This window comes from Phyllostomus discolor, chromosome 1, assembly GCF_004126475.2.
Source record: "Phyllostomus discolor isolate MPI-MPIP mPhyDis1 chromosome 1, mPhyDis1.pri.v3, whole genome shotgun sequence".
In the NCBI taxonomy this organism is placed as follows: Eukaryota; Metazoa; Chordata; class Mammalia; order Chiroptera; family Phyllostomidae; genus Phyllostomus; species Phyllostomus discolor.
In genome coordinates this window covers 114,407,183-114,695,540 of record NC_040903.2, presented here as the reverse complement: position 1 = coordinate 114,695,540, position 288,358 = coordinate 114,407,183, and the positions used below count along the sequence as shown (strand labels likewise).

General features: G+C 46.5%; 6 protein-coding genes across 13 annotated transcripts; 3 read left to right on the top strand and 3 right to left on the bottom strand.

Annotated features, from left to right (window-relative positions):
- Positions 1-15,679: 15,679 nt before the first annotated feature.
- On the bottom strand, positions 15,680-38,809 carry SEMA7A (semaphorin 7A (John Milton Hagen blood group)). The gene is given in 15 exon segments (XM_028507718.2): positions 15,680-17,322; positions 17,655-17,716; positions 17,935-18,089; positions 18,292-18,419; positions 20,905-21,103; positions 21,180-21,288; positions 22,173-22,357; positions 22,941-23,080; positions 23,717-23,827; positions 23,976-24,060; positions 24,274-24,366; positions 24,724-24,765; positions 25,286-25,437; positions 38,637-38,661; positions 38,663-38,809. Coding segments are annotated over 15 exon segments (1,995 nt in total). The 3' UTR covers positions 15,680-16,960.
- A 12,033-nt stretch (positions 38,810-50,842) lies between these two features.
- Positions 50,843-63,984, bottom strand: LOC114491790 (ubiquitin-like protein 7). 5 transcript variants are annotated; one of them, XM_028506087.2, is made up of 11 exons: positions 63,901-63,984; positions 62,087-62,299; positions 60,978-61,097; positions 57,091-57,173; positions 56,229-56,313; positions 55,622-55,679; positions 54,779-54,912; positions 54,472-54,521; positions 54,061-54,228; positions 53,370-53,492; positions 50,843-51,092 (listed from the first exon to the last, which is right to left on the bottom strand). In XM_028506087.2, the coding sequence occupies exons 2-11, from the start codon at positions 62,268-62,270 to the stop codon at positions 50,955-50,957; spliced, it is 1,143 nt and encodes a 380-aa protein (XP_028361888.1). In that variant the 5' UTR covers positions 62,271-62,299; positions 63,901-63,984; the 3' UTR covers positions 50,843-50,954. The 5 variants fall into 5 exon arrangements, with proteins under 5 accessions (XP_028361888.1, XP_028361887.1, XP_035883850.1 ...); XM_028506086.2 differs by having other exon boundaries at positions 63,883-63,983; XM_036027957.1 differs by having other exon boundaries at positions 63,935-63,956.
- A 20,023-nt stretch (positions 63,985-84,007) lies between these two features.
- LOC114492027 (ubiquitin-like protein 7) lies at positions 84,008-96,937 on the top strand. The gene is made up of 8 exons (XM_036013508.1): positions 84,008-84,139; positions 89,629-89,713; positions 90,263-90,320; positions 91,030-91,163; positions 91,421-91,470; positions 91,714-91,881; positions 92,450-92,572; positions 96,688-96,937. The coding sequence occupies exons 1-8, from the start codon at positions 84,008-84,010 to the stop codon at positions 96,823-96,825; spliced, it is 888 nt and encodes a 295-aa protein (XP_035869401.1). The 3' UTR covers positions 96,826-96,937.
- A 22,263-nt stretch (positions 96,938-119,200) lies between these two features.
- ARID3B (AT-rich interaction domain 3B) lies at positions 119,201-170,971 on the top strand. 4 transcript variants are annotated; one of them, XM_028507952.2, is made up of 9 exons: positions 119,201-119,362; positions 122,001-122,623; positions 150,308-150,379; positions 150,585-150,657; positions 163,996-164,179; positions 164,411-164,688; positions 164,797-165,051; positions 166,446-166,544; positions 168,589-170,971. In XM_028507952.2, exons 2-9 carry the CDS (start codon positions 122,078-122,080, stop codon positions 168,750-168,752), a joined length of 1,671 nt encoding a protein of 556 aa, XP_028363753.1. In that variant the 5' UTR covers positions 119,201-119,362; positions 122,001-122,077; the 3' UTR covers positions 168,753-170,971. The 4 variants fall into 4 exon arrangements, with proteins under 4 accessions (XP_028363753.1, XP_035883827.1, XP_035883819.1 ...); XM_036027934.1 differs by having other exon boundaries at positions 119,231-119,362; positions 164,863-165,051; XM_036027926.1 differs by lacking the exon at positions 119,201-119,362 and adding an exon at positions 119,522-119,542.
- An 11,484-nt stretch (positions 170,972-182,455) lies between these two features.
- CLK3 (CDC like kinase 3) lies at positions 182,456-196,155 on the top strand. Its single transcript, XM_036027918.1, is given in 15 exon segments — positions 182,456-182,474; positions 186,072-186,223; positions 186,920-187,136; positions 189,018-189,114; positions 189,391-189,457; positions 191,558-191,674; positions 192,357-192,523; positions 193,653-193,747; positions 193,839-193,968; positions 194,219-194,301; positions 194,663-194,742; positions 195,017-195,107; positions 195,730-195,748; positions 195,751-195,855; positions 195,858-196,155. Coding segments are annotated over 14 exon segments (1,467 nt in total). The 5' UTR covers positions 182,456-182,474; the 3' UTR covers positions 195,905-196,155.
- Positions 196,156-196,540: 385 nt separating this feature from the next.
- Positions 196,541-269,706, bottom strand: EDC3 (enhancer of mRNA decapping 3). Its single transcript, XM_028507773.2, is given in 11 exon segments — positions 196,541-198,768; positions 200,836-200,892; positions 200,895-201,038; positions 201,041-201,048; positions 204,557-204,710; positions 222,076-222,282; positions 222,285-222,410; positions 240,328-240,641; positions 243,687-243,897; positions 268,918-268,978; positions 269,573-269,706. Coding segments are annotated over 9 exon segments (1,509 nt in total). The 5' UTR covers positions 243,851-243,897; positions 268,918-268,978; positions 269,573-269,706; the 3' UTR covers positions 196,541-198,433.
- Between the last annotated feature and the right edge of the window lie 18,652 nt (positions 269,707-288,358).

Here is a 288,358-nt window from a genome sequence, read left to right as displayed (position 1 = left end):
CTGCCTCTGTCGCCACCTACTTCCCCTGACCCTCTGAGATCCTGTCCCAACACCCCACCAAGCCCACTGGCAGCCTGTCACTTGCTGGCCATCCTCTACATGGTCTCTCACTGCTGACCACTCAGTCTCTCGAAATACGCAGCTCTCCGCCCCCCAGATGTGCACCCAGATCTGCACCCACCTCCCTGCCTGCTCCTCCCAGTGGTCTTTTTGTGGTTTCCCCTCTCCTCCCAGTGCTACCTTCGGTGAGCCCCCCCTCCCCCGCCCCGCCAGCTCTGCCTTGGGCCTTTTCTTCTGGCACCCCTCCTCCCAAAAAGGCACACCTCTCCCACCCCACCCCTCCCTCCTCCTGCCTCCGCCAGGCATCAGCCCCCTGGCTCTTCCCCTGCTGCTAGACACCACCTCCAGGACGACCCTTGGGCACTAACAGCTTGTCATCTCTCTGAAACCTGCCCTCCCTTTCCCCTTCCTTGGCTCAAAGTCTAAAACTAAGCACCACCTTTCACTCCCTGCCTACTGACCTCACTTGGTCTCAAGACATTAAACACCTTCTATGCTGTTGACACCCAAACATGCACCCACCATCCCCCACCCTGACTTCTTCCCCGCTGCCCAGTCTTCACCCCACTTGACGTCTAACAAATATCTCGGATGTTCCAGCTCTTGCTCCTCAGCCTTAATGCCCTTTCCCAGGTATGGCAAGACTCACCCCTCACCTCTTTTCTTCATTCAAAAATCACGTTTTGGATGAGGCTTTCACTGACACTTGACTGAAACCCTCAGTAGCTCCTTGACCAGGGCCACTCATTACCCTTACCTTTATTTTATGCTTCTTCAGTTCTAACAGACTGTATCATTGACATACTTACACATCTATGGTTTCTCCATCAGCTAAAATACAAGCTTCTGTAGGGCAGGGATATTTGTCTGTCTTGGTTACTGAGGCAAGTCCAGCTCCTGGAAGAGCAGCTGGCAACCAGTAGGCATTCGGTGGTTTTGTTATGCGAGTGAATGGATCAATGAATCTTGGGTTCCTTTCCTTCCATGGCAGCCACACCCCACTCACCTCCATGGCTTGCTTCCAGTTCCTTAGAAGTTCTCAAACGTACACCTGAGTCCTAATCCCAAAAGTCACTGCTTTCCCACAGACCCACATTGCTTCTTGTCCGGGTTGTTGTAACAGCCTCCTGACCTTCCCTCTCCTGCAGCCGGCCCCTCCAGGACACCCGGCCTCAGCCACCACCCTGAGAGGCAGGGCCGCAAGATGCTTGAGGTGCAGGCTCAGGAGCCAGACTGGCTGGGTTCTTTCTCTGGGTCTGCCATTAACCAGCTGGAAAGTGACTGTGCCGGCTCCCTAACCTCTCCATGCTCTATTCCCTGATTTATAAACTCAGGACAATAAAAACACCTCCTTCAAGGAGTTTGGAGCTGCACATGAAGCACAGTATACATGTGGTTATTGCTTTACAATTGCCAGATCTTGTGACCAGGTAAAGCAGATCAGTACCTGCTGAACACTGGCTTGGGTCCTGGTAGGTTTCAGTTTCTTCCCTGAGCCCAAGGGCCCTCCCAGGCTGGTCTCGTCTGACTAGCCCGGCACCGTGCCTCCCTTCCAGGCACTGAACTCCCCTGTGTCCTGAGAACGTCACATTGCTTCCAACCCAGCCTGGGCAGGAGCGCCTCTCTCCAGGCTTGTACTTGCTTTTTGACTTGACAGAAATCCCAGAGCTGTTTTGACATTCATACATAGAAAGCTTCCACTTTTTTTTTCTTTTTCTTTTACTGCTGTGTGTATTCCATCATGGGGGCATACCACAGTCGAAACCAGTTCTACGCAATGGGTATACGGGGTGTTTCCAATCTTGCTGTCACACAGTGGTTGGGGCAAAAGTAGGTTTACGGTTGTGAGTGAAATTCTTTTGAGTTAGGAAAGCGATTGTAGGAAAGCTAAAGACATGGAAGTGGCCCCAGACACCTCCCCCACAGGATTAATACCAATCTGCATGTCTTTTTCCATGCAAACGACTATAACCCCACTTCACCTACCCCATGTGCACGTGGGTATTGCTGGAGGACAGGCTCCAGAAGCGGGACAGTGTGGCGTGACGTACCTCTCTCCCCCTGCCTCGCCGACCTGGATGTACCCCAGCAAAGTCAGGATCAGGACCCAGGGCTGGGTTACACCAAATTCACACCCTCCCCTCTGTTCCAACCTGCCTCCCTCAAAAGTGGGGCCTGAGCCCATGGAGGGGCCCAGCCTGTGGAGCCAGCCCAGGCTACCCCACTGCTCAGATACAGCTCATGTGGGCCACCGCCTGCTGGCCCTTACAGAGGCAGAGCTGAGTGAGCTGCCCTCAGCCACAAGGTGGGGCTGCCCTTGCCAGCTTCATGTGGGAAGCCTCCCACTTCCACACCCCGCTGCTGGCTTCAGAGATGGAGCTGTCAGGGACCTTTCTGAGCTGCCCTGCCCACTCCCTGCCCTTCTGTCCTACCTCCTCTCCTCTCCACTCAGTCATGTGGAAGTACTTGCAGTTTCCTAATAGGTCACTCTGCTCCCTACCTCGGGGCCTCTGACCATGTATGTAGATTCCCTCGGCTCCTTCCTTGCCCTGCTAACTCCTACTTTCCCACAAAGGCAGAATGCAAGAATCACTTTGGTCAGTTAAAGTAGTACCTACTGTACTAACAGTACCTTGTTGATTTTAATGTCCCCTCCCTGGTTTGTCCCAAAGGCATGGATGATGTCCTGATATCTGTCCTCACAATGGCACAGGCCTGGTTGTGACAGCATAGAGGCTTAGACGTGGACAGCTAAGCCTACCCTGGGAGTTTCGGCCACACTGAGCCCCCAGGGTTACCAAATCCCTCACTGTACAGGGCCACGACACTAGGGCAGCCCCGAGGAAAAACCAGTCCCTCAGAGGCCCTTTGCTAAAGACCTAAAAATTGCCCCCAAAGTCCCACAGGAGCTCCGTGATGGGGAAGTGAGGCATTCATGAGGGCAGGGTGGCAAGAGGCACTGAGGACATCATCGTCTGGATTTCCCCCCAGACTCCGGTTTTATTCACATTTCTTCACAGCAGCTGCTGGGACAGGCCTGGGGGCTACCAGGGAACAAGAACAAAGGGTAACATCAGTCTGAGTGAACTGCGTCCCAGATGAGGAAATGAGGAGGCACAAGGGAGGGGGGAGACAAGAGGGCAGGTGGTAGGCCAGAGAAATGCATGGCTCCCAGACTCCGAGCCTGTCACCTGCTGGGGCCCCTTGAAGGAGACTTCTAGGCAAGGGAGGGCAGGGGGCAGGCAGTCAAGGCAGCCCGAGTTCTCTCTGCCAGTGCCCAGAGCCCCTGAGGGACGCATCTGGAGAGACTCAAGTGAACCAGAGACACGGAAGTGGCCCCAACACCTCCCCCACAGGACCACAAGGCCCCTGACAAACCCAAGGGGAGTCCAAGGCCTTGAATTTGGTAAATCTGGGGTATGGTCTCTGAGCTCACACTCCATTCCATGGGGGTATAGAAAATGTTCCTCTGGGCTCAGGCAGAGCCTGGGGCCGCCAGCCCACCTACATGAACACCCAGGTCAGCTGGTCCCTCCTGTCTACAACCCTGTCACAGCCATTGCCACTGAGTATGCTGGCCACAGGAGGACAGGGACCTCTCCTGCTGTCCAGGAGGACAAGGGGCTGTATCACACGCAGTCTCCATACACCCACAGCACCTGGTACAGCCAGGGATCTAAACTGAAAGCCTGTGAGTCACTAAGAGTGAGTGCGTGAGCACATTTCAATCCAGTACTATAAAGTATGAGTTCATTGAACAAATATTTCCCAAATCTACTTTCGGGGCCAGTCATCGCCCACTGGACACACCGAGCTCCAAAACAGGAGAAGCCATCGACGCTGTCGGCCAGCCAGGCCCAGTCCTCACTCCCACACAGCCGCTAAAGAGGGAACACACACAGGCCTCCGGCCTCTGCCTTCTGACTGAGGGACCTGTCACAGACAGGAAGGCAGGCTGAGGGAGTGGCTGGCTGACTGGTGTCAGGCTCATCCCCCCACATCTACCCCCTAGGGACCAAAATGGGTTTGACTGAGTCACCCCAACATAGCCCAAACTCTCCCCCAACTCTGGGGGCTCAGGGGGCAAGTGAGGCAGAACTGAAACTGACAAGAGAGACTTAGGTCACAGCAGCCCCTGGGAGCCTCCATCGCTCAACACTTCCCCGCACAGTTCATGCTTGTCCTGTCCCCCCACATACCCTGTCCAGAGCCCCTCCCCTCAGCCCAGGAAAATCTTTGAAGCTTGGCTTCCTCCTACCTGAGTCTACCCCCTCTTTCAGCCTCCTGCCACCTCCCCCCCCCCCCCCACCCCACAGTCTCATGCTGCCCCAGGCCTCACCCAATCAGAGCTAAAAGGACCCAAGGCTGGGTTCTGGAGGCCAGGGCTCTGGGCTTCTAGAGTGACCTTTGGCAAATCATTCCCCCTCTGAGCTTCAGTTTCCTCATCTGGTTTAGGCTGCTGGCATGTGGCCTGGAGATGAGAATGCAACCCAGTAAAACAGGCTCTAATGGGTGGCTTTCTGGCGAGGATGGAACTTTTCAGATGGCAATACTCGGCACCTTGACCACCACCCCTCCCAGGTACCTGGGTGCTGGGAAGGGAGCAAAGGCAGGGTCCCTGGACCACAGCATAATCCTTGCCTCCTCTGGAGCCTGCCCTGCATCCTGCATGGATAGGACCCCCATGACCCACCCTTCACTCCACTAATCACCAGCGGCCACTGTTTCCTGTCTGTGCCTCCTGACCCCACCAGAGCATCCTGAGTCTCAGTCCCTCTGCATCCCCTTCCCCGAGCACAGGCCTTGCACCAGGTAGGTACTGTACAAAATGTGTGTCAAAAGAATAAGGGCACAGAAAATAGCAGGTGTTGGTGAGGAGATGGAGAAATTGGAACCACACTCTTGTGGGAATGTAAAATGGTATGACCATTGTGAAAAGTAGTGCGGCAGTTCCCTGGTAATTAAACACAAAATTACCCATTATCCCACAATTTCACTCCCCAGGTCATAGCCCCAAAAGAATTGAAAGCATATGTCCATACAAAACATGTACACTGCCCTGGCTGGTGTGGTTCAGTGGATTGAGCACCTGCTTGCAAACCAAAAGGTCACCAGTTTGATTCCTGGTCAGGGCACATCCCTGGACTGGAGGCTAGGTCTCCCATTGGGGGCATGCAAGAGACAACCAATTGATGTTTCTCTCTCACATTGATGTTTCTCTCCCTGTTTCTCCCTTTCTTCCCCTCTCTCTCTAAAAAATAAAATCTTTTTAAAAACCCAAACATGTACATGTTTCATGCAGCATTATTCACAACATCCAAAATGTGGAAACAACCCCAGTGTCCATGAACAGTGAATGGATAAACAAAATGCAGTATATGCGCACAGTGGAATATTATTCAGCAATGAAAAGACGGACCCCAGCTGGGTGCCTCAGTTGGCTGGAGCATTGTCCTGCACATCAAAAGGGCTGCGGGTTCGATCCCTGATCAGGGCACATGCCTAGGTTGTGTGTTCCATCCCCAGTCAGGGAGTGTATGGGAGGCAACCCATCAATGTTTCCCTCTCACATTGATGTTTCTCTCCCTCTACCTTTCTCTCTCTCTAAATCAATAAACATCCTCCAATCTGATACGTGTTACAACATGGATGAACCTTGAAAACATGGTAAGTGAAAGAAAACCAGATACAAAGGACACAGACTGATTGCACTCACATGAACTGTGCCCATCTACCAATCTACAGACAGACAGTGAATGGGGCGGGATGGGGCATGGCGGGCAGGTGGAAGGGGGACTAACTGATGACAGGCACGAAATTTCCCTGGGGTAATGCAATGTTCTGCAAGTAGATGTTGGTAAATGTGCACACACGGAAAACCATTGAATTGTACACTTTAAAATGGTGACTTTTTTATCTTAATGAAAAAACAAAGAAAGAAAGGCAAACTACCTCCCTCTGGCAAAGAGCTAAAAGGCCATGCTTGCCCATGTCATCGGTTAGCTTGTCTCTTTCCCTCTGTCTGGAAACACCTTCCCACAGGAGCCGTTCTTAGCCCTGGGGAGGCCCGGCCCCACTCCAGGGCTGCCTCCAGAGTGGCCTGTGAGGAGCAGGTGGGAGGCAAAGGGCCCTAAGGAAACACTCTCTTTGTGTCCTCAGCTTCGGGCAGGTCTCCCACAAGCAGACTCGAGGGGTGGCTCTGGTCTGGGCCCTGGCACAGGGCCTGCGGAGCCTTCAGCTCCTCCCTCAGCAGTGTCTCACAGGCAGGGCGAGTGTGCCAGGGCACGGGACACCCTCCCAGACACCACTCATTTGCAAGCCTTCCAGCAACATGTTGACCAGCAACTGGGAAGTTCTTCCTTTGGTCTGACTGCGGGACTTGGCTTAGAGACAGCAATGGTCAGAAGTTTCCACTGAGTCAGCCTGATTCAGCTCCCATGGAGGCCTCCACCCTTGGATACTCACTTTGCAGTGATTGGAGCAGGATGTGGGCTCCCTTTAGCCACCAAAGCAGCTGCTCCCTGAGATAGTTCTCGCAGGAGCCAATGAAAGGAAGGACAAGGCTGCCCCCTCCCCAGCCCCCTGGTGGTATCCAGCCAGAGCAGAAGGGCTGGGGCCACCACCCAGCCTGCCTCTGGTCACCACCAAGAGGATGGGTAGATTGGCAGGTGGCTCTCTCCTGTCGGAGCTTCTTGGAATCAATGCTCCCATCACCTTTCTTGGGGGTCCCTGCATCCAGTCTGAGTGGATGGTGTGTGAAGGCTGCCCCTGCCCCATGGGCATCTGCTTTCATTTGCCAGAGTGACCCCGCTGTCAGCTCACCTCTGCTATGTATGTCCCCTGTAGGAGCCCAGCAAAGAAGAGGAGGTTAATACACCCCTGCAGTGTGTGTGAGTGCAACTGGAGAAAACAGTCCCAAATCCCAGTTTCTTGAAGACAAACATTAGATGAATCTTTTTGCTGTGAAATTTTAGTAAACTGATTACACTCTCTGCACCTCAGTTCCTCTAAGTATAAAATGGAAACAAGAAGAGTATCAACCTCACAGGGCTGGTGAGAAAATTAACTAAAACAACTCATGTAAAACTTCTAGAACAGTCCAGACACTCTCAGGATATGCCCTGTACAGTCACCACTTATCACTGTTTGTGATTTATGGTCTTGCCTGCTGAGGCTGAATCCGGCTGATCATGTGTGTCTCTGGCAAAGAGGGTGGAGATGAGGGACACCTTTCGGAAAGATTTCTGGGCTCCTGCTGGGTCAGCCCCAACCCGTGAGGGGCTTTGCCTTCTGCCCCAGCCTGAGAGGTACCCCTTCCCAGGTTTCCCAGTCCCGGCTCCTTCTCCTTGCAAGTCTCCTACAGTCAAAACCTGCACTTAATAAGTAGGTGCTCAGAAGTAGGGTGACTTGGACAGAGGCCCATGCGCTGAGGGAGGTGGACAGAGGCTGAATCTGGGGACTGCCTGAGCCTGAATGCCAGGTCCTCGGTGACTTACTTGACGACAGGGGCTTCCTGCCTGCACAACCCCTTCTCTTCCACCCCCGTGGGAACATCCAGGGAGACCAGGAATGTTGAGCCTTCCAGGAATGCCCAACACGCCCAGGAAATTCAATACCTGGAGGGGCCTCATCCGGCCCATTGTTTTGAGAGAACAGAAACAGAGGTCTCCCGTCATCATGATGTCCCCTAGGGACCTCTGCCCCCCCCCACCCCCCCACTCTTCATGGGTGGAGTACACTGTCCTGTTCGGTCCCTCAGGCTTCCTCTCTGAAGCCACCTCACCCTAGGGCTTCCTGTGGTCTAGTCCTACTCCTCTGTCCCCAGCTCCCAGGTAAGTGGCAGGCCATCTTAGTAGGACCACAGGGAAGGGGCATCAAATGGGACAGGGGCTGGAGGTGCTCCAGGCCAGTGCACATTAATCCCATAGCAATCTCCATGTTCCACTGTCTGTGCTCCCCTGCAGATCATGTTGGCCCAGTGACCCCACTAGAGTCCTGTTACCAGTGGGGGCACTAGCTTAGGTTTTCAAGTTCCCAGTCACCAGTGCCAGGAAGGCAGGGACACCCTGGACACCAGCTGTGGGTTTGCCCTGGACCTGTAGAAAAAGAGAGTTTCATGCCCCCCTTCTCTGAATATGTGGACAGGACCCAAAGAGGGAGGGCTCTGTGTGGTGGTGAGGGGGGAAGGGTGCACATGTGCACAGATGTGCTTCTTGACTGTGTGCACTCGTGAGCAGGTCATGTGTATGGGCCTCTGCACCTGTGTGTTATGTGTATGCATGCTTGTCCCATATGTGTGAACACAAGAGAACAAGTCACAGAGAAAATCAGGAGGGACATGGAGAGACAAAGAGGCCAACAGAGACGGAATGAGACTGAGGCACAGAAAGGCATGGAGGCAGAGTGAACCTGGAACAGACACGGGTGTTGGAGCTGCCTGTCACTACCAAACCCAATAAGCAGACACAGCGATTGAATCCTGATGGCCGGCGATCTGAGATGAAGGTGGGTTCACACCCTAACAGACCATCTTACATTTTCTTTCCAGGCCAAGGTTTTTATAACAAAAGAACAAAGTGTGGTGAGGGGTTTTGAAATTCAGAAAAAATTAGATTAAAAACTGCAGTATTCTCGAGCTGGGCAGTTAGCTATTCCCAGGGGTGGGTGGTCAGGTGGTCCTCTTTCTCTCCCTGCAACACAAAGGCCCGGATGCCTCCAGTTGTCCCCAGGTGGTAATCGCTAGCAGTGCCCCAGGAGGTTGGCTGTTTTCCCAGGAGCCAGGATGGGCCTTATCTGTAGGATTTGAAACAAAAGCTTTAACATACACATTACTTACTAGGCTTATAACTATTTATCTTAAACTAAAATTTTCCAACTCTTGAGTCTTTCTTTCCTGGTGTGGGCTCTCCTCTGACTACACCTGTGTTTCCACCCGTGATCGAGGTGGGCCCGCAGAGGAGGTAAGTAGGCAGCAGGAAGAGATGTGTCAGAGCTAGCATGTCAGCAGCCACACTCCCTCACTCACGGGGACAGTCTGGGCTTCCTCCAAGGGCTATAGTTTCTTCAAGCTGATAAAATGGGCCTGAGGTCCCAAGGATGCTATCCAGGATACAGAAGAGCTCCAGGTGTCTCTGAGCTCTTCAGGTGGCTGGGGGAGGGGAACACCTCTGACAGACCCAGAGCCAGGGTCAAGTGTCCTGAGACTGTCTAGCTCTTCACAGCAGCTAGTGTGCACACTAAGGAGGGCTTCCACATGCTGGGAAATGAGGGGCATGGGGGCGAGAAAACCTCAAGGGTCTGAAAACCTCCCCAACACCTATACCTCAGCCAAGAAGCATCTAGCTAACACCCACTTCTATTTCCTTGGGGGAGGGTGCTGTGTGGGGGTGGGGAGAGGCACGAGGTCTGGGTTCTAGGCCAGGCTCTGATGGGCCAGGTAGCTCTGGGCAAAAAGCTCCCTCCCTCTGGCCTCACCCCCGGTACATCTCCTGGGGGACAATAATGCCCAGGTCTGTGGCCAGGCTCCTGGGAGATGCTGGAGCAAGAAGGGGCTTTGGTACTAGCATGGAAAGAACCACCATGGCGTGGAAAGAACCACCCCATGAACTCAGCATTTCCTTCCAATTTGTCCCCAGAAGAGGAAAATGTGAATTTTGATGCCCCCACTTCCTGCTGCTGGGACCCTGCTCAGCTCGGAGGGGAAACCATCATGAGTCAACAGTGTCACTGTGCATTCACACTTGCCTCACAGGGTGGATGCCCAAACACCGTTCCTTGGTCAGACCAGGATGTGGCCCAACAATGATGGCCCAACCTCAGAGTGAGGGGCTGGGTCTCATCTGGGCATCAGGATTTGTAGGCTGTGGTCCCAGCTTTGCCAGACACCCATGTTGCCCTGAGGGCCTTCTCTCTCTGGGCCACAGTGGGTAGCCCTGACTGCCCCCACAGACCTGATGAGCAGAAAGGAAGTCCCAAAGCTCAGATCCTGGAAGGCACCAGGGCTTCACACAAATCAGAGATGTGGAAGTCCCAAACTGGGCAGCCCCGCCACTGAGAGTTCCCCCTGGCTCTACAGGCAATATGGACAGACAGCAATGGCCTGGTCATGGGTTGGGGTGGGGTCAGATCTGAGAGGGACAGCCCCTGCCCCATGAGGCAGGACAGAGGTGCCCGGAGGACCCCTGCATGAGGGTGGGAGCCAGCAGACTTGCCCTGCTGCCTTCCAGCCTCTGCCTGGTGCCCCCACTCCTCCTCGTTCAACCAGCCCTTCCTAGAGGGCTCACCACACCTGCTGTGGTCTCTCACACTGCTTGGTTCTATGCATGCTGGTTCTACGGCCTGGAACCCCCTCACCCCACCTCTGTGTCCGGCTAACGTCCCCTCAAGAAGAGGAGAGTGGACAGAGCATGGGGTCTGGAGGTCCAAGGGGTGAAGGCCCAGTCTGATCGGGGAGGCAGGGCAACAGGCAGACCCTCGGCAGGCCTGATGGTAGGAGTGCTGAGTTCAGGTCCCCAGGGGTCAGGACGGGACAGAGGGTGAGGGGCAGGGAGCTGGTGGTTGAGGCAGGACCATGCAGACAGTCTGGGCTTCGGAGGAGCTGGCAGGCACAGGGCCCATCTCCAAGGGCAGCTGTGTGGGAGGCTGGAACCGCAGACTATTTTTAGGCTCCTGATGGATAGGAGAGGCAAGGATGCTCTGGGCTACAACCCTTGCTCACTGGGGAAAGACAACGTGGCCTTGCTTCTCCCTGGAGCTCAAGGTCTCCTGTGCTTCCTGTTTTGTCCCTAGGGACAAGGGGCTAGGGTCAGGATGTGAATGTGAAGCACCCTCGCACCTCAAGCATGCAAATGCCTGAGAGAAGCCATTTCCGTATCATTTGCACAGTGTCCTGCTTCCTCATCTGAAGAAACAGAAAGTTCCCTTTCAGAACACCCTTAGGGGAGCAGCCCATTCACCCAAGTCCACCTCCAGCTCCTGGGTTTCATGCGAGTCCCGAGATGGTGAGACCAGCTCTAAAATCAGAAAGCAGACACAGGGGATTTCAGCACCATTCTGGAACTACTGCAGAGGCGCGGGGCAGCAGCTACCGTCCACCTGACCAATTGGTGGGGGCTCCCTGAAGAGAGAATGAGAATTCATTCATTCATTCCACAAATACCACTGAGCCCCTAACTATGTTCCAAGCACTATTTAGGTGCTGGAGATTTCGCTATGAACAAAAAGGACAAAATTTTATGCCCTGGTGGGGTGGCCAATAGAAATATATGTCAGCTGCACAGTTTTAAATGTTCTAGCAGTCACATTAAATAGAAGGGAAAAGAAACAAGTGAATTTAACATTTACAATATAGTTTATTTAACCCAATATATCCAAAACATTTAAATTTCCACATGTAACCAATATAACCATTTATTAATAAGGTAAATTCTTTTTTCATTACACCTTCAAAAATCCAGTACGTCTTATGCTTACAGTACATCTCAACTCAGATGAGCCGCATTTCAAGGGCTCAGTAGCGCTTGGAGAATGCAGTTCCAGAGGAAATTGCTCAGGAGAAAGGACAATTGTGCAGTGATTTCTGCTACAGGCAGGGCATGTCTGGGAGCTGGATAAAGTTGCAACCATGCGTTTGCCCGTGTGTTATAGGTCCAACCCCAAGCATGTGCTTTCCTCCTAAGCCCTTCTGAGCCGTATTCCTTTTGCCCAACCTGAAAGAGCCACCAGTCAGGTGTGGGTCCCGCAGTTCTGACATGGGCACCACCCTCCAGAAAGTCACCATCACACTGACTGAGCAAGGGCCTCTGGATGTGGTCCTAGGTTCTTTCCGTCAGCTGGGAATGTGGGCTTTGTTTTTTGTTTTTTCCCCAAGGCCTTTTCTTCCCAATGTTAACCAATACCAACATAAAAGTATTTCCTGAGCCTATGTTAAGCCACTCCAGCTTCCTCCCACCAGCCCACATCCGCAGACCTCCTGGCCAGAACCCTTGCTGAAATGGCCCAGCCCAGGATGTCCATTTGCTTTTCCAGACAATGAGGCTAAAATCAGGCTGTGCAGGCAGCCACAAGTGCCTGGGGTGTGGGAGGCGTGAGCTTGCAGTGAGGCAGCAAGGAAGAGGTGTGAGAAAAGCCGAGGCTCAGGACCCCATCGTTCACATTGTCGTTGTCGCCACCATCCACCCACCACTGCTCAAAACCCTTTCACGGCCCCCTATACCTGGCAGGGCAAAGATCTACAGCCTCTGCTCCCAGGAGTGGGCACAGACAGATGCGTTCAATCCCACTTCCAGATACTCTCTCCTTTCACCTTATCCATTCACTCAACAAGAACGTATTCCACGTGACACCGAACTCAGGTTTGGTTGCCTGCCACTTCGAAAGCCAGTACTCGAGAGACAAGGGCTGGTGTAAGGAAAACGGTTTCTTCGGTGCCAACCTGAGAAGATGGTGGACCCCCGCCCTAAAGGCCACCTCTGCATCTCATGCAGCAGGGCTTTTTATTAGGAGGGAGGGAGAGCGGAACACGTGTACACGTAAGTCAGTACAGTGCGTTCTGGTGATTATATCGAAACCAGTCAAGCAGAGGCCTGGTTTTCATGGCTCAAGGTCAGCGAGTGTCCTGGAGCAGGTACGTCCAGTTACTGGAGTCAGCTTCCTTGGACATTAGTTCCTGGAACTCTTACACAAATATGCTGATAAGCTACAGGTTACATATAAGTTAACAATTCATCTTTTACAAAACACTTTTAACAGAAACAATATTAAAAGAACAGAGACGTGGTTATGGGCATTGTTTAAGTGCTAGAGTTGCTGCTGTGAGCAAAAGTCCCTCTGCCTTCCTGGAGCTCACGTCATTCCTGCTGAGCCCACGACATTCCAGGTGCTCGCACAATCCCGGCCCGTGAAAGTGCTGTTCCCTTCAGTGACTATTCTTCAGTGACTTCAGCACCTGGGGAGCTCAGCCTCTAAAGCCCACCAACACTCTCCCTAACCGCCCCCCCCACCCCATAAGTTGGGTATCCTCCCACCTAGGATCATCACACAGATGCTCGCCATGCAGCCCCGCATCTGCCTCTATTCCAGGCTGTGAGGGTCTTGAGGGGAGGGGCTGTGCCTTCATTCGCCAGTGCCCAGGGTGATTCTAGGTGCACGGGCCATAAAGCTCCATCCACTCCCCCACCCCCTTAGCTCAGGGCTGAGATAGAGAGGCATGGGGGGTGGGCCGGTGTGTCCAGGACTCCTCTGAAGAATTCAAGGTCATTCTGGAACCTCTGTCTGGGAATACCCTACTCCTGGCATCCCAATGGAAAGACTCACAGGAGCAATGGTGCAGATAATTTTCAGCAAAGGCAGCTGGAGGACTGAGGGGAGACTGGATGGAAAAGACAGAGGGTGCGCAGGGCTGTGAGTATTGGCTCGGGATATCAGGTCAACACATGCAAGGAGCTGTTTAAGGGTAGGACAGTGGGGAGAGAGAGAAAGCAGTGGCCTTCCCCCAAGGGGGACAGGATAGCAAGACGTAGACGTGCCTGGGGCAAACCTTAGCGGCTTTTTAGGTTTATGAAAGGGAGGGAGACGTGAAGGAGTTTCCCATTCCCTGCTTGCTTCCCGGGAGAGCTGAACTTTAATTTTTCAGTCTTGTTCCCTCTTTTGCACCCCCACCTCTCCTCTCGGCGGGTAATGCACGTGACAGAGGGCAGATGGCTGGGCTGGTACCCCAGCCCCAGCCTGACCCCAAGAAGTCAAAACTGGTGCCATATTGTGTGGATCTTCATGCCCCCAGTCCCACACTTATGGCCCTGCACCCACCGCTGCCCTGGGCCCTCTGCATTACTTGTGCATCGGGGGAAGCCAGAGGCAGGGAGGTTTGTGCTTGGCCTGCCGCTCTGCCGGTTCGTTCACATGAATTTACAAGGGCTCATTTCATGCCTCCGTGCACACGGCTTCCTACCCGCCTGCCAGCCTGGCCTCTCCTGGTGCCCCTGTACAAACAAAGGAGTGTGTTCTGTACCTCAAGTTCCCCTCCATAGGCCCACAGGGCACCAAAAGCATCCCTGCATGAAAGAGGGGCCTGCTGAGACTAGAGAAGGCAGAGACCTCATAAGAGGTCACCCAGCAATCCTGGCAGGCCAGGGCTTGAGCCCTCGCTTTCCTTACCAGCTGCTCCTGAAACCCACTCCTCCTGCCCTTTCCATTTAGAGGGGTTTGCTGGGGCAGGGTGTGGGGAGTGTCTGGGAAGCCCCTGTGCTTCTGCTGCTGCTTCTGGGAAAACAGACACATGAGGCTAAGATGTAGACTCTAAGCTCCTTCTAAGACAAAGTAGATTAGTCTCATACCCTAGGACAGTGTGCCAGAAGGGGCCCCCCAGAAGCCTGAGGAGAACGAGGCTTAGGAAAGGCAAGGCCTGCCCAGGATCACGAAAAGTGACAGAGGCTCCAAGTCTGTGCCCCTGCCCAGAGCTCATCCCAACCCCCAGGCTCCTGGCCCCAGCCCCTGCTGCCACCTTGGTCACTCTAGAAAGGCTGGGTGTGGAGAGGAAAGGACCCGGCACAGTCCTCAGTGTGGGGCCGGCCGAGGATATCCCAGGGCAGACTGAGAGGGAGTGTGGTGGGTGAGGGTGATTCCAGCCCCGTGGGGCCTGCTGGAGTCACCCAGAAGCTGGGCTCAGGCTCAGAGCTGTCCCAAGTTCCACTGCCACATCTCCTCTCCAGCAGTTAATGTTCAGGAAAACCTCCCAGCAAACCCCCAAAGGCAAGGGTCCCTGCGGCAAGGGGCAGGTGAGAAGGGAAAAAGGGAGGGGAGAGAAGGCGGGGGTGGGGGGAGGCCTCTGGAGGACCTCCAGGTTCCTCTCCCAATCCTCCCACTTGCCCCACCCTCCATCCCGAGTCCTGCCCACCGGTACACCTGGACAACCCCTAGCCCCCTCCCCCATCTCCCGCCCCAGCCTCAGAGGCTCCTTTTCACACGCCTTCTGGGCTCTGAAATCTATTTGCTTCATCTTTGAGGGAATTCAGGAGCTTCTAAGTCACACGTGCCACCCCAGCCCTGTCACTGCCCTGAGGCTGAACAGCCAAGCTCCAGGCAGCACACAAACCCTGCCCACTGTCCCCTCTGCGTGCAGACCCACACCTGTCCCACCTGGTGGGCCAGCCTGGAGTGCTTTACCCCCACTCCGGCACCCCATCAGCCCCCCACCCCAGCCTCCTGTGTACACACTTCCATCGCCACAGGTTTATCCCATGTTTGTAGCTCTTGTTTGATTAGCTTCCCCGCTAGGCCAGGATCCTTGAAGGCAGGGAGGCCTGAGGCTGTTTCTAGCAAGGCCAGGCCTCCCAAGGAAGTGTGGGAGGTGGAGGCTAGGAAGGGGGAAGGCCGGCCCTAGTGGCGAGCAGAGCAGGTGGGTTGCCGCTGTCTGGGCCCCAGGACGAAGGCTTGGCAGGGAGTGCACTGCTCAGGAGCACTGGGGTCAGATCCTGTCTCTGCCTCTCTCTTGTTAGGAGCCCTCCTGAGGGCCAGTGAGAGGGTGTGCGATGCTCCCACAGCAGGACGCGCAGGGTCACAAGCAGGAGCCCTCACCCTCACCCCAACCAGAATGGCTTTGAAGGGAAGGAGCAGGCACAGGTAAATAAATAGCTTGTTTATTAGTAATATGTTATATCATTAAAGTGCATTGAAAAGAGATGCAGGGGCCAAAGCTGGAAGGCCACCAACCCCAGGCCCTGCCCCAGGCTGGCCAGACACACCAGAGAAGGCCCAGCTCTCTGCTGAAATCCATGGACAGGGCTGGAGAGCTTGGCCCAGGCTGTCCCAACAGGAATTCACAGTTTAGCCTTGGTTATAACATGTCCTGAGCTGAAGGTGGGAGGCTGGGAGCATGGAAGAGCAGCCCCTGGGGAAGGGGGCTGAGGGGGGGGGGAGGGACCCCCCAACCCCCAACCCCCAACGCCAAGGGCAGAGTCCTGAAACCTCCCCCTGAGAACTGGACTCCCTCTAAATGAATGTATGAACCTAGGTCTCAGTTTCTGCCTTCATTTTCCCGTCTCCCTCACCCCACCCCCTCCCATAACCAACAGGGGGGCTTGGAAAATATCCCCCTCAGCCTGAGCTCCCAGGGCAGAGCCAGCTCATGCCATCTTCTTGAACTCATGCCATGTCCCTGGACTCTTATCCCATGCCCGAGAGCCTCAGACCGGGACTGCCCACAACCCATCCCTTCCCAGCCCCTCCCTTTCCCACCCTACCCCAAGTATGTAGTTTTGGTATTTTCATACAGATGCAATCAGAAGTAGCTATACATGAAATATGCCTAACATAAAAATAGAGCTTTTTCCGTCCTCCTGTCCGGAAAGCAAACATCCTTCAATAAACATGCAAGGAGGCTGCCTTAGTGGGACCCAGGGCTGGTGCAGGGGCCAGAGAGGGCAGCCCTGGGCCTGCAGACATACCAGCCACTCCCTGCAGCAGCAGGAGGGAGGGTCAGGGGGCAATCTGAATATAGAGCCCAGAAGGACTCAGGCCTCAGAGTGAAGGTCCAGAAAGGGGATCCCAGCTCCCCTTTTCTAACCCCTCTTTGGCCCACAGGCTCTTGGGCTAGGAGCATCACTGCATTTATTCAAGTTCAAGAGGGAGTTTTTGAAGTCTGCAGAAGATAAAAGTCTTGGGCCATTGATGTCCCAGCTTCATAGCTGGTACCTTCATCCTCCTGCCACCACCACCCCGCCCCACCCAGGCCCAGCAGCTGCTCGTGGCCGGCCGTCTCCGGGCCTGATGTTCCCTGCTGAGCTGTGCAGTGCCCCTACAAGCTGTGGTGGGCAAGGAACTCCTAGCCGAGTGGCTCTAGGTATGAGACTCTTCTAGTGCCCTTCGACTGCAGAAGCCTACAACATGCCCCACCCAGGGGGTCCTAATGAACCAGCAGGCCAAGAGTGAGTGTTGGCAGGACAACCAGCCAAAGAGAGGCCAGAAGGGCATGGGCATGTCCCAGCAGGTGTTCGGCCTTGGCCTCATCCTCAGACAGCAACTGCCAGTGCTGGGCCTTGTGGAGGTAGGAGTCCTCCTTGGCCTCGCAGTAGTAGTGGCCATAGTGGCCATCAGTGAGGTTCTCGATGAACAGGACGCAGGTGGGGCTCTGGTGGCCGGGCTCACATCTCTGCTCCACCTTCTCACCATGGCGCCACCAGTAGGTGGCGTGGCGGGACTCCACGGGGCAGCTCAGGTAGTAGCGAGAGTTCCGGGCCAGGGAGACCTTCTGCACCGGGGCCTCATCTGGTGCATCTGGGGGGGGAGGGGGTGCAGGCAGCTGTGAGGAACAGCTGAGGGTTCCCAGGGCAGGCTGTGTCCTACGCCCCCCACCCCCAGCCAGGCCTCCAAGGCCAAGGTTTCTAAATGAACGCAAGGAAATGTGCTCCCAGTCTCCTTATTCTCCCTGGCCTCCTTCACCCCACCCCTCTTACAACTACCCCACACCAAGGAAGCTCGCTCTGCAGGACTATCCGGGGCCCCCAGGAACAGACCATGTTCCCCTCAGGCAGGGCGGTTGGGGCACGGCCATACCACCCTCATTAGACTAGGGCCCTGGGCAGGGCTAGATCAGGTACCTGGCTTTGAGTTGGGGCACTCTTTGTGTGGCTCTTCTAGATTAGTAGGCTGCAGCACTGCCCTGGAGCTGGGAAGAGAGAGGCTAAGTAGACAGGAGGCCACAGATCTGGCCCTCCCCCGTCCTCACCCCCCAACCAGTATCCACCACAGTGTCCACCAAGAGGAGGGTCTCACCAGAGTGGCCCAGCACCCAGCACTGACACCTCCTGCAGCCTGTCCACCCCACGTCCACTCCTGCTTCCACCTTCTCCCAGGGGCAAGGGATCCCAGCCAACATACCTTTGGGAGCTGTAGATGGAGACACAGTGGCCCTGGTGCCAGCCACAGTACGGGTCTCGGGCCATGAAGCAGCCATGGCAGCCCCCACCATAGATGTCACACAGGTCTAGGGGCACCTGGCTCACCTCCCATTGGGAGCTCACATACAGTTTCCGCTGGAAGGAGAGAGTAGGTCAGGCCAGGGCTCCCAGCCCCAACACTGACTTCTAAAGCCCCAGGCCACCGCCGGCTGCCTGGCAGGCCCTAGGGCCCAGAAGCTCTGAAAAGAACATGTGAATTACATGCAAAGGAGCTCTGTCCTCAGCTGGCCATTGCTGGGTAGCTTCACAGGACAGGACTGGGCATGGGGAGGCTCACCCGGTCAGGGTCCAGGGACATGTCCTGGATGGCGGCTGCATGACGAAAGGGCTGGATCTCCACGATGTTGAAGGCCAGTCTGCTTTCTCCCTCCCCTGACTCTACCACTTTGTGGATGGTGCCCCTGTCTGTGGGTGGGAGGCAGAGGGTCAACAGGCAGGCATCCCACCTCGGAGACAGGCAGCCTCTCTCTAGGCAGGACTAACCAGGAAAGACACAGGTGGGGAGGTTCAGGAAGTCATGGCTCCGGCAGGGGTCACAGGACTAGGTGAGGTGAGGTGAGGCTTCCAGCAGCCCAGGAAGTCCCCAAGGCTGGCCCAGAGCTCCATGCAGCTCAGAGGAAACTGGAAGAACAGGACCAGCAGTCCTGACACCCAATCACTGTGTCGGACCCATAGGCATCAGCATTACCTCATTCTTCCACATCCCTGGCCACGCGTATTATCTTCCCCACTTCCCAGAGAAGGCAAAGGGGCTCAGAAAGCTGAGCAATTTTCTCGAGGTCACACAACTGGTGACGGCAACCCAGAGGTGTCAGAACCCCATCCCTCAGCTTCTTCCATAACTCCCCTGCCTCCTGGACTCTTCGGGGATGTTTTCTTTAAATACACTTTTTATTTTGGAGTCATTTCAGGTTTATAGAAAAAAATGCAAAGACGGCACAGAAAGTTCCCATATACCACTTACCATTTCCCCTACGGTGCATCTTATGTAACTGTGGCACACGCGCCACAATGGAGCAGTACGGTACTACTAAACTCAGCGACAGACCTCACTAGGATTTCATGGTTTTTTCCACTAAGTGTCCTTTGTCTGTTCCAGAATCCAATCCAGGACTCCACATAGCATTTAGTCTAAGGGGATTATTTAATTTTTATAAAATCTTAAATCTGAAAAGAACCTTAGATTCTACACTGGGATCCCCAAAGTCACATGTAAGGCTGCCCACCTCCGAGAGCACTGTTCTATCCTCCACACCTGTCAAGGTCTAATGCGCAACCTGACCCCTGTCTCCTCCCAATCCCACACCATCCACTGTCCCAGTTTCCAGAATAGCCTACCTCCCTCCCCCTCCCTTCCAATTCCCCAGGGCATCACTTGCCCCAAAAAAACAGTCAGATGATGAGATGGTCACCTGCCTACGCCATTTCCTTTCGTTCTGCCCCCGCCAACCCCTGTCACAGGCACGGGAATGTGGCCCAATGCTTCTTTGGCCTGACAAGCTCCCAGCCCAGCTACTGTCCTTCACCTCCTTCCACGGCAGCCCAGCGACAGCCTCCCATAGCTCCTCCCAGCTGTGAAAGCCTCCACTCTCTGAAGAGGGCTCGAAAGCTTGATTTCTTATCTGGCCCCAGTTTTTTCTGCTGCAGGCTCATAAATGACATATCTCCAATGGCCCTCTGGGGGAACTGAGACAAATGCCCTGTCACTCAAGTATGCTCACCTCCCAGGTCTGCAGGAAGGGAGCCCACAGTTCCCTTGGCCCAGTCCCAAGCCTTCTGTCCTGGCTCCTGCTCCCAGTTCCCCATTGTGTGACCTCTCCTCTCCTGCACCCCAGTGCCCTGCCGTGCCCTGCTATCCCCTGACTGGCTGCAACAGCCAGGCCAGCCACTGCTGGAACAGGGCAAGGACAAGGACCCATGGTGCAGCCGAGACAAATGGAAGAGTAAAGAGGTGCAATCTTAGGACCCAGAAACCAGGCCTTGCTCTGTGGGAATGAATGAGGCCACTATGGCTCTGAGAAAACCTCAAGGTGAAGCAACAGCAGGAAGTCACATGGGAGGAGGGGTGGGTGCCTGAGGCCTAGACTGTATGGTCCCAAAGGTGCTAGCACCTGGGTGAGACACTGCCCTCTCTGATGGCACCACTGCCCACCCAGTCTCAGGGAAAACGTGGGGCCTGCCTACGCTGATCTCCACATCCACTCCCAGGAGGCCCCTTTGCCCCCAGCTAGGACTAGGAAGCTGCCATAAACCCAGCTCAGGGCTGGCTCCTCCATGGCCAGTGGCTTCCTGGAATGCAGGGACATCTCCCAGGGCATCCCACCAGCTTCTGGGGCCAGCAAGAAGAGGAGGTGCCCCTGCTGTCCTCTGCAAGACCGCAAAGGCTCTGACATCTGAAAATACTTCCTCATGTCTGACTAAATTCTTTGTATCCCACATTAAATGTTCCCTGTCACCTGCATAATCCCAAAGACAGGGAGAAGGTCCTATTTCCTCATTCTGCCTAGCAGAGGCCCACTGGATACCCAGTGGCCAGGTCCTTCCTCCTGGCTTTTCACATCTCTTCCTCCCATCTTCATGGGTCAGTGACATCAGGAGCAAAGCGGCACCCAGCTTTGCTGAGACTTGCCACATTTCTGCCTCTGAATCCTGGCACCTGCTCTTCTCCCACCCTAGGATGCCTTTCTCTCTTCCCTCTGCCCCCACCTCCTCTGGGGAACCCTCCTGCCTGATTCTTCTACAGCCACACATGCTAACTCCCAACAGCTCTCCGTCACTCAGTTCTTCCTTCCAGGTACAGAGATCCAACCATATGTTAATTACATTATTACTTATACCTTTCATATCCATTTTCACAAGGCAGACTGGGGGGTCAGGGTTAGTCCCTCACCTGTAGTGAGGTAAAGCACGTGGAAGGTCTTCCCATGGCTGGCGTGCATGCGGTGGACAACTACTTTCTGGTAGTGGTACTTAGAGTGATACAGTGGCGTTTTCAGAGGTCCCATGGGCTCCACCCTCTGCGCCACCTCAGGGTGACTGTCAGCTACCTGGAAGGTCTCTGTGGGTATCGGCTTCCGGCCTGGGAGGCACTGGACAAGGAGAGAAGGCCCAGGTCAGCGGGTGGTGGGGAAGTGGAGGGGGACGCGGACATCACTCACTGCTCACCTTGCCAGGCCGAGGGGTGGGAAGGCCTGTGTGGTAGCCCTTGAGTGAGGAAGTGCGGAAGACCTTGTCAATGTCACCAAGGGAATATACACAGACAGCCGAGTAGTTCCTGAGGGACAGAGAGACCACCTCAGAGAGGGCCCAGTACCCCCCACCTCCACTCGCCCAGGCCAGCCCAGCACCACACAGGGCACAACCACAGCCTTCCAACCCAGCTGCCCAGCCTGCGAGCTCCAGTGAAGACAGGGACTATCCTGGGGGCCAAGCCCAGTGCCTAAGAGTTGTCAAACACCATTGAAGGCAGGAGGGAAGAAGTGAAGCTCAACCTAATTACTGTCTGCTGCAATCTAAAACCTCAAAGGGATCACAGGGTTCAGAGGCCAGCCCCAGGGCAGAGGGATGCCCCACTCACACCCCTGTTGGGCAGGTCTCCCACCCCTCTGGGCACAGCCGCAGGCTGCTGATTCCCAGGGAGGCCAGACCCCACTGCCTCCATAGCCGGCTGGGTTCACCCACATGGGAGCCACAGAGCAGGGTCTGGGCTTCCCCACCCTGCCCTTGTTCCCCCCACACGCAACACTTTTGCCCGCCTTGTTTTCAATCAACGAGAGTGATTAAGAGGTGTGAATTACCAGAGGCAGGCAGCGCCTGACAGGCGTGATAGCACCCAGCATCCCAGAGGCCTCAGCAGCCTTTCCCCGGCCACCCAGCGCCCACTCTGAGCACACAGCTGGCGGACACACAGGCACTGCCACGAGCGAGCACACCGTGCACACATGCACACCACGGGGAGCAGACTCAGAAACACAGCGGCATGGACCTCTCCCTGTGCACGGACTGTGCTCCCACCCCAGTCCCAGCAACAGCCCCGGCCCTTGGGCCAGGAGTCCCTGCTCATGCCACACAAGCCACCCCTCAGCAGGGCCCAAGTCCCCCAATCCTTACTGGACACCTAACTATTGCCAGGCCAGCCCCAAGACAAGGGTCACTCACCAGGGGTTGGAGAAAACGCCATAGACCCTAGTGTCCCTCCACTTGCCATTAGGGTCGGGGAGTAGGAAGACATCTTGCAACCTGTTGAAGTTCTTGTTGCTGGTGGGGTCGCTGCACACCATCATGGCTTTCAGGAAGGTGTTCCACTTGGAGACCGACAACGAACTCTCACCGCCCTGGTCCCCCTGGAAGTGTGGAGGGACAGGAGGCCCCTCAGCACCCACTGGGCACCTGGCACCAGGAATGCCAGCCCCCAGGCTTCAGAGGAGGAAGGTAGGTTCTGAAGGGCGGGGGGACTTGCCAGGGGACCAGGCAGAGGTGCCGCATGACTCTGGCGCAGCAGTGAGGACCCGCAGGATGAGGTGCCGGGTCTGCCCCCACCAAGCAGATGAATTCAGACACACGTTTGCCCACTCACACATGCACATACACACAGGTGACATGCTTGCATATCACACCAAACCTTCTCACCAGTGAAATGCACACATGTAAACATACTTGTATCCTTATGCACATACTCATATGCATTCTCAGATAACTACACACTTGCACTCTGTCACACACACACGAGCCCAACCATCATTACCCACTCAGATGCACATGCACTCTCAAGCACATCATTTACTCTCACAATCCCACACAAAGAATCACCCACACATTTTACATACTCCTTCTCATGCACATGCATGCACATTTGCACACAGGTACTCACACACTCACACCTATTCATGTACAGACACACTCTTGCCCACTCAGCCACCCACTCACCCTGCACAGCTGGGCCACGCGGGACACATTGAGAGGGGCCTCGGGATTCTTGTCGGGGTTGTCCTCACGGAAGAAGTAGTAGATTTTGTCATCGTAGGCCTGGTCTTGGTGCACGATGGTAGCCTTAATGAACTGCGGGTCTGCCAGGGACACATGCAAACTGGTGTCAGGCTGGGGGTCCTTCTTGGGGGACCCATCCCAACCCTGCACACACACCCCCAGTCTGCACAAACCAGGAACAAATCAGACCTGGAATAAAACTTAGAACATCAGGCCCAACACCCCAAGGAGCCTGAGACTTCGCACCCCCACTCCACACCTGTTTTGCCCTCCTCCTGCAAAGATGTCATCAGCCCAGGAGCAATGACATCATGCATGGGGATTGAGGAAGGTCCCTGGAGGCCTTTATGTCACTTCTGCCTAATTGGCAGAACCCTAATGAGGAGGGAAGGGGTGCTGTCCCCACATGAGCTCAGCAGAGGGATATACCATGGCTCCCTGGGCCCCTGCTCTGGGTTTGGGGCTTCCTCTGTTTTGTTGGTACCAGCGTGTGTCGGGTCAATCCTGCCTCTGCATCTTTGCCTCTGCATTCCCCTGCTCCCTACCAGGCCAACCTCTCAGTTCTGGCTGCTTAGTCCTGTCCCAAGTCCCACTTTCCAGACAGGTCTGTGGCCTCAGCAGCCCTTGGGGAGCCTTCCCAGGGAACATAAGAATCCTGTCTGCCACCCTGGGCATTCACACCCTGTCCACCCCAGCCCAGCAGGCGCCTGACTCACTCTGCATGACAGTGTCACTGGTGTACAGCTCTATCTCGCCCTGGATGCGGCGGAACCGAGGGATCTTCCCATTGTATTCTTGCTTCCGGATTGTAGAGTACACTTCATCCCCTGGGCATGGTGGGAGGGGCACAGGTAAGGGCAGACAGCTCCTGGCAGTCCCTCTTCTGGGCCTGGGCCAGCAGACATGAGCCGACCACCCTCCCCCAGCCCAGGGCAGCAGCACGCTGGGGCCCTCCTGCTCTAGCTGCAGCCCTACCATCAAACAGAACCAAGGAGTTCTCATCCGGGCTGAAGGGGGCGTAACCTCTCCTCTCACCAAGCGACTCCGCAGTGCCATTCACCTGGGGGAGACCAAGGGGGTCAGACAGCCTCGTAATCCAGTGAACACTGTCTCCCATGGGCATCAGCTTCCCAGCCAAGATCCCTGTTCTCCCAAGTATTCTATACAAGGTGACACCAGGCTTTGAGTCCTCCACCTCCTTCCCACCTTGGGGGACAGAAACCCACCCAGGCCAGGCTCAGCTGACCAGGTGTGTGGGTAGGGGCCTTCTCACCAGGCTCCAGCAGCTGGGGCGCCGGGCATTGGTGCCGCAGGCCAGCAGCCCCTCGCCCCGCTTCTCCAGGAGTGTTATGTAGTTCTCACAGTCCTGCCCAGAAGAAGTGGAAGAAGAGAGGTGGGTTGGAGGCCTTGGCAGGCCCACAACTAGAACCCTTAGTCCTGGGAAAGAACGCATCAGAAGACTGAGCATGGAGGCAGGCAGCCTTTAAGGAGAGTCCAGAGCAGGTGCAGCTGACTCCAGCCCCCCAAGAACAGAGAAAGGACACAGGGGCCTCAGAGAAGGAGTATGTCTCCCACTCAGACTGGGAATCCTAAGGAAGGGCTGCCTCTTTCCTCCCAGACTGGGGCCCCCAAAGCAGGGCCAGCCTCCCTCAGATTCTTAGGGACTCCTATGCCTCTTTCAAGGAGCCCCGCCTCCCCTCTACACTTCCCCTCCTCCACTCACCCGCTTGTCTAGGCAGGATCCCTTCGTGGAGCCTATGTTCACCTGGAGGGGGTGAGGAGGCAGGAAGCATTAGTCCACCCTGACAGGGGTCAGAGGCCCTAGGTGCTTTCCATGCATCCTCTGGACAAGCTCATTGGATAGTGCATGTGAGCAACTAGGGCTCTGAGAGAGCGAATGATTCACCAAGACCACACAGGCTGCTGGGCCTGATACCCAGCATCAAGCCCCGAGCCCAGGGGCCAGCCAAGAAATCTCAGAAGACAAGGGCCACAGGGTTCTGGAGCTCAGCTCCCAGCACAGGCCTGCCCCACCAGCACAGCCTGCCAGGCCAGAAGGGTAAGCTCTGGGCTTCCTCCAAACTGCCCAACACCCATGCATACCTGGACTACCTTTAGGGAGCCTCCCCCAGGGACCATCTACGGTATATAATGGGGGGATGGGGTGGACTGATTTAGGAAGAGATGCCAGTTCCCTCGCCCAGATTCCCTGAGGCCCCTCACCAAGGCCAGAAGAGAGATAAGGGGAGAAACTGGGGGAAGGGCAGTGAAGGCCCCAGGCTTACCGTGTGCACAGAGGCGTTCTTGCCCTCGGGAAAGTTGAAGACGTAGACTTTGCCACGTCCACCCACCCACACGGAATCGCTGCCTGGCTCATGGAAAAGCACGGTGTGCGGCTCTGCCGAGCCAAAATCCAGCCGGTCCTTCCCTGTGTGGCCTGAGGAGGAGGAGATTGGCAAAAACTTAAGGCTAGACCCTGGGCAGGGAGACCCTGTCCCCCCTCCCAGGCACGCTGGCCTCACCTGGCAACACGGGCTCAGGTCTGGGCCGTGGCAGTACCAGGGCTCAGAGCTATGGGTAGAAGTGAGGGGTACGCTGGTAGGGTCTGGCAAGCAGCTGTCCCCACCCCAAAACCAAGGCCCCTACCCTACAATATGCGAACTCAGGGTGGGAACAGATTTAGGGACCCCTGGGGAGAACAGACCTCTCCTCCCCACTCCCACATACATGCATAGCTATTCCTAACGGGCTGGGCTCCAGCAGGAGGAACCGGGACCTCCAGCCACGCTCGGTGAGGCTCTCTGCTGCTCAGGCAGAGCAAGCAGCCCTCTAAGCACCCTGTTTAGAGCCCAGGTTCCCAGGAATCACTTTGTTCAGAACCCCATCCTCTCCCTCAGGAAGCTTTCTTCAGTCCCTCCGGGCCCACCCCAGCTCCTCAGTGAGTCAGTCAGCTTGCATTAGGGCTGGAAAGGAGCCTACATGCCCACTCCTCCCATTTCACAGCTGGAAAAGCAGAAGTCCAGAGGGGCTACACAGCACCAGGTTGCACGGTCAGTAGCAGATAGCGAACGAGAGCCCAAGCTCCTGCCCGCAGGTCGAGCCTGGCCTGGCCCAGCCCACTCTGGCCTGGTTTCATGGAGGTACCAGTTTGTCCCAGGGGTAAAGTTCCACCCTCCCTCCCCAGCAACCCTGGGATGGGGGTCCTTCACAGAGCACGGCCTGGGCCTTTAAACAGAAGGGCTGACCCAGGAAATTTTGCCCAAAAAAGGAAACTCCACAGCCACCGCCTCTGGGGAGAAGATATCTCATCTGCGGTGACAGTGCTGAGGTTGTCCTGGTTGCAGGACTAAATCTCAGAAACGGGACAGCTCACATGTTCCCACCTCTAACCAGCCTGGGCCCCCCCACCCCCTCACCCCCAGACCCAGCCTGACCAGTGTTTACTCAGCTGCGGCACACTCAGGGGCAGCCAGCTTCGCAGTGACACCCAAGGAGGACACACTCCAGCCCAGACAGAAAAGAACTGCCACTTCCAGAGCCTGCCCCAAATCCCTCTTGGTGCCATCTGGGCCACCCCTACTGATTCTGCATTCAACAGGGCAAGGAAAGCGACACACCATGCAACCCACATCTTCACTCTCCTTACAATACATCCCTGCATGGCCAAGTCACTGGGGAAATGGGGTCATATACTCTTCACCTTGTTGTGACCTTCCTCCCTGCAGAGGTGGAAACCCCTTGGGGACACGCCAGCCCGAGGTCACACTAGGAGGCCGGACAGACTGGCTAGTCCATTACTGAGTACTGGTTCTCAGGAGCGTTTAGGGAGATGCCAGCACTGTGGGCCACGGAGAAGTGCTGAGCTAGTGAGATGAGAGTCACAAACAGCCCCAGCAGCCCCGAGGCTCACTCGCCATCAGCCCCAGCTGTGCAGGGCAGGGGCCCAGTGCCCAGCTCTGTGCTGGGTGTTGGTGGGCATTGCTAGCCAAGGCTCAGGCTCCCAGGTTCCCCCTCCTTTCCAGCTGGGGTAAAATTAGAGTGCTGGGTCAGCAGCCCAAAGATACAAGGCCTTCCTGACTCAGCTCCCACAGCTCCCCTTTCACCTACAGCCCACAGCCCAGCCGGGATCCAGGCAGTCAGCAGCCCCAGCTCCACTCCCACACTCCCAGCCAGCCAAAGGCCAGGAAAAGCTGTGTGTCTCCATCTGGAGATGTTGGTTGGGCTGGGCAGAAGCTCTGAACCTCCCAAAGGCTAAAGGGGAGGAGCCCTACCCTTGGGCCATGCCAGCCATCTCCACCAGTCACCTCTGCCAGCACCAGCAACAAGGCCACAGCCAGTGTGCAGCTCTGGTCCCCGGAAAGAAGCACCAGAGGGAGCCCTGATGGAGCCCTTGTCTGAGGGTCACAGCTCTGCCCTGGGAAGTCTGGTCTGATGGGATAGGCAGTGGACAGGCCCTGGAGAGCAAGGTCTGAGGGGAAACCTACCCTGGAATTTGGTGCCAGTCAGGCACATTAAAGCAAGCCTCCACAGTGCTCAAGAGAAACTCTGGGTGCACCCCGTAGAGCTGCACGTGAAGACCTTGAGGACATAGAGGGCAGTGAGGGCTGCTGCGGCTGCTGCGGTGTGGGGGCACTGCAGCACCATGGCTGGGGCTGTGCTGCACAGAGCTGCAAGCCTAAGCCCTGTGTCCCTTGCACCCTGGCTCAGGCCCCTGGGGTGCTGCATGGAGGCAGAAGAACCAACAGGAGCTCAGGAGCACTGGCTCCCTTGACCCCCAGGCTCCCACCTCACTGCTCTGCACCTGGTGATATGTATGGGGAGCATGGCACAAGCCTGGCCCCAGGACCTGGACTTGGCCCATTCTCTACCCCACCCCAGCCCCGCTCCCACATAGCCCCAAACCCTCAAAGGGCCTGATTGTGCCAGGGAAGTGTCGGAGTGGCAGCAGCTCAATGAATACATGAAAGGAAGCTTTGTTCAGGTCCACGGGAGTGGGGGCTGGGGGGTTCAGGGGCAGGAGGGCTGCCTGGAAGTGAAGGCAGCACCAAGCCTTTGGACCAGGATCCATGGCCTCATGTCACCAACATGGGGCCACAGCGGGGTCAGCCTTCAAGGCTCTGCCGATGCAGAGCAAGGCAAGGGTCTGCCCCTACAAAGGCCAGTCAGGGGAGCAAGTGCCACATCCCTAAACGTATCCTTTTGCTTCCTTATGAATCCAAAGAGATGGGGAGGCAAATTAAAGCCCGATGGATCAGGAACAGGCAGAAAGAATTTCAGGCAGGGGAAACGGGCCAGGCAAAGGTGGGAGAGCTGACTGCATGGCCGCAGAGAGACCTCAGCAGAGATCAGGAAGATGGGCTAAGGCCGCCTGTGATGGAGGAGGGGCGATGCTGCGGCCCAAAGGATACACCAACGCACTGCCTATCATCAGTCTCGGCGCTGCCCCCCCTCCCTAGGAGCAGGGCCCGTGTCCCCAAAGCCACCTTTCCTCTAGTACCCACCTCCCGACTCCTCTGCCTGCACAGCCCCCTCTGCTTCCCGTCGGATGTCTAAAAGGAGCACGTCTGGCACCTGGCACCGTGTCTCCCCGCTTCACTCCCCAGCCTGCTGCATTAGTGGCTGACTAAGTGGCAGCTAAAAGCTCCCAGAATAACCAGGAGTTCAGGTAGGGGAGGGGGCTAGGGGAATGTGGATGGGCATGGCCCCAGAGGCAGCTGGCTACAAGACCCCTCCCCCCACCCGCGTGTGATTCCAATCCGTACTCCTTCTGGACCAAGGAGCAGCACACTCGGCGCCCCAGGCCCAGCAGGACTCCGTGGCCTCTCTGAGCCCCCACCCTTCTCAGAGCTTCAGGACTGGCAAGGCCCGGGCCCAGGCCTGGCCCGGCCCCAGCGGACATGAAGGTCAGGAAGATGGCTGCGCGTGGGAGGCAGCCTCCCCAGGCACAGCCCCCAAGCTGGGTTGTCCTGGACCTCTGACCCTGTTGGAACTGATCGGAGCTGACTCCTCTCATGTTCCCCACCCTCCCCCCACTGTCCCAGTGGCCGACTGGCCCCGAGGTCAGTGTGGACTTCTTAGGGTGGGCTCTCTGAGAGCAGCTTGCCGGTGGAGCTCCACCCTGCTCTCATACGCTCTGGGTGATGTCACCATGCAGCCTGTGCTGTCCCCATGTCCTCGTTGCTGGTGAAAGAGGGCAGCCCACAGGGAAGGCAAGGTGGGAGCCGGAGGGTGGAAGTTGTCCCTGAAGGAAACAACAGGACACAGTCCCCACAATCTGGTCTGGGCAGGGACAGCCTTTCAACCTGACCCACTGACCCAACAGGCCTTGAATGCTAACCTCAAGGAGTCCTCAGATTAAAGTCAGCATGGAGGCTGGCAGGAATTCAGACACCCAGAAGGAGTCAGGCTAGCCTTCGGCTAGGAACCCAGCCACATCTGGCAGGACCTGTGCCCCACCCTCACCCACCTCAGACCCTTGCCACCTCAGACCCTTGCCTACCATACAGCTGGTGGAGAGCAGAGGAAGGCTCACATGGAGCCCAGTAATTAGCCTGCACCTCTCCATCCTTCGCGTCACCCCACTGGTTAAAGTGGAAGGGAAAGGTTCTGAACAGACATTGAGCTGAGGGTGCATAGAGGCCAAAGAGGCTGTGTCACTGGCCCAAGGCACACAGCAAAGAAGGGAGGGGCAGAGACAGGTCACAGTTCAGGGTTTCTGGTACTCAGCACCCAGCTCCAACCCCCTGGGACCATACCCTGGACTTATTTGGGAGCCTCTGGATTTGCAAAAAGCTATATATCACCTTCTCCCCACTTCTCCAAGTCACCTTCTTCTCTCCACCTTTCCCCATCCCACTAGGTGATAAGACATTGACCTGATAATTGACAGGAATCATCTACATAGCTACCTTCCAGGTAGGGCACTGATCTCCAGGGGTCTTTAGCAACCAAAGCCTTAAACTCCAAGGAGTGACTGAAGGTGGCACACAGTGCTGCATCAGAGCAGTAGAGGGAAACCTTTGCACTGGGATGGATGGAGGCAAAGGCACAAATGTTTTATCACTTTTGTCTCTGCTGATGTGGCCAGGGATGAAGGAATGAGCAACCACTCCTGATAATCAGAAGCCCAGTTTCCAGAGGGGCACCGGCTCGCGCTAAGGAGGGCCTATGGTTGTTGTTCTGGTGCTGGTGACATTCGGCATCGGGCAGAGCAGAGTCCCAGAGAGCTGCCTGGCAGGGGCGGAGCCGTGTGCCAGACAGGTGGCAGGCCCTTGATATGGTGCTTAGCTCCCGGGCGATGGGAGCTCTGCCTCTCTTTATCAGCCAGGGAACAGAGGGGTGCATCTTCCTGCCCTCCAATGTCAGCCGTGGGTGGGAGGGGAGGATATCTCATGTGTGGGCTCAGTCCTGGCTCCAAGAAGCCTTGAGCCCCTTTGGCAGCCAGGCAACTGGTTGACTGTGACCGTGACCAGGGGCTGGGCCTTCCTGACCTCAGTTTCCGATCCATTTTCCTCCTCTATGGATCGGAAGGGCTAGTACTTGCTAAGGTATAGGGGTTTTTTTTGTTTGTTTGTTTTTAAAAGATTTTATTTATTTTTAAAGAGAGGGGAAAGGAGGGAGAAAGAGGGGGAGAGAAACATCAATGTGCAAAAAATACATCGATTGGTTGCCTCTCGCATGCTCCCACCTGGGCACTTGGCCCGCAACACAGGCATGGCACCCTGACCGGGAACCGAACCAGCAACTTTTCAGTCCACAGGCCAGTACTCAGTCCACTGAGCCACACACCAGCCAGGGTTAAGGTCTAGGTTTTATTATCCACCATTGATCTTAGAATAAATCACAAAACAATCAGGGTTAAGTTCATGGGGCATTTTTGGAAAGTGTGTGATTGTGAGTGCTGGCCAAGTAAGGGACAGCTTTCTGGAGGTAGAGGCAGCAGAAGAAGCCACATCCTTATCTGCCTACACTGACTAGTCCACTAAACTCCCCCAACCACCCTGCAAAGAAGGAAGACAAGAGTCTGCAAACCCATTATATAGACAGAAAAACTAAGGCTCTTCCAAGGCATCTTCTGAGCTACTGTGCTCAAAGGACCAAAAGGCTTGGTTGGTGAGGAGACCAGTTGGGGCAAAGGCTTGGAGGGAAGGCTAAAAAGCAAACTGTGGGGGAGCTGAGCCGAGCCAGATTCAGAGGCTCAGGGAGACCCAGCTGCAGCAAAGAGGGCGTGCCAGGCCCAGGGAAGGCAGGAGACCCAGGATGAACACCGTGTCCTATCCACCTCCACCTGCTCTTCGGCTCAGCAAGTTCTAAAACCCCAGAGAGAAGCTAAGGTCGGCTGGTGGTTCCTTCAAGGGAAACAATGAATAGAGGTGCAGGGCCTGTCCTTGGGCCCAGAGCCAGGGCAGGGGTGGCAGAGGGGGCAGAAGATGGTTAGCAGAGGGAGGGAGGCAGGACGGGAAGACCGCTGAGAAACAGAAGGTTCCCCAGCTCAGCCTTAGCCTGGGCCAGCAGTGGGTGGGTGGGGGAAGCAGTGCCAGGGCAGCCAGTTAGGGAGAGCTGGCAGGGGCTGGGCTGCCGGGGCTGCTGCATTGCATCAGAAACCAGAGGTGCCAAAGGAGGAGGAGGATGGTGGCGATGACAATGATACCCCTGCCTACACCCTAACCGTTCCATAGCACCTAATAATATATGCCAGACACTGTTCTAAGTGATTTTTGGACATATTAATTCATTTAACAATCACTGAACTCTTATGAGGTGGGTTCTCGTATTATCCCTGTTTTACAAATGAGGGCAGTGAAACACAGAGAAGTTGAGTAACTTGCCCAGGATCACGCAGCTGTAAGTGGTGGAGAGGAGCTTGACACTCAAGCAGGCTGACTCTGGAGTCTGTGCTTATAGCCCTGTGCTCAGCAGATGAGTCCTTGGAAGCTTTCAGGTCAGCCCTCCCCATACAAATGAGGAGGCTAAAGGCCCCGAGAGGGCGCAGCTTTGTCAGAGGCCTCTTGGCCAACAAGACCCTGACCTCTATCCACATCGCCCTAAGGAGAGTGTGTTTAAGTGAGCGTGGGCATACAGGCTGGTGTGGGGCGTGTGGGTGGATCTGGGGGTGCAGCACAGTACTGTGTGCTGACCAGCATGACTAACTGGGAAGATAAGTCTTCTGAGATCTCTGCCCAGAAATAGAACACATTCCGTGTTCTGTTCTTGGGCAGACCACAGTGAAAGGCAGGGTATACTTACAAACCCTTCTTTAACACACACCCAGCAAGCTTCCCACAAGCCAGCACTGGCTAAAAACAGTTGCCTCTTGGGTGTGGAGTGTTTGGAAAATAGTATGGAGATTTCTCAAAAATTAAAAGTAGAACTACCTTATAACCCAGAGATTCCATCTCTCGATATTTACCCAAAGAAATCCAAATCACTAATTCAGAAAGATATATGCACCTCTATGTTCACTGCAGCATTATTTACAATAGCCAAGATGTGGAAACCACCTAAGTGCTCCTCAATGGATGATTCAATAAAGCTGTGATACATACACACAGTGGAATGTTACACAGCCATAAAAAAGACTGGGACCTTACCATTTGCCACAACATAGATGGACCTAGAGGGCATTATGCTAAGTGAAGTACTAACTCAGACAGAGCCCTCGCCGGGTAGCTCAGTTGATTAGAACATTGTCCCAATACACCAAGACAGACAAGCGGAGGGAGGCCAAGAGCTGAGGCCAGGACTTCTGCAGAGTAGGTTCCAGGAGAAGACACAGCCCTGATCCCAGCTATGCCCATCTCACTGCACACCCTTGGCAAATCCCTGCCACCCCCGGCCAATCCAAAGCTATGGCTGGGCACATGGGGGCAGCTGAGATAGTAGAGAGAATGAGGACTGGGGTAGGAGACACCTTAGAGTAGGTGCCCAGGCCACTAACAGGGCACCAGGTGCTGAACTTATCATGTTGACCTTCCTTTGTCACTCGGGCCCAGATGTGCCGCATGCTGCCCCACCACCGCACACCCTAGCCCCGGCCGGGCTTGGTTCTTCCCCCTCGCCCAGGACGCCTTCCCCAGTCGTCCCACTCCTCCCTGGCCTTTCCTGCTCTCACCCCACCTGCCACCACAGTCCATGGCTGTATCTGCGGGTCCTTCCTGACCTCTCCAGGCGCCCTCCCCTGACTGGCAGCAGGCCTCGCTCTCTGGGCACCGGGGTGCTCTGAAAGAGCAGACCCCAGGCCTCGCCTCCTCTCTCTCTGAGAAGGGATGAGCACATACCTAGGCCCGAAGGCAGGGGCTAGCTTCACTGCATAATGGGGGCTGCCCTGGGGGGGGCTGGCACAGAGCCCCTGACTGGAAGCAGGGGCTGCAGGAGGCACTCAGGATCAGCCTAATCCAGGTTGCTGTGAAGGTTAAACCCAGATTAGCCCAAGCCGTGACACAGATGGATCGGCCCTGAGACCCCTGAGGCCCAGCTGCCCTGAGGAAGAGCCAGAAGAGGGGCACCGAGCTGGCCCAAATCTAAGATTCTGAGGGGAGGAAGGTCATGGCCTGTGGGGCTCCTGGGAACAGACAGTGCCGGGGCAGGAAGAGCCTGAGCCAGCCAGCCGAGGAATAAAGGAACTCAGGGAACCCCAAGCCTGGGGACAGAGCATGATGGCAGACGGACAAACGGAGGGAGGCCGAGAGCCGAGCCAGGGGTAGGCTCCAGCAGAAGACACAGCGCTGTCCTCCGTTTCCGCATCTGTGGAACTTGTGGTTGGCTCAGCTGATATGACGCTGCTTTTTTTTTTTCTGATGTCCGGAACTCTACCCCATCAGGTTGTGTGGGTTGAATCCATCCAAGAAGGCTCCTCGGAGGAAGTGAGATAGCACTGGCAGGGAGGAGGAGGAGGAGGAATGGGGTGCAGCGAGACATGACCAGTAGGGCAATGGCCCTGAGGCAGGAAAACACGGGTTGCTGAGGAGTGGTGAGGGGGGAAGTACAGAAGAGAAGGGGTAGGTGGGCCTGGGCTACCCTGTAGGATTGGGGAAAGTGGCAGCTCTGTCTCTGTGTCCCAGGAGAAACTCGCAACACAGCGACACAGAGGGATGAAGGGCCTCACAGAGGCCAGGGCACAGTCGTGAAGACACAGCAGGGCCAGCCAAGACTGGGGAAATAAAGGGCTGGGAGGCCGACTGGAGGGGAGAACCACCTCTACCCTCATACCAGAGGGGCCAGGAGGGGATGGATCTCCTGGGCCCTCATGGCCCAGGCTAACTAGGGAAGGGGAATGCCCATTTTGTGGGGGCCAGTAAAAGGCCACAGTCCTCCATGCTCTAAAAAGGACCCCTTCTCCCCCACACTGAGAGACAGAAGGCTTGTGGGACAGCCAGGCTTTGCCAAAAAAGGAAATCAAGAGAAGGGGGAAGTTTCCAGCCCCAGAACTGCCAACCAAAGCAGAGGAAGTGTAGTCAGTTTCTTGAGACATCTAGACAGCCCCGGAGTGGCTGAAACAGTGACGTGGGGCTGAGGGAGGAAGACAGGACGTCAGAGGGGACCACAGCAGTCAACATGAGGGCCGCCACCTTCCCTGGGCTGAGCCTCTACTTCCCACCTGCATATGAGGGGCTCTGGCCCTCCTCATAAAAGGGTGCCCAGCTTTCCCTGCTTCTCCCAGCCAGGGACTGATCTACCCCCACTAGAGAGGTGAAGGTTCCGGAAGGGGCAGCTGGTCAGAGGAAGGGCGTCTGCACCCGCACCCCTTGACAAGCGGAGCCTGGCTGCGGCTGGAGGAACTCTCCCCCTTCCATGGAAAGTCTCTGCTGAAGGCCAGGCCTCAGCTGGAGAATCCCCACAGTCAGGAGTCAGGGGGAACGGTCTTCCAGGCCCCAGGCCCAACTTCCCATCAGGAAGCTGTGACACCGGGGAGGCTTCCCCTGACAGCCACAGTCCTTCCTCTCCTCTGCAGGGATGGCTGTGGAAGGTGAGGCGGCTGAGCTCAGACTTCCCTCCTACAAGAAACCTTCCTGGAAACCTGAGGTCAAGGCACTCAATGTCTCCCGTACTGCCCCCTCTGCCACATTTCATCACAACTGCAAGTTGACCCGCCTGTTCCCCATCTACACTGAGAACTCTACAAACTTGAGTTTCTCATCCCTGGATCCCAGAGCACAGCCTCTGGACCAGCACAGGTTGGCCCCAGCAAATGCAGAATGTCAAAAATGCTGAAATACTATGTCTACCCTTCAGGCCAAAAACCGATTAAGGCACTTCCTCTATTCTTTGGCTCATGAGAGAAAAAGATAGGAAAGAACATGAAACTCAAGGATTTACCCTCACTTTTCAGGCTTTAATTTCTCCTCATCACTAAGATTTGAACAGACCACCAAACCCTCTGCCCATCCCAAAGAGGCAAGCATCCCAGAGGGTCACGGAGCTCAGCAGGAAGCTCCAGGGCATCACAGAGCATCTCTCTCATCTCTGCCAGCCTAGGACTCAGCCTCTCTCCTCCTGGAAACTGCCCCCGCCTTGTTCTGCAGGGGATTTACCCTGAAGGTGAGAACACATCTTAAATTCTCAAGGGGACAAGGATTTCCACTGGAAATGCTGATGCCTGGGGAGCCCCAGCTGTGACCTCATCCCCTGGAGGAGGTCACAACAACCCCTGCCTTGGGGACTAGCCCCGTAATAGCTCCCCCAGCAGCCTCCAAGTCAACAACAACATCCTGTTGTTGGACTGGACAAGGGAGGGGCAGAACCAGCTGGGCAGGTACAGACTGAAGACTGAGCTCTGTTTCTCCTTGGCAGCAGGCTGGCTCTGTCTCTGACCTTGGGGACCAGGACCTTCCAAGCTTCTCCATCTCCTCCAACCAGGGACAGAATGGGAAAGGGGTGCAGAGCTTCCTCAGGCACGCCAGTCTCCTGCCCTCAGCTGGAGCACACTCCTCTTCAGCCCCTCCTTGGAGGGAGGTCAGGCCCAAACAGTTCTACCTTTGCCTGGCCCAGTGTCAGGGACACCCCTCAGGGAACAACCTCCACAGCCCTTCCTGCTCTGGCGAACTCTGAGGGTGTGGAGGTCAAGGGCACCCAGCAGGTTAGCGCCAGCACATCTCTCTCTGCCCAGAGCTGCTGAGCCGGGACTCAATATGCTGGAGGTCTCTCAATAAAATAAAACTTAAAAAATAGCTAACTAACTAAATAAATGTGCATATACACACACACACACGCTGGAGGTCCCAGCCTCCCTGGACAAGTGTAGGCTGGGACCCTCCCAGGACTCCCCAACCTAATTAATCTTCCCCCAAGGTGAAGTGGTCCAACAAGCAGAAAATTAATGACAGAGAAGAACCCCCCATACCTGGTCCAGTCCCCATACCTGTCTTGACTTTAAACTAAACCCCCGGCCTATGCCTCATAGAGAAGTGGCTCTGGAACCACCATTATCCTTGGTCTGGTTGTTCTTCAAGGCCACCCCCAACTCCCCAGCCCTCTGGTAGACAGGAAGGAGGCCAACACTACCGAAAGGCCAGGAGGGCTCTCCTCTCATCCCACTCCTGGGCTTCCCCTGCCCAAGCCCATTCCGTCCATGTGTCACCCAGAGGAGATAGGAGGCAGCTGTCAGCCAGCATATACCATCACCAGCTGGTGGTCCCGGGGGACAGGCAGATGGCAGGGTCTGTCTGACCAGTGGGGTGCCTGGCACTGATGAAGAAGACCCCAGGCTGCCCTCGGACACGCCAGGTGAGGGGTGGGCAGACTCCAGCAGAGGCCATTAGTGTACTGCCATGCAGAGGGCACAGCCGGTGTGGCTACTGGAGTGAACTGTGTGCAGGGGAGAGAGGTGGAGCTGCACTGGGAGACTTGGAAAGTGGGCAAAAGAACCTAAAGCAGCTTCCAACAGCCTCAGGGTGGAGAGGCTAAGTGCTGGGGAAGTGCATATTAAGTGCTAAGAGAGGGGCGTGTATTAAATATGTGTGTGGGGGGAGAGGTCCTGGGAAGACTTGGGGGTGGGGGCAAGCAATGGCAAATGCAAGGGGTTTGGTGCGGGGCAGGGAGGGGGATTCTAGAACACTCAGATATGGTCCTTTGGCCCCCTTCAGAGGGCCCAAATGCTGGGCTGTCCAGGGCAGCCAAAGGGTCTGATGCAAGGCAAAGATTCTGGGAAGGCAGAGGAAGCCTAGGATGCAGGTGTTCGAGGTGAGTAAGCGGCCAATGTCCGGCTGCCCTGCTGCACTCCCACCTGGAATACCTCAGGCTGAATAACAAAGAGTTAGCCCCCAGAGTCCCTCCCTCCTGGCCAAGGAGTTGCCTAAATCCTCCCCCCGCTCCCTAACCCAGCGGTAGCACAGGTTCTGTGCCAGATCAGAGGCGGCGTCTGCACTGCGAGCTCACACGTGCCCAGTGACCTTGGGCAAGTCACAATCTCTCTGCTGCAGCTGCAGTTTGAGCCACTGGTTTTGTGTGAGCTTTTCCCCCTTCTCTCTGCTAAGAATACCTGCCCCAGATAATGCTCAGGCCCTGGCAATCCCTGCAAACCGCCTCAGGCATCAAAGGGCCCAGACAGGTCTAGACCCGCAGCTCCAGACCAGCAGGTCTCCCCAGCCCCCACCCCGAGTCCACCACCACCACCACCACCACCACCACCACAGGGGGCCGCAGATCCGTCTAATTTGGGGATCGAACCCACTCGTCCTGGGGGCGGGAAGCATTTACGTGCAGTGCAGGGGAGGGAGCTCAGTCCCTCAGGGCATAAAGCCTCAAACCCCACCTAGCCGGCTTTCTGGCCCATTGTGTAGGGGTTTTAAACTTCAGTCACCCCGGAGGCAGACTCTCGGGTCCTTCAGGCTCACACAGCTACCGCAGCCTAACAGCCGCACCCCCGCCCCAGAGCCCCTACCTGGGGGGTTCCAACGGCCGCGCCCCGCCCAACAGGCAGTGCCCCCCACGCTGGCACCTATTCCTGGTGACAACTGCCACGTGCGGACGTGGTGGGGTGGGGGGGAGCGGCAGGTGCAGGTGCCGGCATTGCAGAGGTAGCGCCCAGGTGCCCCAAGCCTCCGCACCTTACCGCGTCCCAGCTCACCACAGGGTGCCCACCCTTTACCGCCTGTGCTCCGGGCCGGGACCGGGCGGGGGCAGGCAGCAGGGTCTTTGTTCCCACAGCCAGAGCGCAGCAGCGGCAGCAAGGGGTCCACGCCTCCCCCTCCACAGCCCTCCCCCCCACTCTGGCCCAGCCCGGCCCCTGTGCGACAGCGGAGCCCAGCCCGCAGCTCAGGAAAGGGGACCTGGGTGGAGGTCCCACGCGGAGAAAGGGGGGTCTTGACCAGTGGCCCAGCGCTGGAGGACCGAGAGCTCCTCTGCGTGGAGAGAGGGGCCCGCTCCCTTCCCCAGTGCCCCGGCACTGCGGCTCTCAGTTGTGGGCGCACTAGCAGTGACTTAGCCGGGGCTCCAGCAGCCCCCCACCCCCGCCAGCTCCCCGCAGCGTTCCTGCCACTCCAGTGTGTCAGCACGCACACTCACACTCACACGCACACTCACCCAGACACGCACGCTCCCCGCGAGGACAGCCCGGGACCGCAGCGCGCCGAGCCGGTGCCACACACTCTGCACCCAACCCGCGGACCCGCGCTCTGCCCGCTGCGCGGCGCCACCCACCTTTCCAGACAGCATAGACGCGGGGGTCCCATCCTCGCGTGGCCGTGGGTGCCGGCGGCCGCCCAGAGCAGCAGCAGTAGCAGCCGCAGCGAGAGCCGGGACCGAGGCGGCCGGCCGGGGACGCGGGAGGGCAGGACGCCGAGGGCGGTGCATCCGGGCAGAGGCGGTGTCATCCCGCGGTCCCCGAGCGACGACGGCGAGCAGAGCTGCCCAGACTGAGCCGGCACCAGAGCACAGGCTGATACCAGCAAGAGGCGGAGTCAAACGCGTGACCCCACCCCGCCCCTCCCCCGCCCCTCTCAGCCTCTGTCGCCTCCGGGCTACCCCAGGGGGGCGCAGTGTCCACCGCCAGGGGAACCTTCGCCACCTGCTCCCCCGCACTTCCACGGGAGAACCCCGGCGGATCCGGGCAAGGCAGACTTGTGGTCGTCTCTGATCTGCGGTAGCCCCAGTCCCCTCTCAGGGCCTCGGATCCACTCCCCGCAGCCGGTGATAGGGCTGGGCTAGGAGTCGGAGAGGACCTCTCCGACAGCACAGCACAGACGTCTACGTGTACCCGCCAGGTACCTCGCTAATGGCCAGCTCAGTGGTTCGGACCTTGAAGGCTGCGGTTCTCGAGGGCTGGCTGGCCCGAGTGCACAGGGCTCCCTCTGAGCTGACAGCTTCTTCCTAAGGTGGCCGAGTGGCAGAGCTGCGATGAACTGTGGGGAGCACTCAGCGCCCCATCATTGCTCTGCTGTGAGAAGGTGGAATTTTCATCTTGGCGGGCCCCTTCCCCTCCCCTTCTTTCCTCTTCTCCCCCTTCCCCAGCCAGCAGCCTTCTGGGCTGCCTCCCTGCAGCCAGCTGGTGTGTGCTCAGAAAATCCAAACTCATTTCCATGTGAGTGCAGGGGGATATAGTTAAGAAGGCCCCTTACTCAAGCAGAAAAAGAGGGAGCATCCTGCATGCTTAGGACTCACTGTAAGGAAGCAGAGTCAGACAAACTCCAGGTGATATCTGCTCACCAGCTACATAGGGCAGACTGAGACCCAGTGGTGATTCCCTGCAGGGTCCAGGCCCAGTCCCTGTGCAGTCACCTTAGCAGACCAGGTAGCTCACCCAGTTGTGCCCAGAGTGGGGCAGACCCTCCACCTTGGCTTGTGCCTGAGGGAGCCATGGATGGGAAATCCACTTACCCAGTGCTTAGGAGATGTCCACCTCAGGTGGACTGCACTGAGAGGAGACGTGGAGAGGAGTAGGCAGCAGAGATCCACATGAGCCTCTAGGACTCACACACCTAGCTGAACCTGATTCACACACTGCGGACACCAGCTACACAGGGAGCAGGCTGCCCTGGCCCTAACCACAGCCCCAGCCCTCTGTCCTGCTCTACAGCCAGAAATATATTGTTGCCAGAGAGTTTTGCTTTACCATTCCAAATTTTGTTTCCAGCTATCCCCTCCATCTTCCCTAAGGGCCCTAAGATACCCCAACAGGCCAAAAGGTGAAACCAAGATGCCTCCAGAGACAGTGCAGGCTAGGTTCCTGGTGGACTATGAGGGGCCAGCAACTTCCTAACGCCCAGAGGCACACTGCCCCAGAAAGGGAGGCTATGGGCCATCCAAGAGCCCCTCCCACGCTGTACCCATACCTGTGGCCCCAAAGTCAGCAGCATGTCCTGGCCCAGGCTAGCCTCCAAGACTCACACTCTGTTTCAAGCCCAGGGCCTCCTCCGCTGCACTTTGACCCTCAGTGTCTGCCTTCTCTGCAAAGGCAAGCAAATTAAGAAATTGCTTGTCCCTGCTTTTAAGAACTGAGAATTTAGAATCAATGGTAACACTGCTCATGTGCACAGCAACTCACAACACAAAAGCCACTGCCACCTCCATTCTCCCCCTCAGTGAGAGAGCATAACCCCATATTTAAAGAAGGAAGCAGACACAGAGGGTGAGGGCCCTGCTCAAGGTCAGCTAGTGGAGCCATGAGGGAAACCCCGGCTTTCTGACTCCAATGGCAATAGCTAACACTGAGGTCACTATGTTCTGTGCATGTTTCTTAGCCTCACTTTATTTCATCTTCACAATCATATGAAGTAGGTGCTAGTATTTGGCTCCTTTTGCAAGCAGGGAAACCAAGGAACAGAGAGGATATGTGACACCCCCAAGGTCACAGACAGAGAAAGGCTGGGTGGGATTAAAGCTTGGGCAATCTCTCTGGGGCCTACACCCTTATCTTCTACATCATAATGCTCTGAATGCAATGCTCCCTCCCATGGCTGCCTGCTGTGTTAGGCTGGAGTCTGGATCCACACAACCCTAAGGAAGGCCGGCACAGGGCCCAGGTTACCAGATGCTGGGCAGGAGGGCAGACCAGAGGCTAGGCTCAGCCTCCCAAGCAACAAAGCAGCAAAGAGAAAGTGGGGAAAGTGCCAGGGAAAATTTTTTTCCAGGCTGGGGTTGGGGTAAGAGGGTAGTGCTAAAGACCATCCCACCTCATATCCCAGGGTGGGCCTCTGGCTGGGCTCCTCCATGGCCAGCTCAGCACCTGCTTCGCCACCAATGGGCATCCCCAAGCCAGCCAATCTAGGGGCAAAGGGCCAGGGCCAGATGGCATCCCACTCCTACTTGGCTACAGGCAGCCAGGGGAGGTGAGAACCAGGCCCATGATTTGGGTAGTAGCTCTAGAGAGGGAGAGGGTAGCTAGAATATGGGCATAGAGGACAGCAGGTATCCCTCTCTGGGGTGGGGAGAGCACAGGACCAGTGTTTGCATGTGGCTTCCCTGCCTGCCTCATGGGAAGCCACAGCTGGCTCCTGGGCCAGGACCAAGGACAGGAGCACAATCCTCACCCCTAGACAATGATAGGAAATGGACCAGCAAAGGGAGCAACAGATGTGTATGCTGACAGGCCTGAGGGGGAGGCACATTCCTGCCCGCCCCTTCCCCAAAATTCCATATACAGAGGAGTAGAGGGAGGAGCTCTTGTCTAGGGAAAAATGCCGTGATGGGGTCTTCCCTGCAGGGCAGCTAAGGCACAGCCAAATCCAAGAAGACTCCGTGGGAAATCAGAGAAACAGACACACACAACAACCCTGAGGTTCATAGGCCCCAAGGAGCAGAGACCCTGGGAGCTCTGCTCAGCCTTCCGAGCAAAGCCTTTCCAGGCCCTACTCACAGGGTCCTCCACTCTCCAAGCTCCTTCTGAGTCCTTCCTCAGCCCTGATTCCATGGCTACACTTGCTCTTCAAAGGAGGAACCAAACCCTCACAAGAGGCCTGTGGGAGACAAAGGATGGAGATATAGGAACCCAAGCCTACAACAGCCCTTCCTGCTCGATCCGTCCCTGCTATGAGGCCTCAGAACTTGGTGCCTACCTAGGCCTTCCAGCTACTACCAACAGCAACTCCTACTGCCCTAGCCCAACCCCACTGCTGGGGGTAGAGACAAGGGAGACCTTAAGAATGGTGAAGCAGGTGGGGTGGGGCTGGGAGCCCTGGGAGGGCACATGCCCTGTCCACAGGACAGTGGCTACTCCCCTTTAGCCCACAGGGGCCATGGGAAGTCCACCCAGTGTGACATAGTCTGATTTTTCCAGAGAAGCTGAAAGTTAAGGTTTTGGTGAAACTCCCAGTTTTAAATATTGGTAAGTAATTCAAAACTAAGATGTCTGTGGCTGAAGGACACACCTGGGAATCCCACCTTATTGCACGTTGGCCATGCGCAGGCATGGCTACCTCACAGGCAGGAGCATGGCCACGACCACCTGAGCTAGCACTGTTCTTGGCCTGACTCTCAGAAGACCATATAAGAGGTTTAAGGCTGAACCAGGCAAGCTGTACAGGGGAAAACCTTATGAATGAAAAATGGGCCACACACTAAACCTGACAAGCTCAGGAAAGGCCCGCACAGTGGGCCTTACAAACTCAGAGACCAAAGTAGCCCCGCAGATGGTCTGAAGGTAAAAATGCCTGACTGAAAGTGGGTCATGGCAGGGAGTCACATCCCAGACCTGTAGCTTCCTTGACAGAAGTCAATGTTTCCAACAAGTGAGCCTGTCCATTGTCTTCTTGCATCTAGGATAACATACCTTTGAAATGTCAGAGTACTCTGCTTTCTGGACCCCTCAGGGCACAGCCAGGCTGGCACCAGAGCACTGGGACCTCAGAACCCTCACTGTTAGCTTGTTCCCCTGAATACCATCCCTATGTGCTGTAAATGTTATTAACTATCCTGTACTCACCAACGTAAAAGAAGTGCGTGTCTCTCCATTATACTTTTTATCTAATCCCAGAGATTTTCCCCTATCCGTTTTGCTTTTTCCTGCCCCCTTAATCTACCACCAGTGGATTTCACGTAACCCCCACTCTTGCATCTCCTCCTTTGACTCTGATGTATAAAATAAGCTGCACAAATGCACCCTCCAGGGCACTTTCTGAATCCTCTGAGGTTTTGTTTTGCTTCCTGGCAATTGTCGTCAGTTTGACTCAAATAAACTCCCAAAAATTCTCTACATGTTTGGACAGTTATGTGGACACCCTCCTTGACCTGCGCAGGCCTCATACCTCATCTCATCCTCCCCTTGGCGCTCTGCCCGGCCCTAAACCTCTACCAGGCTGTTCCCTCAAGTGCCTGCCACTCCCCGCCTATCCAAGTGCCTCTTCCTTCTAGGCCAGCGCAGCCCACCCTAAAGGGAGAACTTCTCAGAACTGCCACCTCTCTTTTTGGCCCTGAGGGTCAACATTCGCTGCAGGATCCCACTCCTGCATCTCTGTTCTCTGTCCTAGTCACTCCAGATGCATTTTTATTTGATTGACCCTATCATAAACTGCTAAGATAGGAGTCTGGGCAGCAGGTTGGGAGACAAAAAGTGAAAATCCACTTGGGGATATTCAGTGATGAGCAGAAGACTGGCAGAGAAGAGACAGACCTTCTCTCATTCCATCAAGACACTCAGCTCACCTAAAAATATAACAGGTCCACCCATGGATTCCAGCATCCTTAGACCCCAAATTCTACCCACAAGGCAGAGCTTGTCACAGGAGCGCCACCTGGTGGCCACTCCATGCCGAGTGGCAACTTAACAGAAGAGAGAGATAGTTTGTATATACTCCCAAGGCTTTTTGGAGACAAACTCATCCTCCACCCCATTCCCACACCTAAATCCATCTTCCAGCCTCCATTCTCAGTACCCAGGGCCTGAGGCAGAGCAGGATCTCTTGGGAGCCACGTGGAATCCATCTAGACTAATAGTCTCCTGAATAGATATGGCCAGGAGGCCAAAGACAAAGTCCCAGCTTGGCCACTGACCCAAGGTAAGCAAAGCCCTGCCCCCAGCCCAGGCTTCCATTTCTTTGTTTACCAAGAGCTAAAACAGCAGTTTTCCTATCTGGACCAGAGACAGACAAAGCTTTCTCATTTCACCCTCTGCACTGCCTTCTGGTTCGTAGGTTGAAATAAATCTGCTTTTAAAACTACCGCTGCAGGAACCTCCCACCTCTGATGTGATCCTTGGGCCTGCTTGGGGCCACCTGAGGAAAAGAAATGCATTCAGACATGTAGTCTCCCACAAACAATTCACTTTCTTTCATGGATATGGTGATCCAAGAAGCCTAGTTCTTCAAATTAGAACTCACAGAGTCCAACCTGGGAGCCACTTACAACAGCCTTTATGGTAGCCATGCAGGCTCTGCTTACATACCTCTAGTGACGATGAGCTCACTCCCACAGAGCCTTTCCTGTCTTGTTTAACTGACACACGTCCTTTTCCACAGAGGAAGACACCCTCCCCCAGAGTGGCACTAAATCTGCCCTCCAAGGCCACAGAGACCATATCTAATCTCTCTTCCTGGAATAGAGCCCTTCAGGGATTTCAACACAGCAGCCATGCCCTTCTAAATCTACCTTTTCAGGATAAATAACCCCAGGTCCAAGGAGGTACTCCTGAGGCTTTGTGTGGTCTCTCTAACCCTGGCTGATTTCTAGGACATCAGTCAGTCATTAACAAAGTTCTACTGAGACCCTCCTAGGTGCCAGGCAGTCTGGTTCATATCTACCTCCTTCAAAGATCTAGTGTCAGATCGGGATGCAACAGCAGGAGAGAGGCTGAGCAGGAAGAAGGTTGGAAAGGCTGACTTCTTTGTTCCTGATTACAATCCCTCCAAAGGCACTGCCTTATTAAGCTGAGATACCAGCCAGGCTGTTAAATCCTGTTGATCGGAGCTCAGGGGAATCCTTGGGCGAAGTCCCAGCCAGGAGTGGCTTTCTGGGACACCAGTTGAGAAAGAGTGAGTTTGAATCTGAGCTCAGGAGAAGAAATGATACGCCATCCTCCATGAGAGCAATCGCCATTCTGGTCCCCACCACAAAACTCTAGATTATCCTTGTTTCTGTCCCTCTTGTTTGGGTCACCTCACTGTCAGGATCCTCACTCCGGCAATCATCTACAACATTCACCAGGCCAGCCCTGTATGCACTGGCATCTCTGATACAAAAGTTGTCAATATCTACTTGTATAAATTTTTGAGAAAAAATTCAAACAGAACTGTGGCTCTAAGAGGTTAGGGTATCTGAGGAACAGGTTGTAACAGGGGAGGGGGGTCCAAATGGGGACTTGTAATGGGGTCCAGAACTCAGGGTATCCAGGAAATATTAAAGAAAAATGTATATATGATGTCCTCACCCCCACCAGTCTGAGTGGGACACATGGAGCAGGGCCTTTGAGAGTTGTTTTATACAGCAACAGCTTTGCAGCTAACCTCTAGAATGATCATTTAACATATCTATAGCCTTTAACTGGTGTCACAGATATGTTAAACAGCTGTGGCCATGCTTTGAGCCAGGGGGATGGGAGTGACTTCAACCCAGGATGTAACTGGGGAGCAACTCCCCCTGGTTACAGCACGTGGCCTGCGTGAGAGCTTGGAGATGACTGGCTCTACGCCATGGGGCCATGCCCTCCCTGGACTTACTATGGCAGCCCAGTAAAGCTGGAAGAATACAGGAATGCTGGCAGGTGTAACTGACTGTGGGAGGAGTGGGAAATGGGACTGCAGAGGAAGACAGGTGCAGGGACTTAAAACCCAGGTGCGGCAGCCATACCAGTAGGACCATGTGGCTTTGGAGGAGTTGGGACCACATGGCTGTGGCAGGAGAAGGGAACCACCACTTGGCTTGGGCAGAGGTTGGGACCATGTGGCTTCAGGTTGCTCCCTTTTGCCATGTGGCTTAGGCAGCAGGAGAGACTTTGCCTGGAAGAAAAGGAGTGAAAGGACTCTTGCTGGTGGGCCGTGAGAAGGTGCCTCATGGCTTTGGATTAACTGGAGATTGTGGCGGCAACACAGCTGATGGTGCCAGGAGCCTGAATCATGGACTTCTACATCTTTTCCTGAGAGACAGTACCCCGGACTGGGCAGAGGGAGAAGGAAGGACTGTGTGTGCTTGTGGGTATTCTAAAGAACTTTAGTATTTTAATGAAGACATTAAGTCATTACTCTAAGTCTGTATAACTTTTAAATAAATAATTCCTTTCCTTTTCACCAATCTCTGGCATTGAGAGATGTCCTTCCTCTGGCGGCAGGCAAAGTGAACCTAGTACTGGGGGGGGAACCCCCGGCGAAAAGGGGGGGTCCTTTTGGTAATAGTATGTCATTCACCACCACCACCCCCAGCACCCGGGGTCTGTTCTGTAACAAGACCATAACTTTGGTGGGTCTGACTTAGAAGCCTGATTCTTCTCCAAGATTCAAGCTGCCACTTCCAAGATGGATGAGTGGTGAGCAGACCCTTCACCCCTTTGAGGGGCATCTAGGACTGTCAGCCAGGCACAAGGCCTCATATACTGAGGATATACTGATATACTGATATCAGTGGATCTACTGTTAGGACAGCACTGATACAATCCCACCCAGTCCCTGGAAAGGCCAGTTTCCCAGCACAGTCATGTCCTTTTAACAGGAAGCACTTATCTGTAAATGGCAATAATATCTACTTCTCAGGGTTAACTGAGCTAGAGTATGTGAGTGCCTAGCTCAGCGGTTGGCACAGAGAAGGTGCTTGATAAATGAGCACTATTGTACTGCATTGCTGTTAGCCACTTTTGCCAAAGCAGAGCAGGGCAGTGCCTGGGTCTCTGCAGAAGTATTTCAAGCATGGAGGAAGCTCAATCCTGTTACCAGCAACTGCAGAGCCTACAAGAGCCAGAGAGCGACAGGTCCAGGGAAATGAGGGGCACAGCCAATGTGACCTAACTGCAGCCCAGGGCCAGAGGGGGCTTGGAAAGGATGGGTAAGCAGACAGAGAGAGGCCTAAATAACTCCCGCCGTATACAACATCCTCACCAAACATTTACTGCCAAGGCCTGTGGCACAGGCAATAAGAGGCCACCTCAGGGGAAAGCTCAGAAAGCTTGGTCTGGGGCCCAGGCCAGATGGGGCTGAGAAGAGGAGCAGAACCAGGCCCATGTGCCCAACAAGCTGTGCCAGCCCAGCCAAATTTGAGTTATATTAGGAGAAGGGATCTGTTCAGAAAACTCACCCCTCTCCACATATCTGCATATTCTATTTCAGGGTCTCTTCCTTTTTTTCCCCTCCTTAGCTTCCTAGAAAAGTTCTTGTGATCCATTCCAACTTCACCTCTGCTGAACCACAAAAGCTCACTCAGTCCCCTCCCCACTCCAACCACCCTCTCGCCAGCAAGCTTCTCCAGAGTTCTCGGCCCTCCCTGCCTCCACTGCCCCCACCTATTCAGGCCTCAACGCCTGCAATTGGGCTCTGGTTCCATTGTAGCATCTCCCCAAGGTCACCATGGCTCAAAGTCAGCAAGTCCAAGGTTAGCCCTTTGTTACTAGGTTTCACTGTGGCATCTCACACCACTGACCAAGCCTTCTCTTTCCAGGTCCTTCCACTCCATCAGCTTAGATGACTGCTGCTCTGACCTTCCCAGAAGCAGCAGATCCTGCCCTCTTCCGTGTCCATCAGTCACCATTTCCTATAAAGTCTAATACCTTAGTGGTTGTGCCTTTTCCTTTTCCCTGAAAAGTTTAATTCCCTTCTCATATGACACAGGTCGATTCAGCTTAAAACTTCCTGATCATTATTTCCATTCTAGGAACATCTAGCCGTCTACAAGACATCCCCACATGGCTATCCCATAGCACTCTGGGCTCAGTATGTATAAACCTGGACTTGCATTCCTAACTCCGACCCCACTCCCTTGTTCTTGTGGCACCCCCACCTACACACTCCAACCCTGCCTGCCTCCCCATTCCCTCCCTCCCTCCCTTTCTCCCATCCAGTCTGCCTTTCCGTCTCACACCCCTCCCTCCCCCAAGCTCCCCTGCTGCAGCTCTAGTCCAGGCCCTACCATGCTACATCTGGAGGCGGTGAGCCTCCTAGCTGGTCTCCCACTCCCAGCCTCACTTCCCACAAATCCAGCCTCCACACAGCTGTCAGAGTATCTCATACACACATCTGGTCCCCCACTGCCCTACCTAAGTCCATCCACGGAGTGCTTTTTGCCCTTAAGACTAAGCTCAAGCTCTTCAGAGATCAGACCCTGCATCTCCTCCTATTCCTCCACACTCAGAAGAAACAGGCAGCAGTAGGAAGGATGCCTGCTTTGGCCTAAGACAGACCTGAGTTTCTAAAGCCAACTTGTCCACTGCCTAACCATGAGATTATGGACAGATTATCTCACCTCTCAACTTCAGTGTCCCCATTCAATAAATGGAACTAATAATACCACACTTAGCTTTCCCAAAATGTGATACTGCTAATTCCTAGTCTCTGTGCACCCACTACTCTCCTCTCTTCCCACACTGCCAGGTCAGCCCACCATCAGTTCTCAAGGGATCATAATTCCCCACTGGTCTCCTTCCCTTGAGCTTGGCCCACTCCCCATCTATGCACACATAGCCACCAGTGTCCTTTCCAAAGTGCAAACCTGATTCTCTCCCCACTAATTCAAATTCTTGTGACTTCCCACTGTCTCTAGGGTAAGTCCAAACTCCTTCCATGGCTGACAGTGATCTGTCTGCCTCCAAACCAACCCTGCCCCACGGGGCTACGGGAGCTGGGCTCTCAGGAGCTGAGTGTGCCCAGGCCACTCAGTGCATACTCCTTCCTGCCCAACTCCTTCTCACCCTTCAGGTCTCAGCTTAGATGGTGCTTTCTCCAAGAAATTCTCCCTCCCACACACAGCCCCTTACCCAAGTTAGCTCCCCTACCTGGGTGTCCCATGCCCACTGGACCAGCCTGGCCAGTTCTCATCAAGCATTAGCATATGTGTTGTTTGTCTTAACACTGACATGGTCCTGGAAGAGCAAGAATTCTGTCTTTCTTACTTGGCACAGAGCAGAGGCTGAGTGTTTGTTGAAAGGATGAAGGGTACAATGGTGAGGAAGGGGTCCTTGGCCCATGGAAAGCCGAAGCACAACGGGGGGGGGGGGGCACTTATCAGACACAATGTATTTAAAACATGGCCACAGGAAGCAACGCCAACTTGCCAAGACCCTGGAGGAAAGAGCTGACAAAGAAGGATGAAGGAAATCGTGGTGATGGCTCAATTCTGGGAAGCAGTATAACTGGTATTTAGGGATTACTTCCAAGGACAAGGCAGGGTTACCCAAATGTTCCACAGAATAGGACAAGGAGTTAAGGGGCCCCACCCAGTGCCTTTGAAGGCAGACCTTGGGGGGAGGGGGCGAGTTGCCACAGAATAGAAACCGACTCTAGGCCGGCTGTATCATGGGGACAAGGGCTGTGTCAGCCCCATGTGAACAAGGCAGGCCCATGAGGCTGGAACCGGCCTTTGTTTCCACCACAAACAAGCCAGAGAGATGGGGTTCAAAGACAAGGCTCCCTGTCTGCCCTAACTGCAAGATGCGGCTGGGCTCCAGGCAGCTCAGTGAGGCACAAACGGGCCTGGCCCCAAAAAGCCTGGTGGGTTCAGTCTGAGTCTTCTCAGCCAAAGCAAACACCTCTCAACATTATTTCTAGGATTGAGAGGGAAATGTGGAGAGATTTCACATTTCCTGGAGGAAAGAAAGAATTCTATGCTGTTTGGGCCATTTCTGGACTAGTGGGCCCTAAGTATCTCCCTTTAGGACTATCATGGAAGAGCTGAAGGTCATCCAGAGAGAACAGATGTGCTGTGAACCAAAACTGGAGGTCAGGGAGCAAGTAAATTACACTACTCTCCTTAATTGAAGCCATGCTAGTGAAGCAGAGGGAGCAGGCATGCTGTGCTCCCTTGGCGTTCAAGGCTGGGAAACAAAGGACAGAGTAGACAGTCCTTATAAGTGGCAAACTTTTTGTCCCAGGTAACAAGCAGAAACTGAATGACCGTGATTGTGACACTGTGAATGAAAGCACACACCTGCCAAAGGCATGGGATTGGGGCAGACCTCTCAGCAATTTTCTACTGAAACACAATGTGAAGGGAAATATTTTCTCCTGACAAAGTATTCAAAGCACACGAAACTCACTTGTTTAACGTACACATGTCCGCGGTGCAGCAGGGAACACCACGCCAAGGGGAACAAGAGCTCAGGCAGATGGAGCAGCGGCTTGGGGTTGGTGCCCTCCCATCAATACGTGGGCTGAGACCCGCGCCTATTGGTGTTGTTTAGTCATGTTATTTAGCTGCTCTTGTATTTGCGCTTTCAGCACAGAGAAGAGGGCCCTGCCTCCTGGCACAGCTCTGAGGCCTGGACTCTAGCATCATTACAGAATAGGCATCAAATGTCAGCCGAGAATAGCTTGGGTGAACGACAAGGAATCCGTTGGAAGCCTCTGGGGAACAAAGCATGCGGACAGTAAGCGGCGCCTACCTACTCCTCTGAAAGTCCACCTGGCCACTCCTCTGACTGTAGTCATCCAAGACCCACAACCTCCTCTGGCTACAACTGTAACACAGCAGTTACTCTAGAGATTGGGAAGCAGTCCTACTATGGCCTTAGGCACATACTGAGGACACCATACCCCAGAGCACCAAAGAGTCTGGGGACTATCACTGAAAACTTCTCCCTAAAGAGAACGTGGGCATCACATAGCATGCCAGGATATGGGACTAAACCTCTCCAGCCAGGGGCCAGCAGCAGGGGCCAGTTGTACTCCCTGATATTAGACCCACACACCATGCTTGCTGCCCTACCCTTCCACCATCCCCCCCCACCCGCCCCCACCACCACCAGCGCAGATCAGCCAGAAAGGCCAAGCACTGGACAAAGACAAGGTCAACCATCACGTGTATTGGGGAAAAAAGAGACAGGGCACTTCCAGGAGTGCCTCCCACGGGCAGACACCTTGGCAGTTTGTTGGGGGCTCAGGAGGAGCAGGGAGTTCATGGGGCTCCTCCGGCAAAGATGAGCTCCAGAGCTGCTTGGATGTCCCCGCCAGTGGCCTGAAGGGCCCGCAGGCTCAGTTCATCATCGTGAATGCCCATGTCCCGCAGCTGCTGCAGCTGAGGCTGCCACTGGTTCTGCAGAAAGACAGGACCAGGGAAAAGCTGTTAGGTGCAATCCCACGGAGGCCCACTCAGGTCTATCCTTTGAGGGGCAGGAAAGGGTGGGTTAACACTGCAAACTCTGACCTGATGTTCCACACAACACAGGATTTCTAGCAAGAATGCAAGAGAGACTCAGGGTTTAAAGAACAAACTAAAAGTTTATCCAAATAAATAAAACCCTCTAACATAAGGATCAAAGAAAAAGCACAAATTACCCAATGTCTAAAGTTCAGAAGATTACTTTCTTTCTCCTCCTATACTTATAAGCAGACATACACATGCACAGACTCGCACATATGCAAAAGGGGGAAGAGGATAAAATTTTTCATCGTTTTGTTTCTTAGTATGTCAGAGAGTGAAAAGTCTTCCTTCTGTCCACTCTCAGCCCCATCCTGGATGACCAATTCTGTTCTCAGAGGACAAACACATATTCCTAAACCTACACTTTTGTTACATTCCTCTTCCATATGTATACCCCTCCTCTGCTTTCCGTTTGTTTGTTTGTTTTTCCCTCTTCTGCTTTGTTAACCCACTCAGTGTCCCCTGGACATCTCTCTGTGCCAGGACTGAACCAGCGTTTTAATAACCGTAACAGGTTTGAACACCGCGGACGTCCTGAAGTGTACCAGAATCCTTCGCCATTGGAACAGCACTGCAGGGACTGACCCTGCACCAGGGTCGCTCTCCCCACGCGCACAGTCTCCTGCACAGACTCTGAGACAGGGACTGTGAGGAAGCGCCTGGTGCGGGCCGTCTGCGCATGAGCAGTCAGTCCACGACCTCGCTCCTTTTCGCTAAATCGATTTTGTTGTTAGCGCTCAGACTTTGCCTGGTGTTTTCTCTTTGTTTTTGATCGCTCTGCATAAATCTTCACTTTTACAAGCTCAAAATATATTACTCTTTATACAACGGCTCCTGGATTTTGACTTTCAGGTATGAAAAGCCTTCTCAACTGTGAGGGTTTCAAGCAATTAAGCCATATTTTCTTTCAGTACTTTCAAGGCTTCATCAATCCCTCTATCTCATGAAGTAGGTAAGTGCACAACTTAGGGAAAATGCTGTGCTCGCACTGTGCAAAGCAGAGGGCAGTGGGGGAGGAATGTAAATTCGTGCAGGCGGGAGGGGGAGGAGGGCTTTTGAGAAAACCATGAAACTACTCTGACTCCCTTTACAGGCCTGGTGGAACCACTGAAAGCTCCTGAGCTGGAGAACAAGGTGGGCAGGTATCCAGCTGCGATGAAGAAACGGAAAAGACAAGCTGTCCCTCCACAGGTACGGCTCCCAACCCCTCACTGTCCACCTGGGCCACGTCAGGTACACATAACCCCACGGGCTTAAACCCAGTCTCTAGTACTTCCTGGCTCACTGACCCTGGCAAGTTTTGGAAATGACCCACAGCCCCATGCTCACTGTGAGCAGCAAAGGAAACGGGGAAGCCGACGGCTGTGCACAGAGACAGGCAGTAAGACCCGACCCCATGGGGCCTTCCGCTTGGTGCCTAAGGTGAGCATGCCACCAGGCAGAGCAGCTGGCGTCATTCCTGCGTAACCCTCCACTGCTCCCTGGTGCCTGCCCTGCCCAGGGCCTCTGCTCCTCACATGCAGGCCGGCACCTGCTTGCTTTCTCTCTGGCTCCACATCTCAGGATCTCCTCCATGAGGACACCGCCTGGAGCCTTGTAGTTCTCAGCATGTCACATGTCCCTCCACACATGCCTGGACACCATCCCTCCACCCAATCGACCCCTTCTCTGCCTGGCTAACCTCTAACTAATTCTTTGATGATCAGCTCAGACATCCCCTCTGTAGATGTTCTGGCGGACCTAGACCCTCACCCCAGTCCTGGCCTGGGCTTCTAGCCCTGTTGCTCCCCAAGTTCAGTACCCAACTGCCTGGAGCCCCTCTGGCAGGAATGGGGCCGGCTCATCTCTAGCCCAGGAGCCGGACTCAGGCCCACGCTCAGGATTCACATGCTCAGTGCTCAGGCAGCGCCCTCGAATGAATGAAGGGACCAAAACTGCCGTGAGTGTCCAAGCCAGGTGGTCAGTGGAGTCAGGTCACGGTCCCTGGGTGCAGGAGTGGAAGTCCCAGGGACAACTTTCCTTGTGGACAGCTTCTTCCTGTTCCACGGCCTTGCCCCTGCTGTTCCCGGAGTGAAGCATGCCAAGTGGGAAGGCCCTCCGGAGAGCAGGAGCTCAGTATCCAAAGTGACCGGGAAAGCCGCACGGGCACCAGGCGGCGGGGAGACTGACCTGAAGGCTGGGCTGCCCAGACGCCTGCAGGGCATGCTGTAGGGCTTGGCTGAAGAGGTCATTGGTGATGGGCGTCCCTGACTGGACACCAGAGGACATTGGTGAGGTCCCAGAGGAATGGCCCTAGTGAGACAAACCAGAGGTCAGGGCCACCCTCAGGGCCGTCTCAGTCTCCCAGCACATACCCGCTGCTGTCACATCACCCCACGGTGCCCCTGGCGTGCCCAAATACCGCCTCCCAGCAGCGGCCTGCCCGAGACAACCACACAGGGGTCACCTGAAGGCTTGTCAGGCAGGCAGGAAAGGCTCCATTCTCTTCTGCTCCAGGGAAATGGAATCGAGCCCCTGACCTAGCCTAGGATCCTAGCACTGGAAGCTAGACAGACAGTCACTACAAATACTTAAGCCATTGAGGGCTGGGCCCTGCCAGGGATGGGGAAGCGCACTTAATGTGAGGGAAGGTTTCTCCTGAACCACTCAGGAGGAGGAATCAATTGGGACCATGCTACGCCTTGGACTTTTGAGCCCTAAGGGCAAGGGAGAGGAAGGTCTCACAGTGAGAAACCCGTGAGGATTCGGGCAGACTTCAGCTCAAACCAGATACCAGGGTCAGCAAGGACAAATCCATCCCACCGCTGGGGAGCTTCTCCCCTGGGGGCCCAGCCTCCACCTGCCCCTCCCCTCTCCATACCTGGGTGCCAGGAGTCGGCGTGTGCGAGCTGCTCTCTGGAGTGCTGGCCAGGGCCAGGGCTGTGGCCAGCTCACTCTGGGTGATGGGCCGGGGTCCAGCAGCTCCACTGTACCCCAGGGAGGCTGGGCGGGAGCTGGGGGTGCTGCTGGAGGGCGTGGACCTGGCCCTCTGGAGAAGGGAGGCACCCAGGATCAGGAAAGTGGCCCTGTGACAGTCCTGATAACACCACCCCCGTTCCATGTGCAGTTCTTGGGGAGACTCCCCAGGCTGCCAGGGTCACAAAGCAACAGTGTGGCATAGACTTGGCCACCAAAGGGCCCATGACCACCTCGCAGCTTGGGCTCCAGGTCGCAGGGACGCAGCCCTCCCTGGGACCACGTTCCCCAGAGGGCAGGCAGCCAGGCCACCTACCGGGTGAAAGTCGTCCTCGTCATCAGAGAGCCCTTCAAAGAGGAAGCCACCTGGAGGAGGCAGAACAGATTTCAGGGAGAACAGAAAGGCACAGGCGTAGCTCCAGAATCGCAGCTCAGATACTCTCCAAATTCATACTTTCGTCTCTCCTCTTGGAAAATTACAGGACAGATGCACTCCCTGACTCAAACCGAGAGTTCCCGAGGAACACCCTCTGCCAGCGCTATACATAGCTGCTGAGTAAAGCGTTTTCCTGGGCCACTGCCGGCCCCTGAGGTGGCCCGCACCACACTCTCCTGGGACTCACCTGGCATGTCCCGGTAAGAGCTGGAGGGCGTGCTCCGGGAAGAGGAGTCAGCCCCCGGTAGCGGCGTGCTGCCTGCCACTGAGTGCAAAACCAGGACGATGGCATTGACTAGGGCCGGGTGAGCGGGCACCAACCTGGAACAGGGCCAGGAAGAAAGCCAAGGGTGAATAAGAAAGAAAGAGCGCCCCTGCCATGACAAAAGTCTGGGTGGCCCTCAGAAATATCAAGCCCCCCTGTGCCTGCCCTTAAATTCCTCAGTCTTCAGCACCTCCTTCCAGTGGCTTCGCCCTCCTCTGTTCTGCCCCCAGCAACGGTGGCAAGGCCTTCAGTCTTGGGACCTACCGTAAGTGCTTCACCTCCCCCGGCACAATGGGACAAGACAGCCCGGGAGGCTCAGGGATCTACCACTGCTTCCCAGGTCCCCTCTCTTCTCTTGGGGGGCGGTGAGGGAGCTTCTTCCTGCACTTGCAGAGTAAGAGACAGAACCTCTGCCGTCCCATCTAGCTCGAAAACAACAGGGATCTACACACCCGCTTGCTTCCCCAGCTTCACATCCTTCAAAGGATGCTTCCTAGCTATTGAATGAGAGCTACACTGAGCCCAGCCCACGAGGCCGCCTCCCTCACACCCTGCTTCACCTCCACAGCAATATGTGTTCCTGCCCTTGGGCTGGTCGTTTCCTCAGAGCGCCCTGCTCTTTCCCGCCTCCTGGTGGACTTAGAAGGTAGACGTGGGGGTAGTCAGGGACTGGGCTCTGAGAGCCGAATGCAGGGCAACAATCAGGCTCTGGCCCGACTGGATGAGGAGAGACAGGGTACTCTTTAAGAAGACGGGTGTACTTACGTGTCGAGCATGTTGGGGTCAGCAAAGACAGAGAAAAGGTCCTTGTCCTGGAGAACCCCTAAGGAGAACGGGACTCACCTCAGACACTGAAACCCTGCCAGATCCGGGAGGGAGAAGAGGTGGTAGGCCTCAGAGCAACAGGCTCAACAGGGACTCAGGACCACAGAGCACCCATGTAAGGAGCGGCAGACACAGAGCACCAAGCAGCACAGCAGAGTGCTCTCCATCTTGTCCCCTGCTCGCCACCTTCCCCTGCGGTTAAGTCACGTACTGGGTGCCAAGACGCCAGCCTCCTCTTTTCCCCGTGATCTCTGGCCTCTTCCCTGACCCATCAAGGTATGCACGGAGTCTTCCCCGATAGCTGTGGTTTGGGCTAACCACTGCCCTCGTCTGACATCCTCCCAGTTTCATTTATGATGTTAGTTAGGCTGTGGGGCTGACAGCTCTTGGAGGGCTGGGTATGCAGAACACATCTTGGTTCTCCCCTCCCCCCCACAAGACCAGTCATTCTTCAAAAGATGGTCAGAGTCTCTGTAGGGTGACTGCCCTCTTCTGGTTTCTGCTCCTCCAACAACCGCTACTTCCTCAAGTTCAGCTCTGTACTTACCGAGAGCAATGGGGTCACTGCTGAGGCCTGGGGTGGCCACAATGATCTGATCCAGAGACTCCTTATTGCTCAGCATCTTAAAGACCTGCAGGAGAAGCAGGGAGGGCTGAGCTCAATCCACTCGGCAGGTTCCCACACTCGGCTTAAATCCTTGCTCCCTCTAAGTGCCTGCACATCCACCACCACCACAAGACAACAGCCCCAGGAACCAGACGAACCTCTTTCTCCTCTGAGATTGTGGCTTACTGGAGGGGAAACAAACAATTTTTCTTAAAAGGCAACATCACAGTAAACCTTCAATCTCTAGTCCTTCTCCCATCTATACTTCCAAAGTTTCCAAAATAACAGCTCTCATTACAAGTCAATAACAAACGTTTCTCTGGTCCCAAAAGTCCTTTGAGTCTCCATACAATCATCCTTTCGTAGTCATATATATTGGGAAGTTTGCAGCTGTATCAACTTTGCTTATCAACTCTCCTCCAGAAAGACATGAGTGCATTTCCCAGTTTGGAAATCCAGGTGAGGGGCAGTGGGCAGGCAGTTCAGCCAAATTCCAAGGTTGAGGCCCAGTGGAGACCACATGTGGACCCTTTGGCTGTAATCACATTCATTCTGTGAAGCCGATACCAGGAGAGGTTGTACCATTATCACTAGATGGAAACTGACACTACGGAGCTGAGACAGCCTTTTGGGGGGAACACAGGGCTCTACTGAGACCCACAGACATGGCAAATCCTCCCTGAGGAACCCTTGGTAGTCATGGCAACGGGCTCCCAGCTCCCAGTCTACACCACTCTCCAGCAGTCACACTCTCCTGCTGGTGTGGCAAGTCTCAGGCGCGGGCAGCACAGCACACACTCACCGCCTCCCTGTAGGAGGAGCTGCTGTGCAAGGCAGTGTGCAGCACCCGGAACTCCCGCAGGGCGGCCACTTTGTCCACTGGTTCTGCGGACAAGACACAACAGTTACCCCGCAGCCCAGGCCCTGCCTATGCTGCAGACACAGAACATCATTTCAGCATGTGGCCAGGTGCAACTTGGTCTGCAGGTCCCCTCCCTCGTTACCCCTCGGAGAATGTGAGTGCCCATTCAGAAAAACCCGCTTATAACACTGAAATGAAACTGCACTCTTTTAGGCATCTTCAGGCTATCAAAGATCATCAAAGTCAAGTTCCAGCAGAGAGAGATCTTATCACATGAAAGACACTGCTCTGATCAACACCCCATGCAGGAATTCTAGACTTCTCACATGTGAAAAGGAGGAAGGTATAACCAACACAGTAGATTTTACACAGTGATTTAAAGTACTAAGTGCTGCAGGCCATCAGAACGATATAGAGATATCGGCACAGTATGTTAAGAGAAAAGAACACAAAGTTGTATGTGCATTCCCTAATTAAACCACATAAAATGTGTCAGTGTGCATGTGGTCCAAGGTGGGGCGGCGGGGACAAAGGAAAGAACAGCACTTAGCAGGGTGACAGGATCCAGGGTAATTGTTTTCTCTGTGGTATTTTCTTTCAGAAACTTTCTTTCTAAAGTTTCCAAAATAACAGCTCTCATTACAAGTCAATAACAAATGTTTCTCCGGTCCCAAAGTCCTTTTGAGTGAGTCTCCATACAATTATCCTTTCATAGTCATATATATCGGGAAGTTTGCAGCTGTATCAACTTTACTTATCAACTCTCCTCCAGAAAGACATGAGTGCATTTCCCAGTTTGGAAATCCAGGTGAGGGGCAGTGGGCAGGCAGTTCAGCCAAATTCCAAGGTTGAGACCCAGTGGAGACCACATGTGGACCCTTTGGCTGCAATCACATTCATTCTGTGAAGCCGATACCAAGAGAGGTTGTACCATTATCACTAGGTGGAAACTGACACTACGGAGCTGAGACAGCCTTTTGGGGGGAACACAGGGCTCTACTGAGACCCACAGACATGGCAAATTATTTATATTATTTTTAATTAAATTATAAATTTTAAATTATAAATTATAAATTTTATTATAAATTATTTATAGTATTATTTTTAATTTAAAAAATACAAGAGGGACCATAAAACACACTATACCTCTAGGGGATTAAACTTTCATCATGCTCGATATCCAGTGTCTCACTAGGACTCAACGTTCCTTTTTGACTTTTGATTTTGGGGAGTTTTGATGTATACATGAAAGTTTAGCAGTTGTCTTAGTTTTACTTAGTTACTCTCCTACCTAGGATATCAGCCCATTTCATAGGTGAAGGAATGTGGGTTAAGAAGGGGGAGCAGGGAAGAAGTTCACCCTGAGTCACACGTTAAAAGTGTGGTTGCCCTCACCTACGACGGCTACTTGGGATGGATGGAGTAGGCTGTGTATGGAGTGCCCAACTACCTCCAGGAGCACCGCTCCCAAAGCAAGGCAGTTGGCCCCCCTGTGGCTCCATGTGGAACCACATCCTTACCTACAGTGCTAATTGTGAGCAGTCTCTCTCCTGAAAAGTATTCACCTTCGGCAAATCACTTCATTCATTCACTCAGCAAACTCATACTAAGCATTTACTCCATGCCTGCTTTTGGGCAAGGCACAAGTATGTAACAAGTAAGAGTCCCTGACATCAAGGAACTCTTAGGATGGCAGGAGAAATAAGACTAGATCAAACAAAAACCACACAATACCAAACCATGCTGAATTCTGTGGGGTGTCTCAATAAGAGGGTTTGCAAAGGACTTACTATAGGATTGGGCTTTGGCTGGGTGATTAGGAGGAAGTTTAAGGAGATGTGGTTTTGCTTTGGACTGGATGCTGTCAGGAATTCAGGGTGCATTTATGATTGGGTACTTTAATAATTATTACCTAAAGGAAAACGAGGACAAGGATGAAAGTGTAATGGAAAGTAGCAGCATTCATAATAGAGGGATATTTGGCAATGTTTGTGGTTTGGACATTGTTCAGATTTTTGACTCTGTTCAATATAGGGAACCTATCCACGTGGAATGGCAAATGAAGCCCAGCCCTATTGGAAAGTGCATAGGCGCATAGCAGCACACAGGATGCCAAACCCACAGGTCAGTTCTCCCATGGGAAACCAGGCCTGCATTGTACTTAGGCTGCTTTCAGGCTTGCTCTTGCTAAAACTCCCTCACCCTGAGTTGAAGCAGCAAATGCTTACTGCATATCTTTAAAGTAACTTCCTGAAGTCTGTGCTAATTCTCCCAAGGACTGAAGTGTAACCAGACTAATTACTTATTGTTCCCTTACATTTGCAACATTTTTTCCTTGTTAATCTGTAGGAAGTAACCAGTAACATCCTTTCCTTTGCTATCTGTAAAAAATAATTACCTAAAGCACACTTGAGCATAATGTATGAAGACCTTCTTTGATGTATGCTATTAGAAAGCCAATAAAAGCTTGTCAAGGCAAGGGTAAGGGCACTCTCCCCTTGAGAGAGGGGCTGTGTCGTCCCTTTTTCTCCACAGGACTCGGAAGTCCATGTGAATTTGTCTCATCTTATCCACAACACCGCAGACACTGCTGGCCAGAGTCCGCCTCAGTTCACAAATGAGAGGGCACTTGTTTGTGTCTTGATCCAGCTCAGTCTCTGAGTGGCCTTGTAGGTGTGGGTGATCTGTGAAATGGTTCCCATTCCAAGGCCTGACCGAGGGTCAGGCCAAGCTCTGTATGTTGGAGACTGCCTTTTTCTTTCTCACGTCTCACCAGAGTACAAAAGGTGTTTCTCCTTCATGTTTAGATTTAAAGAGAGAGTATATTTCAAGCTGATAACCAGTCACAGCAATTGTGAACACTATAAAAATGTCAAACTGCCAGTTTAACAAAGCTTATCTTTTTATATCGTTTAAATTTATCCTTGGGGAAGCTTTTAAAACCCAGATACAAAATTTAAATTATAAATTACAAGCAGCACCTTTTATGAATACATCCAAAGGACAGACTTTAGAGGCTTTGTATGTTTTCTCCAAGAGCTACGTTAATACTGTTTGAATATTTCCAAGCTTTAGAAAAATAAATTGCCACTACAGCAGGAGGAGTGAGCTGACCAAGCAAATCAACGCCTGAGGCAGTTTGCTGGGAGATTTGAAAACAAGAGAACAAACCACAGTATCAGAGCAGTGATTCTCAACCCTTTTCCTCTCATGGAATACATAAGCTAATTACTAAAAATCTGCAGCACACCAAAAAATATAATATATTGTTCTGACAAGAAAAAAGGTATAATTTTGATTCATTCACAAAGGATGGCCATTGTTGTGTTGGCTGTTGTCATTTTTTTATTTGACAATGTAAGGGAAAAGAGGTCAGTTTAGTGTCCCTAACTAAAGTCTGGTATTGCACATTTTAAAAATTCTTGAAAATCGCTGCATTAAAGGAATCCAAGGAACCCCCAGCTTTTTTTCTAATGAGAACAATAACAAAAAGATACAAAGTTCACTGAGAAATAAACCGTTAACCTAAAGAAACTTAAATAGACACACATTATCACGCCATTAAAACAGTGGATAACGAACGAACTTAAAAAGTAGAGAAGCAAATCCCCATCCATTAGTGGTATTGGCAGTGGCAGCGAGAAGGTCAAAACTGTATTTTGTTTATCAAGGTGGTCTAATCCAATAAGTAATAAAGATATCTATCTTTTACTACCATTTCAGTAAATCACCCCTTTGTTCCATCCAGCCAGGCCTGTGCCTCAAAAACCCACATACCCTCCCCTTGATACCACTGAAGCTCTGCCTAAGGGCCAGCTGTCGTTCACCTGGTTTCTGATCAGGCTCGGGCCAGGACTTGCGCAGAACATGCACTGTGGATCCAGGCTGAATGCCATAGAAGTCGAGAGTCTGGTCATCTTTTAGCTTCCGGCCACAGTAGATCAGATCTAAAAAAAAGAACTGTCCATTTATACTTTGCTCCTCAAAACAATTTAAATGGTTTCTGTCCCCTAGGAACATTATTTCAATTAGACAAATAGCTAGAGAATGATATATGCTTATACAGTAGTGTTATTTAATAAATATATATTTAATAACAACTGTTAGCAAGTACAAACTCATGAAATACAGGATCTATGTACAGGAAAGCTCTAGAGCTTAACATTGTGGAGGCTGTTCAATTAAATGCATGGGAAAATGCAACAACGAAAAGGACAAACCCAGTGTTTTCAGGACTGAAAACACATTTTGCCAGTTGGATCCCTTAGCTATTATAAAATACCTTTATACAATAATATAACTTGTTATATTTAATTCCTTCTTCTTCTATTTAGAATGCCCTTGGCCATCTTCCTTTCCTTATTTACTGCCTTCCTTCTAACTAACAAAACAAACAAACAAAATCGTTTTACTCATTCCTTAGGACCAACTCAAAATGCCATATACTGGAGTGCTTTCCCTGACCAGCTTCCCCTTCCCTGTTCCACCCCAAATTCTTGCTCTTTCAGAAAGAATTCAATAATGTCATAGTTAAGGAACTTTGTGAAAAAGTAATTCTGAATAATATACAACTGAGATGGGAGGGGATAATGGGGGCAAAAGAAGGAAGGGTTTTCAGGAACATGTACAAAGGACGCACAGACAAAACCAAAGAGGGGTAGGATCAGGAGTGGGGATAGTGGGGGGTGGGGGATGGTTGGGGGGAAATGGAGACAACTGTACTTGAACAACAATTTAAAAAAATACACAACTGAAATGGCAACCAATAGTTTTATTATTTGATATATGTTTCTTCTCACCCAACACTCACTTCCCTAGAGTGTTAACATTATGAGGCAACAAATCCCAACTTCTAAATTTACCCTTGTAATTCCACAAGTATCCTCCCCAAAAAGAAATCAGAGCAGTAGCCCATCTCTGGTTCACAGAGACTCACCAATCAGCTCAGGGTCTGGAACTGACTCCTGGAGTTTGCCAGCAATGAGCTGCTTCAGAAATGAAATACTATAGGCCCCCAGGGAATATTCTCCCAGCTCTGTCTCTGGCAATCGAAGAATAGACTTTGGGGCAAGTGGCTGGTCAGCCAGTTTCACTGCCAGGTGCCAATCTGAGAGAGACATCCTCTCTCTTTCACGCTCTCTCTTTCTCCCTGCAAAGGAAATGAGCCCTCTTTAGTCATTAAAGCACAGACCACCACCTTACTCCATTGGCATCTCACCAAGAGGCTGGATGAGAGGTAACTCAGTGTGACATTGCAGGAAAAGCACAGGGTGCAGCATCAAGACAGAACTAGAATCTGGGGTCCTCTCTGTTAATTCTATGATGGACAGCAAGGAACTTCAGCTCTCTAGGCGTGTTTCTCCATCTTTAAAGGAAACATAAAAACATCAGCCCACCTAAAACAATGTTGTGAGGTTCAAATGAAATCACCCAACCCTCTCCTTTATGTATACTCATTTCTGATTCACACCTCTTGCTTGAACTATTACAAGAGCTTTATAACAAGTTCCCTGACTTTTGCCTCTACCTATCAAACATCCCTGCTGCCACCCAACTCATTTAAAAACACAGAAATGATCAAGCCCAGGCTGGTGTGGCTCAGTGGATGGAGTGCCAGCCTGTGAACTGAAGGGCTGCCAGTTCAATTCCCTGTCAGGGCACATGCCTGGGTTGTGGGTGGGGTCCCCAGTTGGGGACACTGAGAGGCAACTGATCTATGTATCTCTTGCACTTCGCTGTTTCTCTCCCTCTCTTTCTCTCTCCCCTTCCCCTCTCTCTAAAAACAAATAAATAAAATCTAAAAAATAAATTAAAAACACAGGTATGATCAAGTCACCCCTCTGCTTAGAATTCCTCAGATAACTCTAAACCACCTCTATGAATAAGTCTAAACTCCACAGCCTTACAAACACATTTACATCTGTTCCTTCTGCCAGCCTTCCTGCCAAGAGTACCCTGTCCCACCCTCCCCAGCACGTAGTCCCACCCCCACTCAGCCTCAATCAAAACAAAGTTCCCTCACTTTACACCTCTGTTCATCTGCTAACTCTGTTTGTAATTCCTTTTCTTTGTCCTCTCAGCAAAACTTAGCAAACTCCTACCAATATCAACCCAAATATCACCTCCTCTGTCCCCTCTGCCTCTCCTCTGTCCTCTCCACATTCCTTCGGGGCAGAGTTACAGATAACTATTTACTCCCAATCTCACCTTCCCCCTAACCCATTCTTGGGGGCTCTTGAAAGCAAAGACGAGAGTTTTTTGCTTTTATGGTCCTATTGCCTAGCACACGAGTGCCCCCCAAATGCATCAGAAAACTCTGAGGTTTGAAGAATCTTGTAAGGCAAGAAAATTCCTTGTTATAATCACTATTGCTTCCAAAGAGTCCTCTAGTAGGGACGATACAAAAGGTTGTGAGGTTGACAGGCTGCTCACCAATCCCCAAGGCATCCTGAAGGTATCTCCCATGTCCAGATTCATGATAGAGGAGGGAATAGGTTTATTTACATACCATATCTCATTTAATCCTCACAATCGTTCACTGAGGCAGACATTATCATCCACATTTTACATACCAGGCAGCCGACACCCAGAAAGGTGAAGTCACCGGCACAAGGTCACAGATAGCTAAGTAGTGGGGAGGACACCCTTTAGCAACGACCCCACCGCTCCCATGGGACCAGCTAACTTGTCACCAGGAGTCGAGCCCACGCGGCCCGGGCCCAGCGCCCTCACCCGTCCCGCGGAACGAACCCGGCCGCAGAGCCGCCGGTGTAAAAACACTCACTCCGGTCCCCTCGCCGGAAACCGGAAGTTCAGTGCTGCATTCTGGAAGTTGCAGTTCCCGCTGCTGCCCCGCCCCTTGTAAACAGTAGGCCAGCTGGGAGCGCTGCTTGCACACTTCCGGTTACCGGGAGGGCGTTGCTTCTGGGTTTTTTGAAATACGCCGCGCGGAGATTTCTTGGTGCTTTGATTTCCGAGTACTACTTCCTCTCAATGTCCAAGGGCGTGAGTCGCTAGAGAGCGCCCTAGGTGGCGAGTACAGCCCCGTGACTCCCGCGCTGTCGGGGAAGCACGCAGAATCAGCCGGTCGCCCCGGGTTGTTTCAGCGCGGCAAGTAGAAACGCGGGCTGCGGAACCCTAGGCCAGATTGCGGACCCCGGTCTCCGTCCGCTCTGACCCTCCGTCCGTGAGGATCCTTTCCCTAGCCGCTTCTTCGGACGCTCCCCAACTGTTCTTTGCAGCCCATCACGATGAAATCAGGTGCTTTCGGTGAAGTCGGCCTCTTCGTTTTCCTTGCCATAACTTCTTGCGGCTAACCTACCTACGGGGCAGACCCGGAACGTGGGTTCCTTGAGGTGAGTTACTAAATTGGGTTTCAGGTATGCCCAGCATGCAGTAATGGGGTTTATATAATAGTCATTCATAGATTAAGTTTGGGGAGGGAAGTTTCCATAGGACCCTGACAGAGAAACTGCATGTTTTAGCTTCCCAGTTAGAATTGGATTATGTTTGCGCCGAAGTTAGGATTAGCTAAAATGTTGAAGATGAAGGCTGCTTCTAATTCAATTGTATTCAAATAAAGAAAAAAAGTGAATATAAGAAAATAATGCGGTAGATCAAAGCGGCTGAAGGCTGATTCTGCCCCCAATGCAAAAGCATAACTGGAACATGCCAGTTGTACGCCCTGGGACTGGGGCAGCACTGAGCAGGCTAGCTTGACTGAGGAGCGCACACAAGCTGCAGGGAGGGCCTAACATTGGAGGCCACGTTTCTGTGTCCATCTTCAGGCTCTAGTCAGGTTCCTTATGGCTGTCCCCAAAGTACCTTCTTCTCTCATCACACTCACCTTTAGATGTACTTTCCCTTTCAAGATTCCTAACTATCCAGCCCCATTTAGGCCCCCTCCTCTCCTATCTGAGCCACATAATTTAGTATTTTGTTAAAATTTGTCCAGTATTGTGCCTAACTGCCTACAGAAGAAAGCAGGGACTGTGTCTTCTTTTGTTTTCCTCAAAATGCATCTGAAATACTAGGTGCTCATGAATGTCTTGTTTTAACTGATTTCATTGTAATCTCCATAGGGGAAAGGACAATGACTATCTTGCATTCCACTTTATTTTCAACAACTGACCTTCGCCTGACACATAAATTTGTATTGAATGAATAATTCAGGCAGAAGGTATCTGCCAAATGTGGCTGTCGTGTCGCTCCCAGGAGAGGAGGTAAACCTAAATTCTAACTTATTACAACATTTGGAAACATTATAATGATAAATCACTAAATGAGCAAATGAATGAAGGAATAGCCCAATACTAACTGGGTTTTTTGAGAACCAATTTACCAAGTAGGTGTTGTGCTCAGAATCAAAGGTGAGATTCTAGAGATAGTTGGAAGCCTAGACACAAGATAGAGGTGAGTGACCAAAGAAGTGGTAAGACGAAAAGAGTCTGGGCGCTATCCTTCAGCCAGTCCTCATTTGGAGACATTGATGCTCTCATTAACTATAAGACAGTGGTGGACAATTATTCATTATACCTTCAGGCCAATCAGTAACTATGGAAAACAAATTATAAAAATGCACATTTGCATTTTTAAAATAACTTCTGTTCATAAAATTAATATGTGGATATCTAAGCCTAACAAGGGAGCAAGTGAAAATCATCTGTAAATATCCCTGCTACAAACAACTGTATAAAATAATACATTTATTAAAAATCACATAGCCCAGACCAGTGCAGCTCACTTGGTTGGACATCATCCACAAAGTAAAGGATCGCTGGTTTTATTCGCAGTCATAGCATGTGCCTGGGTTGCAGGTTCAGTCTTTGGATGACGCATGTATGAAAGGCAACCAATCGATTTTTCTGTTTCTCACTGATGTTTTTCTTCATTTCCTACTCCCTTTCCCTCTCTCTAAAAATTAGTAAATAAAATCTTTTTTAAAAAGTCACATAGCTGTGGTCACAGGAGAAATGGGAAATGAAGAGGTAACTGAAAACAGGCAATGAGCTTGAACGCAGATGGGACCTCTCCAGAGAGATTAGTGGTCCTATAAACCTTGATCTGCTTTTGTTTTAACACCAAACCATTAGGACCCTCAGAAATTGCAACTGACACCACCGTGTAAAGTTGAAACATTGAAAAGATTTGCACCCTAGGTGAAAAAAAAAACCATGGATGAGCACTAAGAGAAGACAAGAAAAGTTCTCTGTGCTTCGTTCTGAGGGCAGAATAGTGAAAGGGGAGTTAATGTGGGAAAGAATACTCTTTCCTGAGAATCAGAAACCCCAGGTTTGTGCATGTTTGTGGCTGAACTGTCCCAGAATAATCCAAAATTTGTCCTGGAGTCTGCATTTTAACATACAGTAAAAGAAATCTGTCCAATGAATAGATGTAGAAACTGAGGCATTCTATTAAATGACTGAAGAGTCAATGACAAGAGAAAATGTATACTTGGGAGGATTTAATAAGGGGGAAGCCTTGCACAGTGGCAGTATCTTAGCCAATGAGGTTTATCTAAGGTGCTATTATTGCTAATTAATAGGGAAAAGGCAAATAACATGTCATTTGAGTGTCTGTATTTCAAACTTTGAATTAAGTTCATTCCTTTAGAGAAAGCAACAAAACCCAGATCTGTATGAATAAAAAATAAATAAAAAGTCTAAGGCTAAAGACATGAAAATACAGTAAGGATGTTCAAAGTGTTATCTTGATTAAGTATTACCTCTAGTATTATAAGCCAACTTTATTTAGGAATAATTTACATACAATAAAATGTACACTTAAAAAAATGGTCTCAGAGCTCTGGGATTTATAAAGCAAATATAAATCCTATTTGGAGCAACACTACCAAAACCCATCTCATCCAACAGGAAAGAAGAAAGATAAGTAGAGACTTCACACAAAGAATTCACATATATTCATGGGAACGTGCCATTGTAAGAAAGATCAGAAGAACAAACCAATCACAATACCAAGAATATCACACATAAGGAAGTCCATTAAGAGAAATAACTTCTGTTCAAGATGGAGTCATAGGTAGATATACTTTGCCTCCCCACACAACAAGAAAAAGGACAATAACAAATTTAAAAATAAAAAATAGTCACAACTGTCAGAAAATCAAACTGTATGGAAGTCCAACAACCAAAGAATTAAAGAAGAAACATTCATCCAGACCGGTACAAGGCGCAGAGACAAGCAGCCGAGGCAGAGAGGACTGGCAGCAAGGACATGGCTAGAGAACTGGGGTGGGTGTGGTGGCATCTGGTGAACTAGACAGTCCCACATTTGCATGTGGATAACTGGGAGGAACAACTGGGGAGCAAGACAGACAGTACAACCCAGGATTCGAGTGTGGATAAATAAAACCTCAAGACCTCCTGGCTGGCATAGCTCAGTGGATTGAGCTCAGGCTGTGAACCAAAGCATCACAGGTTTGATTCCCAGTGAGGGCACATGCCTGGGTTGCTGGCCAGGTCCCCAGTGGGGGCCACATGAGAAGCAACCACACATTGATGTTTCTTTTTCTCCCTCCCCCTACCTAAAAATAAATAAATAAAATCTTTAAAAAAAAAAACCCTCAAAACCTCTGACTGAAAAAGCTGTGGGGGTTGTGGTGGCAGGAGAAACTCCCAGCTTCATAGGAGAGTTTGTTGTAGAGACCCACAGGGTCCTAGAATGTGCACAAAACCACCCACTGAGGAATCAGCACCAGAGGGGCCCAATTAGCTTATGGGTAGCAGGGGAAGTGACTGAAAGCCGGCCAAGAGCCCAGGAAGCAGTATTGTTCCCTCTTGGACCCTTCCCAACATACAGTGCCACAACGCAGCCATGTGGGTTGCCCAACCTGGCAAATACCTAAGGCTCCACCCCTTACTATGTAACGGACGCACCGAGACTAAAAAATGTGGTCCAAATGAAAGAACAGATCAAAGTTCCAGAAGAAATACAACTAAGCGATGAAGACATAGCCAACCTATCAGATGCAGAGTTCAAAACACTGGTAATAAGGGTGCTCACAGAATTGGTTGAGTATGATCACAAAATAGAGGAAGAAGTGAAGCCTGTGAAAAGTGAAATAAAGGAAAATGAACAGGGACCCAACAGTGAAAGGAAGGAAACCTGGACTCAAATCAGTGATTTGGAGCAGAAGAAATAAACATTCAACCTGAACAGAATGAAGAAACAAGAATTCAAAACAATGAGGAGAGGCTTAGGAACCTCCAGGACAACTTTAAACATTCCAACATCTGAATCTTAGGGGTGCCAGAAGAAGAAGAGAAAGAAATTGAAAACTTACTTGAAAAAAATAATGCAGGAGAACTTCCCTAATCTGGCAGAAGGAAATAGACTTCTGGGAAATCCAGGAAGCTCAGAGAGTCCCAAAAGAAGCTGGACCCAAGGAAGCACACACCAAGGCACATCATAATTACATTACCCCAGATTAAAGATAAGGAGAGAATCTTAAAAGCAGCAAGAGAAAAGGAGATAGTTACAAAGGAGTACCCATAAGACTAGCAGCTGATTTCTCAAAAGAAACCTTACAGAAAAGAAGGGGCTGGAAAGAAGTATTTGAAGTCATGAAAAGCAAGGACATACAACCTAAATTACTCTGTCCAGCAAAGCTATCATTTACAGTGAAAGGACAAATAAACTGCTTCACAGATAAGGTAAAACTAAAGGAGTTCATCATCACCAAGCCATTATTACATAAAATGTAAAAGGGACTTATATAAGAAAATTAGTGGATTGAGTGCTGGCCTGCAAGCCAAAAAGTTGCCTGTCCAATTCCCAGTCAGGACACATGCCTGGGTTGTGTGCCAGGTCCCCAGTAGGGGCCATGGTAGAGGCAAACATCCGCTGAAGTTCTCTCCCTCTCTATCTCCTTCCCCTTCCTCTAAAAATAAATAAAATCTTTATGAAAAAGATCAAAACTATGAACATTAAAATGACAACAAACTCAATCATCAACAACTGAATCTAAAAAAAAATAAAAACTAAGCAAACAACCAGAACAGGAACAAAATCATAGATATGGAGATCATTTGGAGAGTGAGCAGCTGGAAGGGGGAAGGGGAAGAGTGGGGAAAGGTGCAGGGATTAAGAATCATAAATGGTACGTACAAAATAGACAGGGGGATGTTAAGAATAGTATAGGACATGGAAAAGCCAAAGAACATTTATGTACGACCCATGGACATGAACTAAGGGCGGAACTGCTGGAGGGAAGGGGGTACTGGGCAGAAGGGGACAAAACTGGGACAACTGTAAGAGCATAATAAATAAAATATACAAAAAACAAAAACAAACAGAAACAAAGATCTCAGTAAAACTTAATCCATAGGCAATCATAAAAGCTAATATTTTAGTAACAATGGTTTGATATTCGACTTTAAAAGAATTGGTTGGTGTGACATTGGTTAATAAAATTATACAGTTTTCAAGTATACAATTCTATAATATGTCATCTGTGTATTATATTGTATGTTCACCACCAAATTCAATTAGCTTCTTTCCATCACCATTTATCCCTCCTATACCTTTCTACCTACCCCAAACCCTCTGTAATTCCACTTTTTGTTTTCTACATAATTAAAGAGATGAAATTTTGTATATTATTATGTTAATAGTATTGTTGTAACTGGTTTGTAACTCTACATGTTTTTTTCTACATAATTTAAGAGACTAATGCATTTAAAAGAATTAAACATTTTCTGTGGCTGGTGTAGCTCAGTGGATTGAGCATGGGCCTGCGAACTAAAGGGTCGCCAGTTAAATTCCCAGTCAGGACACATGCCTGGGTTTTGGGCCAGGTCCCTGGTGGGGGACTGTGCGAGAGGCAGCCACAGATTGATGTTTTCCTCCCTCTCTTTCTCCTTCGCTTCACCTCTCTCTAAAAATAAATAAGTAAATCTTATTTTTAAAATTTTTAAAAAGAAACATTTTTGAGGGGCACACAATGTATAAAGATGTAATTCTGTGACAACAACAGAAAGGAGTGGGGAAGGAACTATAAAAGAGAAGAGTTTTTTTTAATTTGTTGGGGTGACATTGGTTACTAGGGTCTTATAGGTTTCAAGTGTACATTTCTGTGATACATGATCTGTGTATTGCATTGTTTGCCCACCTCTCAAAATCAAATCATTTTCTGTCACCATATATTTAGGCCCCTTTACCCTTTATTACCCACCCCCTAGAGAAGAGTTTTGTGTGTTACTAAAGTTAAGCTGCTATGAATTCAAGTTAGAGCATTATAACTTCAGAATGTAAAATGTAATCCCCATAATAACCACAAAGAAAATAGCAATAGAATACTTTTAAATGATAAAGAAATTAAACATTTCACTATAAAAACTGCAATCTAGCAGAAAAGAAACAAGTAAAGCAGTAACTGGGGGATAAGAAATGTTGTAAGGCATATAAAAAACAAATTACAAAATGACAAGTAAGCCCCTCATTTTCAGTAATTACTTTAAATGTAAGTGCATTAAATTTTCTAATAAAAAAAACAGAGATTGGTACAATAGAATGATTAAAAACACAAAGTCCAGTCCTGGATGGTTTGGCCCAGAGGATTGAGTGCCATCCTGCAAACCAAAGGGTCACCGGTTCAATTCCCAGTCAGGGCACATGCCTGGGTTGCTGGCTAGGTCCTGGGATGGAGCACGTGGAAGGCAACTACACGTTGATTTCTTTCCTCTTTTCCCTCCCTTCTCCTCTGTCTAAAAATAAATAACTAAGAAAAAAAAAGAGGTGTGATCCCTTCCACTGCTAACGTACTTTCTTCTAAGGAACCATAGTTGTGTGGATGTGGGTAGACATTTTACACTGAGACAGTTATTCCAGCATTTTCACCTGCATGTTCCAAGTCAGTCAGGCGCATCAGTCCTTTCAGCAGAACCTGCCTTAGGCACTTAGCCTTTTGTGGCTCAGGTATGCCAAGACAAAAAAAAAAAAAAATGGCCCAAGTGAAAGAACAGATCAAAGTATCAGAAAAAATACAACTAAGCGACAAAGATAGCCAACCTTTCAGATGCACAGTTCAAAACACTGGTAATAAGGATGCTCACAGAATTGGATGAATTTGGTCACAAATTAGATGAAAAAAATGAAGGCTATGCTGAGTGAAATAAAGGAAAATGTACAGGGAACCAATAGTGACAGGAAGGAAACTGGGACTGAAATCAACAGTGTGGACCAGAAAGAAGAAAGAAACAGCCACACAGAAAAGAATGAAGAAATAAGAATTCAAAAAAATGAGGAGAGGCTTAGGAACCTCCAGGACATGTTTAAATGTTCCAACATCCGAATCATAGGGGTACCAGAAGGAGAAGAGGAAGAGCAACAAGTGGAAAACTTATTTGAACAAATAGTAAAGGATAACTTCCCCAACCTGGCAAAGGAAAGAGACTTCTAGGAAGCTCAGAGAGTCCCAAAGGGTTGGACCCAAGGAAGCATACACCAAGGCACATCATAATTCCATTACCTAAGATTAAAGATAAGGAGAGAATCTTAAAAGCAGCAAGAGAAAGGAGACAGTTACCTACAAAGGAGTTCTCATCAGACTGTCAGCTGATTTCCCAAAAGAGACCTTGCAGGCAAGAAGGGGCTGGAAAGAAGTATTCCAAGTTATGAAAGGCAAGGACCTACATCCAAGATTACTCTATCCAGCAAAGCTTTTATTTAAAATGGAAGGGCAGATAAAATGCTTCTCAGATAAGGTCAAGTTCAAGGAGTTCATCATCGCCAAGCCCTTATTATATGAAATATTAAAGGAATTTATGTAAGAAAAGAAGATAAAAAATATGAACAGTAAAATTACAACAAACACAATTATTAACAGCCACACCTAAAGCAAAAACAAACTAAGCTAACAACTAGAACAGGAACAGAATCACAGAAATGGAGATCACAGGAGCCTTATTAGCAGGGGAGTGGGAGGGGGAGAGAGGGGGGGAAAGGTACAGAGAATACGTAGCATAAATGGTCAGTAGAAAATAGACAGGGGGTGGTTAAGAATAGTATAGAAAATGTAGAAGCCAAAGAACTTATATATATGACACATGGACATGAGCTAAAGGGGGGATGTGGGTAGGAGGGGGTGTGCAGGGTGGAGGGGAAAAATGGGACAACTGTAATAGCATAATCAATAAAATATATTATTTTAAAAACTAAAAATAAGTAAAAGTATAAATAAATAAAATCTTTATTTTAAGAAACTGGGAGGAGTGGGGCAGTGGCAAGATGGCAATGGATTCTGATAGATTAGGAGAGTTAATTTTGCAGTGCTTCCCAGTACCAAGCTGAAAATAAAAATACAGAAGGAAACATCCACCCAAAATAACAACTGAGGACTACCTACGGAGGAGATACTTAATCAAGGATAGACGAAACCACCTCATGACTGGTAGAAAGGGCAGGGATGCAAAAGGGACCAGCACCACTTTCATGGATAGAGGCTGGCACCAATTTCACGGGCGGTGGCCAAGGTAACTGCATGGCTGAGGGACCTTCCTCCAGACAGGAGTGAGGCCTGGACCTCAGACCTGGCTCCCAAGCACAGAGTGCCAGTGTTGGGATTGCCTGCCTATATAGCATTCAGCGGTGAAAGATCATGGGGTTTTTTGCCTATGGGAGAAACACTGAGACCGTTGTAGACAAAGACACCTTTTTTTTCTTTCTTTTGTTCTAATGGGCCAATGTACAGATTTTGCCTTCTCAGACACTCACCTTCAGCTCCGGCAAAGGGAGGGCATCATGGTCTACAGTCACATGAGGAGACCCTGGAATGGGAGGCGGGGGGAACAAATGTGTGGAGGGGCTGCTGGGTTCCTGGTGCTTGGATATAACACCATACCACAGCAGCCTTTTTTTTTTTTTTTTTCTTGAGAAAAAACAAGCCCTTCCCATGGGAAAACAAACACAAACTTCACCCTGTGGGCAAAGTACTTGTCCCAGCCTCTGAGTGTCTTCCAGCTAACATTCTCCAGAATCTCTCTTGCCACACCTCTGAAACCCTGCTTTCCTCACCCAGCATCTTTCTTACTTTCCCCCAACCTGTGTCTCATCCCCTGCTGAGGATACAACAGCATAGGCAAACTCAGGGGTGTTAGACACTGGCATTAGGACATGGCTATTCCATACACTGTCCCAGGAAACAAACTGGTTCCTTCCCCCTCACCAGAAACCCTAGAAAGACCATCAGACCCAAACTCTGAGCGCTGGAGGTCCCACCTGCTACCCTACTAGGGGCTTCACCCTGCCATGTTCAGGGAAACAATCTGTGGCAGACTCAGATGTGAGAACACACCCACTTTCTACCCTGAAGTCTGACTGGCACCTTCCACATGAAATACAGGTCCCATCCTCCCAGTTCCACCAGAAGCCCTCTTCGAAACTGTTGGATCAGCAGCTAGAGTAAGACAAATGGAAAGACTGCAGAGAAAGGCAACTGGAGGCGGTAACTGTGGTGCTTTTGGTTGTTAGTTGACCCACCTCTGGGCCTTGTGCTGATAAAAAGCCAGCAATGCAGAGCAGCAAGAATGATCCCTGATGCAGCCAAGCCTGAATAAGGCAACCAAAAACTGGATTCCGACCCTGGCTGGCATAGCTCAGTGGATTGAGCATGGGCTGCGAACCAAAGTGTCGCAGATTCAATTCCCAGTCAGGGTACATGCCTGGGTTGCAGGCCATGACCCCCAGCAACTGCACATTGATGTTTCTCTCTCTCTCTTTCTCCTTCCCTCCCCTCTCTAAAAATAAATAAGATCTTTAAAAATTTTTTTAAAAAAAACCAAAACAAAAAACTGTGGATTGCTTGTATCTTTGAACAGGCTACCTAGAGCTAGATGGGGACAGCACACAACCTTGGCTTACACCAATTTCACAACACCAGTCATATCCAGAAGGAGAATCCAGCAAGCATGCGCTAAACTCTGCCGAGAGGAATTTCACCTTCTTTTTTTTCGTTATTTGAGTTATTTTTTCTCTCACATAGCTTTTTAACATTTTTTCTTCAATTTTCTTCCTAATTTTTCACTATTTTAATCTAAAATCTCATATTTTACTCTTCCCTTTTCTTACTCCATTTTGCCTTCTTCCTTCCCTTTCTTATTTTTCATATTAAATTTTATTTTTTCCCTTTCTTCACCTTGTTACTATTGTTATGCTTATTATTTCTTCTCCCTCTATCATCTCAAAATCATTTTTCTTTCCATTGGTCATCTCATATTCTTTTTACTTTCATGTATTATTATTCTTTTTCCACCTTATTAATCTTTGTGCATTTGTCATTAATATTGCTGTTGTTGGGGGAGGTTACTGATGTAGGTTTTGTCTTTTGTGTTGTTTTGTTCTGTCATCACCTGTACAACAGCATACAATATGTGGTCACTGTTGAGACACTCAGCCAGCCAGCTGTAGGGGAGAACACACCAACAAACCAGACCATAACATTCAAAACCCAAATACAACAGGAAAGCCCACATAAACTTCATAAAGAGCATCTCTATAACAACCAGCTCAGGAGAGCAAGCAGACTACATTTTGAGTTCCACAGGACTCCTACCACAGGAAGACAGGGAGTCAAAGTCAGGAGAGCAAGCAGACTACACTTTGAGTTCCACAGGACTCCTACCACAGGAAGACAGGGAGTCAAAGTATGTTGATCTAACACATAGATACAAACAAAAGGAGTCACCTAAAATGGAGAGACAAAGAAACAAATCACTGTTGAAACGAAAGGAGGAATCCACAGAAAAAGAGTTACATTAAATTGAGGCAAGCAATTTATCAGTCATAGAGTTAAAAGTAATGGTTATAAGGATCTTCAAAGAACTCAGTGAGAGCTACAAGGAACTGGTGGGAACTACATCAGCATGAAAAAGGACAGAAACTATTAATAAGAATGAAGTGAAAATGAAGAATATGATATCTGAAATGAAGAATATACTAGAAGTAATTAAAAGCATGGTAGATGAAGCAGAGGATCAAATCAGTGAGTTGGAAGACAAAGTAGAAAAAAAACAAGGAGTAAAAAAAATTAAGATAGTTTAAGAGAGATTTTGGACAACATGAAATGTAACAATATGCACATCATAGGTATAGGCAACTGGTCTGTGTGGCAATGGCAAATGTAGCTCAGCCCTGGTCTGGAAAACCAACAGACATGAAGCAGCACACAGGAGCCAGGCCCACAGATTGGCTTTCCCATGAGGAACCAGGCCTGCATTATATCTAGGCTTCCTTGTGGCTTGCTTTTGCTAAAACTCCCTCACCCGGAATTAAGACAGCAAATGTTTAATGTGTATCTTTGAAGTAACTTCCTAAAGTCTATGCCAAACCTCCCAAGGACAAAGTGTAACCAGTTCAAACACTTTTTTCCTTGCATTTGCAACATCCTTTTCTTTGTTATCTGTACATGTTAATCACCTAAAGCAAACCTGTGCATAATAAATGAGGACCTGCCTTGATGTAATGCTTCCAGAAAAACAATAAAAGCTTGTCTAGGCAATGTCGGAGTGCTCTCTCACTCAGAGAGTGGCCATGCCATCCCTTTTCTCCACAGACTTCTGCAGTCCATGTGAATTTGTTCATTGCATCCACAACACCATGACACTACTGGTAAGAGTCCACGTCACATAGGGATAACATAAGGAAAAGAAAGGAAGCAAGGAACAGAAAACCTATTTGAGGAAATAATGACAGAAAACTTCCCTAACTCCTTGAAGGAAAAAAGTCACAGAATTTCAGGAAGCACAGAGAGTCTCAAGATGATTCCAAAGAGGCCCACACCAAAACACATCACAACTAAAATGGCAAGTTTTAAAGACAAGAGAGAATCTTAAAGGCAGCAAGGGAGAAACAGCTAGTAACATACAAGAAAGCTCTGATAAGGCTATCAGCTGATTTCTCAACAGAAACACTACAGGTCAGAAGGGACCAGCATGAAATATTCTGAGTAGTGAAAAGCAAAGACCTGCAACTAAGACTACTCTATCCAGCAAGGCTCTCTTTTAAAATAGAAGGTGAAATAAAGAGCTTCCCAGACCAAAAAAAAAAAGGGCTAAAAGAGTACAACTCCACCAAATCAGCATTGTAAGTAATGCTAAAGGGACTATTGTAAGAAGACAAAATAGAGAGGGGAACAAATGTAGAAAGTTAAAAATAGCCGTGAATAAGTACCTATCAATAGTAACCTTCAATGTAAATCGAATAAATGTTCTAATCAAAAGATACGGGGTACCTCTAGCTGGTGTGGCTCAGTGGATTGAGTGCTGGCCAAAGAGTCACAGGTTCAGTTCCCAGTCAGAGCACATGCCTGGGTTGTGGGCCAGGTCCCCAGTAGGGGGTGCATGAGAGGCAACCACACATTGATATTTCTCTCCCTCTCTTTATCCCTCCCTTCCCTTATATCTAAAAATAAATAAATAAAATCTTTAAGAAAAAAAGACATGGGGTAGCTGAATGGATAAGAAAACATGACTCACATATATCCTGTCAACAAGAGACACACCTCAGAACAAAAGATGTACACAGGGTGAAAGTGAAGGGATGGAAAAATATTTTATTGAAATGGACATAAAAATCTGGGGTAACAATACTTTTATCAGAAAATAGACTTCAAAGCAAAGGTTGTAACAAGAGACAAAGAAGGTCACTACCTAATACTTAAAGGAGTAGTCCAACAAGAGGATATAAAACTTGTAAACATATGCACCCAATATAGAAGCACCTAAATATATAAAGACAATCTTGGAGTACTTTAAGAAAAAGACTGACAGCAAGACAGGCATTGTAGGGTATTTTAACACCCCACTGCCAACAATGGATAGATCTTCCAAACAAAAAATCAACAAAGATGCTGTGGCATTAAATGACACTCTATATTAAATGGACTTAATTGAAATTTGCAGAACATTTCACCCCCAGAAAGCAAAATATACATTCTTCTCAAATGCATATGGCCCATTTTCAAAGACAGACCACATGGTAGGACACAAAACAAGCTTTAACAAGTTCAACAAAATTGAAATCATATCAAGCATTTTCTCAGACACAATGGCTTTAAAGTATAAACCAACCTCAAGAAAAAAAAAGTCAAAAACATTCAAATACATGGAGGCTGAATAACATGTTATTAAATAATGAATGGGTGAACAATGAGATCAGGAAGAAATAAAAAAGTATCCAGAAACAAATAAAAATGAACGAACAATAACCCAAAACCTATGAGACACAAAAAGCATTTCCTGAGAGAGAAGTGCATAGCATTATAGGCCTATGTAAAAAAGATGGAAAAATCTCAAATAAACAACCTAACCCTACATCTACAAGAACTGGAGAAACAACAATAAACAAACCCGGAGTGGGTAGAAAGAAGGAAATAATCAAGATTAGAACAGAATTAAATGACATAGAAACTAAAATAAAAAAATAAAAATAAATAAAAAAAATAAAAAAAACCTCGAAAGATCAATGAATCCAGGAGCTGGTTCTTTGAAAATAAACAAAAAAATTGACAAAATTTTATCCAGCCTCATCAAGAAAAAAATGTGAGAGGAGCCAAATAAAATCAGAATGAAAGAGAAGTAACAACTGATACCACAAAAATACAAAGGATTGTAAGAAATTACTATGAACATCTATATGCCAAGAATTGGACAACCTAGGTAAAATGGATAAATTTCTAGGAACATACAATCCTCCAAAACTGTATCAGGGAAAATCAGAAAACCTGTGTAGACAGGTAACAACTAGCAAAATTGAAGCAGTAATCAAAAAACTACCAACATACAAAAGCCCTGGACCAAATGGATTCACAGGTAAATTTTACCATTCAAAGAAGAGCTAACACCTATCCTTCTCAAACTATTCCAAAAAATTCAAGAAGAGGAAAGACTTCCAAACTTTTTTACAATTTCAAAACCACGTAAAAACACAACAAAGAAAGAAAATTATAGGCCAATATGTCTGATGAACATAGATGCTAAAATCCTCAGTAAAATATTAGCAAACTGGATCCTTTTTAATTTATTATCTTTTTAATGTATTAGTAATACATTAAAAATATCATACACCATGATTAAGTGGGATTTATTCCAGGGATGCAAGGATGGTACAATATTCACAAATCAATAAATGTAATATATCAGATAAACAAAATGCAAGACAAAAGTCACATGATCATATCAATAGATTCAGAAAAAGCATTTGACAAAATCCATCACCTATTTATGATGAAAACTCTCAGCAAAGTGGGAATAGAGGGAGGATACCTCATCATAATAAAGACCATATACAAAAAAACAACTGCCAACATCATACTCAATGGGCAAAAACTAAGTGTTTCCATTAAGATCAGGAATAAAACAAGCATGTCCACTTTAGCCACTTTTTTTCAACATAGCACTGGAAGTTCTAGCCACAGTGATCAGACAAGGAGAAGAAATAAAAGGTATCCAAATTCAAAAGGAGCAAGGAAAACTCATTATTCACAGATGATATGATAGTGTGCATAGAAAACGCTATATTCTCCACCAAAAAAAATATTTGACCTAATAAATGAATTTGGTAAAATAGCAGAATACAAAGTCAATATCCAGAAATCAATGGTATTTTTGTACACCAAAAATGAACTATCAGAAGAGAAACTAAGAAAAAAAATCCCATTTACTACAGCAACAACAACAAAAAAAGTACCTAGGAATAAATCTAACCAAGGAGGTAAAAGATCTGTACTCAGAAAACTATAGAACACTGGAAGAGTAATTGAGGAAGATACAGATAAATGTAAACATATACTGTGTTTATGAGTTGGAAGAATTAACATCATTAAAATACCCATACTACCCAAAGCAATCTATGAGTCAATGCAATTCCTATAAAAATACCAAGGGCATATTTCACAGATCCAGAACAAATATTCCAAAAATGTATATGAAATGAAAAAAGACCCCAAATAGTATCAGCAATCTTGAGAAAGAAAAATAATGGTGGAAGGAGCACAGTATCTGATATCAAACTGTATTACAAGGCCACTGTAATCAAAATAGTCTGGCACTGGCAAAGAACAGATACATAGATCAGTGGAATAGAATAGAGAGCAAAAAATAATGATCAATTAGTATTTGACAAAGGAGTATACAATGGAGTAAAAATAGTCCTTCAATAAATGGCATGGGAGGAACTGGACTGCTACATGCAAAAAAAAAAAGAAAGAAAGAAAGAAAGAAAGAAAGAAAGAAAGAAAGAAACTCGACCACCAGCTTACACCATACACCAGAATAAAACTCAAATCGAATAAAAAGCTTAAATATAAGTCATGATACCATTAAAACCCTAGCAAAAATATAGACAGTAAAATTTCAGATATCTTGCATAGCAACATTTTTGCTAATACATCTCTTAGGGCAAGGGAAATAAAGGAAAAAGTTGAACAAATGGGACTATATCAAATTTAAAAGGTTCTTCACAGCTAAAGAAACCATCACCAAAATGTAAAGGGAACCAACTCTATGGGAGAACATATTTGCCAATGATACAACATAGAAGGGTTTAATGTCCAAAATACATAAAGAACTCATACAACTCAACACCAGGAAGACAAACAATCCGATTAAAAAATGGGCAAAGGACCTAAACAGACACTTCTCCAAGGAGGACATACAGAGGGCGCATACACATATGCAAACTTGCTCAGCATCACTGGCCATCAGACAAATTAAAACCACGATGAGATATCACTTCACACCTGCCAACATGGCTATGATTAATAAATCAGCAAACAAGAAGTATTGGTGAGGATGTGGAGGGAAGAGAATTCTAGTGCCCTGTTAGTGGGAATGCAGGATGGTGTCACCACTGTGGAAAACCATATGGAATTTCCTCAAAAAATAAAAAAAATAGAACTACCTTTTGACCCAGCAATTCCACTGCTGGGAACATATCCTGAGAATCCCAAAACACCAATTCAAAAGAATCTACGCAACCCAATGTTCATAGCAGCACTATTTATAATAGCCAATATTTGGAAACAGCCTAAGTGCCCATAATTAGATGAGTAGATTTTAAAAACTGTGATACATTTATACAATGAAATATTATGCAGCAGAAAAAAGGACTTCCTACCTTTTGGAACGGCACAGATGGGATTGGAAACTATTATACTAAGTGAAATAAGCCAGCTGGTGAAAGACAAATATCATATGATGTCACTTATAAGAGGGACCTAATGAACAAAATAACTAAGGAGCAAAATAGAACCAGAAGCATTGAATTATGGAACAGACTGACAGCAGTAAGAGGGTGGAGGGAGGTGGGGTCTGTTTGAAAGAAGGTTAAGGGGTTAGTCAAAGAACAAACATATATGAAGGATCCATGGAAATGAACATGGAAGTGGGGTGCAGGCTGGGTGTAGGGAAGTGAACGGGGAAATATTGGGACAACTGTAATAGTATAAACATTAAAAAACACAAAATCCAGTCATATATTACCTGCAAGAGATCCACAATAGGTCCAAAGACACAAATGATTAAAAGTGAAAGGATGGAAAACATTCCAAGCAAATAGCAATGAAAAGAGAACAGCTGGCTATACTAATATTAGTCAAAACAGACTTTAAGTAAAAAAAGATTACAAGATACAAAGAACAGTGTAAATTAATAAAAGGGTCAAAAACAAAAGATATAATTATTGCCGTAAACATTTATGTACCTAATGACAGACCACCAGACTATATGAAGCAAAAAATAACAAAATCGAAGACAGAAATAGAAGCTCTACAGTAATAATTGGAGACTTTAATACCTGACTCTCAATAATAGGTAGAACATGCAGACAAAAGATGACTAAGGAAATAGAGAACTTAACACAATAAACCAAGAAATTTGGTTAATGAACACAAAAACACAACAAAATAAACCAACTAATAGATCTAATAGAAACATACAGAACATGTCACTCAACAACAGCATACATGTTTTTCTCAAGTTCATATGGGACATTTTGCAGGATAGACTATACGTTAGGCAACAAATTTAGTCTTAGGAGATTTTTAAAAATAGATATCATATGAAGTATGTTTTCTGACCACCATGGGATGAAGTTAGAAATCAACAACAAAACTGGAAAATGCACAAAATGATGGAAACTAAACAACACACTTTTAAACTAACAGTGGCTCAAAGAAAAAGTCACAAGGGAAATTAGAAAATACTTAGAGACGAATGAAACAAAAGCACAACATACCAAAACTAGTGGGATGCAACAAAAGTGTTGCTAGGAGGGAAACTTATAGCTATAAATGCGTACATTTTAAAATCTTGGGCAAGGGCAAAAATAAATAGGACTATATCAAACTAAAAAGCTTTTGTGCAATGAAGGAAACCATCAACAAAATGAAAAGGCAACCTACTGAATGTGATAAGATATTTGCAAGTGATATTTTTGATAAATGCAAAAATTTATAAATATTCAAAATATGTAAAGAACTCATATAATGCAACATCAAAAAACCAAATAATCTAATTTGAAAATGGGCAAAGGACTTGAATAGACATGTCTCCAAATAAGACATACAAATGGCCAACAGACACATGAAAAGATGCTCGATATCACTAATCATCCAGGAAATGCACATCAAAACCACAATGAGATATCACCTAACACCAACAAATAACAAATGTTGGTGAGGATATGGGGAAATGGCAACCTTCATTTGTTGTTACTGGGAATGCAGATTGGTGCAGACAGTACAGAAAACAGCATGGGTGTTCCTCAAAAAAATTAAAAATATAACTACCTTATGACCCAGCAATTCCACTTCTGGATATTTATCTGAAAAAAAATGAAACACTAATTCCAAAAGATATATGCACCCCTCTGTCCACTGCAACACTATTCACAGCAGCCATGACAAAGAAGCAAATGTAGGGCCTATCAACAGGCCCATAAAGAAGATTTGCTATATGTATATACAAGGGACTGTTATTGAACCATAAAAAAGTTTGAAATTTTGCCACTTGTGACAACACATATGGGCTTAGAGAATATTACACTAAGTGAAGTCAGAGAAAGATAAATACTGTATGATCTCATTTATATGTGGAATCTAAAAAACAAAAAAGACTCATAGATACAGAGAACAAACTAATGGTTGCCAGAGAGGAGATGGGTGGGGGATAGGTGGAAAAGGTTAAGGAAATTAAAAGGTACAAATTTCCAGTTATGGAAGTCACAGGGACATGATGTACAGCATAAGGAATATAGCCAATAACATTGTCATAGCTTTGTATGGTGATAGGTGGTTACTAGACTTGTGATGATCATCTTGTAAGGTATATGATGTCAAATCACTATGTTGTACACCTAAAAGTAATATGATATTGTATATCAACTATAAAGCACAAAACCTACCAAGGCGAAATCCAGAGAAATGGAAGATCTGAATAGAACTATCACTACTAAGGAGATTTCACCAGTAATAAAAAATCTGCCAACAATATAAAGCCCTGAACCTGATGGCATTACTGGTGAATTCTACCAAGTGTTTTAAGAAGAATTAGTACCAATTCTTTTCAATTTCCAAAAAATTGAAGAGGAAAGTACACTTCCTAATTCATTTGACAAGGGCAGGATTACCCTGATACCAAAGCCAGAGGGAGACAAAAGAAAACTACAGACCCTTAGGAAGATTGACACAAAATTTCTCAACAAAATACAAGCAAACGATTTTCAACGGTTTATTAAAAAGCTATTACACAAGAAGTGGGATTTTATTCCTGGAATGAAAGGGTGGTACAACATATGAAATTTGATCAATATATAATATCAGCAGGATGAAAGGAAAACACATGAGCATCTCAATATAGAAAAGGCATTGAGAGAATTCGACATTCTCTCAAAATTAAAAAAACAAAAGCTAGTAATAGAAGGAAACTACTACCTCAACATAGTAAAAGGGTCCTTCTTAACTATATCCCCCTGCACTCACATGGAAATGAGTTTGGATTTTCTGAGCACACACCAGCTGGCTGCAGGGAGGCAGCCCAGAAGGCTGCTGGCTGGGGAAGGGGGAGAAGAGGAAAGAAGGGGAGGGGAAGGGGCCCGCCAAGATGAAAATTCCACCTTCTCACAGCAGAGCAATGATGGGGCGCTGAGTGCTCCCCACAGTTCATCGCAGCTCTGCCACTCGGCCACCTTAGGAAGAAGCTGTCAGCTCAGAGGGAGCCCTGTGCACTCGGGCCAGCCAGCCCTCGAGAACCGCAGCCTTCAAGGTCCGAACCACTGAGCTGGCCATTAGCGAGGTACCTGGCGGGTACACGTAGACGTCTGTGCTGTGCTGTCGGAGAGGTCCTCTCCGACTCCTAGCCCAGCCCTATCACCGGCTGCGGGGAGTGGATCCGAGGCCCTGAGAGGGGACTGGGGCTACCGCAGATCAGAGACGACCACAAGTCTGCCTTGCCCGGATCCGCCGGGGTTCTCCCGTGGAAGTGCGGGGGAGCAGGTGGCGAAGGTTCCCCTGGCGGTGGACACTGCGCCCCCCTGGGGTAGCCCGGAGGCGACAGAGGCTGAGAGGGGCGGGGGAGGGGCGGGGTGGGGTCACGCGTTTGACTCCGCCTCTTGCTGGTATCAGCCTGTGCTCTGGTGCCGGCTCAGTCTGGGCAGCTCTGCTCGCCGTCGTCGCTCGGGGACCGCGGGATGACACCGCCTCTGCCCGGATGCACCGCCCTCGGCGTCCTGCCCTCCCGCGTCCCCGGCCGGCCGCCTCGGTCCCGGCTCTCGCTGCGGCTGCTACTGCTGCTGCTCTGGGCGGCCGCCGGCACCCACGGCCACGCGAGGATGGGACCCCGCGTCTATGCTGTCTGGAAAGGTGGGTGGCGCCGCGCAGCGGGCAGAGCGCGGGTCCGCGGGTTGGGTGCAGAGTGTGTGGCACCGGCTCGGCGCGCTGCGGTCCCGGGCTGTCCTCGCGGGGAGCGTGCGTGTCTGGGTGAGTGTGCGTGTGAGTGTGAGTGTGCGTGCTGACACACTGGAGTGGCAGGAACGCTGCGGGGAGCTGGCGGGGGTGGGGGGCTGCTGGAGCCCCGGCTAAGTCACTGCTAGTGCGCCCACAACTGAGAGCCGCAGTGCCGGGGCACTGGGGAAGGGAGCGGGCCCCTCTCTCCACGCAGAGGAGCTCTCGGTCCTCCAGCGCTGGGCCACTGGTCAAGACCCCCCTTTCTCCGCGTGGGACCTCCACCCAGGTCCCCTTTCCTGAGCTGCGGGCTGGGCTCCGCTGTCGCACAGGGGCCGGGCTGGGCCAGAGTGGGGGGGAGGGCTGTGGAGGGGGAGGCGTGGACCCCTTGCTGCCGCTGCTGCGCTCTGGCTGTGGGAACAAAGACCCTGCTGCCTGCCCCCGCCCGGTCCCGGCCCGGAGCACAGGCGGTAAAGGGTGGGCACCCTGTGGTGAGCTGGGACGCGGTAAGGTGCGGAGGCTTGGGGCACCTGGGCGCTACCTCTGCAATGCCGGCACCTGCACCTGCCGCTCCCCCCCACCCCACCACGTCCGCACGTGGCAGTTGTCACCAGGAATAGGTGCCAGCGTGGGGGGCACTGCCTGTTGGGCGGGGTGCGGCCGTTGGAACCCCCCAGGTAGGGGCTCTGGGGCGGGGGTGCGGCTGTTAGGCTGCGGTAGCTGTGTGAGCCTGAAGGACCCGAGAGTCTGCCTCAGGGTGACTGAAGTTTAAAACCCCTACACAATGGGCCAGAAAGCCGGCTAGGTGGGGTTTGAGGCTTTATGCCCTGAGGGACTGAGCTCCCTCCCCTGCACTGCACGTAAATGCTTCCCGCCCCCAGGACGAGTGGGTTCGATCCCCAAATTAGACGGATCTGCGGCCCCCTGTGGTGGTGGTGGTGGTGGACTCGGGGTGGGGGCTGGGGAGACCTGCTGGTCTGGAGCTGCGGGTCTAGACCTGTCTGGGCCCTTTGATGCCTGAGGCGGTTTGCAGGGATTGCCAGGGCCTGAGCATTATCTGGGGCAGGTATTCTTAGCAGAGAGAAGGGGGAAAAGCTCACACAAAACCAGTGGCTCAAACTGCAGCTGCAGCAGAGAGATTGTGACTTGCCCAAGGTCACTGGGCACGTGTGAGCTCGCAGTGCAGACGCCGCCTCTGATCTGGCACAGAACCTGTGCTACCGCTGGGTTAGGGAGCGGGGGAGGATTTAGGCAACTCCTTGGCCAGGAGGGAGGGACTCTGGGGGCTAACTCTTTGTTATTCAGCCTGAGGTATTCCAGGTGGGAGTGCAGCAGGGCAGCCGGACATGACATTGGCCGCCTACTCACCTCGAACACCTGCATCCTAGGCTTCCTCTGCCTTCCCAGAATCTTTGCCTTGCATCAGACCCTTTGGCTGCCCTGGACAGCCCAGCATCTGGGCCCTCTGAAGGGGGCCAAAGGACCATATCTGAGTGTTCTAGAATCCCCCTCCCTGCCCCGCACCAAACCCCTTGCATTTGCCATTGCTTGCCCCCACCCCCAAGTCTTCCCAGGACCTCTCCCCCCACACACATATTTAATACACGCCCCTCTCTTAGCACTTAATATGCACTTCCCCAGCACTTAGCCTCTCCACCCTGAGGCTGTTGGAAGCTGCTTTAGGTTCTTTTGCCCACTTTCCAAGTCTCCCAGTGCAGCTCCACCTCTCTCCCCTGCACACAGTTCACTCCAGTAGCCACACCGGCTGTGCCCTCTGCATGGCAGTACACTAATGGCCTCTGCTGGAGTCTGCCCACCCCTCACCTGGCGTGTCCGAGGGCAGCCTGGGGTCTTCTTCATCAGTGCCAGGCACCCCACTGGTCAGACAGACCCTGCCATCTGCCTGTCCCCCGGGACCACCAGCTGGTGATGGTATATGCTGGCTGACAGCTGCCTTCTATCTCCTCTGGGTGACACATGGACGGAATGGGCTTGGGCAGGGGAAGCCCAGGAGTGGGATGAGAGGAGAACCCTCCTGGCCTTTTCAGTAGTGTCGGCCTCCTTCCTGTCTCCCAGCGGGCTGGGGAGTTGGGGGTGGCCTTGAAGAACAACCAGACCAAGGATAATGGTGGTTCCAGAGCCACTTCTCTATGAGGCATAGGCCGGGGGTTTAGTTTAAAGTCAAGACAGGTATGGGGACTGGACCAGGTATGGGGGGTTCTTCTCTGTCATTTATTTTCTGCTTGTTGGACCACTTCACCTTGGGGGAAGATTAACTAGGTCGGGGAGTCCTGGGAGGGTCCCAGCCTACACTTGTCCAGGGAGGCTGGGACCTCCAGCGTGTGTGTGTGTGTATATGCACATTTATTTAGTTAGTTAGCTATTTTTTAAGTTTTATTTTATTGAGAGACCTCCAGCATATTGAGTCCCGGCTCAGCAGCTCTGGGCAGAGAGAGATGTGCTGGCACTAACCTGCTGGGTGCCCTTGACCTCCATACCCTCAGAGTTCGCCAGAGCAGGAAGGGCTGTGGAGGTTGTTCCCTGAGGGCTGTCCCTGACATTGGGCCAGGCAAAGGTAGGACTGTTTGGGCCTGACCTCCCTCCAAGGAGGGGCTGAAGAGGAATGTGCTCCAGCTGAGGGCAGGAGACTGGCGTGCCTGAGGAAGCTCTGCACCCCTTTCCCATTCCGTCCCTGGTTGGAGGAGATGGAGAAGCTTGGAAGGTCCTGATCCCCAAGGTCAGAGACGAGCCAGCCTGCTGCCAAGGAGAAACAGAGCTCAGTCTTCAGTCTGTACCTGCTCAGCTGGTTCTGCCCCTCCCTTGTCCAGTCCAACAACAGGATGTTGTTGTTGACTTGGAGGCTGCTGGGGGAGCTATTACAAGGCTAGTCCCCAGGGCAGGGGTTGTTGTGACCTCCTCCAGGGGATGAGGTCACAGCTGGGGTTCCCCAGGCATCAGCATTTCCAGTGGAAATCCTGGTCCCCTTGAGGCTTGGAACCGTTACTCAGATGCTCACCCTGCAGGACAGGTAACAAAATTAGCATTTTATAGATGAGGAAAAAGAAGGTTAGAAAGGTCACCTACTTAGAAAATGAATTTAAGTGCTGGATTGTGAATACAGGTTTCCTGGCCCGTGTTCTTTTTACTGGGCTGGCTGCTTCCTACTTCCAAAAGGTGAGATTAACTCAGAGAGGTCCCAGAGACAACCATGACTCTTAACTGATTATCTGCTTCAGATATTAGCAAATAATCCTTTAGAAGATTAATGCCGATGTAGTTCCATTTTCTCCCATCTTCTGCCTAGAGATCTCTCTCTCTCTTTTTTTTTTTTTTGTTTGTTTGTTTTGTTTTGTTTTTGATTGATTAATTTTTAGAGAGAGAGAGAAAGGGGAGAAAGAGAAACCTTGATCTGTTGTTCCACTTATTGATGCACTCACTGGTTGATTCTTGTATGTGCCCTGACAGGGGGATGGAACCGCAGCCTTGGCAAATCTGGACGGTGCTCTAACCAACTGAGCTATCCAGCCAGGGCCTAGAGATTTATTCCAGAAACAAACGGACTTTTAACTGGGAGGTAAATATAAACTTTTAGACCTGAAAAGAAACTGTTTTGTGACAGCATTTTAGATACTGTATCCTTGAGTATTCTTCCAAAAGAAAGCACATTTCTGTTTTTCCCCTTTGCATTTTATCTTTAAATTTACATTATTTTTTATTGTATTTTTTCTCATTACCATATGCCTCCACCCCCACACCCTCTCCCTCTTGCATCTCCACCCACCCTCCAGGAGGCACTTTTGTTGGTCTCCCACTAGATTAGCACCTGTAGGAGGAGAATCTGTCAGACCTCTCCTCCCCCCAGGTCTCTTTGGTGGTTCTCTGTGGAAAGTCACAAATCCTCTGCAGATCTACTCAGCCTGCTGTTTGAGCAGCAGTGTGTCCGCCAGGCTCCAGACACAACAAAAGACCAGCTGGTCCTTCAGAGCACCTCAATTTATTCCTCCATGCCCTTACACCTGTTCGCTCTTAAGCTTGGACTACCTTCTCTCCCTAGTAAACATCAGCTCTCCCTTAAATACGCTCTCAAATGATCTCTCTTGGGAGACAGCCCTTTGACCTAGCTGTCCCTGCTAGTAATGGCTTCAGCCTACTGTTTCTAGTGCTCTAGCTGGGGTCCGCACCTCTGCTGAGGCCCTCAGTGTGGTATTTGGTATTGTGTGGTCTTTGTTTCATCTAGTCTTGTTTCTGCTGCCATCCTAAGAGTTCCTTGATGTCAGGGACTCTTATTTGTTACATACTTGTGCCTTGCCCAAAAGCAGGCAAGGAGTAAATGCTTAGTATGAGTTTGCTGAGTGAATGAATGAAGTGATTTGCCGAAGGTGAATACTTTTCAGGAGAGAGACTGCTCACAATTAGCACTGTAGGTAAGGATGTGGTTCCACATGGAGCCACAGGGGGGCCAACTGCCTTGCTTTGGGAGCGGTGCTCCTGGAGGTAGTTGGGCACTCCATACACAGCCTACTCCATCCATCCCAAGTAGCCGTCGTAGGTGAGGGCAACCACACTTTTAACGTGTGACTCAGGGTGAACTTCTTCCCTGCTCCCCCTTCTTAACCCACATTCCTTCACCTATGAAATGGGCTGATATCCTAGGTAGGAGAGCAACTAAGTAAAACTAAGACAACTGCTAAACTTTCACATATATATCAAAACTCCCCAAAATCAAAAGTCAAAAAGGAACGTTGAGTCCTAGTGAGACACTGGATATCGAGCATGATGAAAGTTTAAGCCCCTAGAGGTATAGTGTGTTTTATGGTCCCTCTTGTATTTTTTAAGTTAAAAATAATATTAATTAAAAATAATATTATAAATAATTTGCTGTGTCTGTGGGTCTCAGTAGAGCCCTGTGTTCCCCCCAAAAGGCTGTCTCAGCTCCGTAGTGTCAGTTTCCATCTAGTGATAATGGTACAACCTCTCCTGGTATCGGCTTCACAGAATGAATGTGATTACAGCCAAAGGGTCCACATGTGGTCTCCACTGGGCCTCAACCTTGGAATTTGGCTGAACTGCCTGCCCACTGCCCCTCACCTGGATTTCCAAACTGGGAAATGCACTCATGTCTTTCTGGAGGAGAGTTGATAAGCAAAGTTGATACAGCTGCAAACTTCCCGATATATATGACTACGAAAGGATGATTGTATGGAGACTCAAAGGACTTTTGGGACCAGAGAAACGTTTGTTATTGACTTGTAATGAGAGCTGTTATTTTGGAAACTTTGGAAGTATAGATGGGAGAAAGACTAGAGATTGAAGGTTTCCTGTGATGTTGCCTTTTAAGAAAAATTGTTTGTTTCCCCTCCAGTAAGCCACAATCTCAGAGGAGAAAGAGGTTCGTCTGATTCCTGGGGCTGTTGTCTTGTGGTGGTGGTGGTGGATGTGCAGGCACTTAGAGGGAGCAAGGATTTAAGCCGAGTGTGGGAACCTGCCGAGTGGATTGAGCTCAGCCCTCCCTGCTTCTCCTGCAGGTCTTTAAGATGCTGAGCAATAAGGAGTCTCTGGATCAGATCATTGTGGCCACCCCAGGCCTCAGCAGTGACCCCATTGCTCTCGGTAAGTACAGAGCTGAACTTGAGGAAGTAGCGGTTGTTGGAGGAGCAGAAACCAGAAGAGGGCAGTCACCCTACAGAGACTCTGACCATCTTTTGAAGAATGACTGGTCTTGTGGGGGGGAGGGGAGAACCAAGATGCGTTCTGCATACCCAGCCCTCCAAGAGCTGTCAGCCCCACAGCCTAACTAACATCATAAATGAAACTGGGAGGATGTCAGACGAGGGCAGCGGTTAGCCCAAACCACAGCTATCGGGGAAGACTCCGTGCATACCTTGATGGGTCAGGGAAGAGGCCAGAGATCACGGGGAAAAGAGGAGGCTGGCGTCTTGGCACCCAGTACGTGACTTAACCGCAGGGGAAGGTGGCGAGCAGGGGACAAGATGGAGAGCACTCTGCTGTGCTGCTTGGTGCTCTGTGTCTGCCGCTCCTTACATGGGTGCTCTGTGGTCCTGAGTCCCTGTTGAGCCTGTTGCTCTGAGGCCTACCACCTCTTCTCCCTCCCGGATCTGGCAGGGTTTCAGTGTCTGAGGTGAGTCCCGTTCTCCTTAGGGGTTCTCCAGGACAAGGACCTTTTCTCTGTCTTTGCTGACCCCAACATGCTCGACACGTAAGTACACCCGTCTTCTTAAAGAGTACCCTGTCTCTCCTCATCCAGTCGGGCCAGAGCCTGATTGTTGCCCTGCATTCGGCTCTCAGAGCCCAGTCCCTGACTACCCCCACGTCTACCTTCTAAGTCCACCAGGAGGCGGGAAAGAGCAGGGCGCTCTGAGGAAACGACCAGCCCAAGGGCAGGAACACATATTGCTGTGGAGGTGAAGCAGGGTGTGAGGGAGGCGGCCTCGTGGGCTGGGCTCAGTGTAGCTCTCATTCAATAGCTAGGAAGCATCCTTTGAAGGATGTGAAGCTGGGGAAGCAAGCGGGTGTGTAGATCCCTGTTGTTTTCGAGCTAGATCGGACGGCAGAGGTTCTGTCTCTTACTCTGCAAGTGCAGGAAGAAGCTCCCTCACCGCCCCCCAAGAGAAGAGAGGGGGCCTGGGAAGCAGTGGTAGATCCCTGAGCCTCCCGGGCTGTCTTGTCCCATTGTGCCGGGAGAGGTGAAGCACTTACGGTAGGTCCCAAGACTGAAGGCCTTGCCACCGTTGCTGGGGGCAGAACAGAGGAGGGCGAAGCCACTGGAAGGAGGTGTTGAAGACTGAGGAATTTAAGGGCAGGCACAGGGGGGCTTGATATTTCTGAGGGCCACCCAGACTTTTGTCATGGCAGGGGCGCTCTTTCTTTCTTATTCACCCTTGGCTTTCTTCCTGGCCCTGTTCCAGGTTGGTGCCCGCTCACCCGGCCCTAGTCAATGCCATCGTCCTGGTTTTGCACTCGGTGGCAGGCAGCACGCCGCTACTGGGGGCTGACTCCTCTTCCCGGAGCACGCCCTCCAGCTCTTACCGGGACATGCCAGGTGAGTCCCAGGAGAGTGTGGTGCGGGCCACCTCAGGGGCCGGCAGTGGCCCAGGAAAACGCTTTACTCAGCAGCTATGTATAGCGCTGGCAGAGGGTGTTCCTCGGGAACTCTCGGTTTGAGTCAGGGAGTGCATCTGTCCTGTAATTTTCCAAGAGGAGAGACGAAAGTATGAATTTGGAGAGTATCTGAGCTGCGATTCTGGAGCTACGCCTGTGCCTTTCTGTTCTCCCTGAAATCTGTTCTGCCTCCTCCAGGTGGCTTCCTCTTTGAAGGGCTCTCTGATGACGAGGACGACTTTCACCCGGTAGGTGGCCTGGCTGCCTGCCCTCTGGGGAACGTGGTCCCAGGGAGGGCTGCGTCCCTGCGACCTGGAGCCCAAGCTGCGAGGTGGTCATGGGCCCTTTGGTGGCCAAGTCTATGCCACACTGTTGCTTTGTGACCCTGGCAGCCTGGGGAGTCTCCCCAAGAACTGCACATGGAACGGGGGTGGTGTTATCAGGACTGTCACAGGGCCACTTTCCTGATCCTGGGTGCCTCCCTTCTCCAGAGGGCCAGGTCCACGCCCTCCAGCAGCACCCCCAGCTCCCGCCCAGCCTCCCTGGGGTACAGTGGAGCTGCTGGACCCCGGCCCATCACCCAGAGTGAGCTGGCCACAGCCCTGGCCCTGGCCAGCACTCCAGAGAGCAGCTCGCACACGCCGACTCCTGGCACCCAGGTATGGAGAGGGGAGGGGCAGGTGGAGGCTGGGCCCCCAGGGGAGAAGCTCCCCAGCGGTGGGATGGATTTGTCCTTGCTGACCCTGGTATCTGGTTTGAGCTGAAGTCTGCCCGAATCCTCACGGGTTTCTCACTGTGAGACCTTCCTCTCCCTTGCCCTTAGGGCTCAAAAGTCCAAGGCGTAGCATGGTCCCAATTGATTCCTCCTCCTGAGTGGTTCAGGAGAAACCTTCCCTCACATTAAGTGCGCTTCCCCATCCCTGGCAGGGCCCAGCCCTCAATGGCTTAAGTATTTGTAGTGACTGTCTGTCTAGCTTCCAGTGCTAGGATCCTAGGCTAGGTCAGGGGCTCGATTCCATTTCCCTGGAGCAGAAGAGAATGGAGCCTTTCCTGCCTGCCTGACAAGCCTTCAGGTGACCCCTGTGTGGTTGTCTCGGGCAGGCCACTGCTGGGAGGCGGTATTTGGGCACGCCAGGGGCACCGTGGGGTGATGTGACAGCAGCGGGTATGTGCTGGGAGACTGAGACGGCCCTGAGGGTGGCCCTGACCTCTGGTTTGTCTCACTAGGGCCATTCCTCTGGGACCTCACCAATGTCCTCTGGTGTCCAGTCAGGGACGCCCATCACCAATGACCTCTTCAGCCAAGCCCTACAGCATGCCCTGCAGGCGTCTGGGCAGCCCAGCCTTCAGGTCAGTCTCCCCGCCGCCTGGTGCCCGTGCGGCTTTCCCGGTCACTTTGGATACTGAGCTCCTGCTCTCCGGAGGGCCTTCCCACTTGGCATGCTTCACTCCGGGAACAGCAGGGGCAAGGCCGTGGAACAGGAAGAAGCTGTCCACAAGGAAAGTTGTCCCTGGGACTTCCACTCCTGCACCCAGGGACCGTGACCTGACTCCACTGACCACCTGGCTTGGACACTCACGGCAGTTTTGGTCCCTTCATTCATTCGAGGGCGCTGCCTGAGCACTGAGCATGTGAATCCTGAGCGTGGGCCTGAGTCCGGCTCCTGGGCTAGAGATGAGCCGGCCCCATTCCTGCCAGAGGGGCTCCAGGCAGTTGGGTACTGAACTTGGGGAGCAACAGGGCTAGAAGCCCAGGCCAGGACTGGGGTGAGGGTCTAGGTCTGCCAGAACATCTACAGAGGGGATGTCTGAGCTGATCATCAAAGAATTAGTTAGAGGTTAGCCAGGCAGAGAAGGGGTCGATTGGGTGGAGGGATGGTGTCCAGGCATGTGTGGAGGGACATGTGACATGCTGAGAACTACAAGGCTCCAGGCGGTGTCCTCATGGAGGAGATCCTGAGATGTGGAGCCAGAGAGAAAGCAAGCAGGTGCCCGCCTGCATGTGAGGAGCAGAGGCCCTGGGCAGGGCAGGCACCAGGGAGCAGTGGAGGGTTACGCAGGAATGACGCCGGCTGCTCTGCCTCGTGGCATGCTCACCTTAGGCACCAAGCGGAAGGCCCCATGGGGTCGGGTCTTACTGCCTGTCTCTGTGCACAGCCGTCGGCTTCCCCGTTTCCTTTGCTGCTCACAGTGAGCATGGGGCTGTGGGTCATTTCCAAAACTTGCCAGGGTCAGTGAGCCAGGAAGTACTAGAGACTGGGTTTAAGCCCGTGGGGTTATGTGTACCTGACGTGGCCCAGGTGGACAGTGAGGGGTTGGGAGCCGTACCTGTGGAGGGACAGCTTGTCTTTTCCGTTTCTTCATCGCAGCTGGATACCTGCCCACCTTGTTCTCCAGCTCAGGAGCTTTCAGTGGTTCCACCAGGCCTGTAAAGGGAGTCAGAGTAGTTTCATGGTTTTCTCAAAAGCCCTCCTCCCCCTCCCGCCTGCACGAATTTACATTCCTCCCCCACTGCCCTCTGCTTTGCACAGTGCGAGCACAGCATTTTCCCTAAGTTGTGCACTTACCTACTTCATGAGATAGAGGGATTGATGAAGCCTTGAAAGTACTGAAAGAAAATATGGCTTAATTGCTTGAAACCCTCACAGTTGAGAAGGCTTTTCATACCTGAAAGTCAAAATCCAGGAGCCGTTGTATAAAGAGTAATATATTTTGAGCTTGTAAAAGTGAAGATTTATGCAGAGCGATCAAAAACAAAGAGAAAACACCAGGCAAAGTCTGAGCGCTAACAACAAAATCGATTTAGCGAAAAGGAGCGAGGTCGTGGACTGACTGCTCATGCGCAGACGGCCCGCACCAGGCGCTTCCTCACAGTCCCTGTCTCAGAGTCTGTGCAGGAGACTGTGCGCGTGGGGAGAGCGACCCTGGTGCAGGGTCAGTCCCTGCAGTGCTGTTCCAATGGCGAAGGATTCTGGTACACTTCAGGACGTCCGCGGTGTTCAAACCTGTTACGGTTATTAAAACGCTCGTTCAGTCCTGGCACAGAGAGATGTCCAGGGGACACTGAGTGGGTTAACAAAGCAGAAGAGGGAAAAACAAACAAACAAACGGAAAGCAGAGGAGGGTATACATATGGAAGAGGAATGTAACAAAAGTGTAGGTTTAGGAATATGTGTTTGTCCTCTGAGAACAGAATTGGTCATCCAGGATGGGGCTGAGAGTGGACAGAAGGAAGACTTTTCACTCTCTGACATACTAAGAAACAAAACGATGAAAAATTTTATCCTCCTCCCCCTTTTGCATATGTGCGAGTCTGTGCATGTGTATGTCTGCTTATAAGTATAGGAAGAGAAAGAAAGTAATCTTCTCGACTTCCGGCAAGATGGAGGAATAGGTGGACGCACCGTACCTCCTAGTACAACCAAGATTAGAAAACCAATAATTTACTATCAGAATAACACCCAGATCCGGCAGAGGATTTATCTGAATGGAAGTCGGGCAGCCAAGAAGTTGAAGTAGACGTGTTCGTTCATCTGGTAGGAGAAGACGAGCCGGCGGGCGCGGGGCTGGCTCGGGTCGGCAGCACGCGGAGGTCGGGGGAAGGTTTGGCGCGAAATCGGCGCAAAAGCCATCTGGCGCGTAAGAAGGCAGCGGTGATCCCTGAGTACGCAAGCTGCGGCTGGCAGACCCAGAGGGGCAGCGATTGTGGACCAGGGCAGAACTCACAGCCCGGAAGCCCAGACAAGGGTCTGAGTCCAGGGGAACGGAACTACCGCCATTGTTTTCTCCCGCCCCGCCCCCGCCCCCGCCCCCACATATAACGTCACAATCTAGCGACCGGGGTGCCCAGCCCCGGTGAGCACCTAAGGCTCCGCCCCCCACCGTAACAAGAGCGACCAGACCGAAAAAAAAAAAAGGAGAGACAGGGGAAAAAAAATATGTTTTCAACAGAGCAGATCAGTCCCCCAGGACTCATCCTTTTGAGCGACCAAGAAATAGCCAATCTATCAGATGCGCAGTTCAAAACACTGGTGATCAGAAAGCTCACAGAACTGGTGGATTTTGGACGAAATTTAGATGAAAGAATGCAGATTACCATAAAACAAATGCAGGAAGACACGCGGAGGAGAGCCAATAGTGAAAGGAAGGAATATGAGTCTCAAAACAATACAGTGGACCAGAAGGAAGATAGAATCAACCAAGCAGGAAAGCATGATGAAATAAGAATTCAAAAAATTGAGGAAAAGATTAAGAGCATCCAAGACACCTTTAAACGTTCCAATATCCGAATTATAGGGGTACCAGAATCGGAAGGGGAAAAGCAACAGATTGAGCACGTATTTGAACAAATAATAAAGGAGAACTTCCCCAATCTGGCAAAGGGAACAGTCTTCCAAGAAATCCAAGAAGCTCAAAGAGCCCCAAAGAAGTTGGACCCAAGAAGGAACACACCAAGGCACATCATAATTACATTAGCCAAGGTAAAAACGAAGGAGAGAATCCTAGAAGCAGCAAGAGGTAAGGGGACAGTAACCTACAAAGGAGTTCCCATCAGACTGTCAGCTGATTTCTCCAAAGAGACCTTACAGGCAAGAAGGGGCTGGAAAGAAATATTCCAAGTCATGAAAGACAAGGACCTACATCCCAGATTGCTCTATCCAGCAAAGCTCTCATTTAGAATGGAAGGGCAGATAAAGTGCTTCTCAGATAAGGTCAAGTTAAAGGAGTTCATCATCGCCAAGCCCTTATTTTATGAAATGCTAAAGGGACTTATCTAAGAAAAGAAGATAAAGAAAAGACATGTATAGTAAAAGGACAGCAAACTCACAAATATCAACAACCACACCTAAAGCAAAACCAAAAGAAACTAAGTAAACAATTAGAACAGGAACAAAACCACAGAAATGGAGGGCACACGGAGGGTTAGCAGCAGGGGGGTGGGAGGAGGAGAGAGGGGGAAAAGGTATAGAGAATAAGTAGCATAGAATGTAGGTTGAAAATAGATAGGGGGAGGGCAAGAATAGTACGGGAAATGTAGAAACTAAAGAACTCATAAGTATTGACACATGGACATGAACTAAAGGGGGAAATGTGGGTGGGAGGGGGGTACAGCGGGGAGGGGAGAGAAGGGGGAAATGGGACAACTGTAATAGCATAATCAATAAAATATATTTAAAAAAAAGAAAAAAAAAGAAAGTAATCTTCTGAACTTTAGACATTGGGTAATTTGTGCTTTTTTCTTTGATCCTTATGTTAGAGGTTTTTATTTATTTGGATAAACTTTTAGTTTGTTCTTTAAACCCTGAGTCTCTCTTGTATTCTTACTAGAAATCCTGTGTTGTGTGGAACATCAGGTCAGAGTTTGCAGTGTTAACCCACCCTTTCCTGCCCCTCAAAGGATAGACCTGAGTGGGCCTCCGTGGGATTGCACCTAACAGCTTTTCCCTGGTCCTGTCTTTCTGCAGAACCAGTGGCAGCCTCAGCTGCAGCAGCTGCGGGACATGGGCATTCACGATGATGAACTGAGCCTGTGGGCCCTTCAGGCCACTGGCGGGGACATCCAAGCAGCTCTGGAGCTCATCTTTGCCGGAGGAGCCCCATGAACTCCCTGCTCCTCCTGAGCCCCCAACAAACTGCCAAGGTGTCTGCCTGTGGTAGGCACTCCTGGAAGTGCCCTGTCTCTCCTTTCCCCAATACACGTGATGGTTGACCTTGTCTTTGTCCAGTGCTTGGCCTTTCTGGCTGATCTGCGCTGGTGGTGGTGGGGGCGGGTGGGGGGGGATGGTGGAAGGGTGGGGCAGCAAGCATGGTGTGTGGGTCTGATATCAGGGAGCACAACTGGCCCCTGCTGTTGGGCCCTGGCTGGAGAGTTTAAGTCCTATGTTTTGGGATGTGACATATATGGGTCTGTTTCTTTTCTTGGACCCTGAAATAAAAATTGACAATGAAGAAATTACTACCTTGTAATTTGTGGTTGAAGATTTGTTTCACAAGTGTTTTAGGGCCTATTTTACTCAAGGCATTATTCCAGGAGCTGTGGAAATTTTCAGAATGAATCATATATAAGAAGATTATCATTAGGAAGATAGAGGGTATGTCTATGCATGAATTTTTTCACAAATAATTTTAATACCTGATAAAATAGGAAATATAGCCTTTTCTGTGACCTCAGAGCACCCTGTAGTTCTCTTAGTTATTGTATGTGTTTCACTGTTTTGTCATTGGTTTCCTTTTTCTTCTTCCCACACTGTGGTAGATTGTGTTGATGACCCAAATCATCATCCTCCTTGTGTCCAGACCCTTCCCCATATAACTGCAGTACCTGCCCACCATGAGTGGAGTAACCTGCCCACCCTTTCCTAGCTGCCACCATGTAACTTGGTTTGACCAATAGAATGTTAGCATTCAGTCCATTAGAAGCAGTCTCTGCTTCTGATGGAAGCAGAGACTTGAAATGGACTTGAACATTGGCACACTCCTTTTGCACCTCTGCTGTCATAATGAGAGCCCAGCCGAGCTAGCTTTTAGAGAAAGACAGACACCTGTGGCAGAGCTGAGTCTCCTGAACCTCCCTAGCAGAAGCCAGCCTAGGTTAGCCATCTGCCGGACATGTGAGTGGCACAGCCATGAAAAAGTGTACAAATTATATTTGTACTACTTGATGAATTTTCACAAAGGGAACACATTTATATAATCACCACCCAGATAAAAAGCTAGATCATTAATAACACTTCAGAAGCGCTTTGCATGCCCCTTCCCAGTCATTCATTACCCACTACCTCCTCCAGGGGGAACTGTTGTCTTGATATCTAACACCATAGTTCCTTGTCTGCTTTTGTACTTCTAAATGGAATCATCCCATAGTCTTCCGTGTCTGGTTTCTTTCATTAAAGACTATATTAATGAGAGTCTTTGAGGTTGTTGTGAATAGCAGTAGTTCCTTCATTTTTATTGCTTTATAGTATAGAATACAATGGATATAACCCAATGTACTTACTAATTCTACATTGGTGTATATTTGGGTTATTTCCCACTTAAAACTATTGGAAATAATGACACAATGAATATTCTTCTATTTTGTGAGCAAATATATATATATACACACACACACACACACACACACACACACTCTTTCATTTGTATAGATTGTTAGAGGTTGAACTGCCAGGATATAGGATCTGTTCAGCTTAATACATATTGCAAAAAGACTTCCCAAATAGCTGTACAAATATACACTCCCAGCAGAAATGTGTAAGAGTCCTACACTCTCCATATCCTTGTCAACACTTGGTTTTGTCAGTGTTTTTAATTTATTCTGATAGGTGTGTAGTAGACTCTTATTTTTTTTTAAAGATCTTTTTTTTTTTTAGATTATTTATTTATTTATTTATTTTTTAGAGAGGGAAGGGAGGGAAAGAGACAGACAGACAGACACAGACAGACATCAATGTGCGGTTGCTGGGGGTTATGGCCTGCAACCCAGGAATGTACCCTGGCTGGGAATCGAACCTGGGACACTTTGGTTCCCAGCCCGCGCTCAATCCACTGAGCTATGCCAGCCAGGGCTTAGACTCTTATTTTTAATTTACACATTTTTATAACTAATAAGCATGAGTGTATTTTCTTTTTTCATAATTGAGATTTTATTGATTGTTTTAGGATAAGTACACAGACATTTGAATTTGTACACAATTCTTAGTATACACACCAAAAACCTAAAAAGTCATGTAGTTGTGATTCTTTTTTTTTTTTAAGATTTTATTTATTTTTCTTTAGAGAGAGGGGAACGGAGGGAGAAACAGAGGGAGAGAAATAGCAATGTGTGGTTGCCTCTCTCAGGTGGTCCCCAATGGAGACCTGGCCTGCAACCCAGGCATGTGCCCTGGCTGGGAATCAAACCAGTGACCCTTTGGTTTGCAGCCTGCACTCAGTCCACTGAGCTACACCAGCCAGGGCGTGATTCTTTTCTAAACAGTTATTCCAGTGACTTTCCAGCTTAAATGTGGGAGGCTAATTTTCCTTACTAGAGTATCAAATATCAGTATCTTCAAGTACTGAATCACTGTTACATCAAAATCCTACTAATTCACCATTTTTAAAACAAATTTTATTTAATTATTTTTTAGAGAGAGGAGAAGGGAAGAAAAACGAGAGGGAGAGAAACATTGATTGGTTGTCTCTAGAACGCCCCCAACTGGGGACCTGGCCCACAACCCAGGCATGTGCCCTGACAAGAGTGGAACCAGTGACTCTGGTTCACAGGCTGGTGCTCAGTTCACTGAACCATACCAACCAGAGCTACATTTTTATATTTAATAGTGATGTGGGCATTTTGGGGGTCTGGGACCTAAGGATACACTGTGGGCCCTTAATCTCAAGCAAGAATTAAAATTTGAGCCAGCATAGACTTTAAAGTGAAAGTGAGTGTCTTAGTGAGACAGAAAGTGGACTCCTTCACAGGTGGAGGAGCCCCCTTTAGCACAATTTGGTTCCTTTACTGATGTTCATTTAATCTGGCGATGGTGTACTCAATAATGGAGAAAAATATTCAGGATCCTTTTTGGAAAAGGGTGGAGATTTCTCAGACAAGCTCTGTAAGCCATTTTGTGGGCTTATGTGGGCTTTCCCTGTCCATTTAGCATGCTAAGATATTACAGTGAGGGTATAGTAAAGCTAGGGGTTACTGTTAGGTAAAACTAGTCACCACGTTGGAGCGAGCTGGTCACTGCTGGTTTTAAGCCATAAATCCACTGGGGGGTGGTCTGATTTCCTTATTGATGGTTCCTGTAGCTTTTTTCCATTGCAGCTTTTTTTACCACATACCCTATCTCCCGAGGGTCAAATTTGGGAAATAACATTTTCCTAGGAAAATATCTATTTAATTTAGCTTTTCAAATATGTTTGTCTAGATTTTCAAAAAGTAGTATTCTAATATATAAAAAATTTTCTTCTATTTAAGTGACTATTTCCTCCTAATCACTTATCTTACATATTTATTCATTTACATTTTTGTTCTTCATTAGATTAGCTGTTTTTTAATTGATTTATATCTTTTTAAGTATATTTTATTGATTATGCTATTACAGTTGTCACACTCTTTTCTCCCTTTTAACCCCTCTACCCTGCACGACAGTCCCTACAGCATTCACCTCTCTTAGTTCATGTCCATGGGTTGTTCATATAAGTTCTTTGGCTTCTCCATTTCCTATACTATTCTTACCCTCCCCCTGTCTATTTTGTACCTACCATTTATGCTTCTTATTCCCTGTACCTATTCCCCCATTCTTCCCACTCCTCCTTCCCACTGATAACCCTTCATGTGATCTCCATCTCTGTGATTCTGTGCCTGTACTAGCTGTTTGCTTAGTTTTTTTGTTTTGGGGGGTTTCGGTTTTTGTTTTTTTGTTTTTTGTGGGGTTTTTTTTTTTTTTTTGTATTTTAGGGTCAGTTGTTGGTTGTAAGTTTGTTGTCATTTTACTGTTCTTTTTCTTAGATAAGTCCCTTTCACCTTTCATATAATAAGGGCTTGGTGATGATGAACTCCTTCAACTTGACCTTATCTGGGAAGCATTTTATCTGCCCTTCCATTCCAAATGACAGCTTTGCTGGATAGAGTAGTCCTGGATGTAGGTCCTTGCCTTTCATGACTTGGAATACTTCTTTCCAGCCCCTTCTTGCCTGGAAGGTTTCTTTTGGGAAATCAGCTGATAGACTTATGGGAACTCCTTTGTAGGTAACTCTCCTTCTCTCTTGCTGCTTTTAAAATTCTCTCCTTATCTTTAATCTTAGGCAATGTAATTATGATGTGCCTTGGTGTATGCTTCCTTGGGTCCAACTTCTTTGGGACTCTCTGAGCTTCCTGGACTTCCTGGAAGTCTATTTCCTTCACCAGATTGGGGAAGTTTTCCTTCATTTTTTTTTCAAATAAGTTTTCAATTTCTTGCTCTTGTTCTTCTCCCTTTGGCACCCCTATGATTCAGATGTTGGAACATTTAAAGTTGTCCCAGAGGTTCCTAAGCCTCCCCTCATTTTTTTTTTTTTTTTTTTTGCATTCTTGTTTCTTCATTCTGTTCTGGTTGAATGTTTATTTCTTCCTTCTGCTCCAAATCATTAATTTGAGTCCCGGTTTCCTTCCCATCACTATTGGTTCCATGTATATTTTTCTTTATTTCACTTTGCCTAGTCTTCACTTCTGCCTGTATTTTGTGACCATACTCAATCATTTCTGTGAACACCCTGATTATCACTGTTTTGAACTCTGCATCTGATAGGTTGGCTATCTCTTCATCGCTTAGTTCTATTTTTGGAGCTTTGATCTGTTCTTTCATTTGGGCCATATTTCTTTGTCTCGGTGCACCCGTTACATTTTAAGGAGTGGAGCCTTAGGTATTGGCCAGGGTGGAGCAACCCACTTTGCAACTTTGTGGCACCGTATGTGCGGGAGGGGTCAGAGAGGGAACAATGCCGCTTGCTTAGCTCTCCCACTTTCTTGAATTTGGCCCTTCTGGTGCTGATTCCCGGATGTGTGGATTTGTGTAGTTCTAGGACCCAATGGGTCCCTCCAATGGACTCTCCTGTGAGACTGGCAGTTTCTCCCACTGCCACAACTCCCACAGATTTTTACAGCCAGAGGTTTTGAGTCTTTATTTCCTCACACTGGAGCCCTGAGTTGCACAGTCTGTCTCGTTCCCCAGTTGTTATTCCTGGTTTATCTGCACCTGAATGTGGGACCACCCAGTCCACCAGCTGCTGCCTTCCTATGTCCACCCTTTGTACCCATCTGGATGAATATTTCTTCTTTAACTCCTTGGTTGACAGACTTCCATACAGTTTGACCTGGCAGTTCTGGTTGTTTTTTGTTTTTAAATGGGTTGTTGTCCTTCTTTTGGTTGTGTAAGGAAGCAAAGCATATCTACCTATGCCTCCATCTTGGCCAGAGATCTGATTGATATTTTTTTCTTAGAACCAGCCCTTAGATCTATATATACTGTTTAGATATTTTTCTGTTTTCTCACTTATTAATTTCTTCTTATATCTTTATTAGTTCTTTTATTCTGCTTTCTTTTAATTTACTTTGCTTGTTTTGCTTTTCAATTGATGTTTAATTTTATTGATACAAGTATTTAATGTAATACATGTTCTTCTAACTGCTTTTGCAGTATCTCATAGATTTGGATAAGCTGTGTTTTCACTATTGTTTTTTGATGAAAATCTGCAATGTTGGTTTGTATTACCTTATTGAGCAAGAGTTGTTTAACGGAGAGTTTAAAAATTTCTAGGTGGAAGGATCTTTTTGCTTTTAATTTTGTTAGTAAGCACAATTTTATTACATTGTAATCAGAGAGTGTTGCTTGTACTATGGCTATTTTTTTTTAACTATTGAAATTTTCTTCATGATCTAACATATTATCAGTTTTCAGGAATGGAGCCCATGCTCAGATCCACCAGGATCGCCTGTCCTCAGGGTTTCTCCTCTCGGGATAGGACCCTCACCTCCTACGGTAGCTCTAGCTGATGTTGGTGTTTGATCCCCTTTAGGACCAGGCTGGACTCCTCCCTTCCACAAAACATCCCCATCCCCAACCCCTCAGTTTGGATGTTAGCTCTGTAGCTGGCTCTGTAGCTGGCTCTGCAGCCATCAGTTGTCAGATATGTATCTCTCCATTTACCTATAAATTGAAGTTTGAGGTATTCTCTATCTCTTAGGATGCTATAGGTGAGGGCTGGGTGATTTAATCCACTTTCATTGTTGATCTGTGTGGCAAGGAAGATTATGCAGAGAGGCATCTGCCTTTATTCTACAAAAATCATGAAGTTTTATGCTTTATTTTTTTTAATCATATCTACTTTTCTTGCTGCTTTTTCTTCATTCCTGCCTTCCATTGGCTTAATCAAATTTCTCTTTTGCCCTTCCCTAAAGATGGACATCAAAGTCTCGGTTCTATTTCTGTTCTTTTACTTAGAAACCAGAAAAGTGTAGTAGGCACATTTAGCTTAGCAAAGATCTAAAATTACTCAGTATTGCCCTGGCTGGTGTGGCTCAGTGGATTAAATGCTGGCCTATGAACTGAAACGTTGCTGGTTTGATTCCCGGTCAGGGTACATGCCTGGGTTGTATGTTCAGTCCCTGGTTGGGGTGAATTTGAGAAGGCAACTGATCAATGTTTCTCTTTCACATCAAAGTTTCTCTCTCTTTCTCTTTATTCCCTCTCTCTATAAAAGCAATGAAAAGGGAGACCCAAGATGACAGAGGAGTAAATGGAAGCTACATTTCCTCCTCCTACAAACAAATTACTATTAAATTAAAGGAAAATCATCCTGAATAACCAACTGAACACTAGCTGCAGAAAAGCCTTATAACCAAGGACACATGGAAGGGGCCATTTGGTAGGAAGTGTGGAGGAGATGAAAGAAGGCTGGCTGGGCTCACATGGCTGGCAGCTCAAGTTCCAGAGGGAGATTTCAGTGGCCAGGGCCTTTCCCCTGAGTAGTGTGGAGTCTAAATCCCAATCTGAGCTCCCCAGCCAAGAGCACCAGAACCAGGAAAGGAACCCAAATAACATCAGGCTATGAAAAGCAGAAGGGTTTCTGTCTGTCAGGGAGATATGGATAGAGATGCAGAGAGCCTCTTAAAGGGCCAAAAAACAAAAACTCATTTGCAGCCACTTATATCCTGGTCTCTGGTAGAGGGAGAGCAGAGAGGACTAAAGGTGTGTGAAGGGAGTGTGGGACTGGTGGCTCTGGGGAGAGAACTAAGGAACAGCTGCCAGGATCCCTGTGCTGAGTTAGCCCCCATGCAGCAGAAGCTATCTTTCTGAGACAGAGCACTCCCCTCCAAATGGCATCAGCCTGAGGGGAAGCAATAGCCCCACCCATTGGATTTGCCCTGCCCCATCCTGTGGAACTTAAGACAGGCTGCTGAGTACAACTTGAGGCGATATCATTGATTTGATTTAAGTTTCACAACTAAGGGAGATCTCTGAGAGCTCTGACACTTTAGTTGACCCTCCCTGGGGCCCACTGCTGTTAAAAGCCAACGTTGGTGCACAGCACAGTTCTCTCTGCATACACTCAGGCCCAGCAGAGGAAGCCACAAGCTGTGGATCAAATGATAGCTCCAAATAGGTTGCCAAGGGCCAATCATAAGCAGCATTTGACCAAGTAGAGTCTTTGCAGCTAAAACATAGAAACAAATACAAAGAAGCAGGCAAAATGAGAAGACAAAGAAACACTCCAAATGAAAGAATGAGAGAATTCTCCAGAAGAAGAACTACATGCAATGGAGGCAAGCAATTTATTAGAGACTTTAGAGTAATGACTATAAAGATACTCAACAGTGTGAAAAAAGACACAGAAACCATAAAAAAGGACCAGTCAGAAACAAAGATGCAATATCTGAAGTACATAATATACTGGAAGGAAAAAAACAGTAGGTTAGATGAAGCAGAGAATCTAATCAGGGATTTGAAAGATACTGTAGATAAAAACGCCCAGGCAGAGCCCTGGCTGGTGTGGCTCAGTGGATTGAGCACCGGTCTGTGAACCAAATAGCTGCCACTTTGATTCCGAGTCAGGGCACATGCCTGGGTTGTGGGCCAGGTCCCTGATGTAGTGGGAGGCACATGAGAGGCAACTACACATTGATGTTTCCCTTTCTCTTTCTCCCTCCCTTCCCCTCTCTCTAAAGATAAATAAATTTTTTAAAAGAAAAAACAAGCAGAGTAGCAAAAAGAAAAAAGTTAAAAATGAAGAGAGCTTAAGAAACATTTTGAACAACATGAAGCATAACAACAATCACATCATGGGGACACCAGAATGAGAATCTATTTCAAGAAATAATAACCAAAATCTGTGAAGAAAAAAGACACAAGTCCACCTCTGGTCAAGATGGCAAAACAGGTAAACACAGCTCACCTGCTTGCACAACCACATCAAAAGTACAACTATAATATAGAACAATTATCACTCAGAACTGTCAGAAACTGAGTTGAATGGAAGTCTGACAAGTATGGAATTAAAGAACCACATCCATCCGGACTGGCAGGAGGGGCACAGATGTGGAAAAGGCTGGTCCCTGACCCATGTGAGGTGGATAAAAATTCAGGAGGGAGCCCTGACTGGTGTAGCTCAGTGGATTGAGCATGGGCTGTGAACCAAAGGGTCACAGGTTTGATTCCCAATCAGGGCACATGCCTGGGTTTCAGTCCAGGTCCCCAGTGGGGAACACGTGAGAGGCAATCACACATTGATGTTTCTCTCTCTCTCCTTCTCCCTCCCTTCACCTCTCTAAAGATAAATAAATAAAATCTTTTAAAAAGTTCAGGAGGGGTATCTCAAGAGTGAGGAGTCCCAGACCCACACCATGTCTTCAAGCCCAGGGCTCCAGTGCCAGGAAGATGAGTTCCCAAAACTTCTGGCTGCAAAAACCAATAGGGATTGAGTTGGTGGAAGAAACTTCTGGAGCACGAAGCAGTTCCTCTTAAAGAACTCACACATGGACTCACCTATTGAGACTCACTCCCTCTAAGCTCCAGCACCAGTAGCATAGAGGGAGAAACTGAAGTGTCTGGCATCAAGGCAAGCAGAGGCCATTGTCCCTTTTATAAACCTTCCCTCATACAGTGGGCAAGCTGGTACCATATCTGAGTCTCCATCAATCTGACTAACACTGTTTGACCACTCATGCTTCACAACTTCCTAGTTCCTATGAAATAAGCAACAGCTGGCCTCAGTAAGCCCCAGGCCCAGCACTAGCAGCAGGTAGCCTAGATTCACAGCTTGGCTCTGCCTGGGAATCTCCAAGCCCAGCACAAGTAGTAGCCATTTCAGACTGCATTATGGCTCAAGACAAGGTGGCCCAGGCAAAACAAAAGTGGGAGCTGACCTTGCCTTGCACCACCCTGGACCCCAGAGCCTGTGCACCCAGCGGACAGCTACTGACCACATTGGAGCGCCTCCACCCTGCCCTCACACAGCTGATCCTCCATGGAGGGCAGAGGTTGGTAGTAAGTGGTCACAGTCAATCCTTGCAGCTGACTGGCCTGGGTAAATCCCTCCCATTGACTTGGCAACAGCAACCAAGGCTCAACAACAAGAAGAGGTTGTACTCAGCCCACACAAAGTATGCACCTTCACTACCCAGCTTGTGTAATAGGGGAGACTGTGCCACTGGACCCTACAGGACACCTACTACATAAGGCCATGCTATCAAGACAGGGAGTTACAGCAGCTCTGCCTAATACATAGTAACAAACACAAGGAGGCAGCCAAAATGAGGAGACAAAGATACATGGCCCTCATGAAAGAACAGATAAAAACTAAAAAAAAAAAAAAAAAAAGGGGGAGATAAGCAATCTCTCAAATGCAGAGTTCAAAATATTGGTTATAAGGATGCTCAAGGAACTTAGTGAAGAAGACCTCAACAGCATAAAAAAGGTCCAGTCAGAATCAAAGTATTCACTAATTGAAATAAAAAACAATTTACAGGGAAACAACAGTACAGTGAATGAAGTCAAGAATCACATGAATGACCTGCAATATAAGGAAGCAAAAAAAAAAAAAAGTCAGAACAAGAAAAAATAATCCCCTCAAAATGAAGATAATGTAAGCAGCCTCTGGGACAACTTCAAGTATTCCAACATTCACATCATAGGGGTACCAGAAGGAGAATAGAAAGAACAAGAAATTGTAAATCTATTTGAAAAAAGAAATGAAAGAAAACTTCTCTAATTTGGTGAAGGAAGTAGATATGTAAGTCCAGGAAGCACAGAAAGTCCCAAACAAGATGGATACAAAGAGGCCCACTCCAAGAATCATCATAATTAAAATGCCAAAAGTTAAAGATAAAGACAGAATCTTTCAAGAAGCAAGAGAAGAGCATTTAGTTACCTTCAGGGGAGTTCCCATAAGACTATCAGCTGATTCCTCAAGAGAAACTTTAAGGGCTGGAAGCTATTGGCAAGAAATATTCAAAGTCAAGTAAAGCAGGAACATACAGCCAAAATTGCTTTACCCAGCAAAGCTATCATTTAGAATTGAAGGGCAGATAAAGAGCTTCCTAGACAAGAGAAAACTAAAAGATTATTATATGAAAACTAAACCATTATTATGAAATGTTAAAGGGATTCATTTAAGAAAAAGTAGATCTAAACTATGAACAATAAAATGGCACAAAATACATATCCTTCAAAAATCAAATCTAAAAACAAAGCAAACAAGAAGAATGGAGACAAAATCATAGATACAAAGAGCGTTTTAGTGTTTGCCAGATGGGAGGGAGGTGTGAGGGGATTAAGAAGTACAAACAGGTAGTTACAGAATAACCATGGGCATGTAAAGTACAGTATAGGAAATGGAGTAGCCAAAGAACTTACATGCATGACCCATGGGCATGAACCATGGTGTGAGGATTGCCTGAGGTAGTGGGGGGTTCCAGGTGGAAGGGGCAAAGGGGAAGAACTGAATTGGGATAACTGAATAGCTTAGTCAGTAAAATATAATTTGAAAAAAGAAACAGATTGGAAGGGATGGAGAGAAGGGCAGTTGTCTGAATATACCTTTTTGTACAGTTCAGACTTTTAGAACCATGTTAGTCTCTCAAATACTAAAAAAAAAAAAAAACAAAGGAAATCAGTAAGACTGGAGGGTGGGTAGGGCCCCCCAAATGAAATACAATATGTGACCCACCTGCATTTTCAAGTGAATTAACTTAACTATACTGAAGGAAAGAGAACTAACTTTTGAACACAGTATGTTGACTATATACTGTGAGGCTGAAGACCAAAACATCCACAAAAAACTAGAAACCAGTACTGAACTCTAGTTAGTGTGTTGCTTTTCACAGTGGTATGGGTTATAATTCTGCAGCTATTTTATGTATATTCTAGATCTGAGCAAATAAATGTATCGTGAAAAATGAGATGGGTTTCTTACTGTTCAAGAGAGTTGCAAACATAGAAAAATGAAAGACAAGAATAAACCCTGTGGTGTTGAACTGAAAATTAGAGATGTAGTCTACTGCCATACCACCCTGAATGTTTTTGATCTCATCTGAAAATTAAAGATGTAAATATTTATTCATGTTTTAAATAGGTAAGGGGAGATACATATACATGCATGTATATGGTGGGGCAAGATAAGTTTTACAGTTGTTCATAGATCTACTTTTGCCAAACCCTGTATACCTATTATATATAAATTTAATGTTAATTAAATGTATAATTATATTAATTATACTATATATATAATTTCCTGGCTCTGTTGAGATGGACTAAAAGCGACAACACAATAACAGCACACTAATAATCCAGGTCTCATTCTCTTAAATGCCATTCTCCACTGAAAGGAACCAGGGTTCTTTGTAGAAATGGCTGAGCCCAGGGAAAGTAAAAGGTGTTCTCTCAAAAAGTGCTCAAAGAATGGTGGAGTTATGACAGAATAACATAGGAGATAACTTGGAAAGGCTCCCAGTAACCAAATCTGGACCATTTTGAAAATTAAAGTAATTATAATAACAGAATAAAATAAGAATCCCTAAGTTCATATTTATACAAATAAATAAATGACTAAAAATACATGGTGGGGAGGACTCTTCCTTATAGAATTCCAACGAATAAATGTAGAGAGAATTATGGAAGTGAATTAGAAGAATCACCATTTGGCAAACAGTGTAGTAATAATTGTTTCAGGCAAGAGGCATGAATGGATGCTAATACTAGTTGATAAGAGTCAATGAGAAACAAAAATATTTTGTATAGACTCTCAGTGCCTCTCCATGTAAATTACTTATAAGTTATAAAGGGAAAAAGAGTAACTTGACAATGAAGAAAACATAGACACCACTTTAACTAAGTGATCAAAATTAACATTACCTGTAATGAGAGAAAGTGACATCATATGCCTCCTGATATGACACACCAAGAAAAAAAAACAGCACCTTAATACTCCTGCCAGAAATACATATGCTCAATTTAATCAGCAAACTCAAACCAAATGATGTTGTATGAAATGACAGTCCTGTACTCTTCAAAAATGTCCAAGTTATAAAAGGCAAGACTGTAGATTACTGACTTAAAGAAAAATAGACTTGACCATTTTACATGCCATATGTGATCTGGACTGGAAAAAAATTCCTTATTTTATTTTGATATAAAATATATTTTGAGGACATTTGGGGGGGAAAGAATATGATCTGTAAATTAGATAATAGTTTTGTATCAATGTTAATGTCCAGATTTTGATAATTATACTATTATGTAAGAGAATGTACTTGTATTTATGAGATACACACTCTGCCCTGGCTGGTGGCTCAGTGGATTGATCACCAGCCAGTGAACCAAAGGGTTTCTGGTTCTATTCCCAGTCAGGGCACATGCCTGGGTAGCCGGCCAGGTCCCTGGTAAGGGCACCCAGATGCAACCACACATTGATGTTTCTCTCCCACTCCTTCTCCCTCCCTTCCACTCTCTCTAAAAATAAATAAATAAAACATTTTTAAAAATGAAATACACACTAAAACATTTTGGCATGATGGGACATTGTGTCTGCAAATTACTCTCAAATGGTTACTTGAGAGAATAAATACAATATGGATACAGAGAGATAAAGAATGTTAGAGCAAATGTGGTAAAATGGTATCGTTTGTGTAGTCTGGGAGATGGGTACATATGAATTTTTTGTACTAATTTTGCAACTTTTCCATAAGTCTGAAGTTATTACAAAATAACTTCATGTAAACCTAAACACATGGAGTGGAAAATTGTGGCCAGCAGGATAAAGAACAAAGAACAAATGCATGAAAAGACGAGTCAGTGGCTCTTGGGTAGAGGCTTTTTCTACTTCATACTGTCATCAGTTTGTGCAGAGGTTCTTATGTTCGGTAGCAACTTCTAAGGATCACTGCTTTGGGGCAACTCTCTAGTAACCTAGGTTTAAAATTTCCAGTAAGGACAATTGTCTCATTTATATTGTCACTTTAGCTGAGTAGTGTGAATCTATAGATTGGTCCTTTGGAGTCTGACTGCTATAATTAGGTCTTTTTTTTTTTTCTCTTTCTTTTTAATAAGGTCTAAGTTTCTCTGATATTGCCCAAATACACAATCATCTGGTCTAAGGTAATTTAGAAGCCAGTTAAGTAGTTGGCAAGGAAAATCAGCCTGTGCCCGTTGGTGATAAGACTGGGTTAACCCTTTACGTCATTTAGCCAATTCTGCCTATAAGAGGTTAGAATCAAGTATAGGTGGAGAGAATCCTAGTCTTTGCAGGCCTGCCTGCCAGTGATCAACTCATAAAGAGACAACCTATGAGTTCCTGAATGGGAAGAACACAAAGTTTTAAGAGCCAAGGATAATACTTAAGGCCACAGAGCTCAAGTGTGTCTGATGATTTAGCTTATTTAAGTTTTAATACAGTGATCCCTCACCTATCTCGGGAGTTACGTTCCAGAGACCTCCGTGATAGGTGAAAATCCGCAAAGCAGCGGCATTGTATTTACTTTATTATTTATATATATTTTAAGACTTTATAAACCCTTCCCACACTCCTATAAACCCTTCCCACTCTCTTATTAGCCTTTCCCACACTCTTATAAGCACTTCATATGCTCTTAAACACTTTCTACACTCTTATACCTACGTAATTTTAACAACATATAAAATTCTATATGGGTACTCACCAGTGAAGTATACAGTCTTCCCTCCTTATATCAAGGTTCACTTATTGTGGCTTCACTGTGAAGCTGCAGTAAGTGAGCTGAGATATAGTGAGGGATGACTGTATTTCTTTCATTCTCTCCACTTTTCTAGGTGATTGAGAGGGTTAAGGACAGCAAGGCTTCTACATGACAGGCAATACCTTACATAGCTCAAGAATAATTACCTTAGCTCTGCCTGGTGTGGCTCAGTGGATTGAGTGCTGGCCTGTGAACCAAAGGGTCACTGGTTCAATTCCCAGTCAGGGCACAAACCTGGGTTGAGGGCCAGGTCCCCAATAGGGGGCCCTTGAGGGACAACCACACACTGATGTTTCTCTCACTCTCTTTCTCCTTCCCTTCCCCTCTACCTAAAATAAATAAATTTAAAAAACCGATTTATTTATTTATTTATTAGAGAGAGAGAGGAAAGAGGGGGAGAGAGACATCAATTTGTTGTTCCAGTTATTTATGCATTCATTTGTTGATTCTTGTACATACCCTGACCGGGGATCAAATCCATTAAAGTGAGAGGCAATCAATAGATGTTTCTCTCCCTTTCTCCCTCCCTTCCTCTCTCTCTAAAAATAAGTAAATAAAATCTTTAAATCCTACCATTGACATCTTCCCATGTTGGTAGAAATGTATTGACTTCATTCTCTTGTAATGAATATAACCATTTTTCTTTGGGTAACTGTTCATTTTTAGTAAGAAGAGAGCCCTACAATTTTGTGACTAATTCATTTTAATTTTGTACCAAACTATTAGAGTTAGGTTGTACTGGGTCAGAGCTGATCCTATATTGTAGATACAGGAAATTCAGTAACTGCACGCCATAATCATTGTTAAAGCAAACAACACAGAGGCTTCATGGACTTTAGGTAGAGTGAGAGAGTTGTAGAAAACATATACAAATATAAATGCCATTCTCCTAGCCTTTGAATTCCAGTAGCAAAACTGGAGGGCTGAACTGTCCATATTAGGAAATAAGTGATTGCTTGACGACCAGAATAAGCTCAGCATTTTGCCCTTTTCTTGGGGTGGCAGTGGTGGCGGGGGTGAGCATGAGAGGGATAGGGGGAAGCATGGAATGGAATTGGTCAGGAGGAGATTATTATTAGATCAGTTAGCTTTTTAAAAAAAGATTTTATGCATTTATTTTTAGGGGTAGGGGAAGGGAGGGGGAAAGAAAGGGAGAGAAACATCAATGTGTGGTTGTGTGTCCAGCACCCCCCACTGAGGGCCTAGCTCACAACCCAGGCATGTGCCCTGATTGGGAATCAAACTGGCAACCGATTGGTTCACAAGCCGGCACTCAATCCAATGAGCCACAACAGCCAAGGCTAGATCACTTAGTTTTATAACCACTCTATTCTCTTCCAACATAGTCTCAGGGCAGTTACAAGCACTCTAAAACCAAATGTTCACTTTAATTGGAGAGACTGAAAATACCCAGCTATGTTTTTAATAATGAAGTTCCTGAATCAGATTTCCAAATGAGGTTATGTATTAATCCCTAAAATTGCAGCAGGGTTAAGAACATGTGGTAAGCCTTGGCTGGTATGGCTCAGTTGGTTGGAGCGTCGCCCCATAAACCAAAATGCTGAGGGTTCGATTCCCAATTAGGACACATGCCCAGGTTGCAGGTTTCCTTCCATGCAAGAGGCAACTGATCCATGTTTCTCGCTCACATAGATGTTTCTCTCCCTTTCTCTCCCCATCCCTTTCCTTCTATCTAAAAATCAATAGATATGTCCTCCAGTGAGGATAAAAACAAACAAACAAAAAACAATGTGTTAAGATTGGTTTGAACTGCCCTGGCCAGGTGACTGTTTTGGTCCTATGCACCAAAGGTTGTGGGTTCTATTCCTAGTCAGGGCATATACAGGGGCAACCAATCAATGTTTCTCTCTTACATTGATATTTTTTTTTCTCTCTCTCCCTCTAAAATCAATAAAAACATACCCTTGGGTGAGAATTAAAAAAAAAAAAAAGATTGGTTTGAATCAAAGCATTCAACATGTTCTCTTGCTATAAAGTAGTACATGAGGGCCTGGGGTATAAATAACCTTTTTAACACCTTTGACACTGAATATATTTCACCTTAATATCAGGAACCCCCATTATATATATGCTTAGTTTAGCATTAAGCTTGCAATAGGAATATAGCTGTGTGAGGGCAGTAAAGACACCCTGAGCCAGGGGCCCAAACACCTCAACCCTAACAAAAGCAAGCACCCCAACCCTGTATTTAGGCAGCTTCTTTCCCCCCCAGGACATCTTGCACTCTCTGAATGTTACCAAAATACTCACCTGGTAGCCTCCGTAACTTCTTTGTACTTTTCTCTTAAAATTGACAGTTTGTTTGTTTTTTTAAACTCAGAGAGGACAACCTTAACAATAGAAAATGCATACTACTGTCATTGATAACTCAACATTCAGCGCTGGTGCTTGGAAGTAAAGGTTCTTGATGGATGCAAAGCCCCTGGCCATGCATAAGTGTCTATGGACACATTCACAGCAATTGGTTGGCCCTGCCATTCTTCTAGCTAACCAAGTTCACTGCCAGGCATACTTCAGGTTAGGCACCCTCTCCTTAGTCTCAACAGCACTTATAAGTCTGGTTTATGACAGCTCTCTCAGATGGGTGGCCGGATGGCTCTCAGAGCCAACCAGAGGTACAGACCTACACACAGGTAGATGTCTCGTTCTAGGACAGACAGTTTGCACTGCCTCCTGCTCTCTCTTGCCCTGGCAGTCTGTGGGACAGCTGAGTGCTGGGGCCACCACAGAAATCTGGGTGGAACATTGCAAAGTACCAAGGAGAGTGAAACAACCCAATGTTCTCAAAGGGAAGTCCCTTTGAGATTGACCTTTTTACTTGCCTTAGAGGTCTGACCTCTTCTATTCCCAGGTGAGGAAAAGAGTAATATAATTAAGGCAGTTTTCAGAATGTTGTCAAATCCCAGAGTCACAGTATTGGAAAGGACCTTTGCAGTGAGAGCAGCTACCTGCAAAGGAATCCTGGCTGCCCACTGACAAGAGGCCTCATTCCGTAGAAGACCTTCTCAAAGCTCAGCTTTGGGCATCAGTAATTCCGTACTGGCAGATCTCCAGAGGTGACAGGTTTGTGGAGGCTGACCCATAATGTAACTCAGGATGCCAGACACCAAATACCAATTGTTTGATTCAAAATATGAACAGTTTTGTGAAAGAAAGGACCCAGGGGTCTGTCTGATGGGCCTATCTCCCCTCCCTTACCCCATCTGGAAAAACACACTGGACACTGAAAGAGGCCCCCTCAGGAAGGTGTAGACTTGACACACACCCTTTCAGGCTCCCGCAAGACTGTCACATCCTTTCTTTACAACGTAAATACTATTTGCTCAGCAGAGGCTTTATGCATGCCATACCTTGATCTCAGGACAAGACGACATCTTACTCAACAGGTTAACATTTTAACTTGCCATGACAGTAAAAGTTACAGTAACTGTAGGACAGTCCTTAGGATAATCAATCCTGGAAAATCTCTTGTGGGGCCAATGCAAATTGAAAATGTAATTCAATAGAAAAATATATTGTATGTTCTTGGCGTCATAAAATTGATACCCACTCAAGCTAAACACCAAATCTCATTAAGATTGGCACAATTAAATCAATAATTAACACTGGCTATCATAAACACAAACTTAAGGCATTTTCCCTTCATTAGTTATGACTAATCACATTATTATTCTATAATATGGCCATTTTCATGTTGTTTCTTAGCTTTTATGCCCTGTACATTTAGGATAAAATTTATAACAACACACATACAAGTGTTATCCAATATTTATACAATTCAACCTTTATTTTTTAAAAGCAATTAATGAAAACCATGCAAATGATATTACTTTTACTGAACAAGTTGAAATGCAACAGACATGATGTATAAGATTATTCCTGTTATAAATAAGCAAAATTATGAGAAATTTGGTGGGAGAACTTAAGGTAACACATGCCACCTATATGACCATGATGCATGGTGGTGCTCTTCTTTAGGTACTCAGTGACTCCAAGTACACCCAAACAAATCCAGTCCAACAGACACAAAGAAATGTCTTGAGTACCAGTTATCTTTGACTGCAAAACAAATCATCTCAAAACTTACTGGTTTAACTTTAAAATAAACATTTTTCACTGGTCTGTGGGTTCTCTGGAGGGCATTCTACTGGAATGGGCCAGTGTAACTGAGCCTAAATGATCTACAGTGGACTGGCTCACTCCCTGGTGGTTGGCAGGCTAGCTGACATAAGGGGCCACATTCATATCTGGTCGCTGGTCAGTCAGTTGGGAGGATGACCACGTCTCTCATCATCCATCAGGTTAGCAGGACTTTTTCACAAGGTGGTGGAAGAGTACCCAGCAGCCGGAGAGAGCAAGTCACAATTGTAAGCACATTTTAAGACTCTCCTTGTATCAGATTTGCTAATGTCTCATAGAACAAGCTAAGTCACATGGCCAAGCCTAGACTCAGGTAATGGAGAAATAGACCTGACCTCTTGATGGAAGAAGCTGAAAAAAAAAAGTAAGTCCACACTTAACATTGTTAATAGGTTTTGTGCCTTTAAGTGAAATGATGTATAGCAAAACCAATTTTACCATAAGCTAATTGATATAAATAAGAGTTAAGTTACCATAGCATCTCATCTATGTTATAACGAAATATTATTCAAGGACTTGCTATACTGTGGCTATTCTTTTAATCTATCATACTTTGGATGCCAAAGTAGAAAGAGTAAATGATATTCTTTGAAACCAGAATGAGTGTATATTTCAGGTATTTCTATCAAAGAGGTAGGGCCTCTTCTGACTTAACTACTGAGGTCATCTAGTAAGGCTGCTCTCTCGGGTACTTTATTAATGCCAAGACAAAGACAAAACCAAAGAGGTAGGCAAATGCTTGGGCTCTGTAGGAAATGTGAAGAAATTTAGGTCTCTATCACAAAAGCAATGGGAAGACAGAGCGTTTTAGGAGGGAGCTGCAGTGAGGCCAGTAATTCTAGAAGCTTTACTAGGAAGAATAGTGAGATCAGGCTTTAGACACAGAATATGGGGTCAAGGAACAGATGTTTTATTTATTTTTTTTAAGCAAAAGATGGTTGAAACTAGAGGTTGTTTGAATACTGATGGAAAGAACTCATACTGCACAAGGTTAAAGGAAAAGCCTTAAGAACTGGGAAGGGAAACCTCAGCACATGGAAATTTGGCTAAAAAAAACCCCGAAACATTATCATGCAATAAAATTGATGGTATTTTTGTTATATAGTTTTATTGACTTTAACACAAATTCATGTAACTGCCACCACAACAGGATACGGAAGAGTTTCATCACCCCAAACCCTATTCTGCTACACCTTTATAGTCCCTCCTCCACCCGGCAACAACTGACTTATTCTCCATCATTATGGTTTCAGTCTTTTCCAGAGTGTCATTTTGAGACTAGCTTCTTTCACTCAGTACAATGCCTGTTGTTGTAACCCCAAGTTGTTGGCTGTATCAATACTTTATTCATTTTTATTGCTGAGTAGTATTCCATTGGGGTCAGTTTCTGATAGTATTCTCCAGGTCAGTAAATTGTATCACTATTCTAACCAGTTACTTAGGCCAAACCACTTGGCATCATCCTTGACTCTTCTCTAACTTGTACATCCAATCTATTAGCAAACTCTGGTGGCTTTACTTTCAAAATACACCTGGAACCTGACCATTTCTTATCACCCCACTGTCGTCATCTAGCTCAGGTCGGCATCATCTTCTCCCACGACCAGTGTTTCCACTCTTACGCCCCACCTTTTATAGTCTATTCTCCACACAGTTGGTAGCATTATTCTTTTAGAGACAAATTGGATCAAGTTCCTCTTCTGCTCAAAACTCTCCACTGATTTCCATGGTAACAACCCAAAGATATCATCACGGCCTACAAGGCCCTGCATGATTGGGCCCCTGGATACCCCTGCAATGCCATCTCCTGCCACTCTACCCATTACTCTCTATCAACTCTAGTGGTCTCCTTGCTATTCCTATACCATGTCAAGCTTATTCCTGCCTCAAAAATACTTGAATTTGCTGTTGCCTCTGTCTGCAACACTATTTCCCTAGATATCCACATGGCTTACTCCCATCAAGTCAATTCCAGTCTCTGCTTAAACGTCCCTTAATGATGAGTCCACCTCTGACCAACATGTAAAATACCAGCTACTTGACACCAATGTCTAAACCTTACCCTGCTTTGTTCTTCATAGCACACATCCCTCCACAGCAGATACATATATTTGTTTCTCTGTTTCCCTACACTAGAAAGATCCTTTAGAACATGGAATTTTTTTATTTATTTATTTTTTTTTAGATTTATTTTATTTTTAGAGAGGGAAGGGAGGGAGAGAGAGAGACAGAGAGACAGAGACAGAGAGAGAGAGAGAAACATCAATGTACGGTTGCTGGTGGTTCTGGCCTGCAACCCAGGAATGTACCCTGGCTGGGAATCGAACCTGGGACACTTTGGTTCCCAGCCCACGCTCAATCCACTGAGCTATGCCAGCCAGGGCTGAACACGGAATTTTTTTTAACGCTCAACAAGTACCTACATGAGTGCCTTGTCTGACATATAGCGGGAGTTCAATGAACATTTTTTAAAAGATATTTATTTATTTTTAGAGATAGGGAAGGGGAGGGAGAAAAAGAGGAAGAGAACATCAATGTGTGGTTGCCTCTCACTTGCCCCCAACTGGGGACCTGGCCTGCAACCCAGGCATGTGCCCTGACTGGGAATTGAACCAGCGACCCTTTGGTTTGTGGGCCAGCACTCAATCCACTGAGCTACACCAGCTAGGGCTCAATGAACATTTTTGATTGAATAAATTATAGGAAGAATGGACAGGAATGGAATACCTGTGGATTTGCAGATTTTAGGGCACTCTACATTTTCTGTAACATGTACAGTAAGATAATCAGGGGAAGAGGTCCAGTAAATGTTGGGTTAGAGATCTGCAGATATTGGAAAGCAAGTTAACTAGAAAAATATAATGAAATTTCCAGGTACTGTTCAGTCCATTTAAGGCTGAAATTATTAACCTAGTGATGCCAGTCTGTTAAGCAGGACATATTTCTATGACAAGGCACAGGCATGGAGAAGCATGTTTGTCCATTCAGGGTAGAGGACTTAGCTGGGGAAAAAGGAGTGATGGGTAGGCTTAAGGGTATGCAAGAGCAGGCCCTGACTGGTGTGGTTCCGTGGATTTGGGCGTCTTCCCAAAAGCGAAAGGTCATCAGTTCTACTCCCGGTCAGGGCACAGCCTGGGCTGCGGGCCAGGTCCCCTAAGGATTAAGTATAGGCTTTCAACAGATTGGAGGTCCTGATAAAGAGAGGGAAAACAGTTTAGGGAAGTTCTTCAGCAGTCAAGCTGAAAGGATAGAGGGTTGTAGTTGGGCAGAGGGCTGTTTTAATTACCGATTCCTGACGTGCTAGCGTTTCTGATGATAAGATTCAGGTTTCCAACTGGGGTAAGGGGGTTAATACGAGGGTCGCTAGAAAAGACGCATGATTGTTAACTGGGTTGACCACACTGACTATGAAATTATCGAGAAGGGAGACAGGAAAGTAAGGCAAGGGCCTGGATGCACGAATAAGCAGATGCTCTTTACAGAGACAGTTAAATGGTTGGAGAGTCTTGAGAGTAAGCGTCGGACAAGCAACGGTTTTTATGAGGTGACAGTATTCAGCACATGGTTCCCTACCTTTGGAGCCTGGGAAGTGAGAATACTAATCCAAATGAGGGGAGGGGTCCCAAAGGAAGCCTGGCTGAAAAAACAGCCAGGTCTCAAGCCAGGAAGGAATGGAGTTTAGAGAAAAGCTGATGTGAAAGCGGGAATCTGAGGAACAGTGGCTTGAGATTTAAGGTTGGGAAGGGAACCGAAGCAACAGAAAACCCCGAACACTCCTTTTCCTTTATTTACCTTCCTCACAACCTGCCGGCCGCGCCACACAAACCTCCGAAACCAGAAAATACGCAGAACAAACTGTAGGGACACGAGCTCTTTTCAACTCTCCGCGGAAGTGCTCATAATGGATCTCCTCCGGGTCTGTACTTTCCCACAGGCGGAAGCTTCCGCCAGCTTCGACCCGCTTCCGCTCATGACTTAATTGGGCGGGGCCATCCCTAGAAGTCACTTCCGCCCGACCCCGCCCCGCGATCCCTTTTTGGCCGCTTCCGGCTTCAGGCCGCGCCCCATCCCCAGCGGCCCCGCCCCCTCCCCACCCAGGGCCGACGGGCGGGCCCCGCGGCGCCGCTTCCGGTGCGGGCCCCGCCCCGGCTGTGGCCCCAGGCTGCCGACTAGTCGAAGAAGCAGCGGTGGTCTGGGGGTCTGAGCTGCTACTTCTTTCACCGCCCGCGGACCTGGAGCGCCTGGTACAGGTAAGCCGTGTGGGCCCGGCTTCCCCAGCCACCGCGGGAGCAGGGGCTGTAGCAGGTGGAGGAGATGAAGGGGCAGGTGTGCAAGGATGGACATGGAGGCGCTGGCCGGCGGAGACCGGGGGCCGTAGAGGAAAAGTCAGGGCGCTCGGGGGAGACCGGAGATGCTTTGCGCCCATTAAGGTGATTGGAGATAAAGGGATGGGCTAAGACTCTACCCCCATCCCTCGGGAACTGAGGAGGCGAGATAGGTGGGGTTGAGGCGATCAGAGAAGAGCCAGTGGATTGGCTGGGAAGGCTGAGTAGAGGTAAAAGTAATCGGACTGGATTGGGGGGTATAAAAAGTGTGTGTGGAGGGGAGTAATCTAGGAGGGAGGTATGGGGCTCGAAGGAGGCCGGGGCTAGAGAGATCCCGCAGCGAAGGTACTGGAAGTGGTAGGCGAGACTTCGTTCAAAGCTGCAAACAGTCCGTTGCTCCGGATTTGGTGGTCCGGGAACTTTAGGGAAAATGGGGGAGGGGACTGTGTGAAGGGATGAAGTGGCTTCGAGTTCTGAGACGAGTTTTTTGTATGTAAGCAGGTGGTATTGTTGTTTGGATCGACTGGCTGATTAGGGACTGGGGAAGATGGGCTTTTGGGGGTAGGGAGTGTGTATTGAGTTGTAGAACTGAGTCATTTCAGCCTTACTAAAGATGCTGTGAGACACATCCTCTGCTGGGGACAGCATAGATGGTGCCACAAGAAGCAGTTCAATGACTGGTAGGACTTGGTTGAAAAATGTCTTGCTCTTGATTGGCTGTAATGGTTATAAGGAAAATTAAAATGGACAACGAATAATTTGCTTTATTCTTGAGTTTTCTTTGATGCAAATTGTTTTTATTTTAAATGAACACTTTTGCTAACTGGATTTAATGTGGGTGTAAATCTTTTCCTGCTTTGTTACACTATAAAAAGGGCTAAAGCAGAATGAAAGTATGGTACAGGCATAACACACTTTGTAAAGTGCTAAGCGAAGAATTAAAAGTAGTAGGAGGCAAATTGGAATTTGAATCTTTGTCAGAATATAAAAAGTAAAAGCAGTGCTTCTAAAACAAACAAATTAGAATTTCTTATCTCTTTTTTTTTTGCCTAGCTTTTTTTTTTCTTTCTTTTTTTTTTATTTCAATCATTGTTCAAGTACAGTTTTCTGCCCCCTACTCCCGTTTCAGCCCCTCCACCCAACCCTCCCCCCTTCCCCCCACCACCCTTTGCCTAGCTTTAAAAAATTAGATCCTTTTTTCCTAATCCATTAAAATATTTATACATCAAAGCAGTTTTTATTGCTAGGGGTGTGATTATTTCCCCATGAATTTTTGAAGATGCTAAAGGTATTTTGGGGTTTTTTTTAACCTTTCCACCCAATCCTAAAACAACAGAACAATGCAAATATCAAGTCCCAGCCTGTGCAGTGCATTCTCTTTTCATGTGATGAAAACATTGTATGTCATATTGCAAGCCCTGTTCACTTAAAATTTGCCCAGGCATAGTAGTAAGCCCCATTCAGTTATGAAGCCTTGCTGAGGCATCATAACTCAAGGGACGCTTGTTGGGGGTAGGGTTTGGAGAGGAGGAAGGGAAGGGGGAGTAAGAGGAGGAGAGCATGTGAAAGGGGTGTGTATTTGGAGACTGATTGGTAAGAATGCTGATAAACCAGCCCCTGGAATATTTTTGGCCTGAAAGCCTTTTCTTTTTGTATTCGCCATAGAATATAGTAGAAATGAATCAGAAAGAAAGGGGATGGGAAGAGTTTACTTGGCTGTGTATAAAAAAAGCATTAACTTGCTGTTTAGATAATACTGATATCTATTTCAAATTAATTAACTTTCAAATCTCCAGAGGCATACCCCCCTGTTTGTTTTTGAGTGACCATTGCAATTTGAAACTCTTGCCTCCTTGCTGGATTGGAGGGGGGCATACATTCTTTCATGTTGTTGAAATTGGATTCTTTTTAGGCTATAATGTCCTGTTGGCATGGCCCAGCCCACTTGAAAAGCAGGCTGGCAGTTTGATCTGGAAAATTTGAAAAGTTTAGACTCAAGAGCAGTTTGCTAAATTCTTGTCTATGAAAGAAATCATTCTGTCTGCCTGATAGTTCTGTGTCTAGTTTGGATGATAAATTCTTTCTCTGATGTTCCTGAGAACATAAGCAGTATTTTCTGTCCTGTAGGCAAGCTCTTCTTTTTCTTTTATTGTAGTTTTCATATTTACAACCTTTGTACAATGCAAACCTAGTTGCCTTTCCAGTAATAAACACATTAATGTTTGGTATGTTGAGGGAGAGAGATCAGAACACAGATGTTTATATACTAGATACTGCCTGGATTTACTTCTTTTTATACCTACAGTAGTCCATCACTACTAAGATTCATCCCATATTCCCCTCTTAAATCCTGTTCCTCTTCTTCACATGCTTCCCTACCTTACTCATCCCTGAAATTTCCACCACTCACTCATCTTAAAATTCAGGTTTAGGAACATACGTTTAGTGTTCAGAACTCATACCCTTTACTGGAGAAAAGAAAGCCTTCTTATACCTGTTTTACAGAAGTGTGTTACTTTTTTTTCCCTTTTTTTCTCCTTTGTGGTTTTGATTAATCACTTAGGTTTAGACCCAGTGTGCCTCCTGGGCTGTGCCCAGGTTCAGAGCCATGCCAATTGGAGGGTGAAGCTGGAGGCCGTGATGGAGCCACTGCAACAACAAGCAGCTCAGCCAGGACCACCGCAGCCACCAAACCTAGCTCCTCTGGGGATGGATGCCAGAGAGAAGCAAGGACAGCAGATGAGAGAAGCCCAGTTCTTGTATGCCCAGAAGCTAGTCACACAAACTCTGCTTTCTGCCACACCTGGGCGGCCTTCTGGTAGCTCTTCCCTGGGTCCCTTAGTCAGAGTTCCTCCAGCCACAGCAGTGACCCGAGTTTTTGAAGGGAACAGCGCAAACTCAGAGCCTGAGGAAGAGGAGGGAGGCTTGGAAGATGACGATGGGGATGATGACATTGCAGAAGTGGCTGAGAAAGAGGCCCAGGCTGCTTCAAAATATTCTCAAGGGCAGAAAGTGGCTTGCCAAGACCCTAGAGCAGCACCCATATCTGGTCTTCTTCCAGCACCAGGGCTCCCACCACATGGACAGCAAGCCCAAGAAGACCATACCAAAGATGCTACCAAAGCCCCACCTACAGTCTCCACAGCTGGGCAGCCAGGCTGGAATCAGGATGAGCAGCTTAAACAGGTCAGTCTTTCTCCTGTGGGGGTCATTTGTTCTTCCTAAAGGCTAGCCAGAGGGGGTTGTGGGCTGCCAGGACCAAGGTCTGTGACAGTGTATGCCTTGTCACCCTACTTCAGTGACCAGCAGCTTAGGCATGAATAGACTTTGGATTTTTTCATCATAACATGTTTTCTTGATTAAAGCAAAGAAATGTGTAAGTCATTGCTCATATAGATTATTCCAAGTTTGAAGTGAAAAAATGTCAGTATAATCTCTCTTTTTTTTTTTTTTTAAGGAAGGATGAGGTTGCAACGTTATGAGGGATATCTAAAAATGAGATATATGACTTTATTTATAGTTTTTCTAGTAGTGATGTTAAGAACAGTTTTTTTAACTTTAAAAAAATCCTCACCCTAAGATACATTTATTGATTTTAGAGAGAGAAACATTGATTGGTTGCCTCCCTTATGTGCACTGACTGGGGATCAAACCCACAGCCTTCTGGTGTATGGGACGAAGCTCCAACTAACTGAGCCATCAGGCCAGAGCAAAGAACAGTCTTGCTTAAGACAGTTTCTTAGCTCCAGGCTAACCCAGGATCATGTTCTTTAAGGATGGTTTTGTTGTTTTGACGCTGACGAGGAGTACTTGCATTGTGTGCATTTTCTAACAAGAAGCCTTTAGTCATGATTTTATTTCACAGGAAAAGTAGACCTCAAAATTCCCATTTTAGCCAAGGCAAGCTTAAATGATTTTTAAACATAGTGAGCATAAGCGTCATCCAGGGAGCTTTTAAAATATATACATTGCAAAGTCATAATGAATTATCTCAGGGAGTGGAGCCTAAGGAGTCTGTTACAAACCAAGCCTTTGACTTCTAAGATCTGTCAGGTACTTTTCCTCACCCAAAGAACAGGATCAGTGATACAGATTGTTCCAGATTAAGTGACTTATTGGTGCTTGGGCAGGGAGTTTATGATAAAGCTAGTAATTTCTGCATACTCCCCATAAGTATATAGTCTTCATGTAGTCCAGTGGTATTGTTTAGACATCAGTTACAAAAAACTGAATTTTCACACGGCAACTTAAGTCACCTATGAAAAGTTCTTTGGAACCTGAAAATCAACCTGTTTACATAAAGGAGCCTGTACAGTTCATCTGAGTTTACAATAGCAGTGTCGGCAGGAGATTCCCAAAGCCAACAAAGTGGGATCCAAATCCCATCTCTTTCATTTATTACCCTGTGATCTTTTAATAGGACTCTTCTTCTCTCGGAGCCTGTGTCTTCTGTCTGTGAGATAAAAATCTCACAGGTTTTGTTTTGTTTTGTTTTTAATGAATAAAAGGCAATTTTTATTGTAATCACCGGTTGCAAATGGCAATCACACACCCTTATGAAAAATTTACACAAGTTATCAAACTTAGTGGCTAGCAGAGAGATATTTAAATATTTTGTGAGTATACTTGCCAACAGAACAACAACAAAAACTTTAGAAGGGGAGCCAAAGGCATTTTACGGCTCCATATAGTTTCATTCTCCTTTTGGCACACCATTTCCCTTGTCTGATCTGGTGCTGGACTCTGGTAGAGAAGTGCCACATTGTGAAAGGATGGTTGAATGCAAGCAGAAGAGAGAACTGGTACAAGGCGTACCAGGGAACAAATGTATTAGCACATCCTGCTGGGTCTCACTCTTGAAGGATGGCACCTTCTTTGTTAATTGAAAAAAAATGAAAAAATGGAGGAGATAGCAAAAATATTAGTAAAACAAAGGTTTCTGGCTCTAGTTTTTCTCTTTTTCCTGACGTTACAGCAAACTAGTGTTTTGTTGTCTTGCATTTTCATGTATTATTCTGGTACTGTCTGCTGGGAGCCTAGAAGGGGCTGTGGAGAGACAATCTGCAAATTGAAAGTTCTTTCAAGAGAAGGAGTTCTATCAGGCTGCGGAGGGAATAGGAGAGAATGTTGTGAGGATTAACTGAGCTAGCATGTGGTTAAGTGGTAGTGCTCCAGGTACTCTTTAATACAAACAGTACCACCCCTGCTGATTCTGCACAGCCCTGCGTTGAGGCAGCGAACATGCTGAGACACACAGAAGTTTTTCCTTAGATCGCCAGGGAGGTAGTGGCAGAGATAGGACAAGGATCAGAAAAGCCCAGCTTCCACGACAGCAGCAGCCTGGCCGCCAGCCCAGACCTGCCTCCTGGCTGATTGCTCTGGTTAACAAGACATCTGTGAGTTGCCGGCAGCCCCCGCACTACTGAGTGGTTGGCAGGGTTCCATGCTGGCCGCTGAGTCAGCTCAGAGTGGTATCCCGCCCTGACGGCACTGGGAAAGTTCAGGCCTGAGGTGGCTGGGCTGCCCCTGTGTTGGCAGCTGGCCAGCCTTTGCGTGTGTGCGGTCGTTCCTAGAAAGTGCAGCCGCGTGCGAGGAGCAAGTGGAGCTCCAGAGCCTGTCTCTTCAGGAAGTGCAGCAGGTGTTGAGGTCAAGCCATTAGAGCTTTGAAAAAGAGACTCTTCAGAACCGGCGTGTGTGCGCACATGTGCACATGGTGGCAGGCACCCAGCGCTGTGTTCTGTACGGCAGCAGCCCTGTGACTTCACAGCTCAGGGCTCAGGGGGACTGGCTGTGGGCTTCTGAAACTTGTTGAGTTCCTTTTAAGTCTCTGAGGCATACTCACTAATTATAGACTGTGTGGCACAGCACTGCTGAAATATTTTATAATTGCCAGCGTAGCTGAGACCTAATCTTGTCCCCTGAATTTACTTTACCCCTGGATTTGAAGAACAAGAATTGGGTTAGGGGGTCATTGGTAACAGTGGCTTGAAACCTCAGATATGTACCTCCTTTCCTTCTGAAATTTAATTTTACAAAATCATTGTGGTCTGTGCCTTCCTCCTTTGCCTCATCCTGCTTTTATTATTTTTATTTTTAAAATTTTTATTTATTGATTTGAGAGGAGAGAGGGGAGAGAGAGGGAGAGAGGAGGAACCTCAGTTTGTAGTTCCATTTATTTATGCATTCATTGGTTGATGCTTGTCTGCCCTGACCAAGGATTGAACCTATAACCTTAGTATATTGGGAGGATGCTCTAACTGAGCTACCCATCCATGGCTGATCCTGCATTTAAAGCAGTAAATTATGTGCTTGGGGATTTAAGAACCATTTTTAAGTTGTGCTTCGGAAGAGGGGCTAAGAAAAATCATTGAGAGAACCTATAGCAACCATTTGGAACCATAAGACTAGTTTTTTTATTATTCAAAATCTTTCATTTCTTAAGCAATTACTTACTAGAGAGCAGAAATAAAGGATCTCTTGCTTCAGCAAAAATTACAAAGATTGACACAAAATGTTCTTATTGTTAATGTATTGCAGTGTTCATTTTGTTCCTTTTATACAACAAACTTTAGCAGAGGCTTCTTTGGGCCAGGCCTGTGCTCCATGGACTAAGGCATGCTTCTCCCTCAAGGAGCCCATCACCGTCTAGCAGAGGTAGTATGGGAATCTCAAGAGGGTCGTTGGACCTTGGGTTGCAACAATTTCATTCTGTCCTGAGTCAGCTGAAGCCCAACTGCTCAGTCTATGCTGTGCTGGCAGATAATTTTAAAACAAGATTTTGCCTCAAACATTCACACACCAAAGTAAAAGAGTAAATGTGGTCGAGAGCATAGCTAGCATAACTTGGTGAACCAACAAGAATATTCAAAGGTATTTTGCAAGATTTTGATGGGTAGAGGAGGCGGCACATGTCTTTCAACTGAAAAGCAGAAGGTGAAAGCTTAAGGGCTCCACAGATTATCCTTTGCTTCTGAAATCCCTTTCTTAGAACATGTGAAGTCAAAATAATTTCCTGGATTTCCTTTGAAAAATCTTTTAGAAAATAATTGCTTCTCAAGCCTGGATCCTTAGAGGATTCTTAGAAAGAGTGTAGGATTCCCTGACATCAGAGTGGATCGGAAGATGAATAATGCCACTGAGCCCAGGGTTTTAAAGCCAATCAGATTTCAGTGGGCAAAGTAAATAATTGTAAAACAAGACAAAGAGCTGAATGGCCTTTCTCTCAAGGGAGATCAGTGAGCTGTCAGCATACAACCAACTAGGGGCTGTTGCTGGCCTTGTCGGGGTAGTCTTCTGTCCTCCTGAAGAGAGCAGTTCAGGCAGCACAGGCTTTGTCTTGAACCCAGTAATGGAGCCAAGTTTCCAGAAGGGCATGGACTCCCTCCCATACCCTAGATAGATGAAAGATGGCTTGATAGGCATGTGAGAGCCAGAGTGTGTAGGTCTGTTTTTCCATACCTTGGCAGTCACTTTAGTTACTGAGTATGGGAAAGAAAAAGGATGACTGACTACTTGGTCTCCAGAATCTGTTAGCCAAGAGTCCCTCTAAGTAGTAAGGTGCGTTCTCTTGGGTTCAGCCTGGTTTTCTTGGTAACATACTACATGTCTTTGGAACATTAGATGCTTTTTGTAAAGATTGTACAAACTGTTGCCTGGGAAAAAATAAGGTCAAAGCTTTCCCTACTTTCTTTGTAGGTTTATCTTGCCTGCCCTTAGCATCTAATCACAGTGGAATTCATCTAGGTCAGTGGCTTTCATTTGGAGGGATTCCCCACCTCTTCCTACTTCCAGGGCATGCTTGGCAATGTCCAGAAACTTGTTTGGTTATGTTGATTGAGGGGAGTGGGGGAGAATGTGCCACTGGCAAATTGTCAGTGGAGACCAGGGATAGTACTAAACAGCCTACTATGCACAGGACAGTTTCCCATAAGAAGGAATTATCAGGCCCAAAATGTCCCAGAGGATGGTAATCTTCTCCCTCCATCCTCAGGAAGTGATTTTAAAGATACTGCAAAGGTGTTTTGTTTTTTATTTCCCTTCTGATTTATTTTATTATCTCCCTCCCAAATTATAGCAAGCAACTAAAAGCCATCTTCTTATTAACACAAATTGTCATTTCTTTCTATATTTGTTAGTATCCAAGCTTCTTGGTGATTTATCTGTATTTCCAGAGTCACTCCAGATCTTCCTAAAATTTATTCTGCATTAGATTAATTAATTTTACGTTCTCCCCAAAAGCTCAAAATTATCTGAAATCACAGAGATTTTGATGTATTTTTCATGTAGCTCTAGACCCCATGTTTAAAAAAAATAAAGATATTGCAAAGGTGGAAGAAGAATATCAGTGTGAAAGATCTTTGTAAAGTTGATACTGTCATACAAAAGTTAGGTTGCATTATTATTAGCACCTAAATACTTTTTGGAGCTACAACTTTTCAGTCTTTGCTACCTTTGTATGTAAGATGCTCCATAAAGCCTAGGTACTACTCTAAAACAACTCCTTTTTTTCTAGAGCTGTGGCCAAACTCTCCTATTCTGGAGTTCTCTGAAACATTTCAGCATTATGCAAGCTGAAACCACTGCACTTTTGAAGCTGCTTCTTCCATTTTAAAATAGGGATGTGTGCATGTTTCTTCTTTAGGTAGAAGTAAGCTTCATATTAACTTTTTACAAAAACAAGATCAATGACTTAATTTGGGTCCTGATCCTTTCAACCAAACACTGACCCCTCTGTGTGTGTCCCAGCTCCCATGCTGTCCTAATTTTTCAGGGACTTGCTCCATTAGTGAACTTCCATTTCCTTGAATCTTTGGACTCTCTTCTGAAACCTTTTCCACATTCACAAATGTTCTACTATCTCACAAATTTTAAAAAATCTCATTAGTCAGTAAATACGCCTGATTCGATTGTTACAAGAAAATGAGAGGTCACTTAAAAATATTTCCCTTCTAGCACATGTTCCAGGTTTTTTGTAGTCCTGTCTACCAAACTTTCCCCAGAACAAAGTTTCTTGGAAGAATTACTTGCACTCCTTGCCTCCACTTTGTCACCTCCTGCTCACTCCTCAACACTCCTCTAGTCCAGACTGTCTCTTGTATGTCTCCAAAGTTCCTCTCGGTAAGGCTGCCTAATGGCCACCATGTTACTAAGCCCAGCCTGCCTTCCCCTTGTCTGCTGCTCAGCAATATCAGATACAGTTGACCCCTGTCTCTGAAACATTCTCTTGCTTTCTATAGCCCCGTTAGCTTACTTTCCTTATCTCTTTCTCTTCTATCGTGACCTCTAGAACTCCAGGTTCCTCCAGCGGGGTGGGGCACGGGGCTCAGTCATAAACTCTCTGTATGTTCCCCCTGGGCAATTTCTTTCACTTTCATGATTTTAAATACTATTCTGCAAACATTTGATTCTAATACCTATTGTTTGAGCCAGTGTTTCCATTCTGAGCTAAATGGATATATTCCTTCCTTCCTTGACATTTCCACTTCAATTTTTACTGTCATCTCAAGTTTAACTCACAGAAAACTAATCTCTTGATTTCCAATTTATTCCCTCCTTTATTTTCCTTCTCTGTGAATGTCATTTCTATAGAGTTGGTCAGTCATATCAGAAACCTTAGAGTTGACTATCTTTCATACCTCCTACTGTCACTCCATATGGTGATGTCCAGGCCATCACCAAGACTTATCAATTGTCCCATCTAAATATCTAGGATCCTGCCACTTCTCTTCTTCTCCACTGTTAACCTGCCTAAATCCAAGCTACCTACCTACTGTTGTAGATATCCACTAGTTTGTCTTCCTCCCCCATTCGGATACATTCTCTAAACAGCCCCTAGTGCATGTATGTCCAACCTTTTGGTGTCTCTGGGCCACACTGGAAGAAGCATTTGTCTTGGGCTACACATTAAATACACAAACACTAATGAAAACTGATGAGCAAAAAAAAAAAAAAGTCTGTGCATAATTTTTGTGAAATCCACCACTGCAGATAAGCAAAAAACTCCTCACATAATAACCCTGATTATGCAGCGGCCATTTTGACAATCTTTTACATTGTTGAGCAGGTCCCAAGTTTGTAATCATTAATATAGAAAATGTACATATCTAAGTAATAAAGTGTCATTGATTTTTTGAAATATTTTTTATTATAAAATTCAAAGAAAGGAGGGCAACATAAAACTAGTGGGATGTTTGACATTGTATTTGAGAAACTAGTGCATCAGCATCTGGTTTGATAGAAGTAGTTGCAATTCTCAGTGAGTTCTCAAGATTCTCACCAGATATTTTGGTTTTAATTTTTCTCTTAATGTGTTTCATTCTTGAAAACTGTTGCTGGCAAATGTAGGTGCTGCCAAATAGCAGTGACATGAATAAGGTGTAATCGTGAAGCAAGGGAAATTTGTCTCTGAAAAGACAGGACCTATAAAATATAAATGTCCAGTAAAAAAAAAAAGAGAGAGAGAAAAAGAGAGAGACGATCAAATTTTTCTCGAAGTTGAATGTCAGATTGCAGCTCTGTGCATTCCATTTAAAAAGTAGCAGGTAACATTTATGTTGGTTGAAAATGGAGTTGCAGCCCTGGCTGGTGTGGCTCAGTGGATTGAGTACCAGTCTGCAAAGCAAAGGGTCGCTGGTTCCATTCCCAGTCAGGGCACATGCCTGGGTTGCGGGCCAGGTCCCCAGTAGGGGCGCTCGAGAGGCAACCACACATTGATGTTTCTCTCCCTCCTTTTCTCCCTCCCTTTGCCTCTCTAAAAATAAATAAAATCGTAAAACATTAAAAAAATTGTAAAAACAAGAAAGTGGGGTCACAAATACAGCAAAATATCATTTTTCCAGAAAGCTTGAAATCTGTTTTCAAATTCTTGTGTCAAATCGAAAAGCAAAGTTGCATATTTTTTTGCCACTGACAGGACTGTGTTTAGCCAACGCGTCGAAATGCATAGAGTTGTTTGCCTTAATCTGAACTTGCCATAATTTCAGTTTCATTTGGAGCGCTGTTATGGTTTGAAACATGGTATTGATCAGTTGGTTTGCACCTTGAAGATGCATGTTTAACTCATTTAAATTAGCAATTAAATCCACTAAAAATGCTAAATTTGTAAGCCAATTTTCATCATCAAGTTCTGGCACAAATTTGTTTTTTGATACCATAAACAACTTACTAACATGTCACAAATCATAAAATCTTTTCAACATTTGGCTTCAACTTAGCCATCTTACCTCTGAGAAGTAAGTTATGTCGCCATAGTGTCAGCATAAATACTTTGAGGAATTCCTGGAATTAGCAATGATTCAATACCTTGGCTCTTATGAAATTCAGTCTTGATGATGATTTGCATGATGCTATCCATTTTTAAAGCTTTTGTGCGTAAATTTTCTTGATGTACTATGCAGTGATACTTCATGAAATGTGATTGCATCGTCTTCTATTACTTTTACAAGTCCCTCTCTTTTACCTGCTATCACCAGGGCACCATCAGTAACTGTACCAGATTTGTTGACAGTGGACAAAAAAATCACTTTAACATATTTTTTTTACTGCTTTATATAAATCTCTGGATTTAGTTGTGTCTTTTAATGGCACTGAAGAAGCCAACTCTTCAGTGACTTTATATTCATCATTAATACCTCTAATAAAAATGGCAAGTTGAGTTATATCTGTAATGTCAGTGCTATCATCCATCACCAAAGCATACAATTTAAAAGTAGCAGGTTTACTCTTTAAACACTTTTAAGAGATTTTCCAATTTCTTCAGTTCACCTGACTAGAGTCTGGTGAGACAAACTGATTTTAGAAATATCCCCCTTTTTTCAGGGCAAACTATATCTGCCATACTTTGTATACATTACTTAATAAACTCACCATCAGTAAATGGTTTTGATTTTTTTGCTCTTAAATACGCTACCACGTAACGCTTTTACAGTGGAATCTGCCCAGATTGTAACTTCTTGAAAAAAATTTGTTGAGAAGACAGACATTTTTTCAGTTCCACTGTTTTGTCCTTACGGCACAGTCCTTCATATGTATTGAACTTGGCAGCATATTTTTGTGTATAATGCCTTTTCAAATTATAGTCTTTGAAAACTTGCACAAATTCCCTACAAATGAAGCAGAATGCCTTACTATTTGCCTGGGGAAAAAAGGAGTCATCTGTCCACTTTTCATTGAACAATCTTCCTTCATCTGTAATTTTTCTTTTCTAAAACTTAAAATTTTATTATTTTATTTTTATTAAAGATTTTATTTACTTCTAGAGAGAGGGGAAGGGAGGGAGAAAAGAGAGGGAGAGAAACATCAGTGTGGGGGAGATCTATCCATCAGTTGCCTCTCACATGCTCCCAACTGGGGACCTGACCCACAACCCAGACATGTGTCCTGACTGGGAATTGAACTGGCAACCTCTCATTCCCCAGGCTGGCACTCAATCCACTGAGCCAAACCAGCCAGGGCTTTCATCCATGGTTTTTCTTTTAGGGGATCTTTTTTCTTTTGAGACATTGTAGAAACCATGCTGGGATTAAAACAATAATAATAGATAAGGGACTTTATTTGCTTATATTATGAAAATTGACAGGAAAATAGCAAGGTTTGGGCCCTTCCACAGCCCTCTTGGTTGTCCATGCAAAGCGAGGGGGAGGGCCAACTGTAAAGCATGGTGGGCGATGTGTGAGGTGCCACCGCAGTGTGGAAGTACCTTTAATAATCAAATAAGAATGCTTACATGACTTCAAAATAACATTGAACACCTAAAGTTGCAATGGTAGGTTGAAATATTGATAATCACTGCCTCACTAAGTCGCCACAAGCACATGTAACATCTGATGGTGTTAATTCTACTATCTGCGCTCACACACCACTGTAAAATGAAGCCACTCATGCATACAAATAGCAAGAACATATGTACATTTATTTTATGTGGTATTGTGACATATAATCACAAAAAAATCTCATAACGTTTTAAGTAAATTTACAATTTTGTGTTGGAATGCATTCATAGCCATCTTGGGTGGCATGTGACCTGTGGCCATGGGTTGGACACCCCTGACCTAGAGTGATCTCCTGAAAAACAAATCAAATTATGTCAATCTTTTAATGCCCTGCAAGTATGATGTCACTTGCTTTAGTTATAATTTGCATAATCTGATACTTGCCTGCTTCTCCAGCCTTGTTTTTGCACTCCTCCAGGCTCTTAGCTAGCCTTCAGTTCCCACTTTGACATTTCCTCGTTCCAGTGAAGATGGTGGCATAGGTAAACATGCTACTCACATCCTTCCACAACCGTATCAGAATTACAACTAAACTACAAAGCAGCCATCATTCAGAACTGCCTGAAATCTAGCTGAATAGAAGCCCTACAACCAGGAATTTAAAGAAGCCACATCGAGACCGCGGGGCGGAGATGCAAAACATGCTGGTCTTGTACCTACTTGTGGCGGATAAAAATTGTGACGATATCTCAGCTGTGGAGGTTCCCCCTAAGTAGTGAGGGGTCTGAGCCCCACACAAGACCTCAAGCCCAGGATTCCAGTGCTGGGAAGAGAAGTCCCCATAACTTCTGGCTGCAAAACCAGCGGGAATTGAGACTGAGTGAGGCAGAGGGCTTTTGGAGTCCCAGGCAGTTTCTCTTAAAGGGCTCACACATGGACTCACTTGGACTCATTCTTTCTGAGCTCCAGTGCTGGGATCGCAGTTCAAAGGCACCAGGGACATATGAGGTGGAACTGATGTTATCTGTTTTCAGGGCAAGCGCTGAGGGGGCAGCTTTCTCCCAGACAGAAGTGTTGGCAGAGGCCCTTGTTCTTTCCTGAGCCCTCCCCCCACAGAGCCTGCAGGGGGGCACCATATCTGAGTCTCCATCAACCCAGTTCACACTGTTTGCCCTGTCCCCGTGATTCCCTGAGACCCCACCCCACCAAACTTGCATGCCCACCCAAGCTGTTTCCAATAGCTTTTCCAAACAAATGACCTGTCTTGGCTCATGCTTTATACTTAGCTAAAATCTCTCAAACAAGCAGCATCTTGCCTCAGCATGCCCCTACCTCTTGCTAAGTGGCCCCAGACCAGGCGCTGGCAGTAGCCAGCCTTGGTTCACAGCTTGGCCTTTCCTGGGCACCTCCAAGCCCAGCACGAGCAGCAGACTTCTGCAGATTGCTATGTAGCTTATGTGGTATGACCCTGAACAGAACTCAGCTGTTGGCTGACCTTGGATATGCCAACAGCAATCAAGGCTCAACTACAACAGAAGGGTGTATACAGTTCACACAGAGGCACACCTTGGGTACTAGGCGTGGGTAATAGAGAAGGCTATGCCATTAGACTCTACAGGACACCTACTACATTAGGCCACTCTCCCAAACCTGGTAGATGTAGCAGCTCTACCTAATACATAGAAATAAACACAGGAGGCTGCTAAAATGAAGGGAGCCCCACCAAAAACAAAAACAAAAACAAAAAAACACATGGTCCAGATGAAAACACAGAACAAAACTCCAGAAAAAGAACAAATGGAGACAAGGAATCTATCAAATACAGAGTTCAAAACACTTAAAATATGGATGATCAAGAAACTTAGGAACTCAACAGCAGAAAAAAATCCAGTCAGAAATGAAGGATGCACTAATAGAAATAAAGAACAAGTTACAGGGAATCAATAGTAGAGTGGATGGAGCTGAGTATCATATAAATCGTTTGGAATACAAGGAAGCAAAAAACATCCAATATGAACAGCAAAAGGAAAAAAGAATCCAAAAAAAGGGCGATAGTGTAAGGAGCCTCTGGGACAACTTCAAGTGTACCAACAGTCATATCCTGGGAGTACCGGAAGGAGAAGAGAGCAAGAATTTGGAAACCTATTTAAAAAAAAAAAAAAAAGACAGGAAACTTCCCTAACCTGGTGAAGGAAGTAGACCTACAAGTCCAGGAAGCACAAGGAGTCCCAAACAAGATGAACCCAAACAGGCCCACATATCATAATTAAAATGCAAAGGTTAAAGACAAAGAGACCTTTAAAAACAGCAAGAGAGAAGCAGTTAGTTACCTAAAAGGGAGCTTCCATAAGACTGTCACATGGCCCTGGCTGGTGTGGCTCATTTGGTCGGAGCCATCCTGTAAACTGAAAGATTGCAGGCTCGATTCACAGTCAGGTCACACACCTATGTTATTGGTTCAGTCTCCAGCTGGGGTACGCACAAGAGGCAATGGATTGATGTTTCTCTCTCACATTGATGTTTCTTTTTCTGTCTCCTTCCTTCTCTCTATAATATCAATAAGCAAGTCCTTGAGTGAGGAGAAGATTAAAAGAGAGAGAGAGAGACTATCAAATGATTTCACAGCAGAAACTTTACAGGCCAGAAAGGATTGGCAAGAAATATTTAAAGAGATGAAAAGCAGGGACCTACAACCAAGATTACTCTACCCAGTAAAGCTATCATTTAGAATGAAAAGGACATATAAAGAGCTTCCCAGATAAGGAAAAGCTAAACGAGTTCATCACCACCAAACCACTAGGACATGAAATGTTAAAGGGTCTTCTTTAAGAAGAAAAAAAGATAAAAAATATGAACAATCAAATGTCAATAAGTACATATCTATCAACAATTGAGTGTATTATATATATATATTTATTTATTTATTTATTTATTTATTTATTTATTTTAAAAAAAAAAGGCACCCTGGCTGGTGTGGTTCAGTGGATTGAGCACCAGCCTGTGAACCTAAAGGTTACTGGTTTGTTTCCTGGTCAGGACACGTGCCTGGGTTGCTGGCCAGGTCCCTGGTTGTGGGCATGTAAGAGGCAACCTATTGATATTTCTCTCAGTCATCAATGTTTCCCTCCCTTTCCTTCTCTCTAAAAATAAGTAAATCCTTTCTTTGAAAGAATAAATGAAATATTGCCCTGGCTGGTGTCGCGTAGTGGATTGAGTGCTGGCCTGCAAACCAAAAGGTCAGTAGTTCGATTCCCAGTCAGGGCACAGGCTGGGTTTCAGGCCAGGTCCCCAGTGTGGGGTACGTGAGAGGCAACCACATATTGATGTTTCTCTCCCTCTCTTTCTCCCGTCCATCCCCTCTCTAAAAGTAAATAAATAAAATCTTTTCAAAAAAGAACAAAATATTTAAAAAACAAACAACTGAACAAACACGAGAAACAGACTCATAGATACAGAGAACATTTTGACAGTTGCCAGATGGGAGGGGGCTTGGGGGTGATGGATGAAAAAGGTGAAGGGATTAGGAAGTACAAACAGGTTGTTACAGAAACGTCATGGGGATGTAAAGTACAGCATAGGGAGTGTAGTCAGTAATGTTCTAAAACATGTGTGGCGTCAGATGGGTGTGAGGTTTACTGGGATGATCACTCACTGGGGTGTGTGCCTGAAACTAATATTATATGTCAAGTATAATTGAAAGTTAAAAATTATTTAAATAAAAAAAACCACTTCCTTAGAGGCATTGTCTTTACCTTTAGTGTGTAGTGCAGGTTATATGCTGCTATTGAACATTATAGTTTTATAGTTGTGTGGTTTGTTTCTTTGATATCTGATTTCTGTACTAGATGGTAAGCTCTAAAAAGACAGGGACCATACCTGTTTTATCATTATTGTATCCCAGCACCCAGCAGAGTGATGGCAGGTAATAGACGCTAAGTATTGTATTTCTTCTCATTTCTTTTAATTTGCCCTGTTTTTCATGTAAGTGGCACAATTTTGTTTATTTTTTAAAAATAGACTTTATTTTCTAGAGCATTTTTAGGTCCCTAGCAAAGTTGAGCAGAAGGTACAGTGATGTCCCATATACTCTGTGCCCGAATTTATGCATAGCCTGCCTCACTAGCAGATCCCCCCACCAAAGTGATGCGTTTGTTACAACTGATAGACCTATATTGACATATTATCACCCAAAGTCCATAATTTTCATTAGGGTTCACTGTTGGTGTTGTATGTTCTTGCATTTGCAAAAGTATACTTATATATATATATATATATTTTGTTTTGAACAAAAATAGAAACTACATATTGTTTTTTAATTTTATTTTAATTGTTCAAGTACAGTTTTTTTAATTTTATTTTATTTTTACATATTGTTTTATAATTAGCTTTTTTCAGTATTATGGCAGTTCTTCCATGTGTGTTCATAAAGACCTCTTTATTAATGTTTTTATAATCATTTTCTCAAAATTACATAAGTAAGATGATAGATGCTCATGAAAACCTAAAATAATGTTACAGAACAGACCCAAGGGGGGTGTATAATATACTATTACTGAGAGGACCCCCCCACTAGGTTGGCTATGCCTGCCGCCAGAAGAAAAACATCTCTCAATGCCAGAGATTTGTGAAAAGGAAAGGAAATATTTATTTAAAAGTTATACAGACTAAAGTCCTTTAGAATACCCACAGACACACACAGTCCTTTCTTCTCCCTCTGCCCAGTCCAGGGTATCGTATCTCAGGAAAAGAAGTAGAAGTCTGTGATTCAGGCTCCCCACTCCATCAGCTGTGTCGCCGCCACGATCTCCAGTTAATCCAAAGCCATGTGGCACCTTCTTGTGGCCCACCAGGAAGAGTTCTTTCACTCCTTTTCTTCCAGGCAAAGTCTTTCCTGCTTCCTAAGCCGCGTGGCAAAAGAGAGCACCCCAAAGCCGCAGGCTTCTCCCTGCACATGGCTGCCGTGTCTGGGTTTAAATCCCAGCACCAGCCTTCCTCTGTGGCCCCATTTCCAACTCCTCCTATAGTCAGTTACACCTGCCAGCATTCCTGTATTCTTTGATAATTAGCTTTTTTATTCAGTATTATGGCAGTTCTCCCATGTGTGTTCATAAAGACCTCTTTATTAATGTTTTCATAATCATTTTTTCAAAATTACAGATGATAGATGTTCATGAAAACCTAAAATAATACATGTATACTTTAAGAAAATACTAGTGTCTTATTGCCTGCCTCTTCCCATTCCACCATTCCCACAGGAGGCCACAGCTAGGTATGAATCAGCTCCTAGGGCTGTTCCTGTATTTTACCTATGTAAGTGTGCAGTCACAGCACACGTGTGTGTGTGCAGCATAGATACAGGCTGTCTTTGTAGATGCTGGGTAACAATGCCTTTGTGCTTCTGCTTCTGTGGTAGGATAGATTATTCTAAAGGTTATATTTGCTGTATGATCATATTATGATCTTTTCATATGTTTGCCTTTTGTATTTGTTCTCTGACTTACCTGCTTTTATAGCTTTTGCCCATTTTTCTTTATTTTCATACTGTAAAAAAAAATGACGTATCCCCTCTTAACAGATTTTTAAGTGCTTAGTACACATTGTTAACTATAAGCACAATGTTGTATGGCAGCTGTCTAGAACTTTTTGATCTTTTTATTTTTTTTTTTAGAGGTAGGGGAAGGGAGGGAGAAAGATAGGGAGAGAAACATACATGTGGAAAAGATATATTGACTGGTTGCCTCTCACAAGTGCCCCTACTGGGGACCTGGCCCGCAACCCAGGCATGTACCCTGACTGGGAATCGAACTGGTGGCCTTTCGGTTCACAGGCCAGCACTCAATCTACTGAGCCACATCAGCCAGAGCAAACTTTTTGATCTTGCATGACTGAAATTTATATCCATTGAACAGCAACTCCTCCCATCCTCCTTCTCCTGGTCTCTGGCATCCACCTTGTACTTTCTGTTTCAGTGAGTTTAACTGCTCTAGGTACTTCATGTAAGTGGAATCATGTATTTGTCTATGACTGGCTTAGTTTAATTTATTTACACTTATTTAACTTTTTGTATAAATATTTACATTATTTAACATAAGATCCTCCAGGTTAGTCAGTGTTATCACATGTTGCAGGATATCCTTCTTTTTAAAAAAAATATTTTATTTATTTATTTTTAGAGAGGGAAGGGAGGGAAAGAGAGAGAGAGAGAGAGAGAAACATCAATGTGCGGTTGCTGGGGGTCATGGTCTGCAACCCAGGCATGTACCCTGACTGGGAATTGAACCTGAGACACTTTGGTTCGCAGCCCGTGGTCAATCCACTGAGCTATGCCAGCCAGGGTGATAATCCTTCTTTTTAATGACTGAATAATATTCCATATTTTGTATATACACCATTTTATTTATTTATTCTCTCATCAGTGGACACTTAGATTGATTCCATATCTTGGTAATTGTGAGCAATGCTACAGTGAACATAGGAGTGCAGCTCTCTCTTCAAGACCCTAATTTCAGTTCTTTTGGATAAGTATCTAGAAGTAGGATTGCTGGGTCATATGGTAGTGCTATTTTTGACTTTTTCAGAAACCTCCATACTGTTCTTCATGTCAGCTGCACCATTTTACATTCCCACCAACAAGGCACAAGGATTTCAGTTTTTTCACAACCTTTCCAACACTCATTTTCTGTTTTTGTTTGTTTAAATTACATTATTTTTAAATTGTTTGTTCTTTAATGGCCACCCTAACACAAATGAAACAATATCTCATTGTAGTTTTCATTTGCATTTCCCTGATGATAGTGATATTGAGCATCTTTTCATATCCATGTTGGCTGTTTATATGTTTTCTTTTAAGAAATGTCTATCATGTATTTTGCCCATTTTTAAATTAAGGTATTTTTTTGCTGTTAAATAATAGGAGTTCCTTATATCTTTTGGAATTAATTCCTTGCCAGATACATGATTTGCAAATATTTTCTCCTGTTCTTTAGGCTGCCTTTTCACTCTTGGCTGTGCAGAACCCTTCTGGTTTGTCCCATTTGTCTACATTTGTTGCCTTAGATTTTAGTGTCATACCCGAGAAATCATTGCCAAGACCAACATCACAAAGTTTTCACCCTATGTTTTCTTTAAGAAGCTTTACAGTTCCATGTCTTATGTTTAAATCTTAAATCCATTTGGAGTTGATTTTTACATGTGGTGCAAGATAAGGACCCAGTCATTCTTTTGCACATGGTTATCAAGTTTTACCAATACCATTTGTTGAACAGATTATCCTTTCTTCATTGTGTACTCTTGATACTGTACCAAAGATCAGTTGGCTGTCTGTGGGTTAATATGTTTTATTGATTATGCTATTACAGTTGTCCCATTCTTTCTCCCCTCTACCCTGCATCCCTCTCCCACCAGCATCTACCCCCCTTAGTTCATGTCCATAGGTCGTACGTATAGTTTGTTAGCGCCTCCATTTCATATACTATTCTTAAACTCCTTCTATTTTCTTTCTCAGTCTATTTTGTTATCCACTATTTAGCTTTTTTTAATTCACCAATTTTGATATTTTTTAAAAGATTTTAAGCCCTGGCTGGCGTAGCTCAGTGGATTGAGCTCGGGCTGGGAACCAAAGTGTCCCAGGTTCGATTCCCAGCCAGGGTACATTCCTAGGTTGCAGGCCATAACCCCCAGCAACCACACATTGATGTTTCTCTCTGTCTCTCTGTCTCTCTGTCTCTCTCTCTCCCTCCCTTCCCTCTCTAAAAATAAATAAATAAAATCTAAAAAAAAAAAAAAAAGATTTTATTTTTAGAGAGTAGGGAGGAAAAGGGGGGAGCATCATTGTGCAGCAGCCTCTCCAGTGCCCCCCGCCTGTGCAACCCAGGCATGTGCGCCAACTGTGAATCGAACCAGCAATCCTTGGTTCACAAGCCCATGCTCAATCCACTGAGCTACACCAACTAGGCCCATTTGGTCTTCTTATTCCCTGTACCTTTCCCCCCCATTCTCTCCCCACTGATGACCCTCCATGTGATCTCCATTTCTGTGATTCTGTTCCTGTTCTAGTTGTTTGCTTATTTCATTTTTGTTTTTGTTTTTGTTTTTAGGTTCAATTGTTGGTGGTTTGTTAGTTGTTGTTTTACTGTTCATATTTGTGAGCTTCTTTTTCTTAGATAAGTCCCTTGAACATTTCATATAAAGGCTGGGTAATGATGAACTCCTTTAACTTGACCTTATCTGGGAAGCACTTTATCTGCCCTTCCATCCTAAGTGAAAGCTTTGCTGGATAGATTAATTTTGGATGTAGGTCCTTGCCTTTCATAACTTGGAATACTTCTTTCCAGCCCCTTCTTGCCTGCAACGTTTCTTTTGAGAAGTCAGCTGATAGTCTTATGGGAACTCCTTTGTAGGTAGCTCTCTCCTTTCCTCTTGCTTCTTTTAAGATTCTCTCTTTGTGTTTAATCTTGGGTAACTTAATGAAGATGTGCCTTGGTGTGTTCATCTTGGGTCCAACCTCTTTGGGACTCTCTGAGCTTCCTGGACTTCCTGGAAGTCTATTTCCTTTGCCAGACTGGGGAAGTTTTACCTCATTATTTGTTCAAATAAGTTTTCAATTTCTGGCTCTTCCTCTTCTCCTTCTGGCACCCCTATGATTCAGATGTTGGAATGTTTAAAGTTGTCCCTGGGGTTCCTAAGCTTCTCCTCATTATTTTGAATTCATTTCTTCATTCCGTTCTGATTGAATGTTTATTTCTTCCTTCTGCTCCATCTGTTGCCTTGAGTCCTGGTTTCCTTCCCCTCGCTGTTGGTTCCCTGTACATTTTTCTTTGTTTCACTTTGTATAGCCTTCACTTCTTCCTTTATTTGTGTTTGTACTCAGCTCATTTCCGTGAGCATCACGATTACCAGTGATTTGAACTCTGCACCTGATTAGCTATCTCCGTGTTGCTTAGTTCTTTCTCCGGAGTTTTTATCTTTTCTTTCATTTGGGCCATATTTCTTTGTCTTGGTGCACCTGTTATATTGTGAGGGGTGGAGCCTTAGGTATTGGCCAGGGTGGGGCAATGTACTTTGCTGCATTGTGGTGCTGTACGTTGGGGAGGGATTGGAGAGGGTCAGAAGAGGGAACAGTGACACTTGCTCAGCTCTCACTCCGCCTTCAGTCACTTCCCTCACTTCTCACAAGCAAACTGGCCCCTTCTGGTGCTGATTCCCAGATGGGAGGGCTTGTGTATGTCCTAGGACCCTGTGTTCCCATCCAACAGACTCTCCTGGGAGACTGGGAGTTTCTCCCACCACCACAACCCCCACAGAATTTTACACCCAGAGGTTTTGAGGCTTCATTTCCCTGTGCTGGAACCCTGGGTTGCATGGTCTGTCTTGCTCCCCAGGTGTCCCTCCCAATTCATCTGTATGTGAATGTGGGACCTCCTGATCCAGCGCCCACCACCTCACCCTTCCTGGTTCGCCAGCTGCTGTGCTGCACACATATGTCCTCCTGCCCCACCTACCAGTCTGGATGAATGGTTCTTCTTTAAATCCTTGGTTGCTAGATGTCGTACAGATAGATTTTTTGGCTGTTCTGGTTGGGGTTTTTTTGTTGTTTTTAAATTGTTATCCTTTTGATTGTGTGAGAAAGCAAAAGCGTATCTACCTATGCTTCCATCTTGGCTGGAAGCCTGCAGTTTTCCTCTTATCTATCCTCGTGAACCTTGAAATTAAACTGCTGTCTTTACAAAGTGGTTTATATTTCATTCTAGATCCCTTTTATGGATTTGTAGTTTATTCAAGGCCATCATCTTTTAATCATGTGATTCCCTGCCCCTCCCCCTATCCCAGCCCAATTCATCACTTAGCCTGCCTGTGGTGACTGTCCTCAGTTTATTTCTCTGGTTTGTTCTTTAGGCCCTGACATTCATTGAGCCCCTCTACCATCTGCTAGGCCCTGTGCCAGGTGCACCAGCTTTGCAGAAGAGTAAGTTGCTATCCCTATAAGAGAGAAACTCATAGCCAAGGAGAGGTGGCAGGCAGCACAGGGACAGCTGGCATCAGAGTTGCAGTGAGTACACCATAGTACCAGCCCCTGAATGGGGATGTGGCGTTAGGGAAGTCCTGGGAGCAGCTCTCAGAATTGTAAATGGGGCTGAATTTAAAACACAAATTATAGCTGTGTCTGCCTGAAGAAACCTTCTCTGTGTAATCCCAAACTTGAAAATGAAAGAGGGATTGTTTTTCTTTATGAAATAATTCATCAGCCCTGGCTGGTGTGGCTCAGTGGCATGAGCTCCGGGCTGCAAACCCCAGAGTTGCCAGTTTGATTCCCCACCAGGGCACATGCCTGGGTTGTGGGCCAGGTCCCCAATAGTGGGTGCGAAAGGCAACCACACACTGATGTTTTCTCTCCCTCTCTTTCTCTCTCTCTTCCCCTCTGTCTAAAAATAAATAAAATCTTAAATAATTCATCATAGCAGTTTTAAAAAATCTGTTCTTCCTATACATGTAAAAGATGTGGTTTGAGCACTGGCTGGTGTGACTCAGTGGATTAAACTCTGGCCTGCGAACCGAGGGATTGCCAGTTCGGTTCCCAGTCAGGGCACATGCTTGGGTTGCAGGCCTGGTCTCCAGAGAGGGGCACGTGAGAGGCAACCACACACTAATGTTTCTCTCGGTCTCTTCCCCCCTTTCCCTCTGTCTAAAAAATAATAATAAGTAAATAAATAACAAAAATAGATATGATTTAAGAAAAAGAAGTCTTATGAAACTTTTCTGAAGCATTGACTTTGGGCAAGTTTCCTAACCTCTTCATCTTAGTTTCCCCTCTTGTGAGATGCATTGTGTCTCCATAGTCTCTCTAGCTCTGACTTACTAAGCCCTGTGGGTGAATGTATGTCAGCGACCATTGTGAAGTCAAGTGGTTGGTAGCTCACGGGGTGGAATGAGCAGTGCTGTCAACTCAAGTTCTGCACAGAAAGGGAGCTGGGACTTCCTCTGTGGCTCTCACTCTCAGACTTGGACTTGACAGGGCTAGTTCATTCACTGTTGGACGTAGAGTTGGCCCTCATTACCAACATTGCATTTTAGTTTTTCTTCCTCCTTTTATAGGAACACCCCATTTCTGGGCAGTGTTCTTGATTATTGCCTGGAGTGATTGTGTGCCTAGATGGGAAGGTAGGTAGCAATGCGCCCTCCCTAACCTATCCTCCTTTCTATTGCTTAATCAGAAAAGGCCCCTTAGCTCTTTTTCTAAGCCACCTAGTTTGAGTTGATCTTTGTTGCTAGTAAGAGGTAGGGAGGCACTTTCTGGTTCATGCTAAAGTTACCTGACAGCGGAAGGTGTACATCTGATAATTATAACTCTGGTGCCTCCAAGGCCCGAGCCATTTAGCTAAGAGCAGTAATCCTGATCTTATCAGGAAGTTTTTGTAGTCCAACAGTGTTGCTTATAACAGTACCTGTTTTACTTCCTGGGAGTCCCCTCTGCATTTAGGATTGATTGTCCTATAATCTTGCCTGTTATCCCTTTAGAGCAAAGCTGTTTTTCCTTCTTCCTGGCAAGATCTGGGAATTAGACTTTAATAAAACAGCATCATTAACCCAGCCAGTGGTGGAACAGTCCCAGATGTGGTAGAGCCATGGGTCTAGCCAGAGGGAAGGTAGTTTGTGCATTATTTAAATAACAACAACAACAGCAGCAACAGAATATTTAGCCCAAATACTTTAGTTACATTTGGTATTTCAAAGTAATTCATGGGTATCCATTAGCTTGGGATCCGCCCCTTGAAGTCTAGAGATTTTGCTAAACACAACCTTAAGGTTCAGGTCCTAGGAACTTGCCAAGATCCTTGACCCTGGGGTTCAGAATTTATTAGATTATAGAGCATAGAAAGAAATGAGAAACATTGCTGTTCTGTGTTTTCAGAGAACACTATAAAAGTTGTCAGTGTGTGATGGCGTGCGAATGACAGGAGATTTTCTTCAGGGTTTCAGAATATGGGGAGCTCAAGTGGAGAGTTGGTTGCTTAGCCTGTGCATTTTAAACCTGAGGAAAGGGTTAACTCTTGCCCTGAGGAGGAGTGAGGAATGGGAACTAAAATTGCTTTGGACATCCGAACTGTGCTTTAATAAGATGTTCCAGGTGGCCAAGGAATAATCCTAAAATAGCCTAGATACTTAATTGCTTTTAAAGTCTGGCGCTGCTGTCTCTGGGGAGGTACAGCTCTAAGGAATGCAGTGCTGGCTCCTAAGATCTTAGAGGTGTGGTCTGGTAGGCATTTTCCCCCCTAAATCCTAGTAAAAAGAAAGGCCCAGGGCTGCCTTCTTGGGTCAGGAGACCCTGGTTAAATTTCTCCTCATGGAAGGTTGGCAGTAAGCCTTTGGCTCCTGCTGTTGCCATCTGGCAGAACCTGGCTTTCTCTAAGGCTGTGGGATGGCTCTTGTCACTCACCTGCCACACTCCCGCCCATCCAGAGGCAGCGGTCTACTTTCATCAGTGCCCAAAGATTTCCTTCTTGCTTGATCCCCTCCCTGCTCAGTGCCTCTCCATTTCCATCAGAACATACCTTTCTCGTGATAGGATTCAGATTCATCCTTCTTCTTCTCTTTCATGCCCTCAGTCCAGATCTGTCTGATTCTCTGACTTGGCTGCACCTTAAGAGTCATTTCTCCCTGGTTCTGCCCCCACCCCCACTGCCCACCCAGATTCTCAGTGTGGGCTGCTGACAGCCAGCCAGCCCCAGTGCTGGCTTTCCCTCTGAAACCTTCAATATTGTTTACAAAACTAATATATAGACATTGTAAATTATTACTGAGGGGCACTAAAATATTTTTTTAAATCAAGAGTCATATGCTCTGTTACTTGAAAGACTAAATATTGTGAAGATGTCAGTTTGCTAAAATTATTCAATAATTTCAGTGCAATCCAAATTTTCATTGTAAGAGGGGGGAGCAAGTGATGGGTCTGGACAGATGATTCAAAAGTAACTCTAGAAAAAAATAAACAATTATGTTTTAATGGTCTCTCTCCATTAAACTGCCAGCTTCACAAGGTCAGAGGCTGTTGTCTGTGTTCTTTTTCCCTCAGACCCTTTCACAGCATCTAGTGTACCCTAGAGTGTCAAATGTTGTACACGAATGAATATAATGAAAAGTGAAATTTCCTCATGATCTCAATCCATTAGGTGTCTATATACATTTGTACATGTATATTATATTTTTCCAACAAAAATGGGCCATTAAAATCATCTGAAATGCTGATACAGCATTTGTTTCGCTGTTCAGAAAATATCCACAGCCTCCCAACTGTTCCCAGTTCAGAGTTTAAATTTCCTCCTGGTATTTGAGGCATCTCACAGCCTGTTTTCCCCTTAACTATTCAGACTTGCATCCTCCCTGCCAAAACAGACCTTGTTTATCCTCCACTCCATGCTCACTTAAACTGTAAATCCCAACCCCCTCAACCCTTTCTTCTGGGCCAGCTCTGTCCCCACCTCTGATCCTGCCCCCTGCCCCCACCTCCTGGGCACTTTGTGTTTTGGTACTTGTTGCCTTGCTCTGTTTAATGCTCTGTGTGTTCTGCTTGTTTTTCCAACTATGTGAAAATGGCTTTTTTTTTTTTTTCCTTCCTCAGCAGCTTGTGCAATGCTGTATCTGGGATGGTTTCTCAGGAAAACTGTTGAATGAATTTGTTACAGGATCTTCACATCTCAGGGTAGAAAAATCCCCTAGAGGCCCTCTTGTCCAGCCCTAGTTCATGTTGGACTCCGCGTGGTGACATCCCTGGCAGTGGTCATCTAGGGGCAGGAAGCTGCCCACCTCCGAAGAAGGCCCCCTCCATTACTGGGCAGTTCTGGTTGTTACAAAAGTTCTTATTTGACTTGAAATCTTCCTGATAGCTTCTGCCCGTTAACTCTAGTTCTGCCTTCTGGGGCTTAGAGAAAAAACAAAAACACCCGCCTGCTTCCTCTCCCACGAGACAGCCTTTTAGATTTCCAAAGATGGTGGATCCATTCTTCTCTGTGTTTTCATCTTCCAGGGTTGAGGTGTTGAGGAAGCACTAATTTTAACTTTGGTAACAGTTTAATCTCTTGATTCATTATTTTTGAAGGCCTTTTATGTGCATGTCACAGTGCTAGGTGCCATATTCTTCTGGCCCCCGTACAGGTTAACCATTTCTCTCTCTCCCCTCTCCCCTCTCCCCTCTCCCTCCCTCCAAACTTCAAGGGCCCTTCTTTTGTTGTACTTGTTTCCTGAGTCAGTTTCTTCTACAACATACTTTTTCTATCTCTGTGACTTTCTCCATAAATTTTGATTGATAGATATCCACCCACCTCTACATTGTAGAATTAAGTAAGAAAATACTTTGTTAAGCTTCTGGCCCCAGTCCTTGCTACACAGAAGATGTATAAACACGTTTCCTGTTCCCTTTTGCTCCCTTTTCTCCTTCCCCCAACCTTCTGTCACTACCACTTTTGAGGGATTTAAAGGCAAAATGCTCTGTGGCTTGTTGGGGAAAATGAGCTGAATATGGATATAGTAGCCAAAGCTTGACTTGGGTATTTGGGGACAAACTATCATTTTCCACTGAGCTCCTAGTGAGATCAAAGCTGGTAAGAGCTTTCTCAAGTAGCAGAGGCCTAGACAATTATAAGTGACAGTAAGCGACCACTGTGGCTGCTGTTGCCTCCCACGCACATTCTGGGCTATGGAACACTGCCCGCTGTCCACAGGCTGCCAGAGGCTGTTCCCCTGGCCGTTAGACTTGCATGCAGTGACTCTTAAACTGAAAGTCTTTTCTTGGGGACTCCTCTTGATCCCTAAACTGTTGAGCTGGCTTTTGGGGCTTTTTTCTCATACTCACCTCCTGTTCCCTGCTTTCCTTCACTGTAAGTTCTCAGCGTGCTTAGCATCCAAGAAAAAAATCATTTCTAGGCTGATAAGTTTCCAGCAGTTACACCCATACCCTGTGGATAGGCCAGGAAACCTGCTACCCACCCACTTGGATAGTATAAGTGAAGCTTTCTTTTGCAGCAGTTGGTCAGAGTTAAGAACCAAGGGAAAAACTACTGAAGTCTGTAATCCTCCCAGTGAAAGGAGGAGGGAGAGCAGAACTGTGGGGTTGGAGCCCCCATGGGGGAGCCCATCCCTGTCTTTCAGCAGATGTGTCAATGCTTTCTCTATGCTGGGGGCTGGGACTCCCCTAACAGGATGTTTACAGAAGGGGGACAGCAGCAGGGGCACAAGCAAGGGAAACCCAAGTGCCACAGCCCAGAGGAGAAAGGTGTTAACTCTGCCTGGTGGGCAGAGGTGGAGGCTTTATGGAGGAGACAGCATTCCAGGTGGGCAGGGTTCAGGAATTACTCTTACCTCAGCCGGAATACCCTGTGAAGCAGGGTTGAAGTTGAACTGCCCCAGTGCAGAGAGTAATGCGAAGAGCGTGGACATTCCACCGTAAGCCCCAGCTGAATATTTCAAATTAAGTAATGGACTGTCCCTTCGTTGGAACTGATCAACAGGGAACACCTCTCTCTTTGGCCACTGTTTTCCCTGCGTTTCTTTAAATAGTAACTGACCTTCCTATGTGTGGAGTGGGTCAAAAGTGGGGTTGCTCAAAGAATTTAGTGTCCTGTTTCTGTCCCTTTCCTCCCGGCAGGTCTCCTTGTCTTCTCGGGGCATTGAGGTAGGGACATTTCAGACTGAAAATCCCGTCACTAAGAAGATTTTTAAGCTGGATCAAGTAAAGGGGTCATGCCAACCTCCTGCTCTTATCCTACAAGGCACCCTTCCGTGTTCCTGGAGCCCAGAGCTGTCACACTTGGGTGTTTATCATCACACATAGGCATGCAGTGGTTGTGCTGGCCTGTCAGCTTTTACACCCCTCTCCTGCTGTGGGAAACCCTGTCTGAGATTCTAGGTTGTAGATTCTGTGCTCTCCACCTGAAGTTAAATAGTTCTGAGTGAGCATTCAGAGTGCTGGAAGGTACTATAATGATCAGAAACCGGTGTTTTCATCTTTCCTGGTGATAGAGAATCCTGTGAGGAACCAGCTTCAGATCGTCAGCTAGAGAATTGGGAATTCAGCGGGCACAGTAAACAGCTGACATAACAGAAGCAGCAGTGATCCCCCATTAAATAAATGTCTTTCAGCCAATACGAGCTCCCAGGATAATTGACTTTCCAGCAGGAATTACTGGCTCAAACTAAATCACTGGGCATTAGGGAAGCCTGCTGCATCCTTTGATAGGGGCCCTCTGACTGTCTGGTTTTGCTGACCTGACAGGCATAATTCATCTTGATATTCATTGTCCAAGTTGCCACCAGATGACACCAGATTTCTGTTGACTGTAATTACAACGTGGGGGTGAGTTTGGCTTTTTTATTTTTTGTTAAAAGTGCTTCACCTACTGGGTTATTGGCTCCCCTGAAGGTGCTGCAGACAGATATCTACAGTGTCTGCCTGGGGAGATGTTGAGCGCGTAGACAGCACTTACTGAGCACTTCCTCACATACATCTTTTACTCGGTCAGCAGGGAAACAGTCTGATGTAGCCTGTTCCATTTCAGCTGACAGGATGCCACTTCTTGGTTATGCTTACCGCCCAGTGTGCTAGACTGCTGCCGTCAGAAAGTGGGGTTACATCTTTAAGTCCACTTGGAGTAAGGGAAGCAAAAGGGTGACCTCCAGATATAACCGATTCAACCTCCTGCTTTCAGGCAAGCTTCATTACAGGCAGAGGAGGGAGAAAGGACAGTTAGACCGGGCTTCCATTTTATTGGCCTGGTCTCACAGCAAGATCCTTGTATAGTCCAAGGAATGTCTTCCCAAGAAACTTTGCCCCCCATTCCAAAATGCCCCTCCTCAACCTCTTACACACCCCAGCCAGCTGGGTGGCAGGTGCCTGTGTGTGTGCGCATGTGTGTGAGTGCGTGAGCCTGTGGTCCTGGAGAAGAGATGGAGGTGACGGGCTCACTGCGTCCAGTCCCATCCACTGGGTCAGGGGCAAACAGCAGACTTTTCATGTGATGTTTTATACACCCCACTAGCAGAGGGTGGTTTTCACTCTCCTGTATGGTCCATGTGTTTGTATGTATTTTGAAGACGTGCTCAATTGGCTCAAATAGCCAGTTAATTCCTTTTAACAATGATTGTAGCTCATCAAGCATTCACTGGGGCCTAATAACTGCCAGACAGTACACTGTGTGCTGGAGGCACAGAGATGGATAATATACTTTTGCTGTCAGGGACCTTACAATACAGATAATTCCAAAATAATATATTAAATTCTAAGCTCAATATGTACAGAGATTGCTTCTGGTGTACTTAGCCCAGCCGGAAGTGAAGAGGAGCCCTGTGGAAAATGCTGCCTGATTGGAGGAATAAGAGCTACCCAACTGAATCAGGCTAGGAGGCAGATTCTAAGAACATAAACAAAGGCATACTTATATTTACTCCCTCCTCCATTCAGTTGAATGGTGGTGGTTTCACTTAATCAATCAAATCACTATTTTCTCTGATGAAAATGAACTTCAGTCTAGTGGCACAGAGTCTCTTCTACCTTGGGAATAATCTCAGGCACTAGGGATCCTTATATCATTAGGGAGTTCTGAGTGCTCAACTTGGGGCTTCTAGTGGTGTGGCTAGGCTGAGAGGCTGCAACTTCGGGATCTGTGTCCTGCTTCTTCCTTTGATCCTTCAACCCCACCTAGAGTGTTGCATGAAAAGGCAAGCTAGCTATCTTCACAACACACCATATGATATGCAAACATACCGTAAAATACACAAACATAGCCCATACAGAACTTGCTGACAAGTGGCACATCTCAGAGTGGTGGCTTCCTGAAGGTCCGCGAAAGGCGAGCGGGCTCTCGGAAAATTGGGCCTTTGTGTCCTCCTCTGACAAGACTCTCAGGCAAAGGTAACACCCGCCCTCCAGCAAACGGAGATGGTTCTTCCACCTGACTCCCTCTCATTTTGGAACCAAAATTGAAAGAAAAGAACGAAACAGAAAAAGAAAAAAGAAGCTATCCCTATGAGGGCAGCAAAGATAGTGACCTGAGCATCTTGTATAGTATAACCCAGAATAGCAGCATCACTAATGCTCTTCAGCCCCCCTGAGTGCCTTGTTCTCTAACACTCTCTCACTCCCTCCTGAACTCTCTACTTTGTTCCCCTTTAGAATGGTGGCTTGGCTTGGAGTGATGATGCAGATGGAGGCCGAGGAAGAGAGATCTCTCGAGACTTTGCCAAGGTCTGTAATATTTCCTTTGTGATAACAAAAGGGGCGGTTCTGAGTGGGTCGTTGTATCTGATCCCCAAGGAATAGGACAGGAGTGGCCTTTGAGGCACATTTGTAGTCAGTCATTCAGATGGTTGTGTATCTCTGGTGTAAGACTTCCTGCATAAGATGGATTTTTTCATTGTGTTTTTCCCCCCTGGGGGCATTGGGATTACAGCTGTATGAACTGGATGGTGATCCGGAAAGGAAAGAGTTCCTGGATGACCTCTTCATCTTTATGCAGAAGAGGGGTGAGTGTGCGTTATTTCAATTCTCTGACTGTTTATTGAGTGCCTACTGTGTGTGCTTCACACTTGGGCGTAACTCCCCCCACACAGAGTGCCAGAGTCTTAGCCCAGGAAGACGAGAGGCATTACTGCTGAATGGTTATGAATTTAGCCGAATAATTGAACCAGATTGAAGAGGATAGAGAGGGCCTTGGCAGAAAATGAATGGACCGATTATTCAGATTTGGTCTTGCTTTTTTTTGTCATTCTTCTTCTGATTCACTGGTCTCGGGAGTCATTTCAAATTTAAGCACATTTTTTTCTTAGCCTTATAGCTTCCCTGGATATCACTCAGGCCGGAATGTGGGGCTTCCTGTTGCTGTATCTAGCCCTAGAGAGACTGAGAAAGGCCATTGAAAGGGGGCCCTTCAGTATTTGTTGGGAGGTTCAGAAATAACCTATGATAAATCTTTTTTTCATGGCTCTTTGATTTTTGCATTCACTGGCTTGGTGGGGACATTTCTGCAGTTTAACTGTAGGTGTGTGGGTATTTGCTTTATAATGTACCTTCCTACTCCTCTCTTCCTCTCCTTTTAAGCTCCCTCACTCGCCCCCAACCATCTCACTTTGTGAGATGGGACCGGGTTGTAACAGTCTTGAGCCCAGTGACAACCTCCTGGCTTTATAGCCTTTCATAGCAATGGGTTCACCAGGAGGGCCAGCTCTCAGTAAGCATGGCCAGAGCCCTGGGCTCCCAGGAGAAGGTCCTCCACAATCTGTGAGGCTCCGCCTTTGTCACCCTCAGGACAAAGCCTTAGGAGAGCTTTGTTCCCATCAGCCTCTTCCCCAGGATATATATTGGGTTGGCCAAAAATTTCTTTTGGTTTCTTTCTATATGATGGCTCTAGTAGCGCTTAGTTGTCTTTAACAGGGCACTTCATTTGAAACAATTTTGTTAGGCTATATTATGACAATTGACATATCAGCCTGCATTTTTTTTTAAATTACCAAAATTGGTGAATTTTTGTGTAGCCATTTTAATATTGAAGATGGAAGAAAAATACACAACGTTTTTGGCATATTAAGCTTTATTTCAAGAAAGGTAAAAACACAACTGAAATGCAGAAAAGAATTGTACAGTGTATAGAGAAGGTGTGTGACTGATCGAAAGTGTCAAACGTGGTTTTCGAAGTTCCGTGCTGGAGATTTCTCACTGGACAGTGCTCCACCATTGGGTCGACCCGCTAAAGTTGACAGCGATAGAGAACAATCACTGTCCTACCACGCGGGAGATGGCCGACATACTCAAAATAATCCAAATTAATAAAGTTAGTGGTGAAAATGAAGAATGTATCTTTTATTTTATGGGAAAAACTACAAGAACTTGTTGGCCAACCCCAGACACCCCTTGGCTTCTGTATCAGCCCCTTCCCTGAGATTTGACGGTGTGGGGCTCCCCGTAGCCACAGCCGGGATCTGATGGCAGCCCCAGCTGCTAAAGACTCTGTGTGAACTCCTCTCCCTCCCCTCTCATCCTCTATCTCTCCCCCTCTTTCCTCTTCTTTTACCTTCCAAAGCCAAACTGCCTTCTTAGTAGCGTGCCTATTACATGCCCATTACTTACTCTGTCATTTTTTTGCTCACAAAAGGCAGTCACATGTTTTTGAGGTTCTATGTCCCACCCCATCTTCAAGCGTGTCAAAGCAGTCGAAGCAGCCCCCATTAGTTTACTTCTTGAGCTGTAGTCTAGAGCTGCCTGTGTTGGTGAAAAACAAGACTATAATCCCAAAGGGTAATGTGACTAGCAGCAGTGAAATATGCCTTGGTTGCACTGAGAAGGAGAAATCCACTCAATACTTCGGTCTCCCCTCTTATTACCATTTAATTATTCAGCAGCTCCACCAGCCCAGCTGGTGCAGACCAGGAGCTGCTGTCATCTCAGGGGGCTGCTGAAGCAATGTAAATTTAATCAGCGCTGGAGCTGCTACTGCTTTATTTTTCACTGGATTGCTTTTTTCCTTTCCCAAAAGGATTTTTAAAGGAAAGTGGATGTTATATCAGCCTGGCCAAGAGTGAAGATTTGTAATTACTTCTTTTTCTTTTCTTTTTTTTTTTTAATTCACTTGTGGGGAGAGAGAAACATCAATGTGCGGTTGCTGGGGGTTATGGCCTGCAACCCAAGCATGTACCCTGGCTGGGAATCGAACCTGCGACACTTTGGTTCGCAGCCCGCGCTCATGTAATTGTTTCTTTAGTACAGTATGTCCCCGCTAGATTAGGAGCTCTTTGAGGATAGCCACTTTGTCACTTCTTTGTGTCCCACTGCTAACTCAGGGCCAGACACGTTGGTGCTCAGGCCATAACTGGAGGTCAGCATTAGAAAGCGATGAGTACCAAGTCTCCTGGTACTCTGCAGCGCGAGGGCTGCCAGACTGCCATCTGGTATATTTCTGGGTGAACCCAAAGCAGGAGTAAGTGATTCCCTTTGATTGTGTCAGTTCAGGTCCTGAGGAATCCTTCTTCCTGTCTTCAGCACTGATGTATTTCAGTATTTGCTGGCACCACCAATAAAGGGAACTGACTGAGTTGGTTTTGCTACTTGTTAAGTATTATTAACGGTTTCTCAGCCTTAGCATATGACTTCAGGGACTGGCTAATTCTTTGTTGTGGGTATACCCTCCTCCAGTTGTGGTAACAAAAAATATCTCCAGATCCTATAAATTTCCCTGGGGTCAAAGTTGCCCCTGCTGAGAGCCACTGCCATAGACGGTGGAAAAGAGGGTAAAGATCTAAAATTTCCTCAGCAGAGAAACTCTTTATGGAAACCAACTTATTTCCACTCAGGTAGCAGTATCTGAGGGCAGTGAGGTGTGTCTCAGGCTGTACTGCAAGAGCCCCTTCTGTGGCTGAATGCCAAAGGCAAGGGTGCTGGGCCCCCTGGGCTGGAGTGTAAGGCAGGCCTCGGAGAGGAGCTGAGCCCCAGTGTACTGGGGTCATGGGAGTGAAGGGAGCCATGCAGATGGGAGGCAGAACTGCAAGGGCATGCATGGCCCAGACAGCTGGAAGAACCCTTCTCTGAGTCCTGGGTGAGTCAGTTGTCACCAGACTGAAAAACACATTTGGCCAAAAAGTTAGCATTCCTATCTGTGGACACTGTAGTTACTGAAGTTAAAGTGCTGGGAGTGTCACCAAAGCTGGGACTTCAGGACACTTGATGTGGCGAGTGTGTGTGAAGCTGGGCTAGAGGAGGGAGACTAAGGCAGGAGGACAGTGTGGAGGTTGTTTCCTTAAATTCAGTGATCTCCCTGGCAAACTCGTGTCTGATGATCTTCAGCAGGAGGGGCTCGATACAGCTGAATTCAAGTGGGCAGTTCAAGAGGAGTAGGAGCAAAATGCACTTTCGGTGTGAAGCTTGCTATATTTGCTCTTCACAGAATGGTGAAACCAAGGGCCCTAGATATTTGTGACTTACTTGCCATTCCCAATTTGGAGTGTCTGAGGTACTCAGAAGCCAGATCTTGTTAGCTGTGTTCAAGGAAAAGTCTTAGAGGCCTTGGCAGTTGGTCAGCAACAGGCAGCAGGTCATCCTCCATAGCTAATATAAGGAGTAAGTGGTGGATTTCACAGGAGCTATTGGAAACAGCATGAGTTTGAAAGTCCTGGTGACACCCAGCTGGGCTGTGAGTGAGGCTGGCAGCTTTGACACAGCCAGCCACACCCCAGAGGAAGTGGACAGGGCTCCCAGGGAGGCAGAACCCAGGAGGCTTTCCCAGAGACTGTAGGTGATGAGCCTGCTCTTCAGCAGGAGGGGCCTGCTACAGCTACTGCTTTGTGCTGGCTCTTTGCTTGTTAGCATTTGGGTCAGTGACTGTAGCAGATGGGCCTGTCAGCTCGCAGCACCTGGGTGTCTAGGCCAGACCAGTGTGACTTGCACCCTGGTGACCCTTTCCCCACCGTCAGAGCAACCTGCCTTAGAAGGAGCCTCAGAGAAGGCCTAGGCAGCACCCAGTTGGGCTCACTGTCTTCCACCTGCGTCAGGAAAGGGCCATGAGACGTGTGGCAGGGGAAAGAGCTTCACACTGATAAGTGTAAAGCTAGGGTAACATGCCACCCTTCCCCGCGATCCTGAGCAAATCCTTCCCTTTCTGGGGGGCCACAGTTTGTTGATCTATAAAATGAGAGCATTTAGTGAGAATTAATCTGGAAGTTTCTTTCAAGCTCTGTGTTCTGTATTACATGTTTTTGATTGTATCTGTTGAGCTACCAACAGAGAAGAGCCACCTTGATGACTAAAAAAAGGAAAAAAGCTTTATAAAGCGATTTTCTATCAAAATAGCTGTATAGCCCTGGCTGGTGTGGCTCAGTTAGTTAGAGCATCATCCCGCAAAGTGAAAGGTTGTAGGTTTAATGCCCGGTCTGGGCATGTGCGAGAAGTGACTGGGCAGTGCTTCTCTCTCACTTTCATGTCCTCTCCCTCTCTCTCCCCCTCCGTACCCCTCCCTCTCCCTCCCTCTGAAGTCGATAAGCATGTCCTTGAGTGAGGATTAAAAAATTGTGTAAAAATTAGACCAAGGATCCCCAAGACCAAATGCTTCTCCCCTTTTCTTGCTGACTGTTTCCTCTTTTGCTGAGTGAAGCACAGTTGAATTAAACAATTTGCCATGATTCTGTTCCCCCAAATGTTTCTCTAGAATGATTGTTTAGATTCCAGGTACTCTATTTTGCTCACCTTTTGCTGCATGCATATGCGCATGTAAAATACAAGGGGGGACCCCCCCCAAAAACTGGAATTATCTTCTGGAGGGTGGGCCCCTTGTAGTACAGGCTTCCCCCACTAGGTGAGTGTTCAGGAACCCATCTGTATCAGTGCACCAGCTGGTGTTATTGTGAGAGGCTTTGTTTGGCATCAGTGAATTTTTGGGAAGATTCTTTGAGTACGTTTGCCCATTTCATGATGGGTGATTTATGAGCACACCTGCCCACACTGCGCTGAGTGTTCATCAGTTTTTGACCAAAAACAGCATGACCCTATGCACCACCCTCCCTAGTCACCATTTTTGTTACATTGGATGACAGAAGTTTTCAAAGGGAAATGCTTTGCTGATATGGAAGAAGTCAAACAAAAAAGAGCAGAAGCACTAAAAAGCATCAAGATCAATGAGTTCAAAACCTGTTTTGAGCCCTGACTGGTGCGGTTCAGTGGATTGAGTACAGGCTGCAAACCAAAGGGTCGCCAATTCAATTCCCAGTCAGGGCACATGCCTGGGTTGCGGGCCAGGTCCCCAGTGAGGGCCACGTGAGAGGCGACCACACATTGACAATGTTTCTCTCCCTTTCTTTCTCCCTCTCTTCCCCTCTCTCTTCAAAAAAAATTAAAAAAAAAAAAAAAACCTGTTTTGAGCAGTGGGAAACAAGTCTCGGTACGTTTATTGCACCAAATGGAGTGTACTTTGAAGGTAACTGATGTTTAAACATGTAAGAATAAATACACAATTTTTTATAGATAAGTACAGGTTTTTTTCGGGTCCCCCCAGTAGACGTTTCTTTGCCAAAAATAAAGTCAGTTGCAGATAAAACTTTGTGGCTGATTGAACTCACTGTGGGTGGTTTCTGAGATGGCATTCCCTGGTGGATTTTCCAGGAGGAAATCTGAGTGGGAGGGCCTAATTTGGAAGTTTGATAAGGAAACGCTTATAAACAATTCCATTTTTCCTTCATCAGTAAGGAAGAAAAGTCTGTTCTCTGGTACCCTAGGCAATGAAACAGAAGTGTGGTCTCGTCCTGTGGTCTGCCGGAAGAGGAGGAGGACAATAGTTTTACTGTTGTTTTCATTACGATCATCCCAAGCACTTTACAGAACCCTTTCAACCTGCTGTCTGACCTCCTGCTCTCCACAGCTTCAGCTCTCAGGGTAGAGAGAGCAAAGGTTATCAGTTAGCCGTGACAAATCAGTCCGCAGGTTAAGTGACTTACCTGAGGCCACAGCACAGATTTTTAGCACTTGGTTTCCTAACTGCCAGCCCAGTGCTCTTTCCCTCTCTGAGCTGCCTTCCTGAAACTTGGTCCCTAGCACGAGCAGCACTGTCACTCCCTGTGGGGGCAATGGATAAGCCTTCTTTCTCTGGCCTTCTGAAGCCCTGCTGAGAATGCTGGTCTGTCTCCATAGGCCGCTATCTGGTGGGGTCTGATAGCATCTAGCTGATTAACACAGAGTCGAGTTCTTTGTGCAAGGCATTTCTCTCAGGGAAGGGCAGATTCACGGGGCACAAAGGCTGCCATCTGTCAAGGCAGGAAGGCACTGAGGTGAGGGGCACAGGAGACGGCAGGATTGTGCACACACCTGGAGCACCCACACGCAAGGCCATCCTCTCCAACCTGCGTCCCAGCTGGGCACAACAGGCCGGGGAACCGCTTGGTCATGAGGAAAAGTTTTGTACAGACCTCACCTGGAGAGCTGCCCTCCCTCCTCCACCAATTCCGTCCAAGGCTGCAAACTGACCTTGGCTTTTCCAAATGAACGGTAGGCTCTGTTTTTTGCGTGTATATACAAAGAGTTTACTGTGGGAAAAGGGCTTGGTTTGCCTCAAAATGGAATTTGAGGGTTTTCCTTCTGTTGTGTGTGTACTTATCTATCCACCTTGGGCAGGGAAATGTTCATGACATACATTGCTTTGCCTTTTGATGGAGGCAGTTTCTCAGGTATTCTGTGTATCTTGCCGTGAATAGTCTGTGCTGTGGACACTCTTCCTAATAAAATAAAATATATTGTGTCTGTCAGATGAAATAGGCTTTGTGGCTTCATTTTCTAACTTCATCCCCGAATGGAAGTCCAAAATGCAAATCTTTGTTTAAGGGTTAGCCCTTTGTCTGAGGCCTGATCTTTTTCTCTGTCTGGGTGATCCAACTACTGTTGATACACTGACTTCTTTTTTCTACATTTAATGGTCAGGTAATATCCTGTAACTACCCAGCTATTCATGATAGTGGAAAGGGATCCTGATGTTTCGAAAGCATGACTGATTTGCATAGCCCATTTTTTAAATTAAATTCAGCTTCTTCCCCTTCAAAATCTTTTATTGGTACTTCTAGCACTTGGTAAAATTGGGTTGATAGTTTTGCCTCCTTTGTTCCAAGGTGAGGTAATGTTTCGTAATTTGTCCAAGGGTTGGTATCGGGAAAGTTTGAAAGATTGGCTCACTTACACTGTGGGAAAGTCTGCTGGGTCATGAGAGGCTAGTGGCGTAGATGGCAGTGGAAGCTCAGACAGCTGTACGCTGCCTGGGCCGCAAGCCCGGGGGTTGCGCCTCTTCCCTGCCAGCCTTCCACTCTGTCTCCTGGGGACACCAGCCAAGTCTGTTGATCAGCAACAGACAAAGGAGAAGAGACCTGGCAGCCCTTCTAACTCTTTGGCCAAGTTCTCTGGACATAGTTTCTAAAGAAGGAGACAGCACAGTCATAAGTAAAATTTTATTATCTCCCGTAGTAGAATACAGCATTACACGTACTGCTGAACTTCCCCTGAGGCAATTAATGTAAGCTACGGTATCAATAAAGGTAGTAAGTTTCAAATTAGCCTCCCGGGTTGTGGTACCTCCAGAACTTCCAAGTATTGCAGGTGGGAATATAAATGGCATAACTTTGGAATCTGTTTTGTGGTATTCACTAAAGCTAAACATATGCTCTCCCTATCACTCAGCAGTTCTGCACCTAAGTGTACCCCTGACAGAAACGAGTGCTTACATCACCAAAAGACACATGCAAGAATATTCATTCTGGCCAAATACTGGAAAGGCCTCAAACACACATCAGTAGTGAAATGGATATATAAAGGGCGAGTCATCATATTGCTGGTGGGATGCCACACAGCAGAGATGACTCTCACAGACCGACTGTTGAGCAAAAGAAGCCAGACGCAAGAATATACACTACATGATTCCATTATTTAAGGTTATAGAAAATCAGCTGTGCAGTACATGTCAGGATGTAGTTACCTTCTGGGTGGGCTGCAGGGACAGTGGCTACTTGGTTGGGAATGTCTCCTGGGGGACTGGGACTGCTCTGTGTTTCATCTGAGGAGTGGTCGCACGCGTGTACGCAGAAGTACACTCGAGCTGTATGCACAAGATGCGTGCACTTATACTGTATGTCAGACCCACTTGGTGGGAAATCAGAACGGAGGGTTAGGGTACCCATCAGTCCATTTGTAGGGCATTTGTGCACCCCGGCCTCTGTGCAGTGTTGCAGAATGGTCAGCTTCACGCTGTGTGCCAGACACTGCTGCTCAGTTCATGGAGGCAGGTGTTTTCTACTAAAACTAATCGGGGAATGAACATTCATTTCTCTGCTTGTTCCTGGGGAGCAGGACTAGAGCAGGGAAAGAATTAATATGCAGAGGGACTGACAAAAGCCTGCCTGCCTGTCTGCCTGTGTATCTTTCCCGCTTAACCTGGGTCTTAACTCTTCCAGGCTCCCCGTATGGCCTCCCAGTGTTATTGACGGGCTATGGAAATGATTAATGATGTTTTTCAAAGCCAGGAAAAAGCTGCGAGAGTCCTTAGCAGGGCTAGCCACACCCTGGGCCCGGGCCCAGGCCCTTACTCCTGACCAGTGGGCAGGAAAGCAACTGCCGTGTGACTCTGCCTGGGCTCCCTCCTTTCTGATTGCTTCTGGTCTTCATTGGAAAGTACCCCTTCTCTTCTGGGGAGGAAGTGACCCTCCCTCAGCATTCCCACCCTACCCCATCTTTGCTGTGTCAGAGAAGGCCATCTCCTTACCTCTCCCCAGCTCTGTCTTCATAGTCTGAGTGGCAGGAAGGAGAGGCAGCCAGGTGCCAGGGAACCGTGTGTGTTTGGCTCACCTGCATGGAAGCTCCTGATCACAGCTTTGGCCTGCGGGTGCCAGTACCCCACCACCAAGAGTTAAAAGCCCAGGAGCCCCATAGCTTCCCTGGGTACAGGCCCTCATAAAAGCTTTTCCACTTAGCCTCTGGGCTGCTTTAGTCTCCCTGGCTGAAATCTGATAAGAGGCCTCTTTGTTGGGACTGTCAGTCTCCTTTATTGAGGAGGGAGCCAGAGAGCAGCGGCATTTCTTGGGGTTGGGATAGATAAGACCCTGGGTTCCTGTCAGAGGAAGCATGATTAATTACCCTCAGTCCTGGCTCCTGCTTTGATTCAGTGACTGACAGTTCTCAGGCTTCCCTGGCAGGTGCTCACACCCCTCTGAGAGGCTAGATGGGGCTGAGATTCAGCCTTTTGCAAGGCCAACACTAGTGACCTGCAAGGGGCTCTCTGCGTGGCTGTCTGCCTCTTTCCTGGTTCCAAACAAGTGGCTCTTGCATCTGTTGTGTACAAAAGCCTGTCCCTCTCAGGTAAACAGCCTCTTTAGTTATAATAAGGTGCAGTCCAGCCCAGAGAGCAGTCCAGAGACCAACCCTTCCCTTCAAGGCCTTGAGCTTAACAGATAGTCCTAAGCCACTCAGAACCCTGCACAGAAGATCCCAGACCCTCTATCTCAGGATCAGTTGGCAACATTATTTCGTAATTCAGGCAAGCTCCTAAAACCAGGTCACCCCCCCCCCTTTGCTAATAATCACAACTATCAATTTTTGTTTTAAGTTTTTATTTGTAGTCTCATAGAACTTCAGAACTGAAAGTCATCTAGTCCAAAGTCTTCATTTCACAGATGGGGAAACTGAGGGATGAATGTTGCTCTCCCACCCCCCCCCTCCCCCCACGGTGTGATGTATTTTCTTTTTTATTCAGGCAGGTAAACTCTGCTAAAAAGCCTCTCCCCCTGCCTTGTCATAGTTGAGTCTCCTTGGCTACCAGGTCCATTAGGCATAGAGCAGACTGTAGAGATAGAGGAGCCTGAGGATCTTGCCTCTCAGTTGTCAGGGGAATGAAGCCATGTCGGGTTGGTGTCTGGATCATGATCATCTGGCTGATGTGAGAAAACCAGACCATCATCCAGAGTTAGTGCTTAGAATAGCCTCAGCGTTGTTTCTGGCAGTCCCAAGGTATCCACCTGCCCTGGGAGCTGCTTTCAGCTGTTCTGCAGAGGGCTGACACCCTCTCCCCCCTCCCGCTACTCCCCCCCCCCCCCCGCCCCCCGCCATCTCTGCAGCCACACAGGGCAGGGCTGGGGGGAAGCAGGACTCAGGGCCACCACCAGGGTTCCAGTACACCCCTCGCCTGGGGTTTCTTTGGAGGTTCAGGAAAGAGGTCTTTTTTGGTTAGGCTCACAGCCTTGACTTTAAACACCACTTTGTCTCTTCCTTAACTTTTCAGGCCCTGTCTCTACCTGTTGTTTCCTTTGCCCCTGAGCATTCCTCAGGCAAATGCAGTCACACTGTGTGAGGATAAAAAGGCGAATTTTTTTCTATATCTATAACATTGTTTTTCAAGCAAGCCACCTCCGATGGTTAGACATTAAGTCCAGTGACTACTCAGAGTGAATTTATAATTCCACCTGGGCAGTTGGCCTTCAGAGGCCATTAGAACCACACTAGAAAATCTCTTGGTGTGTGGCCAGACCAAATCAGTATGAGCAGCCTGGTCACTTCACTCTGTTCTGCCAGTCTGCTTCCATGCACGGCCATTTCTAAAAGTAAAACACACCCTTCATGTTTGATTCACCGCATTAGAGAGACACACATGAAAACAGTGCGAACTCTGGCAGCTGTTCACAAATGGAGCTCAAAACCATCACCTTATCATAGAACTTGAATTCAAAGAGCTTGACCACTCTGGGCCTCATTTCCTTAGTCCGTGTAATAACGAGCCTGCTAGGGCCTGAGCCAGGAAGGTGACTCCTTTCAGGGCTGTCGGCAGTAACACAGCTGGTGATGGGTCCTGGCAGACACAGCACAAGCCCTAGGGAACTGTGGTTAAGATTCCCAGTTGGGTTACCATGGAGCTGGTTGCTTTGACTCGAAGAAGTTTTTTTACAAATCTGCATAGTAGCTTAGTTTATTGAATACTGTGAAGTATAATATTCAAGCCATGGTGAAGGAAAAACAGTTGCTGCCTTCAGAGAGCTACAGTCCTCCTGGGTTACCAGGTGAACATCCATTAAACAACGAGAAAGTAATTATATGCTGAAATGGGGGTATAACAGAACTTTTGTAAGGGAAGATGGCCATGTGAACCAGGGTAGTAGGAAAATTATTCCTGGAGGGAACAAACATTGAAGGCTAGTGCCGAGAGGTCTTGAGCAGGAGCGGTCATTTTAGTCCTGATGAGGAAGCAGAGTACAGAGCAAAAGGTAGAGGAGAAATGAGCTTAGTTTTGGGGGTGATAGTGAGGCGACAGAGACCCAAGTAGTTGGTGAGTGAGCTGTTGGGTGTATTAGAAATACTTCATGCCTTATCTTTTACGAGGGTCAGGGAACTCAGTCGTGAGATTGAACCTGTGGGCTGCGGTGAGTAGGCAGTCAGAGTCTTTGTAGGTTTTTAAACAAGGAGGCGAGTAATATGGTAAAAGTGCAAGTTGACTACATGGATGAGAAGCTGCTGCAGGCGTCTGCTTAGCCAGCCAGGGCCTGGTTCAGCATGGTAGCTACAGACTGGAAAGGAAGGCACCTTTGCAAGGTATCTCCGAGGAAGAATCAGTGGAGCTCCCTAACGATCTGTATAGGTTGGTGATAAGAGGGGAGACAAGGAGTCAGTGCTGCCCCTGAGCTTCCTGCCTAAAACCTCAGTGCAAACACTCCGACTTGGAGTGAACAGGTCACACATGTGGAGATGTCCTCGAACCTTCTGGAAATACAAGCTTAGGAGGCCTCTGTGAGGGGACCTTGGAAGTGGTCTCCCTAGAGTCTCTAGGCGATGCCATGGAGGGCGTGAACGTGCCCAGGCCTTTAGTGTGCTTGGGCAGACAGACCACCAAAAGGACATAGACCTCGGTTCTGTCCTGCCAAAGACTGGTTCTGCTGCATCAGGCCCTTGTCTTATGACGGGAGTAAGGGCGAATGTCCAGAACAGCACGGGGAGGAAAAGTTAACCAACGTACAAGCTGTATTGTAGAGTAAACCAGCAATCCTCTGAAAGTCTGCCTATGAATCTTGGCATCTAACTCTGTGAACTTTTTGTCCTTGACTCTCCAAAGACCAGTTGGTTGAGACAAAGGCCTCAGAGGCCTCTTGTTCCCTCCCCACACTGAGAAAGGTGCTGTAGCAGTCCCACATGTTCCTGCTCACGCCACTTCCTCTTCATAAATGTGGGAGCCCTCACACCATTCTCTGGCTTGAATTACCCTGTAAAAGAGTTGGTGAGGCCAGCATTCCAGGGCTGGGAAGAGAATGCCATTTCTCGAGGGAAAAGAAGCAGGAGCTGAAACAAAGCCCTTCTCTAATCAGGCTGCCTAACGTCTACCAGGCAGGCAGTGAGATTGAGCCATGCGAGGGACGAGGGGAGGAGCAGCCTGTGTACAGTACAAGCAGCTTGCTGTTAAAAGGCAACAGGTCTCATACCCTGCCCTGGACGGTGACCCTTCCCTTTGGAATTCTCCCCTCTGACCTCCAGATCATTAATCCAGAGGCTGCCAAATGACAGTCATCCATCACGCCTCCTGATGAACTGAGGAGCGCCTGGGGAAGGCCCTTGGCCCCACCCTCCTTGCTCATTAGTGGGCCTTCCTGCTCAGAGCCAGGTTTCCTGGTCACAGCTCTGGCTCCTCTCACTTCCCTTCCGGGCTGGTGGGCGGAAGCTGTTCTGACCTGCCCCTCCCTTTCAAAGGCCAGGGAAGGGGTGGAGTGATTAGTGAGGACCGAATTGTTGAATTTGGCTTTTCACCCCTCCCCCTCCCCCTGGAAACCTGTGTTTCCTGCAGATCCTTTGACATGGTGGAGATACAGGACAGAAAAACCCATTTCTCTCCCCTGCAGCAGGAGAGGAGGAAGCAAGCAGTTGTTCAGATAGATGAGCCGGGCAGGAGCGCCCCCAGCCCCCCGCCCCCTGGAGGGAGTCAGGGACGGCCTCCTAGAAGAGAGGGCTGACTGGCTGGCACATGAAGGCTACAGGGTAGTGAGTTGCCACATCATCAGGAAAGAATCTGGATTCAGTACTCCTATAAAAAAAAAGAAATCTAGTCCAATCCTCTTATTTATAGATGGGAAAACCGACCCAGAGAGGCAGCGCGTTTTACCCAATGACCTCACAGCCTGTGAGTTGCACCTTTCTGTTCATCCCAAGAGAAGTGGCAGCTAGTCTGACAGCTTTCAGGCTTTGGGAGTTTGGCTTAAATTATACTTCTAAGCAGATTTCGGAACGTGTTTCTAACTCAACAAAAGTTGGGCGTATGTAGATGTCTTTCTCTCTGCTTGAGGATGATGCAACCCTCTGTTTCTCTCTCTGGACAATCACAGGGACCCCCATCAACCGAATCCCTATCATGGCCAAGCAAATCCTTGACCTATATATGCTGTACAAGCTGGTGACAGAGAAGGGGGGCCTGGTGGAGATCATCAACAAGAAGATCTGGAGGGAGATCACCAAAGGCCTAAACCTCCCCACGTCCATCACCAGTGCCGCCTTCACCCTGAGGACCCAGTGAGTGGCCAGGCTTTGGGGAAAGGAAGCAAAGACTAGAGAAAAGGGATGTTTTGTTTTCTTTTTTGTGGGGTGGGGGGTGGTTTGCCCTTGACTGAGGATTGAACCCGTAACCCCAGTGTATCAGGAGGCTGCTTCCACAGACCCAGCAACTTAAATGAGGCGGTGTCTGGTGCCATGTTTTGGATTACTCTTTTTTGCTTCCTTCCTTCTTTCCTTCCTTCCTTCCAGGTACATGAAGTACCTCTATGCTTACGAGTGTGAGAAGAAAGCCTTGAGCTCCCCAGCTGAGCTCCAGGCAGCCATTGATGGCAACAGACGGGAGGGCCGGCGGCCCAGCTACAGCTCCTCCCTCTTTGGCTACTCACCCGCTGCCACTGCTGCCACTGCCGGGGGCCCTGCCCTTCTGCCTACAGCCAAGATCCGCTTCCCCATCCTTGGGCTGGGCTCCAGCAGTGGTACCAGTGCCAGCAGCCCTCGGATCTCTCCAGCAACTACCCTCAGGAAAGGTCTGCAGGGCCCTGGGGGAGGAGGAAGGAATGGAGCCAAGTTTCTGTGTCCAGGACCTGGGTGGGCAGGTGGATTATAGGTCAGTCTGGCTTTGGTGCCTTTGCCAGGTGATGGAGTCCCGGTGACAACAGTGCCTGTGTCAAATCGACTGGCTGTGCCCCTGACTTTGGCAGGCCAGCAGGCTGGCACCCGGGTAGCCACGCTAGAGCAGCTGCGGGAGCGGCTGGAGTCAGGGGAGCCCCCTGAGAAGAAGGCGTCCAGGCTGTCAGAGGAGGAGCAGCGCCTGGTGCAGCAGGCTTTTCAGCGCAACTTTCTCAGCATGGCACGGCAGCTGCCCATGAAGATTCGGGTCAATGGGAGGGGTGAGTGTGCCAGGCCACACTGCATTCAGGAGCCCATTCATGTCCCCCAAGACTGGGTTGGGGCTCCTCCAGCTTTTGCCCTGCAGGCTGCCAGAAGGGTCTGGAGGCCAAAAAGTCACATGGAGCTTCAATGACCACGGAGATCTCAGTTTGCCAAGATGAGGTTATTTTTCTTGGGGACCAGAAATTGCTTCGGGCAGTGCCTTATTGTCTAGCAAATAGGAAGAAGCAGTGTTCAAGGAGGAGTCTGAGGCCTTCCGGGACAGTAGCTGTGTTCCCTCCTCTGCCCCCCCCCCCCCCCCCAGCCTTTGATCTGTCTAAATTAAAGGGCTCAGCCTTTACTCCAGTGCCTGACAGGAAGTAGGAGTGTGAGCAAGCGCAGGGCACATCTGGGAGAAAGTCAGCACCTCTATTCCTGAGGCTCTGTGAGGGACTGGGTTTCCTCAGACCAGGCCACCTGTGGCCGCCAGGAGTCGGAACAGGCAGGAGGGAGGAGAGACGAGTTTGGCAGCGTAATTGACGCCCTTTCCCTTCCCCTCCAGGTTTTTCAGGTGCCCCACCTTTATGTCTCCGGAACCACACATTCCATGTCCCTTGTTCCTCTTCCCTCCCTTCCCCTCCTCACACACATTTTCTCGGCTGGCCATGCCCTTGATGTTGTCCCGGAACAAACATGAGATACGTGTCTGTGGGAAAGAAAGAAAATGCACAGCTTCCCCCAATTTCTGGAGTGGAGGAAGCTGTGCACATTCCCAAGCAGCGGGTCTCTGCTCCATTAGCCGTTTGAGGCCAGGTGCCCTGGTCCTGCACAGGCCAGAGGCTGACAGGACAAGTGCCTCATCTGAAGGAATTCTTGGCCCTGTGCATGACAAGCAGGCAGAGGCAAGCTGGGCAGTGGCCTTCCACGAGCCCCAGGTGCCCAGGCTGAGATGGAACACCAGGTGCTGGGCAGATAGACCGTCTTCTTGAGGAGCCCCCAGCCTGGTGAAGGGGAGGAGGAGGCAGGGTGAGGCCTTAGAGGCAGAGACTGACTAGATCGGCCTGATCTCCGGCTGCTCAGCAGATGTGTAGTGGGTGCTCGGTGAAGTTTGCCAAATCACTTTGAAAGTGCCAGCACACAGCTATGAGCCAAGGGCAGCCTTCTTGCTGATGGCGATCCCTTTTTCTTCAGGCAGAGAGAGTTGGGGAGGTAAAGTGGCCCATGGAGAAAACAAGCAGTAGGACATTAGCAAGCCCGGGTCCTCCTGCCAGACCTTACGCTCAGGAGAAGGTTGTCTAGATGCTTTCTAACAGTGCGTCAGCCTGCTGGGGCCAGACCTGGGCGTGGGAGAGCCTCAGGACAACAGACGCGCTGGAAGCCTTGACCAGGCCTGCTGTCCCCCTTGTCCCAGCAGAAGACAGATCAGAGGCTTCGGCTACGGCACTGAATCTGCCCACAGGCGGCGTCGGGAGCATTAGCATGTCCGTGGACATCGATGGCACCACCTACGCAGGTAAGGCCCATGCGCGGCAGCCAGCCTCAGTGCTGCGGCCTAACGGGCCCTGCTTGTCACCCTCCCGTCTGCATGCCTTCCCAGGGTGCCTTTCCTCTAGGTGGTCTCAAAGTTCCACAGCTGAACTGTCCTTCTGGATTAGTAGAGGCTGAGGATAGCTAACATGACAGACCCCCTCCACCTTTGACCAAATAATAGGAACCCAAGGCCTAACCTTTTTGGACTGATGATTGGCTGATGATTGAATCATTCAGTGTGAAGTCACAGTCAACTCGATGTTTATGCCTTCGAACACAGTGAAAGTAATTGTGTTCTGAGTCCATCATCATGGCCTTCTCATGCACGGCCCTCCTGTCTCTGTGCTTCAACTGTTCTCTTTCTAAACTGCTGCCATTCCTTTTCTTTACAATGGATCAAGGACAGACACAGACACAGGTCTGAGTGCCTGTGTGTTCGTGACTCTCCCATCATTTACAGTTGTTTCTCCCTCAGTCTAATTTGGCAGTAGTGGGTGTGTGGGTGGGTGGTTGGTTGGCTGGTTGGTTGAACACCTTTACCAAGTAAGTATACCCTGGGCGGTCAGCTTAGTTTTCATACTGTCGGTTCTCTTGCCACTCCCATTTTGTGGGTTTAGGGCTAAGTTTGGGAACAAAGCCAGCTGACTCTTACTAAGCATAGCTTGATGAGTTGGAGCTAATGTGCCCAGGCATTCCAGCCGGTCGCCTTCCACCAGGAGCTCCAGCATCAGCCCCCAGTTTTACAGAGGGTGTGGAGGTGCCCCTTCCATCAAAACTGGGGGCATTTCCTCAGGGCATGCTTCTGCCCTTTGTATGCTCCTGTGCTGGGGACGAGGCTCCCTCAGGGTACACCCTGTAGACTTCATATTCTGGATCTCTCTGCTGGATCACCTGCTGTAGGCATAGGGGCAGGGGGAAGGGGCAAGGCTCCTGCAAGCAGCCTACAGAGAAGCAGCAGCGCCCAGGGCCACAGCAGAGGTCTCTGCCTGACACAGGAGGCCCTCGAAGAGATTGGGCAAGCCAGTGGGTAGGGCTTGGGTGCTTGTGGCCTTCTGGTGGCTCTGTGGTGGTCTGAGAGGTTTGGGGGTTGGGAGTAGGTCCATGGAGAAAACGGGGAAGGAGGATATGGGGGCCTGATATCCACATCATTTTTGCCCTCTATCAGGAGAAAGGACATAATGCCTCCTCTCTCAGAAGAGGGCTGAAGGCTCCTCAGACCTCACCTTCCTCAATGTCAGTTCCATCTGTATGCTTCCTCAGTGAGTTGGCAGCCACCTAGGCTAGGAGCCTGGACGTCCTTCCTGAGAGCCCCTCTCACCCATGCTGCCCCCACCCAGAGCTGAGCAGACCCTGCTGCTCTCTCCTCTCCTATCGTCACCACCGGTGCCCGAGGTCAGGCCTCTCTTCCCCTGTTAGAGTAGCTCCTTTTCAGGCCTCCATCACCTATATCCCTCCCAGCCCCACAGAGAGTGTTCTAAAGCACACATCTCATGAGATCCCTCCCTTAAAACTGAGGAGCTTCACGACACCTGCAGGGTAGCACCCGGGCTTCCTTAGGGGAGTACAGGCCCCCGTTACCATGCCCTCGCATCTGTCCAGCCTCATCTGCCTGCACTCTGTAGTCAGACCACAGCGCTGTGTGGCCTCCAGCATGTTTGCTGACTCTTTGCTCTCTGCTCTCAGGTTCTTTCTGCCTGGCACACCATTCCCTTCCTCATTTGGCTGCTTTTTCTAACAGCCCATGTGCAGCCTCCCCCTGGAGCTTTCCTGGCCAATTTTCCTCTGCCCTCTAAAACCTTTCCTCAGAGCATTTGTAACATTTCAGTAAGATTACTGTACCAACCTATGTGTGCCCCCGCACAGCCTCTAAGCATCTGGAAGCAGGGTAGTGTTTGGGACCTCCATCGGCACCTGGCACGGTGTCCAGAGGGGAGCCTTGCACAATTGGGCGGTAATAATCAGTGGAAATGGATGGAACACGCCTCTTGTCTCTCGTCTGCTCACACTTTTCTTCTCCTCCCCCCCAGGCGTGCTGTTTGCCCAGAAGCCCATGGTCCACCTTATCGCCGGGTCTGCTCCCCAGAGCACCAGCAGCAGCGCCAGCAGCAGCAGCAGTTCTCACTGCTCACCCAGTCCTACCTCATCCCGGGGCACCCCCAGTGCAGAGCCCTCCACCAGCTGGTCCCTCTGAGGGGCAGGACCCAGCTCCTACTCCCGCTCTTCTGTCAAGAGTGAGGGGAGTTGCTGCACAAAATTTACCTCATCTCACGGATCCCATGTCAAATACCATTTGGCCAGATGTTGAGAGTTTGGATGTGTCCACCTCTCCAGGCTCCAGTCAGGTCCTGCTGTATTCTGGGGACAGGGAGAGGCTGGAGGGCAGGACGGGGCAGCGTTGTCCAATCAGGGATTGTCCCGGGGAAATGGGTGGGGTCTGCGGGCAGCCGGCTTCCTGGGGATTCCCAGGCCATCCCCCCTTCCTGGGCACAGTGTATTGACAATCTGTAAGCCGACATAGGGCTGGAAGCCCTCACATCCCTTCCCCTTTAATTTATTTTCCTTGCCCTGCCTTCTGTCATGACCCCAGGGTCACTGTTCCTTCCCCTGCTCAGTGCCCCAATCTTCCTCTCTCGTGTGGGTCTGCTGGGAGCCAAGAGCATGCCTTCGTAGCCCTTCTCTACTGAGCATGAGATAGGACTGTTCTTGTCTCCCATGTTGGTTCTTAGGGTGCGGGTCCCTCAAATTTGAAGCAGTCCTCATGGCCCTCTAGTCCCCTTGTAATGGCTCCGAAAGGTCACGTGAAGGCACTCCTGAGGTCCCAGGGCCTGTTGGATGTCTGCTGTAGCACCCACTTCCTGCTAACCCTCGTCCGGCCCTCAGACCTCGTGCTGCCCACTCTCGCTGGTTGGCCAGCTCTCCCGAGAACAGCCCACTTGTCCCTTGGCCCCCTTCTTCTCATGGGGCCATCTCTGCCCGAATATCCCCAAGCCTGCCGATGTCAGGTTCATTGAAATACCTCAGATTTGTAATTGTTGATGTTTGATTCTTCAGGAAGTATTTGCATTTCTGAAATCTTTTTTATATGTGTTTTGCTGACTTTTGTTCTTTTATTTTAAAATTTTTATTGTTATTATAGCACCAAAGAAGTAAAAGCAGATCACCCCAAAGCCAAACAAATGATTTGGTACCCCAGCCCCTCTGAGAGCTTGGTGAGGAGGCTGGGAGGCAGGCAGGAGAGACGACTCAGGGAATTACAGCAGCAGGGAGGCGGTGGACGAGAAGCCCGCTCTCGCACAGGCTGGGTCCTACGACCACACCGTTTCTGAAGATGGTCCTGGACTCAGTTCCTGCCAGAGCCGGGCTAGTCCCAGCCCCCACCACCCGCTCTCCGGTGGGGGCCAGACGTCTCCCCTTCACTCCACACTCCCACCTCAGGACGGGCAGGTCATGGCCCGTCCAGAGGATGTGATGCTGAAAGAGGTCCATCTCCTCTTGGACCCCGGGGTGGAGCAGGCTGCTCCTGTGTGGTAAGGAAGAGCTGATTCTCACACAAGGCTCACCTCGCAGCGTTCGGCAGACACCACCCACCGCTATGTTGCCCAGTTGTGGTGGGAGCCCATGCTAGCACAAGCCCACAGCCAGCTAACATTCCGTAGCATCGAGGAACGGAAAGGGAATTCCAGAGCTTGAGCACAGAATGTGCCTCAGCCTGGTAAGCTGCAGCTCTACTGGACCGTGTCTCTTCCCTCCCCCAACCCTCTACACACATTCACATGGTCCCCCTCCACCAGGGCTGACCCTCTTCCAGCCTCAGAGGCCTTCCCACCTTACTCACCAGGCAAGTGAGGGTGTGGGCAGAGAAGGGCTTCTGGGATCTGGTGCCAGGAAGGAGCCCAGTTGGCTGGCACTGGGCCCACTTGAAGGTGTCACAGACATTTTGCCAGTGTGTTTTTCTCAGGGGTTTGGTCATGAAGAATGGACTCTTCCCAGCCAGAAGATGCAGGGACAACATGCTGTGTCTTTCTGGTCATCGGATTCCCTCCCGTAGGCAGCTTGCCCAGCCTCCCCCTCTCAGTGAGGCCCAGCTGACCTCAGGACCACAGAGGGGTCTCAACCTGAAAGCCCGAGAAGGGGGGCACCAGCAGGTGTCTCTGGGCCAAGAGGAGCTTCCCCTGGAAGTGCAGTCCTGAAGGCCAGGAGGCGGGCAGCCAGGGCAGCTGCACCCACTCACCCTCCCTGTCTTTTGTGTTTTCTAGCCAGGAAAAGCGGGATAGCACATGGGTAGCCTAGGCAGTGGAGAAATACCTCAGATGCCCTCTTGCAGCAAGTGTCTGTATATGTTGTGGTTATTTTCTATCTTACATGTTCTTGAATGTTTATATTTCAATAAACCTCTACCTCTTCACACAAGCAGGTGGGTGTTTTCACTGACTCTTCACTGGGTAGTACTAGGGGAGAGGTGAGAGCCTTCAGAACAGATAGGGACTGAGTGAGCCACTCTGATCCATCGGTCTTTCCTGAACCTTTTCCCCTGTGCTGCTCACCTGTCTTTTCCCCAGAGCACCTATTCAGCCTGTCTGTACTAGCAGGGTACTTCTAGTATTGCCTGATTGCCAAAACTGACTCCATTGATGTCACATCGGTGTCGTGGTAGGCACAGGCCCAGGGGGAAACCTCCATTTAGCAAGCCCTTTTTGCACTCCTGCTGAATCAGTGATCCCTATGCGTACGGAGCTTCAAAAGAATTTTGTTAGATTGTATTGTGACAGCTGTCATATCAGTGTGCATTTAAAAAAATAACTTGGTGAATTTTTGTGCAGCCATTTTAATATTGAAAGTGGAAGAAAATACACAACATGTTTCATTACTTCAAGAAAGGTAAAAACAACTAAAATGCAAAAAAAAGGTCTGTGCTGTGTATGGAGAAGGTGCTGTGAGTGACTGAATGTGTCAAAAGTGGTTTGTGAAGTTTTGTGCTGGAGATTTGGGGATGATACTCCCTGGTTGGGTAGACCGGTTGAAGTTGATAGTAATCGAGACATTAATTGAGAACAGTCAATGTTATACCATGTGGGAGATAGCTGACATTCTCAAAATATCCAGATCAATAAAGTGATTGGTGAAAATGAAAAATGTCTTTTACAGGGGAAAAAAAAAACACAAGAACTTGTTGGCCAACCCAATATATATGGAAACCTGGTGGCATCGAAAGACCTGGTATTTGAGAAGGACCTGGCCAGCCCTGGCTGGGATGGCTCAGTGGATTGTGAACCAAAGGGTCGCCAGTTCGATTCCCAGTCAGGGTACATGCCCATGCCTGGGTTGTGGGCCAAGTCCCCAGGGGGCATGCGAGAGGCAACCACACATTGATGTTTCCTTCTCTTTCTCCCTTCCCCTCTGTCTAAAAGTAAAATAAATAAAATCTTTAAGAAAAAAAAAAGAAGGACCTGGCCAGTCCTAGGGCTGGCGGAGTAGGGCAGAGGGGAAGTGGACCTGGGGCCACGAGGGTCCCCAGCTATGGGGGTTTGGGCTCCATCTTCTGAGCATCAAGGCATAGCCGGTCTGGTTTTGTGGTTGGTTGGTTTAGATAATCTGCTTTTCTAGAATGGTGATCTGGAGCTGGGAGACATCTGGGTGTAAACACCTGTAATTTGGGCCTAGTCTGAGGGCACTCAATCTTTCTCTGATGTATAATGCACGTTTTATGGGCCCAGCCTGATTTTGGTGAAACAAAAAAAAGTGGACAGAGGTAAAGCATTGGGTGAGTTTGCAATCACCTTCCCTTCCACACCATATACCTCACTAGTCTTGGCCTTCTGGTTGCAAAGTGGGGGTCCCCCTCTCTGCCATTTTTAAGTGCTAGAAAATTAGGGGACATTGAGACAGTCTTGAGCCTGTCTCACTGATTTTTTTTTTTTTAAAGACAGAGGGGGTACTTACGGCCAAGATGGAGGCATAGGTGGATGCACCGTACCTCCACGTACAATCAAAATAGGGACAACAATTTAGAAACAATAACACCCAGAAATGACAAAAAATTGATATGAATAGAAGTCAAACAGCCAAGAAGTTGAATTAGACCCGTGCATCCAGACTTGTAGGAGGGGTGGAGACAAGCAGCTGGATGCGGGTTGCTGCGCAGAAAGCAGTGGGACCCGTGCGTAAGGCTTCTGGGGCGTGTAAGGCAAGACTGCAGCGGGTAGACCCTGAGTGCGCAGGCAGCAGTGGCAGACCCAGTGAGGCAGCGATTGTAAATCAAGGCAGTGCGCGCAACCCAGGGTCACAGCGCTGGGAAATAGAGCCTCAGGACACGGATTGAGGTCACCTGTGGCAGTTGAGGCATACGGAGAGACATCCAGCCTCACAGGGGAGGTTCTTGGAGGGTCCCACGGCGAGCACAAGCCCACCCACATGGGAACTGGCATCAGAGGGGCCCAGTTCGCTTGGGGGAAGCAGCAGAGGGGACTGAGGTCTCACGGAGAATGGAGCAACGGCCATTGTTCCCTCTCGACCCCACCCCCACATACAATGTCACAACCCAGTGACGGGTGCCCTGCCCTGGTGAACACCTAAGGCTCCGCCCCTTACTATAACAGGTGCGACCAGACCAAAAAAAAAAATGATGGCTCAAACAGAAGAACAAAAGGCCCCAGAACCCATCATTTTAAGCAACGGAGAGATAGCCAACCTATCAGATGCACAGTTCAAAACACCGGTGATCGGGATGCTCGGAGTTGGTTGATTTTGGTCGCAAATTAGATGAACAAATGCAGGCTACGATAAGAAAAATTAAGGAAAATGCACAGGGAACCAATGATGATGGGAAGGAAACTGGGACTCAAAACAATAGAGTGGACCAGAAGGAAGAAAGAAACAACCAAACAGGAAAGAATGGAGAAATAAGAATTCAAAAAAAAAAAAAAAGGAGAAGCTTAGAAACATCCAGGACATCTTTAAACCTTCCAACATCCGAATTATAGGGGTACCAGAAGGAGAAGAGGAAGAGCCAGAAATTGAAAACTTATTTGAACAAATAATAAAGGAGAACTTCCCCAACCTGGCAAAGGAAATAGGCTTCCAGGAAGTCCAGGAAGCTCAGAGAGTCCCAAAGAAGTTGGACCCAAGAAGGAACACACTAAGGCACATCATAATTACATTAACTAAGGTAAAAATGAAGGAGAGAACCCTAGAAGCAGCAAGAGATAAGGGGACAGTCACCTACAAAGGAGTTCCCATCAGACTGTCAGCTGATTTCTCAAAAGAGACCTTGCAGGCAAGAAGGGGCTGGAAGAAAGATTTCCAAGTCATGAAAGGCAAGGACCTACATCCAAGATTGCTCTATCCAGCAAAGCTTTCATTTAGAATGGAAGGGCAGATAAAGTGTTTCTCAGAGAAGGTCAAGTTAAAGGAGTTCATCATCACCAAGCCCTTATTTTATGAAATGTTAAAGGGACTTATCTAAGAAAAGAAGATTTAAAAATATATAGTAAAATGACAGCAAACTCACAATTATTAACAACCACACCTAAAACAAAACCAAAGAAATTAAGCAAACAACTAGAACAGGAACAGAACCACAGAAAGGGAGATCACATGGAGGGTTAGCAACAGGGGAGTGGGGGTAGGAGGAGAGAATAGGAAAAGGTACAGAGAATGAGTAGCATAGATTGTAGGTAGAAAACAGACGGGGAGGGCAAGAATAGTATGGGAAATGTAGAAACTAAAGAATGAATGACACACGGACATGAACTAAAGGGAATGTGGGTGGGAGAGGGTGTACAGGGTGGAGAGGAGTGAAGGGGAAATGGGACAACTGTAATAGCATAATCAATAAAATATATTTTTAAAAGTAAATAAAATATTTTATGCTTAAAAGACAGAGGGGAAGGGAGGGGGAAAATGAGGAAGAGAAATATCAATGTATGGTTGCTTCTCATGCACTTCCCACCCGGGACCTGGCCCACAACCCAGGCATGTGCCCTGACTGGGAATTGAACTGGCAACTCCTTGATTTACAGACTGGTGCTCAATCCACTGAGGCACACCAGCCAGGGCTGTCCCACTGGTTTTTATCGTTCAGTAGTTTAATTACTGGTAACCAACATTTGGCATCACTCTTCACAACTTCCTGTGACACACCAGGGGTCTGTCCTGTGGAGATGCAGTGGGCCTAGTCTCAGAGAGTGCTGAGACAGGAGAAGCAGGGTCTCGAGATGTTTCAGATGGAAACAGCAGAGTGACCAGGGGCAACGCTGAGACATGGTAGGTGAGCGAGGGTCCTGATGGAGAATCCAGGGGAGAATAAGGCACCAGACCATGATGATCCCATCCCATTTCAATTCTCACAAGAAAATACAGGATATTGTCTCAGGCTAAGGAAAGGAAAAGTTTCTCAAAATAGACCCTCCAAAACTGTTCATCAAAAGATACCATAAAGTAAAAAGATGAAGTGGGAGGAGATATTTGCAACACAACTAACAAAGGTACAGTAACCAAAATGAATTCTTTTTTATGCTTACTAAGATAAAAGCAAAAAGATCCCTGACTGGCGTAAGTGGATTGGACATGGTCCTGCAAACCCAAAGTCACTGGTTGGATTCCTGGTAGGGTCACATGTCTGGGTTGCAGGCTGAATGCCTGGTTGACGTGCAAGAGGCAGCCGAAAAAATCTTTTTAAAAGCAGAAACTAAGTGTGCACAAGAGGAAATACAAATGCCTGGACCTCATTCGTGATAAGGGGAATACACAGACAACCATTCCACACCATTCTACACAAGCTTCAGTCTTAAAATTCTAGGTCTTGACAAGGATGGGGAGCCATAGCAACTCAGAGACTGCTTGCTCAGTGTAAATCAGTCAAACCAGTTTGGAAAACATTTTGACATTACCTAGTCATCTGCAACATGCACTTTCCCCAGGGCCCAAGCAATTCTGCCAATTCTGAACGTATGCCCCAGGAAACCCAAGAGCACTGATGGCAGTAACTGCTGTGAAACTGCCAGTTTGTGAACACTGGTGTGTGCCAGGCACTGCTTTAGTTCTTTGCATGAATTCATTCATTTGACCCTTTGCACATTTGTGAGAGGGGACTATTACTATCCCCAGGTTGCAGATGAGGAAATAGGCACAGTGTAGTTGAGTGGATTAGACTGAAGCCCCCAAACCGGGGAAAAGAGCAGCCAGGGCTCTAATGCACTGACTCGGCACAGAGCCAGCCACTCCACACAGTGTCTCATTGCGTGCCCTGCCCCATAAGACTATGACTTTGTCCATCTTCCATGTGAAGAAACTGAAGAGCAGGCATGTGCCCCAGGCTACACATCTAGCAACTGCAGTGGCCTCTCCCACCTGAGCCTCCTCTGTGAGGGGCATGGGCGGCTCAGCGTGGTGAGAAGAGGGAAGCCAAGGCTGGTGGTTCCTGTTCCTGCGCAGCCTGGTGCCCGCACTGCAGTCTTCTGCCCACCAGAGCAGTTTTCCGAATGCTCCAGGTAACTTCCCACCTGATGGGCCAGGGTTGGCGAGGGGCCTCAGCACAGCCGAAGGGGTGAGGGCAGGGCGAGGGGCCTTGGCCAGGAGCACAGCGCGTGTGTCCCTGTGACAGGAGTGTGCCCCTCACTCACCAGAAGGAATGGGGAGCTGGTGGCTTGGGGCTTCTGACCGAAAATGTTTGGAGTCACCATCTGAGGGAAGGGGAAAAGGGGCTGACCAGGATAGCAAGACTGGGAAGAATGGGGCTCCTGCTGCGCTTGGAGACAGGGAGGCACAAGCCCCAGGGCAGCTGGGACATGGACAGACCTGAAGGCCAAGGGTAGTGGGGCAGGCCCTGTGCCAGGGAACAGGGAGCCATCTGAGAACAAATGGGGAAAGGGAGCAAGACCTGTTCTGAGGGAGGGCCTTCTGGCAGGGCAGCATCTGGTTTGGAGCCCACTGGGGGTGTTCCCTGGCAAGGGACCCAACCATTCAGGACTGTGTTGGCAGAAAGGAGAGGGACTTATTCTAGGGCCCCACAGTGTGTGGCAGAGCCCAAGTACAGGGAGACTTGGGGCCGGCCTTTGGGGGGTCTGGAACCCAGAAGCGTTGACCATGGAAGGTTTTCCTCGCCTTCTGTAGGCCAGCTCACCCTGCCGCCCAGGCCACAGAACAAGGAGAGATAACCATCCCAAAGGTCAGGGTTTTGTCTTCTCCAGGCAGGAGACCCCGCTGGACCAAACCAAAATCTCCAACCTCTCTCCCGGGGATTGGGCGTAGGGGAGACTGTAAGCACCTTCCTGGGCTTGTACGCCTGGTAGAGACACAGAGAGGGGTGGTGCTGGGTACCATCCAGGGCAAGCTGCTGATCCTCCAGCTCTGAGTTGCAAGTTCTCACCAAATCCCAGGCTTTCTGGACAGAGCTCATCCTGCACTTGGGCCAGTTTGGAGCCCATCTCCTGCAGGGAATTCTGGGAAGGGGGGTGAGGGCTCCTATCTCCGTTTGGTGTTTTCCCCAGGATGTCACCACACCCTGGTCTCAGAGATTCATTCTCACAGGAGCCTGCTTGGGACTATGCCTTGACCTGAAGAATGGGCATAGTGACTGGGAGATGCTAGGAGAGGCTGATAGAAGAGCATTAGGGGAGGGAGCAATATGCCTCATTCTTCCCCATCAGACTGTAGAGGTGACCAAAACTTTCCTGAATCCAAAATATTGTTGGGCCATACTCCTCAGCACTCCCTGTAGGGATACAGCCCAGCTTGAGGGCTCCCTGAGGGCAGGCCCAGGTCTGCAACCCTTTCCATCTCTAGATCCTCCTCCCCTCTGGCTCCTGCATAGGTGCCTTTGACTCCCATGCATTTGCTTGATAGGTGAGCCCACACTGCCACGGAGTGTCTGGTCCCTTCCCAGGGCCACCTAGAGACAGGACAAGGGCAAGGCAACCTGGGGTCCAGCCCAGGAGGGGCGTGGCTCTGCTCTTGGCCCTTGGCAGAGACACCCTGATGCCAACTCACTTATTCCAACAAACCAGACAACCCTCCCACCCTGCCTCCCAGGTTCAGCCCTACCTTCACCTCTCTAGGTGGCCTGAGTCTCAGCTCCTCTGGTTCTTAGTCTCAAGAGCCCACTGTGGTCTTAGAGGGCCTGGCCCATACAACAAAGGAAGACCCCTCTTCCAGCCCCACCTCCAGGTCAAGCACTGTTTTTTTGTGTTTCAATGGGCGTACCTGGTGCCACTTGCTTCCAGGAGTCTGAGTGCCCAGAGGGCCCGGCCCTAGGTCACTGTGTGCCCTGCCTTCTCACTGACTTTGTCCACTGCAAACAAGCCCCCAATTTGACTAATGTGCATACCCCATAAAGGATAGAGACCCTCCAGACCCTGAGGAGACAAACTGATCCTCAAGGGTCTGAGTTGAGACAACTGAGTCTGAGATTTTGTTCCATGCAATGGATAGTCGCAGTCTTCCTTGAGCAGCTAACAACTTTCTCAGAGCCCCCAGTTTGAGTGACACTGATTTAGACCAACTCCACCTTTTGTGAGGCCCTGGTGCTGAGATGCCATCCCCGCACCAAAGCTTTCCAGCCAGAGCCTACTGGCTCCAGTAGGGGGGGTCCTTTGGCAGAGCATGCTCCCATCCTGGGTCCTTACAACTCTACATCCCTGTGACTCCTTGGTATCTGTCTCTCTGTGTCTCTGGTGGTGTCACATGTGCATCTTGGTGTGTGTGTGTGTGTCTGTATGTCTATCTACCTGTGCACACATACACTTGCTCAGAAGACAAGGGGAGGACACTGGCCAAGAGAGGCAGTCACCAACCTGGAGTTCAGGTCAGGTGGACAGGGTATGGGACACCCATGCCCTTGCTCTGGCCCCTGTCCCACATTCCACATAAGCCCCTCACTCACTCTACTTTTCATTTGGTTCAGGGACTGTTTACACATCCCCGCCTCCACATTTCTTCTCGCTGGGCCTTTGTGCATGCTCTTCCCTCTAGGTAAAATGCCCTTTGTTCCTTCACTCTTGGAAGATACTCGTGTTTACCATTAGGGGTCAGAGGCCCAGAAACCTTCCATATGGGGAGGACTTTCCTATCTGCTACTATCCCCCCTCACCCAGTGTCTCTCCCCTCATCAGGCACACCAAACTGTAACTGCCGGCTCGGTGGTTGTGTGGCCCCAAACTGTACGCTTGGGATATCAAGTCGTCTGACCTGAATTTGGTTCTCCTATGCCCAGAAGAGGGCCAGACATAGTAGATGCTCAGTGAATAAATAAATGGATGATGGGGCACAATGAACAGGCAGAAGAAAGGGAGGAAATGTAGGAGGAAGTATCTTAAGAAGCGGGGAGGCTAACTGGCTTGCAGTAGAAAAGACCGGGCAGTTGAGAATGGGGACGGAGGGGATGTGGAGAGGAAGAGGAAGAGGGAGCACACACCTGGGGAAGCCAGGCCTAATTCTGTTTCTGGAGTGTCTGCCGTTCCTTCTCTTTAAATTTCAAGGCAACTGCCACCTAGTGCCAGCTAGGTAGTGCCAGCTACCTCTCCCATCTGCCTTCCAGTACTCAGACACCTTCTTATGAAACTTCACTGAGGGGCCCTGGTACCTCCTGGACCTGGAGTGTGCTAGTGGAAATGAAGCAGTCTGGAGACAGCATGGGCCCTAGATCACCCTACCTCATTTTCAGTGATTTCTTTCCAAGTTGCATGGAGGTCCTCGCTATGTCTTGTTTGTTGGGATGGGGACTGGGGCAAAGATGTCTCTTTCACAACTCCCTGCACAGAGAACCCTTTGTCCTGGGCACTTCTACTCTTCAGCATTCTGATATGAGCCCAATTCCTGAGTTTATCTCATACAACGTCCCCCGCCCCTGTCCCCTGCCCAGCCTAGCCTTGGAGGGGCTCAGCCATGTGTAGGGGAGGGAGGGCTTGTTGAAGGTAACAGATTTCCTACATGTCCCCATAAAAATCCAGACTGACAACCAGCAGTGTTGATACCTGGGGAAGATGGTTTGGTTTTGACCATGTGATTCAGGGTTTGGTGACAGAGGCTAGCATACCTCCTGCCTACAGGGCCATCTCACTGAGTGTGAGAGCAGGACACCCACCCCACCCTAGCCTGGACATTCTGAGGGGTAGGCCTGAGCAGCCACTTAATAAGCCTCCTGGCTAGGGGCACCCCTTGTCCCTTGGCAACCTGGCATGCACTGCGTCTAGAGCCTGCATGTGGCCCTCCAGCACCATCTGCTCTGCTTGCAGCTAATCCAAGCAGATCCCTCGTCACTGGTGGTTCTGGACCAGCTCTTCAGAGTTTTGTTCACCTATGAAGACCCGCCACTCAACTCAAAGTCATGGCTCCCCTCCACCAGGGCCATGCCTGTGATCTGTCTGCTCAAGCTATCTCCCAGGCCTGTATCCATGCAGTCCCCTCCCCTAAGACCCTAAGAGCCCCGAAGTCCTCATCCTCTGGGACTCAGTCTTTCCAGGAGGCCTCCTCTGACCACCCCAGCAGAGGCTTCTCCAAAATCCATGCTCACCTGTGGACCAAAGGATTTAAGGCTGAACAGTATCTGGATGTAGCTGATGTGGCTCAACACTAGAGGGCGCTGTTTTAAGTGGACTACAAAGTAAATGATACTCGCGGAAACTGTGTCGTGGAGGCCCTGCTCCTCTCTGTCCCTCCTGGTCGTTCTCTTTACCATGGAGTCCTTTGAGCCTCTCAACCAACTTTGGAATCCCCCAAGGACAGGGCTCAGGCTCCCCTGCCCCTGGCACAAGAGGACACAGTTTCGTTCAAATAGTGCCCTGGTTTTCCTGTAGGGCTGACAGTGCCAGCTACCTGATCCACCTGGGTGAACATCAACAGCCACTCCTGCAGGAAGGTTTTGTCCTGAGCCTGGGCAGGGGTCTCAGCTGGCCCCATGGAGACTCCCCCATTTCCATCCCAGTTCTGCTTCTGTCCCCAAAGACCTGGCACCAGCGTTCTGCAGGTGCATTCACTCCAGGGTCCCAGGGTTTCCTGCCAGGCTTTCTTGTATGTGTGAGTTCTTTTAGTAATGAAAAGACAATAGATGAAGCACTAATGATAGAATCTCAGGCACAACAGCTGTTGGACCACAGATTTTGGCGAGGGAGCTGGGAGATGGCTCCTATTCTACTTCAGAACAAGAGAAAGCTGCTTTGTTACTGGGAGGGAAGGACTCCTGGGTCCTCGCTGGTGGGGAGGCTGGTGGGAAGATGGACCCGACTAGCACTAGGGGCAGAACCTCCTCTCTCGGCCACTGACAGGGACCTGGCTTCCAGGAAACTGTGGCAACAGGAATTGGTGGGAGGAGGGGACACCACAGAGTCCTCCCACCTAGTCTGAGTGGTTGAAACCCTGAGATGAAACTCGGTTCGTATGGTCGAAGCCGCAGGCCAAGCATTGGGTCGGGACAAGAATGGTAACTCAATCTCTGGCCCTTAAGGTAGCATACTAAGGGGGCGGGGACACCCAGCCTCGGTCTTCCTCTTCACACTTGAAGACGCTCTGGAATTTCTATACGGGGTGGCGGGGGGCGGGGGAGGGGTGCGTCTGATTGGCAGGGGACTAGGAGAGGGTCTTGAGGATGCTATAATACATCCTGTTTTTATTTAGCTTCAGTTGTTTACTTCGGGTGGAGCTAACACAGACTTGGGGATCCCCTCAAGCCACGCAGTCAGACCTTAGTTTAAGAAGGCGCGGGAGACCTAGAACTGGAGATCGCAGCAAGTCCGGAGTGGATAGCTCCGCAGCGGATGCTGCGGCCGGCCTGAGACAGTACGCTGAGCGCCAGGGGCGTGCCCACACCGCAAAGGGGGGGAGGGGGGCGTGACGTGGGCGGGGCCGGAGAAACCCTGGCTGCCCTCGCGGCGCAGCCCCTTAGAGGGGCGGGGCCTGAAGGGGTGCTGTGACTTTCCCACTATCGTACAAGTTAGGCGTTGGTACAATTAGGGAGCTCTCCCCTCTGCTTGGCTGAACCACGCCAGCGTAATTAAGCGGGAGTCCGGGGAAGGCACGCTCACAAACCGCTAGGTCTCTCAAAGTGCCCGGCCTCGGGTTTTCTCTTGAAAATGGGTCCTAGTTATTCCACCCCGATCAACCGTGAGACAATGGGTAGTAGGGTTTTGTTGATCCGGGGTCGTCGAGTAACTCCAAGAAATGGCCAGTGGGGCGTGACCGCGGCAGGGCGCTGGGTCTATTAACTGAGAAACAATGCTGTACTCTTGCAGCGGAGCTCAAGGAAGAGAGTCCTCTTCGCCAGTGGCCACGCCCCCGGGGATCCTGGGCGTCTACCCACGAACTGCTCGGCTTGCCCAAGGGCGCTGGGCGTGCCGCCAAAGCCTTCACCCCTGAGCCAAAGAGAATGTAGTCTCGTTTGCTTTTTTCACGGAAGCGGGTGTCGCGACCACCTTCTCGAGCCCCGGAGCTTGCCGGTTCTTCACTGAGGCGACGACGCAATAATGCCCTCCTCCCCCCGCGCAGGAAGGGATTGGCGGGCTCCGTCAGGGTCGGGGCGACAGAGCAGGCCCAGCCCTCCAGCCAGGTCGTGGTTCCACCTTTCAGCTCCCTGCGCCCGCCGGCCGGGAAGAGCTCCCCTGTTGCGTCTTTGGGGCCTACGTGCATCGCGACACGGCGGAGGGCGGGCCGGGGACCTCCCCTCGGCTCTCCCGGAATCAGTCTCTGCAGACACCCCACCGATCAGAGAGGAGAAGACGGGTCCTCCTAAGCCTTCGAGTTGGAAGCCAGAGCGGCCAAGCCACCGAGCGAGGGATGGCTACCGCTGCGTCACGCGAGGGGCGGGGCTTCAGAGGGCGGAGGCTGGAGCCGGAAGCGGAAGAGGCGCACGGAGCGGGAAGTGGGGCCTAGCCGCAGCCGGAGCCTGGGAGACGGTGAGTGTGGTCCTGGGGCCGCGGCGGCAGAGGTGAGGAGGCAGGGTGGGCGCGCCTGGTGCGGGTCCCTGGGCGCCTAGGCTATTGTGGGCCTGTTTCTTTCTTTTCTCCTCCTCGGCCTACCGCAGGCCGCGGCTGCGACCTCTCACCTCTGACCCGCCGCTTCTCCCCCGGGGGGGCGGTCGCCGGAGACCCCGACCCCTGGATCCTGTGGTGTCAAGAGTCTGAGCCTGAGTGGCCTCTGAGGTCCCTGCAAGGGGCTCGGTTTCAGCCTTGCAACTGTCCGCGGAAGGGGTCGGGTGCTACCGAGACCAGCCTTGAGGGGCCTTCAGATCCCTCCCCTACTCCCAGCTCGAGGCTTGGTCCGCAGTCTCCTCCCCTCGCGGCTTGGAGTTTGATTCCGACCCGGGCTGGCGTTCCTCCTGCACACCCTCCCCCACCCGTCTTCCCCTCGCCGCCATTGGCGGCGGTTACGGGGGGACGGAGCTTGAGAGCTCTGGGACCTGGGGCGTCGGGAAGGGCCGCGAGCGAGGGCCGCAGGTCCCGGCGTGTTTTGTTGTGATGATGGAGCCGCTCCAGCCTGGGGGAGGGGCCAGGCCAAGCTGACAGTACTAGTGCCTGGGCTGCTCCGGGTCCGGGAGTCTCTGTGCTTTAGTTTCGGGTGCGGGTACTCGGGTACGGAGCTGGGGTGGGAATTGACTGAGCCAGGCCCCTGTCGAGGTGGAGCTGGCGGTCTTCCAGCTTTCTTCCTCTATGCCCTTGAAAAGGAGGAGAGTTTCACCCGATGGTGGCTGCTTGCAAGGTGGCAGGTTTGAGATTGCAGTGGTGGAGCAGCGTCAGCCAAAAATAACCATGGGGCGCTGCGGTGCCTGGGCTTGGGAGGGCAGCCGCTGACCTGGCTGGCTGCTCTTGTCAGCCCAGTTCTCTGGCCAGGAACAGCAAATGGGAAGCCGACTAAGTCTGTTCTCAGAGAAAAACTGGCATCCTCCGCCTCGTTTCCTTCATGTTACCTTTTCGTTGTGTAGAGCAGAGCCTTCTGGAGCATAATTGTGGCCCTTAGGTTCTTCAAACAACCCATTTGTTGGGGTCTCAGAGAATGATAATTGAAATAGGCCCTAGAGCCCTGGCTGGGAATATAACGAGGGGGCATCAGGTAATCCCAATACTTCACCTGCTTGTAATGTGTTGAAGGAGATGTCCTCTGTGATTGTTTTGTGTGTGGTAATTTACAGCTTGTCATCTCCTTTGCCAAATGGGCTGAGAGGTGTTACCTCCATTTTGCAGGTATAGTAAATGGAAGGGCCTAGAGTGGTTTGGTCACAAGGCCAGCACTGGGGTTTACTTCAGGGTTTTCTAACCAGAGCTCTCTTCCCCCGTGGTCCCTTGGAAGAGACAAAATGTCCTCAGCTCTTTTAACACAGACCCACATGTTACCTGGAACATTTTTAACGTTAATGAAGAGCTGCCTTTGTACCTCTTGTGGGCACAGACTTATGCTAGGCATTTGACTTGAAGGCATGGTTTAGGCATGTTAGTAAAGGAATGACAAAATGTAACCCTCACAGAATCCTGTAAGAGATTTATGTCCCCTTGTTGCATGAGGGAGCTGAAGGTCAGAGTAGTTTAATAACTTGCATAAAGGCACACAGCTAGAAGCAGCAGTGTCAGGATTAAGACTGACATCTATCGACTCTGAGGCTGTGCTCTTTCCTCTAAGTGAACATGTGTTGACATAAGAGTCTTCTAGGTCCCAGGAGAGGGTCTTTACCCTGGTGTAGCCTAGACTGTCCTCCAGCTCTGGTACTTTGTCGTCCCAGTGACGATGGGCAGGGCCTTTATCCTGGCCACTGGAGCATCTTCTGGGACACTTAGTGACATGTGATATATTACCTTCATCTCATAGCTTGGGCACCTGACCCAGGGTAATTGCAGGAAAACAGTAAAACATTAGTCAGCCGATCATCAAAACAGAACAACAGCCCTTAATAGTGTGGCTCAGGTGGTTGGGCATTGTCCCACAAAGCAAAAGTTCGCTGGTTTCGTTTCCAGTCAGGGCACATGCCTGAGTTGCAGGTTCGGGATCTCCATCGGAGTGCATGCAAGAGGCAACCGATTGATGTTTCTCTTTCTCCCTCCCTTCTCCTCTAAAAATAAATAAAAATCTTTAAAGAAATCCAAAAAACCAGAACAGTCTAAATACTTCAGGAACTGTAAGGGACTTTACATAGTGTTTCTCTCCAAGGGTTGCTTGGGACCTGGACTTCTAGGTAGATAGGGAAAGGCACCTACTCATGGGGTGATTGAATGCAGTGGCTTTCTTAGGATCACAGAGTAGCTCCCAGTGGGTTTGTCAGATATGCCTCATTTTCCTGCTCATCCAAGGGGAACCATTCCGTTTTGTTCTTCTCCTGCCAGACTCTTTTCATGAGATGGGGGAGCCTCAATGGGTTTGTCCAAAATGTGGTTGGTCCAAAATTTTGACACACGTTTTGTCAAAAAATGTGGTCAGGCAAACCCAAGACTGATTACCATTGAAGGCTGACTCCGGCCAAGTGAAGGGTTGGGAGTAAGGGTGGCCATGGTCTCTGGCCCAGCCTTCCAGTGGAGGCAAGCAATGTCAGGGTTTTGGTTTGGGGTGGAATAGGGAGCTAACCTCACACAGCCACCTTTCTCAGCAGGTGGCTGATCCAGCCTGTCAATTTCCTGTAGTGGATATAAGTCCCTGCTAGACAGGGATAGTGAGGTGAGCCTTTTTGGCATGCCTCCCTGAGCACATGTGATGCATCTCCTGAGATGGGCACAGGAGAAAGGTACTGGGACAGAGGATTGAGAAGAGAGGATAGTAATGGTGCTGTTGGATAGAGGCAAAGCACTGCCCAACACGGCACTGCAGGCAGTCTGAGGGTGCTAAGTGGGTGTCAGACAACATACCTGGATGCTCTGACCCTAGCATCTTTACTGGTGCTGACCAGCAAGGGCTGGCCAGACCCTCAGGTGGGCTAGGGAATGTTTGTGAGAACCCTCAATCTTTTTCTCCAAAAGCTGGTCTTCTTTCTGCCTATAGCTCCTCACATAACTGGTGGTCCTTGCTCCTTTGAGTGGGGTTCAGTTCAGGGCCTCCACAAGCAGTTGTACTTTTCAACTTGAGTGCTTTCACCCTTGGCTCCTGTGTCTTGGTGACCTGCCAACAGCCATCTGACTCTGGCCTCTGGCTTGACAGAGCAAGTGCTTCACTGGAACTCACAAACAGGCAGGAGGGAATTGACCACAAGAGGCTCCCCTTTCTCCTGGGTCTTGGACTCCTGCGATGGTGGCGCTCATCAGCTCCTCCCTGTGTTCAGCCTCGGCACCTGTCCTGGCTCACTAGGCTCCTCAGGTGCTCAGGTCATGAGGCCAATGATGCCATGCTGAGGAGGCAGCTGTTCTCTGGCAGAGAAGGGTGTTGCCTATTGTTTGGTCTTCGACCACTGTGACCTCAGCATTCTTCACTTCATAAACCCCTGGGAGGGGCTGCCCCCAAACAGAACAATGGGCCTCTTCTTCAGGAGTGCCTAGGCTGCTCAGGCAGCCAGGTGGCTGGAGGTGGATGCCTGCATGTTTAGCAGAGTTGTCCATTTCTCGTGGCCTAGATGCATCACTGTAAGCGATACCGCTCCCCTGAGCCAGACCCATACCTGAGCTACCGATGGAAGAGAAGGAGGTCTTACAGTCGGGAGCACGAAGGGAGACTGCGATACCCATCTCGAAGGGAGCCTCCGCCCCGGAGATCTCGGTCAAGAAGGTGAGAGGGAACTGGATCAAGAGGAAGGGTGCCTTCCCTCAGCTGGGCTAGACAGACAGTCTGGCGGCTTGTAGCCACCCAGGGCTTCTTCACATGACTGCTGCCTCTGCGCGGCCGCACTAGATCACTGCACTAGATCACCAGAGCCCTCTTTGGGCTCCTCCCCTGAGCTCACCTACATTCCCTAGTCTCAGTGTTCACTTTAATCCTTGCCACCACTCCTTCCTCCGTCCTTGAGTCTTTTCCTGACACACTCTCCATTTTCTAGGTCAGTATCTCCCTAACCGCTGAGCCTTCCTCAGTGGGCATTAAAAACATAGCTTCAGTTCTTTCCAGAGGTTGGTCCCTGGTCCTTTCTCAGCCCCAGACCAAAATTACAGCCTTGGCAGGCCACAGGGAGCTCCAAGGCATGGGAACCCTTGGAGGCCCTCTAATGTAATCGCCTTCCACTAGGGCTCTGCCTCCTGTGGCACTGTAGGGGTGTTGTCAGTAGCCCCAGTTCTGGAGGTCAGATTTCAGACACACACATTCCTGTCTCCCCGCTTCCCCCAGTCTGTGTGCCTCTGCTCCAGCAGGCTGCCCCTGTGAGCCCTTTGCAGGGGCCTAACCAGATGCCTCTTGCCTGGTGGTAGGTAGAAACCTGGCTGGTGGGAAGAAGGGCCTGTCCGACCAGTGTCCCCATCCCCCTCTTGGCAGCCATGACCGTCTGCCCTACCAGAGACGATACCGGGAACGCCGAGACAGTGACACATACCGCTGTGAAGAGCGGAGCCCATCCTTTGGAGAGGACTGCTATGGATCTTCACGTTCCCATCATCGTCGGCGGTCACGGGACAGGGAGCCATACCGGACCCGCAAACATGCCCACCACTGCCACAAACGCCGCACCAGGTCTTGTAGCAGCGCCTCCTCGGTGAGTGGTGGCCAGAGTGTGCTGGCTGGGGCTTCAAGGCCTCATCTGTTTGTAGCCTTCTCTCAGGTTGGCTGGTCCGGGTGAGTACTGCTAGCCCTGCGCACGCACATTTGGTGTGTATGCATGTGTGTGTGTGTGTGTGTGTGTGTGTTGTCTGGTTTAGGCACAGGGCTGAGCAAAGAGCCCAGTTTCTCTATCTTCTGGCCCACTGGCAGTATCAGCTGTAGGGGCTCTGGTTCCGGCGCTGGCTGGCTCCCAGCCTGTCTGTATCTCCACACTGAGCCAGGCATAGGCTGCGTGGGTGCCAGTAGCCAGGGACATGTCTTAGGGATCCTAACAGAGTTGCTGGTATGTGGTCTGGAGCTGTCTGGCCTGGTTCTTCCCACCCAAAGATTGCCTCCACATGTAGCCGAGTGCTCTGACTGGTGTGGATTGCACCCACTTCTGCAGTCTCAACCTCCACACCCCTCCCCAAAGGCCTGGAGGCTGGACTTCCCACCGGTAGGGAAGGGTCTTCCTATCAGGTAGCTCAGACTGGGAGCGTCCCTTTAGACCTCCAGCCAGGCCCTCTTCAGCCTAGCCTCTTTGCATGAGGGGCAGTCAAGACAAGAGACGAGCTGCTTATGCGATGGGACATGTAAAGAAATGACAGAAAGGACTCAGTCCCAGGACTTGTCCAGTTGTAGACCACAAGCCAAGAACAGGGCCTGGAGGTGTTCCTAGTGTGCAAGGTTGCATAGACCTGCAATGAGACCACAGCCTACAGTGCCCTCACACCTCTGCGAAGGGAAGCCTGTCATGAATCTCTGATTTTAAGTGCTGTCTTCTTCCCAATACCTCTTCCCTTCCTCACTCCCTCTCGCCAGCCATGAGGCCCCTGAGGGAAGTGGTAGTGGAAACAGTGGAGGGGCCAGGCATCTTCTCTGCTGAGCATTCTGGTGACTTCTTTGAGTGGCTACAGGTTGCAGGTTGACTGGGCACCCATCATGGCCTGGTGGTCTCTCTGCACACTGCCGTACACTGCCACAGGAGGGCAGTGCAGGTCTGTGGCTCTGCTTCTCTTTGGTGCCCTCTGTTGTCATGAGGCTCAGGATGGACCTGGCCTGTGGGGACCAGGGCCGGAGCTGGCTTTGGGTCTCTGTCGGCCATTGTGGTAGGAAGCCTGGAGGTTGACCATCCCAGAGAATTCTGGGCTCCTTCCCTGCTTGAGGCTGGTGGCTCAGAGGCTGCTGATGGAAGGCCCTTTCTGGTGGTGATGTTAAGTCTGGCCACGGATGCTGTCTGGGGGCCGGTAGCAGCTTGTCTCTGAGTGACAGCTGTTGGGTATGTGCAGGGCTGTGTGGGCAAAACAGAGGCGGGCGAAGACAGGCTGGGCATTCTGCAGCTGAAGCCAGAGTGGCCTCTGACTATTCTGATGAGCGGACCCAGGCTGGGACAGCCACACGCGTGCACCGTTTTCATTGCGTCTTCACCCTGGCGGAAGCTACTGGGAGGGCCTGGGAGGGGGACACTCATTGGAGAAGGGTGTCGGGCTGTGGCTCTCCTCATGGCCCGGCCCCTCAGCAGCAGAGGCTGATCGTCTTTCTGAGCACTTGCGGCGCCCTTCTCTTAGATAATGTCCGAGTTTTCTTTACATACCTGTAGCTGTTTTTACTTTTCTGTTTTTGAAGTCAGTTTGTGTCTTGACGTGTCCCTTGCAATATCCCTATCGTTATATATGCTGTGTGCCTTATGAAATGCTGGGATCTGGAAAATCCAACCAACCAACCCACCGGCTCCTCACCGTCTCCACCTCTGCCTTTGACTGACACCTCAATCTGTCAATCGGAACCGCCTACCATGCGATTGGTCGGATGGCGTTTCGGGGGGCGGTGCATGCAGAGAAGCCAACAGAGCAGTAAGCGCAGCAGCCGAAGTGTGGAAGATGACAAGGAGGGCCACCTGGTGTGCCGGATCGGCGATTGGCTCCAAGAGCGATGTACAGCCACCTTTCGTAAAACTTTACCTCTCTACTTTCTACCCCCTTGTTAGACCAGACCTCTCCTGTCTGGAGGGGCCTCTAGTGCGCGTGGTGCCTTAGCGGGGCCACCAGTAATTGCCTGAATGACACAAACGCTAGCAACTTCTGTTTTTAAGAGTGTAGCAGTGAGAGAGAAACCTTTTTTGTTTTTGAGAATTTGAATGCTGTGAACTTTCAGGAGTTGCCGACCCTCTGCCCTCCAGATCCTCACGCCCTGCTTCTTTTCTCTCCTAGATGAGATCGTGGGGAACCTGGGCGAAGGCACCTTTGGCAAGGTGGTGGAGTGCTTGGACCATGCCAGGTGAGCGAGCTTTCTGGGGAGAGCTGGCCTGAGGCTCTTGTAGGTAGTGGCAGTTAGAGTTTAACCTTTCTCCTTCTGAAGGGAAGCTCCAAAGCAGGTTCTGACCTACACATGTTGGGGTGTTGTTGGTACCATGAAAAGGGAGAAATAGCTGGGATTCCACAAGCACGTGGCATGCCTGCCTAAGAATTGCTGGCCAGTGAATAGCCTGCCTCACTTTCCTCACTTCCCCAGGTGGTGGTGGTGGTGGTGGTGAATATCAGACCAGAGCCAAGGCTCTGGCTCCCCTGTGGCCTTGATCTGCACTTTGTGATCACTTTTAGGGCCAGGGCCTGGGCCTCAGCCTCTGATAAGGGTAGAGAGTACTGCTGAGCCCAGCCCAAGTATGAGCCCCCACCCTCTAGAGACTGGCCTAAGTGGCTGTGCAGGCCGCTGTTGAGGAAAAAAAAGCCCCTGGACTTTCTTGCCAAGCAGGCTGCTGCCTTCTGCAGTGTGGCCGGAGTTCAGGGTGGGCCCTTACAGTGTGCTGGGGCAGGTACACCCGTGTGTGTGTTGGAGCGCTGCTGGGGCGCCTTGCTTTCCCAGGCTGAACAGTGGGACGCTTTGGTCTCCTTTCCATTTCTCAGGACCAGAACCCTTGCCTCTTTCGATTTAGGCTGGAAGGTCATTTCATGGGAACCACTGCCTCCCTGCCTCAATGGCCCTCTCATTGGTTTGTGGCTTTAGCTACAAAGTTCTTGTCCTGGCTGTCTCAGTTGAGCCATATGCTGCCCATGCGTGACTCTTCCACTGTCCTAGAGCTGAAGAAACATGTGCAGGGTTTGCCCACATGCCTTGGCTGTCGTGATGGGGCTGGGCACCGCACACTGCAGTGCTCCCACGTTCGGAGAGGTGCTCAGAGAGGGCAGTTAGACCAAGCAGTCTAGCCAGCTGTGGAGCCCCAAGATAAAGGAATGATGGTGACTGAAAGGAAGCTTCCCCACCCTCCTAGTTCCCATTTAAACACCTTTTGGACCCAAGAGGTTAGGGTTGGGACCAGTGAGCACAGGGACATGTAGACTATAAGGTGACCAGAGGGATATGTGGCAGACCTGAGAGCTGTGGTACATGGGGACAGCTAAACTCTCTGGGCTCTGCCACTGCGTAGCTAGAGGGAAAGTTAGCCTCTGGAGTCACTAAGGGGCAGGCATAGGGCTTGGGGCCTTCAGAGGGTCCAAAGGGAGTCGACCAGAAGATTTATTATGAAGAGCAGAATTCAGCTCAGCAAACAGGTCTTACTCTCAGAGCCTTCCAATCCTGGTGACTGCCTGTGGAGTGATGAACCTGTGCTGAGGGTTGGAATGCCACTGAGGGGTCCCTATTTAGGGGGCGTCTGGTAGCCTTCCTTCTGAGGTCCTTTCCTGTCCTGCAAATCTGAAAAAATGGGATAGGGAGAGAAAAGCAGGGTATTCTCTAGAAGGTGCCTCTGCCTTGGGAACTGTCAGCCTTTCCTTGGGCACCAAGGGTTCCTGGCACTCAGCGGTCTCTGGTAAATGCTGTGGCTGGTAGGCAACAGGTCAGCTAAAGAGAGCAGCCCTTGGTCTCCCTGGAGACACCCCTATTCCTGGCACCCTTACTCTCTTGCCAGGCCTTCCCGCCATCCTGGAACCCCCACCGCATGGGCAGCTATTTGCCCAGACTTTGTAGACTTGCTCTTCTGAGGTCAAGAAGTGCCACAAGAAGGTTCTATGTGGACAGCCCTGCAAGGATCAGAGACTGCTACTAGCCTGCAGGCTGGCACCTACTGAGTGAACTCTCAGGCTAGCGTTGGTCAGTGAGATAGGCCCCTACTCCTCTGCCCAGGCTTCTTTGGAGCTGGCAGATAGCTGAGACCATAAAAGCGTAAGGCTGGCATAGGTGCCAAGGGAGCTTGCTGTTAGGAGGGTAGACATCTGATGTTGTTTAGGACCGGCTGGGCGTCAAGCACCTGCTTTCCTCAGGGCAGGCCCAGTTCCTGCAGCCCGGGGTGGTGTCTGCCAAGAGTTGCTGGGCTGGGGTCGAGGGTGGGGGAAGGGCTGTGCAGCTTCTCATGAGAACCTCTGCTTTCTTCCCGGGTGCCAGAGGGAAGTCTCAGGTTGCCCTGAAGATTATCCGCAACGTGGGCAAGTACCGGGAGGCTGCTCGACTAGAAATCAATGTTCTTAAAAAAATCAAGGAGAAGGACAAAGAGAACAAGTTGTGAGTGTCAGCAAGGAACGGGAGGAAAGCTTTCACTGGGGACACCTTCCTCTCCAGTCCGAACTGCCTGGACACCCTGGGGCTGAGCAGTAGTGTCCTCTCACCTGGCTGGCATCATGCCTTCTCCGTGCTCTAGAGCCAGGGGAGTTGGGCGATTGAGTCTCACTAGAAGGAGCCTTTGGACTTCAGTCCAGGTTCTACCATGACCAGTTCTGAGTTCTCCCAGGCCTGCTTTTGTGGATTGAGGGCCTCACTGGGTGTGGTGGGCATTGTAGACAAGATGCAAACTGGAAGCTCGTTGGGGCTCCCATTGTCAAACCCAGAGGAGAGCTGCCTTGGCACACAGACGCTGAGCCCTGCACTCAGGAGTCTCCACTGGGAGTTGCAAAAGGTACTGCTAGTCCTGCCGAGTGTCCCGGCGCCATTCCATCTTTCTTGGAAATGCCAGGATTACACCCGTATCATAAGTAGGTGAGGCGGGAGATCTGGGACCAGAATGCCCTCCACCTCACCCCTCACAGTAGGAACTTCAGTCCTTGCTGAGATCTGTGGGATATACTCTTGCTGTTAACTGACTCTCTTTCTTCATGTGTGTCTGTGTTGGGGTGTGACTCAGGGGCCTGGGAGGAACACAGCCAGGCCCTCAGCACAGAGCCTGACCCCATTTGTCCTTCTCCCCCAGCTTGTGCGTCTTGATGTCTGACTGGTTCAACTTCCATGGTCACATGTGCATCGCCTTTGAGCTCCTGGGCAAGAACACCTTTGAGTTCCTGAAAGAGAATAACTTCCAGCCTTACCCCCTACCACATGTCCGGCACATGGCCTACCAGCTCTGCCACGCCCTTAGATGTGAGTATCCACCCTCGCAGAGAATGGTATACCAGGTGGGAAAACCACTTGCACATTGATAACCGTTCTCCTGAGCTGGAGACACCAGGGCCCCTTGGCTGTATGGCCTTTATGTATGAATCTGCACTAGTGGAGAGGTGCAATCTCCTCCAGGGCCTTCTGAGCCAGCTTCTGCCTGTACACACTCAGGAAGAAAAAAAATAAACTGCTCTAGAATTTTTCTAGCTACCAGTTTCATTCCCACTTTCCTGCATGGATGAAAAAGTGCAGGTGACCTGGGGGATCCCACCAGCAGCTCCAGCCAACAGACACCCTCTGCCTGCCAGGCTTTAAGAATGTATCTGGTACCCAGGCTCAGCACTGCAGGATTGGTTGTGGTTGGAGCAGGACACAGCAGGGCGCCCTGGAGAGCAGATGAACCTAGCACAGGGTCTGTGTAGGCGGAGAGGATGGTGAAGAGCACTCCAAGCAAGGCTAGCTGCTCGGCGATGGCCTGGAGCCTGGCGCTTGCAAACACTCTGGTTGAAGGAGGGCCCACTCTGGGGAGCAGTGGACCACACTGCTCTGAAGGTCTTGAGTGCCAGAGTGGGAGCCTGGGAGTGGAAGGGCACCACCACTGGTGGGGCAGGGACTGGAGGAAAATGGCAGGTTTCCCTTAGGATGAGGGACGATGGGAGGCAGGGCTGGCTTCAGGGGTGGCCCTGTGCTTGGTTTAGTTTTCTTTTGACACCAGCTTGACACTCTTTAATTTTCGAAAAAAGGATGCTACATTTTCATTTTGCCCTGGGCCCCAAAAATGATGTTGCTGGTGCTGGGGAGAAGGAACTACCCCGAGGCTGATTTGCCACTTTGAGAGACCAGGCTGAGGAGGCCTAGCCCTGCAGAGGAGAGGTGACAGGTGGTGTTTTAAATTGAAAAGTGTCTCCTGCCCTATCTTCTAAAACTCTCAAAGCCTCCAAGGCCCTAAGCACAGAGAACCTCTGAGAGGGAAGCCAGTGCAGGGGCACTGCCAAGGCCATGGGGTGAGGGTCTCTGGCATTGGAGGATTGGTCTGGCCCAGCACTGGCAGGAGTCGGAGAGGAAACCTAGGCTCTGAAGGTATGCTTTCCTCCTCTCCTGCCTTTCCCAGTTCTACATGAGAACCAACTGACCCACACAGACTTAAAGCCAGAGAACATCCTGTTCGTGAATTCTGAGTTTGAAACCCTCTACAACGAGCACAAGGTATCGGTGGGGAGAGGGTGATGTCCTGCTCCAGAGCTGAGTTACCCATAAGGAGAGATCGCTGACCTGGCTCTCCTTCCTCACCTCTCAGAGCTGTGAGGAGAAGTCAGTGAAGAACACCAGCATCCGAGTGGCTGACTTTGGCAGTGCTACCTTTGACCATGAGCACCACACGACCATCGTGGCCACCCGTCATTACCGCCCACCTGAGGTGATCCTTGGTGAGTAGTCGCATGGCCCCCAACTCACATAAAGTGGGCTATTGCTGGGGGGGCGGGTGAGATGAACAGAGGCAGCCGTGTGCCTGTCTACCACCCAGGGTCAGTGTCATGAGTCACTGTTGTTGCCAACCTGACCTGGCTAAGGAAGGGACCTGTACTGGGGTTTGGGCGAGAGTCCTGCCAATCAGTGTGGTGGCTGCCCTGTGACCCAGAGCTGGATCTCAGCACCTCTTTCCACTTTGGCTTTCAGAGTTGGGCTGGGCACAGCCTTGTGATGTCTGGAGCATTGGCTGCATTCTGTTTGAGTACTACCGGGGCTTCACACTCTTCCAGGTAAGGCCCCCAAGTCAGCAGGGCGTGAGATTCACTCTTGAGAATTGTAGAAGTTCAGGGAAAGGCAAAGGTAGTGTAGTGGGAGCACTCGTGCAGGTCTGAAGCTCAGCCAGCAGCATGGAGGATTGGGGCTGGAGGAGTGAGCGTTTGAGGCAAGAGACACAGCATGAGTGAGGATGTGGGATAGGCTGGGGCATGTAATGTTCCAGGGAGTTAAGAAATGGCCTTTATCCCTGGCAAAGGGTGACAGGCTACCATGAGGTCAGAGAGGCTGGGAGGGCACTTAGCCATCTGTTTTGTCCTCTATCCTCCCTGAGGGGCTGAGGCTAACCCTGCTTGCTCTGTTCCTGACCTTCCATAGACCCATGAAAACCGAGAGCATTTGGTGATGATGGAGAAAATCCTAGGGCCCATCCCATCTCACATGATCCACCGCACTAGGTAAGCCCTGGCCCATAGGCCTTTCCCATCTTTGGCTGAGGGTCAACAAGCTACTACAGTCTTTGCAGAATGCCCCATGGCTCCTCTGGGCTCATAGCTCCCTTCCCTGTACGCTCCTCCGGGCAGCCTGAACAGTCCCGCTGCCCAGATCTCCCTGCCCTGCTGAGTCAGCCCAGGATTCCCTGCCTGGCTTTGCTGCCATCCCTCAGCTGCTGCTCTTCCCGCTCCTACCTGCTCCCCTCCACCATGACCACTTCTCTTCCTTCATCTTCAGGAAGCAGAAATATTTCTACAAAGGGGGCCTGGTTTGGGATGAGAACAGCTCTGATGGCCGATATGTGAAGGAGAACTGCAAACCTCTGAAGGTCAGTTTCTGGCTTCCCCCAGCTCAACTCATGCCAAGGAGACCCCAGGCAATGGGCACACATACAGCAGAGAGGACAGGCCAGGCAACTAAGAGGTGCCCCCTTGCTCCAGCTCAATAGGAGGCTGTACCCAGGACTGCTGGGTGCTGGCAGTGGGGCTTCTTCCAGAGGGGCCTTTAGCCCTACCCCTTCCTGACAGGGTGACCACGAATGTAATTGGGGAACACCAGAAGAGCCAAGTATCAGAGACCCTGCTGCCTCCTGCCCTTCTCTGTTTTGGGAAGAACTAGGCAGGACTGAGGTGAGGGGAGGGAAGACCTAGACATGCCAGGAAGCCTCTGTCAACTGCATTTGGTGCTCGGACGGTGAATTTCACAGAGGTGATTGCTACCCACCTGTCAGGACTTTGCATGTGGGGACAGAGGCACGAAACCAACAAGACACCCAGTAGCCTGACATGTTCAGAGCAAAATGCTCTAACAGGCATGAAAAGAAAGGAGCCACTCACTGTCCAAGAGGGCAGACGTAGTCTTCCAGGAGGCATCGCTGCCTCCTCAAGCCATGCAGCAAGGCTCCCCACACCCCTGCCATCACACTGAGGCACCTTGTGTCCCCTGAGCAGAGTTACATGCTCCAAGACTCCCGGAGCACGTGCAGCTGTTTGACCTGATGAGGAGGATGTTAGAGTTTGACCCTGCCCAGCGCATCACACTGGCGGAGGCCCTGCTGCACCCCTTCTTTGCCGGCCTGACCCCGAGGAGCGGTCCTTCCACACCAGCCGCAACCCCCGCAGATGACAGGCACAGGCCACTGCACGAGGAGGAGGAGATGGAGAGTGGGACTGGGCTGTCTGGCCCCCTTTCTCCAACCTCTAACCATCAGGCCCCAGGGCCAGAGCCACCCAATGAACAGTGCAATGTGAAGGAAGGCAGGTGCCTGCAGGGGCAGAGATGCGATGCCCAGCTGCCAGAAAGCACAGATTTGACCCAAGCTATTATATGTTGTAAAGTTATAATAAAGTGTTTCTTACTGTTTGTAATCCCTGGTACCAGTGTGTCTACGGCTCCTTGCCTTTCTCCTTGCCTATCTTATTAATAAAGTCTTCTTAGTAGTTCAGCTTGTGGAGAGCTGAGTGTGAACTAAGCCAGGCAGACCAGAAGCTGGGGTGGTCCTCTGCACCCAGGAGAGCAGTTGAGTTTGAGTGGGCTTGCTGAACAGTCCTACGGCACTTGGGTCTCTTCCTACACCTGTTCTGCTGGCCCTTGTACCTCTCAGCTCTAAGGGGGTCAGGGAAGACTCCACTGTGGCTCACCAGGCAGCATCTGGTTTTACCTGTCCCAACCGTTTTCAGCCTAGGACAAGATTGGCTCCTAGGTTTGAGGTGGTGGTACCTCCCTGTAGCCTACAGAGCAGAACACACCAGAGACGAGACGCTGTCATTTAGCTTTATTTAGTGCTGTTTTTAGTTCCCCAAGAGCTGCATGAGTGATCCTCCTGACCCATGACTGGGCCCCTCAGAGACTGAGCATGGCAGGCAGGATGCCTCTGAAAAGAGCCAAGGACAGAGGAATCATGCTTATCTATAGTAACCCCTGGGGAAGGCCCAGGCTAAGGTCATGAGGAGGCTCCAGTGCCACCAGGGAAGAAAAAAAAAATGTGCAGTACCCAGTGGTTCCTCAGGCCATCACCCCCCACCTCCAGTGCCACCACAAATTATTGGAATGAGTAGTCTTTTGGGCCAGGGTTCTAGCTTGTTTTTCACTGTATCCACTCAAGGAACCTATGCACGTTAACAGGCAGCCAAGAACCTGTTGACTGGTTGCTCACTAAAAAGCCTGGAATCCAGCACCACTCCTCAGACTACGGCCCTGCCCCTAGAGAGAGGGCCCCATCCTGGGAGCTACTGGGCCCTGAGAGTGAGCAGAGGCTCAGGGAGGACACAGCACAGGGATGACTGTCTCTGGTTTCCTCCCACTGCTGGAGACAACTGCAGGATAGGAGAGAAAGAGGGACCAGCCCTCTCTGTCCTGGCCGTGCTCCTATAGGGAAAGTGATATGTAGCCCTGGGCCACAACCCGTGGTGAGCCTTCCCACTCACCCCTTTAATCAGAGTGCGCAGGCACAGAGCAGAAGGGCAGCTGTCAGGAACGCCAGGGCATGGCTCCTGTTCTACCAGCTCCCAGGGCTTAGGCTGACAAGGTCCAGGGGCTTAGTGCCTTAGAGCTGAGCAGCAGTGTGTTCCTATGGCTGAGCCCCACCAGCTAGCTCATCCAGAAATTACCTCATTTTGGCATCTCTGAGATAGGGTGCTGGCCCCAAGCCTACTCATGTAGAGTGGACAACCAAAAAGGATTCAAACAAGGGGGAGGGATGTGCAGCTACAGAGGACCACCATTCCAGAAGGGCAGAGGGAACAAAATAGTGTGGGTATGTATGTGCAGGCAAGAAAGTGGGGGGAGTGGTGGCCTAGGACAGAAGCACCAGGGAGCTTCTTGTGGCTCAGCACCAGGCACCCCAGCCTCCCTAATACTGAACATTAAAGCTGCAGCCTGAGGGGTCTGGTCCCAGACTAAGAAAAGGCTCTGCCCCCAACTAGAGAGCGTGTGGGGTTGGGGGCAATGCTGGTAAGATGGGCACTGTGGTTCTACAGTAACATAACCTCATACTACTACTGGGCTGAAGACAAATAAAATGTAAAACCCCAGTACAGTAAAACCATCCTGATGCCACCCCCTTCCCTGCCTCTGAAGAGTGCTATAGAAAGAAGGAAGGACCCTTGGAAAAAAAAAATCCCAGCATTAAACTTGGATCAGCTCAAGAGAAAGGGTCAAAGCTTCCAAATCAACTTGTGTGGGGCGGGGGGCACGAGTCTGCCCTCTAGTGGACAGCTGCAGCACAGCCAGTTGTGTGTGATCAGAGGAGAGGACACAAAGCCACCAGCACTGAAGTAGCAAGTACAGGCCCCCAAACAGGCCCTGCCCCACTCCGCGAGGTGCTCGGCCTGGCCCAGTGGCTGTAAACCTGACACAGTTTGTGAGCTGCCTACGTCTGTAAACAAAACCCCACGCAGGGGGTCGAGTGTAGAGATGCCTGGAGCCACTGAGCACTCAGCCTGCCACCTGTCTCGCACACCCAATGGGAAAGCCTTTCCTGGCCAAGGGCAGGTGACAGGTCAGCTTTAAATATGATTTGTTCTCTCACAAAATAAACCCAAAAGAGAAAAATTTAACAAGGTCCATGAAGCTTCACATCCTTAAGGCGTTCGTTGTCAAGTTCACTGTCGGGAGCAGCAGGGGACTACAGGGTCCAGCCTGTCCAGAGCCCCTCTAGGCAGAGTGTAGTGGGATGACAAACTTGCAGCCAAAGGGTGAGTGGTAGTTGATCCCCACCTCGTGGAATACCTGCTGGGGAATGCCAATGTCGCACAAGTAGATGCGGCCCGCATGCTCTCCCAGCGGCAGAGGCAGGCCCAGAGCCAGTGACCACTTGGCATCGATGCCCTGTTCAACTTCATGCACAGGAGGATCTATGCTGAGTACTGGTGCCCGGTTCTGGTTGGCCCAAGCCACGGCTGCCTTGTACCAGGGCTGATCCCGCAGGAAGGCATTCTCGGGACAATCCAGACAGTTGATCACCAGGTCCACAGGGCTAGTGGGCAGATCTGCAGATGCAAAGGAATGTCATTTGAAAATCCCTCTAAGCAGAGGACCCAGGTTGGGAATAGAACCCAGGTGGCCCCCTCACTGAAATGGGTCCTTCCTCCTAGGTTGGGCTCAACCTTAAGAATGCAGAGGGAACCTATCACTTCTCCCAGGCATTTTAAAAGGTTTCTCTGCTCTAACCAGGCCACTGGGACAGTGTAAGAGCATGTAACTCTTGTCCAGGCTAAAATAAAACTGAGAATATAAAAAATCAGACCGAAGCCCAGGGTTGGCATCCTCAGGTTTGCCCGCCTCCTGGCACAGCTGCAACAGAAAGCCTTCAGGGCAGCCAGAGAAAGAACTGCTTGAGATGGGCATCAGGTTACAGATTTCCAAAGGGGAATCCAGAACAGGCCTCCTTCCCAGCTCTCCGCCTGAAGTAATGCTATTTCTCAATGACAGATCCACGGCTTCCTTACTTAGCACAGGGCCCCAGGGTCTATGTGCCCACAGGTACCCGGCCTAAGAGATCGGACGGAAACTGAAGTTCTGGCTCAGGATCTGGCCCAGGCTCTGGCCCCAACTCACCATCTGACCCCTGGCAAAACCCTTTCTCTGGGCCATATATGTTCTCTCCACTTCTCCCCTGTTCTCACTTAAACACACTCCAATCATACTTCACCCCCACTACTCCACTTGAAACTGCTCTTCCACACTGCTAAATCCAGCGGTCAATTCTAATCCATCATCTGAACTTAACCTAGACTACCGTGCTCACACCGCTCATCATACCCTCCTCTCTTCACTTGCCTTTCAGGTACTTGCCTCTCCTGGTTTTCCTTCTCCTTCACTGACCACTCCTTCCCTGTATCCTTAGCTGCTCTCTGCCTCCCTGACTTCTAAACAAACAGTCTAACAACTTCTCTACCTACCTCTCTCTTCCTAGGAGATATCTTGTCCAGGTTCATAACAACTCTAAACATCACATCCCTTCGCTTAACTCCAGACTCATCAATATATCAATCAACAGTTCCACTGCTGTATCTAGCACCACGTCTAACTGAGCTTCTGCTCTTCTCCCAAGTCTTCCCATCTCAGTGATGGCAACCCCATCCTCCCAGTCACTCAAGCCAAAGACCCTCGAGTCCCCCTTAACTTCTTTCTCTCACCACCTTCATCCAATCTGTACACTCTATACTTAAAACTGATTCAGAAACTAACCACCTTTCACCATGTCCACTGTCTCAGCCACCATTATCTCCAGTTCATCGTCTTTTAAAATACACTTCTTAATAATAAATATTTATTTATTTAGTGAGAGACACACACACCGGACACACTGATTTGTGCATCCACTTGCTGATTCTTGTATGTGCTCTGAATCAAACCTGCAACCCTGGTATATGGGACAATGCTCTAACTGGCCAGGGCTCATGGCAGGCTCATGGCAGCCTCTTCACATCTCTTTGGAAGCCTACAGTCTACTCTCAAGCAGCAGCCAGAATGACCATTTGGAACCTGAGCTGGATCACACCTTTATCTACTTACTCCTCCAGGACTTTCTACCTTGCCCTAAGTCAGAGTCCAAGCCCTTCAAATGGCCCACAGGCCCTTTACAGCCTGGCCCTGGCAACGTATAAGTCTGTATTCCTCCGACACTCTCTTCTCTCTTCCCTGCTTTATCTGTTTCCATACACTAACCATCTGACCTAATGGAAATGTTACTTATTAGTTTCTTCATCTGTCCAAACCTGAAACGTTAAGACTCATGGATGCATGGATATGGATTGGGGGGGCGGGGAATCTGTTGCTCTATCCCCAGTGGTCAGGAACAGTGCCCATTCCATCCATAATATCTGTGAAGTGAATAAATGGGTCCCTAGCTCCTCCTCGGAGTAATGGGACAGTGGGGGTGAAAGGGATAGGAAGTAGGCAAGTCAACAACCAAAGTTATTTCCCATTTGTGCAAGCAGAACACACTTTATACTCACAATGTTTTTCCACCTCTCACCACTGGGCGGCACCATCAGACCATCGAACTACTGACGAGGGAGGCGGCCTCAGGCCAGCCCTGTGCAAGTGCTCACCTTTGAGACTGGACACTTGTTGGCCTTGGGTCTTGCTGAAGAGAGACAGCTCGTTGTGATGGACTCGAGCATCTTGACAAAGTTTGGCAGGAAGAGGATGACCTGGACGTCATGGTTGGCTAGATGCTCCACAGCTATACCCTGAGCCCCCTTCACATGGGGCCCACAGAGCAAAGCCACGGTGGGCCTCTGGTGAACATTTTGGGATTCAACCTAGAACAAAAGTAAAGAAGCAGTCTCAGTCGCAGCCCTGGCAATCCCTCGCACCCTAAACCAAGTGAGTGTCTTGCACCTGTTGCTCTCAGAGTTCCCGACAGCCCCAGGTTCCAGAGGGGGCCAACACCCACTGTAGGACAGGTCTATAGGGTGTCCCACACTTCACCTGCTGGATCTCCTCACTAGGTAATTTATCCGGACCTTGTTCCACAGACACACTGCTTCTGACCAAGAACGTTTACTGCCCTCACGGTGCGAACCTATCAGAACCAAACTTTGGGTAACAGACAGGCTTTCCCACCTCGCCACCCTCTTTGCTTCCCTCCCCAACACGCCTGCTCCCCTGCAGTAGTACTGTCTGGTCTCATTCTCGCCTGTACTGTTAAAGCTCTTTTTTGCTTCTGCTCAACTGTGCCCCTGCTCAGGAGCCCACCTTTTCTTTGAGATCCAGCTCAAGGCTCACCTTTTCTAGGTTTACTCTGGCTCGGCTCCTAAGAAACTCACAGCAAGTACTAAACAGGATAGCTCTGAACGCTCTCAATCAGTCGCCAGTTCAAGTTCTCTTTACCGAGCTGCCGGTAAGCTTTAATAAGGGCAGTGCTAGAGATGCTGATAGGACCTACTGCACAGGATGCTATGTGGACCCGACACAAAAAGTGCCCCTGGGTGTTGGCACTGTTACAGTGCTGGTCACAGAAGAGGCAGCTGGCTGGGCCTGCTGGCCCACTAGGCTGGCAGTTGCCTTAGACAAACCCACTTTCAGTTTCCTGCCATTCAAAGCTGAGACCTCTCTGGTCTCAGAGAAGCCACAAGTAAGGTTGGAGGGTTACACCTTGGAGCTGTGCCTGATTCACAGGCAGTGAAGTCTGCCCCAGGGCTGGAAGGTAGAGGAAATGTACAGCAAGCAATAGACTTAGGACCCTGCTTGGGATGGTGCAGTGACAGTCACTTATTGGTCCCCCAAAGAGAGGAATATGACAGCTGCTGTCAAGCCAAATGGGAAACCCCGCCCCCCAAATAAATTTAGGGTAGTACCATTCACTTCCCCTACTATGTCTGCATCTTAAGGAAATATGACGAGTACTCCCTTCAGACAGACACTGCCAAGTTCTGGCATTTGACTCACCCGTGTCTGTTTCCTAAACTCTCACAGAGGTATCAAAGCAGACCACAGCACCCACACATGCAACAACGGTGGGCAGAGCACGGGCCCTGAAACAGAACTATCTGGGCTGGAGACCTGGTCCACCTCGTACGTGCAGGATCACATGGGCAAGTCTTCCAGCTCTAGCTCTCTGAGCCTTAGCTGGCCTGTCTTAAAACAGCGGTCTACTATGTACCTTTGAGGAGAAGCTACGAGTATCAAATTCAACACTGTTATGAAAGCAGTGAGGAACTGCATGATCCTTGACATACATGAAAATGACTACTAACGTGGTAATCTTTTTCAAAGGAAAGCCAGTAGCTGCTGCAAACGGTAGGGAGAGGGCCTTTCTGAGAGTTCAAACAGGCACAGGACAGCCAACCCCAAGAAGCTGGCTTGAGAGGAATATGACTTTGTGGGGACATTCAAATCCTGCCCCAAAACTACTGTTTCTGGGAAGCTACTTAATGGCCTCAAATACTCCCAGGAAGAACTCACTCCAGGAGCTGCCCCCACGGTCACTTCAGCGGGAGGTGTAGTAGTCACCAGGACCAAGGGCCTGGTGTTCTGTCCCCAGGTGCTGGCGCTATTCCTTTCTTTGTGTGGGGGTGGGGGGGTTGGGGGGGGAGTTGCTCTCCATTAGCTCTCCTCTGTCATAGGAGAGGCACGGTTGAGAAGCAAGCCTAAATCAAGGGCAAGGAGGAGTAAACACACCTACAATCCACAGGGCAAGGGGAATGGAGGAGCACGAAGGGGAACCTCACATCCAGCTGGATCACTTTAGACAACACTCTCCACAAGGCTGGGCCACTGTCCTCCTTTTACAGACAAATCCAGCAGACACCTGTCAGCTCCACCTTGCTTGATCTCTCAGCAGTACCACTGCTGACCATGCCTTTATTCTTCAAACACTATTCCTCTGGTTCGGAAGCACGATACTCTTGGTTTTCTTACTTCTCTGGCTTTCTTTCTCAGCCATTCTGGAAGGCTGATCGCCTCACCATGCTTTCAATGCTGATGTTCCCCAGAATTCCATCCTAGGCCCTTCCTCCCTGCACACCTTCTCTTTACAGGACCTCATCTATTCTATCGCACCTACAAGCTGACGACTTGCAGGTCTCTGTCTTCTGCTCAGACCTAAACTTCAGATGCAGACTACTAATGGTCTATTTGGCTATCTCACAGGCCTCTCAAACTTAACATAGTCAAAACAAGATCCCACCATTTCCTCCAAACCTGCTCTTCTTCCCACGTTCCCTATCACAGTTTATGTTGTCACCATCTGACCAGGTATCCACGTGGGAAAGCTGGAAGGTCAGTGACCATAGGCACTTCACTTTCCACCACCTCCCACATCCATTCAATGACCTTGCTCTGTTAATTTTATCTTTAAAAAAAAACCCTCACTGATCTCCACTTCTTTGATCCTATTTCCCTGGTTGCTAAGTTTTCTGTTAGAGTGTGCCTGCAGTCTTGCCTCCACACCATCTACTCAACCAAACTCATCTTTGTAAAATCATGTCACAGCCCCACTGAAATTCCTTCCACAGCTCCCTGCTGCTCAGCCGCACGATGCTCTGCTTTCCAGCCACAGAATGACTCACAGCCCCACCGCTGCCGCGGTCTCTCAATTCTCTATGCTCTTGGCATGCGCTACTCCCCAGACCTAGGCTACTCTCCCCACTCCTGCTGCCTGTTAATTGCTCCTTGCTCTGCAGGACAACTCAGCCTGGATGCCCTGCTCTAGGAAGGGTGACTGGCCTGGGAGCAGACAGAACGTGGCTTGAAGAGGACCTTCTGTTTCCTCTACCACAGCATGGTACTTTTTGAAGGCCTCATCAGGCTACTGCAGGGCAGGAGCTGTGTTTTATTCTTCCCTTATCCCTAGTCCTAGCACAAGGCCGGTACTCAGTATCAGTAAATGTCCACAAATGAAATGAAGCCCTGCTCCTGCTACAGGAACCAAGAGGGCAGGTGGGAAGGTACCAGGCTCCAGCTCTCCCACCCAATTGTCAGGGTGGCTCTGGAACTCAGGACTGATTTGCATCCAGCCCCTGGAATGACAGGTACCAAAGGCTGGGTCTCTGAAGGTGCTTAGAAGGCAGGCCTCTAACAGTCAGCACTGTTACCAGGAAAGAAAAGGTCAAAGGGTGGCTTACTGGGAGAAAAATGAGGACTTCCCGGAGATTGGCTAGAGAAACAAACAAAAACCTCCAGCATCCAGGAAAGTGACTTCATAAAGTTGTATCCATCAGACAAGCAGCAACTGTCTAATGAATTCCTCCTGGGTGAGGCACCGTGATGGGGCCAGGCAGAGCAGCACCAACCCACACTCGGCCACTGCTGATCCAAAGGCATTACCTGTTGGGTCCTCCGAGCAGAGTCAGTGCCATCTGACTGGCACACACACCTGTCATCTCCAGTCTCCGCTCTAGAGTCAGCCCATGCTTTTCAGCCACAGACAGCAGCTTTTTATGTAGTTCATAGGAGACACTTGGGACAACCAGGCCAGAGTCTGCAGTTCAAAAGGAATGGAGATAAAGGGCAGTGATTACAGGAAACCAGGTCCACAAATGGGTGTGCTCAATTCAGGACTCTGTGAGAGCCACGACTTTGAGAATGGCCCTCCCCTGACCATCTGCCTCACCTGGGACTGAGGCATGCTATGCAGCCGCAGAGGCTCAGGCAGTGACGGTGAACTAATTAATATCTTGTTCAGGTTATCACAGAGTGGGGTTTGTGAAGTTTTAACCATGGAGGCCAAATCTACCAAGACATATTTGGTACCACCAAGAAAAGGTCAGCAGAGAGCTTGTATTCAATAACAGCAACCCACAGACCCCACCAGAAGTGAACATGCTCGTCCCAAGAGGGAGAAATGCCGCCCTGGCAGTGGGGTTTCCTTACAAGTAGAACCGCCCCCCCCCCCCCCGCCCCCGAACCTCACCCTCCCAACCCGCTGGTCCCACTATTCACTTTCGGGGTGGGATGACTTGTTCATCCCATCTGCTCCCCACTTCGTCCTCCTCCCTTCTACTTATCCATTCTCTTTGCTTAAGAAATTTCAATTAGCAACTTGTTTTCTCCAAGAATTTGGCATTCTCTGACCATTTGGAGTGAATGCAACACAATATACCACAGGGAACGAGTACATGGAAAGGAACCTATGGCTCGTCTTAAGCTACTCAAAAGAGTCATATCATTTAATTCACCACAAATAAGGAGAACTCTATGAAGGTTGGAGGAAAGCAGTCACTGGAAGCACTTGTTTTTAAAAGGCCCAAGTCTATAGCAGAGGCCCAAGTGTGTAGGTGAGACACACGGTGTCACGTATCCGCACCAGTATCGACACAATGTGCCACTTCAGGGCCCAGAAAACCAGGACAGGAAAGGACCAGCAAAGCCAAAAATCTGCAAAAGCAGCTCTTGCCCTGACAACCAATGCCACCAGACAGACACTAAAGCCACTGGGAGTGGCCCCTCCACCCTAGAGGCTCACTGACTGACATGGATCCCCATCAGCAAGTCACTGTGGACTGTGTGTAGCCAGTTCTGTGTGGCTACATCAGACATCTTTTTAGAGCCTGTGCCATACCCTACACTGGACTGTCAGCTCCTCAGAGTAGGGAACTAACCTGTACCTCTCGGTCCCCCACCGCTTCAACTTGTCTTACCTATATTTGTCAGCAGATGTGATCTCTCATCACATATTCAAACATGTAAGTGATGTAAACCTGATGTTATTTCCGCTCTGATCAAACTCTGAAGCAGAAGTTCATCTTCATCCTACTGGTCCCAGAGCCGTGTACAGAAAAACTTGTCTTTCTCACTGACCATATCAGAAGAAATTTCTTGAGGGTCTATGAGGCATCCAGTCCTGCCTACACAGATTATTTTCCTAATTCAAACTTTATTCCCAGGTTTCTTCAGCTTAATTAGCTGCAAAGTATGATTTGTGTAGAAGCAAAAACTGAAAAGAGCTGCAGTCTCCAAGGGGCTTGGGCTTAAAAATATTACAGATCTAGATTTTTACAGATCCATGAGCAAAATTTGAAAAGGCATTCATATTATGAATAATTATGAATTAAAAGACAACAAAGAGTGCCACAAGGGGGCGTTATCTCCTCTCACCCTTTCAGAAACATCAGTTACCGATGTACCCAAGTGCCAACGCTGGAGGCTGCAGCCTGACCTTGCATGTCAACAGCTGATCAAAACAGTCATTTTATGACCTGTTCCAGTCACGCACACATTATCAGAACTAATCAGGAACCACTGATAGCAGTATAAAACAGCCGAAGGAATTCTTGGGAGCCCTAAACTACTTACAATCCTAAACCTGTCAGACAAGTCACACACCTGCCCACATCAAATACCCTCTTTACCTGCACAGTCACGCAAGGGAGAGCGTCTCTCCCGTTTCCTCAGGTCTGTGCACCTCCCCACCTGCTTGTTCTCCTTCTGTTGGATTAGAAACGGGTCAGGGCTGTGAGTCGTAGCCTGCTACTCTACCGTCAGGCTTACTCTCTGGGTGTAGGTCGAGCACTTTCTGCTGCCTTCCTCCTCAGCTCTTAAAGGTACAAAACTCACAGTACAGAGAGAAGAGGCTCACCCCTCACTCCCTACACATGGCAGCTGGAAATCGTGTGGCTGTGTGTGGGGTGGGGGGTCACTGCTGAGGAACTGGCCTGTCTGTAGCTTAGGGAAAGATAAAGGCAGGGTCCTGGGTTCCGTGTGCTGTTGCAAGGCTGAGGACTCCACTTTACTCCACCACTTCTCTGTGAGGAATGTGCAAGCACCACAAAATGTTTCTTTCAACACTCACACACAAAGTCCAACCAGGCAGACTGGCTTATCAGAAACGGGCAGAGGAAATAAAATAAACTCCAAAGGAAGGGAACCAAGAACATATCGTGTAAACTGCAAACAATGACATTGCCAAAGCCTGAACAAAAGCCAAGCCTATTGTGTTTGGGTTGGAAGGTGGCTCTGTATTGTTCAGGACCCAAGGCAGCAACATCAATGGGAAGGGCTTGTCTCAATATGTATCTTACAGCTGTTGGTGAAACAAGAAAGGCAGATGTAATCATAGTCAGTTTGTGAGCAGCAGAGAACATCTTAGGATCTGATCATCCTTAGGATATCGAGGAAAACATTTATGCACACTCAGTACAGACCAAGACAGAAGACCCTTCCAGGTGGCACAACTCATTCCACAGCATGAGGCAAGGGCCTTGGAACCACACGGCCCCTTTGGCATGCCTGTCCCTTCTGCACTGCTCCCCCAATACCTCCAGGCCCTTCCCTCCCTCACGAACAGTACACCCTCCATTGCACTCCCGCCCTCACACACCGTCCAGCATCACGGCCAAGCCTTCCCCGCTAGGCTCTGAATGGACATCTCTCCCTGTCCTTCAAAGTTCCCAGCCTTTCTGTTGAGTAACAAGGCTCACACAACAAAGTGTCATCTCCCATCTACACCCACTCCTCACAGTGATGTGGCCTTTTAGTTGGAAAGGCTGTGTGTGCCCCATGTCTTACCAATGAGGAGCATGGCTCATTAATGGGCCTGGGATTTACACAGGACTATGAATTCTGATTCCATTCCATGGTGGTCACACATTTGGTTGACAATGTCACACTGGGTCTTTTCTGAGTATAAAACCACTGGTAAATTCAGACCCTCAGATCCATAGCCCCCGCACATTTACAGTAAAGATCCTACCAAATGCAATTTGGTGTCGTTATCTCTGAAAAGAGGATCCATTACAAGCCTAATACTCCTAGTACTCTTTATTAGGGTCCACCAGGCCTCCCATCATCTGGCCCCTGTAGACTTCATCCCTTTACCTTGGACCCAACCCCCACCATGCTCCAGGCATCTTGGCTGCTTTCTGATGCCTAAATACTCCAAGTTCTTTTTGGCCTCCAGGGAAGAATGTCCCTCTCCTGGCACTCTCTTCTCCCTTCACGCCCTCAAACACAGGGCTAGTTCCTTACTCTCATGCATCAGCGCAAGTACCCTGCGCTCTCAGCACGCTGCTTATTCTCTACACTGTATTTAGTACAGTTTGTAGATGGTTTTCTTTCTCGACTCTCTACTTAGCCAGACTGTGAGCAATATGGGGGCAGTGACCATGTCCATCCTGTTCCAGTGCTGTGTTCCCTTCTTCTCCACGGGACCCTCAGTGTTGGCATAGTGCCTGTGGGAGAGGCTACACAAATGTATTCAAGGAGTGAATGACTGTGAAGAGACTCGGGGCAACAGCTCCACTGAAACAAGCTACAAACTCAAGAGATAAAGGAGTTCCTGACAAGATTACTTATTAATTACAAAGGAAAAGTATCTTTACAAAGAAATCTGAAGGATATCTTACCAAGTGATCTAACTGAGCCTCAGTGGCAGGACAAACCGACAATGTGGACTCTACATGGTGATGCTGTAAGAGACAGAGCCCCGCCAAAACCCTGGAAAAAGTGTTTAACACGAATCATGTGAAAAGGAAACAAGCAGTAAATCAAAACTAAAGGGCACTCTTTATATCAACTCCCCTACAATCTCCACAAATATCAGCATCACAAAAGGCAACACAAGTTGTGGAAAAGGAAAGGGGTATGATATGATTGATATGATGTCAAGAGACAACTAAATGCCATGCCATGCTTGATTAAGAAGACAGTTATGAAAGACATAACTGAAAGACAATTAGAAAGTTTTGCACAGAGTACCTATAAATTATACTTTTGTATTAATTTTAAATTTCCTGAGAGTAATCATGCAGTATGACTGGACACTGTAATACCCTATAGGGTGCACACGGAAATGTTCCGGGGTGAAGAAGCACAACGAGTGCGATAAAATCTCAAACAGTTCAGATGTGTGTGTGCATTTACTTTATTTCTATAAAGTCAATGTGGCAACATGTTAGCTGGTGAATCTATATCAAGGGTGTGTGGCTGTTCACTATACTAGTCTAGCATCTTTATTTTTAAAAGATTTTATTTATTTTTAGACAGAGGGTAAGGGAAGGAGAAAGAGAAGGAAAGAAACACTGATGTGAGAGAGAACATCATTCAGTTGCCTCTCGCACACACACCCCTAACTGGAAGCCTGGCCTAACTGGGGGCTTGGCCCACAACCCAGGGATGTGTCCTGACCAGGAATCGAACTGACAACCTTTCAGCTTGTGGGGTGATACCCTACCTTCTGAGCTACACCAGCCAGAGCTAGTCTAGTAACTGTTTGAATTTTTTTTTAATATAAAAAGTTGGGGAGAAAAAAAGAGAAAGCGTTAATTAAGTACCTCCAAATATAATCAAGAAATGTTTACAGAGCAATAATATATCAAGTCAGTGGCGGGGTGGAGAGCGACAGGAGATACAGTAAATAAAAAGAATATGAAAAAAGATAGTGTTCCCACAGCCTGACAGTTCAGCTGCAAACAAAAATATGTATGTCCAAGTACCAGAGAATACACAAACTGAATTGCATCCTCCTGAACACAAGTGCGAAGTATGCATTTCAAACAAGGAACTGTATGCAGGTATCCAATTCTCAATCTAAACTGTGCCTTGAAAGACAGGCAGGACTGTAGTTACAATGACGAGAGAGAGTGCACACTCCAGATAAGGTGGGGAAGAACCTTGAACTGAGTTCCAGAGGCTGCCTGGAACCTAGAGACTGATGTCAAAAGGTTTTAAAAGCCAACTTGTTTTATGCAGGAGGAAGTTGACAGGGCTAGAAAGCGAGCGCAGAACGATCTTATAGAATTGATTTCAAGGGACACAGGAATGTGTGGAGTAGCACAAGAAACTAAAGCTCATAACAATTTCAAGGGTGACTGTGAAAGAAGAAGAGAATCTGGAGCCAGAATGAACACCGAGGATAAAGGAAAAGTCCTTGCCAGGGGTGCTACCAAAGGAATTGCCACACTGGCTGTTAAGTTAGGGGGAGGGAGAAGGCCTCGAGGGTTCTTGCTAATCATGAACTTTTACGAGGAAGAAGAGGCAACGATGGCCACAAAGTTTCATGCTGGACACTTAAAAATGGTGACTCCACTGAAAGAAAGCGGAATGGCAAGAGTCAAGGGAATGAGTGACTGGCTTAGCTGAGACATGCTGCATTTAAGGGGAATGGTGGATGCACCAAATTCAAACTCCTTCCTCACTCTGGCTAGGTACCTTTGGCTCTGAAATGGTAAAAAGTCACATCTTAGTAAATATTTGTCAGACCATCTCAGTTTTTAGAATGACCAACTAGTAGCTTCATCGAAAAACTCACGTGTCAGTTCATACGTGCTAGACTCCAGATTCTAACAGCCTTAGTTTGAGCTTAAACTCTTTATTTGATACTCTGGCAACAAATTGCCATGAGACCTTTTCCAGTGAAAGACTAGGAAGCGTAAGTGTTCAGCACCGGGAGAAGAGTCTAGCCAAGACATCTGTCTTACAGTATTCCTCTAGAACACAGGTGGCAAACACAAGGCCCACAGGCCAAATCCAGCCCTCCTCTACCTTGCTTTATCTGGCCCTGCACCTTGTTTCTACCTGGTGGCAGCACCGAGTTCCTTGCCCCTAGTTAAGGAGTAGTTACATTATACAGTGCTAAAATTACCTTCAGCCCTTTGAAGGCAACAGGGAAGCTGATGTAGCCCCTTGTGAAAATGACTTTGACACCCCTGCTCTAAAACCTCAAGAGAATGCCATGACTTGCATCCAGACCTTCAGGCCTATGACAGGTGTGCACCTGATTACCCAGGCCCAGAAACTCCAAAGGATTCCATGTTAAAGGAACTGACCACCCCCTCCACTTGTGGCACTGGAGGATCTGCTAGAATCCTCCACAGGATTCCCCAATTCTTACCAAGTCACTGTCAAGGAAGTCTGCCTGCAGGAGACACAATTTCAGAAAACAGGCTCATGAGCCCCTGCTCAGTGAAAAGCTGTGGGAGCACTTAATGCAGGAGCACAAGTGTGTCAGTTCAGGTGTTCTAATCCCCCTCTTAGAATTTACCTCTTGACATCTCCCTGTGGCTCTCTTAAGGTAAGCAATGTAGAAGAGGTGCCTACCTGTGATTGGTATCCCTGTAGCACGTGGTCTCATGTGTAACACGGGATGGGGAGCTGGGCTCATGGGGAGACCAGGGCGGGAACTAGATGGGTTGGGTCAATGATTTGGGAAGGTGATGAGATCACGACTAGTTCCCAGCACAGTAGATACTTGATTCTCTGAATGAGAAGGTTCCTCATCAGGAGCACAACAGCCACTAAAGGAAGTCTCACTATCCTCAGGGTGAATTTTCTTCAATGGGCACTTCTACACTCAAAGATTACTTTTTCCTGAATTCCTTTTGAACACATATACAAACCTAGAGCGGATTTCCTGATTACTTATCTTTAGGAGATGAAAACACTGCTGGTCTTGAAAGCATTACAACGTTTCTTGAGGGATTCTTATGACAAAACACAGAGAAGACATCCAGGGTTCAGGGGGCAGAGATGGAAGGCAAGCAGTGGAGACAACCACAGCCCGGAATGGTGAAAGCCAAAACTGCCCTGACAGCAAGATACACACCCCTGGAGCTCAAGGGACCTAACTAGCTACGGTGGGAAAGCAGGAAGGCAAGCCACAAAGCACTAGGAACAAAACAACTGTGGCTTCATCGACTGTTCTGCTTCAGAGCAGGAAGCCAAACTGCTTTTACCAAGAGAAATGGGTATAGGTAAGTGGTACTAGACTCAAAGGGACCTCAGACCATCACACTCAAAATCTACTTCATGTCATTTCATTCACTTGCTCCTCCCCAATCTTAGCAGACACATAATGTGGAGGCAGAGGAACATCCTTCAGGCAAAGCAGGGAGGAGAACTGTGGAAATCCAGCGCTTGCATCCATTGCACCCCACTGCCTCCCATCTGGGCTTCCATGTACTTGAGGACAGAAGCTATATGGTGGGAAATAAATGGTAGAAGTTAAATAAAAATTCTACCCCTAATAAACGTCTCTTGAATAGATACACCTGACAGGAATTTACTAGAACCTAGGGAATGGAGAATTCAAAACACTTTATAGTCATTCCTAATGAAAGATTTACTGGAACAAAGAGATGCCACGAAAATTAGCTGAGATGAATGAGAATGTGCAGAGTGAGGAACCATAAACACTCACTATGATGACACTGCTTCTCCTGAACCAGCCTCTACCCTCCCCCCTTTCTGCCACCTCTAACCCTGCACACACTTCTATTATTTGTTTGTTTATACATTTGGTTATCCTATGGTCTAAGGCCCCTCAAGTGCTGCACAGTGACTTACCCAGAGTATACAGAATGGTGCCTGGCATGTAAGAGAAATTTTTTAAGTGCTGATGCTTTGAAATTACCCTACTGAGACAGCCTTTGCAATTCACATTTAAAGTCACACGCTGATAAGTAATAATTATAAAGAGTACTGCAACCCTGGCTGGCGTAGCTCAGTGGATTGAGCGCGGGCTGGGAACCAAAGTGTCCCAGGTTCGATTCCCAGCCAGGGTACATTCCTGGGTTGCAGGCCATAACCCCCAGCAACCGCACATTGATGTTTCTCTCTGTTTCTTTCTTTCTCTCTCTCCCTCTCTCTCTCCCTCTCTCTCTCTCTCTCCTCTCCATCTCTCTCTCTCTCTCTCTCTCTCTCTCTCTCCTCTCTCTCTCTCTCTCTCTCTCTCTCTCTCTCTCTCCCCCCTTCCCTCTCTAAAAATAAATAAATAAAATCTAAAAAAAAAAAAAAAAGAGTACTGCATTAGCTGCTTTTCCACATGAACTCACTTGACAAGTATTATCCCATCTAACAGACAAGAAAACAGGCTCAGAAGCCCCCTTTTGGCTATGGAACTTAAGTCTGACTCTACTGAAGCCTCCTCATTGAAACCTTTAATAGCTAGCATCTCCTTCACCTTGCTATTCCTCAGTGTGGCAACTCTAGTATCTACTTTCTCTGGGTTCAGGCCACAAAGCACTCCAGAAGAACATGGGTTTGGACCATTATAAACCCATGTAATCTGAGACTTCTGGCAAAGATGGAGGCACAGGAGACACAGGAGACACAATTTGCCTCCTCACACAACCAAAAGAAGAACAACAAAAAATTTAAAAAACAAAAACAAAAAGACAGAGCTGCCAGAAAATCGAACTGTATGCAGCCCGACAACCAAGGAGTTAAAGAAGGAACATTCATGCAGACTGGTAGGAGGGGTGGAGATGGGCAGCCTGGGTAGAGAGGATGTGTGGCAGCTGGCAGACCAGGCTATCCCACATTTGCGTGCAGATAAACTGGGAGGAACACCTGGGGAATGAGACAGACCACTCAAACCAGGGTAGCAGTGTGGGGAAACAAAGGCCCAGAACCTCTGGCTGTAAAATCCTATTGAAGGCTGCAGCAGCGGGAGAAACTCCCAGCCTCACAGGAGAGGTCCTTGGAGAGAGACCCATGGGGTCCTCGAATGCACACAAACCCACCTACCCACACACCCAGAAATCAGCAACAGAAGGGCCCAATTTGCTTGTGAGTAGTGGAAGAAGTGACTGAAAGCTGGCCAAGAGCCCAGCAAGCGGCACTGTTCCCTCTTACCCCTCACCCACATACAGAGCCACAATGCAGGGTTACCCTACCCTGGCAAACTCCTAAGGCTCCAGCTCTTACAACATAATAAGGGTACCAAGACAAAGAAATATGGGCCAAATAAAAGAACAGATCAAACCTCCAAAAACAGAACTAGGCGACGAAGAGATACACAACCTATCAGATTCAGAGTTCAAAACACTGGTAATCAAGATGCTCACAGAAATGGTTAAGTATGGTCACAAAATAGAGGAAGAAATCAAGGCTATGAAAAGTGAAATAAAGGAAAATGAACAGGGGACCAAGAGTGAAGGGAGGGGAAACTGGGATACAAATCATAATTTGAAGCAGAATGAAGAATATTCAACTGAAACAGAATGAAGAAACAAGACTTCAAAACAATGAGGAGAGGCTTAGGAACCTCTAGGGCATCTTTAAACATTCCAACATCCAAATCACACAGGGGTAGACAGAAGGAGAAGAGAAAGAGCAAGAAATTGAAAATCTATTGAAAAAAATAATGAAGGAAAACTTCCCAATCTGGTGAAGGAAATAGACTTCCAGGAAGTTCAGGAAGCCCAGAGAGTCCCAAAGAAGTTAGCCCAAGGACAAACACATGAAGGCACATCATCATTACATTACCCAAGATGAAAGAGAAGGGGAGAATCTAAAAGCAGGAAGAGGAGAGGAGACAGTTACCTACAAAGGAGTTCACATAAGACTGACAGTCAATTTCTCAAAAGAGAACTTGCAGGCAAGAAGGGGCTGGAAAGAAGTATTCCAAGTCATGAAAGGCAAGGACCTACATCCTACATTGCTCTATCCAGGAAAGCTTTCATTTAGAATGGAAGGGCAGATAAAGTGCTTCTCAGATAAGGTCAAGTTAAAGGAGTTCATCATCACCAAGCCCTTATTTTATGAAATGTTAAAGGGACTCACCTAAGAAAAGAAGATAAAAAAAAATGTATAGTAAAATGACAGCAAACTCACAATTATTAACAACCACACCTAAAACAAAAACAAAAACAAACTAAGCAAACAACTAGAACAGGAAGAGAACCACAGAAATGGAGATCACATGGAGGGTTAGCAATAAGGGAGTGGGAGGGGGAGAGAGGGGGGAAAGGTACAGAGAATGAGTAACATAGATGGTAGGCAGAAAACAGATGGGGAGTGCAAGAATAGTATGGGCAATTTAGAAGCTAAAGAACTTATGACCACATGGACATGAACTAAAGGGGAGAATGTGGGTGGGAGAGGGTTTGCAGGGTGGAGGGAAATGAAGGGGGGGAATGGGACAACGGTAATGCATAATAAAACATATTTAAAAAAAGAAGCATAAATAGTAGGTAGAAAATAGACAGGGGAGGTTAGAATAGTATAGGAAATGGAGAAGCCAAAGACCTTATATGTACAACCCATGGACATGAACTATGGGTGCGGGGGAATGCTGGTGGGAGGGGTGTTGCAGGGTGGAAGAGAATAAAGGGGAGAAAAAAAATGGGACAACTCTAACAGCACATCAATAAAATATATTAAAAAATAAATAAACCTATGTAATCCAACTGCAACTAGATTCTCACTGCCGTTCTTCCTGCCTCACAGGTTTAATGCCTTTCAATCTTCTTAATCATGCAGTCCCTTCCACTTGTCTTCAATCATCACATCCTATCAATTCCCCTTTGTCACTTCTCTCACATCTTCATCCTTCTTTTCCATTCAGAGGTCCAAACCTCTGGTACATTAGTTATGTCATGAGCCTAAATGGTCTTGAGCCTATTCTAGTTTCTTCTCTCATCTACCCTGAATTCTATCATGAGACCAGTCTTCCTTGACTCAAAGTCTTCCTAAAAGAGATCTGGATCATGTCTTTTTCAGAATCCCTTCAACTGTTCCTCATGGCCATAGGACAAGGATAGCATCAGCATACAAGGCTCTCTGCTCTTGTCCGAAGCTATTTTAAATTCCTGCTATTTCCCGACACCAACTTTCTGCCCAAGCCAAATTTCCCAAAGGCAAGGCCTTCCTTTACCAGCACCTGACAGCCTATCCACAAATATCCTCCTCTTCCTATCTGCCAGATGAGATCCTGCCCGTGCATCAAGGCTTCCGTCCTGTGCCCTAGGAGGCCTGCCTGACCAGCCCAGCCTTTAAGACCCCTCCAGCTTCTCACACACCAGTGCATTCTCACTGGACTCAAAGCATATATAGTGTATTGCCCTTTCCTAGTACATTTAATAACTTGAACACAAGGACTGTCTTCGAAATGACTACAATAACAAGCACAGTGGTTTGACTGACACAAAGTGTCTTAAATATTAATTTTAAAATATTATGAATTTGAGCAAAGATTCTTCTCTTAAGCCTTACCACTTTCCTAACCAGTGTTCTTTGGGACCTCTCACCACAAACATCAGGTACACCTACCCATCTAGCATTTTAGAGCCAAACTTAACACACAAGTATTTGGCCACTGATACAATTATTTAGCAGGGTAGGTCCCGCTAGAGGAATGTCTGACCACCTGTGACCTGCCTGGAGATAGCAGCACTATTAAGGACTCAAAAGGTCTTTCCAGAGAGAAAGACTTGGGTTAAAGAAAGACCTAAATTTAGTTGCTTCCTGGACGTGTTTTCCTAATCAACAGCCTTTTATACCACCCCTCCCCCCTACCCTCCACAGTCAGCGAAGAGTATTGCCAAGAGGAGGGGTGTGAGCAATTAGACAGCAATGGCTTAGAAACTAGCTGACACCACTAGCATGCAGCCAGTATATAGAATACCAGCAGCAAGTTCTCAGAATCCTAAAACCTCAGCCATCACCAAATGGGAAGTAAGCATCTTGTTCTTTGCCTCTCTGGGGATTAGTAGAAAAAACGGTATTTGGGGTTCTAGGACATGAATGCCACAAGGCTAGACCTGAGGAGCTATCCAAGCCACTTTCCAGAACTGCTGATGTAAGTTAGCCCACTTCTGAAGGCATACTAGAGAAAAAAGACTGGAGTCTATTTTGGCCATTAACTGCCCCTTTCATACTATATTCTTTTTCCTCAGTAACTTAACCACATTCAAGAAGAGGAAAAGAAATGGGATAAAGTTTTAAGAGTCTTTAATTCTGTGGCCTCAATGTCCTTCATCTGTAAAATGAGAAAATTACACTAGGTAATCACATAACCCAACACTAACATTTTAATGAACCTAGGTTGTTTCCTCACATATTCCAAATATAGTTTGCCTTATTCTGATCCTAACATCTGGATAGTAGATGCAATTGGAAAAGTGTCCCCACTATGCACTATCTGAATAACACTCAGTGAAATCTGCTTTGAGGCTTCTGCTTTGGAGCTTGAGCCGAGATACAAATCACCTGTAGGAGAAGCTGCTCAGCAAGAGAACTGCTTGCTGGCTCCATTTCCAGCATAGACCTTGCTGGGCAAAAGGGCTCCATTTCCACTTCTCAGAACTGTTGGGAACAAAGAGAAACCCCAGATGGCGTGAGGCTGTGGGGCCTCGGGCACCTCAAAATCATGTACCAGTGGAGTGCAATTGGTCACTACACACCACAAGCTGCCACACCTGCGTTCTTAACCAAGGACCAGCACATGTGGTTATGTTTCTAATTGGCAGTTCTGGAAAAACACTTTCATATGAGAGGAGGTAATTTTCACTCCTGTCATTAAATTAATGAAGTGTGTGAAGATCAAGTTGGGGGAGGTGGAGTGTTGTAGTAGGAGGAAATCCTTACCTCTCCTCCATCTCCTTCAGCAATGTTTTCTGAGCTCTTCAGACCTGTGACTTTCCTGACTCTCATTATTCTCTCCCTGTTAAGCCACTTCATTCCAAGGCAGGCTACCACATCCCCCACTCAGGAATTTCAGGGGATTCACAGACTGTGTGACCAACCACCTCAGCCAGAGAGCTACCAGTCGAGGCAGTAAAAGGGGAGAAGTCAGAGGTAGATGAATGGTAGGTCCAAGGCACTCCCAGACCTGCTGGATGATGCTGCCTTTGAAAAGCTTAAAACCTGGCCACTTAAATTAAGCCTCACTACTGAACCACATGCACTGTTTACCACACAGGGTGGTAAAAATCAAAGGGGTTCAAGACTTCCGGCAAGATGGAGGAATAGGTGGACACCGTACCTCCCTCGTACAACCAAGATTAGAAAACCAATATTTACAACAATAATTTACTATCAGATAACACCCAGATCCGGCAGAGGATTTATCTGAATGGAAGTCGGGCAGCCAAGAAGTTGAAGTAGACACATTCATCCGGACTGGTAGGAGAAGACGAGCCAGGCGGGCGCGGGGCTGGCTCGGGTAGGCGCGCGCGGAGGTCGGGGGAAGGTTTGGCGCGAAATCATCGGCACAAAAAGCCATCCGGGGGCGCAAGAACGCACAGGTGATCCTGAGTACGCAAGCTGCGGCTGGCAGACCCAGAGGGATAGCGATTGTGGACCAGGGCAGAACTCGCGGCCCAGAAGCTCAGACAAGGGTCTGAGTCCAGGAGAACGGAACTAACCGCCATTGTTTGCTCCCGCCCCGCTCCCACTCCCGCCCCACCCCCACATATAACGTCACAATCTAGCGACTGGGGTGCCCAGCCCCAGTGAGCACCTAAGGCTCCGCCCCCACCGTAACAAGAGCGACCAGACCGGAAAAAAAAAAAAAGGAGAGACAGGGGGAAAAAAAATATGTTTTCAACAGAGCAGATCAGTCCCCAGGACTCATCCTTTTGAGCGACAAGAAATAGGCCAATCTATCAGATGCGCAGTTCAAAACACTGGTGATCAGAAAGCTCACAGAACTGGTGGATTTGGACGAAATTTAGATGAAAGAATGCAGATTACCATAAAACAATGCAGGAAGACAAGCGGAGGAGAGCCAATAGTGAAAGGAAGGAATATGAGTCTCAAAACAATACAGTGGACCAGAAGGAAGATAGAATCAACCAAGCAGGAAAGCATGATGAAATAAGAAATTCAAAAAATTGAGGAAAAGATTAAGAGCATCCAAGACACCTTTAAACGTTCCATATCCGAATTATAGGGGTACCAGAATCGGAAGGGGAAAAGCAACAGATTGAGCACGTATTTGAACAAATAATAAAGGAGAACTTCCCATTCTGGCAAAGGGACAGTCTTCCAAGAAATCCAAGAAGCTCAGCGAGCCCCAAGAAGTTGGACCCAAGAAGAAACACACCAAGGCACATCATAATTACATTAGCCAAGGTAAAAACGAAGGAGAGAATCCTAGAAGCAGCAAGAGGTAAGGGGACAGTCACCTACATAGGAGTTCCCATCAGGCTGTCAGCTGATTTCTCCAAAGAGACCTTACAGGCAAGAAGGGGCTGGAAAGAAATATTCCAAGTCATGAAGACAAGGACTACATCCCAGATTGCTCTATCCAGCAAAGCTCTCATTTAGAATGGAAGGGCAGATAAAGTGCTTCTCAGATAAGGTCAAGTTAAAGGAGTTCATCATCACCAAGCCCTTATTTTATGAAATGCTAAAGGGACTTATCTAAGAAAAGAAGATAAAGAAAAGACATGTATAGTAAAAGGACAGCAAACTCACAAATATTAACAACTACAACCTAAAGCAAAACCAAAAGAAACTAAGTAAACAATTAGAACAGGAACAAAACCACAGAAATGGAGGGCACATGGAGGGTTAGGCAGCAGGGGGGTGGGAGGAGGAGAGAGGGGAAAAGGTATAGAGAATAAGTAGCATAGAATGTAGGTTGAAATAGATAGGAGGAGGGAAAGAACAGTACGGGAAATGTAGAAACTAAGAACTCATAAGTATGACACATGGACATGAACTAAAGGGGAAATGTGGGTGGGAGGGGGGTACAGGGTGGAGGGGAGAGAAGGGGAAATGGGACAACTGAATAGCATAATCAATAAAATATATTTAAAAAAAAAATCAAAGGGGTTCAGCGAGATACATTCAGTGCCACATAAGAAAACTACCTTAGTAAAGATTACACCTGCAAAAGTCTGCTAGTGAAAGACGGAAACAATTCAGGAGTCTTTCTTAGCTTGACAGTCTACTTACTCTTCTCACAAAGAAAGCATGGTCAAGATTCTATTCTCAGCAAAAACCAAATAAAATAGAGCCTACTGCTGTCTATGAAAAGTCATGACAGATCTGATTTTCCTCCAAATGTAAGCTGTCTCCATAATTCTCCTAATAGCCACTACTAGCATTCAAAATTTATTATCTTAGCCCTGATCCTGTAGTTCAGTTGGTTAGAGTGTTGTCCCGATATGCGAAGGTTGTGGGTTCAATCCCTGGTCAGGGAACATAGAAGAATCAACCAATGAATGCACAAATAAGAATAAACAAATCAATGTTTCTCTCTAAAATTAAAAAAAAGCAAATAAAAATTTTATATTCTTTACATTCAAAACTTCAAACCAAATGAACACTACACTCAGCTTCTTCTCTACCTTATTAAAATTATGATTCCCCTTTTAGCTTCAGATCATTCAACAACAATGGTTTTAAAACTGTATTCAAGAAGCCATTTAAGACTGCGGTTTAGGAGAAGGGACAGGGATGAAGGCAGACTACTTTTCCCACAGCTGCTTTTAAATCTGCCTCAAATGCTGTATGTTTGAAAATTCTAATGCGGAAAAAAAAAACAACCTTAAAAATCACTAGTGGTAACAGACTAGATCAACAATTTTCAACCGGTATGTTGCAAGAATTTTTAAAACAAGCAATACCTGACTTCTGTATTTTGCCATGTATAACGAGTTCCTGTGCATAATGCACACCCATTTTGGTCCAAACTTTCAGGGGGGAAAAAAAACACAAAACGTTTGTTTTAATTTTTTAAATTTAATTGCTTATTTATTTATATTTAGATATTTGTTTTTTGTATTGTAAAGGAATTTTAGCATTTATTTTTGAACATATTATGGTACAAAACTTTTTTTGTTTTGTTTTAAAGCTTTTATTATTTATTTACTTCATATACATATTTTAAAGATTTATTTATCCATTTTTTTAGAGGGGGAGGCGGGAGAAGGAGAAGGAGAGAAACGTGTGGTTGCCTCTCACATGGCCCCCACTAGGGACCTGGCCCGCAACCCACGCACGTGCCCTAGACTGGGAACCGAACTGGCGACCCCCGGTTCGCAGCCTGTGCTCAATCCACTGAGCTACACCAGCCAGGGCAAAAGCTTTTATTATTTATTTTTAGAGAAAGGGGAAGAGAGGGAGAAAGAAGGAGAGTGAACATCAATGTGTGGTTGTCTCTACTGTACCCCCTACTGGGGGTGTGGCCTGCAGCACAGGCATGTGCCCTGACTGGGAATCGAACCAGCAATGCTTTGGTTCTCAGGCCTGTGATCAATCCACTGAGCCACACCAGCCAGGGGCTCTTGAACTTTTATGTAACAAATAATTACAAAACACAAGAACAGATACAAGGTATTTCAGGTACGAACCATGTATAATGCACATCCCTATTTTTCCCTCAAAAATTTGGGCAAAAAGTGTACATTATACACAGCAAAATACAAGTATTTAGCCAGGGGCACTGACCTCTTTTTCCATAGATTGTCAAATTAAAAAAATGGCAACAACCAAAACAATGCGTGTCTGGTGTGAGTGAATCACAATTATAACTATTTGTTAGATTGGCAAAAAACACATTTTTTGGTGTGCCACAGAATTTTAGTAATTAGTGTATGTGTGCCATGGGATGAAAAAGAGTGAAAATCACTGGACTAGACTATTATATAGTGACTCACATAACTACCAAGGCACTGTTTTGGTACATGAGAATTTCAACTAGCCAACACTCAATGACCCGGGCCAGCAGGAGATGAAAACAGTGTAGTACACAAATGTAATTTATTGAAAGCCTAATTTTAGCTAATGGTTTCAACCATCCATCTCCCAACTGTTTCTTTATCCTGGCAAGCAATTAGTAAAACAGAGCTGAACTTCTGCCAAAATGTACAGGCAGTGAGAGGGGAGCCAAAGTGAAAACAGATTTATGTGAATCTAGATAGCTGGCCCCTATGCCTTTAGCTATTAATCATAACGTACTAAATGAACAGCAGACCAGATCCTGCCAGATGCCAGATATAAATGGATATGCAGAGAAATCAACTCCCCGACAATAGTAGTGGTATTGGCCATAACCCCTGCAAGCCACTTTAGTTAGTTCCTACTACAAGATTCTGATTCCAAGTCTGCATCATTTGTTTCAAGAATAACAGGAAGGGAAGAACAGCCAGGGAGATGTGAGGCCTGGTGCAACTCACCTGTGCAGAACTCCTTGCTCACATTGTGGGGTACTGTGATCCGTCGGTAGACAATGGGCTCTGACTCCAGGATGTTCTCATCGTGGCGGTACCGAGCAGGCCTTTCACTTGGGATGCCCCGGGAACGGGTACCACTTCTCCTCTCATAGGTATCAATCTCCTCAAACACAGCTGCCTTGTCAAACAGGGCTAGGTTCCCTTCAAATCAAAATCTGTGTCTGGGATCTCTTCAATATCATCCCCGAAGCACTCGTCATCTTTATTCTTCATTTGGCCATTCTTTAAACCACTTTTCTTTGGAGTTGCCTGATTTGGGTGCCTGCTACTAGATGACCCTGGAGAAAAATAGGGACTACAGTCAGTGTGCCCACAGAAAGTGCTCAGTGAAAGTAGAAAATGCATTAATCCTTTATGGCACAGGTGGCAAACACATGGCCCTCCACCTTGTTTTATTCACCCAGCACCTTGTTTCCACCTGGCAGCAGCACCAAGCTTGCTTAACTGTTAAGGAGTAGTTACATTTATACAGTCCTAACACTACATTCAGCCCTTTGAAGGCAACCCGTGAGGCTAATGTGGCTCCCGGTGAAAATGAGTCTGACAGCCCTGCTTTATAGGGAGTGCTACAGGAATCAAAGTGAAGATGGAAGGCTATTCCTCACCCATATTAAGCAGCACAAACTGCCACAAATTTCATGGAATAATAGATCTCACACATTACCCAAGTAATAGTGAATATGAAATAAGCAGTACTCTTGGAAATCTTAATCAGTTCTGCCCTTCATAAGGAAACTGGTAATGACAGAGGCTTTTTTGACAAATGCATACCAAAAAAGTTAGAAGGGCAAAAATGCAGTAGTCTCTTCCCTCAGGTTTGGGTGGTTTCATTCTGAATGTCTGGCAGTTGCTTAACAGAGAAATATTCCAATGTAAAAAGGCCAATTCTCATAACCTGAAGCTCATAGGAAGACACTATTCAACTGCTCTTAATTCTATGTTTACCAAGCAAGCAACCTTCTGATTTTTATTTAGTACCAGACTAGAGCCCAGTGGGAGGGAATCCCTGGTTTAGACAGATTGCAGATTCTGAGCCAGGTACACACCTTCCACTATAAACTGGTATTTTGATTTATAAACCTGTCCATAGATCTTTCAGTTAATGTGATCTCTCTTCTCAGAATTTTATCACTTCTGGGTAATAATTTCTGAACCATCAAATAATGACAAGGACCATACTGGCCTGATCCTATGGAGGCCACACCAAGATACACATTAGCAACAGGGCAGCCCAGCCACCCTTGGTCTTTGAGACTCTATCTAGCTGCCACACATCGGTCAACTACTCCCCTAATAACCAAGGCATAAGACCCCACAGAATTCTCCAAACCATCCATCCCCAGAGAATCCTGAATTGAGTTTGTATTCTGATCTCCATTTGACCACCCGACAGGTGGATCAGGTGACTGCTCCGTTAAACAGAACCTCCAACATGGTCTAAATGAATGTAAAGTGCTGCCTTTGAGAGACTGGGCTCCTCGATCACTGAAAATACTCAAGTAGAAGTTAGGATGGCCATAAGCAACCCCCCTCACACATCATCCCAACTATCCTGCTCTAACTCTTCTTGCAGCAACTCCCTTCTACCCAATGGACCTAGGATGTAGTTGCAGTTCTCTCAGTAACCTGATATACCTATCATCTTCTACCTGCCACCCAGCCTCTCAGTTCCCTTGTCCATAAATGTTCACTGTGGTATTCCCAGCAAGGTTTCTGGCACATAGCATTCGGTCAGTACTTATTTAATGAATTAATCAACACCAGCAAGGTTAATTACAATGATTATTCTGAAAGATGTGCACTATGCAAATGTAACTTCTGTCCTAGTCTTCCTAATTCCAAGTACTGGTATGAAGGGCCGTGGCTGACAGAAGATTTAGGCTTCTGAAAAAAACTAAGGCTAACCAAAATTATGAGGGGGAAAAAGACCTGGCCGAGTCACCATAAACAGTTCAGATTAAAGCACTGGGAATTTTGTCAGTGTCTAGGTTGAGTTCTAATTCCAATATTTAATAAAAGCATTTAGTGAGAGCATGCTGTGTGCCACAGCTGGGTGCTGGGAATGTAGTATAAGACAAGCTACTCAAAAAGGGAGGAGAAATATATAAGCAAATGAGATGAGTTACAACAGAAGCTGGTATAAAGTGCCATAGAAATATGGATGAAAAAGCAAAGCTAGATTAGGAATGGGAGAGCAGGCATGAAAATACAAAGTCAGGATGACACCATTAGCAACATGTGTTGGCAGGGGAAGAACTAGAGAAAAGTCCAGTTTGCAAAATTATCAATACGCTGCCTGAGTATTAAATCAAACCATTCTAAACCAATCCTCTAGCTCAGTGGTCTCTCTTCAGTGGGTATGTGCGTAGCCAGGAGCGCACAGAATGGTCCGATGGGAGCAGGAGACGATACTACATATTCTATTTGCATTTTCTTTTAACTAAATCTAGTAAGAAGTCAAGCTTTTCATTTAATTTAATGTGTGCGTGGTGACTGGCACTCCAGTGAAGTTTCTTGCCAGCTAACCATTTCCAGGGCTTGAGATATCTGAGCGAAGAGTGATGCTCTGTAACAAGAAGTGTACATATGCAAGTAGAGTTACATCATTTGTGTGTGTGGTGAAATACATGTAACAACAATTATTACCATTTGAACCATTTTTAAGTATATAATTCAGTGGCATTAAGTACATTCACATTGTTGTACAACTATACAAATTTTTAACTAAAGTATACAAAAACAAGCAAGTGGCTTAAAAACATTCCTATAAAGAAACTATGTACTAAACATAATACTAATAATGCGATTCTAAGTGAACAAAAGAACAGCAGAGCTAGCACTTTCCCCAGTGCTTTTATAGGCCTTCTTTAGCCAGCAGGAGGCTTTAAAATTAATCTAAGCAGATTTAAAGAGATGAGCTCCCAAATTAAAAAGTATCTAGGTCATTCCAAACGGGAATCCATTTGGACTACTACTGATGAACTTCGCCCCAAGTGTAAATGTACATAGGCCCTGGGGCTAAGTCCCACCCAGTGGCTGCTTCTATTCAAAGTTTTATTGTTTACTTGTTTACTTATTGTCTAAGGCTGCTTTTGGGCTACAAAGGCAAAACTAAGTATTGGAGACAGAGACCTTATGGCCTACAAAGCTTCAAATACTTAAAACCTGACCTTTATAGGAAGTTTGCTCACCCTGCTATGCATTATACCTCTTGAGCTACTCTTTCTAGCTATGACTGCCATTAAAATAAAAATTTTAATTAGCTGAACTTGTGACCAGTTCTTTGAATATCTGCTTCATTCAAAGTGTTAAGTATGTTACTTATTAAACTATTGTCTTTGAACTCCACACTCACCCTTTGTGATGTGGATCTGTAACTCTACAATTACATTTTTCCCTCCTTAGCTGACTTCCTGTTAGGTTCTACCACCAGCAGTAGGTGCCTGAAGAGACTGGAAGGAAGGAGGAAGAAGGAAGGAAGAAGGGACCTTGTCTTCCTTTGCTTGCTATTTGTATCATCAACACTGCCTGGCAGCTGGTTCCAGTCTTCAGCTTTTCTTTCTGACAAGTGTAGACACAAGGTGCTTCATTGCAGCCCTCAGAAGTGCTGGCACCAGCTCTGTGAAGCCCCTTTTCTGAACTTTGAAGTTCTGGTAACACCAGTCTCTTCCCTTTGTTTCCCCTTCCTCAATGACTTTTTTTGCTTTTTCAGTCTTCCAACACTTACTTAACTAATGCCCTGTATTACTTTTTATGGGACATTACTTTTTATAGTAACCACTAAGAACTAGTGGTTACTATATTCCTTAGTGGTGTACCAAGATTTTGAAAATTAATGACTCACAGTTAATTCCTCTGTTCTAACCATATAATGTTTAGTAAGAAAAATATTTTGAAATATTTGAATAAAATATTGTTGTGTAGGTAGTTCATGTTTATTTAATCCTTTTTGATTTGTACAGGTGAAGACCTTTTTGAATTACAGACACATAGCTATACAGAGAAATAGAGTATATAGCTTCAATTCTAAAATCTCAGACAGGGTAGAGAGTAAACACAGAAATATAAAAACTTACCAGTCCAGATATCAAAGAGCTGATCTTCTCCCAGTGGGCATAAAAATCTTAACTGATTTGAGCACAAAGTAGACAAATAATCAGAAGAGAGTTTTAAAAGACTAACAAAACCAAGTTCACAAGCAACGGTGATGCTGCGTGGCGAAGTGCAAATTTGAAGAGAACTCTCATTCTTGTCTTTGTAACTTAATTATTGATTGCAACTTTTATAAAAAGCACATATTTCTTTAGTAACCCAAATCTAAATTCAAATAATTGGAAAAAAAAAGGTTGACAAAGCAAATTCTCTATTGTCTCCCACCCAACAGAAATCAGTTATGTAGAAACATTAATCTCTATAGGGATCAATAGGTGTTCAAACTAGAAAGCCAAACTCACATTGCTGCTACCAATGAGGAACAGCTGAGCTCTGAACAATCCAAAAACAAAGTAAAACCACAAAATCAGTAGAAAGGGAAAATACTAAAGAAATAGAAAGTCAGCCAAGTTCCACTGGTGTTTTGGATTCACCCTTGGGAGGTAAAAAAAAAAGATATACCTGGGGTTCACCCTCATCTGCTCATGACGTGCATCACTGGTTGTTTTTTAACAGGTTACTGAGGTGTAACTGGTGTACGAAAATCTGTACATACTACATGTATTTACTGAGGTATGACTAGTATGCAAAAACCTGCAAATGTTAGTTTTTCAAGAAGCAAAAAATATTGTCAACCACTGAACCATATTTTAAACCCATAAAATAGTACCGTAATATAGTTCATGTTTATCTAATCCTTTTAAATTTGCACTTTTGCATCATATCTAACGTATAATATTTAGCATATAGGTAGAGAATATATATTAATAAACTGATGGTCCAATGAAGAGTGCTTATCAATGTCACAGAAACAGGTAAATTCTAAAGGAGGAAGTGCAAGAAACCTAATAAATATTATCAATATTATGAGTCAAATACTTCATGCTTATTTTATTTTTTAAAGATTTTATTTACTTATTTTTAAAGAGGGAAGGGAGGGAGAAAGAGAAAGAGAGAGAGAAACATCAATGTGCAGTTGCTGGGGGCCGTGGCCTGCAACCCAGGTATGTGCCCTGGCTGGGAATCGAACCTGCAATGCCTTTGGTTCATAGCCCGTGCTCAATCCACTGAGCTATGCCAGCCAGGGTTCATGCTTATTTTAAAAGGCATTATTTAGGCCAAAACATAATTCCTTTGAAGCTGAATAGAGTTTATTTTGAAGAAAGGAATAGGGGTGGTCTACATGAGTCTCTTCATATCAGCCAACTGCACTTATAATCACATCACTGATCACTAAATCCAAAACACCATTTTATTCACGGGAGTATTTTGTTTGTTTGTTTTAAAGATTTCATCCATCCATTTTTTGGAGGGAGAAAGAGAAGGAGAGAAACATCAATGTGTGATTGCCTTCCACATGCCCTCTACTAGGGTCCTGGCCTGCAACCCAGGGATGTGCCCTGTCTGCGAATTGAACCAGGCCTGCACTCAATCCACTGAGCCACACCAGCCAGGGCTCATCATGGCATATATTTTGATTGACCTTTTTTTAAATATATGCATCCCTTCAAAAAATTTTGATTAAGCATCTGGTGTTATCTATTGGGATCTGTGCTAGGTGCTCGAGGTCAACAGTGAACAATATCAACATAGCCCCAGTCTTCACTTAATGTTACAGTCACCCCCTTACTATCATTTATAATCACTCTCGCAGACCCACCAAATTGCCTGCATTTTTCAACACAGCAGCACCTTCAACAGTCCTTGCCACAGGTAAGCAATTTTAAAGTATTTTCTTTCCCTGTTAGCAGACTCTGTTGTTACCTATTCAATATCCAGACCCCTCTACCTTCACAAAAAAACCCATTTTTGATCAGATACTCTCCTCCCGGGTGAGAAAGCTAATTTCTAAATCAATCACGGTGGTGCTCATGCCAATAACTGACTGAAGCATGGGCAAGCAAAGCTATCCTGGCCAAGCAGACAGGATGGGACTGGGGCTAAGGGGAAAAGATCTTCCAGCCTTTTCTGATAAAGGCATCCTCACCTCTGAGGAGCTCCTGGCTCTCCGTCAGGCAATTCTGCCTCTCAGGGCACATTTGGCCATGTCTGAAGACACTTCTCATTGTTACAGCTGGTAGTGGTTGCAGTGCTATGGGCATCTAGTAAGTAGAGTCAGAGATGCACACGACAGACTCACACACACACACACACACAATCTGACCTAAAATATGAAGAGTCCTGAGGCTGAGAAACTATGCTGAAGATGACACTCGGGGAAGAGAGGGTGTCGCTTCTCCTTGTGAAGGTTAAGTCTAGCTGAGGCACTTGGCACTGCTGAGCCAGCTAGCATCTGTCTGAGGACCAAGCCAGCACACAGAAGAGGCGTCAGAGAACCAGGCTGAGCCCTCGCTGTACTATACCAGAGACGTCTAACCTCTGCGCTCACGGTGACAGCGCTTTACTATGTGAGCACAGCCAGAGCATCCTGATACACTGTGTAGTGCTCTCACATCTACCACGAGCTTTTCCACAAAGACTGCTTACTTAATTCATACAATACCCTAACGTATTAATAATGTACTAGAGAAACATGAAAATACTTAAAGATGGTTATTATTGTCTATAGTCATTTACCAGCTGAGAGTAAAGGAAAGAAGACACTATAAACTCCCCACTGGTTACCCTGCAGAACCTATGCACCTGGCACCATCTTAGGCTTTCATATGCACACTATCTGAGTTTGTCTTCAAAACAACCTGATTAAACCTACCATTCTACAAAAGAGGAAACTAAGGGTGCCTTAAATTTACATATTTAATAAATGTGAGTTGGGAGTTAAACTCTGATCTGTCAAATTCCCAATTCCACTCTATTTCCACAAATGAAAATGTGGAAATGAGTAGTGATGAGGAGGAAACTCCAGAGGTGCCCTAGGGCTAAGATAAAGGACATCAAAACAGGACACAGACCCTGTTCTAAGACCGGTGGTTCCCACTTTTTGGAAAAGCGGTGAATCATGAATGCACCTACACAGAACATGCTACAAATGACCCCTGCTTCATTATAATAGCATTATAATAAACTAATAGTGTGTGACCCCCTTCCTCGGTGGCCAATCAAGGAAAATCATGGGAGACCACATGCACAGTAGCTAAAGTAATACAACTACTTGTACATGCACAATAAAGCCCACCAAAACTAACCAGGAATACCCACCCTGTAAGAATAGAATCCCTCCAGCCCCTGAGGTCAATCTCTGCTCAGAGTTGGTCTGCTCCCATGTTCTCTGCTATAAACTCTGTGTGTTTGGTTCAATTCTTTGTCCGCAATCACCAAGAACCTGGTTACCTGTGCCCAACTGTGACAGGGAGACCATGTAACTCTGGTAGACCTAGCAAAGTTAAAAGAAACAGCAGAGAGGATTCTGTCTAGAAAACAAGCATACAAGGCAAAAAAGCAAAAAATGTATTCGACACAGCACAATGGTAAAAATGAAATTGAAAAACAGCAGGAAACAAGTAGTCCTTTTTCAAAAATAACTTTTTGTTAATGAATGTTCGCAGTGGATAATGCAGATGTTGACTTAACATTCTGACATGTTTCGTTTCAGTTAAAAATATACATCCATCTTATGAAGTTTTGTATCCTGCTTTCTTGCTTAGAATCTCACTGTTTCACGAAAGATTTCTCCAAATATTTTGTGGCTACATGAAGTAAAGACACTATATTGATACAGTTTGGGGCAAAAGTAGGTTTATAGTTGTTCATATGGAAAATAATACAATTAAATAAATAACAATAAGAATAAACTCTTGTGTTTCATATACAACTATAAACCTACTTTTGCCTCACCTATATATACACACACTATACCTACTTATGAACTTTTAAGCTATTTCTCATTTTTATTATTATGGACTCAGCCCAAACAAAACGTCTCTGATTACTCCAGGTGAAAAATCACTCACATTTGATCACTTGTAGCAGTATGGGCACTGCTCATCTAGCACTTACCTTATACTACTTACTTTGTTCTGTAGTTATGTGTTCTTACGTTAACTTTCCAAGTAGCATGTAAGCCAAAGTGGGTGGAATTATGTCATTTAGACCTGTCACCTAATACTCTGGTTAGTCCACCATAAGTACATAAATCTCTACTGAATTAAGGAATAAAATTAAGAGCCATATCAAAAAACAAAAACCCCAAACAACAAAAATTAAATGTCTAAAAGGTTATAAAGAAAAGACAACTTGAAATTAACTGTGAGAAGGAAAGAGAGACATCAAAAACTATGCCAAGTGCGCTGCATGACTAAAAAGGGCAGGAAGATGTTATTGTCAACAATAATAAAAAGGAATATAAAGCAAGGGCTTCAGAGGAAAGGGCTTCATGTCTAGTATGGACTGAAAATGACATCACAATGACAAATGAAGACAAGCAATTAATCAATGGGAGAGAAGGTGGTAAAAAAAATGAAATGGAAGACCATTTTAGGCTCAGCCATAAGGACTCTACAAACATAAACATAGCAACCAAACTCAGAGCTATGTCTTTAGAAGGTGTCAGGTATTTTCTTGTGTGCCTTGTCAATACAGATCTTCTATTCGTTCATTTGACAAATAAACACTGAGGACCAGCTATGTTCTAAATACTGTCAGGAAAGCAGAGAGAGAAAAAGATTTCCAAGAGGAATTACTGACATCAAAGGTCAGCAAGAGATAGACAGAGAGTGTGAAATAAACCCAAGGTGGGCTAAACATGCTCAGTTGTCACTGAGTCTTCTTTTTCTCATACTTTAATAGAAATATTGGGAAACCCTGCATGAGTAAGCTGTCTCAATACTTGGCTTCCTTAGCCCAAAGGGCCTGGCTCTGTATAAAACTGGCGTTTGGTCACTGGGAGAGAAAAGCATTTCCCTTGGAAAAGATAAACAGTGCTTCCCAGATTTCTTTACCTTTCAAGTATGTTAAGCTGATGGTCTTTCCCTTGCCATTTTGCTGCCAGCCTTTGGCAGAGACCTCTTGGCCAGAATAACTTATAACAAACCCATTGTTGTACAACCCTCAGTGCCATTTATTTATTGTTTTTTATCACACATATATTGTAAGGGGATACTCTGTCCTGCACTTAGCACGCTAAAGGGCATCTGAAGGTCAAATTGCAAACATTTTAGTGCCAGACTCAACGAACATCATGAGAAGGTGCCTGAAAATATCTGGGACTTTCTTTTCAACTCTCAAATTCTAGGCCCTGCTATTCAGTCAACTTCTTAGGCACCAGCAGCAGCACCAAAATTTTCAAGTCTGTTGGAAAAATAAAGTACATCCAAGGAGGTTAAGAGGTCATAGTAGGACCATGAAAACTTGGCAAGGAATAACTTTCTGACCTCAGATGGTGAGCTCAGTGTCTCACTGAATATATTACATACAAACCTGTATCTAGCAGACTTCAAGTGGTTTCTCTCTGCTCCCTGAGACTGGTGTTCCATTCACATACTTGAAAATATTGTGAGTGGTCAGTTCAATGACCAAGGTCATAGAAAGCATTCTTTATAACTGACCTTCACCCAAAGGAAGAGATTAAAATCTACCTGTGCTAAATCTCTCATCAGTGTTGGATTAGGTAACGAGTACCAATAGGTCCCTCAACAATTCATTACTAACCTTGAAACAACACATAAAAGCCAGGGTTGAAGAGAAATTATATGCCTACAGCTTTACCAGTCTATTAGTCTCAACATCAATATCCATAAACCAAAATTCTATTTATAGATTTCTCATTAGAAATCCACATCTCCATCTCTTCATTCATCAATGAGGAAAACACTGACAACCTACATTACAACCATGGTGGGAAGAAACCAATCTATCTCCTCGGAATCCCTAAATTGTTACATAAATGCCAAGTAAGTCAATCTCTAGCAGACCCTACTACTTATCTTAGAGGGACACCGAACAGATAAATAAATACATGTAATTCTACAGATAAATAGATGTAATTCTTTTTTCAAAGTATATTTTACTGATTATGCTATTACAGTTTTCCCAAAATTTTCTCCTTTATCCCCCTCCTCCCTGCACTGCCCTCCTCACCCACCAGCATTCCCCCAACAGTTCAAGTCCATGGGTCATACATATATGGACTTTGGCTTCTCCATTTCCTATACTATTCCTAACCTACCCCTGGCTATTTTATACCTATCAATTACGCTTCTTATTCCCTGTACCTTGCACCCCCATTTTCCCCCTCTCCCTCCCCATAGATAACCCTTCATGTGATCTTCATTTCTGTGATTCTGTTCCTGTTCTGGTTATTTGCTTACTTTTTGTTTTTGTTTTGTAGGTTCAGTTGTTCATAGTTATGAGTTTGTCGTCATTTTATTGTTTGTAGTTTTTGACCATCTTCTATTTCTTACATAAGTCCCTTTTACATTTCATATAATAAGGGCTTGGTGATGATGAATTCCTTTAACTTGACCTTATTTGGGAAGCACTTTATCTGTCCTTCCATTCTAAATGACAGCTTTGCTGGATAGAGTAATTTTGGATGTAGGTCCTTGCCTTTTATGACTTTGAATACTTCTTTCAAGCCCCTTCTTGCCTGCAAGGTTTCTTTGGAGAAATCAGCTGATAGACTTATGGGAACTCCTTTGTAAGTAGCTGTCTCCTTTCCTCTTGCTGCTTTTTTGTTTAAATGTATTTTCAAAGTAGAGTTTTCTCTATTTTTAGTAGTCATTTATTATTACTCTTTGTAGGTTTTATTAAGATTTTATTTATTTTTAGAGAGAAGAAGGGAGGGAGAAAGAGAGGGACTGAAACATCAGATTCTTGCATGCCCCAACTAGGGGCCTGGCCTGCAACCTAGGCATGTGCCCTGACTGGGAATTGAATTGCAACCTTTCAGTTTACAGGCCACCACTCAATCCACTAAGCCACACCAGCTAGGGCTCCTCTTGCTGCTTTTAAGATTCTCTCCTTATCTTTAATCTTAGGTAATGTAATTATGATGTGTCTTGGTGTGCTCCTCCTTGGGTCCAATTTCTTTGGAACTCTCAGGGCTTCCTGGACTTCCTGGAAGTCTATTTCCTTTGCCAGACTGGGAAAGTTTTCCTTCATTATTTGTTCAAATAAGTTTTCAGTGTCTTGCTCTGCCTCTTCTCCTTCCACCATTCCCATGATTCAGATGTTGGAACGTTTCAAGTTGTTCCAGAGGCTCCTAGGCATCTCCTCATTTTTAAAAATCTTTTCTTCATTCTGTTCCAGTTGGATGCTTATTTACTCCTTTTGTTTCAAATTGCTGATTTGAGTCCCAGTTTCCTTCCCTTCACTGTTGGTTCCTTGTATATTTTCCTTTATTTTGTTTTGTGTAGACTTCTTCTGCCTTCATTTTGTAACCAAGCTCAATTAATTCTGTGAGCATCCTGATTACCAGTGTTTTGACCTCTGCATCTGATAGGCTAGCTATCTCCTCATCGCTTAGTTCTTTTTCTGGACTTTTGATCTGTTTTTTTCATTTGGGCCATATTTCTTTGTCTTGATGAACTCCTTGGTTGTTGGACTTCCATGCAAATGTTTTTTTGGCAGTTCTGGTTGTTCTTTGTTTTTAAATTGGTTGTTATCCTTCTTTTGGTTGTGTGAGGGAGCGAAGTGTTTCTGCCTATGCCTCCATCTTGGCTGGAACCCCAGATGTAATTCTACCTTCTATCACAAACTAATTCTAAGCCACATTTCATAATCAAATTCCCAGGCCACAGACATTTCCCGCACAATATGGACTCAGAAAAAGTTCTGTGAAAGAGAATACCTTTTTTTTTTTGCCCATGATCTCTTTATAACATTTACGTGTGGTTTAAACTAAGAAAAAGGAAAAAAGCAAACAGCGAAGGTAGAAGCAGCATCAGGGTATGCTTTTAACAGTGACTACGTTTTTTAATATACCAAAGTAAATCATTAAAAATCAAACAAACTTCTGGTTTTGAAGTCAACTGCAGTCTTTCAAGAGAGTCACTATAATTGCTAGTAATGGAGAAAAAGAAAAACTGACAGTCCATACATACCATACCATATGTTACCATATAATGTTACATACCATAACATCAAGTCATCACACTCCTAGGTATCTACACAACTTATCTGAAAACTATGTCCACATAAAACCTGCATACAAATGTTTATGGCAGCTTTGTTCATAACCACCAAAAGCTGGAAGTGGCCAAGATATCCCTCAATAGGTAAGTGGGGAAATAAACATCTATATGATAAAATATTATTCATAAATAAAAGAAAATGATCTATCAAGCCACAAAAAGAGATGAAACAATCTTAATTGCATACTGTTAAGTGAAAGAAGACAGTCTGAAGAAGCTACCAACTGTGTGACTTTATGTGATACTCTGGGGGGGGGGGCGCTGTGTGAAAAAGGTGAAGGGACTGAGAAGTATAGATTGGTAGTTACAGAACAGCCATGGGGATGTCAAGGACAGCATACGGGATGTAGTTAATAATATTGTAATAAATATGTATGGTGCCAGGTGGGTACTAGAAATACTAGGGAATCACTTGTATGACTGTCTAACCATAATGCTATACACCTGAAACTAAATAATTATTGACTACAAACTGTAACTGAAAAATAAAAATAAAAGTATGCAATATTCTGGAAAGGGCAAAACTACAAAGGTTGGTAAAAATATCAGTTGTTGCTGTGGCAGAAAAGAGTGGTCAGGAACGAGAGGTCGTAAAGGGAAAAGGGAAAGGACTGAACAGGTAAAACAAGAGGGATTGTGTATGATACTGTAACAATGGACACAAGACACTGCATTTGTTAAAATCCACAGAACTTCAGAAGCCAAAGGGTGAGCTTTAGTGTACATACATTAAAATTTTTGTTATTATTTTTAAGAATATTTTATTGATTATGCTATTACAGCTATCCCATTACCCCCCTTCATTCCCCTCCACCCTGCACATCCCCTCCCACTCACATTCCCCCCCTCTAGTTCATGTCCATGTGTCATAGGTTCTTTAGCTTCTACATTTCCCATACTATTCTTGCCCTCCCCCTGTCTATTTTCTACCTGCCATCTATGTTACTTATTCTCTGCACCTTTTCCCCCTCTCTCCTCCTCCCACTCCCCTGTTGCTAACCCTCCATGTGTTCTCCATTTCTGTGGTTCTGTTCCTGTTCTAGTTGTTTGTTTAGTTTGTTTTTGTTTTTGTTTTAGGTGTGGTTGTTAATAATTGTGAGTTTGCTGTCATTTTACTATATATTTTTAAATCTTCTTTTCTTAGATAAGTCCCTTTAACATTTCATAAAATAAGGGCTTGGTGATGATGAACTCCTTTAACTTGACCTTCTCTGAGAAGCACCTTATCTGCCCTTCCATTCTAAATGAAAGCTTTGCTGGATAGAGCAACCTTGGATGTAGGTCCTTGCCTTTCATGACTTGGAATACTTCTTTCCAGCCCCTTCTTGCCTGTAAGATCTCTTTTGAGAAATCAGCTGACAGTATGATAGGAACTACTGTGTAGGTCACTGTCCCCTTATTTCTTGCTGCATCTAGGATTCTCTCCTTCATTTTAATCTTGGTTAATGTAATGATGATGTGCCTTGGTGTGTTCCTTCTTGGGTCCAACTTCTTTGGGTTTTCTGAGTTTCCTGGACTTCCTGGAAGTCTATTTCCTTTGCCAGATTGGGGAAGTTTTTCTTCATTATTTGTTCAAATACGTGTTCAATCTGTTGCTCTTCCTCTTCCCCTTCTGGTACCCCTATAATTCAGATGTTGGAATGTTTAAAAATGTCCTGGAGGTTCCTAAACCTCTCCTCATTTTTTTGAATTCTTGTTTCTTCATTCTTTTCTGTGTGGTCATTGCTTTCTTCCTTCTGGTCCATTCCATTATGTGAGACCCAGCTTTCTTTCCATCACTATTGGTTCCCTGTGTATTTTTCTTCATTTCACTTATTGTAGCCTTCATTTTTCCATCTAATTTGTGACCAAAATCAACCAATTCTGTGAGCTTCCTGATCACCAGTGCTTTGAATTGTGCATCCGATAGGTTGGCTATCCCTCGGTTGCTTAAAAGGATGGGTTCTAGGGCCTTCATTTGTTCTTCTATTTGAGCCATCTGTGTGTCTCTCTCTCTCTCTTTTTTTGGTCTGGTCATGCCTGTTATAGTGAGGGGCAGAGCCTTATGTGTTTACCAGGGCTGGGCACCCCAGTCTCTGGGTTGTGACGCTGTCTATGGGGGCGGGGTCCGAGAGGGAACAATGACATTTGCTCCACTCTCTATGGATTTCAGTCCCTTCCGCCACTTCCCCCAACCTTTCTGGTGCCAATTCCCATGTGGGTGGACTTGTGCACCCCATGGGTCTTTCCAACGATGTCTCCTGTGAGGCTGGGAATCTCCTTGTACCTCTACCCCACAGGTGTTTTCAATCAGTGCTCCAAGGCTCTACTTCCTAGCGCTGGGATCCTGGGTTGTGAGCAGCGCCTTGCTTCACAATCACTGCCTCGCTGGGTCTGCCGGTTGCCACCCCTCAGCCAGGGTTTGCCCGCTGTGGTCTTACTCACCCAGTCCCAACGCTCTTTGTACCCTGAGACCCCACTCTGCCCGGCTTCCCGACTCTGCCCCTCCTACAGGTCTGGATGAACATGTCTATTTTAACTCCTTTGTTGTCTGACTTCCATACAGTTCAATTTTCTTTCAGTTCTGGTTGTTATTCTGTTTCTAAATTGTTGTTGTCCCTATCTTTCTTGTGCGAGGAGGCACACTATGTCTACCTATGCCTCCATCTTGGCCGGAAGTCCTTGTTATTATTTTTTAATGTACACAAATTTTTAAAAATTACTGAGGAGGCTGGAGGATCTCAGGATGAAATGCAGTAAGTGACAGAATTTGTTATAGGAAACAAGTCAATGTAGGGGTGAGGGTACAGATTAGTAATTCTTACACTGCTACATATGTATACTGGGATAGAATAATTTAAGTCAATGGATGGCAAATGGCAGGAGACAGGTGTCTCACTGTTGGAGTTACAGATAAGAAAAGGAGGCTAGAATGATCCACATGGTAATGGATTAAAATTGCACATATCAATATAAATTCATATTTAGCTTCATATAGTACAGAAATATTTATGGTATGCATATATATACAGATTAAGTATGCACACATATTGCCCTGTTCTGTCCACTTAAAGGGCAAAATCTGGTAGCAGTGTGTATATCAAGTGCCCAGACTATGGTTTGTAATACTATTCTCCAATAAGAGGAAACAGGGCTCCTTAGAGACATGTCTATTTCTAGGAGGAAGATAAACCTGGAGCCTCCTGTAGTGCCAGAAAGTAAAGAACTACTGGGAAGAAACCATCCACATTAATTGCATGTCAGAGTGCATGCAATGGGGGCATGTCAAAGGTACACAGCAGCCAACTGAAAGAGCTCCCTGTGGTCAAAGCTGAAGTGATGAGCACTTAAAATAAAGCAGTACAGAATTCAGTCCATACTGATAAAAAATAAGTGATTGAGTAAATCAATACATGGGAGAGAAATCTCAGGTGCATGATGCCCTTCCACTCCTTAGGTGTGGGGTGCACATAGTGACTTCCTTAGGAAGAGGACAGTTTGGAAAACGGGGGAAAGAGTTACTTTACAGAAGAAATCTGACACACACTACCTCAGCCAGGCAATTAAGGTCAACATCAAAAGTCAAAAACCAACTTCTGGTCAAGATGGCAGCACAGGTGAACATGGCTCACTTCCTTGCACAACCACATCAAAATTACAATTAAAATATAGAACCACCATCACTCAGAACTGTCAGAAATTGAGCTGAATGGAAATCTGACAACTACAGAAATCAAGAAACCACATCCATCCAAACTAGTAACAGAAGTACAGATGTGGAATGGTCTGGTCCTATATCCATGTGTGGTGGATAAAAGTTCGGGAGGGATATCCTGAGAGTGAGGAGTCCCAGCCCCACAACAGGTCCCCCAGCCCAAGCTTCCGGAGCCAGGAAGTTTAGTTCCTATAACTTTTGGCTGCAAAAACCAGTGGGGATTGAGTCAGTGGAAGAAACTTCTGGAGTCCCAAGCAGTTCCTCTCAAAGAACTCACACACAGACTTACTCAGACACACTCCCTCAGAGCTCCAACACCGAGGTAGCAGCTTAAAAGGCACACAGGGGCATACAGGGAGGAAATGAAGTGTCTGTCATCAAGGCAAGAGCTGGTGGACAGCTTTCTCCCACACAGAAAGGCGGGCAGAAGCCATTGTCCCATTTCTGAACCATCCCCCCAACAGAGCCACCGAGCCAGCAGGCTGGTGCCATATCTAAGGCTCCATCAACCTGGCTAACACTGTTTGCCTCGTCCTGGAGATCCCCAGAGACTCTGTCCCACCCAACTTATGGGCCCACCCAAGCTGCTTTCCCATATGAATGGCTGGTCTTGGCTCACATTTCATAACTTCCTAAATCCTCTCAAAGAAGCAAAAGCCAGACTCAGTGAGCATCCAATGCCTCCCCCACCCCCTGGGCCCCTATACCTATTGCTAAGTGGCCCCAGGCCCCGCACTAGCAGAAACCAGCCTAGATTCACAGCTTGACTTTGCCTTGGAATCTCCAAGCCCAGCACCACAAGTAGCAGCCATCTCAGATTGCTTTTATAGCTCAGGCAGGGTGGCCCCAGGAAAAACACAGGTCGGGCTGACCTTGGTCTGTACCACTTGAGAAACCTCAGAGCCTGGGCACCCAGGGGACAGCTACCTTTGATGTGATATAATGTTAATAATACTTTATCTCTGTGGTCTTCCTTTCCAAAACACATAATCCCAGTATAATCACAAGGAAAACATCAAATACCAACTGAGGGATATTCTACCAAATATCTGACCAGTACTTACCAAAATTAGGTCATCGAAAACAATGGAAGTCTGAGAAACCATCAAAGCCAAGAGGCAATATGACTATTAAATGTAATGTGTTTGCTAGATGAATAACATATAGACTTTAGTTAATAATAATGTATCAACATTGGTTCATTAATTGTAACAAATGCACCATACTAATATCAGATATTAATGACAGGGAGAAAATATGTTGAAAAATATATAAATGGTTAATAAAAATGATCTCCAAGTATATGAGATTATAAACTGCTTGAGTATTTAAACTTTTAACAAACAAGTCAATACTTTTAGTAAAGAAAAAAAAAGGTCTGGTTTTGTTTTTGTTCTTCTAAAGAGAAAATAAAGCAAAGTAGTGAAGATTTTAAAGTTTAAATGGCAAGACTCATTTTCTATCCAAGTGTTCTATAATTTTTCAAAGGATACAGAAGTAACAATTCAATTTCAGTCTCAGGTTTTCAATCATGGTAATTCAGATAGTTACTGAGGAAGCACTGAAGAAAAGTATCTTGAAACACATTTTTTCAAATTTCAAAATTTTATTCACAGAATCAGGTATTTTCAAAAGTTCAAATGATGACCCGACATCAGTGCCACACAGACTCCAGTGAATCTGTTATAATTCCTCATTATGTAACAGATTCACATTATGTCAATGAGTATGTCACAGAGCAAACCAGATTCAAGTGAATTAACCATGCCGGCACAGACAGTGAGTACAGCAAGTTCAGAATTATCAATCTGAAACTAAGATCACAGAGATGTCTACACAAGTCACTTCCCTCTCCTCTAATTGAGGATGGGAGCCAAATCACAAGAAGAAAAGTCATCCGAGAATCCCTTGGAACAGCTTAAGTGCAGGTTCAACTCAGATATCACTACAACCATCAGTTACCAGATCAAAAACACTATCACTTCTGTCTATGTGAAGTCTAGGCAGGTGTTTTCTTGAAGAAAAGGAAGTAGTAGGAGAGGGGAGGGACTGGTGTGAGTCTCTAGCAGCTTTTTTCTTTTCCCTTAGTAGTTGAGGAAATAGCCCTGGAATAAGAGAACCATGGTATATTTTTGTGAAGCTCTGCCAACATCCTTTTATATTAGAGTAACAAAGGATTCTTTAAAGAATAGCAGTGGGTAGAACTTATAGCCCTCGAACATCAGGTTAAGAAGAAATAATCAACGTGCTCTGACTTACAAGAGTTGTGCCGACGACGAAAACTTCTGGACTGACTCAAGGGCTCTGCATGCCTATCCACACAGCTCCTGGAGCACTGCTGCTGCGGGGAGATGGCAGCATCGTGGCTCTTTGCATCGGTCCTCTTCGGGATGTTCTGAGGGGCACTGCTGGAAGGGGCTGGCTTCTTGACCAACCTGCCCATGCCATTCTGATTGATACCCATTTGGTACCCAACACCAGAGGAGCCTAAATCTGTCTGAAGGTCTCCAAAATGTTGGTTTTCTCCAGGACCTGGTATCTCTAGAATTTTTAATTCCATAATGTCACCTGCCCTGAAACACACAAAACAATCCAATTCTCAAAAAAATATAACAGTGATGAAACTGGAATCAATAGCAACCAGCTACATCTTTGTAGGGCTGCATCTCAATGAGTTATCACAGGCAAAAACTAAGAAAGGTGGTAGAGACAAACAGCTTAAAGACACACAGCTCAACCACCAACACAGCACTGACACAGCACTGCACTTTAATGAGCCATATTGTTAATCACAAAACTATCATCATCTTAGATTTCCAGAATGCTTAACAGCTTTTTTCATTCATTCACCCACTTGCTCATTCAGTAGGCATATACAGAGTACTTAATATGTGGTAAGCCTTGCACTGGGAATGGGGTATACAGATGAAAAGCAATAAGTGCCCACAAAGAACTCACAGTCTGGTCAGAGAAAAGACAAGCAGACAATCAAAAGTGTTACATACTGGGGGCTGAGTGGGTGGAGGGATTGAGCAAAAAACAAAAGAGAAAAAACTCATGGATATAGACCATAGTGTGGTGACTACTGGGGGCAGGTAGAAGAGGATAAAGAGGGGATACATGGTGATGGAAGGAGACTTGACTTGGGGCGCTGGACAGTGTACAGACAATGTGTTGTAGAACTATGCACTTGAAAGCTGTAGAATTTTGTTAACCAGCGTCACCCCAATAAATTCAATAAAAAAGGGAAAACTGTTTTAAAGTGTTATAACACTTTGTCATAGTCTCCTATGACAGAGGTGTGCATAGGAGACTAGAGAACCCAAAAGGAAAATAAAGACATTAGTTTGGCAGAGGCGGATGAAATTTGTATACTAAGTCTGGGGGATGGAAAATAAGAGTTGGCCAGGCAGGACAGGCATCTCAGGCCAAGGCTCAGAGGCTGAGAATGTGTGGCCCACTTGATGCATGCGAATGTTACAGTGTGACTAAAGGGTCAGATGCTTGTGCAGGCCACTAGGGGGTAAGGCCTATGGAGGCAATTAGGGGCCAGTCATAATCACACTAGAATTTTCTGGTGGCTGTAGGCAGAGAAACTAGAAGTCAGAGCACCAGTTAGGAGACCAGACAAGAAATAAGAGGAGAGAAACAGGGCAAGTGACAATGAAAACGGAGAAAGGAAACTGGAACCATGCGACATTTGGAACCCACAGGATTTGGTGACTAACTGAACAGGAGGATCAAAGAGAAAGAAAAATTTATTATGATTCTTAAGTTTCTAACTTGGGTGAAAAGTGTCATTAGTCACCTACTAAGGGTAAATTTTTGGAAAAGAAATTTGTAGGTAACATGAGTTCAACTTTGACAATCTTAAATTGAAGATTTAAGGATATCCACCTTGAAATGCCCAATAGATAATTAAAATAAAGTGTCTGGAGCTCAGAAAATGGGTCTAAATTAAAGATTTGGTATAGGCAAACAGAGAAGTCATCAGTAACAACAATAGCCAGTTTATAAATAGTCTTATAGGGATAAATGGCATGATATATGCACATCATTAAGTCTAGTATTTAGTTATTAAGAACTCAATAAATGGTTATTATTACTACTAAAAAAGACTTGGGGTCTCATTAATGTATAAGAAGGTATACATGAGATTGTCTAGGGAGTACAGGATGAGAAAAGAATCAAAGATAGAAATTTGAAGAAACCAATCTTAAAAAGCGAGTATAAGAAAAGGAACCTGGAAAAGAGATAAAGGAATGGAGGAAAACATGAAAAGAAAACCCAAAGGAATAACAGAGGAACTAGAAGCAGACACTTTCGAAAGTTATTGAGCGCTTGCCCTGGCGGGAGTGGCTCCCTTGGCCGGATAGCTGTCCCATCGACTGAAAGGACTCAGATCTGATCCCCGTACAACAGGGCAGCTAATCAAAGTTTCTCTCTCACACAGATGTTTTTCTCTCCTCCCACCCCACCCCCTTCTTTTCTCCCTAAAAGCAATAAAAAAAAAACAAAAAAAAACCCACAAAAAACAATGTTCTCAGCTGAGGATTAAAAAAAAAAAGTTAGGGAGCATTTGCATAGATTATAATTGAGACACTGACACTGAATTTGGCAATTAGGCCATCTGTACCCTTGACAAGAGCTAGCTAAGCAAAATGGTAAAGTTAGAAAAAAGATACAGTCTGGTAAGGAGGGACTAGAGAATGAAGCCACAAAGGAAATGAAGGCAGATTATTTTGCTCTGAAAAGAAATGTGGGTGTACAGAGAAGGAAATAATAGTTACAAATGCAAGTTATATGTAGGGTGGGGGGAATGCCTGTACTGTGGGGGAGGCCTGGGGATATTAGAATGTAGAGAGGAAAAAGACAGTATAATGGTTGAAACTAAAGACATAAAAAAGATGGTTAGGGTCTCAAAGGAGATAGAAAAGGATAGCAAATAAAGCATACATGATAAGGTGAGCCCTGAACACAAAGGGTATTTCTTATACTGAGACTTCAGAGGAGGTAAGAAATAACAATGGATACACCTATAAAAAAGGTTACGTGTGAGTATTGTTCAGAAAGTTAAGGAAGCTCTTGCCCAAGAGTCTTTTATTTATTTTTTTAACATAAATTGGCCAAACTGGTGAAAAGAGGGATGTGAAGACAACTCAACTTCAGGTATGCTAGCAAACACTAAGAAAAATACATTTCTGTAACTAAGGACTTTAGCTACTGGCTACAGTGTGCTTCTGGAAATAAATTATAATACAGATCTATAAGAAGAGCTACAGTTATGCTGGGGAAAATAAGTAACAACCTTAGATTAAGAAAGCACAGTGATATAAAACTGAGAAAGAAAATATAAAAACATAAAAGAAAACAAAGAGGTAATTCTGAATTTGACCCATTTAAATAACATAATATCCCACACTTGACAAAGATCAGAAAATGTTTTACAAACCCTGAAAGCTAATTATGACAGTCTGCTAACTATATGATCCAATACTGCAAAATCTCACCTGGACAAGAAGACTACTCAAAAGTTGTCCTACACAATACACTATTGGCATTCTGGCTTTGGTTCAAGCTCCACTCACCACAAGATTAGATTTGGAAGATACACTCACCTGAAGGTGACTTCTGGCACAAGGCACTTAACTCCATTGTGGAAAGGCCGGGTGAGAGAAATGGTCTGGCTGACCTGATCCACTGCTGACACTCTTCCCTGATAGACACCCAAGCTATCCCCACAGTTGATGGACACAATACTGCCCAGCCAATCCGTAGCCATGTTTCAGATGTGAGACCACCGTGGAGAGAAGAAACCAGGCAGTATACCTTGAGAAAGAGATGAATCTTTAATTAAATTCAGTAAAGAATTATGTCAGGCTTTGTATCAGGTGTTGCTTAATAATGCATATTCTGTCACATCCTTAATTGATGTAATAAAACATAAAAAATAAAACTTTCCAGAAGGAGTATGCATATTAATGAAAAAACAGTATCATTTAGTATATGCAAAAATCTTACAATTGCTTTAAAGCACATATATAGGATAAAAATACGTATTTACACAGACAACGAATCATACAAACTATAACCTGTTTACAACCTATTATATTTTAATATATCTGCCATTAGAATGCTTTCAAAGAGAATATATTATGAAGAAACAATATATAAAAATAACATTGGTAATGTCAGAGTAGCTTATATCAGACTAACCCTCTCGTGATGATAATCATAACTTCTGGACAGAATTTTTTAAAAAGTGGGTTGAAGGCATTAAGAACCCAGCATGTAACAACTGCAGAATGTACACTCTTCTTAGGTCCACCTGGGATGGTGACTAACATATGCTGGGTCTTGAACTAGTACCACCTCATTTCAAAGGACTGAAATCAGACAGAGGATAGTCTTGGTCCATAACAAAATTCTATTTGAAACTGATAATAAGATGTCTCAAATATTCTCAAATATTTGGAAATAAAGCAAGACATTTCTAAATAACCTGGGAAGTTAAAAATAGTTCACACAGAATGATAAGAAAACTGTAACATTTGTGGGATAAAGTTAAAACAGTGCTTAAAGGGAAAACTAGAGCTTTAAGTGACATTAGAAAAGTAGAAAAAATCCAATTCTGGCTGGTGTGGCTCAGTAGACTGGGTGTTGGCCTGCAAAACAAAGGGTTGCTGGTTCGATTCTCAGTCAGGGCTCATGTCTGGGTTGTGGGACAGGTCCCCAGTAGGGGGCGCATGAGAGGTAACCATACACTGACGTTTCTCTCCCTTTCTCCATTCCTCTCTATAAAAATAAATAAATAAAATCTTAAAAATCTAGACCAAAAATCCTTAGGAGAATATTAACAAATCAAATCCAGCAATGTATTTTTTAAAGATTTTATTTATTAAGCCCTGGCTGGTGTAGCTCAGTGGATTGAGCGCGGGCTGGGAACCAAAGTGTCCCAGGTTTGATTCCCAGCAAGGGTACATTCCTGGGTTGCAGGCCATAACCCCCAGCAACCGCACATTGATGTTTCTCTGTTTCTTTCTCTCTCTCTCTCTCCCTCTCTCTCTCCCTCTCTCCCTCTCTCTCTCCCTCTCTCTCTCTCTCTCTCTCTCTCTCCTCTCTCCCCCCCTCCCTTCCCTCCCTAAAAAAAATAAATAAATAAAATCTTAAAAAAAAAAGATTTTATTTATTAATTTTTGAGAGAGAGAGAGAGAAACATCAATGTGCGGTTGCTGGGGGCCGTGGCCTGCAACCCAGGCATGTGGCCCAACTGGGAATCGAACCTGTGACACTTTGGTTCACAGCCCATGCTCAATCCAATGAGCTATGCGAGCCAGGGCCAGCAATATATTTTAAAATAATATATCATGATTTTTAGATATTTACTCATGGAATTCAAGGTTGGTTTTGATATTTTAGAAATCTATCAATTCATTTCACCACATTAACAAAATAAATAAGAAAGTTCAGCCCTGACTGGTATGGCTCAGTGGACTGAGCACCGGACTGCAAACCGAAGAAAGATCATATTTCATCACCAGTAAATGAAGAAAAATTTTTCTGATACCAAACCAGACAATACAACTACTGCCACCACCATCACCAAAAAAAGAAAACAAAACCCAAAACAAACTACAGAACACCCTCATGGATATAGACATAAAAGTCCTTATTAAAATGTCAGCCAACAGAATTCAGCAATATATAAAATTATATACACCATATACAGCATTATATAATTATATACACCTTAACTTGGGTTCAGTTCAAGAATGCAGGACTTCTGGCCAAGATGGAGGTATAGAGAGACACACTGTGCCTCCTCGCACAACCAAAACAAGGACAACAACAAATTTAAAAACAAGAAACAACCAGAGCTGACAGAAAATCGAACTGTATGGAAGTCCAACAACCAAGTAGTTAAAGAAGAAACATTCATCCACACTGGTAGGAAGGGCAGAGATGGACAGCCAGGTGGAAAGGACTTGTAGCAAGGCAGTGGCTGGAGGACTGGGTGAGGCAGCGGCTGGCCGAGCAGGTGGTCTCAAATTTGTGTGCAAATAAACTGGGAGGAACAACCGGGGAGCAAGACAGACCACACAACCCAGGGTTCCAGTGAGGGGTAATAAAGCCTCAAAGCCTCTGACTGAAAACACATGGGGGGGTTGAGGTGGCAGGAGAAACTCCCAGCCTTACAGGCAAGTTTGTTGGAGACCCATAGGGTCTAGAACATACACAACTCCACCCATCAGGAATAGGCACCAGAAGGACCCAATTCCCATGTGGGTAGTGGGGGAAGTGACTGAAAACCAGTGCAGAGCAAGTGGCACTGTTCCCTCTCAGACCCCTCCCCCACATACAGCATCACAACGCAGCAATGTGGGTTGCCCCACTGTGGTGAACATCCAAGGCCCCGCTCCTTACTATATAACAGGCATACCAAGACAAAAAAAATATGTCCCAAATGAAAGAGCAGATCGAAGTTCCAGAAAAAAAAATACAACTAAGCAATGAAGAGATACCCAACCTATCAGATGCACAGTTTAAAATACTGATAATCAGGATGCTCACAGGGTTGGTTGAATATGGTCACACATAGAAGAAAACATGAAGGCTATGAAAAAGTGAAATAAAGGAAAATGAACAGGGGACCAATAGTAACAGGAAGGAAACCAGGACTCAAATCAATGGTTTGGAGCAGAAGGAAGAAATAAACATTCAACCAGAACAGGATGAAGAAACAAGAATTCAAAACAATGAGGAGAGGCTTAGGAACCTCTAGGGCATCTTGAAACGTTCCAACATCCAAATCACAGGGGTGACAGAAGGAGAAGAGAAAGAGCAAGAAATTGAAAATCTATTTGAAAAAATAATAAAGGAAAACTTCTCAATCTGGTGAAGGAAATAGACTTCCAGGAAGTTCAGGAAGCCCAGAGAGTCCCAAAGAAGTTAGGCCCAAGGACAAACACATGAAGGCACATCATCATTACATTACCCAAGATGAAAGAGAAGGGGAGAATCTTAAAAGCAGGAAGAGGAAAGGAGACAGTTACCTACAAAGGAGTTCACATAAGACTGACAGTCAATTTCTCAAAAGAGAACTTGCAGGCAAGAAGGGGCTGGAAAGAAGTATTCCAAGTCATGAAAGGCAAGGACCTACATCCTACATTGCTCTATCCAGGAAAGCTTTCATTTAGAATGGAAGGGCAGATAAAGTGTTTCTCAGATAAGGTCAAGTTAAAGGAGTTCATCATCACCCAGCCCTTATTATATGAAATGTTCAGGGGACTTATCTAAGAAAAAGATAAAAAATATGAACAGAAAATGACAACAAACTCACAGCTATTAAAAACCAAACTTAAAAACAAGCTAAGCAAACCACTAGAACAGGAACAGAATCACAGATCACATGGAGGGTTATCTGCGGAGGAGTGGGAGGGGGAGAGAAGGGGAAAGGGTACAGAGAATAAAAAGCATAAATGATAGTTAGAAAATAGACAGGGGGAGGTTAAGAATAGCATAGGAAATGCAGACACTAGAGAACTTGTACATACAACCCACGGACATGAACTATAGCGAAGGGAAATGAGGGTGGGAAGGGGTGTGCAGGGCGGAAGGGAATAAAGAAGGGAAAATGGGACAACAGCATAATCAATAAAATATATTTTAAAAAATAGAATGAAATGCTGGTTCAATACTATAAAACCAATCAGTGCAATCTACCATATAAGAAAAATATCACATGGTCTAGCAATTGAAGTAGAAAAGGCATTTGACAAAGTTCAATGCCCATTAATGATAAAAACTCAGAAAACAATTTTATCAGTTCAATAAAGACTATCTATGAAAAACCTACAGAAAACAGTATATATGTACTTATGGTGAAAACTGTGGAATACATTCCCCCAAGATCAGGAACAAGACAAGGATATCTACTCTCACCAATATTGTTCAATAGAGCCCTGGAACTTCTTATAAGGCAAGCAAAGGAAATAAAAGGCACACAAATTGAAAAGTAAAAAGAAAGCTGTCCCTAGTTGCAGATGACATGATTGCCTAAGAGAAAATCCCAAAGAGCTACAAAATAAACTCTTAGAACTAGTAAGTGAATTCAGCAAAACCACAGATACAAGACAGACATACAAAGTCTACCTTATTTTAATATACTGGTAATAAAAATATGGACACTGAAATTTAAAATGCAATATGTACAATTACTCAAAAAATGAAACGTGAGGTATAAATCTAACAAAACACTTATAGTATTTGTATGCTGAAACTATATAATTCTTATAAAAAATAAGTTATAAATGGAGAGATATAACATGTTCATGGATTGGAAGACTCAACATATGTTGATGCTCCCTAAATTAATATACAGGATTAATGCAATTCCTATCAAAGTCCCAGCAAGATGTTTTGTTACTGTAAAGATTATTCTAAAATGTATATGGAAAGGCAAAGAAACTAAAATAGTTAAGTCATTTCAAAAGAATGTGTATTTTGCTTTTTGGGGGAGGTGAAAAGTTCTATATATATATATCAGTTAAGCCCATTTGATCTAATGCGTTATTCAGTTGCACAATATCCTTGTTGATATTTTGTTTGGAAGCTCTATCCATTGTTGACAATGGGGTGTTAAAATCTCCTAATATAAGCGTGTTGCTGTCTATATTCTTCTTGAAGTCCTCCAAGATTTTCCTTATATGTTTGGGTCCTCCTATGTTGGGTGCATATATGTTTAAAATATTTATTTCTTCTTAATGGATTCTTCCCTTGAGTATTATGAAGTGTCCTTCTGTGTCTTTTTTTATGGCCTTTGTTTTGAAATCTCTTTTGTCTGAAATAAGTATTGCCACTCTGGCTTTTTTCCCCCTGTCCATTTGCTTGGAGTATTTGTTTACAGCCCTCCACTTTCAGTCTGTGTAGCTCTTTTGTTCTGAGGTGGGTCATGACTTCTTATCCATTCAGCTACCCTATGTCTTTTGATTGGAGCATTTAATCCATTTACATTTAAGGTTATTATTGATAGGTACTTATTTATTGCCATTTTATCCCCTTTGTACCTGTGTTCCTCTTTCACTCTTTTTCTTCCTTCTCTTAAAGCAGACCCTTTAGCATCTCTTGCAGTGCTGGTTTGGAGGAGGTATACTCTTTGAGGCTTCTTTTGTCTGGGAAGCTCATTTGGCCTTCCATTTTAATTGAGAGCCTTGGTGGGTAGAGTAGCCTTGGCTGCAGGCCTTTGGTTTTCATTACTTGGAATATTCCTTGCCAATCTCTTCTGGCTTGGAGCATTTCCATTGAGAAGTTAGCTGCCGGCCTTATTGGGGCTCCCTTGTATGTTACTTCCTGTTTATCCCTTGCTGTCTTTAAGATTCTCTCTTGGTCTTGGAATTTTGCCATTTTAATTATGATGTGTCTTGTAATGGGCCTCTTTGGGTACCTGTTGAGACATTCTGTGCTTCCTAGACTTGTAAGAAGATAGGCTACATGACAGAACATGAAACAAGCCTCCACAAATTTAAGAAAATTGAAATCATCCCAAGCATTTTCTCCAACCACAAGGGCTTGAAACTAGAAACCAACCTCAAGGAAAAAACTCAGAAACACTCAAATTCATAGAGACTAAATAGCATGCTATGAAACAATGAATAGGCTAATGATGGGATCAAGGAAGAAATCAAAAACTATGTGGAAACAAATGAAAAGGAACACACAACAGCCCAAAACATATGAAACATATGAAGGCAGTTCTGCGAGGGAAGTTCATAACAATACAGACCTCCTTTAAAAAGATAGAAACATTTCAAATAAACAACCTAGCCCTACCTCTACAAGAAATGGAGGAATAACAAGAAACAAGGCCCAGAGCGAGTAGAAGGAAGGAAATAATCAAAATCAGAGCAGAATTAAATGACATAGAGACTAAACAAACAATTCAAAGGATCTGTAAATGCAGGAGCTGGTTCTTTAAAAAGATAAAACAAAATCAATAAGCCTTTAACCAGACTCATCAAGAAAAAAAGGGAGAGGACCCAAATAAATTATAAAAATTTGTAAAATTTTTGAAAAATTTGATGGTTGGTGTAGCTCAGTGGATTGAGTGCAGGCCTGTGAACCAAAAGTTCACTGGTTCCATTCCCAGTTAGGGCACATGCCTAGGTTGTGGGCCAGGTCCCCAGTAGGGGGTACACAAGAGGCAACCACACACTGATGTTTCACTCCCTCTCTTTCTCCCTCCCTTCCCTCTGTCTATAAAAATAAAATCTTAAGCCCTGGCTGGCGTAGCTCAGTGGATTGAGCGCGGGCTGGGAACCAAAGTGTCCCAGGTTCGATTCCCAGCCAGGGTACATTCCTGGGTTGCAGGCCATGACCCCCAGCGGCTGCACATTGATGTTTCTCTCTCTCTCTCTCTCTCTCTCTCTCTCTCTCTCTCTCCCCCCCTTCCCTCTCTAAAGGTAAATAAATAAAATCTTAAATAAATAAATAAATAAAATCTTAAAAAAAAAAAGGAAAGAAAATAAGAGGTAAGTGGAACAAGTAACCCCATAGCTGCTATACATATACCATCAAGTTGTATAAGGGCAGCAGCAGAAGCAGCTAGCATTTACTGCACACTTACTTTTTCAGGCATGAGCTAAAACTTCAGGGGCATTCTTTCCCTCCAACCTCATGAAAACCCTATGAGGCAGCTACTTTACCATCCCATTTTACAGATGGGATATTTGCAACCCAGAGATTATATAGAATATTTTACACACTTGTAACCAGAGCTTAAAGTCAGCTTCTTAGCACAACGGCATATTTTCTATGTTGTACATACTATTCCACAGCATACATATACCATAGTTTTGTTGTCATTGGACATCCAGATAATTCCATTTCTCACAATTATAATTAACACGGCAATGATCAATTTAATTTAGTGCTTGTCTTAAATTATTTTCTTAGGAAACAGTGTCAATCAGTTCCAAGGTAAAAATCACCTTTTTATTGAATTAGAATGCACCAGAGCAGAAAACTATTCTTTTCAGACCAAATCATTCTCTGGGTAGGTTTAGACAGTCAAACATTTAAAACAATGATACTTTAATAAAATAGTTTAGAAGGAATTCCATATAATCTTGCCCATTCCCCAAATCACTCCATTGGAGGCTACCTCCAGGCAGCAAAGCACTTCAAGAAAACTTTCATGCTAGAAATATATAACCTTCCTAAACTGAATCATGAAGAAATGAAAAAATCTAAGTAGACCCATAAACAGTGAGAAAATTGAAACAACCATCAAACTACTCCCCCTAAAAAAGTCCAGGACCAGCTGGCATCACCTGTGAATTCTACCAAACATTCAAAGAAGGTTTGACATCTATCCTTCCTAAACTCTTCCAAAAAAACTGATGAAGAGGCAATAAATAATTCCTAACATATTTTATGAAGCCAATATAACCCTGATACCCAAACCTGGCAAGGATAACACACACACACACACACACACACACACACACAAACTGCAGTCCAACATTTCTGATGAATACGGGTGCAAAAATCCTAAGCAAATCGAATACACTAAAAAATAAATGCATTACAATCAAATGGGGCTCATTCCAGGGGCACAAGGATGGTTCAACATACACAAATTGATCAATGCAACACACATTTAACAAAACAAAGGATAAAATCTTATCATCTTACCAATGATGCAGAAAAAGCATTTGATAAAACACAACATCCATTTATGATGAAAACACTCAATAGGTATAGAAAAATAAGAAAAATAGGTATAGAAGTAAAGTATCTCAACACAATAAAGGCCATATATGACAAACCCTCAGCCAGTATCATACTCAATGGTGAAAAACCAAAGGCTTTTCCTCTAAAATATGGAACAAGACAAATCTGTCCAGTCTTACCACTGTTATTCAACATAGTTCTGGAAGTCCTAGCCACAGCAGTCAGGCAAGAAAAAGAAATAAAAGGCATCAAAATTGAGAATAAGAAGTTAAAGTCTCATTCTTTGCAGATGGCACAATTCTGTATATAGAAAACCCTAAAGACTTTATCTGAAATCCATTACAAACAATAAACAAATACAGTAAAGTTGCAGAATACAAAATCAATGTACAAAAATCCACTGCTTTCCTATATACTAAAAATGAAATTTCAGCATTTGGACTTCCGGCAAGATGGAGGCATAGGTGGATGCACCGTACCTCTGCGCATAACCAAGATTAGAACAACAACAATTTAGAGGCAGAGTAACACCCAGAACTGATAGAGAATTTATCTGAATGGAAGTCGGACAGTCAAAAAGTTGAAGCAGACCCGTTCATCCAGACCGGTAGGAAGGGCAGAGAGGAGCAGCCGGGCGCAGGTCGCAGCATAGGTCGCAGCGCAGAGAGCAGTGGGCGCATAAGGCAACCAGGAGCACGTAAGGCATCTGGGGCACACAAGATCGCAGAGATGGACCCTGAATTCGCAAGCAGCAGCTGGCAGACCCAGTGAGGTGGCAATTGTGGAGCAGGGCAGAGCGTGCAACCCAGAATCCCAGAGAAGGGACTGAGGTCCCAGGAGAACGGAGCTACTGCCATTGTTCCCTCCTGCCCCCGCCCCCACATACAACGTCACAATCTAGCAACTGGGGTGCCCAGCCCCGGTGAACACCTAAGGCTCCGCCCCTCACCGTAACAGGAGCGACCAGATCAAAAATAATAAATAAAAAAGAGAGAGAGAGAGACATACCTCAAACAGAAGAACAGTTCAATGCCCCAGGACTCATCCTTTTGAGCGACCAAGAGATAGCCAATCTATCAGATGCACAGTTCAAAACACTGGTGATCAGGAAGCTCACAGAATTGGTTGATTTTGGGCACAAAGTACATGAAAAAAATGCAGGTTACCATAAAAGAGATGAAGGAAGATGCACGGAGAACCAATAGTGATGCGAAGGAGACTGGGACTCAAGTCAATGGAGTGGACCAGAAGGAAGAAAAAAACAACCAAACAGGAAAGAATGGAGAAATAAGAATTCAAAAAAATGAGGAGAAGCTTAAGAACCTCTAGGACATATTTAAATGTTTTAACATCCGAATTATAGGGGTACCAGAAGGGGAAGAGGAAAAGCAACAGATTGAACATGTATTTGAACAAATAATAAAGGAGAACTTCCCCATTCTGGCAAAGGGAACAGAGTTCCAGGAAATCCAGGAAGCTCAGAGTCCCAAAGAAGTTGGACCCAAGAAGAAACACACCAAGGCACATCATAATTACATTAGCCAAGGTAAAAATGAAGGAGAGAATCCTAGAAGCAGCAAGAGATAAGGGGACAGTCACCTACAAAGGAGTTCCCATCAGACTGTCAGCTGATTTCTCAAAAGAGACCTTGCAGGCAAGAAGGAACTGAAAAGAAGTATTCCAAGTCATGAAAGGCAAGGACCTACATCCAACATTGCTCTATCCAGCAAAGCTTTCATTTAGAATGGAAGGGCAGATAAAGTGCTTCTCAGATAAGGTCAAGTTAAAGGAGTTCATCATCACCAAGCCCTTATTTTATGAAATGTTAAAAGGACTTATCTAAGAAAAAGAAGATACAGAAAAACATGTATAGTAAAAGGACAGCAAACTCACAATTATTAACAACCACACCTAAAGCAAAACCAAAAGAAACTAAGCAAACAACTAGAACAGGAACAGAACCACAGAAATGGAGATCACATGGAGGGTTAGCAACAAGGGAGTGGGAGGAGGAGAGAGGGGGAAAAGGTACAGAGAATAAGTAGCATAGATTGTAGGTTGAAAATAGACAGGGGGAGGGCAAGAATAGTATGGGAAATGTAGAAGCTAAAGAAAGTATGACACATGGACATGACTAAATGGAGGACATCGGTGGGAGAGGGTGTACAGGGTGGAGGGGAGTGAAGGGGGGAAAATGGGACAACTGTAATAGCATAATCAATAAAATATATTTTTAAAAAAGAAATTTCAGAAAAAGAAATGAAAAAAAATTCCCTTTTCAATTGCAACCAAAAGAATAACATACCTAGGAATAAGCCTAACAAAGGATGTGAAGGACCTATATACTGAAAACTACAAAGCATTATTAAAGCAGATTGAAAAAGGCACAACGAAATGAAAAGATACAGATTTAATGCAATACACATCAAAATCCTAGCATCATTTTTCATTTTTATTTATTTTTTAAAAGATTTTATTTATTTATTTTTAGAGACAGGGAAAGGGAGGGAGAAAGAGAGGGAGAGAAACATCACTGTGTGGTTGCCTCTCACGTGGCCCCCACCGGGAACCTGGCCCGCAACCCAGGCATGTGCCCTGACCAGGAATCGAACCAGTGACTCTGATTTGCAACCCATGCTCAATCCACTGAGCTACACCAGCCAGGGCCCAATACCATTTTTTAAAGGAACAGAACAAAAAATTGCCAGATTTGTATGGAACCACAAGACCCCAAAGAGCCAAAGCAATCCTCAGTAAAAACAACAAAGCAGGATGTATCACTCTACCTGCCCTCAAATTATATTACAGAAGTATGATAATCAAAACAGCCTGGTACCAGTGGAATAGAAATGAGAGCCCAGAAATAAAACCACAAGTATATGGGCAAATGATTTTTTGTAAAGGAGCCAAAAGCACACAATGGAGAAAAGAAAACCTCTTCAATAAATGGTTCTGGGAGAATAGGCAAAAGAATGAAACTAGACTACAGTTTGTCCCCATGTACGAAAATTAATTCAGCCCTGGCTGGCGTAGCTCAGTGGATTGAGTGCAGGCTGCAAACCAAAGCATTGCAGGTTTGATTCCCAGTCAGGCCACGGCCCCCAGCAACCGCACATTGATGTTTCTCTCCCTCTCTCTCTCCCTCCCCCCTCTCTTTCTCCCTCCCTTCCCTCTCTAAAAATAAATAAATAGAAATAATTAATTAATTAATTCAAAATGGATCAAAGACCTAAATATAAGATCTGAAACAATAAATTACATAGAAGATGACATAAGTACTAAATTTATGGACCTGGGTCATAGAGAAGATTTTATAAATTTGACCCTAAAGGCAAGGGAAGTAAAGGCAAAATAAATTAATGTGACTACATCAAACTAAAAAACTTCTGTACAGCAAAAGAAACTGACAATAAAACAAAAAGGCAACCAACAAAATGGGAAATGTTATCTGCAAACAACAGCTTAGATAAGGGGTTAATATCCAAAATATATAAAGAACTAATACAACTCAACACCAAACAACACACAATTTAATTAAAAATGGGCAAAGGACCTGAACAGACACTTCTTCCAAGAAGACATACAAATGGGCATCAGATATATGAAAAGATTTCAAATTCACAAGCTATTAGGGAAATGTAAATCAAAACCACGATGAGATATCACCTCACAACCATTATCAATAAGACAGGTAATCACAAGTGTTAACAGAGGTTATAGAGAAAAAGGAACCCTCATTCACTGCTGGTGGGAATGTAAACTGGTATAGCCACTATGGAAAACAGTATGGTGGTTTCTCAAAAAATTAAGAAAAGAATTACAGCCTTGACCAAAGTGGCTCAGTTTGTTGGGTGTTGTTCCTCAAAGCAAAAGGTCAATGGTTCAATTCCCGGTCAGAGCACATGGCTAGGTCGCAGGTTCAGTCCCTGGTCAGGTACAAGTGACAGGCAACCAATTGATGCTTCTCTTGCACATCAATGTTTCTCTCCCTTTTTCCACCTCTTCTTTCTTTCTAAAAATAAATAAATAAAATCTTAAAAAAAAATAGAGTTACCATATGACCCAGCAATCCCTCTTCTGAGTTTATCTACCAAAAAAAACACCAAAACCTGAAAACATTTATTTGCAAAGATGCATGCACCCCTATGTTCACTTCAGCTTTATTCATGGTGGCCAAGACATGGAGAGAGGCAAAGTGTCCTTCAATAGAGGACTGGATAAAAAAAGATATGGTAGATATATACTATGGAATACTTCACTATTCAGTCATAAGAAAAGATGAAATACTGCCACTTGTGACATGAATGGACCTTGAGAATATTGTGCTAAGAGGAGTAAGTTAGTCAGAAAAATCTGAGAACCATATGATTTCACTCATATGTGGTATATAAAACTGAAACTCATAGACAAAGACAGAAAACAGTATGGTGGTTACCACAGGGAAGTGAGTGGGTGACAGTAAAGGAGATTATAATGGTAACAGCAAATGACTTTGGGTGGTGGGCACACATGCAATACACAGAACATTTATCACAGAAATGTACACTTAAACCTATATGACCCTATTAAACCAATGTCACAATACATTTAATTTACAAAAATAAACTTTCAGATTTATGATGGCAAAAAGATGAACCTGCCTTCTTCTATTATTATCACCCCAAAATAATGAGAGAAAGAAAAGGTAAGCCATAGTCACAGAGAAAGTATTCACAATACAAATACCCAATAGAGGACTTGTATCTAGACTACACAAGGAAAGCTTACACATCAGCAATAAGAAAACATTTATTTATTTTCTATTATTGATGCTATAGAAAGGGAAAGAATGGGAGAAAGAGAGGGTGAGAAACATCAATGCGAGAAACATCAATTGGTTGCCCCTTGTACACTCCCCAACTGGGGACCAAACCCACAACCCAGGTTTGTGCCCTGACCAAGAATTGAAACTGCAGCCTTTTGGTTTGCAGGACGATGCCCAACTGAGTCACACCAGCCACAGCAGAAAATAACATTTTTTAAAAGTGAGCAAAAAAGTTATATGAATGGCCAATTAAAATATGAAAAGCTGTTAAACATAATTATCAAGTAAATGCAAATCAAAATATCAGACATGACTGATATTTGGATAAATGAAATATGGGTGTGTGTTTGTATATATACACACACAGGGTCAGGCAGAAGTAATGCCTGCTTGAGTGTGGTGGGTAGGGGTGTAATAATTTAGTTTTAATTTGAACACTTCACCTAAAATGTCATATAGTGTGCTTGAGTATGATATTGTTGTTACAGAATTACATGCTTATGGTTTTTTAAATAAAAACAGGGCATTATTTGTGCCGAACCCTGTATATATAATGAAATATCATTCAGTCTTAAAAGGTAGTTCTGATGTATGTCACAACATAGACAATAAACCTTGAAGACATAATGCTAAGTGAAATTGGCCACACAAAGGACAAATTTAGTACGATTCCACTTATATGAGTTTCCTAGAGCAGTCCAATGGAGAAATACAGGGAACAGAACAGTGGCTGCCAGGGCCTGGGGAGCAGTGAATGGGGAGTTATTGTTTCAATGGGGACAGGGTTTCAGACTGGGATAATGAAAAAGTTCTCAAATGGGTGGTGGTGATGGTTGCACAATGCGAGTGCACTCAATGCCCTGAACTGTAACAGTTTAATATGTTTGAAATGGTAAATTTTATGTATATTTTACCATGATTTTTTAAAAATGATCAATTTGGGGGGAAAATGCTGTAAGATACCATTTTACAGCCACTACAATAGCCTAAAGTAAAAAGGACTGGCAGGTAATAACCAGTGTATGTGGCGCTGCAGAGCAACTGGGACTTCCTTACATTGCTGACAATGTAAAAGTGATACAACCACTTTGGAAAATGATTTGGCAGTTTCTTATATTATTAAACATATACCTATGACCCAAAATTTCATTCCTAGGCTTTACCCAAGAGAAATGAAAACAAATATTCATAAAAAGATTTGTGCATGAATGTACATAGAGAAGTGGGCAAAAGCAGGCTTACAGTTATAATACAAGTAAATAATACATTTATATAATTATGTATAAAAATGTAAACAATATGTTTACATAATAAATGATACAAGAATAAATTATGTTTTGTGTACTTACAACTGTAAACCTACTTTTGCCCACCCCTGTAGTAGCTTTACCTACAATGGCCAAAAAATGGAAACAAGGAGAAGAGATAAATTATACAATATTGGGGTGTTCAAAAAGTTCGTTCAGTTTCCCATAAGATGGCTCTAGTTGTGCTTGTCTTTAACTTCATTCGAAACAATTCTGTTAGGTTGTATTGTAATAGCTGTCATATCAGTGTGCATTAAAAAAAACGAGAAAATTGGTGAATTTTTGTGTAGCCATTTTAATATAGAAGGTGGAAGAAAATAAGCAACACATTCAGCATATTATGCTTTATTATTTTAAGAAAGGTAAAATGCAACTGCACCTCAAAAAAAGATTTGTGTAGTGTGTGGAAAAGGTGCTGTAACTGATGGAACAAACTGCTTGTGATACAACATAGAGGACTCTGAAAAACTGAGCGAAAAGAAGTAACACAGATGAGTACATCTGAGTTATTCATAAAATCACGAGAACCAAAACTACTTTATAGTGAGGAAAACCACAGTTATTGCCTCTAGTGTGGAAAACTGCCTAAAAAGGGGCACAGGAGCTTCTGGTGTTGTAGAAGTGTTCTACATTTTTACGGATGCAATAGTTACAAGAATGTACACTTCATCAAAACTCAATCGGTGCATGACATCTGTGAATTTTATTGTACGTAAATTATAAAAAGGAGGAAAGTATGTAGCCAACATAACTATATAATGCCACAGAATATTCAGCCATTCCTCCAATATAAGAAACAATTTCCTAGAAGAGTTTCCCACAAAACATAAGATAAAAACTCACACATTGAACACTTGCTACCAAAATGTCTATTATTAGGCCCTTCATAAATGTCCAAAAGAGAATTCTTAATTTCTCCAACCACCTGCTCAACACTCTCATTTGTTCCTTCCCAAGCCTTTCTCATTTCAATAAATGACACCATCATCCACCTACATGTTCAGGCTACAAAAGAAAAAAGAAAAAGGAGCCATCTTTGATTCCTTCTTACCCTTCATCCCATACATTCAATCTAGCAGCAGATTTTATTGTCACCACCTCCAAAATATATCCATTTCTTCCACCTCCACTACCACCTTCCTAATCTAAACTATCACTACCTGGAGTTCCAGTCACAATGGAGGCACAAGTAAACACACTTTGCCTCCTCACACAACTACAGAAAAAAATTACAACTAGACTACAAAACAAGTATCACCCAGAACCCTCAGAAAATCAAACTGTATGGAAGTCTGACAACCAAGGAATTAAAGAAGCCACATTTATCCAGATGGGTAAAAGGAGCAGAGATACAGAGAGGTGGAGAGGCACAGAGCTGTGTGGTGTGGAGAGGTGGTGAGACAGGTGGTCCCACATTCATGTGCAGTGGATAAAAATTGGGAGAGATACCTCAGGAGCGAGGGATCCCAGACCCAAACCAGACCACATAGCAGCCCAGGGTTCCACAGCCAGGAAGATAAACCCCTGTAACTTCCAGCTGTAATAACCAATGAGGATTGGGATGGGGGAGGAAACTGCCAGATTATCAGGAGATTCCTCTTAAAGGGCCAGAAAAACTTAGGAGTTACACAGATCAACCCCACTGGGATTCAGCACCAGGGCAACAACTGGAAGGACACAAGTGGCAAACAGCGAGAAAGTGAAGTGACCAGAAACAGGATGAGTGCTGGGAGAGAGCTTCCTCCTGGACAAAACTCCAGAAGCCAGGCAGTGGCACTGTCCTTTGTAGGAACCTCCCCTCACACAGAGCCACAAAGCAGTGAAATGGGTTGTCCCACCCAACTCTTTACCCTACACAACTTACAGGTGCCTTTTCTACAACAGACCATGCTACTAAGACAGAGAGTCAAAGCAGCTCTACCTAATTCACAGAAAGGTGGGGCGGGGGGGTGGGGGGGGGCCGGGCAGGCTGCCAAATTGAGGACATAAAGAAATATGGTCCAAATGGAAGAACTGAACAAAACTCCAGAAAAAGAATTAAACTAAATGGAGATAGCCAACCTATCATATGCAGAGCTCAAAACACAGGTTATCGGGATGCTCACAGAACTCATTGAGTACTGCAACAGCATTAAAAAGACCCAGGCAGTGCCCTGGCTGGTGTGGCTCAGTAGATTGAGCACCGGTCTGCAAACCAAAGGGTCACTGGTTTAATTCCCAGTTAGGGCACATGCCTCAGTTGCAGGCCAGGTCCCCAACAAGGGGCACATGAGAGGCAACTGCACACTGATGTTTCTCTCCCTCTCTTTCTCCCTCCCTTTGTCTCTCTAAAATAAATAAATAAAATCTTAAAAAAAAAAAAGATCCAGGCAGAAATGAAGGTTACATTAAGTGAAAGGGATGAAGAAGAGAATCAAATTAACAATCTGGAACATAAAGAAGAAAAAAAGCATTCAATCAGAACAGCAAGAAGAAAAAAGAATTAAAAAAAAAAAAAAAAGGAGGATAGATTAAGAAGCCTCTGGGACATCTCCAAATGTACCAAGATCTGAATCATAGGGACACTGCAAGAAGAGAAAGAGTGAGAAGTTGAAAACTTATTTGAAAAAATAATGAAAAACTTCCATTATTTGGTGAAGGAAATAGACATACAAGTCCAGGAAGCACAGAGAGCCCCAAACAAGTTGAACCCAAAGAGGACCACACCAAGACACATCATAATTAAAATGCCAAAGGTTAAAGGTAAAGAGAGAATCTTAAAAGCAGCAAGAGAAAAGCAAACAGTTACCAACAAAGGAGTTCCCATAAGACTGTCAGCTGATTTCTCAAAAGAAACTTTTCAGACAAGAAGGGACTGTCAAGAACTATTCAAAGTGATGAAATGCAAGGAACTACATTCTACATTACTCTATCCAGCAAAGCTATCATTTAGAATGCAAAGGCAGATAAAGTGCCTCCCAGACAAAGTCAAGTTAAAGGAGTTCATCATCACCAAGCCATTATTACATGAAATGTGAAAGGGACTTATTTAAGAAAAAGAAGGTCAAAACTATGAGCCTTGCTGGTGCAGCTGCATGGACTGAGTGCCAGCCTGTGAACCAAAGAGTTACTGGTTCGACTCCCAGTCAGGGCACATGCCTGGGTTGCAGGCCAGGTAGAGAGGCAATCACACATTAATGTTTTAAAAACAAAAAAAACTATTAACATTAAAATAGCAACAAATTCACAATAACAACTGAATCTAAAAAAAACAAACAAACCAAGCAAACCACTAGAACAGGAACAGAATCACAGATATTGAGACCATTTGGAGGGTGATCAGCTGAGAGGGGGAAGGGGGATAGTAGGGGAAAAGGTACAGGGAATCAGAAGGATAAATGGTAGGTACAAAATAGGGGAATGTTAAGAATAGCATAGGAAATGTGAAGCCAAAGAACTTACATGCACGACCCATGGACATGAACTAAGTGGGGGGATTGCTGGAAGGAATGAGGGTACCGGGAGGAGGGGGGCAAAGCGGGGAAAACTGGAACAACTGTAATAGCATAATAAAATATATTTTAAAAAATAAAGATAAAAATAAAATAAACCACTACCACCTCATGATTGCAGAAGCACCCTAACCTATCTTTCTGTCCCTCCTTAGATTCTTTCTTTACACAGCAACTAGAGCAAATTTTCAAATGTAAACCAGTTGTCATGACCCTACTTAACAACTGCACTTGTAGACCTGGCTAGTGTGGCTCAGTGGACTGAGTGCCAGCCTGTGAACCAGAGTTGCTGGCTCGATTCCCAGCCAGGGTACATGCCTGGGTTGCAGGCCAGGTCCCCAGTTGCAGGCGTGCGAGAGGCAACCACACATTGATGCTTCTCTCCCTCTCTCCCTCCCTTCTCCCTTCTAAATAAACAAATAATCTTAAAAAAACCTACTTAATCAAGTCCACCTTCCTTTCCAAGAAGTATCATCCTACATAATCTGATGTCTGCTAACCTCACAGCTTCATCTCTCACCACTCCCTGCCTGGTACTGTTCCTCAAACATGTTAAGCTTGTTCCTTCCCTCCAGTACTTTGCACCAAGTATTCTTAGAACACTCTCTCCCCAGCTCTGTGAATGGCTAGTTCTAAAATGTAACCACCCCAAAGAGGCTTTGCACAACTACCCAACCTACTGTGGCAATTCCCCAATACTCTCCATTTCACCTACTACTATAATCTCAAAATAAATCACCATATTATCTCATATGTTTATATTGTATGTCACCCCCACCCCCAAGAACATAAGCTCCATGAGGACAAAGAACTTTGACCATCATGTTCAGTCAAGGATAATAGTGCGCTCTGGCTGGCGTAGCTCAGTGGATTGAGCACGGGCTGCAAACCAAAGCATCGCAGGTTCGATTCCCAGCCAAGGCACATGCCTGGGTTGCGGGCCACAGCCCCCAGCAACCCCACATTGATCTCTCTCTTTCTCTTTCTCTCTCTCTCCCCTCCCCTTCCTCCCCTAAAAATAAAGAAATAAATCTAAAAAAAAACCTTCAAAAAATAAAAAAAAAAGAAGAATGGTGCCTAGAATGGAAGACAAGTGCAATAAATATTTATTCAATGAGCCCTGACTGATGTGGCTCAGCTGTTTGAGTGTCATGCTGTGAAGTCAAGGGTCACCAGTTCAATTCCCAGTCAGGACAAATGCCTGGGTTGCGGATTTGGTCTCCAGTCAGGGATTTGGTCCCCAGTCAGGGCGTGTACATGAGGCAACTGATCAATGTTTCTGTCTCACATCTGTTTCTCTCCCTCTCTTTCTCCCTCCCTTCCCCTCTCTAAAATAAACTAAATGTTTAAAAAAATGTTTATTCAATGAATGAATGAATGAGACATAATAAATATGACAGAAGTCAATCAAGGTCTACAGGATGAAAATATATCTAAATGCCAGGCTCTTCTGGGAAACAATTCTAAAAATATAATATCCTTTAAGCACGCTCTATGCAAAATCCTATATATGACATCTACACTGCCCTACACATAGGAGGAAGTCAGGAAATACCAGATGAGTATATATGTAACATACTATATTAAGTGCAAAATGAAACCCTTGGCTTAGTGTTTTCCATGAAAAAAAAAAATACACAGAATAGCATTTCAAGCTATTTCAAATATTAATTTCAGAAATATACCTACATAAAATAAAAAAGTCTAAAAAAGGAAAAATAACAAAAAAGCATACAAAGAAGCAAAAAAGTGCTCCTAAGGTAAAAAGAGTATGTCTTGTCAAACTCAGATGGTTCTCTAGTGATCTGAGCAAGTATCACAAAACTATCCTGACAGAACAGAAAATTTCAAACATACACAAATATAGGTAGAATAGCATAATGAAGCCTCACATACCCATCACTGACTTTAACAATTACCAACATATCTATAAGAATTTGAGACCAGGTAAATTTCCCATGCAACACAATTTCCACAATACTCATGATAGTAAAAGTAAAAAAATATACATACCTCAGGCTTATTTTCCCTCCCTCATCAGCTTTTGTCTACTTAATGTCACAAAAGTATGAATTTTCCCCCTATCATTTATACCCAATAGAATAGTATTCTATTCTAATACTTATTTTAGATAGATGCAGAATGAAAGTGTTTAAAATACCAGAAATCAATCAGATATGAAAAGACTTTAACTTCTTTATTCAACATATATCTTCAAGATACTGATGCTGTACGTTCACATTTATATTGTTAATAACTGAGTAGATTTTTTAAATTTTTATTTATTTATTTATTTCTAGAGCGGGGGGAAGGGAGAGAGGCAGAGAGGGAGAGAAACATTAATGTGTGGTTGCCTCTCATGCGCCCCCAACTGTTGGACCTGGCCTGCAACACAGGCTTGTGTCCTGACTGGGAATCGAACTGGTGACCCTTTGGTTAGCAGGCCGGTGCTCAACCCACTGAATCACATCAGCCAGGGCTGAGTACAATTTTAAATATTTTTAAAATGTGGATTTCTGGTATCTTTCTATTTAGTTCTATATTAATAGAAACTTTTAAAAAAGTAACCACTCAACATGTAACCAACTGTCCTTTTCTTTTATTATCAATTTCCCTCTATATAAAATCCATTAATACATTATTCAAAACTTAGAAGATAGGTTTACAAGCATGCTTCATTTTACTGAGCTTCACTTTACTGTGCTTCACTGATGTTGCATTTTTTACAAATTGAAGACAAGCCCCTCCAGCAACAAAATGATTACAACTCACTCTACTGTAATACTCATTTTATTGCAGCCATCAGGAACCAAACTTGCAGTAGCTCCAACCATGTCTGTATCTATAGAGAAAATTTCTTTACTAACTGAAAACAGTAAATCAAGTGGAATGTCACCATCTGGGTTCTTAATTAGATGAACACATGAAGGAAGGGGGCTTCATCATTTATAGGGCTAACCCCTTCATGTCAAAAGAGCTACAGCTGAAGCAGAAGATAGAGAAGCTACAGGGGACTAATCTTGGGTGCCTTTTATTTTCTATTTTTCTATCAAGGTATAACAAATAATAAGTCTACCTACTTTAAATGTACAGCTCAATATATTTTTACATATTAATTCATTCATATAACCACCACCCACAACAAGACACAGAACACTTCCAACACCCCGTAGTTTCCACTGTGTACCCACAAAGGTAGCTATTATTCTGATATCTATAAAGAAAAATAGCACAGCTTGTTTTTTGAACTTCACATAAATGAAATCATAATGGTCCTCTTTTTAAAGTATTTGGTTTCTTTTGCTCAATGGTACATCTCTGAGATTCATCCTTGTTACATGTAGCAACAATTCATTCTTTCCCATGACTATGTAGTATTTTATTACATAACTATGCCTTAATGGATTTACCCATTCTAATGTTGATAGACAGTTATTTCCAGTTTAGAGGCTATTATGAGTTAAGAATTAAACATTTTTCTATATCTCTTTGTGGTGAACAAGTGTACCCATATTTGTCGGGCATAGTATACAAAAAGTCATAGAGTAGATATGGGACTATTTTACTGAAATGTTGGACTATCAGGATTTCCAGACTACCAAATGCCACACTAAGTATGAGACTTCACTATATTATTTCTCTTATAAGAAGCCTCTGCATAACTAAGTCAGGTAGCCCTAAATAGTTTTTTACACATTATGCAAATGAGGCAGTGGCCAAAATGTTCCATAAACTACAAATAAACAACTTGCCAATTACAGACCTAACTTCCATCTAAACTGCCACAATAGACAGCACTCAGAACATCTGGATCCAAGGAGCGACCCTTTGGTATGCTAATGGCAGTTACAATCAACAGCTGTAGACAGATAAGTGGTTAGTTATCGATTTCTGAAAAACTAGGTATACTTCCATGCCTCCATCTGAAAAGGTATTCACAGAATCAAAGTCTTGGGAATGGCAGAGATCTTAAAAGAAACCATCTAGTACAATCCTACTACTAAGTCCATACCTTCCATAAAAAGCTGCATAGTGAAAACAGTATGGACTTCCTAATAAGGTCAGACATCACAAGCCCAGGTTCACTTCTGGACTTCACCACTTACCAGCGCTATGACCTATGGAAATTATCCTAATCTGAGTCTCAACTACAAAAATGGGAATTATACCAATTAGACCACCACTTCAAGGGACCATTGTGAAGATTAAGTGACACAATCTATATAGCTTCTACCATACAGTGCACTTTATTTCAAAGTCTCCTTTCAGCAAAAAGAATACTGGCCAAATAAGGGACTTGATTTATGGCCCCAGAAAGTCATCCTGTGAGGGCCACCTCCCTTCTCACCCAAACAAAACCGTAAGAATACTTGAGTTACCGCTACAACATCCTGGAAATGAAGTCCCAATCTTCAAAATACACATATCCCTAGAGGTATACAAAGGTATGCAAGGGAATCAATTGCTACACTACTTTTCATAAACTTCATCTGCCTAGATAATTGAATTATCAATAAAAGATTTCCTACCATAAAATTTATTACTTAGGAGAGGGGTTAGAAAACTACAGCCTATGGGCCAAATCTGGCTCGCTACTAATAAAGTTTTATGGGAATACAACCATGTTCAGCTGTCTGCTTGGTATCTGTGGCTGTTTTTGCAATACAATAAAAAGTTGAGTAGTTATGACAGAGACTATGTGGCTCACGAAGCCTATCATCTGACTCTTTATAAAAAAAGTCTGCTGACTCCTTTAAGAAAAAATTTGTGTAAAAATGGATGGATACAAATTCAAAAAGAAAAAGGAAATATTATGAAATGGACAAATTCCCAGAATGATACAAATGACCAAAGCTGACTCAAGAAGCAATAGAAAATGTGGATAGACCTAAATCAAGCAAAGAAATTGAATTAGAATGGCAAGAGACTCACAGTTAACAACCACACCTAAAACAAAAACAAAAACAAAAACAAACTAAGCAAAGAACTAGAACAGAAACAACCACAGAAATGGAAATCACATGGAGAGTTATCAGCAGGGGAGTGGTGGGAGGGGGAGAGAGGGGGAAAAGGTACAGAGAATAAGTAGCATAAATGATAGGTAGAAAATAGACAGGGGGAGGTTAAGAATAGTATAGGAAATGTAGAAGCCAAAGAAATGACCCATGGACATGAACTAAGGTGGTGGGGGAGGGGGGCAGGGGGCGGTATGGGTGGGAGGGGTTGTGCAGGGCAGAGGGGAATAAAGGGGGGGAAATGGAACAACTGTAATAGCATAATCAATAATATATCATTAAAAATAAAAAAAGAAATTGAATTAGTAATTAAAAAATCTTCCCATAAAGAAAAGCTCAGGCCCAGGAGACTTCAGTGGTAAATTCTATCAGACATACAGAAAAAAATAATTAACAATCCTACACAAATTTATAAGAACTCTAGAAAATCTCAGATAGTCCACACAGAAATATTTTCACTGATATGTCCCCTACAGCAAGAGACATAAAGGACAGAATAAACAAATGGGACTTCATCAAATTAAAAAGCTTTTGCATGGGTAAAGAGAACATCAGCAAAATGAAAAGGAAACCAACCATATGGAATGGCAAAATACCACTGGCAAAATATATTTGCCAATGATACCTCAGACAAGAGTTTGATCTCCAAAATATATAAAGAATCCACATGACTCCACTTCAGGAAGACAAACAACCCAATTTAAAAATGGGCAAAGGACCTGAACAGATACTTCAACAAGGACATACAGAGGGCCCAGAGACATATGAAAGGATGCTCAGCATCACTAGCCATCAGAGAGATGCAAATTAAAACCACAGTGAGATACCACTTCACACCAGTCAGAATGGCCATCATAAACAAATCAACAAGTACTGGTGAGGAAGTGGAGAAAGGAACCCTAGTGCACTGTTGGTGGGAATGCAGACTGGTGCAGCCACTGTGGAAAATAGTATGGAATTTCCTTAGAAAACTAAAAATGGAACTGCCTTTTAACCCAGTAATTCCACTGCTGTGATTATACAATAAGAATCCTGAAACACCAATTCAAAAGAATCTATGCACCCCAATGTTCATAGCAGCACAATTTACAATAGCCAGGTACTGGAAGCAACCTAAGTGCCCATCAGTAAATGAGTGGATCAAAAAACCATGGTATAGCCCTGGCTAGTGTGGCTCAGTGGATTGAGCACCGGCCAGTGGATTGGGGGTAGCCAGTTTGATTCCCAGTCAGGGCACATGCCTGGGGTGGTAGGCCAGGTCCCCAGTGGGTGGCGTGTGAGAGGCAACCCACACATTGATATTTCTCTCCCTTTCTCCCTCCCTTCCCCTCTCTCTAAATAAAATCTTAAAAAAAAAAACAAACAAAACTGTGGTACACTTACACAATGGAATACTACATAGCAGAAAGAAAGAAGGAGTTCCCACCCCTCTTGACAGCATGGATGGATCTGGAGAGCATTATGCTAAGTGAAATAAGCCAGGCAGTGAAAGACAAATACCATATGATCTCACCTATTAGTGGAACATATCAACAAAACAAACAAGCAAGCAAAATATAACCAGAAGCACTGAAATAAAGACATAATAACCAGAGGGGAGGGAGGAAGGGATAATGGGAAAAAGGGGAAAGGTCATCAAGGAACATGTATAAACGACAACAGACAAAGCCAAAGGGGGGTAGGATCCAGGGTGGGACAGTGGGGCGGGGGTAAGTGGTGGAGGGGAAATGGAGACAACTGTACTTGCACAACAACAGTAATAATAAAGAACTCTAGTAATCCACTACTCTGAGAAAAACAGAAAAAATGATACATCTGCCACTTTGAATTAATTACAGAACCTCATGAATCATAACAATCTTAAACATTTTCTAGTCCATTGTTTTTCAAACTATAGGTTTTTAGCGGTCAATTTAGTGAGTTGCAATCTACTTTTTTTCTTTTAATGAAACAATGTCAAAGGGCATCATCTGCAGAGAGTAAACCTGTGTCATGTGTGTGCATGCACATGCACTTTATGCATTTAGGGGGTACTCAGTCATGATGTAGTCACAGGTCAAAAAAGTCTGAGAGGCACTTTCCTAGTCCCACAGCTCTACCCCCACAAAGCTCCACCAAAAAATTCTCAGTAATCAAAAAGTTATTTATTTGTAACCATCTTCACTTCATACACAGAAACCAACAAACAGCAATTTTGTGCCTCAGTACACCTAATCTGCTATTCATTAAAAAAGACTGGAGCTCAGATGGTTTAAGGGTCATCCTCACACACGGAAGATGCAGGTTCAATCCTTGGTCAGGGAACATACAGGAATCAACCAATGAATACATGGATAGGTGGAACAACAAATGATGTTTCTCTCTCTGTTTCTTTCTCCCTCTCTCTCCCTCCCCCTTCCTCTTTCTAAAAAAAGATGTACCAATAAAAAAAGGAAAAAAAAACTAGAATCCATTAGGGGTTTCCATTTGAAATATAGATCGCTTAGAAGACAGTCACTTACGTTTTGATGGGATTAAGACCAATGTCGACAGGCAGCAGAATGAAATCACTTTAGTCTGTGGCTAGGAAAGAGAAAAACCATTCTGGGTCTCCAGTTCCTCATCTGTTACCATGGAAGAGTACTGTTAGGATTCCAGCTAGCTCCGGGACTGGGAGATTTATTGACAACCAACTGGCCAAGCAGGTGAGAACTTTGCTTCCCACACAGCAAGGCACTTTAACCACTTCAACAAGTTAGTTATTGATAAGTTAAATCAATATCACACAAAAGTATTGATAAGAAGCTCAGCCTTACACCAACAGCAGGAAGAATCAAGGGGGAAGTTTTCAGGATTCAGCAGAAGCTGGGCCCTGGTAGATATCATTACTATCTCAGACACTCTTCCCTTCTAGAATCCAGTTCATCTCAGGATCTCTGTCCTCAACCTATCAGTCATGGATGTGGCACCAGCGCTTGCCCCTGCCACCCTACTCTATTGTACAAAAGGAAACAGATATGAAGCAATGAGTGGGCGAGCTGCAGCGACCGTCAATAAGTCTAAACCAAGAGCCTAAGCTGCTTAAAGCCGCACTTCTCCCCCTTTCCCAGACTGTTTAGAATCTCGCGGCCCTAATACTCCCACCTCAAACCACGCCCCCCGAGACAACCTTAGTACCTAGCTCCCTGCGCGCCCTCTGCGGCCCCCAGCATGCGCCGCCTGTATAAGGGTCTACGAGGCCTAGAACCTTCAAGCCTAAAAGCAAAGCCGCCTGGCAGCCCCGGAAGCCCCCTCCCACGAGCACCCACAAACCAGCCGCCGCCCCTTCCTCCCACCTTCAAGTCGTCGGGCCTGCGCTTCTTCGGCACACCACGCGAATCAGCCCAGAAATAAGAGGGAACTCAACAACTGCGGGGCTGTTCGCTCCACACCCACCCCACTGTCGCGGCCGCCGGAAGGGCCTCGCGTATCCACGCCACCGTCATGAGGTCACTTCCTGCGCGACGCCTTGGAAACCACAAGACGGGCAATTGAGGGACAGGACGCCCGGGAAATTTGAGAATTTGGGAGCCCGTTGCGAGGGCGGGGCCTGAGGCATTCCAGAAACGCAGTAGTGCTGCCGAGTCGTTGCGTGCCCCGCCTACTCACAAAGGCTGGAGTCCTGGTTGGAGTCGTCTAGATGTCTGGGGGACCACCCTCGGTCTTGCAGTCTTGATGGCAAACTCTGGCTTACCCTCCAGTCCTCCTTACAAAGAGTGGTGATGTGAACCATCCTTGGTCAGTCGCAGCGGTGGGACGCAAATGTAAGCCCCCGAGATGGAGCAAAGGAGACAAGAAGTTCCCTTCGTGGTTGATCTTCAGAGTTTATCACCTTAGGCTTATTTGGGGGTTAGTGTCAACCAGTGTATGCTTGACTGCCCCCGCCCCGCCCCCGGCCTCCACCCCAGTAATCGTTACACGAGAAAATGCCACTAACTTCCTTGTGGCATTTTTGTTTTGGTAGTCTTGATTTTTGAAAAACGCAGGCGTTTAGGGCCAACGCTGAATGTAATGAGGAATTTTAGAGCTTAAAGAGCTGAGATTATGATGCCTGACAACTGGTTTGAGAACCACAGTTTAGCAGGCAGCATAGAGTAGGGCAGTGGGTCCAAACCTGGCTCTTCACGATCTATAGAGGAACTTTGTAAGATTTCCACTTTTCAGGGACTCTCCTTCCAGCCCTTACCACCAGAGATTCTCTTTTAGTAGGTCTGGACGGGGCCTGGCATCTGTTATGTTAAAGATTCCTTCCAGTCGATTCTGATCACACCCTGAAATTGGGATCTACTGGTGTATCAGATGCAGGGTTGAATCCTGAGTTGAATTTATTACAAATAAGCTTTGCAATTCGAGATAAACTGAAGATAATAGCTAACAAAGTTGCCATGAATTAAATGAGATAACGTGTACCTGAACATGGTTGATGGTTGTTGGGGCTGGGTGCTAGTATATAGGACCTTATTATACTATTGTGTATGTTCTACTTTTGTGTATGTTCAAAAGCCACCATAATTTTTAAAAGGACTTTTTAGTAACAAATATATATTTTTTAAATTTTATTTACTTTTTAGAGATAGGGGACAGGAGGGAGAAAGAGAAACATCTGTTGGTTGTCTCACAAGCCCCCAACTGGGGACCTGGCCCACAACCCAGGCATTTGCCCTGACCAGGAATCAAACTGGTGACCTTTCAGTTTGCAGACTGGCCCTCAATCCACTAAGCCACACCAGCCAGGGTGGGTAACAAATATTTAAACACAAGTAACTAGCCAATGTCCAGCTTTATCAAGGTCAATGCAGCCTCGCTTGGTATGTTAATATAGCCCAAATAATAGTAGGAATGAAATAGTTGAAATAGGAACACTGGGAGCTAAGTGGCAGCCAGGGAGAAGTCCAACATTCACTGAAAGTATAGTGATGTTTGTTTATGGCACCTGTGTGAGGCACTCTGGAAAAAATTTAACAATGACTATTATAATTATAAACTGAGACAGCAAACTGTAACTAAAAATAAGTAAGCATAACTAGTAAGGAAAGTAAAATAAAGAGATTCATAGATTTCAAAGTGCTTGGGATAAAAAACAAAACAGCTAACTGGCTAAGACCTACTCTCAACAAAACCAAAAGTAGCCTTCCAGTTTGATAAAATTAGCTCACTATGGGAGCTTTAAGCAGTTAATCAATCAGCAATAGAATGGTATGCAGCTACTAAAAGTTGATGAATAGCTACTGACCTGGAAAAAAAGACTAAAAAACAGAAGGTCACAGAATAATATGTATATTACAGTCTCATTTTTATGAAAATAAGCTACATATGTGATATTCCTAAAACAAACAAACAATCTGCATGTGTAAATGCATGGAGAAGGGTCTGGCAGAATAGATACCCTCTAAAGTGTATGGTAGCTACTGAGGGAAAGGCACGGCATGGGAGTGTAAAAGTGGGTGAAGATTTCCCTTTTTACTATTGTCATGAGCCACATAACATTTTGGTCAACAACAAACCACAAATACAATGGTGGTATGCCATATAATGTAGGTGTGTAGTATAGGATTTACAATCTAGGCGTGTACTCTATGATGTTCGCACAATGATGAAATCGCCTACCAGTGCATTTCTCAGAACACATCTTTTTTGTTGAACAGCATGTGACTGTATATACTTCTAAATTGTTACAACAATTGTTTAAAAGAGTTCTGGAATGGAGCTTCTTAGGACCATTCCATCCACCCACTGCTCTAGAAAAAGTTACTCCTATGTTTCACCAAAAACATAGTAGGCCATTCAGAATGGGACATTGGTTGTTTATGCAGAAAAGTGTGTTAAAGCTATTGAAAAATTATGATTTCATGTGCACTGACAATCAGTGGGGAAATCCATTTTAACAACTTGGATCCCAATCAAAGTTACTTCCCACTCCTACCCATGAGAAAAGGAAATTTGCAGCAGTCCTCCAGTTACCCCAGCATGGTGAAGAATACAAAAGGGAAGAATTCAGGACTTAGAGACACAGATCAGGACACTTCTTAGTGTCCTGATATTTCAGATACCATTCACAAGCTCAAGTGTCCCACAAAGTGAGAAAATTCCCAGTTTAATAAGTGGAGCAGAAGACCAGCATCTTACAGGGAGTATTAAAGGAAAACAAAGCCTTCTAATAGCAATACAATCAGCATTTATTTAAAAATAACTTAAAAGTAAGGTTGAGGAAGGGCATAAGTCACCATAATGCCCTGCCATTATCACATGACAATCCCAGAACACAACATCTTGACATCCGCTCCACAGAGCTTGGAAGAGGAGAAAACCAGGCTCACCACAACAAAGGCACTTTTTATGGTCACACATAGTTAAGGTATTTTCAGGAAAAACTAGAAACTGGTTTCAGAACTCCTCTACCTTACAGTAATTATAGCATATAAATTGCTTATTAATTACATAAAACAGTATTTTTTAAAAGTATATATAAATAGAATGTTCATTTCATAGTTCTTTGATTCATTCAGTAAGTATTTATTGAGGGCCTGCCTTCTAGGTGTCCTGTTCTGTACTGGGTACTGGGACAGGGATAAAGACAGAGCTCCTGCCTTCAAGGTGCTCACATTCCAGAGGGAAAGACAGAGAATTACAACTACCATGATACAAAAGCAGAGAGTACTATATGAGCATGTAAGAGATGCCCCTTACAAGAAAGTGAGGGAAGGGGGTACTAAAAGGGGAGTACAGGGTTTTCTGGATATGACCTTTGGCTGAGGTGCAAAGGATGAAAATGGATGAGTTAGGTAAAATTAATTAGGCAAAAAAGGTCATTCTAATAAAGGGAGAGGTACATAGATAACCAGGGAAATGTGGGTAAGTGTGACCCATTCATGGACATACAAGTAGTTCAACTGGATAGAGTGTATATGTACAATGATGAAGTGCTGATGGGTTGATCCAGAATGGTAAGCAGGAGACAGATCCCAAAGGGTTTTCTATTCCCTACGGAACTTGGATTTGTCCCAAGGACAATGGGAAACAAATGAAGAGTTTTAAGGAAGAAACTGCTTATGGTGGGAGTGAGATCAGATGACAAATAATGACAATCCAAACTAGGGTATTACAAGTAGGGTTATGAGATGAAGATAGACATTATAAAGATGTTTAGGAGACAGGATCAACTCCCATTTTTACAGCTAAAGCAAAAGATTGTTTGGTGGTACTATTTGCTTCCATATGGAACAAAGAGAATGAAAAGGTTCTGGGTAGGCAGTAATAGAGGAGGAAAAAGAGGTAGATGATAAATTCAGGTCCGCATACATGAGTTTAAGATACTGAGGGGAGCAGTTAAAATCCTTAGATTTGGAAAATTGAGGGCATTGCACTAGCCCCATACTTTAGATGGTTCCCACTCTGTTTCTCCTCAAGCCAAGCCTTTCTCTGTGGGCTAAGGGGACATGACTACCCAGAGCTCACAACCCCTCTTTCAGACCTGCTCCATTTCTTATTCCTAGGTTCCCAAATTCCCTCTGCAGTGGCATGGGTCCACTTTCAGCCCATAAATGAGCCTCTGCCTCAGGTCTTTCCTCCTGAGGGTGAACCTTACTGCCATTGTGCACCAATCCTAGGCCCAGGGACTGGCCAAAAAAGTGGCTGTTTGGGAGGCATGTGGATGGAGCTTGGAAATTGAGACCAAGATACACATGTGGACCTAAGAAGCCCCTCACAGTATAAAGTAGAATAGGGGTAGGAAGAAAAGGAAACAGGTCAAGGATCTCCATGTGTACTCTTGCCCTGGCCATGCTCATGTTAAGAATGGGCCTACTATTGGGCATCTGGTGGGAAACTGGATGCATGGATCTGAAGCTTAGAGTAAAGATATGAGATTTAAAGGTCATCAATGACTAGGCTATAATTAAAGTCCAAAAATGGATGATATAGTTTTGGGATAGCATGTAGCATGAGAAGAGTCAATGGCCAAGGACAGGACATTTAAGGAATATGCAGAGGAAGAGAATGATTCCAAGAACTGAGAAGCAGCAGCTGGGAAAATAAGAAAATTGAGCACTTGTTGATGCCAAAGAGACCCAGGAAGAAGAGAATTTTAAAAGATTAGTCAACATACTAATGCTACAAAGAGCTCGAGGCAATATATGCATTAGGCTTGGCAACTAGAATGTCCCAGGTGATTTTGACAGGAATTTAATAGTGGAATGGTGGGGTCAGAAATCAAATGTGTGTGGACTGAGGAGACACTGGGAGATCAGCAAGTGGAAACTGAGTACAGACAACATCAAGAAGGCTCCATACTTTTTGGACTGTAAGACACAGCCCCCAATTTGGGAAGAAAATGAGGGTGCATCTTACAGTCTGAATGTAGTTTTATATTTACATTAGTGAAATATTATGTTATTTATGTTATTAAATATTTTACCACATTTTTTACTTCAAAAAATTTTTATCCTATTTTCCTCCTCTAAAACCTAGGTGCATCTTATGGTCTGAAAAATATGGGTAAGAAGTGAGATACGACAACAGCTACAGAGGCAGGTAGAATAAGGTAACAGTTTAGTGACAGAATTTCCCCAAATTGTCCTCAAGCTTTCATAAACTCCCAAGTTAGAGAACCCCACCAGAAATTGCTGGTTATAGACAATTATCTGAATTGGGTGGACCTTACCTGACCCTAGAGTCAAGTTTCTGGGAACCACTATAGGTAAGTGGGTCCTTACTCACCTCTCCAAAAACGTGGAAGGGGTTATCTTTTAAACAAGACTTGCTTCTGCTTTCATGTACTGCAGGCTACACAAACAGTCTCCAATGAGGACATCAACCATTAGAGAATTAAACAAATTCTTAGGTCAAGAACAGTACAGAACTAATCCAGTCCTTGACCTGACAGTACATGTAATGGAGTTCTAGGATGGCAGAACTGAAAGGAACCTTAGGACTAAAGGAATAATAACCTTGGTGGGTCCCAGCAGCTCTGGCAACAGCACCAGAAGAAGCAGCAGTGGCCAGGCAGCCCTGTTAGTGAAGGCTCTCAGTGGGCTGAGGCCACAGGCAGCTTGGCTGGTGCCCACCTCTTCTCCATAATGCCCAAGAAGTTCTGCTCCGCTGAGGCACCCCCCACCAAAGGAGGATCCCAAAAGGAGACCGGCAAGTTAGCCCCCTAAACCTGCTCCTTCAAAAGTGGAAACAAAGCCAAAGAAGGCATCAGGAAAGGATAAATCCACAGACAAAAAGTGTAAACAAAAATGAAAATGGGACACAAAGGAAAAATAGGTCGAAGTGGCCAACCCAGAAACTAAAGATGTATCTACAGAAAACAGAGAAACTGAAAATCGGGAGAATCCAGCCTCCAATGAAGCAGGAGAGAAAGAAGGCGTGTCTGATTAATGTCATATATTGTGTCTCATCAGTGGTCCCTATCTCCCTTCTTATACAATCCAGAGGAATATTTTTATCAACTGTTTTGTAAATGCACATTTTTAGCAGCTCTAGAAACATTTTTAAGAAGGAGGGGATTCCACTTCATCCCATCTGAATTGTAAGTGCTTTTTTTTTAAGAGGTGAAAATTGAAATGTCTTTGTATTTATCCTCAAAACAACCAATGAAATCTCAATTATGAAAGAAAAAAATAGTAACCTTTGACTAGGCAAGAGTTTCTTAAATATGACACCAAAAGTATGAGCAACAAAAGAAAAAATAGATAAATTGGATGTCATCAAAATTAAAAGCTTTTAGGACTTCTGGCCAAGATGGAGGCATAGGTAGACACACTGTGTCTCCTCACACAACCAAAATTTAAGGACAACAAAAAATTAGAAACAAAAAAACAACCAGTACTGACAAAATTGAACTGTATGGAAGTCCAACAACCAAGGAGTTAAAGAAGAAACATTCATCCAGACCGGTAGGAGGGGCGGAGTCAGGTGGCCGGGTGGAGAAGACTCACAGCAGAGCAGCGGCTGGTGGACCCCCAGTGCACAAGGTGGCAGCAGGTGGACCCAGCGAGGCTGCGGACTATTCAGGGGCATGGTGCACAAGGCAGCTGGCAGACTGGGTGGTCCCATATTTGTGCTCAGATAAAGCAGGTGAAACGGGAGTTTCAGACAGACCATGAAACCCAGGGTCCCAGAACAGGGAAATAAAGCCTCAAAACATTGATTGAAAACACCTGTGGGGGTTGAGGTGCTGGGAGAGACTCACAGCCTCACAGGAAAGTTCATTGGAGAGACCCACAGGGTCCTAGAACATAGACAAACCCACCCACCCAGGAATCAGTATCAGAACAGCCCAGTTTGCTTGGGGAAAGCGGCAGAAGTGACTGAAATCTGGCAGAGAGTGGAGCAAGCACCACTGTTCCCTCTCTGACCCAGCCCCTACATACAAAGTCACAACCCAACTACGTGGGTTGCCCCACCCTGATGAACATCTAAGGCTCCACCCCTCAACCTAACAAGTGAGAAAAGAAAAAAAAATGGCCCAAATGGAAGAACAGATCAAAGATCCACAGCAAATACAACTAAGTGACCAAGAGATAGCCAACCTATCAGATGCACAGTTCAAAGCACTGGTGATCAGGATGCTCACAGACTTGGCTGAATTTGGTCACAAATTAGATGAAAAAATGAAGGCTACACTAAGTGAAATGAAGGAAAATGCACAGGGAATCAATAGTGATGGGAAGAAAACTGGAACTCAAATCAATGGGATGGACCAGAAGGAAGAAAGAAAAACCAAACAGAAAAGAAGGAAGAAACAAGAATTCCAAAAAATGAGGAGAGGCTTAGGAACCTCTAGGACATAGTTAAATGTTCCAACATCTGAATTATAGGGGTACCAGAAGGCGAAGAGGAAGAGCAACAAGTGGAAAAGTTATTTGAACAAATAATAAAGGAGAACTTCCCCAACCTGGCAAAGGAAATAGGCTCTCAGGAAGTCCAGGAAGCTCAGAGAGTCCCAAAGAAGTTGGACCCAAGGAGAAACACACCAAGGCATATCGTAATTACATTACCTAAGATGAAAGAGAAGGAGAGAACCTTAAAAGCAGCAAGAGAGGAGGAAAGAGTTACCTACAAAGGAGTTCCCATCAGACTGTCAGCTGATTTCTCAAAAGAGACCTTATAGGCAAGAAGGGGCTGGAAAGAAGTATTCCAAGTCATGAAAGGCAAGGACCTACATCCAACATTGCTCTATCCAGCAAAGCTTTCATTTAGAATGGAAGGGCAGATAAAATGCTTCCCAGATAAGGTCAAGTTAAAGGAGTTCATCATCACCAAGCCCTTATTATATGAAATGTTAAAGGGACTTATCTAAGAAAAAGAAGATAAAAAAGTGTGTACAGTAAAATGACAGCAAACTCACAATTATTAACAACCACACCAAAAACAAAAACAAAAGAAATTAAGCAAACAACTAGAACAGGAACAGAACCACAGAAATGGAGATCACATGGAGGGTTATCAACAGGGGAGTGGGAGGAGGAGAGAGAGGGAAAAGGTACAGAAAATAAGTAGCATAGATGGTAGGTAGAAAATAGGGGGAGGGTAAGAATAGTATGGGAAATGTAGAAGCTAAAGAACTTATAAATGTGACACATGGATATGATCTAAAGGGGGGGAATGTGGGTGGGAGAGGGAGTGCAGGGTGGAGGGGTGTGAAGGGGGGAAAATGAGACAACTGTAATACAATCAATAGTATATTAAATATAATAATTAAAAGCTTTTGTGCTTCAGTAGGCATATCAAGAAAGTGAAATGACGACTCACAGAACAGGAGAAAATATTTGCAAATCACATATCTGATGAGGGTCTAGTATCCAGAAAAAAGAACAAACACCTAAACAACAAAAGATAAACAACTCAATTTAAAATGGGCAAAGAACTTTGATAAGCATTATTCTAAAGATGATATGCAAATGACCAACAAGCATATTTTCATGTGCTCTACATGGCTAATGTGTAAGGAGATGCAAGTCAAAACTGCAGCGAGATACCATTTCGTACATACAAGGATAACTATAATTTTTTAAAAAACTGAAAATAAACGTTGGCAAAGATGTGGAGAAATTGGAACCCTCATGCATTGCTGGTAAGAATGTAAAATGGTGCAGCCACTGTGGAAAACAATTTGTTAGCTCCTCAAAAAGTTAAACATAGGATTCCCATATGACCCAACAATTCTACTTCTAGACATATACCCAAGAAAATTAAAAACACATTCTCAAACAAAATTTTGTATAAGAGTGTTCATAGAAGCACTATTTACAATGGCCAAAGGCAGAAACAACCTAAATGTCCAACAAAGGAACGGATAAGCATGGACACAGAAAGTAAGTTAGAGGTTACCATGGGTTTGGGGGAGGAGGGAGTGGGAAGTGACCGCTTAATGGATATGGGATCAATCGCTCTAGATTTGCCTATTCTAAACATTTCATATAAATGGAATCAAATAATATTTGGTCTTTTGTGTCTGGCTTCTTTCAAAGATTTTGTTTATTTATTTTTAGAGAGGGGAAGGCAGGGAAAAAGAGAGGGGGAAAAGCACCAATATGTGAGAGAAACCTTGATCCAAAGTGTTGATGCTCAACCAACTGAGCCACAAGCTGGTCAGGGCTGTGACTGGCTTCTTTCACTTAGCATGTTTTCAAGGCATCCATGTTGCAGTAAATATCAGTACTCCATTCCTTTTTATGGCCCAATAATATCCCATTGTAAGGATACATTACATTTTGTATACACTTTTGTGTAGAAGTTTTTAACTGAACAAGTGTGTTCAATTCTCTTGGGCATATATCTAGGAGTAGAGTTGCTGGATCATTTTTGGTAATTCTATGCTTAACTTTTGGAGGAACCACTAAACTGTTTTCCACAGGAGATGTACCATTTTACATTCCCACCCAAGGGTTCCAATTTCTTTATATCACTGCCAATATTTATTCTCCATTCTTGTTTTTTTTTCTAGTCATTCTAATGGATGGGAAGTAGTGGTATCTCATTCTGGTTTTGACTTGTGATGTTGAACATCTTTTCATGTGCTTATTGGCCATTTGTACATCTTTGGAAAAATGTCTGTTCACGTCCTTTGCCCACTTTTGGATTGAGCTGTTTGTCTTTTTGCTGTTGAGCTGGGGTTTCTTTTCAGAACGAAAATGTTATAGAATTAGATAGTGGTGACAATTGCACACTTTAAAAGGTTGAAAGGGTAAATTTGATGTTGTATGAATTTTATCTCAAATTTTAAAAAGAATAATATACATGATGCAATGAATACCCAGTTTTTTAAAGAAAAATAAATTCACTGATCACATTGTTGTTACAATTATTTTTGCTTGTAAGAACAGAAACTCCATCAGTAGACTTCATAACTTTTATCATGAAAGTCAACAAGGAAATGGATTTATCTCATAGAAACTTGCTTTACCATCAGACTTGTTGCAATTGTCCCATCATATTAAACAAGAATTCCCCAGAAAAAAATGAATCTAGATTTATCAAAGGATCACTTCACATGTTGGCTGAAATCATTTTAGGCATAAAACAGTAGTCTGCGCGGTCAGCAGGATCCTGAACTGCAGCAGATGAGAAGGGACTGGAAGGGTCACTACAGGAGTCTGAGGGCCACCCAGCCACAGCAACAAACTTCCCTCCCCCCATGCAGTGTCCTCTCTCCCGCTACAGCCCTCCAAGGACACCCTGTAATCATTACCTCTTCCTTGGTTTTCTCAAGCTCCTTTCCCAACATCTAGAGAGAATTGTCTTATTTTAAAAAATGGGTAGGAATAGGTAATAAGCATAAAAAAAAAGGAGAAGCAAGAACTGTGCTGGGTAATAGGGGAGGGTGTGTTGTCTGTTCAAAAAGACTGTCCAAGAGGAGAACAGACAGACAATTGTCACTGGTGTGGCAGCAGCCTCTCAGACGTGAAGCCCCTCCCATCTCCCCGCCACTAAACCATTGAGTCCTCCCTCCCCTTTCCCTACTGGGATACTCTGAGTGAAACCGGATCAGCAGCAATTGGCCTTTTCAGATGCTGCCGCTGAGTTGCCACTTCATGCTCTGGTCCTAGGGCTTGAAACAGGAATGCCAGCTTCATGCCTCCTTTCAGGCTCCCAGGCAGGCCTAAGGTTTTGTGTGCAGACACAGAGGCTCCAGATTTTCCTCACCGGGACCTGTACATTTCCCACTGTACAAACAGGTAAAGATTGCAAGTTGTGTATCTTTATGCTCCCTTGTTCCCCTCCTCTACCACCTACCTTTGTGCCATATCCTGAGATATCTGATGTTTCCCCTGCAAGAGAAGTGCTGAGAAAAGTGAGAAGTAAATCAGAAATTTAATAGAGGTTACTACTATCTGTGCCATTCTAAAAAATTAATAGATTTTTCCAGGCGGCACCTGCCTCACATCAGTCAATGTTGTGACCCCAGCGCCGCCTTCTACTACTCTCCTTTTAGCTTTCCCCCACAACATTCTGCCTTGTATTTCTGGCCAAAACCATCACAACCACTCTTTCCCCTGCTTAAACACCACCACTAATCTTTATGTACACGTTGCTGACTTATCAGTTCATATCCTCCAACAACATAACCGCTAGACCTGCCACCTTAAACTGACCATATTTCTAACAGTCTTAACAATTCCACCAAGATGATGTTACAGATTCCAAAATTTTCAGATCTATTTTCTTGGCTAAAGCTATAATAATGGGACACTTAGTTATGGCCAGCCTACAGGAAATCCTTATATTTCTACTTGTGTTCATCCTTTCTTATTCTCACAATAAGATGTTTTCTAGGCTGCTTAGGACAACTTGTGTCCTACTCTCTAAAAGTCATCATGATCTTTGCTCCATATTTTCCTTAAAATGCTGCCAAATAGTCACAGAGCCAATTGTTCTGTGTTTCCTTAGATTCTGTACCTACTCGGCATCCACTGGTCAATTACATTAAGTGTATTTTCTGTATTCTTCATGCTCTGGCATTTATGAGCCTTAGAGACCCCTGGGAAGGACTGCCTTCCCAGGGCCTCACCTACAGTGAGCAAAGGGAGTGGCCTAAAGCACATTTTTCTTACACAAACCAACCAATCTAGAGTCTATGACCCCTCCCCACCATCTCGTTACCTAACTCTCACACACCAAGCAAATGTTTCTTCTTCCTTAAAGCACCTAGGATCAAGTACCAGGAAGCTAGAGACACCCCTGTGCCCAAAGCCTGCGAGAATTAATCAGACTACCCAGTCCTAAGATGTTGACTGGCCCTGCCTTGCCTTTCCTATGGAAACCAAAATAAAGGCTCTGGCCTAGGCTTCTTGCTTGCTGCTGTCTTCTGCCACCTGACCAAAACCTGGCACATCCCCTGTGGTCCTGCATGGCATGCAGTGACCCTTCCCTGGGAACTATGAGTATGATACACTTCTTTCTTCCAAGCTTCATTCTTGTTTCCTCCTATGGCCTCACCAACTTTACCATATCATATCCAGCATACATTCTGAGGACAGATAGGAAGTATACCTCATTTTATGGTTGAGAAAACATGGACTTCTGGAGCTTAAGTCACTTACTAAGGATCATATAGTAAGTAGATGGAAGAGCTACTTTTGAACTTTTGATAACAAGATCAATAGAAAGACAAAACTGAACGTACCAAACTTTCCAGGGAAGGGAGCCCTATATTCATTCAGCAACAGTTTTTCCCAGCAATGCTTGAGCAGGTCAGACAGACTTTAGACTGAGTAAATGCAGAAGATTTTGATTGGCTATAATATAACAGAAGCAGGGAAAGATTCTGAATTGCTCTAACAGGTAGAGGGGAAAATTCTGATTGGCCTTACACCAAAGCTGAGCAACTTCAACATTCTACAAAGATGGTTCATTCTGACCACCTACTCCCTGATATGAGGCTTTTCTTTACATTTTTAGAAATTGATTTTCTATTGTAAAATATACACAAAATTTACCACTAGCAAGATTTAGTACATTCACCATGTTGTACAACTATCACCACTGTCTAATTCCAGAACATTTCAGCATCCTGAAAGGAAACACCATACGCATTCCCATTCCTCCTTCTCCATTAGCCTGTCAATCACTAATCTACTTTTTGTCTCAATGGATTTGCTGACTCTGAACATTTCATATAAATGAAATTGTACAGTACGTGGCCTTTTGAGCCTGGCTTCTTTTACTTACATAATGTTTTTGAGGTTCATACATGTTTTGGCATACATCAGTACTTCATTTCTTTTTATGGCTGAATCATACTCCATTGTTTATCCACTCATCAGATGATGGACATTTGGTCTGTCTTCATCTTTTGGCTGTTATGAACGATGCCACTGTGAACATCCATGTACAGATCTAGGCATGAGGTTGTTAAGTCATGGGGTAATCCTATGTTTAAGTCACTGAGGAACCAACCAATTGTTTCCCTTCAGTGGTTACACCATTTTATATTCCTGTTAGTAATGTATAAGGGTTCCAACTTATTTCTATCCTCCCCAACATTTTTTATTTTCCTTTAAAAATTTATTATTATTACTCTAGTAAATATAAAGTGATATTTCATTGTGGTTTTAATTTATATTTCTTTTTTAATTTTATTTTAATCATTGTTCAATATTTAGATAATTTATGTTTCTTGAATGAACAATGATGTTGAGCACCTTTTTCTGTTCTTTTTGGCCATTTATATTTCTTCTTTGGAGAAACAGCTATTCAAGTCCTTTGCTGATTTATTAATTGGGTTGTTTATCTTTTAGTTGTTGAGTTGTAGAAGTTCTTCATATGTTCTGAATACTAGTCTTCTTATAAGTTAGGTGGGTTTTAAGTATTTTGTCCTATTCTACATGTTGTCTTTTTACTCTCTTGAAAGTATCCTTTTAGGACTTCCGGCAAGATGGAGGAATAGGTGGATACACCGTACCTCCTCGTACAACCAAGATTAGAAAACCAATAATTTACAACAATAATTTACTATCAGAATAACACCCAGAGCCGGCAGAGGATTTATCTGAATGGAAGTCGGGCAGCCAAGAAGTTGAAGTAGATGCGTTCATCCGGACTGGTAGGAGAAGACCAGCCGGGCGGGCGCGGGGCCGGCTCCGGTCGGCTGCGTGCCGAGGTCGGGGGAAGGTTTGGCGCGAAATCGGCGCAAAAGCCATCTGGCGCGCAAGAAGGCAGCGGCGATCACTGAGTACGCAAGCTGCGGCTGGCAGACCCAGAGGGGTAGCGATTGTGGACCAGGGCAGAACTCGAGGCCCGGAAGCCCAGACAAGGGTCTGAGTCCAGGAGAACGGACTACCGCCATTGTTTTCTCCCGCCCCGCTCCCACTCCCACCCCACCCCCACATATAACGTCACAATCTAGCGACTGGGGTGCCCAGCCCCAGTGAGCACCTAAGGCTCCGCCCCCCACTGTAACAAGAGCAACCAGACCGGAAAAAAAAAAAAGGAGAGACAGGGGGGAAAAAGAAATGTTTTCAACAGAGCAGATCAGTCCCCCAGGACTCATCCTTTTGAGCGACCAAGAATTAGCCAATCTATCAGATGCGCAGTTCAAAACACTGGTGATCAGAAAGCTCACGGAACTGGTTGATTTTGGACGAAATTTAGATGAAAGAATGCAGATTACCATAAAACAAATGCAGGAAGACACGCGGAGGAGAGCCAATAGTGAAAGGAAGGAATATGAGTCTCAAAACAATACAGTGGACCAGAAGGAAGATAGAATCAACCAAGCAGGAAAGCATGATGAAATAAGAATTCAAAAAATTGAGGAAAAGATTAAGAGCATCCAAGACACCTTTAAACGTTCCAATATCCGAATTATAGGGGTACCAGAATCGGAAGGGGAAAAGCAACAGATTGAACACGTATTTGAACAAATAATAAAGGAGAACTTCCCCAATCTGGCAAAGGGAACAGTCTTCCAAGAAATCCAAGAAGCTCAGAGAGCCCCAAAGAAGTTGGACCCAAGAAGAAACACACCAAGGCACATCATAATTACATTAGCCAAGGTAAAAACGAAGGAGAGAATCCTAGAAGCAGCAAGACGTAAGGGGACGGTAACCTACAAAGGAGTTCCCATCAGACTGTCAGCTGATTTCTCCAAAGAGACCTTACAGGCAAGAAGGGGCTGGAAAGAAATATTCCAAGTCATGAAAGACAAGGACCTACATCCCAGATTGCTCTATCCAGCAAAGCTCTCATTTAGAATGGAAGGGCAGATAAAGTGCTTCTCAGATAAGGTCAAGTTAAAGGAGTTCATCATCACCAAGCCCTTATTTTATGAAATGCTAAAGGGACTTATCTAAGAAAAGAAGATAAAGAAAAGACATGTATAGTAAAAGGACAGCAAACTCACAAATATTAACAACCACACCTAAAGCAAAACCAAAAGAAACTAAGTAAACAATTAGGACAGGAACAAAACCACAGAAATGGAGGGTACATGGAGGGTTAGCAGCAGGGGGGTGGGAGGAGGAGAGAGGGGGAAAAGGTATAGAGAATAAGTAGCATAGAATGTAGGCTGAAAATAGAGAGGGGGAGGGCAAGAATAGTATGGGAAATGTAGAAGCTAAAGAACTCATAAGTATGACACATGGACATGAACTAAAGGGGGAAATGTGGGTGGGAGGGAGGTACAGGGTGGAGGGGGGAGAAGGGGGGAAATGGGACAACTGTAATAGCATAATCAATAAAATATATATTTAAAAAAAAATAAAAAATAAAATAAAAAATAAAAAATAAAAAAAAGAAAGTATCCTTTAATACAGAAAGTTTTAATTTTGATCAAGTCCAGTTTATCTAGTTTTTTTTTTTTGCTGTGTTTTCAGTGTTACATCTAAGAAACTGCTGCCAAAGATCTGTTTCTGTGTTTTTTAAGAGTTTTATGGTTTTAGCCCATATATTTAGGTCTTTGAACCATTTTAAGTTAATTTTTGTAAATGGTGTGGGGTAAGAACCCAAAATCTCCTTTTACATGTGAATACCAAGTACAATTTGTTGAAGAGACTATTCTTTCCCCACTGAATGGTCATGGACACTCATTGAAAATCCATTGACCACATATACGAGGCCTGTTCAAAAAGTATCCAGCCATGTACTATGAAAACCAGAGACATTTATTGAAGAAAATATAAGATACAAAAAATATTGTACATAGGACAATGATGCATCTGTCTTCTTCAAAGTAGGCACCTTGGGACCTCACACAGTTCTCGCAGCCTCTCCTCTGCTTTTCAAAACACTCTGCAACATCCTTTGTTAAAATTGCCATCAGGTAGCCCTGGCTGGTGTAGCTCAGTGGATTGAGCTCAGGCTGCAAACCAAAGTGTCACAGGTTCAATTCCCAGTCAGGGTACATGCCTGGGTTGCAGGCCATGACCCCCAGCAACTGCACATTGATGTTTCTCTCTCTCTCTCTGTCTCCCTTCCTTCCCCCTCTAAAAATAAAGTCTTTTAAAAAATTACATTTCTAAAAAAAAAAAAATTGCCATCAAGTGCCCTATCATATTTTCCTGAATCTCATTGACAGTGTGAAAGCTCTTCCCTTTCTAAAGTGATTTTAGTTTTAGAAAAAGCCAGAAGTTTCAGGGTGCCAAATCTGGGCCATAGGGGGACTAAGTCACCTCAGTAATTTGACGTTTCTAAAAAAAAAAAAAAAAACTCTGCATGTGCCATGATGCATGAGTGGGTGTGTTGTTGTGATGAAGCTGCCAATCATCAGTTGCCCATAGCTGGCCATTTTTGTCCTTTTATGTCTCTCAACTGACAAAGAATATTAAGGTAATACTCCTTATTAATCATTTGGCAAAGGGGGCAAACTTGTAATGGACAATACCTTCCCAACCAAAAAACACAGTTAACATGGTCTTAATCTTGCTGAGATTTTGCTGTGTCTTCTTCTTGACCATCTTTGAAGTGTTTGTGCCATATTTTTATCTGCACTGCACTCATTGCATTGTCCCTGGAAGGCTTGTGAATCATATTTCTATGGAGGAATGTTCAAGCTTAACACAAAATCTGATGCAGACTAATTGTTCTACTCTCTAAGTCATTTTGAATGTGATGGCCACACAGTACACATACTCACTCACTGGCATCTACCACCCCCACTGACTAGTACAGCGAAGTCATCATTGTTCACACATGCACATTCCAATCCACTCTCTGTGGCTGCCAGTTTATATTGATGTTGCACAAACCATTCTCATTTTATTAACAATGGCTGGACATTTTCCAGACAAATCTAGTATATGGATTTATTTCTGCACTCTGTGTTATATTCTATTAACCTAAATGTCTGTCCTTATTCCAGTGCCAGACTGCTTTGATTATTGTAGCTTTGTAATAAGTGTTGAAATCTGATAGTGTGATTCTTCCAACTTTATTCTTCTTTTTCAGCAAAAATCTCAGCAAAATCTCAGGGTCTTATGATTTAAAAGAACAATATTTCTCAGCACTGACCTTGATGTTGATATAATTTCAATGAACATAATTCCTGATATTATGCCCTTGATACTTATTGTTGGAAGCAACGCTTTTTTTGTTCTTTTAAAAATATCCCCTTTGATTCTTTTTTAAAATAACATTTTTAAAAGATTTTGTTTCTTTATTTTTAGAGAGAGGGGAAGAAAGGGAAAACTAGAGGGAGAGAAACATCAATGTGCAAGAGAAACACTGATTGGCTGCCTCTCACACGCTCACACCTGGAAACAGCCTGCAACCCAGGCATTTACCCTGACCAGGAATCGAACCAGCAATTTTTCCTTTTGTGGGAATGACACCCAGCCAACTGAGCCACACAGATTAGGACTCCCCTTTGATTCTTTTTAATATAAATAAGAAGAAACCACGAAATTCTGATTTATATTCCTAGATCTTCACAGTTGTGTGTATTCCTTCTCCGTGTCCAGTTGATCATCAGGTGTTCAAATAGATTTGATAACATAGTTGATCCATTTTCCTTCTCTGCAATGTCATTAGATGAATTAGTTTTCATAATAGTGGCTGCACAGTAGTTTTGAAACTCTAGAGTTCTAGCATCAGATGACTGCCAATTAGGACTCTAAGGAGGGTTTGAAAAGCACCTCTAAACCATAATTCAAGGTCTTCCAAGGTCTAACCATGAGAATTGATTCCAAAAGTGTAATTTTGAACACCAAGTAGTTCATTTTTATATTTTGTATGAAGACTGTTCTACTTGAGCAGAAATATTTATCCAAATATACAAGAGGAGGTATTTGTTAATGGATAGATGCCACCTTACTCAGCCAACAAGTGGCTAAGTCTTATTCTATAATTTAATGCTATGACTGCCATAGGAAGAAAAAAATGTAATATAGTGTTCAAATGCAGAAATACTAAACCAAGGAGCAAATGCACTTACAGAGAGTTGGAAAGTAATTTTCTTCACTTCTCGTAGATGATCTGTACTTGAACAGGCATATCACTTAGAGCAGATTAATTCATTAGAAATACTGTCAGAAAGTGGAAAATATTAAAATCCAAGAGTGGTATAAAATACATTCCTAAATTTCAGGCTCCTCACTCCCTTTAACATCCTCATTGTGTAACAATATTCCTTTCGAATAAACACAAAAGCACAATCTGTAATTTTGTTAAGTTTGTATTTCTTAGATGTCTGGGAACTAATATAACAAAATAGGTTTGAAGTAACATATTTGGTAACAAAAGAGTGTAGTTAGTCCTGCTGTAACAGAATAGTAAAAACTAGAAAAATTCCTGAGCAAATGGAATAGGGAAACTGAGACAAGAAAATTAAACAAGGCCTAACAATTTGAGCAATTTACAGCCAGCTGGTGAATTGCAAGACCTTATTTCCCCTTACCAAGTGTTACTGAAAACAGGTCTGACTGCCTGTCACTATAAAAGCCAATACTCAAGAGGCAGGTGCTGAAGTAAAGAAAAGTGGTTTTA

Bases quoted from the DNA above. Each gene is read 5' to 3' on its own strand.
- LOC114491790 (XM_028506087.2), bottom strand. From the start codon at position 62,270: ATGTCTCTCTCAGATTGGCACCTGGCAGTGAAACTGGCTGACCAGCCA. The intron at 57,174-60,977 runs GTGAACGACAGC...TCTTGTCCGCAG, and splicing joins CGAGCCTGATCAGAAACCAG to AACCAGTGGACAAAGTGGCC. The intron at 54,522-54,778 runs GTGAGTCCCAGG...TGCCTCCTCCAG, and splicing joins CTCTTACCGGGACATGCCAG to GTGGCTTCCTCTTTGAAGGG.
- LOC114492027 (XM_036013508.1), top strand. From the start codon at position 84,008: ATGCTGTCTGGAAAGGTGGGTGGCGCCGCGCAGCGGGCAGAGCGCGGG. The intron at 91,471-91,713 runs GTAGGTGGCCTG...TCCCTTCTCCAG, and splicing joins ACGAGGACGACTTTCACCCG to AGGGCCAGGTCCACGCCCTC. The intron at 92,573-96,687 runs GTCAGTCTCCCC...GTCTTTCTGCAG, and splicing joins CTGGGCAGCCCAGCCTTCAG to AACCAGTGGCAGCCTCAGCT.
- ARID3B (XM_028507952.2), top strand. From the start codon at position 122,078: ATGGAGCCACTGCAACAACAAGCAGCTCAGCCAGGACCACCGCAGCCA. The intron at 164,689-164,796 runs GTCTGCAGGGCC...TGCCTTTGCCAG, and splicing joins AGCAACTACCCTCAGGAAAG to GTGATGGAGTCCCGGTGACA. The intron at 166,545-168,588 runs GTAAGGCCCATG...CCTCCCCCCCAG, and splicing joins CGATGGCACCACCTACGCAG to GCGTGCTGTTTGCCCAGAAG.